We start from the raw sequence: 286,403 nt of genomic DNA, 5'->3' as shown, positions 1-286,403 counted from the left end.
CGGTTCAGAGCTGTATCAGAGGTGTTGCTGATTCAGCTCCATCACAGATGAACTGACTCACTAATTTAGTGAAAATCTGCAGCTGACACTGGTCTAAGATTAACTTTAAACATAGATGTCCATGTGTTTGTGATTATAAAGCAGGTCTAGGTTCTATATTAATACTGTGACAGTATCAAAGCCTCAGTCCACAGAGAAATGCACACAGCCTGTATTCAGAAGCTGAGCCTTAAAACCAGCCGTCAGGACTTCTGGAACTTTGTGATGTCACAATGAAGCAGTCACTGCCCTCAGTGTTGGTTATTGATGCAGTAAAGAGGAACTGACTCACTCAGTAACTTTGCACTGAGCACAGTTCCTCATAGTCACAGATCAATCCGAGCGACAATGACGAACAGACACAGGAGTCTGAGTCCTGCTGTGAAGAAAGCAGGAAAACCACACATGCAGATGATGATCAATAACCCAGCAGAGCCTGAACGCTGAGGCGAAGAGCCTGTTACACCATCTATTCTCATATCTGCTGCTCGTGTTGTAAGTTGTAATCTCTGGCCTCAGGGGATCCACTGAAGGTACAGACATCCTCAGAGTCAACGTTCAACATAAAGATCTTTTAATAAACTCACATATGTGTGACCTCTCTGTGCTGAAGTCGTCAGAGTTTGGTCTGTTGCCTGGAGGAGGGTTGAAGTGAGACGCTGGAACTGATCCTGTGTCGCTGCTGTGAAACTGTGACGGAGCCGTCTGTTGTTCAAAGTGCTGAACTGTTGGAAATGAACCAAACGTCTTCAACATGTGGTGGCTCTGTGACTTCAGGATTAATTAAGGCCCATAGTTTCATTTAGTTGCTAATTTGTTGGTGAAGCTTAACTTTGAACTTTGACCCACAGATGTGTGCTGTTGACCAATAAGAAGCCGTCCCGACGCCGAGTCCAACATGTGGCTGGTGTCTTATCAGCTGGGTTGCACCGTCCATTTTTACCGAGAGAGAGAGAGAGAGAGAGACGTACACGGCTGTAAATGTTTTGTCCCTGTTCCAGACTCCGGGGAACCACAGAGATGTTTCTGCCTGACATCTGTCACCTCCAGTGGGAGGAGGTGTGGTAAAGATGGAGGGAGGAAAGAGAAAACCCATCATCATCTTTCTCTCTCTTTTATTCACTTTTGTGCTCACCCTCCATTACCTTGTCTTTTTTTTCTACCTGGACCTTCCTCCTCCCCCCCCCCCCCCCCCCCCCCCCCCTCGTTTTCCCTCCTTAGAGTCCTTTTCCTGACCTCATTTCTCTCCTCCCTTCCTTTCTCTTCCTCCTCCTGTTCTCTCTCCTTCATCCTCTTCTCTCTCTTTATGCCACCATCTCTCCTCCTCATCTTCTACCTTTTGCCCTTTCAACATTTTTTCACCCGTTTTGTTGTTGTTGTGTTTTTACTGCAGATTCATGTGTTTTCTGATCCCCTCTCTCTTTCGTCTCTTCCTGTTTTTCTCCCCTCTTCCCTGCTCTGATTTGTAATTAATCCCCTCTTCTGCCTACGCCTATCTCCAGAGGGATTTGGGAGGAATCCTTTAATTACCTCGCGCTCACTAAAACCACTTAAAACTAAACTTTTTGCTCCCAATAAAACCCTCACCTGAGATGACCTGAGATCAGACGATCAGTTGCTGCGAAGGCCAAACTGTCATCATGAGGTTAAAGTGACGTATTTACTGTGAGCTGCTCTTAAAGAGTCTGATTCTGCCTCTTCTGTTTTTCTTTTTTTTTTTTTTGAGCTGAGTCGAGAATATTCAAGTGATGTGTGTTTGAATAATTTATGGTCCCAATAGAACAAGCTTAAATAAGAGGAGATATGTGTGTCTTTAAAGGGTAATGATACGGTGTGTGTGTGTGAGTGTGTGTGTGTGTGTGTGTGTGTGTGTGAGTGTGTGTGTGTGTGTGTGTGTGTGTGGAGCAGCAGCAGGTGCACCACAGCCAGAGCAGTCATGCTGACTGACATTTCACCACCATGATTTGCACACACAGACAGAGGCTGCTGGATTATGACCCACCCAGAGGATTATAAAGTCACAGCCTTCACCATCTCTTCAGCACACACACACACACACACACACACACACAGTTAGTTAGTTTAGGCACTGGGGAGGTTTCACAGGGTGGGGGATGAAGATGATGACGATGGTGTATGAATGTGTAATAATCCATCAAACTTCTTAAAGCTGCAGTAAACAGGAAGTACACCTGAAACTGGTCGCTGTGGAAACAGAGCTCCTTAACAAACCTAAACTCCCCAAGATGCTCTCTTGGTTCAAATGTTACATGTTTTAGATGTTTCTAGCTTCATAGAGCTGAATTTCCTTCAGGATGAATAAAATGAAACACATCACAGACAGACAGTCCTCTGACGTTTCCATCATCCCTCCCATCTGCCGCAGCTGGACCTGTGTTTAATGCTAATTATCAATGCTAAAATGCTAAATTAAGAAAGTGAACATGGTAAACATGAGACCTGCTAATCATCACCATCACACTGAATCCAAGCAACAAATATTCAGACCGTGTCCTTCAGGTTCAGAAGAAAACATACTTTTAAATACCAGTACTGTCGTGTGTGTGTGTGTGTGTGTGTCTGTGTGTGTGTGTCTGTGTGTGTGTGTGTGTGTGTGTGTGTGTGTGTGTGTGTGTGTGTGCTCTCTGAACAGCTCTTGGCTGGTGCTATTTTAAACAGCAGAAGACAGATGGGGCAAAGATAAATTCTTCACAAAGAAAAACTGGATGGTTGGACAGAACTCGCTGTGGGCGAATCAGATTAGTACAATATCAGGCTCTCTCTATCTCTCTTGCTCTCTCCCTCTCTCTCTCGCTCCCTGTCTCCCTCTCTCTCCTCCCTAATTAACACATGTTCCAGTGTATATGTGGTTCTCCACATTTATTTCAGTCTGTAAATGAATCAGAGCAGAGCAGATTATTTTAGTAAAAAGCTGTGGTGCAGGGGGAGATGTGCCCCCCCCCCCAACTGGAAAAGAGCATTTTATTGTTTGTGCTGCAGAAAGAACAAAGAAACTGAGTCAGTTCTTTATGTGGTTTCATTGGACTCCTCAGATCTGAGGAAAACAAACTGTTGTGATGTGTTTGTTGTGGCTGCAGCTGTCTGTGCTAAAACTTCATCATCTTCAACATCATTTTTTAGGAACAACCGCTGATCTGCCCACAGTGATGAACATCAGATCCAAGGCTAAGGTGCAGTCTCTGTTTGTTCAGCACTGTGTATATCATCATACGTTCATGTGACTGTGTTCAGGCCTGTTGTCCTGCTGGATGATGGAGACGCCTCCGTCACAGACCACATGCTGCTGCTGCTAAAGGTGCACAGTCCTGCAGTACCATAAAAACACAATCTGGCTTCTCCCAGTCACTTTATTTTATCAATGTAAATGTGCTGAGTGTTCAGCTGCATCATAACATAACAAGCTCAGTCAGTGTCGGGGGATCTGTCCTGGAAATGATCTGGATTCAGGCTAATGAGAAGAGATGGTGTGAACAGCAGCTCCCGGGCTGAACAACCCAACTTTTATAGACTAATACAGGATATTTGTGCAATAATTATGTTGAATCCGACACTTCCTGTCAGTATCAACGTCCATATAACAACGTACTGATTTTCAGTTAAAGAACATCGTCAGTAAGGGAACCATCAGTAACCAACCCATCATCGCCTCCACAGCCGTGTGTCTGCTACATGCAGCGCGCTCAGTGAGCCATAACTAAGTGGTTATTACTGGAAGCATCATGATTAAGGTCCTTAACCTTAACGAAGCGGTAAACCTAATCAACCCTGAACAAGGTGCTGTAAACCGCAACCACAGAGCTATAAGATCATAAAACAGTCTCATGTGTTTAGTTGGAGAACCTGTTGGAACACTTGGACCTTCTGTGTGGAAACTGAATAGATCCACGACTGAAACACAGACATTAACATGCAGACACCTTCTTTTCATCGGCTTTATAAAACACCTGCCTCTCCCTTTATAAATCTCATCACTGTGGAACTGGCTGCACATACGTGAGCCTCAGTTCTCGTCCCGCAGACAGAGACGATGCAGAGACTCTGCAGATCAGCTGCTCCTGCTTCACAACTGAGGATTAAATCCAGATTTAGCTTCTTGCGGTTGTTTCCTCCACCAACCAGCCGAGTCACAACACGCGGCCCCTGAACTGGGACACAGCTTATGATGCTACAGAGATGTTGACCTTTGACCTTTTGGATATAAAATGTCATCATGTCATCCTGTCTTCCTGTTAAATATTTTGTGTTAAAGTGTCACTATTAGTGTATAAATTATGAGTTATGACCAAAAACATGTTTTGTGAGGTCACAGCGACCTTTGACCTTTGACCACCAAAGTCTGATCAGTTCATCCTTGAGTCCAAGTGAGTGTTTCTTCACACACATTTCTGCTGAAGACGTGAATAAATAAATCTCTCACACACGTGGAAGTCGCTTCATCTGCACTTTTTCTTTTACTTTGATTTGGAAACAGTTGACATAGAAAAGAAACGTGAGCGTCACCATCAAACATCAAACTCCAGAACAGACACTACTGTAGATTTAAAAACACCTCCACACCACAGTTACGTCAGCAGAAAGGTGTCGGTGGTCTTCACATCACCGCAACAGCAACAGAACTACACACAGACTGCAGTTACGTCATCTGAGTGGGTCCAGGTCCCGGAGCAGGGCGAGCAACACGACAAAGACTAATGAGAAGGTCGAAGTCCTCCACGCTGCATGGCTGCACTGCTGAGTCTGAAGCCTGCGGCATTAGAGGAAAACTTTTCTTTACATCCAGATTTCATTTTTCTACCTGTGTGAATAAAGTTTTTGTCTGAGGGCCAGGCAGCATCAGCACAGCACAGTCCATCAGAGCGGGAAAACGAGCCCTCAGATGACAGCAGTGAGCTGCATGGAGCTACGTGACTTTTCACTTTTATAACCCAGAAGTCCAAAAGGTATATATAAAGTGGAAAAGCTGAACCAAAACTTTAATTTTACATTTTTCTGATGATCAAACCAAATTTCCTCCATTGTGTTCACACTAAACTTCACATTTCATAAAGAAATTCACTGACTTTCTTGCTGAGTTTAAATGTTCAGACTGATCTCAGTCTCGTGTGGATGGAAAATAGTGAGCTATAGTCAGGAGCTGGTTAGCTTAGCTTAGCTCATCTTAGCTTAGCATAAAGACTGCAAATGGGGTAAACTAGCTAATCTGTGCAAAGATAAACAGTGTAAAAATGATATGTCACAGTTCATTCATTCATTTATTCTCTGCCATGTCACTACTCTCTCCTCAGACCCTGCCCCTCCCTCCTGTCCTGCAGTGACCCCGCCCACCTGACTCCTTCCCGCCCACGTACTCACCTGTTCTTAGCTCAGCTCCTACACCCAGTCTCTGACAGATTGTCTTTGCACACTGTAGCTTACCTGTCTTCGCGGTTCAGTCGGAGGTCGATGATATTTTGTCTCTGCTCGTCTTGAACAGACGGAAGCTGAAGAATCAGACTTTTCTGTTTCTGTGTCAACGCAGGTTGTGACTCAGCAGGTGCTTCGCTGCTAAATGCAGACACCTGCTGAGTTTACATTTCTTTTATATCATGACTGTTGGTTAAGAACAGCCTGAACCATGTTTGTCTGACAGCTCCTCCCCTGCTGCTGTAAATAACAGCTGTCGTGACAGTAAATGACCTGACTGCTGCTGCTTCGGCTGAAAACCCTTCTTCTCCTTCTTCTTCTTCTCTAAATAACAGACTCCACAGTCATTCACACTTTGTGCAGTGGGCATGAACTATTTCATAAACTTTGAATGCACCCTGAGCTTCTTCACCTTCTCTGTGAAATATAACAGCCACAAACAGTGACAGTGACGTACGGAAGCCCAGAGAGGCAGGAGAAAAACTTGTGTTTGGGGTAATTTCTTTAAATGAATCTGTGAAAACGAACCCCGAGAGGCAAGTGAAAAATATTCCGGGAGGATAATTTTTTAAAAGTTTGAAAATAAGTTTTTAAATGATTTTTTTCTTTCTTTCCAGAAAAAAATCCCTTGCCTCTCGGGGTTGTTTATACAAAAAAAACTTTTATCCAGATCATGATCCTGGCAAAAAATAAAAAAATAACCTCGTTATCACAGATGAAAAAACAAACAAAAAAAAAGTTTTCATTTGCCCTTCAGGGCTTCCGTAGTGATATGATTTAACCAGCTTCATTATGTATGAAAATGTTTTTGCCTTGTGAAATTATTCTTCACAAGCAGTGAAGTGGATGTTTAGTATCTTGGAGGTGAACTCATTACGTTCTTTTTAAATTTTGTCCCTTTTTTCTCTCCACTCGTTCTCACCTCCATCCTCCAGATGGTAAGACAGACTGTTGGCTTCAGCCCCAGAGGTTGATGCTTGGTCTGATCACAACTTGATAAAACATCCATGGAACAAACTCACTTTATGCATTTACACAATAAAAAACTTCTACAACAGATGAGTTTCCTCTTAAATCCTCTTCACACTGAGCAACAATACTCATCCTCTCACTGCTGAATAAAATCCTTTTACCAACAATCATCTACATTTACTCACATACATCTGCACAAAATACAAATATAAATTTATTCACAAGTCTCTGTGTGACAGAATGGGCTCATCACCACCTGCAGTCAGAGGAGAGAGCTCCAGAAGCAGCCTCGTCCTGGGTCTCCCTCTCTGACACTAACATCTGATAAGGGGCAGGAAATCCAGTCTAATCCCTGCTGATCCACCCAGAGGTATGATGGGAGGTAGAGGCCACCTGACTGAAGCTGGTGAGCCGGGGGCTGAGTTCGCTGCAGCTGAGTGTCCGTGGAAAATTATGTGAAGAATCTATGAAGTTTTTTACTCTCTGTCTGAACAGTTTGTTATAAAATGGGCAAATTATATACTTTTTGTATTTACATGAGCTGTGCCTCCTCCTTCCTCTGCCTCCTTGAACCCTCAGACTGGAAGATACTGATAGACTCAATATCTTTTAAAAAAGGGAAAAATAAAATATGTTTTCCGAGACTGTAATTTCATTTAGCAGCAGTGTGCAGAAGACTTTGAAGCAGCATTGAGATTTAAATACATGAAACAAGCGCCAATTGACATCATTCTGGGGTAAATGGTCCGTTACGTTCAGGTAGTTCGTTTTTGGTTTTGATTTAAAAACCAAAAAATGAAAAAATGTATTTCTGTTTTTGTTGTCAGAATTAAAAAACAAAAACCAAGAACATCAAATTGGAAGAAACTGTCCAACCCTGGTGTTTGCAGATTCCTTTTTTTCCATTTTCCCTTGTTGAATAGAAGAATGATCACAGGTTGTCAGGTGGTACAGAGTTAAAGGTAAATATTTCAAAATAAAAGCCAGGAGGATAGAATTCTATGAAGTGTAACATTCTGCAACCACAGGCAAAGATCTGTTTTTTGTTTTGCATTAAGACTTTTTTTTTTTTATCAGAAGTGTGTGATTATTATTATTATTTACCTGCACAGTGTGAATTATAATCCTGATTAATTAGTAAGTGGATATACACTGTGTTTCCAGTTGCTTCTAATTAGACGTTTTTTGTTGGTTTTTTTTGTTTTTGGTTTCAAACTAAAAAATGGAAATGTTTTTTTTTTTTTTTGGTTTAAAGCAAAACAACAAACCGTTTGAACGCACACTAACTGTAAATGCTTATTACGAAGTGTTTTTGTTAAAAAACTTGACTGAACTGATCCTGATGATGAGGATCTGAGGACTGGACCTGAACTGGGGACAGACCTCCAGTTGCTCTGAAAGGTAGAACTCCTGACCAGGAGGCACTTTGTCTTTGGCACTTTGACTTTAAACTGTGAACCCTTTGCTCCCAGGAATGATGAGACGTGACCACAGAGGTTCGATGTGACAGTTTTATCTGATCCATGTTCGCACAGGATTGACCTTGAAGCAGGGTTTTACTTCCCTTTCACACGCGGCTCTCATCTTTGTCTCCGTGGCTTTTGTCCGGCAGACACGTCTCCGTTTCCTGCCCAGGTAAATACAGCTCCTTTGCCTCGCCACTGGGGTGCGCCGCTCCGTTTCGTAGCTTCCCGATGTCGCCCAGAGGCAGCTGGGTGGAGTTATAAGCCAGCGGCGGGATGGTGTTCACCAGTATGAGCTGCAGAGGCTTCTTCTGCGGCTGGTACTGGCAGCGGACGTAGCGCAGGAAAGCGGCGCGGTATGTTTTATTGAACAGTGTGTAGACCAGCGGATTGACCGCCGAGGACAGGTACCCGACCCAGACAAAAACGTTCAGCAGACCTCCCATGAGTCCTGCGTCACACACGGCCTGGTCACACACCACCACCAGCACGTTGGTGATGAAAAATGGACACCACATGACCACGAAGAGGAAAAACACCACCCCGAGGACCTTGGATGCCTTCTGCTCGTTGCTGATCGATTGCATGGTGCGGCGTCCGAACAGCGAGCCGGAGATGCTCCCGCGGGCGCCTCCCAGGCCGCCACTGCTTCCTCTGCTGCCGGCTTCGCGGCTTATTGAGCGTCTTAACAGTTTCTCAGAGGACAGCGAGCTTTGCGGTAAGAAGCTCAAGGTGAACGTTGCGCTCCACTTGGGCCTCGGGACCAGCTGGTCCAAGCAGAGGGTGGCTTCGTTCTGCAGGGCATTGATGGTCAGGAAATAGGTGATGACCATGATGGTGAGGGGCACGAAGAAGGCCACGAAGGAGCCGACCAGCACAAAGTTGTTGTCTGTCAGCAGGCAGCTGCCATCTTTGAAAACCTTGGAGTGGTCTCTGAGTCCCAGCACAGGAATCGGCATCGAGATCCCTGCAGGGAGGAAGGAGACAGCAGAGAGATGAGGAGGGAACTACACACCCGGAGCAGCCGGCATGATCCATGTAAGTGTGTGTGTGTGTGTCAACATATGAAATGACATTTTCTAATAGGTTTCATATATAATTTTTCCATATGTTTGTATATGTACATATGTTACATTACATTTGCATATGCTGGGACAAAACGAGGTGTGGGCCCCTGTTGAAATTGTGTTTTAATTTGGTTCAACAGCTTTATTTAGGAAAATGCTCATTGTAAATTTTGGCACAGGCCCCTGAACCACACAGGACATGAATGGGTTGGAGGAGAAGGTTGATACTCTCTTATGTGTCTCTTCAGTATCGAGCTCCAGCCTGTTGGCTTGTCTTATCTTAGAGACTGGAAACTGACATGAAAGTGACGTTGAGCTTCTTATCTAAGTTTTGGTAGAGCTTTTCAGTCAGTCAAATAATCACAATCCAACTGACACACAATGAAGTGTGACTGGAGGGCCCGGGGCCCCGGAGCATTTGCACACAGGTGGATTTATCCTCAGGGGACCACAAATGTTGCATAAAATCCCGTGGTAATCCATCCAATAGTTGTTGAAACATTTTAATCTGGAGCCCATACTGTAGGTCATCTGTGCAGCAGCTTGTTATTATTATTATCCATAATTCCTTTTTACAGAGAGGCAATCTCTAGTGGCTGTAGTGTTTATAACTGTAACCATGACAATAAAAGGTCTTTTAACCTTAAGAAAGTACTTATTTTAACCAAGTAGTATTTGTGTTTAAACCTACACAAACCTGGCAGGTTCCATAAGATGAACCGCATGTTTATTATTGTAACCATGACGACAAAGGGAAAGATGATCTGTGTGGTTGTTAAGTTCGGAGATCTAGATATTTTTTCTTGTGGGTTCCAGCAGGAAACAGCAGGAAGTCCAGGTACAGCGCAACTATTCAAACAATGAAGCTATTTCACCACTTGTCTGTCGCAGTGTGGGAGCAAAGTGCCAGTTTTCGCCCTTTGTGTCGGAGCCTGCAGCTGCTGCAGCAGTTCAACATGTGTTTTTGTCTCTTGTATGTTAAAGCTCCATCCAGTCTAAAGGTAGATGTCCATGTGTTTGTGATTATAAAGCAGGTCTAGGTTCTATATTAATACTGTGAAATCAAATATCAAAGCCTCAGTCCACAGAGAAATGCACACAGCCTGTATTCTGTATATAAAAAATTCTGTTGCCATGGCGCCGCGGATGGCTGCCTCGGTGTGTTGGTGCGCATTTTTTTGCCTTATTTTCTTTATAAATCCAGTTTTCTGCTTTGGTTTCCGGAGCTCTTTCACCAGAGAAGAGCTCATTAATATCAGAGAAACAACTCCAGAGGATTTTTTTCCTACTTTTCTCGACTCATCTGTGGGATTATTGGACATTTTGGTCAGAGGTCACTGACCGTTGCTCTCGCAGTGAAATGCCGGAGGAGAGGAAAACGTACCGGTGCGCTTGCGCGTCTCCGCCGGCGCGCACTCCGCACACCTCTCCCAGGTATCTTTCTCTCCAACGTGCGTTCACTGCCCAACAAACTGGATGAACTTCAGCTACTGGTGCAGAAGAACAGAGACTTTTCTTCATCTTCCGTCCTGTGCTTCACGGAGACGTGGCTGTGTGGATCGATTCTGAACTCTGCGCTGGAGCTGGCCGGCTTCCAGCTCTTCAGAGCGGATCACGACACAGAGCTGTCCGACAAAACCAAAGGTGGAGGAATCTGCTTTTATGCAAACAGTGGCTGGTGCAGAGACGTGACAGTGATCCTGCAGCACTGTTCTCCTGACCTGGAGACTTTCATCATAAACTGCAGGCCCTTCTACTCCCTCCGTGAGTTCACCTCATTCATCCTGGTCGGTGTTTACATCCCACCACAGGCCACAGCAGATACTGTGTGTGGAGCGGACCAACCCGGACTCCGTAGTTATTGTCCTTGGTGACTTTAACAAAGGGAACCTCAGCCACGAACTGCCCAAATACAGACAGTTTGTTAATTGCCCGACCAGAGAGGGGAACACTCTGGACCACTGTTACACCACAATCAGTGGTGCTTATCACGCCGTCCCCCGGGCTGCACTGGGCCACTCTGACCATGTCATGGTCCACCTGATTCACACATACAGGCAGAAACTAAAACTGTGTAAACCTGTTGTGAGGACATTGAAGCAGTGGAGCAGTGAAGCCATAGAGGATCTGCGGGCATGTTTGGACTGCACTAACTGGGAAGTGTTCAGGACTGCTTCCAACAGTCTGGATGAGTTCACAGAGGCTGTGACATCATACATCAGCTTCTGTGAGGACTGCTGTATCCCATCACGCACCAGGGTGAGTTATAACAATGACAAACCCTGGTTCACAGCTAAGCTCAGTCAGCTCAGGAGGCAAAAGGAGGAAGCTTTCAGGAGTGGGGACAGGGACAGGTTTAAAGAGTCCAAGTACAGGTTTAGCAAAGCGGTGAGAGAAGCTAAACGTCTGTACTCTGAGAAACTTCAGCTCCAGTTCTCAGCCAATGACTCTGCTTCTGTCTGGAAAGGGCTCAGAAAGATCACAAACTACAAACCTAAACCCCCCCACTCCATTAACAACTTCCGTCTGGCCAACGATCTGAATGAGTTCTACTGCCGCTTTGAAAGACAGTGGGACAAGCCTGACACTAACCTCCACATCAGAGCCACATCAGAACCCCCCTCCTCCCCTACCAAAGGAACGTCTCTCTCTATCCTGGAGAGAGATGTCAACAGGCTTTTTAAGAAGCAGAACCCCCGCAAAGCAGCCGGTCCTGACTCTGTCTCTCCATCATCCCTGAAGCACTGTGCTGATCAGCTGTCTCCAGTGTTCACGGACATCTTCAACACCTCACTGGAGACCTGCCACGTGCCAGCCTGCTTCAAATCCTCCACCATCATCCCTGTCCCCAAAAAACCAAGGCCCACAGGACTAAATGACTACAGACCCATTGCCCTGACCTCTGTGGTCATGAAATCATTTGAGCACCTTGTCCTGTCCCATCTCAAATCCATCACTGACCCACTCCTGGACCCCCTGCAGTTCGCCTACAGAGCCAACAGGTCTGTAGACGACGCCGTCAACATGGCTCTCCACTTCATCCTCCAGCACCTGGACTCCTCAGGGACCTATGCTAGGATCCTGTTTGTGGACTTCAGCTCTGCCTTCAACACCATCATCCCGGCTCTGCTGCAGGACAAGCTCTCCCAGCTGAGCGTGCCTGACTCCACCTGCAGGTGGATCACCGACTTCCTGTCTGACAGGAGGCAGCACGTGAAGCTAGGAAAGCACGTGTCTGACTCCCAGACCATCAACACTGGATCCCCGCAAGGCTGCGTTCTTTCTCCTCTGCTCTTCTCCCTGTACACCAACACCTGCACCTCCAGCCATCAGTCTGTCAAGCTCCTGAAGTTTGCAGACGACACCACTCTCATTGGACTCATCTCTGATGGCGATGAGTCTGCCTACAGGTGGGAGACTGAGCGTCTGGTGACCTGGTGCAGGCAGAACAACCTAGAGCTAAACGCTCTGAAGACAGTGGAAATGATAGTGGACTTCAGGAAGAGCCCAGCCCCACCCACCCCCATCTCCCTGTGTGACTCCCCCGTGGCTACCGTGGAGCATTTTCGCTTCTTGGGAACCACCATCGCACAGGATCTCAAATGGGAGCTGAACATCAGCTCGCTCATTAAAAAAGCTCAGCAGAGGATGTATTTCCTGAGGCAATTGAAGAAGTTCAACCTGCCAAGGACTATGATGGTGAACTTCTACACCTCCATCATTGAGTCCATCCTCACCTCCTCCATCACCATCTGGTACGCTGCTGCCACTGAGAGGGACAATAACAGACTGCAGCGTATCATCCACTCTGCTGAGAAGGTGATTGGCTGCAATCTTCTGTCCCTCCAGGACCTGTATACCTCAAGGACTCTGAGGCGTGCAAGGAAGATTGTAGCTGACTCCTCCCACCCTGGACACAAACTCTTTGAGACACTCCCCTCTGGCAGGAGGCTGCGGTCCTTCAGGACCAAAACCTCTCGCCACAAAAATAGCTTCTTCCCATCTGCTATTAGCCTCATCAACAAGGCTAGAGAGCCCCACTGTTGCTGATCAATTGCACCAATCACCAGAAAAAATTCCTTGTATGTGAAAACATACTTGGCAATAAAACTGATTCTGATTCTGATTCTGATTCAGACACTGAGCCTTAAAACCAGCCGTCAGGACTTCTGGAACTTTGTGATGTCACAACAAAGCAGTCACTGCCCTCAGCCACGCCCCAAGCCCCGCCCACCTGGACCCACCATCCAACCTTACAGGATTTGGTTTCTCTGAGTGTTTACCTGAAATCCGCTATATTTTTACTGGATCGCTCAGAAAACAGTGAGCCAATCAGAAGATAGGTTCAGATTTTCTCTTCTATAGGTTCATGCTTATCAGACCGGTGGTATTAGAAAGTGATACTTTTAAATAAGAAGCAAAACAGATGAAAATCCTGCAAAACTACAGGAAATTTAAGACAGACAACCTCACAGTCCCGCCTCCGCACTGTATGATTGACAGGTGATCGAGTGGAGAAACCATGGTGATAAAAGCTGTCAGACCCTGAAACTCAAGGACAGGCACTGATTTGGCATCTGCTGCACTGTTATCAACATCCAGGATGATAATATTCAGGCTAAATGTCGAGGTGAACACAAACTGTCTGCTGTGAACATGTGGGTTTAAACAAAGATGGTGATTGGTTTGAATAACCGCAGTTATAATATTCATCATGACAGTCTGTGGCTGACAGAGTGAGAGAGGAGGAAACAAGGAGTTAGATTCAGAGAAACACAAAATATCATTATTGGCCTTAAACACTGTCTGCGTCATAACCAGCTGATCAGATGTTATTCATCAGGGTGACTTTGCCGACACATGCTCCTGGAGTCACTGTCCCTCAGATAAGACCTCCAGCATCCGTCACACACAATCACACACATCTGGAGCTGGTTTCTGTCAGTTTTTAGGTCTTCTTCTTCCCTCCGTCCCTCAGGGCTCCTCTCTGCTCTAAATACATGAAACGAGAGACACATGATGGAAGGAGAAAAAAAAACCTGACAGGAGTAGGAGAGAAGATTAAAGAGGATCAAGTGAGACACAAAAGAGATGAAGAAGAAGAAGAAGAGAGAGGTGGAGACAGGGATTTAAGAGAAACGTTGCAGCCTGAAAACTGATCGGGCAACGTCTCAGACAGTCTGCACTGAAAACTCTTCATTTTGAAATATGACTCACATAAGTGCTTTTTATTACACTGCTGTCATTTTGTAAAACCTGTGATTCTGTTACTCGTCTGTACCTGATGTAACTCTGGTGCGAAGGTGAAAACACAAGAAAAAGAAGAAGAAAAGCACGTCGTCAGTGCATTCACAGCTCTCCTTTTCACGTGCTCAAGCTCTGTCTGATTGCAGTCCGATCCCCCAGAATGCATTTTGGGTGTAAATGGGATGTGAATGTGAACAAATCCCTGCAGCCAGCTGCAACATCTGCTGCAGTGATGTAGCCTTCAGGTGTGCTCCAGCACCAGTGACATCACCACCAAGTGTGGTCAAACAGCTTCGAACCTTAAACCAGCAGAGCCAGTGAAACTCTGCTTTTCAGTCCCTCTTAAAGCTTTAATATCCTACTGATGAGTCCCTCTTTGAACTCACCACCAGAGACCAGTTTCTGGGTCATAAAGGAGGGAAGAGGAAGAGCAGGGGGTGAAGGAACAGCAGCTCTGGATGGTTTAAAGCTTTGACTCCTGCTGTAGAAACATTGGCTGTTACACTCTGATGAAGAAGCATCAAAATGCTCTCGATCTCTTTCATGGCGAGTGACTTGATTGACAGCTCCCTCACTCTGCACCTGCATCACTGTACTGGTCCACTGACCTCATGAAGGTCCTGGCAGAGCTCCGCCCACCTTCAACCTGAGCAGAGAGCCAGAGTAACTGAACGCACCTGTGCAGGTGAGCAGAGCTTCAACGACAGACGGACAGAGACTAGACACAGAATCTGTTTCACCGATTCTGAATGAAAAGTGAAAAAAATTTTCTAATCGTTTTTAACATGAAGCCTCTGTGTGTGAGTCACAACAGACAGACTGTGTAGAGCTTCCATGTGTTGTTTTTGTCAAAGCATTGTGTGTGTGTGTGTGTGTGTGTGTGTGTGTGTGTGTGTGCGCAGACAGATGGCTGAGTGTTTTCAATGTGGGAGTGTTACTGTGGCCCACAAACTGGGGGGAGACCCTGACACCCACAGCTGTGAAACACCTCTGAACTGAACTACACGACTCTGTCAGACAAGCAGCTCTCCCCTGGTCCATCTGATCCTGATCCAGGACCAGCAGACCCAGCAAATACCCAGGTCATTCAGGTTTTTATAACTTATCACTGAAAGACTCTTGAAAACACAAAGCTAATCATCCTTTTTTCTATATAACATTAAAAACAATCAAGAATTCACGTCGTGATATCAGCAACTTTTTACCTGCTTTAACTGGAAGTGTAAAGAATTAAAGGTGAAATTCAATCAGAAAGGTTTTGAAGATTTTTATTCATATTAAACAAAGAGTTAAAATCCTGAAGAGTCACCGAGTCTCTGTCTCCAGTGAAATCGCCTTAAACTGTGTGAAAAGTTAATAAAGTGCAACAGTGAAGTGAAGCGAGTGTGTGTGTGTGTGTGAAGAAATGCATGAACGCTTCAGTCTGGATTATGTAATTTTGGGGAGATTCTCATACACACACACACACACTATCAGCATGAATTCATGTGTGCTTGTGTGTGCTCATTCACCCCCTTCTGATGTTACGTCCAATCAGATCAGAGCGTAACCACAACCCACCGCAGGCTTGACTAAACGGCAACCGCCACACTCCCACGAGGAAACCGGAGCGCTGCTTCCTCCTCCTCCTCCTCCTCCTGACGAACCCGAGGAGAAAACCAGGCCCAGTGTGTGGATCACATTTTAAATTTAACCCTGATGGATAAACACTGCAGTAATCTCATTGGGTTTGTGGGCGGTGCAGCGTAGCGTGGCACTGAGGGGTGTTTGGCCTGGGGGCGGGACCTGCTGCCCGCCGTGCTGACATCACATTGTCAACTCTGTGCAGCTTCAGCTTGGTTGCATCACCACATTTTTTTTTCAAAGGTTTAGCCTGGAGTTATTTGCATAAACATGTTAAAACAGGGTAGAAAATAATCAGCTGAGGGAGAGTGGGAGTCGAACAAACCGCCACGTCTCAGTGGCACGTCACACACGCCACGGTCACTCTGCCAAGAACGAACACACTCCACCAATTACATCGTGAAGTCAGAACATCACTGCGGCACAAAGTGAGCTCTCACTGCTCAGTGTTTTACACCTACAGCTTCTACACTGATGTCCACAGCTTCACTTCATGTCAGCTTTAAACACTTTTCTTCTTCTGTGTATTTTATCCTAGTTTTATATTTGTGATTGGGAACAATGTTGGGGGGGGGGTTCCACACTTACAGGCTACAACCACACTGATGTGTTGTTCTCCGTTTTACTGCTCCTCCACTAACACCTGAAAACACATCACATGACCGTTCAACCACCAACAAACTTCATATAAAATATCTTCATATTTATCATTCACTGTAGTTAATTTGGTTTTTAGTGTTTGTTCTGTTTTGGATCTTAATATTTTTACTGTTGTTCTTTTATTGTTAATAAAATTAGTTAATTTTGTTAATTTGTTAAATTAATGTTTTTGGCTTCTAATAAAATCTGTTAATGAGAGATGTGTAACAGCTCTGAAATATACACACTACATAAGTAATAAGTACAAACAAAATAAAATATTCTTGATATGGGAGAATGTTAACAAGCACACAGAGCTCCTTATATATTATCTCTGCTGGTTCTCTTTGTAGAGACATATCCCTGCATGAATTAACGGAGGCAACGTTCTCAGCTGACCGGTTTCATGTTGCATCACCAAAACAAACTGTGATGTCTCTGAGTCGAGCACTGTGGCGTCTCAAGGCTGAAGAACTCAACCTGAAGCAGAAGTGACAGTGTGGGATGAAAAGGAAGCAGCTGAGGACGGAGGAATAATCAGAGAGGAGAGAGACGTCTGCCAACATCTATCAGCTGTTCTGAAGCCAAAAAAACAACATATGTTTACTGCAAAGCTTCTTCAGGTAAAGCAGATATAAATGATAATAGTGGAGGATGGTGGTTCCACCATCACACTGTGACAGTCTAAAGGTTAAGGGTCAAGGTTCTATATTAATACTGTGAAAGTATCAAAGCCTCAGTCCACAGAGAAATGCACACAGCCTGTATTCAGAAACTGAGCCTTAAAACCAGCCGTCAGGACTTCTGGAGCTTTGTGATGTCACAACAAACCAGTCACAAGCCCCGCCCACCTGGACCCACCATCCAACCTTGCAGGATTTGGTTTCTCTGAGTGTTTACCTGAAATCTGCTAGATTTTTATTGAATGAATAAAATCATATCATAAACATGTTTTTGAATTCCCAGTAGAAGATTGTATCTGCGTTGCTTCAGTCACTTTCTCCGCAGATGAATGGGTAGAGAGTATAAACCCGAGGTATCATGCTCTGGATCTGCAGAGGGAGGGGGGGTTAATGAGCTATCTGCAGCTTGACAGGGTCAGACTGACACAGCTTAATGAAGTGGAGGCAGCAGGAAACAAACACGGAGCCCGGGGCCCGGAGCAGCTCGGAGGCATCGGGCGAGGCTGACGACTCACTCCACACAAATTAGTGCTTCTGCTTTTTGGTCAATAAAGTTTGTAGAAAACACAGAGTGAACAGAGGGTTGTTTGGTTTAATGAAGGAAGGAGCTGGTGTGGAGAAGCACTGTCACTGAACTCATTCACACACAATCATGTCTTTGAACTTGTTTAATAAGACTTGAAATAATGGTCTTGTTGTGTCGACAGGCTTCAGAGGATTCATTTAATCCCACTGCGTGTAAACATCAACTGTTACAGTGTTCATTTGCTATAATCTGCCTGTTCCACTCTCACAGCTCTTAGTGCATCCACAGATATCAAAGGAGGAAGGATCTCTCTCCAAACTTCCTGTATGTGATGTCAGGTCAGGAACCAGGTCTGTTGTGAGTCCACCTGACCAATCACAAGCAGGAACAGGGCTTGAAATCATGACTCAGGCTGTTCAGAGTGTGAACGTGCACAACCGAAGGACAAACCTGAAGTCTCGACAACGTCCCGTAGAAAGTCAACAATGTCAGCAAATCCACAATGAATCAAGTCCACAAGGACTGAACCTGGACTTATTTTTATTGTCAGCATCGGTGCTGCCGAGGACTGTTCAGAAACAGTTACAGGGTCAGAAACTTTGGTTCATCTCCATGGAAACACATGAAGTCTTTAGGTGACGTGATGACTAAAGTCTGAGTCCTGAACATCTGGACTCAGCCTTCAGCCCTTCACCTCAGGGTGTAGTGTGTGTGTGTGTGTGGGTCCTTGGCTGGGTGGAGCAGAGGTGCCATGTCACAGTAGTGAGGATCACCTGGCCAGTTTTCCAGGGTGCCGACTGGGAGATGCAGATTTTACCTTTCATTGCTGATGCTGGCAGATGTTCTTTTATTCTGCAGCACTTTACTGAAAAACAGTCAGTCCTTTATTTCCATCGTCTCCAGCAGCTCTGGGCTGAAGGGAACCGACACCTGATGATTCATGATGAAACACTGATCATGTTTTTAAATCATCATTTCCTGCTCTGTGGTGCGTCACATGACTCAGCCCTCCTCACGTATGAGACAAGCAGCAGCTGGACCTCAGCAGTCTCGTCTCTTTGTGTCTTTTTTGCATCACTTTGCATGTCTTTGCTGTCATTTTGTGTCTCTTCATGGTCGTTTTGCATAGTTTTCTGTCTGTTTGTTGTCATGCGTCTGCTTGAAGTTGTTTTGCGTCACTTTGTGATCATTTTGTGTCTTTTTGTGGTTGTTTTGCTTCATTTTCTGCCTCTTTGGTTCACCTGCAGCATCCAAAGTGACATTTCTTTGTAACTTTGCTCTGTGTTCCTCCTGCAGATTTGACATTAGCGTCACTGTTCTGAACAAACTGCTGCTTGTACTGTCTCTTATCTTCCAAAAATCAGAGTAACTCAGTTATGTCTGCTGTAAATCATGAAGCCAACCAAACAGCGCTGACGTTATAATGCTATAATGTTCCTGCCATCCATTACTGTGATAAAATCTCAGGGCTGGGCGCACTGCCACCTGGAGAAAAGTCAGCTTTTCTTCCATTTCTCATGTTAATTAGCTCGGAGTGAAAGCGTGCCGATTAATAACGAGAAAAACAAATCAGTCAGGACGGGAGAGTGGAAAAGTTTTTGGATAATTCAGCTTCAATCGAACAATAAAAGGATGGTGTGTTGTTGCAGATGGCTTCCTGAAATGTTATCAGCTGAAACTGAAATGCACGATTTTCACGCTGTTCATCATTTTCCTCCTTGTTTTCAGCAGCGAGTGTAAATAACGGCTGTGCAGAGCTGATCTGCTCCTCCCTCCTCCCTCCCACCACCTCCATCTCTGAGGGGCTGCAGGCCTTCGTCTGCAGCACCATCATTACATTTCCTGCTCATCTAGGCCCATTGACCTGAGCAGCTGGATACCAGCCAGACAGGCAGAAGCCAATTATCAGGAGCTGATTGTTCCCTCGCCTCCATAAAAATTATACGGAGTCATAAACGTCACTTCTGTCTTGAACTCAGGAAAATTGCTTCTCATGAGGAGCTGACAGCACTTCCTCCTGCTTGGTTAGCGGGGTTGCTCTCTCTCTCTCTCTCTCTCTCTCCCTCTCTCTCTCTCCTCCTTCACAGTTTCGTGTTCTCACAGACTTAATTTCATGTATTTATGACAGACTGGCATTTTAGTTACTCTATTTTACCGAAGCATTCTTGAACAAGTCTTGTCCAAAGGCAAAATGTTCACTGATAAAAAAGAGAGCACTGCAATGAACAAGGACGAACACGTCAGCGACGACTGTGCATCTCAACCTTGACACAAAACACAACCACTGTTATTTTCACTGCCTTGGTTTGGTGGATTCATGTGCTCCTTTCTGTCCTGCTGTATGTTCAGGGATGTGTGGTACATTTTATTTTCATGAGTATTTGGTTTGACTAGTTACTGTCTCAACCTTCAAATCAAATCCCGACTTCCTCTCACTCGCTTTTCTTTCTAAAGTCATGGCAGCAGCACGACTGTATGGACGGACACGTTGTCTATCAGTCCACCACTTGGTGCCAGAGTTAAATCTCCCAACAACAGCTGGACCGTTGTCAACCAATTAGATTCACACATTCAGGTCTCCCAGACACCCAGTCCTCCAACCTGAACAACCACACAGGTCGTTTAACCCTCTTTTACTGTTTCTGGTCAACACGGCAAGAAAAAATAGTTTTGACTGTGACAAAATAATTTAAACATGTAAATACTGGCATTATTGTGTGTGTGTGTGTGAGTGTGTGTGTCTCTGTCCTTACCCACTGAAATCGTCCACACTGCCATGATCTTGATGCGGGCCTTGGTGTGGGAGTTGAAGCGGCTGTGGTGGATCGGGTTTCGTATGGCGATGTATCGATCCAGAGAGATGGCGCAGAGGTGCATGATGGACGCTGTGGAGAACAGGACGTCCAGGTAGATCCAGATGGGACAAAGGTCAGAGGGGAGGGGCCACCGGTAATCTGTAGGAGGAAAGATGAAGGACATAAACAGTAAAATACCTGGCTCAGTGAAGATCACTGAATTTTTGATTGGAATAAATCTACTGATGTTCCTGATTTCCCACAATGCTTTTCCACAGTCCTCTCAAAAGGCTGCTGTTGTTGCTGTAAACACAAAAATGTATCTGGCTAATTTCACACTCCTTTCTACTGCAGTGCAGTTTAGTTTCTTTCTTCTATTTTCTGTATAAAATGCATCTTTTTGCCTCCCACAATGGGGCTAATTAGTGGATTACTTTAGCTAGAGACACCTACTGGTATCATGCTAGCCAGCCGGGAACATGCTAACGCTAGCCAAACAGAATAGCTTCCTTTTCTCTCTGTGGTTTCCTTCACTCACTGTCACACTTTGTTTTCAGGATTGTTCATTATTTGATTCAGAGACTTTATGAAGGTGGTAAAAATGCTCCCCAGCTATAAGCAGCTTGCGAACTCGTTAGCATGGCTGCTTTGCAACAGAAGAGGCTGAATATAAGCAACAATAGCAGTTTACCCTGTGAATGACCAGGACAGACGGAGCTATGTGCAGGACTTCTCTGCTGCTGAACATTAACTGTGCAGTAAACCTGTAGTTAACGTGATGACGCTTTCACAGTGAGGCTGAACAGTGTCGGAGCCAGAAGAACCCGGCTCAGGAGCTCAGGTGTGTTGACCTGTGTTCAACCAGTCAAACAGGGAGAAAATGCAGGTTTGTCTTTGTCACTGTTGAAATATTCAGCAGGTTTCAGGTCATTTTATTTAAGTTGCAGCTAAATGAAATGTGATTCACTGCGTGTTTGCATCAACAGCTTTTATGTAAATATTACTCAAGAGGATGTGACGAGATGACATCAGCAATGTAGCAGCAGTAACCATAGAAACAGCCTCTATAAATAAACCTGCCTAACCTTTATGAATAGAACCTTGTGCCATGAAGCATTTCTGCCTCCATCCAGGTACATGTTTAGATTATATTGTTGTTTTTCCACCTGAGATGGCATTTTAATTATTTTAATGAATGACTTTGTTCCCGTCCGGACACCGGAGATGTTAGTGGTTTGGATGTACAGGCTTTCTGGTCTTTGTAGTGGAGCAGAGCCCTGTAATGATGTGTGGCAGCAGGACACAGTAGAAGAGGATGTTGTGGTACATCCACAGTTCCTCAGCCTTTATACCAACTTTTGCATCTTGGCGGAGCTGTTGACCTGAGACTGAGAGGAGGACTGCACGCTGCTATATCTGACACACGAGGTCCAGTCAGAGACGCAGCTTATGAACTGATGAGGCAGAAAACTGCTTGGGCCCCAGGTTGTTAGAAGGCCCCTGAGGGCTGACAAACTTAATTCCTCTGTCTCAAAATGCAACTCGCTCCACTTAAACAACCAATGGACGGTTTGCAACGACATCTCAGACGCAGCTCTTCAGGTTTATGCTTTGAAAATTTAATGTGAACATTTAGAATAAAAAACTCTTGTGGTCCATGTTTAGTTTTGTTGTAAAAAGTCTGTGTGAACATGAACCAGATCAGAACTAAAAGACAGTTTGAAAACCGCAGAAATAAAAACTACGTTCATGATCAATAAAAATCTCCTCGCTTTTACAGCTGGTCTCTTCCTCATGAATGAACAGGAACCTGGAACAACATTTGTTTTCCTCACTGACTGTATTTGTTTTAATGTAACTGGAGTCTGTGCTAAAGAGCATCATCCAGGCTGTAGTGATGGTGTTCATGGACTCTGCCTCTGAGAGGTAATTACACAGTGACCACACAGTATAAATGGAATGAGTCATACAGATGGAACATGGCCGAAGGCTTTCAAAGCACATTTACACCTCCTGAACTGCAGGTGCACAGGCTGCAACTACATATCCACATACATGCACGTTTACCTTACGAATCACACACACACACACACACACACACACACACACACACACACACACACACACACAAGCTGCTCCTACAGGAAACCTCTCAAAATATAGTCATGTAAAATGGTCTTGAAACCACTCACCTGCTGATGAAAACAACATTATTCTGAATATTGAGGCAAATGGAGGCAGATGTGCTTTTTATGTTCAATACATCAAGATGAGGCAGGTTTATTTATAGAGGCCATTCCTCACATGAGGCAGTTCAAAAGGATTCACACAGGTACAGAGCATTAAAAATCACAGAGGGGAAGAGGCAATAAGAAACTCCTGATTGTCTGCCTCCTTTCAACAGGTGAGGGACGACTTGAGCCAGACTGTTATTAACTGGGAGGAGATGACTCATCCATGTCACCACGGTCACTGCCAGACTCCTGGCTATCGCTCCTGTTCTCTGCTTTCCTTTAGTTTTCATCCTCATTACTTTCGTCCTCTGATGGTCATCAAATCATTTTTGTCCTCTCTGTCTCTGTCCTGCATCTTTCACCTTATTTTTCATTTGTGAGTCTCTTGAAAACATTTTGACCTGTTGCTGTGACAATGAGAAAAGGCAGGAGGTCACCAAAGAAACTCAGATTCATCGTTTGGAGACCACGAACATTTGAGCCAAACGTGATGAGAATCCATCCAGAAAATGTTTGTTTTTTTTTTACCAGACTTCCACGTCCACCCACACAGGTGAGTTTAGTCATTTTGTCTGATGAGGCTTCAGGACGGTGTGGGTGTGTGACTGACATCTTCCTCTCTCTCCTATTAGCTTTGTAGCACCTGTCAAGGCAGGACAAATTACACCTTTATCAGCACAGGTCTAATTGTGTGTGTGTGTGTGTGTGTGTGTGTGCAGGGCCTGTGAATGATCTGAAATCATTTTTTTTACAGGACTAGGAGTCATGAACGTAGCTGTGCCTTCAGAGGCTGCGTCTGAGGATGGATCGTCTGTCTGACAGCGTCGTTCCTGTCATGTGATCGGTACAATATCTGTGTGTATGAACAATAAAAATAGTTTGTTACATCACATCAGTTCCAGCAGACACACAGGAAGTTAACCAGCTGAGGGACTGTTACCCAGTCCCACCTGAGCTCATGATTCCACTCACAGAGCTCTGAGGCTACAGGACGACCTCTCACTCTGGTCATATCATCACCACATTTAAACCCATGAACAGCTTATGCCAGCCAGACCCCCTCCCTCCACACTGCAGGATGAACAGCACCGAGTGTGCAGGAGCAGAGACAAACGTGCTGCTAATGTTACTGCTCCTCTCTCTGAAGGGAAGCGAGTTAGGCTAGCTTGCTAGCGGTCACTTCCAAGTCTAATACAAACTTCAAGGTACAGTGGGTCTGATGAAAAGGACTTTTAAAACTGATGAAAGGTCCCAGTCAAATACTGCCACAGGAAACCTCCACGGTTTCCATCCAGAGGTGTGAATTTTAACCAAATCTTACAGTTTGATGAGAGGGAATCCATTCAGAGTTGGTGGTTTCTAACATGCACCATGACATAATTTAAACTGGCTGACCTGAGTTCAGTCCTCATGTGGTTCAGCCTAAAAAACTCCAGCAGCAGGGATGTTGCTCTGCAGCTGATCCTCCACACAGAGAGAAGAGAGGAGCCACCCTGAGGAATAACTGCTATAACACCACGAAGACCTGGAACCAGACTGAATTATTCCTCCCCTGCACACACACACACACACACACACACACACACACACACACACACAGAGAACACACCTGAGAGATGTGCCTCCTGCTGCAGACAGAGCCGTCTGTGTGAAGCTGCTGCTGCAGTTTTACACCTGACGCGTCCCGGTGTCGCCACCTCTGCCTCGCTCCTCCACAGCCTTTGTTTCGAAGCTCAGCGGCTTCAGAGGAGCCAGACCTCAGGACTGTGACATTATTTCTCAGTACCTGACACCAATTAGAGGCAGTCAGCTCTGCACAGGGTTCAGTCTGTGAAAGACTCTGTTTCCTTCCTGTTCAGAGCAGCCAGTGTTATAGTTGATGGGAAATGTGTCATTGAAATGGTTAAATGATTAAAATGCAGACACCCAGCAGGTCATTCACTCTGATCAGGACACAGGTCGTGACCTCTGTGTAACTTTGAATTCTGGCAGGATAATGATCACTGACTAGGTCAACATTCATTTTGAGATTTCATTCTGAGCTCTGGTATTTTATATCCTTCAGTGCCAGATCATATCGATTGATCTGACGATTACTTTCTCAATTAATCAACTGATTATATGAAATTTCAGAAAATAGTGAATAATGTCTGATATAAATTTCTACAGCCCAAATGTGTTTTTTTTATTTGATAAAAACCCAAAGATGTGAACTTTATTCTTTAAGAGAAGCAACAATCAATCAACAGCAAGTGTTCAGTACTTTTCCTAAAATGATTATTCAATTATCAAAATAGTTGATAATTAACTAAAACAGTTGATAATATCATATTTTACTTTTTAATCACTTTTATCAAACAACAAATAAATTGGCCGATTAACTGACAGAAACTTTATTGACTACAAGTCATTTAAATAATTTCTTAAGCAAAAATCCCAAAAGGCTTCTGAGATGACGACTGTTGTACTTGATCATCACTTGAAAATGTTCATATTTTGGATTTTTAGAGGAACAAACCAAACAATCACTGAACTCTGAGCTCATTCATTCATAGAGAAAATAACCTGCACATTCAAAGAGTGTGAGAGCTCAGAGAGGAACAGAACAAGGAAATCAATTTCTCATCTCAGATTCCCTCTCCAGTTTTCAGTCTTCATTAGAGCGTTTTCCTTTTCAATATCTCGTTTCTCTTTTTATTTCCTTCTACATTTAACATTAAGTTATGGCCCCATTATCACTTTTAGAAGGGTATAAAATGAAATGTTTAAAAAGTCATCTTTCAGGTTCCCATTCTCTCTTTTCATTGTCTCTCCTGGTGAGTTAGATCACACTGTGGGCTCCAGGTCGAACCAGCTCATCTGTGCTCTGTTGTTATACGTTAAACAAGTTTAAAAATGCATGAGTGAAGTTTTTGTGTATATAAAAGAGTCAGCTGTCAACCCACAGCTGGTGCTGCTTCCAGGTAAAATTTCCAGACAATGAGTTCAACGACAGAAAACACAGAAACCTGCAGCCACACAGAGCCGTGCTGTCAGCCGGGAGCTGAAGGTACAAAGGTTCCTCCAGCTTTGTTTGTTGTTGTTGCTCCAAACTGCTGAACCTCCAAGTGATGGTCATGTCAAATGAAAGCCTCCATTGTGGTTTTACAGCGCTCAGTCGGTGCAGTCACCTGCATTCAACCTCCACGAGGGGCGACCGCAGCGAATCTCTTCACGTCTGTGTCCATCTGCCGATCGATACTCTGCAGCTCGGCTGTCTGGACTCCCAGCGTCACACTCTGAGCAGGACATGAAAGCCTGACCCACTGTTCACCTCAACAGTTACACAATGAGAGCTCATCCTGCTGTGCTGGCTGGACGGCTGCTTCTGCTGCTTCACCCTTTAACTGCAGTAGCTGCTTATCACAGCCAACAAAAGTGTCAAAGCACAACAAAAGGCGGATGATGAGGTTGGTGTTGTGTTTTCTAAAAGATTCATTTGGAAAATTAAATCAGTAACCATCAGTCTGTCGTTTATTAAGGACTAAAGCTGAGTATAAATGAGGGCGTGGATTCTTTGAGTGACAGATGGGTGAGTCTAAACCTAACATGCGTGTCTCTGCTCTACACACGCCCCACCTCTTTCTCCATATGTGGAGTAGCTGGGAGTTAGGGGGCGGAGTCAGGCTATGCCAAGATGGCGATGGTGGAGCCGCTCACTCTGAGCTTCAGAAACCTGTGGTTTCACAGAAGCTACGTCCATCTTTAGTCCCGACGGACATTTGAATGGAATCTACTTTAGTGCAGTCACACGCTGCAGCTCACAGAATCTGACCACAAACAAACAAGTTTTTCTATCCGGAGCGAAACGTGCAAACAGCAACAGTTTTCTGTCATGAAGTGAATCTGTTTCTGAAGGTTTTCAAGAAGGTTTTGTTTGGTTTCTGATCACAGAGAGAGAACGAGTCCCTAGAAAAAAGAGCTCATTTCAACAGTGAGAGGAAACAGTTAAAAAAAAACGCGGAGGCTCAGAGACGACGGTGTTCATGGCCAAGTGCAAACGCTCTCAAAAACCAAAGAAATATGAAAATAATTGATAGAAGAATCAGAGTGAGTGGAGAACGGAGAGCGGAAAATGAGCTCCCAGGAGGCCACAGTCGCACACAGGAAGTTTGGTTTGATGAAAGAGAAGCAGAGAAAAGACAGAGAGAGAAGAGGAGGAGGAGAGGAAGAGAGAGGAGCAAGGACGAAGAGAAAGATCTCACACACACACACACACACACACACACTCCTCAACTGTTTTTATAACTATAACTGCTGGTTATGTGACGGCCTCTCTGCTGGTTCACAGCAGCTTAATCAGGAGCTTAATCAGCAGCACTGAACTCACCTGGGCCAGGTGAGCCCTGTGCATATAAGGCGGTGCAGCAGTCAGTCTGTGGGCAGATCTCTTCACACCACACCACTCTGCAGTCTGGGCTTTTGGTCCTTTTCTTTGCCTTTACAGCACGTGTTCACTCAGCCCCTCCCCTCTCTGCTGACTCTACAGGCTCCTCCCATCTACCTGTCTGTGTATGTTGTCATCATTTTGTTGGAATTAAGTTGTTTGGTTTTTCAGTTTTCACCTGTGTGTTTGTAAGAGCTGTGCTGTAACAATTAGCAGTGATAAGCTAATGCTCCTTAATCTATTGCTAATTCATTGCTGCTTCCTGCGTGCTTCACAATAAAAGCATTTTAATCTGAAGGCAGTGATGGGCCTTTAATGTGAAACCAGAGAGAGGTGTGACAGAGGTCTCTTTAAATATCATCATGGCTACAATAATAACCCTGTGGTTAGGGTTAGCAACCAGAGCCTGGACTGTGTGTAGAAAACAGGAAATGAACAGTGGCCTGAGACGTTCGTCCACTTTGACCTCCGCTGCTCCTGAGGGACAGAAGCTGCTGGAGATCTTTGTCATCTGAGCGTAAACAGACATTGCTTCTGGTCACTCAGGTCCTGTTAACGTCTGTGATCCAATCACCAGTATTCAGATCCCATCCCTCAGACCACATTCTGAGGTGGTGTGGGCCACATGTGGCCTCATTCTTTTAGCTGTGAAATGTGTCCAGGACCTGGACGTCCTCTGCCCCAACACAGTTTATTAATAAACCGAAAATATTTTACTATTTCAAATGGCTCAAGCCTTGTGTGATAAAGGAGAACGGCTCCAGTCTTAACAACAAACTTTTACCAAAGTTTAAAGCTCCACACAGTCTAAAGGTAGATGTCCATGTGTTTGTGATTATAAAGCAGGTCTAGGTTCTATATTAATACTGTGAAAATATCAAAGCCTCAGTCCACAGAGAAATGCACACAGCCTGTATTCAGACACTGAGCCTTAAAACCAGCCGTCAGGACTTCTGGAACTGTTTTAGTGTTTACCTGAAACCTGCTATATTTTTATTGGATCACTCAGAAAACAGTCAACCAATCAGAGGAGAGGATCAACAACACATAAAATTCTGGAGAAGTTAAAATTTGAACCTTTTTTTAAGAAAATACTGTATAAACATTTTGTGACCTGCAACAGACAGTGAGTCTCTGACCTGTGAGCTGCTGAGTACTGTCAGTCTGTCAGTGAAATATCTCAGAATATCTCACTCATCTGGTTTGAATAGAACGGATGGAGAGAACTTCCTTCACAGAGTTCTGCTGACTCAGCTGAAGCAGCTGAAGCAGCTTCTCATTCATGTGTTTTCTCCAGAGATCAGGGTGGAGGCTGCTCAGTTTCTAATTGTTACCTCCCAGAGAGCCCAACACCCTGCAGAGCTGAGGGACAGTCCCAGCTGGGTGAAAAGTGCCGGTAATTACGCTTCCCTCCACAGTACGTTTGTGGTGATAAAGTGAGTTGATTGTTAGTTTTTAAAGAGCTCTCAGTGTTTAGAGGCGGCGGCGTGACACCGTCGGAGACGAGACGGGAGGGAAGCCGGCGGCCGAACAAGAGAGCGGAGAGGAGGAGGCAGAACTGTGTCCTCTGTGAGCTCACATCGAGGCAGCGAGCTGGAGTCAGAATCAGATTAACACAATGATGATGGCAGGCACAGAGGGAAGAAACAATACACATGATTAAAACATGAGAGAGAGAGAGAGAGAAGCAAATGGACAGAAAATAAAAAACCCTGGTATAAAAGATGTCAGTAAAGAGACGTTCAGGGTAAAAACAAAATGTTCCTGCAGGAACATTGTGTGTCGTTTCCATCAAAACACAAAAATATGGATGTTTTTAAGTCATGCAATATAATTCTCCTTCAGTTATTTTTATTAAGGATGTTAATCATCAGTCACATGATGCTCTGTCACTGTCACAAGCTTTAACCACTCCCACTACTCATTAATGTCAGACTGAGTCAGATCAGTCGTTCTCAAACCTCTTCACGTCATGTCCCCTCACAACAATGAGCTCGGTGCTCGTGGCCCCGGGTGAACCAGGTGGAATGTGCTCCAGGCTTTGGGTTGTGATGTGTTCATGGACTGTCCTCCCCCTGACCCGTCAGCCCAGCACCCTCTCTGTTCTCTGACCTCTGGATTTAAACACTGAACATCTGACTCACCGCTGTTTCTTTTGTATGTCTCCAGCCAGACGCCAAAAAAACAAAACAAACTAAGGGTTTGTTGATGTGAGGTGAGTTAGTTTCACTGGTTTGCAAGCACTTCATGAGAAATAACACTGTGGATATTCCACATTGTTTTGGAGACACTTGTTGGGTTACTTCTTGGGAACTCAGGGCTCCGTTGGAAGTGGCAGTGACGTCTTGCCCAAAATGAAAGTGCTGGTGTGGGTTTACACTGTTCAGGAATTTCTGATTCAAACCTTTGATGTGCTCTAAGTCTGAGATGCTGAGTGTGAGTCAGGGCCGAGACTCAGAGCTCACTGCTTCACTCTGTCAAAGGAGGGAAACCACAGAGCAGGACCATCACCTGCATCCAACGACAGGTGTGACTGGCTCTGGACTAAAGCTTCAGCACGTGAGCTTAGAGATAAACCCTCAGTCAAATGATCCAATACTGTGATTCTCCAGGTTTAAGACCAGGCTCAAAAAAACATCACAGGAGCAACCAGGTAAGAAGGAAGAATCACAGTCTGCTGCAGCTCAGGGATCCTCCACTAAAAGACGACTCAAAAACTGGAATCACCTTGGATTTAAACTTCCTGGGTTTGTGGTTGAGACAGTGGCCCCTGGGTCCCATCACACTCCCCTGTCTGTCTGTCTTTCTTCACACATGCTCCCTCAGTATCAGCAGCTATCCTCCTCATCCTCCTCATCCTCCTCTTCGCTGTGCAGCAGAGGAGCAGCCTGCTGTTTTCAGACTCACTGTTGCAACCACATCTCCCTCACACCTGAACTCCGTAATTCAGCTTCATGAGCTGTGTCATCACTTCTCACCCGGTTGCATCTCTTTGAATATCACCACAACATCTTCTTTTGTTTCATCCTCAATTTGTCATCATTTCTCTATTTTCTGTCTCCATCTGACTGTAAAACCACACTGTGGAAGAAGTTCACTGCCCACTCTCTAAGTGTTAATGTAATTGCACAAATAACCGGTGTGATGACTGTAATCAGCATGTTGTGAGCTGTGGCTGCAGCCACAACAAAGACATATTAACAACACAGTGATGGGAGGCCTGAGCTCCTCTGATTAATGTTTTCCACCCACATAGACACATAACGTACACATTCAGCACCACGACAAAACTCTCCCTCCTCAGCTCGTACAGTCACTTATCTGAACAGCAGTTAATTAATAACTGAGATATATTATAATCAAGTTCAAGCTGAAATCTATAAAGATTTAGGTTAAAGTTCAAATGTTTGTTGTTAGAGACTCAGACTCAAGTATTTAATGTGGCTGCTTGTCTGAGTCTCATCGGTCTGAGAAGCAGCTTCTGGCTTTCATGCACGTGCCTTTAAAATACTGTGTTTTCCAAAAACATACTTTTATATTGTGCACAGTTGTACTGTACGGCACGCTAACATGCTCGTAACAACCATACAAACATACTGATGTTTAGCCAGAAAAATGTTTTCCCAGTTCGTTAGCTTAGCGTGTTAGCATGCTACCATTGGCACGAAACATGAAGTGCAGCTGAGGCTGATGGGAATGTCATTAGTTTTGCAGGTATCTGAGTATTGGACAAATTAAAATGTCAGCAGGACTCGTCCTCTTACATCCTCATCCTTTTAATGTCTCTACAAAATTGCACCAATCCATCCATAATCACTATACTTCACTATACTTCACCAATATGGTGGACCAACCTCCTCGGAGTCATAAATACATAAACATACATAAGATAATTATTCAGCTAGATGTTTAATGTAAACAGATACAAGGTGGAACAAGTGCAGCTGATGCTCTGTATTCTTTCTGGCAACTTCACAAAACCTTAAATAAACTGTCCTAACTTCAGAGTAACTGTAAATCTGATCTAACTTTCACTTCTCCACCACTTCGACAACCTGTTTCTTTTATTGGTTTGACACCTTTAGACACAGGCTTCCTCAGGCCATGATCCTGCTGTTCGCCGAGCAGCTATGACCAGCTACAGAGGCCGACCTGACAACACGGGGCTCTCATGGTCGTCTCACAAATGTGCTTCATTTTTTGCTCATGGAGATTTTCAGAGTGAAGTGGCCACGTTTAGTCTGTTTCAATGAGAAATCTAATGGGTTACAGAAACATCCCGGCAGGATGAGATGAGAAAAGTAGCATTGGTTGCTTGGTAATAGACATAAAAGTTGACAACCGATGTTGGATTTATTATTAAAGATTTCACAACCCAAGACAGGATGAAGTAGATAACAGAGGATTCCTGAGGTTCGTTAGGATTTGCTTCTGTACCAAACTGAGACAAATACTATCTTCAACTCTTCGCCAAGCATTTAGCAGCTAAAGAGCCAGATGTTTCCCTCAGGAGCTGGTGGAGACCAAACACAGCTAAAAGAGGGAACACAAACACAACTCCACATCAACAAGAGGACACGTCAGGGTTGTGTTAACTGTCTGTTTCTGTCGCCACCATGTGTCAAAACAATCAGTTACCACAGGTTTAACCAGCATTTCACTATAGAGATGACATATCGTATAATGTTGGATATGAAGACCTTTTCTCTGAGTTACTATTACACAACAATGTGTCACCAATAAACAACAAGCATCCCTATGAGGAGAAGCAGGTGAAGCTTTACTGAGAGGAATACATGAGGTGAAAACCAAGTTACACATTCACACTAATCCTCCAGTGAGCCGCAGGTTGTTTGAACGCAGCTCTCACTTGTGTCTGTCTGTGTGATGCTCTGACAGCACATCGTCTGCTCCTTTCATTACAATACGGTGTCCTGATAACAGGCAGAGCCATTTGTCTGTCAAGTAGCTGTCACATCTAATGACATCTGTTTCCTGTGGATCTGCTGGAGCGGAGACAAAGAAGGTGAGATCATTTCAGAGTCATTCCAGGCAAAGATGCTCCAGCAGGTACTTTGTTTTTTTTCCACAGGAACATTGACACAGCTCCTCCATTCTTCACATTCATGCAGGATCATTTATTCATCATTAAACTGAGGTTAAGTGCCTTGCTCAGTGGCACCACAGCAACAGATGCAGAGGGATGAAACATTATTGCTCAGGTTCTCTGACCTGACAGCTGAACGTCGACCCAAGAGGTTTCTGAACAGACATCATGACATCAGCAGTATATGTTGCTCCTCCATTGGTCAGAACTGCTCTGTCCCAGCTCACCCATTGGCTGGTCTCAAACAGAGCAGAGCTTAGGCCACAGAGTCTCAGGTAAACAAAGACCAGAAAATTGAATCAGGTATAATGTTTGTCTCGAGTTTTGTAAACTGAATAATGTGGGCCAATTACTGAGCTGCAACCCACACAGTACATTTTGTGCGACTGACGTCCACCGAGGAGGAAATGTAATTGTAGTTTTTGTCTTTTCAGCTTTTTCAGATCATAGTTTTGGTTTTATGGCACATTTTACTGTTTGGTTCAGTCTCTGCTCTCGTCAACCCTGTTTCCAGCAGAAGCACAAAATGTTCTTTAAAGCTACCAGTGGAGGAGGAAGTACACACATCCCAAATATTATAAGCAAGATATTATTATCTACAGAAAAAAGACCTTCTGTAATCGATGTATAATTATTTTAGATTGGTAGATTGTTAGCGGTTCCCAACCTAGGGGTCGGGTCCCTCCAAGAGGTCACCACATAATAGAGGAAAAAACTAAGTTCTGATTTAAAAAGACTTTCCTATAATAGTTGCTTTTTGTGAAATGTTGGATAATTTTACCTATTTAGGCCTTTATATTGCTCTCAAATGAAATGACGACAACTAAGATGTCTGACACTGTGACAAGACACCTGAAGCAGACACTGATGCTAAGTCACAAGCCGGAGATGCTGGGAACAGCTGGTCTAATCTTTAACAAAGTGTTTTGTTTTACAGGCTTATGATATTATTTCTATATAGAATCTCAATGTGAAAAGTAGCTATAACTGTCTAATGAATGTAGCGGAGTAAGACACACAACACTTTCCTCTGCTGCTTCATAAAGACAGGTCTGCTGTGCAGGTTGAAAAACAGATTTCTTTTTAACTCCAGAAGGAAAACGCAAGTGAATAATATGCCCCTTTCTTTGATTCTGTCTTTGTTCTCTCTGCTCATATCTACCAGCTGAAGAATACGTTCCCAGCCTGCAGCATGACGGGCTTCAACATCGCCCATGGTAACACCATTCACTTCTGACGCGCTCTCACAGCCTTCATCTCTGTGGATACGGGCCTCCACTGTGAGACAAACACTGGTCCATGAGTCACACGGCTGCAGCGGCCATGTGACTTCTGCTCTCCCCTCCTCAAATAATGCATTCAACTACATTTATAATAACCCGACCCTGTGTGAGAGCCACAAGTACCAACGTGTACGAAGTGAAAACCTGCAGTGATGTAATCAGATATCAAAGTTTGCTCAATTGATTCAAGCTGATGGTAACAGACAGACAAAAATCTGATATTCTCATATCACATCTGTTTCTATATTAAAGGAACATTTCAGAAAATGCTGGACAAGTCAAAAACAAATTCAGATGTTTGTTTTTTGGCATCTGTGATGTGCTACTACAGTTTTACCTCATTAAATAATTACCCATCTGGTTTATGGCCAAGAAATGAGGTTCATACTTTCATGTTCCCCTCAGGATGAATTGGAATAATTTTGGTCATCAGGTCATTTCACGTGTCGGGTGTCTTGGTTTCTGACCAAATACCTGAGAAACTAATGACTTACTTTGTGTAAATGTTAGCATGCTAGCCCATAAACTGTGGCGAACACGGTAAACATGATACCTGCTAAACATGGGCAATTTAGCATTTATCATTTTGGCACGCTAATGTTAGCAGTTAGCTGTGTACTACAGCCTTACAGCTGCTAGCATGAATGGAGACTCTAGACTAGCTCACACACTGTGGTGAGACTCTGGGGGGCCCCAGGCACAGAGGACCATCGAAGAGCCTGCTAAACATCAGCATGTTAGCATTGTCACTGTGAGTATGTTAGCATGCTAATGTTGGCGATTAGCTGTATACTACAGCCTGATAAAGTTGTTGGGTGAGTGTAGCATGATCAAGTACCTGAAAAACTAATGATGTTTCCATCAGCCTCGCCTGTACTTTGTGTAAATGTTAGCCATTCCCACCCCCAGGATATACAACACAGCAACTTGCTAACCTTAGCATGCTAACAGATGCTACAATATACAGATGTTCCATAAATGCCTCATATGCAGACTTTCAGTAGATAATACAATATAAAGATGTTCCCTGAATGCCTCACATGCAGGCAATGGGTAGATGCTAGCTCGCTAACTACAGCGTACATCATCTACGACAGTTTACCTGTCGCACTCTGCTCACCTCAGCATCACCGCCTCCCCAGTCTCCTCCAGCTCTGCCAGATGTGGTGCAGCAGCTGTTCAGTAGAAAGTGTCGTCATCTTCCTGTCTGACATTTGCTTCCTGACATTTTCCTGTGAAAGCTTTGCTTCTTTGCAGAGTTAATATAATATTAACAAGTGCATGTATCTGTGTGTGTGTGACTTAGTGTTGATCAGTGTGTGTGTGTGTGTGTGTGGGTGTGTGTGTGTGTGTGTGTTTCCGTTTGAGTGTGTGCAGAGCTGCAGGGAACTTTGTCATCATCTTAATTGTCTTTGCTGTAGAACAAAAACAGAAAAGAGTTGGAAGTAAATATCCAACAGTTAATTAGCCGAGAGAGAAGCTGTTTTGCACATGAAAAGCTTCGGCAATGAACACACAGTGAGATCAGACAGCGCACACATGTACTCGCATAAACACAAACACATGTAAACAAGAGTAAATCAAGGAGAGTCTCATGCCAAAGGGATCATTCACCTTCAAACCAGCGATCATCTGTTTCATTAGACTCAAATCTAATTTGGAGACGTGAACATACAGTCACACACATGAAACCTGAGCATAAACTTCAGGGTCAAAGTTCCCTCATCCACTTTCTGTTGTTAACCAGGTCCAGTTCCCAGTGGCAGCAGGATAAGCTGCTCCCTCTGTGGGATCCTGAGGCCAGATGGGACAAATAATCCCTCCTGCATGTTGTGGTTCTGCCGCGGGGTCTCTGTCCAGACAGACGAGTCCAGAATACACAGGCGTCTAGGACTAGTGTTCTATTTATTTAAGTAGTCTTTGCACAAATTGTAGATTAGTTTTAGTCGTTATGTTTATGTCTGCGCGGGTGCATGATTTAAAACAGAGGACGGAGAAGAGACAGTCGACATAAGTGTCAGGACTCACAGGGATTACATCAGTGTTTTGTTTAAATGAGGTTTCAGACTCTACAGAGAGACGAGACGAGGATCAAAAGATTCACAGATTTATCATATGTTGAACTTTGCAACAGATGTTTCTTTAATGCATTTTTCTAACATACCCACAGTTATTTGTTACTGCGTGAGCACCAAAGGCAAACAGCTCCGTTCTTTTTGATTGGATTTATTTGTTTCCTTCTGGTTTAGTTTATTTCTTTCCATTTTTTTTCTCAGTGAGACAAAGATCTTAACAAAAGCACTTCTTGAAAACAGAGACGTGCATAGACACGACTACAACAATTAAAGTAAAAGAAATGTGGATTTACTTATTGCAAACAAAGAGTGTTTGCTGGATATTTCTGTTAGGAGTCACCTGCTGCTGTTCGGCTGCCTCTCTCAGCTCCGTGTCTCTGTCTCTGCAACGTGAATGAGATTCATTTATAAAACTTCATTTATATCAAATTAAAGAACCTTGAGCTCCAGGATGCAACAGTATGAAACACACAGTATGTGTGCATGAATATTTCTAAAGAAATTATACAAGCACCAAATACAATTGTTTTCAGCACATTACATGAGTTCAAGGCTTCATGCAGCACGCTCTGCATTTCATTAATTAACTTATTAATGACGGAAATTAAAAAGTAAACAAACAGTATGACCTCCGTTTTCAGGCAAACATGCAAAAGAAGCACAGCTGCACAGCTGCTGAGTCAGGAGTGCACTGTCAGGAGAGGCAAACCAGGCAAATGTCTGGGGCCCCCTGTGGGCAAAAGGGGCCCCCAGTGGAAGTATCAGCCCTCTGTAGGTGCAGCTAGTGTCTGTTAATGTGAGGTGTTCAAGGAACATGTAAATTGTAGCTGCTACTGATAGCCTGCATGTGCAGCGTTTAGGGGACATGTGGTCTAATAATAATAATAATAATAATAATAATAATAATAATAATAATAATAATAATAATAATAAAGTCCATATTTATTGGAAAGAAGAGAAGTGAAGCCAAGGAGAAGCTAAAGTAAGAATTTCACAGTGCGAGGGAAGATGCAAATGAAATAAACACAAACAAGGTTCATTGAGCTTCTCCAGACAATCATCATAGACACACTCAGCTGAATCCAAATATCTGCTCACGTTACAACCCTGCACACATCCACACACATCCAGTATCTGACACAGTCACACGTCATAAAGCAGCATTTAGATGGCTGCACATGTGAGATGGTATTTGATGAGCTTCATCTGCAGTGGACTTGGACAGAAAAGAGGGTTTTCTCCCGTGAAACTGAACCGAATGTGCTGGATCCAAATTACAGCGCGCCAGAGCAGTGTGTCATCACAAGCCCTAATTATTCAACATTAATTATACACTGCGCTCAGGACTGAGGAGAAAAACTTTGCATGAGTGAACAGCCACAGCTCTCAAAATACAGATATGAGAGCTTTTGTGATTTCACTTCACTAGAGTTTTCTATACTATCAGCCCAAAGGGGCAGTTCAGCACTTCCAGAAACATACTCTTGTTTTGTGTGCTTTGTTTCTGGAGAGGTATGCTGCTAATAATGATCATGATTTTTTCATTCTCTGAGGACCACAAACCAAATTCCATTCACCTCTACTGTGGTGGAGAAAAAAGTCTCAGAGACAAATAAAACCAGAACGACCTGGTGTCAGCAAAGAAGTCACATCATTGTTTGTGCATTTTAATGTTTTACTACATTAAGAAAAGATTCATCAAGACAGAAGAAAGACATCAGAGTTGGACAGGTTGTGACTGCTTGTGGGAGATGGATGTTCACCGTCTGCTGCTGCAGCCACTGCGTCTCCCAATGTATGTGTGATGAGGTGAACATGAAGCCTCCTGCCAGTGGTGCGGCAGGTTCTTCTCTCTCTCCACATCAACAGCAGCTTCGCACATCCTTCATATTTCATGTGAACACAACAAACCTCAATAACAAAAGGTTGCATTTTAAGATAATTTAATTTTGGCAAAAATGAAAGAAACATGTTCAACATATTAGTGTATTAACCTGTATTCATCTTTTATTTTAAATAGTTATCTGTAGCGCTGCAGAGCAGCTGTCAGCTTTTATTCTGAGTGATTCAAAATGGGTTTGACTCCAACACTAACTGCTGCTAATTGTTGTGAATGTTGAGTGAACAGGTTGGTGGAGTGATGCAAGTGATGGCTCCAAGACAATTAATCCCCTCAGATTTTTTAAACTTTAAATTTACTTCGTTTTCCCGATGAAGATTTTTAGAGGTTTATCTCTCACTGCCAACGTCACACTCTCCATTATCTAATAATTTAACATTTAGGTCGTTATTCTATTTTACATTGAATATTTATTCAGTTTTAAGTCCAGTGCTGTGAAATCACCATCACTATACTAAATATTTCTGGAGAATATATATATGTTCACATTACACAGTTTCCAGCAAAAATATAATGAAATTTCAATAAAGTTAGAAAAGTAAGTGTGAACTTAGGTCCATTTAACCCCTAAAATAAAACTTACACCACCTGACTCCCCAAACATCTCCAGAACCAATCGGGCTGTTTTTTGCCTTCGTTGGACAGGACGGGAAACACAGGGATAGAGAGTAGGGGAATGACATGCAGCAAACAGACAACTGCCACTCAGGGAATTTACACCCATTTGATATGCACCCTAACCACCTGGCTACCAGGTCCTTACCTGGACCACTGGGGCCCGCAGACCATCCGAGGACCACATGTTTATGTTCAAACTCTCTAATTCACTGTGCATCAAACAGGTTGTGACATTCAGGTCCTGATAAAAGGTTTGTTTCCTGCACAGAGCTGCAGACCTATGGGCTCGTTTGTTACTCAGTGTTTCATATGTAATTAGTCATTTTAGTCTTTGTTCACCAGGCTTGTTAAAAACATGTATTTGTCGCTGTAATGAGACACTGGACAGACCCACTTGTGTCGTACATGTATTTACTGCACAGTGAGTTCAGAGTGTGCAGTCATCTCTCTCTCTTCTTCTCTCTCTTGTATTCCTTCGCTAACTTGTCTGTTACTTTGGTATTTTCCTTTCACATCTCAACCTTTTGTCCTGTTGTCTCACATCTGGCCAGCAGAGCCTGATAATGGCTCTGCCCTTTTCGGTTGCATCTGTTTCATTTTGTTCCGTCTGGTCATGCGAGAGGAGGAGGAGGAGGAAGGTTGCTGATTATAACGCCTGCTGCTGCTGCTCCTCTTGTTTTTGTCCGGGCTGCTTTGTGCGCCGCTCTGCAGCTCAAAGACTCACAAAACGAGAAAAATCTCCTCCATCTCATGCTGTTGAGTACAAATGGATGAGCACAACACTGGCTATTTTCCACTTGGGTCTCTCTATCTCGCCTCTCTCTCACTCTGCCCACATCCCTTCTTCATCCCCTCTTTTTCCAGGAGAGGAATTAGAGGTTATTTTTGCTTGGGGCGGTCAACTGCCTCATCAAGGCGACCAAGAAGAAGAAAAAGAAGAAGAAGAAGAAGCGTCTGAGGAGTTTTCACTGTTGTATAAGACCAGTTACACCCGCCCTACTTCTCAGAGTGAAGAGGGAGCTCCGATTATCGAGGCCTGAGCTGTGTCCAGAGCCCGTCAGCAGCCTTTATCTCTGATGGAAACGGACTCCGGAGCAACACAGAGAAGAATCTCCTCGGCCATGTTTGATCTTTTTAACCTTTTCTGCCTCTGTCGTCTGTTTGATGTCATTTCATCTCTGATGTTGATTCATCTGTTCCTTAATCATTTCATCATGTGAGCACTTTATAGAAACCCGCCCTGCTGCTGGGGACTGGAGAGAGCCATGAGCCGTTTGTTGGTCCAACACCATCCAGAGTCAGCCCCTCGTCCCCCCCCCGGGCTGATGCAGGTCATACGTGTCATAAAACTGATGCTTTTGTGGGTCATTGATGGTGAAACACACATTAATAAAGTTTGCTGATGCTGCTCCATGAACTGTGTGTGAGGACGGACGTTCAGGCCCCGGCTTGTTTTGTTCGGTTTGGATTGTGTTTAGTTAAGCCTGGTTCATGTTACAGGTAGTTCTGGTTCGTGCGTCTAACGACCGCTCTCCACTACTGTTATAATTTATTCATGTTGATTTATCTCTTATCAATAATTAGTTTGTTTGCTTGTGGGTGATCTGTTGTGCTCCTGAACGCTGCTACAGAGGAAATAAATTCATGACCAGTGAAAACCAGTTCACAGCAACAGCTGTCACACATGATGAGCTCAGAAACCACCTGAAGGTTGAACTTCACTTCGTCACTTTCATGCTGTGTGGTGAACTGAGCGCTGCAGCCTGTACAGGCCTGTAGCAGGTTCAGGACCGGGACATCTTTAGCATGAAGGCCTGTTTGTGTGTGAGTGTGCGGATGCCAGTGTTGTGTAGACCCCAGCTGTTGTTGCAGGATGTTTAGTCCCTGTTTCAGTCAGAGCTGCAGAGCCCGAGGAGGTGAAGGGACTAACAGCTCTGCTGTTATGACTTCTGCTCTATTTTCATCTGTTTCTTAATGAGGCAGTTCACTGCATGAATCACTAAACTTTATTGAAGAGTAAAACAATGAACCTGGCAAACTACAGAAATCTGATGAGCTATAATGTCTGAAAATCAGGAGGGAAAACAGAGAGAGGAGAAACTGCAGCCATAACTGTTCCCTAAACGTCACACCCTGAGGGTTCGTTGTCTGAAATGACACTGAAATAAAACCATCAGCTGTGTTGACTCATCAAATGAAGTTCACTGATTGTGTTGTATCTAAACAGCAGCTTTTCTTCTTTTTTCTTTTCACCCAGATTTTTCCTGCTGCTCTGGGATTCAGACTCCAGTGCTCCACCTCTCTCTTCAGAAGCTGCTCCCAGAACCAAATCCCTAACAAATCCCCTCACTTCATAAAGCTTCTCCGTTTTATGTTCACCACACCGGCTGCTGGTAGATCTCCCTGCTGCATTACAAGTGGCAGAACTGTCACGATTCCAGTGATATACCACTAACATGATCAATATTAATGTTTCAGTTTGGTATAAGCTCCAGTAAGAAGATCATTCATAAGGTGGTGGAGATCAAATCATTTTGCATCATATAGAAACACATGTGGACACTTGACTCATGTGACCTAATGTGCAGCTGCAACAACCTCCACTCTCCTGCCTCCATCATTAACGGGCCGGGGTATGTGCACAGAGACCTGGGTTTTAATTTCGGAGGAGACTGGGGGGGTCTGACCTCCCTAATTAAGACTTGAATCCCTCCAAAAGAACACAAAACAACACTTTGGGGGGTTGAAACATGTATATCCTTCTTCCCTGTAATATTACAACATATTTCCCATATTCATGCCTGGAAACATCTTGTACTACAATTTCAGACACCCCTAAACTGGACCGTACCATTTTTTACCCTTCGTCCTGTAGGTAACGGTCATTCTGCAGGTAATTGTAAGTAGCAGTAGCTAACTGTCTAGCTTGTTTAATACACTTTACTTCCTTTCCGTCAGAGTTTCACAAACTGTTAGAAGAACACTACAGACTAAAATATCATCAGATGCTGTAACATTAAAATGTCCCGTCATTGAACTAAAAGCAGCAATACCTCAGCATAAAGTGATGCGTTCAAAGACGAAGTATTAGCAGTGAAATGTAACCTACAGTAACAGTACCCATTAGGCAACAGAATGACTCCTGTCAGTGTAACTTTATATAAATGGGTAGTTGTGACATGAATCTGTAATTAATCTATATATCAATCTATTTAGATGAAATTAATTCAGCCATGTGGAGAGGGTGACCCAGGTGATCACTTCTCCCAACTTCAGTTTTATTTCTGCTTGTGCATATTTTTGTGTGTTTCATTTTGCAGTCACAATCCAGTCAGCCAGGTGATGATGAGATGGGGCAGGAGGAAGCAGCGAGACAGATAAACAAATATATTATTTAAGATTTTCTGAAGGTAACAGATGGTTTGACTTACAGGAGGATTTTAAATATTGTCATGTGTTTTTATTGGTTTAGAGATTAGTTAAATTAGAGGTTTTCCTGCCTCTTTAGCAACCGTTTCCTGATTAGACTGAACCACTCTGGGCTGAAAGAGACGTCTACTCTGCAATCAATACTTCAATATATAGATCTGACTCAGTGTATTGTTATGCAGGAGCAGTAATGGCTTCGACAGCTTAAAAAAAGGAAAGAGACGACCTCACAGTTACTTAAAAGCAGATGAAGGGAGTAAATAAAGGACAGATTTCTTGTTTTTGGCTTTAAAAGATTATTTGAAATGCACAGGATTTAAAGAAGAGAAGTGGATTTAATTCGAGGATGAATCACAGAGGAATCCACAGAAAAAACAGAGCCTAATCTTTTAAGTAAATCTCATCCTTCACAGCTGCCTGTCCACAGAAAGAGGACAAAACCCCAGGGCTTTGGAACAGCAGCATTTGTTTCCTTTGTGTCATACGTCCTCTGAGAGGAGAGCGGGAAGCCAGGAGTGATGGAGGATGGATGGTGGCCTTCAAAGTAAGAGAGAGGAAGGACATTAACCGGCTGACAGACATCAAAACCTCAGGGGGAGAGAGGAGGGAACAAATGAGGATCCGAACCCAAAATTCACAGAAATCAATGTGACATTAAGTCCTTCCTAAAGTGCAGAGGTGGGACTGAAGCGGGAACAGAGATCAGAGCTGGCAGACTGGGGACCTCGGCAAGCGTCCACTGGAATACTCTGTTCCCACAGGGCCTCTGTGTTTCACTGTTGCCTCTAGTGACCAAAGGCTAAAAGAGGCTGTACCTCCAGAGGCTCTGATTACTGAGCAACTGAATTACAAAAGTCCTATCCTGAGTGGACCTAGTGGGGGTGGGGGTGGGGGTGAGGCAAGCTGCTTCCTTTTAGGAGGCTGATTCAGTAAAGAGGTTTACAGAGGAAGTTAGAGATACAGCGACTCACTCTGGGTTTATTGATGCCCTGTAGTCATCTACTTATTTCACACTGTCAGCAGTAATCTGACGGCAGAAACAGTGCACACAAAATAGGATTGAAGAATTAAAACTAAGAATAATTAAGAACATGATAATCCCTTTTAAAGGACTAAGAATAACATGATCAGCACATCTAGATTGTTGCTGTAGTACATCGCGGACTGGGATCCTTTTAGGGCATTTCAGGTCTTTTATGACAGAGATACAACAAACATTCCCAGTCAGACTCAACCCAGCTCAAACTGGGAAACTGGGATTTCCATTAAAACACACAAACCAGATGTTTCATCTCTGGGGTTCCAGTAGAGATTCTTTTAGACAGACGACGTGGATATATCACCACATTGTTCCTTTGAGATCTGCTCTATATGTCCTACTTCCACATCAGCGTTTGATTTGTTTTATTTCTCAACCAAACCAAGGTCGTACTGTGACATTCCTGAAGCCTGCACACAGAGGAAGGAATCAGCTGATGTGAGTGGGATATGAGCACAAACCGTGTTGATTTTCTGCTTTAAATGCAGCAGCTCATTGTGAGCATGGTGATACTTCACTGCATTGGCCTAGTTTAGCGCAAAGATAGGAAGCAAAGATAGGAACCTCTTAATCTGTCGTTTTCCACCTAATACCTACCCACAGAGTCCAGAGGAAAATAATCACTCCGGTTTTTCACAGTATGAGGACAAGACATTTGCCACATTGCCTGAATTTCTGTCCAAGAAACCCCACTCCCGCTGCTTTTAAAACCACAGCACAGTGTTGCTGTGCTTACAAAGCTGTGCTACGCTCGGCTGAACATGTCCTGGATGTATCTCAACAGCAGCCAAATCCCCAGTTTTGGTGCAAGACGCTCTGTTTGAGGCTCAGTACTCACTCTTATCCTATCAAACAAATATCACAGTGGATAAGAGGAAGCGAACAGGTCATCTAGAATTATGAAGTGAACAAATTATAAGTGAACTGCAAATAAAGAATTTTGAAGAATTTGACTTTGGGAAGTTCATAAACATGGAAAACACCTGAAATCTCTGGTGTTTGAACTGAAACGTGCTGTTTCCAGAAGCTGTGATGAGGCGAGGCAGCTCAGTTTGATGAAGCATGTTAGCGCTCACACCGCACAGACACAGTGCTGGATATCTTTCACACTACAAATACCAGACATGGATCAACTGAGCGGTCAGTAAAATTAAATTCTGTGTGTATTGTGTTTCTCTGTAGTGGCCGCTCCTGTCAGCTCCTCAAACATTTCCTCTTTGTTGGTGTCGTTCTTACAGAAGCTACAAAAACTACGTCCCAGTTCAGGGACCACATCCTTCAGAGGCTGCATTTCAAGAGTCAGCGTCACAGCGGTGCCTCTGTCCCAATTTGAAGGCTGCTTCAAATGAGGCGGAGAAATGTGTCCTCTTAGTGACAGAGAGCCTGAGGATCACACTTTAAATGGAAGTATTTGGTTTCAGCTCAGTTCATTGGTACAATTGGCCTTAAACCCTCAAGTTTTTGTGAAAACAAGCTATGTGTTGTCAAGGCGACAGGAGCCGCACCTTGTGACGCAACAGTACGGGCGGGAACAGTTGGTGATGAAAGCTAGACAGTCTCGTCTCTGCGTCCTCCGAAGGCTGCGGTCTCTGAAGTGAGACATAGCTTAGGTCACGCTCTCCTTCTAAGGTAGGAGTGTAACAGCCATCTTAGAATTCTGGAATCTTTTAATTTGAAAAGTCCTTGTTGCTGTTGGAGACAGTGCTGGCACCTGTGTTTTCAGCGACTGCCTCACAGTAACGTCTGTTTACGATCAAGTCACAAAGGAGCGAAGAAGAAAGTCAGGTGACATTGTTGCATAACGTCAAAGTCCACATGAGGAGGAGGTCAACGCCACGTTGGACTTTAAAACAGCGTTTCATGTCTGACTGACAGTCCACGTTGGTTTCTTTTAACCACGACCGGCACCTTGTGAAACCTTTATCGTAGTGTAGCCACAGGCAGATGATGCTGCGCTGCCGTATGGCATATTGCTCTGGAGGGAAGCTACAAATGAGCTGCTTTGTTGTTTAATGTGCTGCTGAGTTTCTTTGTTATATCTATTTAAATATTGATTTAAAGTTCCTATAACTGCTCTGATGAACTTTCTTAGCGATGATAAATCTCTTCTTTGTCCTTGTGACACCGTACAATCCTGCGTTTGGTTGTGATACATGATGAAAGCACAGAACGAAAGGGAAAATGTGTGATTTCTAACTGTAGAAATTCTTTCAGCAACTAATCAACCCTGCTGACCTTCAACACAACGAATAAAGAACATCACCCGGGTCTGTTTGTGAGTTCCATGTTGAATATTCAAGTTTGCCAATTAACTAAGTTTCTCTCTCAAGGGTTCTGTCAGTTCTGTGGATCATAAAATGTTCACACTGCAAATTTAACTCAGCTCAGAGAGATTATTTCTGCCAGTGACAGTGCTGACATTTGCCAATGAAGGCCACAAATGTGATAAATTGCCAAAATCCTCTTAGCAATAACATCTAAATCTGCTGTATGGTGACTGGAGTCAGAGTCTAACACGGTGCAATTAGCCTTCAACTTCAAACAAACAGATGTATTTCAAAGTGTTGTCGATCTCTTCGGGGAAAATAAACATAGTCTCTGAATTTCTTCAAAGAAATCTGCAAAATATGCAGGAACCATCTGTTAAAAGAGGCAATGACCATCATTTCTATGTTTTAGACGGTAGATAATTGAATCAAGAGGCCCTCAGTGGTACATCCTCAACTATCATGGGTGCAAATTCTAGTCAAGTGAAACCCTAAGTTATTCAAGCTGTTTCAACAGTGGAGGGAGAGTCAGGAGGATTGTGTAAGGTGAGGAGACGCCTCAGTCTGTCGAGTTTATTATGACAGCTCATCTCTGGGGAACAGAAGATGAAAACAAGGCATGGGCGAGGAGACACAATTAAAACTTCACAGCAGGAAAAAGGTTATTTGCCTTTCATGTATAATAGACAGGAAACAGGCTTTGTCCAGTGTCCACTCAGCCTCACTGAGAGTTAATCCCATATTTCCCAAGATACTTGAAATGTTTGCTGTGGCCAAATAGATTTGTAGAGTCGAACAGGATTTTTAAATCGTTACTGGGCCTCCTGCCAAAGGGACCAGACAGGACAAACACATCATCCGCACCGTATCAGTGGTTGGCAGGTTCGCTGATATATATCTGCCCTGCTGGATACAGCCCCTCTTTCCTGAACTGTCACTGGACTTCACACGATATAAAGTGATGAAAAACTAGAAGAGGGAAGACTGACGAGCCCACAGGTCGTCTGTCAGCAGGTCACTATGACCCATCGTTAGGTTCTGTTGCTAGGCGACATCTAGTGGTCGTAGTGATGGTGACAGGAGCAAAGGGAAAAGTGTGGTGACGTAGTTTATAGAGCGACAAAGTCCACGTCAGGAGGAGGTTGAGGTGGATGGATGAATATGACCCAGGAGAGCGGTGTTTGATTCCCATGTGACAGGAGCAGCTTATGTTGTTTCTATTATCCATGACCATTCGTTGTTATTATTGTAACCATGACGACATAGACCGTCTGATGTTGAGGAAGAACTTATTTTAACCCAAATCACCATCTTTTCCTGAACCTAACCAAGCCATGATGGTTATTACAGTAACCATGGTGACCAATGTAGGTGCGGTCTCAGTACGGTCCACGTGTGTATAACTGTAACCATGAGAGGCTCTGTGAGGGACACCATGCCCAGGATGAACACCAACATGCCGATGTTTAGCATGATGTGCTAGCATAGTGGTAAAGTACAGGTATGAAAGCAAAGTATGGGACAAATTAAAATGTTGATCTGATGATGTCACTACAGTTGGGAGCTCAGTGATTGGATGACTCTTGCTGAAATCCCCCTTGGAGTCACAGTTTACTTCAGTTAATCAGTTTATTAATAAGTTTTGGTCCAGATGTCTGCAGCCCACCTGTGATCTCATGTAGGAGCATCGTTGATCTCATTGATGACCACACTGATAATCTCATCTTCACAAACTCAAACAGCAAACACAAACTAATCCCTGAATAACCACCCACAACCCCCCTCTCCATCCCATGATCACCTCTTTGGCATCAATAATAACCTTGTACACCCTGACTATCTCTGTGACATCCCCCCTCTGCCCTCTCACCCTGTAACAATGCTGAGTTTGCTCTGAGACTCAGCAAATGAATCAGAAACAACCGCAGCTGTGTAACAACACGAGGAAGTAATTGCAGCGAGCTTGTGTTTGGCGTCGGCGTGGCTAATGAGTTCTTTTGTCTGCTCATTAACGACGGAGGAAGGCAAGTCCTAAGCACTGGGGGTCGTTCTTTTAACTAATTTACCGCTGTCGTTCTCATGCAAATGAATTTGCTACTTAGGGCTTAAAGCTTCTTATGTGAGCAGCGGTGTGTGACAGAGACGGAGGGAGCAAGGATCAGCTGGAAATGGGCAACAGTGAAAGACGGTGGAAGGTGTGTGTGTCTGAAAAGGTTATCTGAGTGAGTGTGTGCGTGTGTGTGTGTGTGTGTGTGTGTGACAGATAAACAGAGAAAACGAGGGAGAGCAGAGGAGACCGGCAGCTTCCTGAAGCTCACAGAGCAAAGTATAAATCATCAGCCACCTGAACCAGCAGGAGAATGACGGCGGTGTTCAGATACAGAGTGAAGAGGGCAGAGCCAACGCCTCGCCTGACAGTATTCACACTGTAAAGACTTGTTACCCGTACTCGTGACACGGCTCTGGGGAGGGCAGCGTCACCTGGTCGATCCAGGTCCAGACTGGAATACTGTATCTCAACTGTCATTAAAATTTCATATTTATGTTCCCCAGAGGACGAATGCTCCTGACTCCTCCTGTCTTTTCCTCTGGTGTTGACATATGAGGTTCAGAGTGAAACATCTTGTCAAATGTTTCATGGACTGACAGGAAATTCACCACAGAGATTCAAGTTACCGGCAGTTCTCACTTACTGTAGTAAAGATTACACCTGTTAAGCACTGACTGAAATGTGGGTAAGCCCGCTGCCTGTCGAGTTTCTGTTCGGGCTGAGGACACAAACAACTGCAGGAAACAGAGTCATCACACAAAGTCACAGAGTACCCGCTCACAGACACACAGGAGGAATCTTATCCCCGGTTGCTGCTCCTTCACTGTTGGAGTGTCCGTGTGAGATGCTTCGAGTGCTGATTGCATGTTTTTAAAACTTATTTCGGGGCTGCAGCTCATTCTTTTATCCCCCGGTGCATGCAGAGTTTCCGGTCTAACAGCACCATGCTGGGCAGGTGACAGGTCCGTTTACACTGTTTGTGCAAAAATGAGCTTGTTTGTTTACCTGGGTGTTGTAGAGTCATTTGACTTGCGAGTGAATGCTGACTGAACAGCTGGGACGGCTCCAGCCCACCCAACAATCCTGCAGCCCTCTGAGAGGTTTCTTTCTTTGCTTCAATATGACAAGTGGATCCAGTTACTACATTACCCATGAAGCTCAGCTGTCAGCAACACACCAGGTATTAAATTCACCACCTGAGACTGGCAACACGAGATCAGTTGAGGTTAATTTGGACACATTTCAAGACAGATGCCATAACTTAAAACCGTGCATGACACAAGAGTCCTGTAACACCTGCAGATTTTCCCACAGTGAGGAGGAGTGGCAGTCATTAAGATTTCGTCATAAGAAATGGTCGTAATTAGCTGTAACAAATTCAACAGGGGTTGTTGTTGCAGTGAGAGCAAACATCTTCAGTGGCTTGTACAAAGGCTCTTATTAAGGTTGGTCCTGTGTTATTTTACAGACGGTGTCAAATCTAAATTTAAAACCTGAGAGCAAAGGTTCATTATTCACATTTTTAATTTACATTGTGTTCACATGGTGTGTATATCTAAATAATGCTTGATCAAATAACGACAAACTAATTGCAAATAATGAAGCTCTCATGTGTGGTCAGATGTTTGCATTAAGGGAAGGTGGAGGTGAAGTACACACCAAACACAGGTGGTGGGCTGGGGGGTCCTAGAATCAAGTGTTTGCCCCAGGGCCCCCTAAAATCTGAGTCCGGCCATGTTCCAGCTCTATGTAAAATCACTTTTTTTTCCCTCCTTCTTTCATTTCATTTCATTTCCATATACAGTGGGGTCCAACAGTCAGAGACCACTTCCCCAATAAGGAGGCTGCCTCTGTAAGTTTTACAGCTGCTGATTGATACAGCAGCCACATTATTGTCCTGTGGGCCCCTTTCATTTGTCACTTCAGCTCTCTCCACATAAACACATCACTGTCAACAACACAGAACACCTCCATCACTGCTGCTCTCCATCTGTCCTCCACCAGCAGCACAGAGTCATGCATGAATCCTGACAGTTCAGACTGAACCTCAGATCTAAACCACATGAGAGTGACCCAAACCAGACAGCGACAGCTCCTCCGCTGTGAGCCTGCTGGACCTGAGTCAACAACACACCAAATGTCAACTTAATGAAGCCCAATATCAGTGTCACTCAGTGCTTACCGTAGAGAATGGTCACCATGGAGACTGGCATGACCAAGATGCCTAGGAGCATGTCAGCGACTGCCAGTGACATCAGGAAATAGTTAGTGGCGTTCTGCAGCTTCTTCTCCAGGGAGACCGCCAGGATCACCAGGATGTTGCCCATGACCGTGACGGCGATGACGACTAAAATCAGCAGCGCCGCCCAGTTCTTCTCCATTGCTGTCTCTTGGGGAGGACACTGAGACCCGTAAATCCTGCTGCCCCCCTCACTGCCGGTGTTACTGAAAGACCAGTTCCCCAACTGCATGTCAATGCCACTGCGGAGTGCGTCGTGTCCCTGACACCCCAAGTTTGTCACGTTATTGATTCGTAGGACGCTTTCCTCAAATCCACGTGAAGGCCAGGGGTTGGCCCCCGGAGTGGTAACGGCTCTGATGACATCAGAGATCAACTCTGACATGTTGCCTCCACGCAGGTTCATGGTGTCGCCTTGGTAAACACCGTCACCACCAGAGACGCAAACGCCTCAGGAAAATGGGTCAAAGTGGAGCAAGAACAGGGGAAGTCTGGTCATCATTTAGTGGTTTCCCTGTTCCTCTCTCCTGGTGAATCACTCGAGGGATGAATTGAAATTCAACATGTCCCATCTCTTATTCACTCCAGCATCTCAGAGGAAACTCTGGAGTCTTGAATTGTGTGTCAGCAGATCAACAGATGCTGATCTTCTCCACACAGGGAAACAAAAATAGACACATGCTGAATTCAGCGCAACAAAAAGAGCAGCTGCTCAGTCTCAAAGGACAATGAACGGATGAATGGATAAAAATGAAATCATTTGGTTAATACAGTCACTGTGTGTGTGTGTGTGTGTGAAATCCAGTTGGGCTCTGTTTGAAATATTCCAAACCAAATGTTGGGCTGATTTTGACTCACATAAAAAATCTTCTGACAGTAGAATCCATCTGAAGCTGGAGCGACGCAGTTGCAGGTTTCTCATCCTTGATGTCCGAGCTTGTCAAAGCTGCACTCATGTTAAAAATACAAGTCTGGGATGTTACAGATCATAACATCATCTGACAGTGGGAGAGTCATCCTCCACAGAGTCTCTTCAAACTGATAACTCGTCACCTTTAGTCAGGAATTTTATTTTATTATTATTTTTTCTTCACAAAACTTTAGTCAGTTTGTCAGATTTTCACGATGTTAAATGTGAATCTGCAGAGTGGAGGTATCGAGTTAAGGTGGGATTACCCTGAACTACATACCTGCACACATGAGATTACAGTGTGTGTGTGTGTGTGTGTGCGTCTTCAGGAATGTGTGTAAAAATCCTTGAGTGTCCTTGTCTTGTCTGAACTCATCCCTGCACCTGTGAGAGTGCAGCCGATAGAGATGGATGATGAAGATGATGATATCCGACGTGTGCGTGTGTTACCCCAACTTTCCCTTTTCTCTCTTTTACCTTCTCACACACACACACACACACACACAGACTCACATCAGCTGGGTCCTCACTCTTAGCAGAAACATTCCTGTATCCAGAAACAGTGTCAGCCCTCCAGAGATCTTTATAATCCTTTAATTTTCCCTCCTCAGTGGAAACCGTCAGTCACTCTCCATAAATCAGCTCCATAAACCTTCAGTTTTCAAAAGCTTCACCTTTTTCTTGTGTGATATTTCCATGTCTCTTACTCTGTATCACTTTCCTAAAGGAAGACATTTTTAAAGAAGAAGAAGAAGAAGAAGAAGAGGGAAATCTCCTGTTTCTTCTGTGAACTGTCAGCAGTCAGAGGTTTCATGTGGTTTCCAGAGAGTCGCTAAGTTGTTGAGTTGCCTTCAGTGATGATCGGGAGCTGAATGAGCTGAATCCAGCCTCTCTCTCTCTCTCTCTCTCTCTCTCTCTCTGCAGCTCTCTCACTAGGATCCCCTGTGTTTTCTCTCTCTCTCTCTCTCTCTCTCTCTGTCTCTATCCCTCTACTCAGGGTCCCTCTCCCTCGTACCGTATTGGCTCGTTCTCTCTCTCAAGCATCTCTCCCTCTCTCTCCCGTTGACTGTGCCTTTTCCTCTCCTGCTGAATCTCTAAGTCCTGTTCTCTCTGGTTTTCCTTAAGTCAACTGATCGCTCTCTCTCCCTGATCCTCCTGTATCTTTGCTGCCTCTCTCTCCCACTGGTCGAATATCCATTCAAGTCTGATTTAAGATAAGTGCTGAAATCATCTCTTAGATGCTTAATTAACGACATTATGACAAATTGATCACAAGAACTTTGTCACATAACATTTGTTTGGAAAGTGCAGGACATTTTCAGTGTGATAAAATTTGTCAGTATTATCATCATTATTAATTTATAACCTGAGTCTCTGTTTTTCTTATGAATTATATTAACCAGTAACACAGCAGCCCATAATTTCCCTCCTGAAAAAAAATCTACTTTTTGAACTCTACAGCTAAATATAGATTCAAAATTCAATTAGCTCAGATTTTTTCTTATCAGTTTATCTCACTTCAGCTTTTTTATTAGGGAACAGGAAGTGATGTCGTTAACCAGGTTAACCACCTCGAGGTTAAACATCTCGTCATATTATGGATTTGGTTTGAAGTGATGCTATCAAAGATGCTAGCAGAGTAAAAGCAGCTGTTAGCCAGTATTTAGCTGGTGTTTGACTGACACAGTTGGCTCCTGTTCATTGTGTTGACCAGCTTCACATTTATTATCAGCACCTCTCAGCAATGAACCAACACATCTGAAACCTTTGTTTGAATCACAAACCATCAACTTTTAGCTACAGGCTAAACAAGCTCATTGTTCCACAGTTTAAAACAAGTTCATCTATAAACCTGATGAAAACGACCACAGTCCACAGCAGCAGAGACCCACACGCATGTCTATTGTTCAGAGTTTAAATCATCCAACCTGCAGCAGGGGATGTGACTTCAGGCTGCGTTCACAGCATTGCCAAACAAAACCTTAAGCAGCCTATTCAAACTACTGTCGTCTATAAACGAGGCTCCAACATGATCCTGAACATAACTTTGCCCAGTGAAAGGAGAATGTTGAAATGACGGTAAAACGGGTGAACTGTTTGCCAGGTTTCCCAGGACGCATGCAGGCAGGTGAACATAGTGGAGCATTGTGGAGCTGGTGGAGGCCAAAAACAGAGCTAAAAGAGTGGGAATACTGGACTTCAGGGACACAAAACACCAGTCCAGATGAATCATTTCAGTTTAACATTACAGTTTCCCACTGCTGCCCCCAGTTAACCAGACATTTGCCAAACTAAGGTCTCCGTTGTCCTCCCCGAAGCTTCTTCTCTGCATCATGTTTGAAAACACTTTAATATTACTGCATGAATCTGGTCGTTCTGAGTTTTGTCCTGGTAGGTTTCTGTTTCCCTTTTTGCATGATTTATAATATTTTTAATAATTATTTTCATTATTTTACAAAGCATGATGGTCTTTTAAAATGAACACTTCACCTCTCCACAACAAACAGAGCAGCTGATTAGAACCAGTAAAAACTCTGAATGAAACAGTTTCACATGTAAAGTCACTGATTGGTTGACAGTGACACAAGATGTCTCTGATTGGCTGGAGCTGAGCTGGGTGACATTTCCTCAGCTTGTTTCTCCTTTATCTGGTTCAAATGACAACTAGACAAAAACAACACTGACACATGCACATGGAGAGTATGACATCATTGACAGACGACCAATGAGACAGAGCAAAACCATGATTAAAAGTCACAGATTTCTCTGGTTTGAGAATTGATGGAAACATTTGTGATGATGTAAGAACACAACTCAGCAACATGCAGAACACAGGTCTGGTTGTTTTTAGACATTTTAATATGGAAAAGTTACAGATTATGTTCATATCAAGAAAGAAATGCATCACTTAAAAAAAAATCAAACAGGTTTCAGCACATTTCTTTATTTTTAAATTTGTAATTAAAAATTAATTTCTGTCCCGTCTCAGAGATTCTGATCAGTGCTGAGACTGTGTGAGTGTTTGGGACATTTTCTCCACCTGCAATCAAAGATAGAAATGATTGTAATGACCGTTTCTTTTCTGTAAGCGCCATTTATCAGTAACAAGATTATTTTATTGTATATTTGTTACTGTTTCATTTTCTGGTTTTATTTTGATATTTCTGTGCAATGTCCATAATGGAACGTTTACTCTGAAGGCTTGAAGAAAGCTGGATGGACGGTGCAACACGGTTGTTTTACCATTGGGTAACTCCGAGCCAACTCAACACGGAAGGTGATGATTATATAGAAGTTAGTTTAGATAAAGTCAACACTTGCTAAGGTTAAAGCCACTACACAAACTAAGCATTTGGGCAACACTTTAGTTATTTTGAAGAAGACGACACAGGTTTTACTTGCTGGTGTTCACATGATAAATGTGTCACATTTTCCAGCTGCAGCTCTTAGATAAAATGTAGAATCTAATTGAATTAATTCTGGAGAACCAGCTTCCCCTCTGATTCCGAGATAGGAGATAAAACCGCTGCCACGGGGCCCAGGTCTGTGTCCAGGTCCTCCGCTGATGGCAGTGCTGTCTTACTGATAACGGCTGGTCCAGCTCAGATAACCCTGGGCCAGCCTGCCCCCCTCCAGTGGTCAGAGACTCTCCTTTGTGTTTGCCAATAATTGTTTTAGCCTCAGATTTGAGATCAAACCTTTTTATTATTTTACTTCATCAGTTGTGCTCTCGTCTCCAGCAGCGTCTCTTTGTCGTTGTCTTCTGTGCATCACTAGATGCAGCAGCTCGTCTCCTGTTCGCTGCTGTAATTTCTGTGTTCTGCTCTTTTATGTGGATTGGCTGCAGTTTGCCTCTGCTCATTACATGAAGTTTAAGAACACGTCATGAATCTGATGTCTGTGAAGTTTGTCAAGAAAAAGCCTCTGAATTTGCCATGAGTTGTTTTTAGGAGGAGGACAGTTTATATCTCAGGGGCCAGCAGCAGGAGGGTTAGGGTTCAGACCTTCACTGTCACATCATTAACTGGAACTTGTAGCTTTTACTTATTTTGGTGTCCACACAGTCTACTTGCTCTCACCACTGTATCTGTGACAGAAACATTAAAAACTGATGAAGCAAACATCAGACTGAAGAAAACCAGGAGCAGACTCGCTGAGCCTCCTCTCCTCCACAGAGAATGTGCAACCTTCTCTGAACAGCAGGCGATTATTATCAGAAAATGATTATTGATAAAATGCAGCATAGTGGAAAGTCAGCGTTCACTAAGCTCACAGTCATTTCCCTGCTCACCAACATATCGAGTTATTCGACATATAAATCAGCTCAGAAGAAAACAGGACAGAGAAGCGCTCTGATGAAAGGACATCGAGGAACAGTCAGCTGTTTGTGGTCACGTGAACAATGTGTTACATAAGTTCACCGCAAGAGAGCGTTTGCTTTGCTTGACCATGGCGAGGCAGCCAGAGCGTATTCTTTCCCGCTCTCTGAACGTACAGTGAGGCGGCGGCTGCACATCTTCATCCTGCTCTGAAGGAAACGTCAGACGTTTGGAAAACATGTTCACTCGCTTTCTTAAAGATTCTCTCAACAACTTCACTCATGGATCAATCAGCCGCGGCCACGACGCTGCTCGTACCATCTGACCCTGAGCACGAAGCTAATCTGCCCCCAGCTTTATTCACAGGTGTCTGGACTGTTTGTGCAGCCTGTTGCTGAACAGCCTGTTTCAGGGCTCAGGTGTCAGTAACCTGTGAGTAGATGTTATTTTTATTAATATATCTGTGTCTTTTTGCCTTGAATCTTCCTTTTCGCCACAGTCACACACACACAAAGAATTCTCACATTGAACCGCTGGGTTTCCTCAGATACGTACGTTTCTGCTGTTCTCTGTGCTGTTTTCTTTGTGGGGAAAAAGCCAGTGCTCAGTAAACTGGCAGTCTGCTGTATGGACGTCAAGAACGTCTCATCCAGGACACACACACACACGCACGCACACACACACACACACACACACACACTGACCTGCCTCTGTAACATTAAGAGAAGCTGGACAAAGATAGGAACGGGGGATGAAGATGATTTGAGATGAACCACAGAGATAAACACTGAGTCAGCAGGACGGAGACACAGAAAACACACAGTGGTCACACAATGACACACACAACAGATGATCTTGTGAGAGGTGTGTTTCCAGAGGAGAGGACAGAGTCAGGGGAAGAGGGGGAAGAGGAGACGGCCCTGAAACACTGGTGTTGACTTGATATTTGACTGAAGCTTCGCTGCAGGAGAAGATCTTCAGCCCTCAGGCTCATGCACTTCTCTCAAAGAGAGACATGCTTCTCTTGGTTTCTGCAGATATTAGTTTCCCCTGATGTTCTGATGTCAGTGTCGACCTTCATCTCAGTGCTACTCTGTTAGTATCTGAGCTCCAGAGGCTGTTGACAGGTGAACACTGCACAGATGGCACAGACTCGTTTTAAGGTGTCAGATTAATTGTGGTGCTTTAGGATATTTATCAGGAACATTGTGGTGATGGCGCTGAGCGCCTCAGACAGCAGTTGTATTGTTAGACTGACAGTTACGGTGGCCCTGAGAGCTCAAAACACTTCACTGCAACATGAGAAAACACGAGGGAAAATTCTGCAGTAAAATCTGAGGGCTTGGGGCGTGGCTGAGGGCAGTGACTGCTTTGTTGTGACATCACAAAGTTGCAGAAGTCCTGACGGCTGGTTTTAAGGCTCAGTTTCTGAATACAGGCTGTGTGCATTTCTCTGTGGACTGAGGCTTTGATACTTTCACAGTATTAATAACAAAGTGTTTTTTTTAAGTTGATAGAAAAGTTGTGAATTGTTTGTGTATCCACTGAGTGATGTTATGTGAACAAAGCTGGGTGATATTGCTCCAATTAAATGTGACGACCTTTAATCTGGGTCCTTTTACTCTGGATGCTGAAAATATCAGTCCCCCTCTCATCTGTGGCCCCTCCTCTACATGTTGTGTGTTTACACTGTGACTTCTGGACTCCGCTCTCTATACACAGTGACGGTATTTACATTATTTCCTCCAGCCAATTAAAGCTGTCAGTCAGCTGAAATGTTGACGGCACATTTACCTCAGTGACGGAAACACACGCATCTGAAATGTGCTGAACACACACAGACACACAACACACACAGTGCGTACTTTATGTATGTGTGGGCAAACATTTGCTCTGTGCTGGAGCAGTTTGTGCGTCTCCACCTGACGGAGGCTTGAGTTTGGGATTGATGACGACGTTTTAATTTGATGTGCATGTTTTTCCTTCATTAACACTGTTGTGTTTTTATTGACAGGTTTTTCCTCTGCTGCTGAATAGGTGCAGTGTTTCTCCCTGTTTTACATTTATATACGTGTATACTGTGTGTGTGTGTATGTGTGTGTGTGTGTGTGTGTGTGTGTGAGCAGCATCACTGAGCTGCCTCACATTAGAAACACACCCACAGAGACTCTGAACTGAGGTTTTCTGGCTAATTAAACAGTAGAAATGCTGCATCGTTGCCAGTTCATGAGTCATTTAGACAAAACCAACTGAAACCAACAAAGACGTATCATTGGTATTTTAACTTGAGACAAAAGAGCCACATGGATTCACTTTGTCCCTGTGAGTGAATCCACTGATCTGACGGAGCCACAGGACGTCGCTGCTGTAAATGCTGCTGTGACTGTTTTAGGTCAGATGTTAATGTTTGTGTAAAACTGTGTTCAAGTTGTAATCTCCTCCCTTTCTGGTTCTTATGTCTGTCATTAGATTGTTTCAGTCATTCATACATTTATCTTCTAAAGACTGGACGACTGTCCTGCCTCCAGCCGGTTCAGAACACAGCCGCTCGGCTTCTTCCTGGTTTTAACAGACGATCCTCGCCTCCCTTCACCGGCTCCCTGTCTTTTTTTAATTGAATTTAAGATTTTACTGATCATTTTTAAAGCCCTGAGCTACATAACAGATCCTCAGGTCGGGCCCTTCTGACCTTAACAAAGTCGAGGCTTGAAGGTGACCGAGCCTGCCTGACGAGAGGAGGCAGAGTCAGTGACTTGTTTTTAATCACCTCTTAAAACCCATTTTCACAGACTAACTTTTATGTGATGTCGTCTTTTTATTATTATAATTTTTTCACGGGTTCTACTCTCCTCAGTATATTGACGTGTCGTATTGTTTGTCTTTTCTCTCTGACTTTCCCTCGTTTCTGTCCTGCTTCTGTAGGGCCTCAGTCTCCAGCTGTCAAAGCACGTTGTAAACTTTGATTTTAAAGGTGCCACATCAATAAAGTCATTATTATTGTTATTTAACGTATTTTCCAGGTCAGACAGGTCTAAATGATGCGATTCAAGCACCTTGTCAACCCTGCTGATCTTGAATGCAGCACAGTTTTGTCCCCACAGGTGCGAGTGTTTTCCTGCTGATTGAACGATGTTTAATGAAAAGCAGAGCTGAGTAAACCTCTGATGATTTGACTGCAGCGCTCAGCAGGTTTGTGAGCTCAGTGATAGAAGGCCGTCACTGTGCTCAGCTCTGTCAGGATCCTGTTTGTTTCCTCTCGTTTATCCAGCTGTTAGTTTAGTCCATCGTCTGTTGTTGTGTGTGTCACTTGTGATCTGTTATTTTTGGACGTTTTCTTGTGTATTTTCTTCCAGTTCATTATAGTTAAAGCTCAGGACAAAGTGTGTTTCCATCAGTGCATTAATCCTCATCACATCCTGCTCATTAAACATGACATGGGTCCTCCACCATCATGTTTCATATCACTGATCAGCTCTTCATTACTGTGGAATTTAATTAAAGCAGAAATAAAATGGAGCCACGGAGGAAATGTAGTGCAGTGAAGGGAAACGCCTCCATTGTCTCTCTGTGGTGGAGAGAGAAGCTGAAGTCCTCTCCTCTCCGTCGTCTTCCTCCATATTTCATCATTACATCTGTGCCTGGGTGGTTTTATTGGGAGCTGTAATTAGGCCAGCACATTGATAAGGTGTCTGAGTGAGCATTACTGAACCACAATGAATACTAAATGGAATGAAATAAAAAAATCAATAAGCACCAAATCAAAGAGAGTTAAGAATGGGAACCAGCCGAGCCTCCAAACACAGGGGGAACTGCATCATTGATTATTGTCCTCAGTGTCTGGATCAGTGACCTCCAGAGTTTGTGATAAACGTGGTGAAAGTCAGTGTCTGTATGATGCAGGAGGAGAGGCACACACACACACACACACACACACTGTTCTGAGCGTGTATGGTTGTCTTGTTTTCCTGCACATGTTGGTTGTTACAGCTGCTTCTATAAGTCTGGTCAAGACTGAAACAAACATTTCACTACCTGCAGCTGCAGCTCCCAGGTTTGTGTTTGTGGTGTAGATAAGGTGATGCTGTTCAGTTTAGCGCCACCAGGAGGTCTGGAGCGGGAACTCTCAGCAGCGAGACGTTTTCCCTCCACACCAGTGACAGTGACAGTCGGAGCCGGAGGCATCATGTTTTCAGGTTGTGTGTCCGTCCCGTTCTCGTGATCATGATCTCTCAGTAACACCTGGAGGGAACTTCTTCAAATTCAGCACAAACGTTCATTTGGACTCAAAGATAAACTGACTAGAATTTGGTGGTCAAAGGTCAAGGTCTCAGTGACCTCACAAAACACATTTTTTGGCTGTAACAAATTCATTCACTAATTCTGACACAATTTAACCCAAATGTCAAAGGATAAAATGAAGTGATGACAGTTAATATCAACAAAGTCTCAGTGAAAACTAATGATGAGAACATCAGGTGGTGGATGGACAGAGACGACTGCAGCAGCTGTTTCACGAGACGATACAACAATACGATACAATAGCTGCAGTGCACAGAAAAAATGTTAATTACTCACATATTGTCACATTGATCTTCTCAATTCCACTGACTGTGTGCAGGGTTCATTTACCAACTAAACTGATAGGAAATGTAGCTGCAAGTTTATCTCTTCTATAATGTTTGGTCTAAATGTTCAGTCACCTGGAACAGAAACTGGAGGGTCGCTGTAGCAGAACGAGGTCGTTTATCTGAAAAATCAAAGCACGATGCAGCATCGCACCACCAAACTCCTCTTTAAGTTCTAATCAATTCATCTGCTACAGACTGAGCTGCTCTACAGATCCTGGTTCAGCGGGACGGAAGCTGCACTCTTTGATCTGCTCGGACTCTACAGCATTTTAATCAACATCTGAGTCTTAAATGTTTCTAAGTGAGGCGGAAAATAAGAAGCTGAGTGTTTTCCTCAGATCCCAGAGTCATTAAAACTCACCGGGAGCAGAATCAGGAAGTACGAGTCGAACCACATTTCAGCCCCCTGAACGGATTTTCAAAATAAAAGGTAATTGGACAAATCCTGACACACACACACAGATACACTTGCTGCAAGGCTGTGATGCAGAAATCCTTCTTTTGTGCTGTTTCTCTTATGTAAGAATTATATGAACATACTGTGCACATTTCTTTGAGTGTTTTGTAGGAGTCACTCGCCCTCACATCCCTGCAGGACCAATAATAGCTCACAGCTGACACACATCTGTCTCACGACCACCAGCTCTCTGTGCACCGCTACAGCAGACTTTTCACAGTATTCATATATATATATATATATATATATATGTATATGTATATACACATATATTATTAAAACCTAGACCTGCTTTATGGTACCAAAGGTTTTTAAAAAAGGTATTAAGTTGGATATTTTGGAAACAGAAGGGCTTCAGTGCTGTCAAAATCTCCACAGCTCAGTTGTGTATTAAGAAGCAAAAGGAGTTTGAGCTGAGACATTGTGTAATTATCATTTATCCTGATGGACTCTCCGACCTGATCAATATTCATCCTGCTCAGTGTTTACTGTTCACAGCTGCTGGGACAGAGGTCAGAGGTCAGGTCCACACATGGGTCAGTTTATGATCCTACAGCACCTGTCCATCCACCTGTCAGTCTGTCTGTCCACCTGTCTGTCCACCTGTCTGTCTGTCCACCTGTCAGTCTGTCTGTCCACCTGTCTGTCCACCTGTCCATCCACCTGTCCACCTGTCTGTCTGTCTGTCCACAACCACTGGATTCATTTCAATGAGACTTTAAAATATATTCATCCTCCTTTTCCCACCAGTGATCATGGATCTGAGTGTGTGTCCACTTCAGTGTGTCTTTGTGTGTCACTGCAGTGTTTTTGTGTCTCTGCAGTTCCTCCCTCCCCCCGGCTCGCCCGTCCAAATATCATCTGTCAATCACCCTCTGTATCAGCCCGTGCCCCTCAGGTGGCTCAGTGGGAGTTTGTGTAAACATGTGATAGAGGAAGAGGAGTGATTAACCTCTTCTGTTTGCAGAGAGGACGAGTCCGTGATGATCCTGCAGGACACAAACAGAGAAGAGACGAGAGACGAGGCCGCTTCATACACCAGTTTCAAATACTCAGCAGGCGGCGAGTCGCCATCTGGCGCCTCAGAAATGACATCAGGGTCACGTCGTCTTCAGATTGTGGCTCCAGCTCTCGAAGGTGTGTCTGACTTTTGTGTTTCAGGTCCTCAAAGTGTCTCAGTGTCAGCTCAGATAACAACACATGTACAGTCCACACACACACACACACACACACACACACACACACACACACACACACACACACACACACACACACACACACACACACTCACCAGGACCCACATTAACTTATCCCCATGTTTTCTATTTCTATATTTTATTAAAAGTAACACACAGCATGTCTCCACTGTCCAAACCGTCCAACACCACTTTTGTTCTCCTGCCACGTTTCCAGGGCAACAGTTCAGTCCTTTTGGTCACAGGTTGTGGACACCACAGCTTCCAACTCTCTGTCCGTCCACAAGCAGGTCTTATCTCCCTGGCACATTTCTAATGGTCCAAATCTTGTGTTTTCTTTGCTCTTAATTATTGAATAAATAATCAGATATGTGTCCTGTGATCTCTCTGTACTGTCTCTCATCATGTGTATTATTTTACATGAGACCCAGACTCAGCTTCGTGTGGACCTGAGTTACCTCTGCTGTTTTACTTTGTGATTAATGTGTCATTGGTTCAGTGATATTTTAAAATATTAAACATTGAATAAATAAGTAGTGGAATTAATGAATGTTAACAAGCTAATAAAGTGAAGTAAAATGAATAAAACAGAAGCTAATCTAATGGTTGACAGTGTTGAACCTCATCAGACCCACCTGAGAGTCTGCAGGTTGATATCCAGACCTGCACACAGAGCTGATTCATACTGTATGATCCTCTCCTCTGATTGGCTGACTGACCTGTTGTTACCGGAGCTCCAGAGAGAAGCCGGTTTCTGGTTCTTAAAACCACAGATATATCTTCTGATGGAGATCAACACTTCTTCACAGTGTAAAATATAAGACCTTTAAATGATCTGTATGAGTCAGATCCCTGCTGAACATGAACTCTCTCTCGATATTTGATGTATAAATGAAATGCAGACACAGTGGGGTCCAAACTCTCGCTGAGGTTTTTGACGCTTTTAGTCACTGAGGTTTTGAACCAGACGTACTTTCTGGAACTGTCTGAGAGCCTCGTCCTGCTCTTACCTGTGAGCAGCTGAAGGAAGCTTTTGTTTCTGTCCTGTCAGGAGGTGCAAAGACTGAGGGTTGACGGCGGCTTCAGAGTTTAATGTGTCTGGTTTGTTGGCTCTGACTGAACCAGCTCCTCCAACCATCGACCCTCTGATACGACCCACAGCAGCGTCTCCTGAAACAGGCCCTCTATGGTGGCAGGTGTACCAGACCTTGGTTGTCATGGTTACAATAACAAACACGTGAACTGTACTGAGAGCAGAACTGTCGCCATGGTTACTATAATAACATCATGTCTTGGTTAGGTTCAGGAAAAGATGAAGATTTGGGTTAAAATAAGTTCTACCTCAACATCAGATGATCTTTGTTGTCATGGTTACAATAATAACAGTGAACGGTCATGGATAATAGAAACAACATCAACTGCTCCTGTCACATGGGAATCGAACACCGCTCTCCTGGGTCATATTCATCCATCCACCCCAACCTCCTCCTGACGTGGACTTTGTTGCTCTATAAACTACGTCACCGCACTTTTCCCTTTGCTCCTGTCATCATCACTACGACCACTAGATGTTGCCTAGCAACAGAACCTAACTATGGGTCATAATAACCTGCTGACAGACGACCTGTGGGCTGGTTTTAATATGGCATGTGACCTTGTTGGTTACAGGACAGTCTCCTCTGACTTAAGTTCAGTCACACATGTCGTTGTCTCTGCACAGACACATATTGCTCCAAAGACACGAACACAAGGAAGAAAGAAAAATGTGATGAGATGAAATATTTTACCAGACTGGTGGTTGCTGCTTCGTTTCACAGCTAATTACAGTCAGGAAATGCATTAAATATTAAATATCCATTATATTATCACAGTGCATGACAACAGTTTTTTCTCCCTGTCTCGCCAACATCGGGAAACAAAGCAGATGACACGCTACAGCAGAGATCAGATGTCAGCTGAGAGTCTGTGGCGCAGACGGTCTCTGGCCACTGACGAGCAAAATACAAGCAAGGCACCATGGGAGTCTCACAGAAACTAGAATCTGATTCTTTTTGAACTGCCGTCATGAAAGAGGCCTGAAGGGCGTTCGACCTCCTCTAAAGCCAGATCTGAGCCGTACCTGTCATCCTGACATTTGAAAACATCACTTGTTGCAGCTTCGGAGACAGAAACTCAAACAGATGAAGTTATGTGGTCAGAACTGGTCTGACGCTCCCTCAGGCTAAGCTTCTTACTGTGAAGTCTTCTTTGACTGAAGTCCTTAATGTTTCTCCTCCAGTGATGCTCCAAATACGACGAGAAAACATGAAAAACAACTTCTGCCGTCTGTGTGTCGTCTGCTGTCTGAAGCTGTGGGCCCCTCAGGTATCAGCTGGAGTGTTTGGACAGGAGCCACCTCGCCCTCCTCTCCTGTATCTATGTCTCTGTCATCTAATGCTGTGTGAATTGATTAAATCCAATAAAAACACAGAAGTCTAAATTATCTGAGGACTGACATGTAAAACAAAGAAGCAAAGGGATGCTTAATAAAAATCCCTAGAGCTGGTCAGTCTCCACTTCTCTGTCTGTTAGATGTTGACTGTTGTTCTGATCAACACAGCGAGTGAAGCTGTTTACATGACAAATAATGATGAATAATAATAATGAGAGCTTTCATGAGACCGGTCTGACTGAGGCTGTCAGTCACAGGATGCAACAAGCTTGTCGAGAAGAAAAAAACTCATTATTAAAAATTGAAAGTGGTCCAACTGGTCTCTGTGTTTTATTGATGTGTAGCACAAAGCAAAATCTAAAACCTGCAGACAGACAGAAACATAACACACACACACACACACACACACACACACAGAGACACAGAGCAGATATCTCAGGTGTCGTCAGTGTCGGACCATCACTCAGGTGGAAACTCAAAGCGTGAAACGCCACAGGCTTCGTCTGCAGAGCACGATAAGAGCGAGAGATGCATCTCTGCCTCCCAGACTCCTTCAAGATCCTTCTAGAGGTCTGAGGAGCCTCGGGGCTGTCCTCTGCACTGCCTGTCACATTTCTGGGACACCACACACACTCACACTCACACACACACACACACACACTCACACACACACACTCACACACACACACTCACACACACACACACACACTCACACACACACTCACACACACACACTCACTCACACACACACACACACACACACACACTCACTCACACACACACACTCACTCACACTCACACACACACACACACACACACACACACTCACACACACACAGTTTTCAGTTCTTATGTAAGAGGAGAATCACTGTGGCCTGTCAGCTCTTCTTTTCGCCAATATTGGAGAATATTGTCACCGACTTCGACGCAGATAAGAACAGATCTTACTCCTCTGAGCTGTAGAGCTCCGGTTTGTTTCTTCATCACCCTGAACACACACACTCAGTTTATTTTGACTGAGTGCGACAAACACTGTCCTGCAGCCCCAAATCCTCACTAGAGCACCAAATGTGGATTAATCCGCCACCGAAAATAGTTCCAAACAAATGCACAATTTCTTTCTTGTTTGTTGAAAACTAAAGTGACCACCTGCTGTAAGAAATGACTGACGCTTTCTTAAAATGAAATGATATATTTGTGGACTGTTTTTAAAATAGAGGTGAAGCAGTGGGCCACAGACGGGAGAGGGAAGCCAGTACCATCACCACGACGAGGATGAAGAGGCCAGTGGAGACTCAAGGGCAGTGTAAATTTGGAGAGAGCCAGGCTAGCTGTTTCCCCCTGTTTCCAGTCTTTATGCTAAGCTAAGCTAACAGCTGCTGGCTGTAGCTGTATATTTCTGGTCCAGACAACAGAGGTATTGGATCTTCTCATCTAATTCTTTCCAAGGAAGCGTAAACATGTTCCTCATGATGTCAAACTATTCTTTTGAGAACAAGCATCAGGTCCTTCCTCCTGTACTCCTCCTCCTCCTCCTCCTCCTCCGCCGGCCTCATGTCCTCATTCTCTCAGTTACCTCCACACACTGTAGTAACCTGCTGCTGTCTGGCAGCTGGATCACTGTAATTGGACTAAATATATCTCCAGCAGCGTCGCAGGGAGGAGGGAGCTGGAGTCATCGATATCAGCGCAGCAGAACCGTCAGGGCTTTACTTTCACGAGACATGTGAGACTTTACATGAGTGTGATCAGCTGATGTTCGAAATGTGTCGAGAGACTCATCCCAAATATTTATGTAGCACCATTAACATTTATGAACAACACAACATATACCATTATATATAATATTCATATGCACCACTCCAAATATTTATTTACAGCACATGGTCCTACACATTCATGTAAGGTGATCCAAATATTTACACACATCTCCCAAATATTTATGTACAATTCTCCAAATATTTTAACAGCAGCACAAGTACACCTAACATTTATGTCAACATTTATCCAAATATTTATGTACAGAGGTCAAGCACTGTACATAAATATTAACATAATAAATATACAGTTACAGCAACACAAACTTTAAAGCTCCGTGTTTCATCTCCTCCAGTTTTATCTGAAGTGTTGATCTCCAGCAGAAGATATATCTGTGGTTTAAGAACCAAAAACCATCCCAGTGTAGTTTTACATCTCCTCTCTCAGGCTTCTCTCTGGAGCTCTAGTAAGAACAGGTCAGTCAGCCAATCAGAGGAGAGGATCTGAGCCTCTCTTCTGATTGACTGCTTTGTTGTGACATCACAAAGTTCCAGAAGTTCTGACGGCTGGTTTTAAGGCTCAGTGTCTGAATACAGGCTGTGTGCATTTCTCTGTGGACTGAGGCTTTGATACTTTCACAGTATTAATATAGAACCTAGACCTGCTTTATAATCACAAACACATGGACCTCTACCTTTAGACTGGATGGGACCTTCAAAATAAAGCACCCTGAGAGTCTGTGTACAGCAACTCAAAAATGTATCGTAGCTATAAAGCCAGATTTTAATAAACAGCGACCCAGGCCTCATATAAAGCAACTTTGGTTTATGTGCAGCTCCACTAATATGATTTTCAACTGTCTGACAAAGTCAAGACAGTAAAATGATTTTAAAGTTAAAGCTCTGTTTCCAGGTGAAGACTGTCTTCTTCTCCCAGTGTCAGTGGTTAATATTCAGACTGTGACATGTGAGCGGAGCCTCTGACAGCTGAATGAAGCTCTGTGCTGCTGATTTGGATGTGAAATACGTTTCTGTCACAGTCAGATTTATTCCTGTCTCATCTGCAGCGTGTCAGACCGCAGCTCCAGCAGCTCCAGCAGCTCCAGCCAGAAATTCATCACACAGCAAACACACAGTGCATTCACGTACAGCACGGACCAAACCCTTCCTCAGGCTGCTGTCAAACCGCTTCCTTGGTCTACCCCTGGGTCTCCACAGGAAGGGGCCCAGGAAGCATCCTCAGCACCACGCTCCCTCTGGAGGTCTGGGCTCCTCAGATGATCTTTGAAGCTACAAACACATTTAGAGTTTGTATTTCCTTTCTAGACTTTAAACCTGGTAAAATAAAAGAGGGAGACAGAAATACAACAAGGCAACTAGCTCATGGTGTGAGGCAGTCTACCACCTGATGAGAGGACAACTGTCTCATTGGCAGAAATCAGAAACCTGTGTGTGTGTGTGTGTGTGTGTGTGTGTGTGTGTGGACAGTTGAAGGAGTGTGTAATGTAATAGCGGTTCATAAATACTTCAGTTACAGTCGTTACCAAGCTGCTGGGCTCCAGATAAAATCACTACTTTATCATCACAACATCCTCAGACAAAGCCACAGGTTAATGAAACACCTGTGCTGCGGCATCGATTCCAGATGAACGATGACCGAGAGAGTTACAAACAACAGAGCATCTGTTACCATCTAACTGAGCTGTTAACACGTATTCATGCTCATAACGCAGAAACGTTTCCAGGACACTGAAGCTGTGACAGATGCTGAGTCAGGACTTCACTGAGCTTTACTCAACAGACACCAGACCCAACCTGTGTCCTAACACCTCCTCGTGGTTGTTTCCTCCACCAACCAGTCAAGTGGCTTGAACTTTGACCTTTTCCCACCAAAATCTAACCAGTTCATCCCTGAGTCCAAGTGAATGTTTGTGCCACATTTAAAGAAGTTCCCTATAGCGTCACTGAGACGTTCACAAGAACTGGACAGACGAGTTGAGCTCTGAGTGTCAGCTGTGTGGAGACAGAACAACAGAACTACACGTCCCTGGAGTCTAAAGGAGGGAGATGGAGTGTGTGTGTCAGGCAGTGTCGGCTCTCAGGTGTGTAGCACAGGTCACACTGTGAGTCTAATGGTCATGATATGTGTTTATTTTCATCACAGCCGCCTGCTGGTTGGTTTGAGCGCTCGCTGGAGAAGAGAAGGAGCAGTGGACAGAGCCGGGGGAGGAGCTGTCAGTCATATGTTTGTGTTACCTCTCTGGGACATTTCCAGTATGAACACCGACCTTGTTAGGACCAGAACCTGGTCCTCCTGGAGACCAGAACCTGGTCCTAATGAGGCAAAACGTCAGTTCTGGCGTCCTGGTTTGGGTTTGTCCACAATGAATGGAAGTCAATGCAATGTCCTGACAAGGATAACGTGTGTGTGTGTGTGTGTGTGTGTGTGTGTGTGTGTGTGTGTGTGTGTGTGTGTGACACAATCGCTGGTGTCTGCTTGTCTGGATGTGGCGTGCGGCTGCCATGGTAACAGCTGGTGTCACTTTGTTCCTGACTGACACTGATTGGCTCAAATCCTGTCAGACAAGCAGGAAGCAGCTGAGGCAGACGAGGGAGGAGGCAGGTGGTGCTCTGTTCTCAGTGACCGGCACAAAGGTCAACCTGCTTATTGGACGTGTGTGTGTGTGTGTGTGTGTGTGTGTGTGTGTTGTCTGTCTGTTTCTGTGAGGACCAGTCTGAGCTTTAAGGATTAACACCTGGTTTCCAGGTTAGGCTCAGAGTCAGGTTCAGGTTTAGGGGGTAGGAGAGGGACACTTCAGAAGGATCTCAGTTCAGGGGCCACATCCTTCAGGAGCCACATCTGAAGACGGGCTGCGTCTTCAAACAGATTGTCTGGTTTCCCAAGATTCACTGCACATCAGCGATGAATCGTTTTTCAAAAAGAGGATAAGACGGACTCTGCAAATAAAACAGGGGAAGAGGATAAATAGGAGAGTCGCTGGATGCAGCAACAATTAGGACACAGCTATTATATGTCAGGGTCCTTACAAATATAAGAAACTCCCCCTTCTTCATGTCTCATCATTGGCTACGAGTCCATTACAGAATCCATTTTAGTTTAATTTATTCTACTTCATGGCCCCCTGTTATTTCTGAATTAACTGCTCATCAACCTGCACACAGTCTGAGGTCCTCAGAGCTTGTTGGTGGTTCCTACAAAATCAGAATCTTCTTTTAAATCATGTCTTAAAAAAAACAAACCTTTTAATAATGTCATTAAAATATTTTTTACTTTGCTTATCTGTGTTTCTTTCTTTGTTTGTCTGTGATTTGTCTGCATGTTTTGTTGTTTTATCCTCTTTAATCTCTGATATTGATAAGTGCTATATAAATACTTATTATCATTATTATTATTATAATTTGATTCGAGTGAGACAGGAGCTGCTGCAGACACTGATGAACATGATGGTTCATGTGTTGTGGTGTTTGTGTCACCTGATGAAGCTCAGTCCAGTGTTCCCGCTCTTTTAGCCCCATGTTTGGTCTCCACCAGCTCCACCTTGTCCACCAGCTGCTCTCTGACCGAGTCTGTCCGTCTGTCTGTCTGCTGGGAGCAGGTGGAGCACAGAGGGTTTATCAGGGTGGTGACAGCAGTTATGGGCTGTGACAAAACAAGGAAAAAAAAAACTGAAAGATGCTAAAACGCTCCAAACAGCAGCGTCATCACATGACAGAGTCATGTGGACCAGACGGGACAATGATCTCTTCAGTGGACTCACTTGTTTAAGGTGAATGCATCAACACATCACTTTGAAAATGACACAGTTTATCACCATTAACTGCCACATATGGCAAAATATTTAGCTGTTTATTTTTTCCGTACTTCATTACTCATCATGATGTACATGTTCATCATGTACTCTGGCTGTTGTCCTAATCCACAGCCTCCACCAGGCTGGAGCCAAATCTGCCATCTGGAGCCATCTTGTTCTCTTCCCTGTTTGAATTCAGCTGAATATTAACGGGGACGGGAGAAGGTCGAGAGAGGTCAGAACTCTGACTGAAAATCCACCGAGGTGCAGATGTTGCTGTTTGATGTCCCACTTTTACAGCTTGTCAGTGATGTTCTGTTCAGTCTGTCACAAACTTCAAAGCTCCATGTTTTAACTGTGTTTTATCTGAAGTGTTGATCTCCATCAGAAGATATATTTGTGGTTTTAAGAACCAAAAACCATCTCAGTGTAGTTTTACATCTCCTCTCTCAGGCTTCCCTCTGTAGCTCTAGTAACAACAGGTCAGTCAGCCAATCAGAAGAGAGGATCTGGGCCTGATGCTTCCTGGGCACCTTCCAGTGGAGGTCTTCTGGGCTCGTCCACCTGGTGGGACTCACCGGGGTCGACCCAGAACACACTGCAGAGCTTATATCTCACCTGGCCTGGGAACACGATGGGATCCACGGGGGAGCTGGAGAACTTACTGTGAGAAGGACGTCTGATCTGCTTTAAAGGCTCTTTTAAAAGTTAAAGACGGAATGAAAATAATTTTAATCAAAAGAAACTTTTTAGGAAGTGGGGACATGCACTAACTGAAGTAGATAAGTGCACTCTTACATAAAGTGTAACACCTCTAATTTAGTTTTTTCAGCTAAGAACGTGTCATTATTTGATTCTATAAGCTTTGGTTGATTGTTACTTGTTAAGTTCATAAAAACCACTTATGATCTTATGAGAACGGGGAAGACAGGATGAAATAATGGAAAAAAGAGAAGGAAAGAAATGAGGAAAGACCAAGATGGAAATAAAAAAGACTGAGGCAGGAGAGAGAGAAAGGCGTGAACTGAGGAAAAGACAGATGGATGAAAGTGAAGAGGGAGAAGTAAAGATAAATGCAGTTTTGAATGAACACCTCTCAGAAGTGATGTGGTTTCTGTCAGAGAGCAGTGGCTGCTCTGTTCCCCCAGCAGCTGTTCAGGCCTTTGGAGGAAGAAAAGACCAAGATCTGATGGAAACTTGAGACTGATGATCCCAGAATATAATCGGCTTTTCTTTCTGATCCCACCTCTTGAAGAGTGAGGCGTGAAGCCGCCCGGATGTCGTCTCCTGGCAGTGATTCACTGGTATTCACCACCAGCTCTGTGCTGACACGTGGGACGGAGCAACGACGCACTGTGATGAATTTAAGTGTTTCATCTGTATTCACTGGAAACCTCAGAGGAAAGTTCTCATTGTTAATCAGTCATAATTATCTACTGACAAGTCTCTGGTAATAAAAGATATTTTCATGCATTTTAAAGAACAGTTCAACATTTGAACAAAAGAAATGGACATCAGTATTTCAGCGTGACACCTCTCTGCACCTCAGACATATGCTGGTCATTTATCAGGTCATGATGTCGGGGCTGCAGCACCTGTCTGTTCCCAGGCTGGATGTTTATTAGCATCATTACAAATGAGGTTTTCTTACCTACGCTACAGAACCTGGAAGAGAAATTCATGAAATCAAACATTTTATTGATTGCAATTCCACATATGTTGAGTACCGCTGCCGTATTCGTCCTAACAGCAGCAGCCTTTTGAAAGTGGAGGGTGTAGAGTTTATGGAGGAGTCCATCAGAGGATGAACTGATCTGTGGTTTGTAAATGCCTCTCTGCTTACAGAAGATGTCTGTACCATCTTTGATAAACTCCAGTGCTTTGTTTTGTGCCTCAGCCGTCACATCACTTCCATCATTTCTCCATGAAATTCTTCTTAATCCTGCAGCAGCAGCAGCAGCAGCAGCAGCAGCAGCCGTTAATCATTGTAGTACAACAGCAGACAGAAACGACTCCAGCAGCAGGTGGATGTGTAATATAATGAGTCAAGAAGCGTATATTTGAATTTAACAAGTCCCCATGGACTATGGTTCTCATAGCCTCCCCCACCCAGTTGATCAGGACCCTGTTAGGATCTTTTAGAAACTCTGAACTGAGTCAGAAGGAGGGAAAACCCCGGAGGAGTGAGGGCAGACAGAGGAGAGAAGGGAACAGTACTTCATTAACAGTCAGTGAATCTTCCCAGAGTCTCTCACAGTGTGGATGTGTGAGTTGTGTTTCACACCTATGGCTCATAAACCTCAGAAACAATCTATCACAGCCTGTCAGCAACAGGAAGTTTCACCAAGCAGATGGACCAGTTCCTGTTGTAGGGGATCCAGCCTGCACGCTGACCCTGGTTCAGGTGGACACAGTGGAGCCACTTTAAAGAGCATCGATCCTGTATCAGTTCTGCAAACTGTGCTGATTAAATACCAATAATTATATTTCCTGCAGACGCCCAGTTCTACCTAAACCCACAACAACATCCCAGAGTGGAGGAACTGCACTGACACCCTGTTATGTGGTATTTTGTGTGGTGCAGTAAATATTGGTGACAAATGTTCTTCATCATCACAAATGTTTCCATCAGTTCTCAGAGAAATCTATGATCTCCGTCTCATTGGTTGCCTGTCAGTGATGTCATATCCTCTCTGCTCAGGTGTCAGTGTTGTGTTTGTCTGACAGAATTCAGATCCTCTTTCTCCTCCTTGGTGGTTTTCAGCTCTGTGTCTGAACCAGATGAAGGATTTTAGATCTGAAGTTCTCAGAGAAACAAGCTGAGGAAATATTAGACAGCTCAGCTCCAGCCAATCAGAGACGTCCTGTGTCACTGAAGAGCATCGACCAATCACTGACTTTAAATTTGAAACAGTTTGATTCAGTGTTTTTACTGGTTCTGATCAGCTGCTCTGTTTGTTGAGGAGAGGAGGAAACTCTGTGGAGGATTCAGCTCCAGGTCCAAACCTCCTGAACCTCTGACACTGGAGGATCCAGACCAGGAGAAGCTGATGATGATGGAGCATCATTGGGCAGTTTCCAGCTGAGAAAGGTTTGGCTGTATTCCTGAGGTTTAAACTGGAAGAGAGACTCGGGGAGGGAGAGACGTGAGGCAAAGATAATGTGTGAGGTGACAGGTTCAGGCAGGTGTTGTAAAAACAGGAGGTTTGTGATCCAGCTGCTCAGTCAGAGCTGATATCTTTATGTGTGATGTCCAAAATAAACCTCCACTGCTCTGCTTAAAATTCATGGAAAATAAAAACAGAACCTGAATGTCACTGAATTTTCACTTTTCTTCAGTATCACATGGATCCAGTGACAGTTGTCTGTACAGCAGCTACAGCTGCTGGTCGCTGATTCGGCCTTCTCCAAAATGTAAACACTGTAGGACTACTTCCTGTTACAAACATTTACATCCTCTAGGTTCTAGGCTCTGATTGGTCGACTACATGTCAGTCAAATCTGATAGCACTGCCTCTGATTATCAACAGCTACAGAACAGGTTTGTATATTACACGTAGTTCAGTTGGCATTACAGCTATAGCTAAAGTGTTTTCAGTTTATATGCAGCCGTGCTAACAGTGTGACAGGAAGGATGGCAATGATGCATGAACGTGTGTTTTAACGCTGTGCTGCTTCACTGTGAGGTTTTCAGTAAAATGTCTTTTCATCCAGGAAACAGGAGCAGGTCGTAATTTCATTTGTCCACAACACCTTCACATTTCTGTTCACTGAGGCAGGATGGATGTGATAAAAAGCACCTACACTCCCTTGTCCCTCCCAAATTAAACAAAGGTTTAAACAAAGCCATTTTAAGTTCTGAACTCAGTGGGTTTTCAGTGCACATATTTTATTATGTGAGCAGCCTGTGGGAGCATGTGGTCGTCCTGGTTCAGCTCCAGCTCTGAGCTCTGGTGAGAAAAAACTCCAAACATAGAAAATCCACGTCCTTTTCTCTTTCCACCGCCTGTGACTCTGTGTCCACAGGTACATTTTTCATGCAGTAAAAACTGGCACCTGCCTGCAGCGAGATGTGAAATTGGAAGCTAAAATACAAATTTGTTTGGAAAGCAGAGCGTCATAAAACATGACAGTGGGGAAAGTGCTCAGAGCTGAGGCCCACTGAGGCTGCACAGGGTCAGATTTCTGACCTGTGAGCACAGATATCAGTCCAAACACGACATGTACTCTGAACACGTCTGCTCAGTCCCACAGTAGAAATGTTCCTCTTATTTGTGTTGCAGAGATAAATCTGCCTGTTGCCACTTTAAATGTGTCATAACGAGAACGCGGTGTTGAGTGATTATAATTTTGGGTTTGAGGGGAAGAATCTGTCCAAAATAATGAAGCAATTTAAGATCAGTGGTTCTGATGTTGCACTCATTCAGCTTCTCTGAGCGAGGCAGCTAAATCCTGTCAGAACGATGTGTCGAACTCTCAGATATTCCCGCTCTGCCTCCTTACAGAGTCTGAGCTCAGACACTGATCTGACAACAAGAACAAGCTGCATCACACACAGTTAAAGTGATCAGTGAGATCATTGGTGTCATTCTGCCCCATCAGTCTCACATTTCTCCAGCTGAACAGCAGGAACTGTTTCAATCTCCCGGCACAGCGACCGGATCAGTCAGGATCCAACTGTAATTAATGTTCACCAGAAACCAGGCAGGTGAAATCCAGGTTTAACAGTGAAATCTTTTCTTAAGCTCCCATATTTTACTCTTCTTCTGTGTTTTCTAAGTGAGCTCCGATTTTCAGGTAAACACTCAGAGAAACCAAATCCTGTAAGGTTGGATGGTGGGTCCAGGTGGGCGGGGCTTGGGGCGTGGCTGAGGGCGGTGTTCGCTGCCCAGCAGGTAGTGGCGGAGGTTTCTCTGAAAGCAGCGTTATGAGAGCGGAGAGAGTGGAGCAGAGCAGTAAAGCTGTGTGTGGACAGATAAAGTCACTCAGCTCTGTGAAGCTGGAGCTGCAGATTTAACCACAGCTGCGTCACAACAGCGTCACAATTTCCAACAGTGATTAGAACGTTTTTCGGAGGGCACAGATGTGATGATCTGCAGATGTTTATGTGAGTCGTTCTGGAGGGCGAGGACCAACAACAGGACCTGTTGATTCAAAAACCAAATCGTCCACCGTGCGAATCCAGAGATGTAGCTGCCCAGATATTTCAACCTATGACCCATATACGATTTAATCTGCACTGGACATGCTCCGATCACAGCATTGATATATGATCTGAAAATTCTCCAGATATGATCCAGATTCTTGCAAGAACCTAAGAAGAATATCTCCAGATTCTTGGAGATTTGATCTGATACTGAAACGCTACAGGTTTGTTTAGGTTTAGGCACAAACCTTAAGGACGAGGGAAAGATCACGGCTTCAGGTAAAATTATTACTTTGTTATGCCTCAGGGAGTTTGTTGCCATGGTTACAATAATAACCAGATAGTCATGGTTAAAGAAGTGTGGTGGTCATATTAAAAGGAACCAACATCTCCAACCACCTCGACCCTCAAGACTCTTCACACTGTTTCTGATTCGCTGCAGGGACAAGAGTCCAAGTTCTGCAGGTCTTTGTCTGAAACTGTTGCTGTTGTGTTTCTTTAGGACAGTGTTTGTGTTTACTGTTACCTCAGCCTCAACTTCATGTGATTTCTGCTGTGGGTGACCACAACTAGCCCCCAACCCTGACCAAGGTAACACTCATGACTTTATAAGAGCAGGTCACTGGGTCCATGGTTTTTTTGAAGCATGTTCCTTCTGTGTTTCTATGTTTTTGTGTGGCATGAAACCAGGGGCAGGACGTCACGTCATCATGTGCTTCCACAGATCAAAAAAACAAACTAGAATTACCATCCTGTGGTTGTTTGCCTCCATGAACCAGCAAAGCTGCAGGAAATGTGGTCACAATCATCCCTTCCTGACCAAAACTGTGTTTTGTGAGGTCACAGCAGCTTTGATCTTTGACCTTTGACCACCAAAATATGATCAGTTCTTCCTCGAGTTCAAGTGAATGTTTCTGCCAAATTTGTGTTACTGAGATATCGTGTTCACGAGAAGAAGACGGCGGGAGAGACGACGGTGTGGAGGCAGGAAGACAAACTATTGGTCAAACACACTTAGAATGTTTTCAAAACGTTCATGAGAATGAGTCTATCTCACACACGTGGACACATCAGGATGTGTTCAGTTTGGTTGTTGTGAGCCTCGTGTGGTTCCTCCTCCCTCCTCCAGATCCTCGCTGCTCTGAGGAGCGTCCCGACGCCTCAGGGGAGAGTCGGGCTTCCCCACCGCTCCACACAGCAGTGGGTCTCTGATGAAGCATGAAAGCACTGAATGAGCTTCCAACCTGAACATTACAGACTCTCACAGCGACCTCTGAGAACACATGCAGACAGGAGCAGCGAGCGCTGAGGTTTTTGTTGTGATGTGAGCTCAGCGGAAATATCAGGCGTTTCTCATCATCAGTGTAGAAACTGGTCCCACAGGAACTGTGGATAAAATTGTGTTAGTTTTTCATACTCAGTAAAAAGGCAGATAAAAGTGAAATTCTGCAGCTACTTTAGTGGATCATCCTCTGCCTCCTAATTGAAAATATTTGATAACAGTGAATGAGCTGTCTGATAATAGCAAGTAAAAGCCCTCAGGATGTGTAGGAGCTGAGACGGGTCTCTGAGCCCCTCGTCTCCCCCCGACTCCTGCTGGGAAAGTGATAGCATGTTATTCAGTCAACATGGTGGATGTGTAATTAGCGCTCAGACACGAGCCTCGACCCATTTACAGTTTACTCCAATCTGATCAGCTCTACACGCTGCATCAGAGGCTTCATGACTCCGATCGTATGACGACAGAACGCATCCTGTCACCAATCACACGCCGTGATTGAAGGATGTTGTGGCTCAGGCAGGTCCAGGTACATACAGCACACAGCATACTCCACCACGTCCAGATGTTGCCGGCAGTCCTGTTTCCCAGAGTGTGCCACTGGAATAATTAAAAACCTTTACAATTTTATATCATATTATATTAATGTATTAAATGATCATTTAAAATAGCAATTATACATGAATTAAATTTGCATTTAAATGAGCACATTAAATGTCAAATTCAGTCACTGAAAAATAATCATCATTTAAGAAAAGTGGCAAATTGAATTATATTTTCATTTTTTATGAGTTTTTAATGCATCATTTATATGCAAACATTTAACAAAGTCTATAATTATTCTTTTGGCACGTTTCACACACTCTATACATGCTAAAACAACAGGTAACAGCTGAAAACTTATGCCATATTAAAACCAGCCCCCAGGTCGTCTGTCAGCAGGTTACTATGACCCATCGTTAGGTTCTGTTGCTAGGCGACATCTAGTGGTCGTAGTGATGGTGACAGGAGCAAAGGGAAAAGTGCGGTGACGTAGTTTATAGAGCGACAAAGTCCACGTCAGGAGGAGGTTGGGGTGGATGGATGAATATGACCCAGGAGAGCGGTGTTCGATTCCCATGTGACAGGAGCAGTTGATGTTGTTTCTATTATCCATGACCGTTCACTGTTATTATTGTAACCATGACAACAAAGATCTTCTGATGTGGAGGAAGAACTTATTTTAACCCAAATCACCATCTTTTCCTGAACCTAACCAAGACATGACCATTATTATAGTAGCCATGGCAACGAAAATAGGTACGCCGCTCTTGGTACAGTCCATGTGTTTATTATTGACATGACAACCGAGGTCTCCAACACCTGTCGCTGTAGGGGCACTATTTCAGGACACAGTGCTGTGGGTTGTGGTTATTCAGGTTCAGTTAATGCTTATTAATGTTTTTTATCCGTCACACCCTCAGCGGATCAGCTGAGGCGGGAAACCACATTTCCATTTGTGTCTTGTTTGGCTAAGATCCATGAAATCTTTGAGAAGAACATATCAGCCTGTGCATGGGAAATCATCAAGTGTCCATCTATTATTCATAACTTCTCTGCACTTGTGTGGAAAGACACGGTGTTCAGTCAGATGCAGCGTGATGCTGTCTCCAGATGGTTTCTCCATAACAGAGCTGCCCTGCTCAGACCCCCCCCAGCACAGAGACCTGCAGACACACAGGTTAACCATCCAGACACATCTTCTTATTCCACTGATGAAAAATACAGCAGCTGTTATTTTGGCGTTTGGTTGAAAAAGTTTGGAAATCAACAGTTTTAGCAAAACTTCTGGAAGATGCATCTCCCAAGAAAAAAGCTATTTGTACGTTTTAGCAAACGTTAGCATTAACAGCTGTTTACTGATGAAAGTAAGAAATGTTGTGAGTCCAGCTTCAAACTTCATCCTTTACTCACCAACATCTGTCTCCAGAGGTGGAAACAAACACCAGTGTCTTGACTCTGTCACATCTTTTCTCCTACTGAAGTTAGCATGCTAACAGCTAGCCCCGGTCGGTCTTGTCACTTCCTGGTACCAACTCACTGCAGCCTCCAGTCCGTCCTGAAGACGGAGCTGCTCGTTTTTTAAAAGTCTCTAACACATGCTGCCTCTCCCACCTGCCCCTGATCTGAACCTACTGCAGGTAACAGCTACCTCACACAACCAGAACTATCCCTGACGGAGCGTTCATGGTTTGGTTCAGGTTCATCCCTTTGTATTTTGCTCTTTCACCTGATGCTCATATCTTCGTTTATTTCCTGAGCTGGTTCTGCAGCTGAGGCTGTTCCCACTTCACACCGACCCTGCAGCTGATGAAACTTCACGACTGAGGGCGAAATCCTCAATCACACTGTGGGAGAGAGAGACAGAGAGAGAGAGAGAGAGAGAGGGGGGAGGGCTGGGGTAGAGGATAATACATACAGTTGTGTATAAATACCACATTTTGATATTAATCTCTCTACTGATCACTGCTTCATCTCAGCCCTTCACTCATGGTCAGGCAGTGGTTAACAACCGGCCTCTGCTGCTCAGAGCTGGACTCCCCAGGGTTAACTGGTGATAACCAGGTTCATCACACTGGTTTTCCAGGATGACCCGGTGAGTTTTAGTGTAGCGAGTAGAGACAGAGACGTGAGGACGACAGGCAGGGGTGTGGAGGCTGGCAGCTGTGAACCTGCGTCTGCTCAGTCCTCTTCCTGTCTGTCTCCTGCCTCTCTTTTTACCAGAGGGTGTGCGCACACATATACACACATGCACAGACTGTCACCTCCTGAAGTCCTCTATCAGGTTCTCAGGTGTAGAGCAGCCTGTGTGGCAGAGTCCTGAGGATGATCCAGTCCACGTGAGCGGCCACAGGAACTACACAGGTGGATGTGTTACCTCCCTCCCTGTTGTTTCTCTCCTGAACACCAGCTCGTGTTGTGGCCTGAGGCAGCAGGAGTTCCCCCAGCCCCGAGCGGAGGGGCCCCTCCCAGAGAGCCAGGTCCCTCCTGAGGTTTTTGTCACCACTGTCGCCTCAGGGGCCAAAACAGAACTGATCTCCTGCATTATTTCAGTCTAATTTGGACTTGAATTGGATTGGATTCGTTGTTATCGCTGCCGAACAGAGTAAACAGTCGTGGTATTTACAGCACAGCCACAACAAAATGAGCAGTGGTATCTAACAATGGGCCTCATTCATGCACAGATTTGATTCATCAGATTCATCAGTGTTTTCATTTCCAGGATGTTCACAGGTAAGAATGAAATGTTTACTCCTGTAAACCGACACAAACAGAATTTTATTAAAGCGCATGAAGAGCTGGAGGCTGTAAAACAGCAAAATCTCCTCGTCTGCCCTGCAATAGAAAGTCATTTTATCAGTGTGTGTTTCCAGGGAGGCCAGCACCACACCTTACTGCCCCCCACAACCAGCAGGAAGTAATAAGCCTTGACCATGACTACACCCCATGACTCTATGGGCTCAAATTCTGTTTTTGTTTCAGCTCATCATCTGCTCAGCTTTGATTGACAGTCTGATGTGCACAAACCTGAATTTCTCCTGCAGATTTATTTTACAGGTTCATTTAAAACTACAAACTCTGGAATCATTTGTAAACATTACTTTACAAGCTCAAAATCATCTGATCCTAATTAGAGCCTATATGTGTGTCGGGGATAAGCGAATTTTGAAAAAATCATAAAAACACTGTTGGTTTGTTCCTGCTTCCTGATGGACTCTGTGAATGACTGAAATTATGAGCAGGAAACAGAAACATGTGACAAATTGTGATTTAAATGGAAGCTGCAGTTCACATGGATGCATGGCTGCAGGCGTATCCATAATCATGTTGAGAGCAGGGAGTGAATTCGAGAATGCTGAGTGAATTTAATCTGTTTTTTTTATGGTGGGAGTGGGTGTCAGGGAGGGGTGGTGGGGGTGGTGAATGATTCGGAACGGTCTAATTTAGGAAGCAGCTGTGGAGACAGACAGGACACAAGTATTAGTGTAGTGTGTGTGTGTGTGTGTGTGTGTGTGTGTATTAGCAAATAACCTACAGCCCAAATTGTGCTCTGTGAGTGAGATGAAGATGAAGCTGAGGAAAGTGACGACCTGGAGAGCAAAGTGAAGGAGATGGAGACTGACTCACAAACAGAGTCACACACATACACACCTGCAGATAAACAGAGACAGATTTTATTGGAGAGAAATGAGGCTTTCTACAGCATGCAAACAAGTCAGGGGGGAGTAATTTAATTTTCCACTGTTATATTTGCCTTACCACACACGAAGTGGGCTTTTTTTGTTTGTTTTTTGTTTTGAGGAGTGGTTACCAATGGTTACTGATGACCACGTTTGAGGACAGACTGCTACAAAGACTGGGCTTTGAATTTTATTTATTTTTACTGACAATCTTTATAATACAATCAAAAAGGCACAAGTCACATTCAAGATAATGAGAAATCACAACAAACAAGAATATTATAGATCAGAAGAAAAAAGTAAGAAAATTAAAGAAAAATAATAAACAATTCTGCACATGGAACACCAGTCTCAGCCAATCACAGCCAATCACAGCCAGTCTCAGCCAGTCTCAGCCAATCACAGCCAGTCTCAGCCAATCACAGCCAATCACAGCCAGTCTCAGCCAGTCTCAGCCAATCACAGCCAGTCTCAGCCAGTCTCAGTGACACAGCTCAGAGACAGTTATTGAGGGGGTTTGGTTATATGCATCAGTCAGAATCTGACCTCCTGCTGTTAAATCTTTTTTAATCCCTTTATCCTAAGAATGTCTCAGCTGTATATATCTGACAGATTCCAACTTTAATTCTTTCTTGAGTTTTTCAAACGTTTTAAAGGTTTTCCCCTCACTTAGCGTATAAACAGCTGTTATTCCCTTTTCTCCCTCCACCCTGCAAAAGTAATGTCTGACTCACCATGGTATTCATACGTTTACTGAGTATTAAAGGATAAAACTTCTTCCACCACTGTTTATCTCCTACAACATGTTTTCTGTCGTCTAGCTTTATTTATTCATTTTAATAACTACAGACTCCCTGTGATTCAAACATTTAGAAAAAACATTGTTGCTTTTGACCCAACATTAATAAATAAATAAACATAAATGTTGTTTTCCTGATAAACGCCAGCGCCATCTAGCGTCTGACCGCGTACATCACAGCTTTTATTGTACACAAATTCATATACAAAGGTACAAACACACACAACAAAACAATAAAAGAGAAGACAGTGACAAAAAGAAATCACATTTTACATGTTACAAAGCCAGATTATATTATTCAATAGATTTAAGGTCTTCATAGGTTTTTTGTTTTTAACATCAGATAAAGTGTTTATATATATATATATATATATTTTTTTTTCTGTGGAAAAGTAGATGGGAAGAACCACATATCACACAATCAGTACCCGGTTTGAGTCTCTAACGTGGGTTCCATGCTGTGGCTGGGAAGACGCCTCCCTCAGTATGTTCTGCAGCATGGGTGGATTATAGTCTGCATAGAGATTATAGTTCCTCGTGGGGCTCCGTCGTGGACGTAAACCGTGGAGGGGGCGGGCCCGTGACGTCAGCCTGCGCCGGCGGGACGTCAGCGAGCCGGAGCCCCGGGCCCGACCCTGCTCCGCTCTGCGGGAAGCGCTGCACTTCAAGCGGACGCGGAGACAACAGCGAAGGAGCTCCAACACGAGCCGACGTGACCAGGCTCATTTCTGAGCTCTTGAACGCAGCCTGCAGCAGGAAGCACGTCCAGCCCGTCCAGCTTTTTCAGTCTGCGCGTTCGTCGGCTCATAAACTGCAGAGTTCACCGAGGTGAATTTCCTTTTTGCTAACAATGCTAACGCAGCTAACGGTTTGCAGGTGCTGCAGGCTAACCCCGCAGCCTGTGGTTAGCATGGAGGGGCAGGTGGTGTTGATTCACTTTCTAAACGCTAGTCTGCTCATGTCTGCTCATGTGAACTGGTGATATATCCAGTTTCTGTCACTGTTCCAAGTCCAGGTTTAAAACATCATTGACCTATTTATTCAGCAGTGGAAGAGAAAATCTCACCTGTTTTACTCAGTGTCTGTTCTTGTGTTAGAGTCAACAAATTCAAAGTGAAATGTAAGCACTATACATTGGTTTAAGAAGTTTCCCCATCGGACAAGAAATAAACCTGCATATATGCAGTGCTTTTTGTTAGAATTATGAATGAAACTAAACATTTGCTGCTGTGTCTCCACAGATCAGAGATGGCTCTCACACAAGTGTCCTCCAACAAGTGCGCTGGTGGCTTCCAGAAGGTTTTCGAGCATGAAAGGTGAGACCAGCTGCTGTGTTTAAAGCTCAGAAGTCAGAGTTTACACACACATTTTTATCACTCACACTTGTGGAGGGAGGTTCTCTCAGGAGCCGGAGGGTGTTTTGATGTGTAGAAATTCATTTCCTCCCTGCAGCGCCGAGCTGAAGTGTAAGATGAAGTTTGCTGTCTACCTGCCTCCTAAGGCTGAGACCGGCAAATGTCCCGTCATGTACTGGCTCTCGGGTGAGTCCACAGCTGGACATCAGAGCTTCACAGGCTGAGACACAACATATGGCTCAATGCAACTGCAACATGGGACTGACTGATGTGTTGTTGATAGTGTTTGGAAACAGACACATCAGACTGTTAGAGATACACACTAACCTGTTTAGTAGAATCAATTCATTGCTGTTTTTTTTATGTGGTTTGTTGACAAGAGCAAAAGTCGAGGATATTATCAGGCTTCTTTAAGACAGAAATCTGACAGTTTCTTTGAGTGTGACATTAATGCAGTTTTTGTCAAAAACAGATCAAATATCAAAACCAATATTAGTTACCTTGAAACATGTTTAACAACCTGACGCATATGAAGCTTTAGTGTTGTCCCTCACTTATAAATATATAAAGATAAAAGTGCCAACTGAGTGAATGTAAATGGTGTTTGACAAGGAATAATAAGGTTAAATTGTCCTAGAATTTGATGTAGAGTCGTTGTTTCCTGTGTGTCACTCTGTCTCTGCAGGCCTCACATGTACGGAGCAGAACTTCATCACCAAAGCCGGCAGTCAGCTCGCTGCTGCAGAGCACGGCATCATCATCGTAGCTCCTGACACCAGCCCACGTATGAACACACACACACACACACACACACACACACACACACAGCGGGGCATCGAGGCACATTTATCTTCACAGAAGTGCAGTTCGGTTGATTCTGCTCTGACCTGTTGAGCTGTTCCTGTTCATCCTACAGATGATTTGATATCTTCATCCACAGTTGGTCCAACCTGTAACTGGTTATAAACCTGAAGAAGTCTGATTGTATTGAAGCCTATGAGAAAATGTCTCCACCTCTCTCCGATTTATTACCTCAGGAAACGTTTTTCTGATGAGTTCATGTCTCAGTCTCTAGTTTCAAGTCTTCTTCAACACAACATGATGTTCAGTTTAAATTATGATCCATTTAGAGGAAAATAGACCATAAAGCAGGGGCTGCATTAGGGCGGGGCTACCGTGTGATTGACAGACTGAACCTGACAATCAGGATAGAGGACAGAGCAGGTCAGATCCACCCCTCAGTCCTCCTCAGCTCCACCTTCTCCTCCAAATATGGTTTCTTCTGGTTTCAAAAAACCAAGATGGCGACAGACAGACTACAAACTGGAGGCTTCAGAACAGCAGCTCACAACCCAGTGGTGATGTCACAGTGGGCGGACACCAGAAAGCGCTCATACCCGTCCCTCACAAATATACAGTTAACTTAAGTAAAATCATCCGTTTCCTCAGGGACTCCCAGTTTTCAGGAACACGACACAACTGGATGACTGACTTCTTCTTCATGTTTTATTCTGTCTACGACGGAAAGTTAGAGTTATCTGATTGGCCAATAAAAAGCCTTCCAGGTTCACCACTAGAGATTTAAATGGCTTCCTGTCAACAAACTGACACCCCCAACCCTCTGCCCCCTCCCTCAGGTGGGTGTGACATTGAAGGGGAGGATGAGAGCTGGGATTTCGGCACTGGAGCTGGTTTCTATGTGGACGCCACCCAGGACCCCTGGAAGACCAACTACCGCATGTACTCCTACGTCACAGAGGAGGTGTGTTGGATTTCCGTCACATGATTACCCAGAAACCTCTGATTTAAAACCAGTGAAGCAATGACCTCTGAATGATCTGTCTCTCTCTCGCTCTCTCAGCTCCCCAAGCTGATCAACGCTAACTTCCCCACCGACCCAGACAGGATGTCCGTCAGTGGTCACTCCATGGGCGGCCATGGGGCGCTCATCTGTGCCCTGAAGAATCCTGGGAAATACAAGGTACTGCATGTCACCTAGCAAGACAACAATAACAATCTTTATTTATAGAACATCCCGGTTGTTCAACAGGACCTTGAGTTGGTGGTGACAGTCTCTGCTGTTTTACTCATGAGCCACAGATTCAGAGTCTGTGGTGAACAGTGTCCAGCAGAGAACAACTCAGTGATGATGATGACGATGAAGATGATGTGTGGTGGTCTCTCTCCTGCAGGCTGTGTCTGCGTTTGCTCCCATCTGTAACCCCATGCAGTGTCCCTGGGGACAGAAGGCCTTCTCAGGATACCTGGGCTCTGACAGGTCCACGTGGGAGGTGAGACCCCTGTGAAGACCTGTAGTTACAGCCTGAGCTGATGATGATGATGATGATGATGATAATGATGATGTCCAGTCAAACAGAAGAAATCTGTGGAGGAAAATGAGAAGAAGCTGTAACTTGCTGTGATCAGAAAGAATCACATGACCTCTCACACGACCCAGCACCGACTGAACTCTGGTCTCTTTCAGGCGTACGACGCCACCGTGCTTGCAGGGTCATACTCCGGCCCCCAGCTCGACATCCTCATCGATCAGGGCCGTGACGACCAGTTCCTGTCGGCCAGCCAGCTGCTGCCCGACAACCTGATCGCCGTCTGCTCCGAGAGGAAGATCCCTGTCGTCTTCAGGCTGCAGCCGGTCAGTTCCTTTAGTTCTGTCAAAGTAAAAGCACTGGTTCTCCACTTTTTTATTTTTTCAACTAAAAGATGAAACAGTTTAATGTTAAATATGACAAATGACTGTTGGTCACATAAGCCAAGTGCCGTACTTCCTGTTTTTTTTGTGAGGATTTGATGCTTTTCTGCCATAGATGATAAGAAGCTGAACATCTTTGCAGAACGAGTCATTTTCTGACCTTTTCCAATGGTTAGTTGCAGCCGTATCTCTCAGCTTAACGTTGTGTGTCCCCCCGCAGGGTTACGACCACAGCTACTTCTTCATCTACTCCTTCATGAACGACCACATCAAGCACCACGCCAAGTTCCTCAACGCCTGAGCCGCCTCTTTCAGACCCGTCAGTCCACTTCACTTTGACCCTGCTGCTCTGCTCTCCGGCCGTCAGTCACAACCTCCCGGCTTTTATTTTGTTGAGTCTAACAATGTCAGCTGTTTCCTGGTTAATCATGCTCTGTAATAAAGTAAGTTGGGTCACAGACATTTCGACCTGGTCAGAACCTTTTGTGCCTTCAGTCTAAACAGCACTTCAGTCTCAAACAAGAACCTCTCAGACATCAGACATCTGTGACTGACGACGCTAAGGGACGGCAGAGCATCACACTTTTATTTGCCAGAATAAAAGCCTTGGTTATTCGTGTCTGTGTTTTGTTTTATTGAAGTTCATTGAGCTGCACTGTGAAAACCTCAGCAGTAACACTTTCCCTGTTTCATCTAATTACTGGTAAATGGCAGTTAAAATTAGTTCAGGACTTAAAGACCTTAAACAGGTTCCACTGAAATATGAAGGAAACAAGCTGCACCAAGAGTCTGATCAGAGCTGTAATGGAGCCTTAATAAACGTTTCTCTCACATTTTTTCCCATTAAGCTGAATGGACACATTGTTCAAAACCTTTTCATAACTTCTCATTCATTTTCAACATTTTCTACTCATTCATACTTCCAGCTAGAAACTCCATTCAAAAGTCAGTTTTCAGTTGTGTTACACTTTTAAACCCCATCCCACACGTCATTCTTTGTCACAATGTAGGCAGATTTGTTTTCTTTTATACGATGTGACGACCGAAGCACAGAGACTTGCTGAATTTCAACAATGAGCCTCTGAGCGACAGGAGCAACCTCCAACTGCCCCATTGGCTCCAATGTTAACTAAGACCAGATAAAACACAGACGGGCATTTTGAAAATCCCACATTCTTGATGCCAAAGACAAATCTTTTATTTCACAGTGTGCAGCAGAATCTCCTCTCAGGAAATATGAAGCTTTAGGTGACAGGAGTTCATGTTCTTTGACTGACAATCCAGAGTTTAGAGATGTGTGTCTCCAAAATCCCAGCACCATGAACTGCTGCTGGGCGCACACAACAGGTTCAGATCAGCTGATTAGACTTGTGCACAGATAAACAGAAACACCCAAAGACACACTCACAGACCTCCAGTCAGCCACTAATCACTGTAGGTTAGCTGTTATAGAAGTTACTGAGAAAGAAACTTATTCAGCCACTTTCTACACATCCTTACTTTCCCTTAAAAACTTCATTCAAACTTTAAACGGGTCGCACATGTAAGAATATTTCCTGAGAGCAGCCTGAGGCTCAGGCTCCGCAGTGGAGCCTGCAGGGCCTGACTCTGTCCAGCTGGGGTCTCTGCTCACCCAGCCTCCTCTGCTGCTGCTCCACAGCTGGACAGCTCAGCGCGCAGCCGCAGTGCGCAAACTGCGCAACGTCAAAAGAAATAGCGTAGACCGGAAACTTAGCGGGCGTGTCTTCAAAATAATATAGGCTATTTAACGGGGTTAGAATAATCTTGAATGAATTATTATTTGTTTGTTTCATCTCTTTAACAGTCAGTCCGTGAAAATAAACCCATAACACAAAAAGATGTATGATAATGCACACATATCTTACTTACTTACAATATCTGTATATTTATCATTGTTTCTATTGCATGAGCTTTGTAAAAATGCAAACAAGAGAGACAGTCTGTAATCGGATCACTAAATAAACAACATGGCTGGTTTTTGGAGATTTTTTTAATTCGGAAATATTGTAATGTGACTGTATAAGTGTGTACATTGGGACTAAAATCTGAATTAAAAAATACACTTATATACTAGAGATATACTTTTCATATAAATATGAAAGTTTTTCTGGAAATGACTAAATCACTTGAACTACTTGGGTAATCTCATTTTCTGCCACTTCGTCTATACTTCTCCACCACACAGAAAGATTTAGCAGCTAGTTTACTAGCAGCTGTTTTATTTTGAAAGTACGGGCCGAATGTCGCACCGCTCGTCACTCTTTGCCGCTTGACGCACCGCGCAGGCGGGAGGCAGACGCGGCGGCGGTGTGACCGAGGAGGAAGCTGAGTGCGCGGCGCGGCACGGCACGGCACGGCACGGCACGGCACGGCACGGCACGCCTCGCCTGGGAAGTGGGTGTCCCGCAGTTTGCCTGAACGATAGCCAGCCCGGCGCGCCCTCACGGACACCGCCGACACTCACGCAGCGCAGACGGGACATCATGGCGACGGTGGGAGCGGAGTCGGCTCGTCCTCCTCTTTCCCAGCTCGGTTCTTCTCCGTCGATCCAGACTCACATCGGCGGCGCCAACCTGCCTCCCAACCGGGGCTTGGAGCGGGCGCTGGAGGAGGCTGCGGCCAGCGGCGTCCTCAACATCAGCTCCCGCAAGCTGAAGGAGTTTCCCCGGACAGCGGCCAACCACGACCTGGCGGACACGGTGGAGGCAGGTAGGGTCCCAGGCGTCTTTCCGGGTCCGATGTAACGCGCACTCCGCATAGTGCTGCATTTCCGTTACCTGCTGAAACCGGTGAAGTGTGTTTGTTCACTGGAGCCCCGGGTTTACCGGGAGCGGTGCGCGGCGGCGCGGTGCGCGGCGGCAGAGCGGCGCGGCGGAGCGGCGCGGCGCGGCGCGGCGGCTCCAGCAGCGTGTTGAAAGGTCGTGAACACATGAAAGACTCGCGGAGGAAGTTTCCAGCTCCCGCTCAACGTCTGCGCTCGGATGTTTGTGCGGAGCTGCAGTGAAAGCTGAAGTGTTGGCCACGGCCCCAGCGCTCAGCGGCCTGCGGTGGGACCCCCCCGCTTCCTTTAATCCGTGTGGAGGTGTAACAGGCGCGGGGCAGGGGGGGCTCAGAGCTCCGTCCCTCTCACACCGGCGGTTACAGCCAAAGCGTGCAGGCTCCAGGTGTGGTGAGGCTGGGGTTGGCTGGGGTCCCACTGACACTGTGACGGTGAAATAACAGACAAGCATCGATAATCGATAATCGGTGTAAGTGATGAAGCTGCAGGAGAGCAGTGCCGGGCCCCTGCAGAGCCGCCACGTGTGTGGCTGAGCCTCACATGTGCACCGGTGTTGTGTTATGTTGAGTCAGGGAGGGTCCTGAGGCTCAGTGTGTGTGCTGCCAGAGCCTTGTGTCGCCTCCCGGAGCCTCTGGTTTCCTCTGGCGGCCCAGCGACACGCGGGTCAGGTGAACGTTCACACCTGGAGCTCGGCTCAGTTCGTTGGGATCGGGGGGAAATGATCCATGGTGGGCTTCCAAATGAGTCAGAGGAGAGTTACTGTCCCACAGGTAACTCACCTGCTGACCGGACCCAATTCACCACAGCTACATGGACCCAAGTGGTGACTGACAGCGGGTCACACAGCTGGGCACCTCCTGCTGTGATTGATTGATTGATTGATTGATAGATACTTTATTTATCCCCAAGGGGAAATTCAAATATCCAGCAGCTCATGATAGAGACGAACATTCCTCCAGTCATAAACCACAAAGAAGACTAAATAAATAGATAAACATGGTCAGTAAAACCTGCAGCTCATACGGCGTCTCGCAGTAACATGTTGATGAGCTGTATATGAAGGAACAGCTGCAGTGAGCAGGACACAGGTTTACAGGTTCAATGACACTTGCGCCTCGAGTACAGCTGTGATTGATTAAGCAACAGAAAAACAAGCAGTTGCTAATTTCACAATCAACCAAGAGTTGGTGTTTTCTGCCTATAAGATATGAAGACTCAGAGTGGGTCAGTGATTCTGACACTGTGACACAAAGAGGAACCACTGATGTTTCAGAGAAAGACTTTCTACAACATGGGACCTTTAAGTGCAGCTGGTTTCATTAATGAAAGGAAAAGATCATATTAATGAACCAGCTCATCAGCAGCTGATCCGATGGGAATAAACGGCTGCGTGTCGACGATGGCGTCGCCTTCACTGAGATCAAACCACACGAAATGACATTAGATCTGAGCTGAGTGAGTCACTGTGGTGGGTGATGGTGTGGTGGACACACTCATGTGTCGCACACACACTCTCAAATGTGCTGAAGTGTGCACACAGACACACACAGACACACACAGACACACACACACAGACACACACATGTAAGGACGCACACACACACACAGACACACACACACACACACAGACACACACAGACAGACACACACACACACTCACACAGACACACACACACTCACACACAGACACACACAGACAGACACACACACACACACACACACAGACACACACACACAGACACACACACACACACACACACACACACACACACACACACAGACACACACACACACACACACGTAAGGACGCTCACTGTGGTTCGGCCTGGTTTCATATCAGCAGCCACACAAGCCTCAACTTGTAGTGAAACACAAAGTGGAGCTGGTTTCTGTAAAGCCTCCTCCCTCTGAGAGCTGAGTTACTGACAGAACAACTGATCATGTGATGTGTTGTCCGACCACAGCAGGGGAGGGCCGGCCCTCACATGGGGGGGCATGTTGTTGAATATGGGGAGCACGTTCTCAGTCTCTTTGAAGACGTGTGGTTCACAGGAAAAGTGACAGATATTCTTCTGAAGAATGAGAAGTGGGATCAGAGGTCGAGAATGTCAGATACTCAGTTTCAGAAAGTCACAGGCTCCTGAGGACGTCTGCGGCCCTGACATGTTGGGAAATCAGCTCATTTAGCTTCTGACCCAGAGCCACAGGACTGATTCCACCCTCATGTCTGTTGATAATGAAGCTACAGCCAGCAGCTGGTTAGCCTAGCTTAGCACAGAGGCTAGAAACAGGGGGAAACGGCTGGCCTGGCTCTGTCTGTCTGAATTTGACTAACAGCTCTGTAAAGCTTGTGATTAACATGTTTGTCTCATCAGTACAAAAGTAGTTTTTAAAGAGCTCCCCCTGTTTAACCCATTAAGACCTGGAACAGTCTGAGACCTGAGGGTTCCTGAAACACCTGACGTTCACCAAAACCTTTATTTCTCAGGCTCTGAAGCAGATAGAGACATGAAATAAAAACCACCTGAGACCTTAAACAGTTTTCTTTTATTGTAAATCATTGGCTTGGAAATTAGACATGGCGCGAAAAACGGGCACATTTGGCAACATTCTCATGTTCTTTTAACAGTTGTTGCTTTCATGCCTCTGCTGTCCTAGGTCTGTCTGTCCTAGTCTCATCGGCACAATATCTCAGTAACACCTTCATGGAACTTCCTCAATTTGGGCTCAAACCTTCACTTGGACTCAAGGATGAACTGATTACATTTTGGTGATCAAAGGTCAAGTTATGGTTACCTCACAAATTGTGGTTTTGGCTTTGTGAACGCAATAGCTCGAGAACTCTGTGGAGGGGGACGGGGGGTATGGGCCATTCACAAACCCATTAAACTTTGGGGCAGATCCGGATCATTTACTATGAATTTGAATTTTTTCTTGTTGTTTGACATTCAGCTTGGCAGAGGTCTGTGCTCTCTGATCCCTTCTAGTTCAAGCTATTTAACAAGCAGAACACCAAATCTGTCTCAGCATAATAACAGGTGGTCATACTAATGACGGGTGATGTGGTGAGTGCTGGGAGTTGTGGGGGATTTTTAAAGATTGATGCAGCACCTGGAGCATGAGCGTGAAGGAAGGTGATTTCCAGACCAAACCAACCGGCCAGTCTGCTCTCACTGCCTCATATGGTGGTATCAGCTGCAACTGCCAAACCATGGCTGTGTGTGTGTGTGTGTGTGTGTGTGTGTGTGATGGTCTTGTCCTGTTATTGCCAACCTGCTGAGGTTGTAAAGGTAAACATGAGGTTTGGTTCTGAGGGATGAGGTGGAAGCTCTGAGAACTTCCAAACCGTCCGTCGGTCTGAGTCCTGATGTCTTCACACGGTTCATGTGGTCGGACCAGCAGGCTGCAGGGATTACTTTCTTATCAATCAATCTGATGAATATTTTCTTGATTAATCAGCTTGGTCCATGAAAATAGTTAAAATGTACATCACAATTTCCCTAAAGCCAAATGAATCACGGTCAGATATCTGGTTAAGTCTGAGGAACAATCTACAACCAGAGATTTTCTTGAAACTTCCTCCAGTTTTAAACTCAGTGAAAATCCTCTGCTCTGATTAGCATCTTTTATTTGTTTTTGTTGTTTGTTAGCTTGTAACTGGCAGTGGCTGACACAGTGTTAGTGGTTGTGCTAATGCTAACTGTGGCTCTCTGTACTGACAAGGTTTCAGGTGTATTTAGCCGTCCTGTCATTGGTTCACTGCAGTTCAAGGTGGAAACACTCGGTCATGGAGTTGACTGATTGTTTCACTCATCATGTGTCTTTATTAGAGAAAACATCCTGTGGATGTGAACCAGGTGAAACAGCTGATTTAATCACAGGGTTTTTAATATCATAGAGGTCTGAGGGGGAAATGGGAAGCAGAGGGTTTGTGACAGTTAATGACTTAAACTTTAAACTTATTCATTGTATTATACTCGAGTGCGCCTGAAGTTTGTTGTGTTTTTTGTACAGTGGCGATAAAGAATCTTATCTTATCTTACACACTCATCAGTTTTAAGGCTGCAGCCAACTCTTATTTCGTTGTGTATTGTCGACATCATTGATAAAATGTTGATCAAATCTTCATACGTGCTCGTATGTAAACATCCTCATACGTTTTGTTTTGTCCAAAATCATTTCAGCTCTGTTATGTGGGAAGAAAGTGTGAGTTCGTTTGTGTCTCATCAGTTTTGTTCTTAGTAAACTTTCTGTTTTACTTCCTGTTCTTCTTCTGCTACAAACACCCTGACTGCCTCTGTTCTACTGTACTCTGTTCTGTTCAGGTTACTGGGTATTAACACTGTGTGTGTGTGTGTGTGTGTGTGTCCATTAGCACAGTAGCAGCCTGCTTCCCACCATGTTCCCAGCTCCAGACAGAACGCGTTTCTGCAGCGTTTGGCAGTTTTTCAGTGGACACACACATATATATACACACACACACACACACACACACACACACACACAGCTCAGCTTTACTCTGCGTGAGTCATATTGACAGAAACAACATCCCTTGTGTGTGTGTGTGTGTGTGTGTGTGAGATTACATAAGATTACATGTTTGAGCCTCACATTATAACTGTTATTCTGAGCGACCTCCATCTCTGCTCTTCACTCACACAGATCCAGATAAAAATAGACCTGCACTGAATTTCGAGAATCTGCTTCTTTTTTTCGTCCTTCCACTCGTTCATGTTCTGTCGAGTTTCTGTTCTTCTCTGTTATTGCTTCTAGTTTTTTAGTCTTATATTTTCATACGTGAAACCTGTGATAATCCAGATGTTTCCCAGAGTTCAGTCGATGTGATGGGACTGTGACTTTGTCCAGTTTCTGTAGGTGGCTTCTTTTACAGGGTTAAAAAGAAAATGTCCGAAAATGAACCGACAACAGTGTAAAGATGTTGTTGGACAAAACAAGAAGTCACCTCGGTCTGTTTGCTCTTTCCTGACATGTTGAAAATGATGAAAGTTGAAATCCTCCTTCATCAGCTCCAGCTGCTGCCTCCCTCTGAGGAGCTGCAGTGTCCGGCTCGTTTTGCAGCCTCGTTTATGAAACAGTTCCTAAATAATCTGGAAATAATCTGGAAAAACAGAAGGAAAATGGACCAATGAGGATGGAAAAGTCAGCAGCATGGCAGAGTCCAGACTGAAATATCTCAACAACTATTGGATGAATTTCCATGAAATTTGTTGCAGACGACCATGTGACCATGAGTATCCTCTTCCATTGAAACCCACTGAGTGACAGCAGTCAGTGTGACTCACACTCCGACAGTTATCTGTTTTACTGAAACATCTTTGGCAACCTAGAGGGTGAAGCTGGAAATCATCTATATTTTCTTCGAGACCAAACAGACCAAAGCCAGCAGTGTGTGTCTCTGTGTGTCTGTGGCGCTCAGCTTCATGTCCTTCATCTTCACACTCAGGGTTTTATTTCTTTACTAAGGCTCAGTAAACTCCTCAAACAGCTGCTCACTGTAGTTTTTACCAGACGTTACTCAAACAGGAGGAAACGTGTGTTTGTTGGGGACTATTTTCAGTGGTGGATTAATCCACATTTAGCGCTCTAATGAATATTTGGGGCAGCAGGGTGGTGATGAGGGGCCATGTGACCCAGTGACAGTGTGGAGTAAGAACATAGAGCCTGTGTTACGGCTGTGTTCTGTGTTCTGTGTTCTGTGTTCTGTGTCCTGTGTCGTTAGGCTTCATCTTTCGTCAAAGACGTGTTCAGGCCGATCAGCACTCGACCGCCTCACCTCCATCAGTCCACTGTGGAGGGATACATGATGCACCTCCCAGGGTTCACCACCCTGACTTCCTCCACCTCACTGCCTTACTGCCCTTTCATTTACTACACACACACACACACACACACACACACACACACACACACACACACACACACACACACACACAGGAAGCTGTGGATTCCCAGGAATTCAGAGTGGTGTTGGGTTAGAGGAGGGTCTATCCGCTCTGTGTTCCCGCCACACCTGAACATAATGACAGCTGGGAAAGAGAAAGAGCCTGACCTTTAACCTCGTGTTTTAACATGAACCCTACCTTACTCCGCACCTTAAACCTCTGTCTGTTACTGGACGTTGGTGTCCACAGAGACTGGGGGGGGGGTTAATGAGATGGTTAGGTTCCTCTCAGGTGGACTCCTGTCACCTGGATTAATGCTCACAGCTGCTGTAACGTGATGTCACTGGTTCTCAGGTGAGCTGCGTCCGGTTTTACCTGTGTGATTGATTTCCTGGTCACAGTTGTTATATTGGCTGATAAATCATAACCTGATTTTTTTATTTATTCTGCCTTAAAAATTAAAAATTGAATTGACTTTTCTTCAAAAATCCAGAATCTGCTGAGCCATAATTTGAAATAAAGAAGATTAATATTGGCAGAAAAGCCAATACCTGATTTTTAAATTCTCAAGTGTCAATATTGGTGTCAGCCTCAAAGATCCTGTGTTGGTCGAGCTGCAGTCGCAGTTACACAAACACCAGATCTGACTGATCCGTGTCACAGCTGTTTGTTCCTGCTACATCGAGCCTCAGATCCAGTGTCAGTCGGGATATCGTTTGTCTGACCTGGTGCTTTAGGATCTCCTGTCAGGATTTTTCATTGTGTTGCAGCCGTGAATTCACCACGTCGCTGCTTAGCAAACATGTGGTGAAGCTGACGGGAGTTGGGATGATTGATGATGATGACACGCGGCTGTAGTGACGTCACAGCGGCTCCGTCCAGACTGATTTCTGAGGGAGGGGTTGTGTTTCTGTTAGGAGCTGAAGACGGGTGCTGCTGTGTTTCTGAGGTGGAGCAGTGACGGCAGAGCTGCTGGAGAGGCAGGAAGTGACCGCTCCCCACCTCATTGTTTTCAGGAGGCAGCAGTTTGGATCGTTTCCTGTCAGGGAAACCAAGCCCCCCCCCCCTCGCCGTAAAGCACTGCTGCAGTTGACATCGTTTCTGTTTCACACCTGCTGTTACATGAGACGTTTGTGCAGGTACTTGGTGAATGGCTGCATCTGTTCAAGCACATTTCAACTTCCTCATTCTCACACTCACTCAGTTGTCGATTAAATCGTAAACCTCATGTTGTCACGAGAAGAAGAATCAGTGTGTCACCAAATCCAGCAGGATTCCTCCTCTGGGAACCATGTACATCTGTGTAAAGTTGCATAGTAATCCATGTTTAATCAGTGGTTGGACTGTGGAGACAGATGGAACCAGTTTTGTGTCTCCATGAAGGAACCAGTGGAAAACCTACACGAACCTGATCATCATGGTCCCAGATGTGATCGACCTGAACAGACTTTAACAGAGAGAAGAAGCCAACAGCGGCAGCAGCGAGATGCCGGTGGTGTTAATCAGAGAGCAGGAGAATAATCACTGTCCTAAGAGTCAAAGACTAATTATATGAATAATGTAAAGCCCAACTTCCTCCTCCTGCAGCCGACAGCACTGTGACCTCTTTAATGTGTGTGCGTGAAAGTCCAACCAACAGCCGGGGTTCAGGGAAGAGCTTTGTTCTCTGGGACACCTGAGCCCTGAGCCCAGCAGGACGTGGTCTCCTCTGATACCTGACACTGACACGTGGTTTACACATGATGTCACACATTACATCACATGTGATGTGTGTCGCTCAGCCACTGGGAGCTCGGGTGAGAAGTTGTGTCACCTGCTGCAGACTGCACACAAACACACGTCTCTGTGTGATGACGTAAACTGCAGCACTTCCACTGTGGGTGGGCATCTGTCCGCCAGGAAAGACACTCATGGTCCCCACAGGATGAATCCTGATGCTGATCCTCTGATTCTTCCTCTCTCATCTGCAGCAGGACCAGGTTCAGTTTGTCTGGTGCTTGCAGACCTTCAGTATGTGGAGCTAATTAGCAAATGTCAGCTCAAACATGAATATTTCTAAATAGATTCTCTGATATAGATCCAGGTTTTCTTGTCCCAGACAAAAACCTTTTGAGATGTCCTCCTCTTCAGCTCCAGTCATCCTGTAATTATTGCTCCTCATCTGACATCAGACACATTGTTTGTGCGCTCTGACGACTCGACAGCAGAAAATCTTTGGGTGTTGGGCTGTTGACGGGACAAAGGCGACGCTGATGAGATGATCAGATGTACAGTGTGAGTCTGTCCTGACACGAGCCCAACCCCTCTGAATAAATAAACAGGAACAGTCTCTCAGCCCTCCAAATGTAGGCCACACACACACACACACACACACACACACACACTCTTTCTATACCCCCCTCCTTCAGGCTTATCCTAATTCACCATGAAGCACATGCCAGCATACATAGATAAATGTTCACATACACACACACACACACACACACACACACACAGAGTTGTACACACGCACATAAAGTAAAATAAATCCCCAGCAGACAGATGAAGAGCTCAGAGTCTGCCAGCATCACCTGCTCAGGTGTGACTCTAAATCCCACTGGTGTGCTGTTTACGGTGGCTGTGGTGTGTGTGTGTGTGTGTGTGTGTGTGTGTGTGTGTGTGTGTGTGTGTGTGTGTGTGTGTGTGTGTGTGTACACTTGTACTTGCTACACAGTAAGGACCAAAAAAAGTATTTTACTAACAGAGTGAGGACATTTTGGGAAAGTGAGGACATTTTGGCCGGTCCTCACTTTTTGAGACACCTTCAAATCACATGTTGAGGGTTAAGACTTGGTTTTAGAGTTATGGTTAGAATTAGGTTTAGGTTAAGGTCAGGGTCAGGGTTAGGGTTAGGCTCTCAGTTGTGATGGTTAAGGTTAGGGTAAGGGGCTAGGGAATGCATTATGTCAATGAGTGTCCTCACAAAGATAGAAGTACAAGTATGTGTGTGTGTGTCTGAGAAAGAGAAAGAACGACACTTGACACACTCGCTCTTTGGTCGCTCTCTCTCTCTGAACACACTTTCATTTCTGCAGTTGTTGGTGGTAACACAACAACAACACATGTAGAGACGGCCATTCTTCCAACAGCTCCTGAAGAAGCATCTCCTAGGTGATACTGAGCTGCAGTGATGTCATATGCAGCTCAGCCACTCAGCTGTCAGGGACCTGGTCTTAGTGTCAGGTGAGGCAGGAGCATCATGTAGTCCTGGACCGGGACCAGGTCCAACACACTGTCAGGGATCACATGTTATCATGTGTGTGTTCATCTGATGGTGTGTGTGTGTGTGTGTGTGTGTGTGTGTGTGTGTGTGTGTGTGTTAGGGGGTCGGAGGCGTTTTGTGAGCATGCCATCCCCTGAAGCCCTGGTAGTACCCACACACACACGCAGTTTAGTGATATGCTGACATTAGAGAAAGATGTAGGTCAGTGGTGGGGGTCTGTGGGGTAGTTGTATTTGATGATGATAGTGTGTGTGTGTGTGTGTGTGTGTGTGTGTGTGTGTGTGTTTGTCTGCAGCAGGGTGGTGTGTGTTGACAGTCTGCCTGGTGGGTTGCCAGTTTGAGGAAACTCCCCCTCTCTAATCCTGTTAGCCTCTCTGCCAGCTCTCTTCCCCTTTTTCCTCTAGGTTTGTTTTTTTTAATCTTTTTTTTTAACCTGACGTTTTCCCTCCTCTCTCACTCTCTTCCTCTCTTTCTGTCTCTTCATCACTTCGTCTTCACTTTTACATCACTGACTGATTCTCTGTTTTTTTCTGCTCTTGTTTGATTTAATTCCAGTTCCTTTAGTTTTTCTTCCTTTGTCATCTTTACATTTCTGGGTTCTGTTTATCACACGTCATGTTCAGCCTCAGAACAGAGGTGATCCTCCTCTGCTGCTGCGTCTTGGATACATGTGGAACATTTACCTGTAAAAATCTTTATGTGATTTTATTAATCAAATTTGCATCAAAATAAGAAACCTGCATGTTTACTGGGAGTCAGATAATTATAAAATAAAGTGTCTGCACCCCAACGTTAGCTGCCAGTGGACAAGCACTGAATGTGCATCTGGAATTAAATAGAGATCAATATTTACCCCCACCCTCCACCTCCCACAATAATAATCACCCCAGCCCCTCAAATCCACTGTACTACTAATCCATGACTGTCTGCTGGTCACTGGGTCACACACACACACACACACACAGCCTTTGTGTGAGTGCCAGCTGGAAAGCAGTTGATCCAGCTGATACAGTCGATCAGTCAGACAGCAGCTCCGACAGTCTGTGTAAACAGTGTCTTCACACATCAGGTCTTCAGACGGGGGAGCCGTCACCTGACCCGGGACCAGGTTAGACTGGGACCAGGTGGATCTGACTGGATCAGAGCGTTAGCGTTGCTCTGGTACTGACACCTCATAATTAATTAATCAACTTTATAGTTTCACATCCAGATAAAACAGCAGTTTTCCTGGAAATTAGGGCCAAACAATTAATCTAAATATTATTGAAATCACAGTGTGGCCAAGTGTAATATCCAAATCACAGGAGCTGCAGTTTTTTTTTGTCACTGCAAACGATAAATGAAAAAGTGTGGTTAGAAAACTTATTCTCCACATGTAAAGGAACAGGTTTGTTCCAACAATAATCACATTTCAGATTTTTTTTCAGTGAAAGTTAAACATAAAAATGACCATGACGACTGGATTCATGACTCATATCTCAGGGTTTTTTTTCTTTGCATATCGTTCAGCCCGACTTTAAATAGACTCTTCTTCGCTGCTCTAAAACAGCAGCCTACACAGGAAGTTGTGCTGTGCAGACTCAGTATATGACAGCTGCAGTAAGGCCACAACTGTTTTAAATTCTTTTTGTCAATTATGAAAGGACCAAAAATCAACCCTGTAAGAGGACGACTTGATTACTTCGGGCTAATAATGAAAACAGCTTATTATAAGCTTATATAAGATCCTTGATTCTGTGATATTCATGTGTTCGTCAGGGTTAGCTGGTAAAAGTTAGTGAGTGAGTTTTACTGAGAGATGATTTTCCAGCAATATGGATTTTTTTTACTTTAATGGAAATGTCCTGGATTTTTATATTTGGGATCTCTGGGAATTTACAGATGGGATGTGAGGCGCTGCTGTACTGATTTTCCTCAACACACACACACACACACACACACACACACACACACACACACACACACACACACACACACACACAGTTTATGAGTCGACCAGAAAAAAACAAGACAAACCCTCAACTCTTCCATCATTTATTAATGTAGCTCAGTGATGTGTAACAAGGGACAGCAGTGGTGCAGTGTTCAGTTTCATGATCACCAGCAGGGTTAAAGGTCAGTGATTGTAAATCCTGATGAGGTGATGGATGGAGACAGAGTCCAGTTTCCTGTCTAATCATTAATCTGTTGAGTTATTTATTCACTCTGCACGTTCATGTCTGAGTTTCACCTTGATGACTTAAGGAGACGAGAGGGTGTGAAGGAGACATGATGATTACAGAACTATGGTGGCCCAGACAGGTCAACACAACACAAATACAAAAGCAACAAGACAAATACAAAAGCACCAATGAAGGCAAAAGCCAGTCTGCCAGCACTAATCGTGCCCCAATGACCTGGACCAATATTACCACTGCTCAGTTCTGCTGTGGCTTAATTTGCGTGTGTTGTGGCTTTTGTATTAGTGTTGTGGATTTGTGTTGACCCGTCTGGGCCACCGTACAAAGCTATTTCCAGAAAAGGGAAAAAGTGTGAGATGACACTTCAGTCTGAAGAGCTGTTCTTTCCTCCAGCATTTTCTCCACATCCACAGCTCACCGGAGTTTTCAGATAAAATAACTGAATGAATAAATAAAAAAGTGGGAACAGGGTGATGTGTTTGATGGACGTCTGTTACCCAGCAGGGATCAGGGATCAGCCACTGACACCATCTCATCGTAGTTGTCCAGTGTGTTGTCAGTCAAAATGTGCACTTCAACACATTTCGATCTTGCATTGTGGGTAATGTAGGCACCAGGTTACAGATGTGTCCTCACACATAGGGACCCACACATAAAAACACTGCTCCACACTCCACAGGGCGCTGCTGCCTGAAAGTGACCGCACTGCTGAGATCATTCCTACATCCTGTGTGTGTGTGTGTGTGTGTGTGTGTGTGTGTGTGTGTGTGTGTGTGTGTGTGTGTGTGTGTGTGTGTGTGTGGAGATGATAAAGGACCAGACTGATCTTTGTGGGTGTTCTCCCCTCGTCCTACTTTTCCTTCCAAGGAGGCAGAAAGTGGGACGAGCGAGGAAGCAGCAGGAGGACGCAGGACTGTGTCACCAGTAAATTACAGAACAACAAAACAAACACACAGATTGTTTCCTTTGTGTTTGTTTAGTCCAGGAAGGGAATGAGACCCTCAGCTGTGGTTGTGTGTTCACTGCTCTCCGAGTCAGGCAGAAAGAGTTTGTGGGTGGATGTTCACTCCAACTACTCGCTCTCTGTTATGTAACCGTCGGTTCACGTCGGTCGTACTGGAGAACAAAACATGGAGGTTCAGAGACAAATGGAGCGAGGGAAACAGGCCGGGGGGGGGCCAAGTTGTGGTTTGCTTTTGAAAGGATTTGGAAGGTTTTCTGTAGTTTTCTTCCTGTGGACGACAACAGGGCAGCAGAGTGTCCCTCCGTCTGTCCGTCAGTACTCTACCAATATCCTACCTGTATCCACTTTGACATGAAGGGAATTTTTCTGTTGTCAGGGTGAAAAAGATCCAAGGTTTTACAACCAGTTAAAGGTCCCATATCAGGACTTATGCTCAGGCAGGTTCTGGAGTGTGGGCGGAGTCAGGGGCGCGGTCAGGGGCGGGGTCATGGGTGCAGGTCGGTGATAATGTCACTGAGCTACACAGAGAAGAGTTTTCTGTGCAAACTGTGGCTTTTAAACACTTCAGGGTTTTACACTCCCTTCACTGACCATTACCTGTGTGTTAGCATGACAACCTAATAATTAGCTTCCTGATGTTTGAGAGCGTCAGCGTGCACAGTGTGGACACGGTGTCCCGCAGAGACAGACCTGCAGCTGCTGTCATCACAGGAATGAGCCAGGACTGAACCTCTTCAGTGTCTGCTCTGATTGGTCTAGAAAGTCTTCTCTGCCGGTGACCTCGCAGTTAGTCACCGTGGATACATCACCTACACACACACACACACACACACACACACACACACACACACACACACACTGTCCACATGTAAAAACAGTCGAGTCACAGCCTGTAGCAGAGACACAAAGTGGACCTGAGACCAGTTTCTGACTCAAACAAATGTCCTGGAGGAGCAGGAATGTTCCAGTAGCACAGGAAAACAATTTGGTGTATGTGTGTGTGTGTGTGTGTTTTCCTCCCATAAACAGACCTTATAAAGCAAAACTGCTGTTGGTTGTATGTTTTTTTTGTGAATGTGTGTGTGTGAGGTTGTGGCAGATGGACATGGGTCGAGAAATAGGTCATGTAGAATTCTTGTGGGAGGACCAGCCATGCCTACACACACACACACACACACACACACACACACACACACACAGTGGATCTATGTTTAGAAATGGAAACACTTGGACGAACTGCATTTTTTGCCCCAAGATAAATATGAAACACACACACACACATTTGTGCAGCAGCTGATGCATCACACACATGCATGTTTGCACAGACGTGTGACTCTGCATCCATGCAGAAAGTCTCACATGGTCGTCATGGCGACTTCAGCTCCTATCATCCTCCTCCTCTCTCTCTCTTCGTCTGACTGAGTGAAGTGGCAGCAGTTTGACTGAGACTGGTTGCAGCTGTAGTTGTTTCTTGATGTTGCAGTTATTTTACTAAATTCACACAAAGCAGGTTTTCATCATCTTCATCATCCTCATCATCAGCACACAGCGGTGGGTTCCTGGACTCCACCCACCTGAGAGGAGGCTGCTTCCTTTGTAGTCAGCAAGTGGTGAGGATGCAGCCAAGAGAGCCCCCTCCTCTGTCACACACACATACACACACACACACTCACACACACACACACACACACACACTCACACACACACACACACACACACACACACACACACACACTGTAACACACACCCTGTCACTGTGCAGCTCAGCTCAGTGAGTCTGACACTCTGCACCATCACTGAAAAACCACCATGTGTGTTTTTTCCTTAAAACCTTTGAATGGTAAAAACTTGACGACAGATTCACTCGACTCATGTCTTCACTGAGCGTGTGCACAGCTCAGAACGTGACCTCACACCTGCACTGTGTGTGTGTGTGTGTAGCAGTAACCACAGAGCCACTACAGTGTTTACTCTTTGCTTAGCTGTATAATCCCTGACTCTTCATTTCCTCTCCTTATTATTCTCTCTCTCTCTCTCTCTCTCTCTCTCTCTCTCTCTCTCTCTCTCTCTCGTGGTGTTTTCTGCAGATGTTCATGTGAATAGTTTAGGAATAAGAAGAAGCAGAAGTTTATTTAATCTTACCCCCTCCTTCACTCCTCACAAATTAATAATCATCAGCTGATTTCCAATTTATATCTTTTCCTGCTTTAACACATTAGATACAATTTGCTCTCATGATGATAATGATGATGAAGATGAACCTAAGGCATCACCAGGTTTTAACACTTCTGTTTTTTTTTTTGGTTTCTGCTCTGCACTGAGGGTGAGACTCTGCTAACTGTCCAGTTGTGTGTGTGTGTGTGTGTGTGTGTGTGTGTGTGTGTGTGTGTGTGTGTGTGTGTGTGTGTGTGTGTGTGTGTGTGTGTGGTGTAAAGCCTGTCATTACTGGAGTCTCGCCTTTTCCTGCACAACCAGAGGATGCAGCTGCAACACACACACACGCAGTATATACTTATTTCAGGCAGACACAACCAGACGACCTGAGTTTGCAGAATTTAGATTTTAGATTTTTCTTTTCCAGAAAAGACCTGAGAACATGAAACACACACAATAACACAATCAGCAAAACAGAAACAACACAACTGCACAACACAAGGAAGAAGAATCATAAAGACTCAGATAATACAACAAACACTCTCACCTCCAAACACTTCTCTGGCAGGAACAGACCTTTACAGCCTTGGGTTTTTCACTACAGCCTTTTTTAAATGTAGTTTGTGTAATTCATGTTTATCAGTTCACCTCATGACAGGTGTAATGACTCACAGAGGTGTAGAATAATGTGCAGACCATACTCCATTCAAAAAACCCTCAATTCTACTGGTTGCAGTGAGAAAGATCAGATTCATGTTCAATCCAGGTTTTACTGATGAGTGATGAAGCGTTTTGTGTCTTGATCACTTCAGGGAGTAGATGATGGCCTGAACGAGAACCACACCCACCACATGTATGTACGGTGGCCCTGAGGGCTCAACACATGCAGACACACAAAACACAAAGGAGCCCAGAAAACATCTTCATCAGTGTGACAACACATGTAGCAGGTCGGCCGTCAGTCGTAGGGTTGTTCATTTGATCCTGGGCTGACCTGTCCTGACCCACACACACACACACACACACAGACACACACACACACACACTGATGAAATACAAAGTGACTAAACACATTATTTTAATGTGAACTTTGTCATTCTTTATGTCTTCCCTTCCCTTCCTCCCTCCCTTCCTTCCGCGCCCCCTCCCTCCTCGTGGTCGTGCCGTCGTGTTGTTAGATGACAGAGCTCTGTGTTAATCAGTGGGCAGGAAACATTCTTGTGTCTCAGCTGCTCGGCCTCCACATTCCTGCTCTGTGTCTGAGTGTTTGTACAGTACGAGTCTTTGTACGATAACAGTCTGTAGGTCACACAGTTCACATCAACGCTCACATGTTGTCTTTATACACGTCAATAAACTGTTTATACCCACAGGCGACTTCTGCTCTCAGGATTTCTGCTGTTATAGAAACAGCATCTCCAGGTCCTCGTAACCGGATCCTGGTTTAATGTCAGTCTTTGATTCAGGACCACAGAGGTCACAAGGTCAAATCAGTGGTATAGGGAGCAGCAGGTAAAAGTCCAGGACGATAGTGTCACGATCTCATCATACAACAGACACAACAAACAGTCTCCTGCTTCACAGATGAACTAGAATATCAAACAGCTCGTGTCACTGGGGTCCAGTGCTAGTTACTGATGAACGTCTGTATGACAGAGCATCAAAAGATTATGTGTTTAATGCAAAATTAAACAGTCTAAAGGTAGATGTCCATGTGTTTGTGATTCTAAAGCAGGTCTAGGTTCTATATTAATACTGTGAAAGTATCAAAGCCTCAGTCCACAGAGAAATGCACACAGCCTGTATTCAGACACTGAGCCTTAAAACCAGCTGTCAGGACTTCTGGAACTTTGTGATGTCACAACAAAGCAGTCACCACTCTCAGCCACGCCCTAAGCCCCGCCCACCTGGACCTACCATCCATCCTTGCAGGATTTGGTTTCTCTGAGTGTTTACCTGAAATCTGCTATATTTTGATTGGCTGACTGAGAAAACAGTCAGCCAATCAGAAGAGAGGCTCAGCAGTCACACGTCTCTCCCTCCACACACTCGTATATGATGTCATCATCTTGTATATTACTTTACTGCAGAGGTGTTTTTGTCTGAATGATGCTGATTCAAGTTTTGGGTGAAGGAAACTTCCTCAGCGTTTTTCTTCTCTTTCCTGTTCTAGAAGTGAAAGGTCACAACACACTGACCCCCCCTCATGACCCCGACGAGATCACTTCCTGTTTCATAAGAGACGGAGAGTGCTGTTATTAACACAGGAAGCTCCACTCCTGCTTCACAGGGTGTGGTGTGTGTTTGTGTGTTTGTATTTACTGCATCAAGACTTTCTGCTACTTGTCCCTCACACAGAGGATGAGCTCGACTCAGCTCGTCTTCCTGCAGCTGGAAATCAGTCTGATTAACTAACAGTGCTCATGTGAGAATAATGAATGAAATGAAAGCAGCGACTGCTCCGGATGGAGACTGTTTAAAGGGCTTCACATACAGAGCACTTTAACTTCAGAGGAGTCAGTCAAATAAAATGTGACCATGTCAACGAAAGCCTGAAACACGATAGTGAAGGTGGCAGAGGATGTCAGGCCGGTCGTTCACAAGATACATGGAGCTGGAAAAACAGTGGTTTGAGAAAATAATTGTTAGTTGTGGCCTTAAAAAGTTTCCAGGATTTATTTTCTGTTGACTTGGCAGTAGACTTGCACAAAACACCTGAAGATAAGAATTTCCTGAAAAACAACTGCACAAAACACCCTTAAGTTTCACCCTTCATGTTATTTAAGGTTTCATCTTCATCTTATACTAATCACTTAAAGTCAGTTAAACTGTTGCACAAAACACCTGAGTGACTCTTACCCACAGCACGACTGAGTTCATGGGGATAAAACTAGTGAAGAATGTGTCCCAGGTCCGGGAGACACTGAGTGATGCAGTTCAACTGTAAAATCTGTTTCACTGTTGCAAATGCATTAACTTTTTTCCTTAACCTTTAAGAGATTCTGTGCAACACCCTTAAGTAACTTAAGTAACAAGTTAAACCTTTAGTACCACATTTAAGTAGAAAACTTAAGGTATTTTGTGCAACAGGCCCCTGAGGAAGTTCCTCTAAAACATGAAATCTTCTGTAAGGTTCTGCTCACTACTGTAGTACAGCACTGTACAATACTGTAATACTTTGAATACTGTGCGGTCTGTAGCAGAGCGCCTTGTTAACATGGAGGCTGACCGGTCATGCCACCACCTCTGCAGGCAGCAGCACCTTCATGCTCGTCTTTATCAGCTGAGAATCAGGAGCAGCAGAGGCTGAAGCCTCGAGACGCCGCTCGCTCTCCGTCTGCTGACTGACGCTGCAGGTTGGAACAGGTTGACTGAAGGGAATCCAGCCTTCAGCTCCCACGCTGACTCAGCTTGCGTCCTCTGAAACACGTCACAGCTTTGAGTTGTGGAGGAATCCTGGAGGTGAGAGGAGCTGGTTGGTTGCTGGTTTGAATCCCTAACAGACTGGGAGCAGCTGCTGTTGATATGTGTAAACTGGTGTCAGGCCAACGTTCGATAATACTGGATATCGACAGTATCATGTATCGTGATATTTCCCACCAGAGGCAATATTTCAAAATAAAAATGAAACATAAATAACAATGATACAGTTGTGTATTATAAAAAAGTGATGTAATTTACAGCAATATAATTATATTATTAACACCCCATGATGATATCATATATTGATATCATATATATATATATATATATATATATATATATATATATTCAACAGGAAATCAGCCGAACCTTCATCTGCTGAATGAAGTCCACAGTATTATCATCATTAATCATATAAATTAATATTACGATTGTGATTAAGAAACAGGCGGGAAACTTATGAGTTACATATATCTGTGATTACACTGCACACTCTGTCAGTCAGGCCAGGACAGTTGTGTGTGTGTGTGTGTATGTGTGTGTGTGTGTGTGTGTCTCTCATGGTGTAAATGACCTCAGGCCTGTGTGACTACTTGTGTCACCTCACATGACATCATGTGTCGACACAGTCAAATGTAACCTGACAGATGTGTGTCTGTGAGATCGATGTGCCCTTAATGCCTCTCTCCTTCTGTGTGTGTGTGTGTGTGTGTCTAATGTTTTGCAGTATGAAAGCTTTTCATTAAAGTCGCTGCAGTATTCACCACATTACAACTTTCAGTGTATCATTGAAGTTATGTCTCCCACACACACACACACACACACACACACACACACACTCTGCCACTAATAGCCGTGTGTTTGCAGCCAGCATTTGAGTCAGGCTGCTGCTGTTAGCTCGGAGGATGAAAGCAGGACTGACTGGTTCATTGTTTCTCAACCACATAGTTTTAAATAGCACTTCCTGTGAATGACCCATGATGCAACACTGCCTCTGCTGCTGATGCTCAGATGCAGCCATGACTGACGGACCAAGCCTCAGTGTTTACTGACAGGAGCATCGCTGCAGGTTGTAGTCGGGGGGGTGGAGCTCACAGTTTGGTCGTCTGCTGGCGTCGGAGCAGAGACACAGTCGTTATCATTTCTGTGAGAACCTGATGCTACAGACTGACCCACAGACGGGGGGAGGGTTAATCATCAGATTCATTCATGATGGGGATAATTGATTGACAGCTCCACTCTCATCACTGACGTACAGCATGTGTGTAATAGAAGCTGAATTCATATCAGCTCCATCACTGTGCATCCAGCTCAGAGAGAAGTCCAGGATGTGTTGAGCTTAGCTTAGCTTAGCACAAACAGTGGAACACTGCTGGACTGTTAGCTTAGCTCTGTAACCAGTGCAGTGTCCCTCTCTCCGTGCTGAGCCAGTCTGAATGCGTCCTGGACCTGGTTCTGGTCTGGACCCACAGATGAAGATGAATCTAGTGTTTTCAGTCACAGAGTAAAAGTGTTAACGTCGATGTGGATGATGTGGTCACGTTCAGTGTTGTGTTTCCAGGAGTGATGCAGTGTTGATTGTTGTATTTTACTTGTACAGTGTGAATCTATAAACACTTAACACAAAAACACACAACACCCACAGCTTCTCTGGGCCTGCTGCCTCCAGAGGAAATGAAGCGATGGTGTCTGAGCTCAGCAGGGGCAGAACAATGAGCAGTAACTGGCCCTGACATTTCTCAGCCTTATTTGGCTGCAGCTGATAACTGCAGCTCATGTTGTTGTTGAGGAGCTGTGGCAGGATGTGATGTCATCAGTCCTGGCCTTCAGCGTGTGACCTCTGCCCCTCTACCAAACGCTCACTTCCCTGAGTCTGACCACAGTTGTGCCGTGGGGCCGGTCTGTGACAGGAAGCTGATTTATCTCAGTGAGGGAGGGGCCGACTGATCATCACACCTTCATGAGGTATTGATGGATGATTTATTACAGGACGTTGACTGATTTAGTAAATATGTCATCATCCTCTGAAGGAAGAAAACCTTGGCTCAGGAGTCTCTGTATTTCTAATATCAGGTATTTGTTTAAAAAAAATGTCATTTCCTCTGTTTTCAGATCTGTCAAAGAACCGACTGGCTGACGTCCCCTCAGAGGTCTGCAACCTGGTTGCCTTGGAAACATTAAACCTGTATCACAACTGCATCAGGACCATCCCAGACAGCATCATCAGCCTGCAGTCACTCACCTCCTTAAACATCAGGTACACACACACACACACACACACACACACACACACACACACACATTGTGTTTCTTAAGAGGCTGTTGCATTCTGGGTATGGAGCAGCTGTGTGGGTGTGTGTGAGTCTGTAGAACGGTGTAAACTGATGCAGATCTCGTGTGCAGGAGTTCAACAGTGAGTTTTATGAGTAATCTGTTGCCGTGGTCACCAGACAGGAAGTAGCTCTGTGATCCAGATCTGCTGAGTCAGACTCTCTCAGCAAAGTATTGTTCAGAGTCACTGATCTGGAAGCTTCCACGTTGTCATGGATGTAATGTTTTACTGCAATCAGACTGATAGATAACAAGTAAACGATGTGGCCCCGCCCACAATAATCATCAGACCAATCGATAACGAAACTAATCGTTAATTTCAGCCCAGTCACTGATCAGTTCGACCACAGTGTCACAGTGAAGAGATAATTTTCATTTAATGAGGCTTTGTTTTTGAGAACAGAGCTGTGTGTGTGTGTGTCTGTGTGTCTGAACACAGCATCAGACTGAATCAGAGCAAACAAAGCAAAAATAAAACAGTGTCATTGTCCTTTAATGTGAGCAGACTGTGTTATTGTGCGTCGGCTTATGGTCGCAGCGCTTCCACTGTTCTGCCCGTCTGAGCTGCAGGTGTGTGTGTGTGTGTGTGTGTGATGTTCCAGCGCTGCTGCAGGGTGAGCTGCAAAGCTTGTGTCAGCACACACAGCAGGCGTTCAACAACACACACACAAACACACGCACACACACACTCATGAACACACCCCTCTGGTGCTGACCTTCACACACACACTGTTCTGCGTCTGTCACGTCGTGTTTAAAGGTCAGGTGTCTGCAGGTGAAGGGAACTTCCTGTGACGCGGATCAGAATAAAGACCTGATCACTTTTATATGACCTCTGAACCCTGATCCTCGGTTCTGACCAGGTGTCTGGATCTGATGTTATCTTGTATTCTTATATTCTGAGTTATTGTTAAACTGGTTCCAGTTCAGTGTTTGTATCAGTGTAGATTAAATCTCTGTGGGTCTGGGACACGTGCACACATCACCGTGCACTGTGGGAAATAATGAGGGTCCTGGTGATCCTGTTTTCTGGTTCCAGCTTCTTCGGTGTGAAGAGCTTCTGTTTTAGTCAGATTCATGTTTGAACTTCACATCAAAAATGAAGTTTTTTGAGGTTTATTTATTGTTATTACTATTTTCTCAAATTTATTGATCTTTTAAGTAGAACTCCATGAATAAAACAATCACCAGCTGCAGCTGTGAACATAATGTTAGGTTTAAGAACATGGGAACATGGCACATTTCACTGTGCTTCACAAAAAAAATTAAAAACAATGTTTGGCCTAAAAATACATTTTTGCCTTTTCACTATGTTTTAAATAGAAGAGAGAGGAAGTGAAGAGCAGAAGGTTGAAATCAGCCACGTTTTAAAGAAACGTCTCTGATTTCTTTAAAAAAGAAGAAGAAAGTCATTTTTCTCTTCATTGGGTTAGATCTCCTCCTGATAATCAGTCAGCTGATCAGCTGTGACAAATCTGACACACACACACACACACGCACTGTTACTGAGTAAATTAGTGTTTTAATGCTGATCTTGCAGGAGAGCTGTGTGTGTGTGTGTGTGTGTGTGTGTGAGAGAGAGAGAGATTCCTAAACATTATAGACAGCTCGTGTTTACATCTCGCCACAGAAAGGGAAGCTAATAGCATTACTAATAACCACTACTCATCATTACTATTAACCACTGTTATCTGTCATTATTATTGATAACACCATTACCTACACAGCTGCTCCTGGTCTCTCTCTCTCTCTTTCTCCGCTCTCCTCCCCCCACCCCCTCTTTTTATCCTCTCCTAAACCCAACCGGTCGAGGCAGACCCCCCCACCCTGAGCCCGGTTCTGTTGGAGGTTTCTTCCTGTTAAAGGGAGTTTTTCCTCCCCCCTGTCGCCAAGCGCTGCTCTTTGTGGGAACTGTTGGGTTTTTCTCTGTAACAAAGTAAGGTCTTGACCTTACCCTGTAAAGTGCCTTGAGATAATGTATATTATGATTTGGCGCTATACAAATAAAATTGAATTGAATTGAATTGAATTTTATATTTTAAGCTCTGATACAGACACACACACACAGACTGTCCTGTGAGAACAGGAAGGATGTTCTCTCTTCCTCTCCAGGATCCTGAAGTTTATATTTAGTGTCTTTAAAGTCCGTCGGTGTGAAACAGAAGTTTAATCTTTGACTCATCTTGATTTATTTCATTGTCGCCATGGTGACTGTAATAACAGTCATGTCTTGGTTAGGTTCGGGAAAAGATGGTGATTTGGGTTAAAATAAGTTCTTCCTCAACATCAGATGATCTCTGTTGTCATGGTTACAATAATAACAGTGAACGGTCATGGATAATAGAAACAACATGAACTGCTCCTGTCACATGGGAATCGAACACCGCTCTCCTGGGTCATATTCATCCATCCACCCCAACCTCCTCCTGACGTGGACTCTGTCGCTCTATAAACTACGTCACTTTTCCCTTTGCTCCTGTCATCATTACTACGACCACTAGACGTCGCCTAGCAACAGAACCTAACTCTTGGTTGTAGTAACCTGCTGGTTGGAGCCTTCCTCACAACGACACGTGAAACAAACACAAGTGTCAGATCATGTTTTTTTATCGTTTGAGCTTCGACATGTTGAAGAATCAGACGTGCGACTCCAAGAAATAGTTGAAAAGCCTCCTGGGAAATGTAGGAAATAAACAACAAAGCAGAAGGACTGAAGAAGTAGGACGGCTGAGATCATGTTCATCTTACTGTGTGTGTGTGTGTGTGTGTATGTAGCTGTATAGGAGCACTTATTGTTTATAGTCTGTTACATGTTTGTTGTGTGTCAGGGTTTGGTTGTGTTGTTTTTGTGTGTGTTTTCTCATGTGTTGTCTAGTTCTATATTTTGTCGGTCAGTGTGAAGCCCATTGAGTTTAGTTGTGATGAAATGTACTGTAGAAATAAAATCTGCTGCTCCACAACATTAAGCTGCAAAACACAAATATGTAAAAAATACAACACAAACACAAACCAGACAGACGTGTGTTACTGATTTAACAGAGTTAAACCAGAGTTGTGCTGTTTTGTGTGTTTCATCTTGCACACTGTGGCTGCTGGGAGCAAACACACACACACATACACACACACACACACACACACACACACACAGTTTACACAAACAATCAAATACTTTGTTGAATCTCTGAAGCTTTTCCAGCATAAAAGAATTAGAGTGTAACATTACTTTTTCCATTGTCTGAGTGTGTGTGTGTGTGTGTGTGTGTGTGTGTGTGTGTGTGTGTGTGTGTGAGAGAGAGAACAGCTGGATAAACTCAGTTATGTTTCCTGAGTGTTATTTTCAGAGCTGAGTCAGAGGGAGTTTCACAGTCTTGTGGTAAAAATGTGTGCGTGTGTGTGTTGTGTGTAATACATGTGTGTAGTGTGTGTAAAGTTTCTGTTTTCCTGCTCAGAGATTAAAGACACTGTTTTCTCAGACAGATTTATTCATACACACAAAGAGCTTCAGACTTAAATAAGAAAAATATACTAACGTGTTTGTGATTATAAAGCAGGTCTAGGTTCTATATTAATACTGTGAAAGGATCAAAGCCTCAGTCCACAGAGAAATGCACACAGCCTGTATTCAGAAACTGAGCCTTAAAACCAGCCGTCAGGACTTCTGGAACTTTGTGATGTCACAACAAAGCAGTCACCGCCCTCAGCTACGCCCCAAGCCCCGCCCACCTGGACCTACCATCCAACCTTGCAGGATTTGGTTCCTCTAAGTGTTTACCTGAAATCTGATACATTTTTATTGGATGACTCAGAAAGCAGTCAGCCAATCAGAAGAGAGGATCTGAGCCTCTCTTCTGATTGGCTGACTGACCTGTTGTTACTAGAGCTCCAGAAAGAAGCCTGAGAGAGAAGTGTAAAACTACACTGAGATGGTTTTTGGTTCTTAAACCACAGATATATCTTCTGATGGAGATCAACACTTCAGATAAAACACTGGAGAAGATAAAACATGGAGCTTTAATGTGAAGAAGAATGACTCAGGCCATTGAAATGAATTTACTGTCCAACATTCAGTGAAGGTGAAAAGAAGTGAAAGTGTAATTAAGTGGTAAAAGTGAGGCTGGTGTTTTTCTGCAGCAGGGAGTCAGACCATCAAAGACGGTGGATCCATGAGGCTGGTCAGAAGGTTAAAGAGCCTCCAAACAGACCATAACAAACTCTTTAGTTGATATCAGCAGAGTCACTGGGTTTCCTGGAGGCTTCAGAGCCACGAGTCGCTGTACAGTGCAGAGTTACAGTCAGTGCAACTTAAGGTGAGACTGCACTCAAAGCAGAAGTGACCTCCGACAGAGGAAGCGTCGGGCGTGAGGAGCTGAGACGATGAGTCAACAGGAAAAAGGCTTTAACTTTATTTTAGATTCACATCTGACAAACTCAGATAAAACACAGTGCTACTGTTCAGTGTAAAGCTCCTGCTTCCTGTGTTTATCATGCATATATCAAACCTGAGGACAGAGAGTAACGCTGGGAACACACTGCCTGCGTTTTGTGTGTGTTCACACGGCATCGCTGCTCCCTCCAGATCTGTCCGTCTGCATTCAGGTTGCAGGCTACTCAAATGTTGGATTTCTTTGATTATAGATTAATTTCTGATTTAGTTTTGACACATTCAGCTGCTGAAATGGTTAAAAGTATAACATTTGTGTTTCATGTCTGTGTCATATTTGGATTCAGACGAGCTGTAGAAACCTTGGTGTAAGGTGAGAGGCAGCGTGTTCACTGAAACAGCTGCTCGTCCATCAGCTGCACCTCAAACTTGGAACACTGAAGCAAACACTGAGCCCAACAGGAAACACAGATCTTTAGCTCCTCCACAGGATCAGGATCCAGGTGGTTCTTTGTGTATGTGAACTTTCTGGAGCTCATCCAGAATTCAGCTTTTTCCAAACAGCAGATTTAAAAAAAAATCTGAGAGGTGTTTTCATATTTCCTCTTTGATATTCAACATATCAGGTGTACGTGTGTTTTGTCATTCATGAACATCTTTGAGCATACAGGAAAGAGGACGTGCTGATGTGAGCTACCTGTTCTCCTGTGTGGTGCAGATCCAGCAGCAGTCAAATAACATTAAACAAACACACTCTCTGTGTTGTGCGTTCACGGTTCACCTCTCCACATTTAACTTTCATGCTACGCTGGAAAATGTGGAGTTAAATATTCATGTGGTCTTTGGAGGAGCTGATTCTGCCTCCGCCCGCTGGTCTGTGTCTGAAACACTCACTGGAGATGATTTGTTTTGTTGTGTTGTCTGGTTCAGGTGTTTGTTGGTTATTTAAAGGGGACATTTGTGCACATTTATCAACACTGACTTAGACGCTGCTTCTCTGATGATGTGAAAGTGGCTGTGTAATAGTTTTCTTTGAATGTAACAGTGTCATAAATAAAGTCAAATGATTTATGATGGTATTTGCTGTTGATCCCTCGTGAATGAGTGAGTGATGTGTGTGTTTGTGTTGCAGTCGTAACCAGCTGGGCTCTCTGCCGGCCTGTCTGTGTGGTCTACCTCTGAGAGTCCTCAACGCCAGCAACAACAAGCTGGTGAGCCTGCCAGAGACCATCAGACAGCTGCACAGCCTCATGGAGCTGGTAAGACTGTTTACTGACTGTTTACCACCTGTTACTGTGTCCCTGTTTGTCGTGTTTGTGCTTTTGTGTTTGTGTTGTGCCTTTTGCATTGTGGCGACCCATCTGGGCCACCATACCTGTCTGAGTGTTTGTTTGTGTGGTTGTGTGTTACTGATTGTAAAGATGAATCCATGTTGAAGGTAGAAGTGAACAAGCTGCCGTAGCTGCTGATCAGCCAGTGCAGTAACACTTTCATTAGTGAGAGGATTTCACTGTAGACACCTCGAAATATGACCTTTTAGAATCTGTTAAAAACCAAGTCACTGAATGAAGAGTTAAAATAATAAATAAAATGTTGTCCAGTTTCGATGAACAGCTTTTCACCAGCAAATCAAAAACTTCAGTAGTGAAACTACAAATGCTGTAACAGAAGATTATATTCTTACTCACCCCTGCACCGGACTGAATGAATGAATCAGGAAATGTTTGAAGCTAGTTCTGTTGATTTGACACTCTGCAGACTGTGTGCTGTCAGGAAGGACAGCTGTTATGTAAAATATAATGAAATGCAACCTAAAGCTTTAGAAGTTGTGAACATGTTGCGTTGTTGTCTCGGCCTCTGCAGGACATCAGCTGTAACGAGATCACGGCTCTTCCTCGTCACATTGGCAGACTCAAAGCTCTGCGGGAACTAAACGTACGCCGAAACCTTCTCTGCGTCCTGCCAGAAGGTGAGTTTGTGAAAGACGTGCATCTTGTCCACCTTCTTACTATGTCCTAAAGATTTGTTTAGAAAACCTCTGGTTTACTTTCAGTGTATTTTAGACCAGACTATCATTTATGTTCTCTTTAGGTTGACTTTACATCAAACAAACCCTTATAATTTGTGTCTTCTGATGAGCTCACCTTTGACAGGGATGTGCACTTCAAGAAGACAGTTTTAGACGTTGTTGTTTTCTGAGTGTTGAAAAGTCAAGTGTGGTTAGTGTCTGATTTGCAATTAAACACAGAGATGGAACCGTCCTTCTAAATACATGATGGGGAGATGCATTGAAACCACAGAGGCTCTGTATGTTCTGCCACACCCATCCCAGTCCCCAAAAATATACTTAACCCTCAGTGTGACCTCCAGTCCCAGACGGTCTGAAATGAGTCAGTGACACACAGATCACTGACAACCACAAGCCTCTGGAGCTCATCTGTGTGTCTGCTGACGGGCTGAGGCTGGAGAGGGGCGGGCTGGTGACTGGAGGGTTTCCAGTTAAAACCACCAGACCAGCTGGAAAGAGTGGGTTCTGGTAGTTGAGAAGAAATACTCCCTCTGGTCTCAGCATGTGACATCAAGGTGTGTTAATGATCCAACATAATGAGTTTATAATCTCTTGCGCCTCTTACTATCCACTCATTATTGATTAACCAGCTGATTATTTCCAGTTTTGTCAGTAGGAAATACTGGAAAATGTCCAAGAATCCAGTGTGATGCCTTCAGGTGTCTGGTTCTGTCCAATCTGGTCCAAAACCCAAAGATGTTGGTTTACAATTGTAGAGGACAAAGAAAACACTGTAAAGCATTGACATTCTTTCTTAGAAATGACTCAAAATGATAAATTGATAATTAAAATAGTTGCAGATCAATTTTCTATTGATCAAGCGTTTTTCTTTTGTGTTTTTCAAGTTTAATATTCTGAACCAAATGTTTTGTGAATATGAGTCATCACTCCTAGTGAGGAACAGTTAAATCTGTACATCTGTGTAGTGCTGCTTAAATCTAGCCAGTTTGTCGATGGCCCCACTGAGTCTTGACTGATGGAGAAAACACAGGTCAAGAAAACATAGAAGGTTATTTTGAAAATGAGGAAAGTTAAGCACTCCCACCTCCTGCACAGAGACGTCTGGAGGAGGTTGATTGGCACAAACCACCTGCCTGGTCTGAATCAGATGAGGTGCTTTGTTGTTGGACTCTTTGGTAGTTATGTCCATAGCAAGTAGCATGTTTGAGTGTTCATCTGGCGTCTGAACATATTAGGGCAAACACTGACAAAAGACCAGTAAGAATCTCTGGGTTTTGTTCTTTAGTGAGTGTAAGGTGAGGCTTACATTCAACTGGGGCAGTGTTACCTATAATGTGCTGCTCAGCAGTCGTAGTGAAAAGCTGAGCCTGAATGTGAAGCTCTGGATCTACCCGTAAACATCTCTTCTAACCCACATGAGTTTTAGTTAGCAACTGAAAGAATGAGATCATGGATGCAAGCAGATGAAATGAGCTTCCTGCAGGTTGGCTGGGCTCAGCATAGGAATCAGGGTGTGGAGCTCAGACATCTGGAAGGAACTCAGACTAGAGCTGCTGCTCCTTCAAGTTGAAAGGAATCAGTTGAGGTGGTTCGGACATCTGATCAGGATGTCTCCTGGACGCCTCCCTGAGTTTGTTCCAAGCACATCCAGCAATCAGGAGCTCTTGGAGCAGACCCAAACCCAAACATCCTGGAGGGATTGTCCTGCTGAGTCTGAGAACGCCTGGGGATCTCCCTGAAAGAGCTGGAGGATATGGGTAGGGAAAGGTTGTTCTTTGGCTCAGTCTGCAGCCAACAAGGGCCCATATAAGCAGGGGAAAAATCAGATCTTTGGCTGTATCTGTTGAACACTCAGGTGTGAGGAAGCAAATCTGTCAGCTGAAGATCACCCAGCGGCAGTCTACTCCCACCTCTGAAGAATCTTTCTCTGCAACCTGTGGAAGGTTGTGAACACTAATCCAAGAGGACCATGTTCGGAGACTTGAACTTGTGGTGACCAGAAGTTATCACTACCTGTGGGGGGGCTCTCTAAGAACATGAGGAAGGTCCTAGAGAAAAGGTCAGTGGGTGATGCAAATCAAAAACCCTCTGGGAGCAGCAGGAATGTGCTCAGTAAGATCCATGACAATCAGCTTGTTGGATTTATATTTTTCTTGCATACAACTGAAAAAAAATGTGTCCTGCTGGAGGTACTGACGGAAGGGTGAAGATATTTACCAACAATGCCAGAATACATCGGGATATTCATGGGAAACGCATGCAAAGCCAGACCTTTTCTCGCAAGCTACTCTGGCATGAACCAGATTTTTGGTCATGTAGAACTTTTGGTCTGATGGTGGCAATTAACAGATGGGAATAAAGTCATTAGAGACCATCCCAATAAATGTTTATACCAAAGTACATAGTAACCTGGCCAGTAGTTGTAGAAATATCTTGTTGTGTATTTGCTTGTGGCAGTGGAGCAAATTCATGCAGAGTTTTTTTGTAGAGTTCTGCCAATTGGATTTAAAAGCTTCATTTCCCCTCATTTGCAGCAGAATACTCTCATATTTCACCTTTTTTCACAATCCTTCTTCCATGATGAAACTCAGTGGCTTTGAAATAGGTAGAAAACATAAAACCTGCACAGGAATTGGAAAGAGGCAGGAACATTAAAACTGTTTCTTGTCACTCTTCCAACCTGGTGGTGGGTCTCTGATAAACAGACTGGAGCACATGATGTCAGGCCTGCTGATGGTCGAACAGAACAACGAACGACTGCAGAATGTTTTCTGAATGATTCATGCAGCTTTACCCCTGCGCCTCAACTCGTCCAGTCTGTCTGGATTTATTCCAGTATTTTCCTAGCATGGCATATGCTTGTCCCTCACTATTATGAGCATCTCCTGGATGGATTGATGTGCTTTGATCTGGCTGAACAGCTTGATGACAAAGCGACAGGGAGGCTTGGAGCAGGCAGACTGGAAGGCAGCCCTGACAAAGGGAGGGATGTTGTTTTTGATTTAATATTTGTTGAACTTGCACAGACTGTATTCCAGCACCAGAGAGCCCCTGAGATAAGACCACCATGTCTGTTTTAGTGGTTTTTAAAGGTCGGCCAAGCTCGGGGTGGCAGGCGTCTGATGTGAGAGATTCAAACTCAAATCTCATGCTCATATCTGCAGAGCTGATGGAAAAATGTTCCTCAGAGCCAGAAACATCACAATGGCAGCAAGATGCTTTGGTTATAATGATGATAGCACAACATTCAGCATATATAGCAAGAATTCAGAGCAATACAGAGACGCTAATCCAAGAACAGACTTTCCATTCGTGTTACTATATATAAACACCTTATGACAGCCAGCCTAGCTAAACAGAGCTGTTTTACAAAATCATTATGGTATCATTATAACCAGTTTCAGATGAAACTGATCTCAGACAGGTTTTGGCTGGACCCCAACAGCAGAGCTACAGGTGAACCAATCCAAATCTTTCTCTTCAGATTCTTCAACTCATCTGCAAACACAAAGTACAGATCTCATACAGACTTAAAATCTCTGACAAAGAACCTGGAGTGTTACAGTCACATCATGGACTTTTCCTCAGGCGCCATCATCACGTCAACATTTACATTTGTCCAACACTTTGGTTAATGACTGAATGCTCGATCCATAGTAAACACCACCATCGTCACTGTAAACAGACAGCGTGATGATGTTGGCAGGATTGTAGTGGGGCTGCTTTACAACAAAGACTGTTTCCTGGGTGACCTCGCCACAGGAGGGATCATGTTGTGTATATTATATAATCTAAGATATATTTTTATCCAGTAACCAGAGGAATGCTCCCTGGTGTCGGCCCTCCCTCCATCATGGCGGCTTGGCCAACATTATTACTGCCTACAAGTGCTTTTAATTATGAGTCTGACAGGAAGTGTCTGTAAGGACAGAACTGACAAACTCCTCAGTGACGCATCATTGGCGGATATGACTGAACAGTTTCTGTCCACAAGCCCACACGTTAGTCTGTTCTGTTTGTCTTAGTTTTCATCTGAGGAACACACACACACACACACACACACACACACACACATTTACAGAGAGCCAGGACTTACAGTGTTTTACACTGAAGGAGGGACACAGACACAGATTAAAGGAATACTGCACAGAATTCAAATTCTTCCTATAATGAAGTGATTATATTTATTTATTTTTGGATTAATCATTTACTCTATGAAATGTGGAAAAATAGTAACAGTGGTGGTCACCAGTTCCCAGAGTCAGGAGTGACCAACGGTCCAAAACTAGTCACTGAAACAACTGGTCGTGTCTAATTAAGGGGACACACTCAGCTGTTGTCTTTTTGTGTATAGCGTGTTAATCACGGAGCTTCACAGGTGCTGGTAGGTGCTGGTTACCTCTGGACAGAGCAGTAACCTCCTGTTTCCAGTTGTTATGCTAAGCTAAGCTAACCTGCTACTGGCTGAAGCTTCATGTTTAACGCACAGACATGAGGGAGATGGTTCTTGTATTTTCCAAAATGTTGAACTGGTTCTTTAAAGGTCTCATGAAACGTTGTCGTCACTTCTCTTTTGGACTGTTTGTTTTACCTGAGCTCACCTGTGAAGACGCCTGCATGTCATCACAGACTGATTAAACTGTCTTTTCAGAAACACATGGTTAATGTCACTGACACTGCCTCCATGTTTTTCACCTTTTACACTCACAGTATGTAAAACGAAAGACGTGACCTGAACCGTCAGTCCTGCCTCAGTCCTGCTTCAGTCATCAGGTCTGAAGTGTTCGCTGCACTGAACATGAGACAGTCTGTGTGTGGAGGTAAAGCTCCAGCTGAGAGAATCACACAGAGAGAAAAGGTTTTTGTTTCCAGGTGTTTGACTACCAATGAGGAATGAAGCAGAAACACTGAAGCACTCGGCTGCTAACAATTACAAACCTCCTGAAAATAACAACAACGGCTGCATTGTTCTGTTCCATGGGAAACATGTCGGCGGGTTCAGCCATGTGTGTGTGTGTGTGTGTGTGTGTATGTGTGTTTGTAGATTTTACACGGCAGTTGGTGCCACTTTCTGATAAAGCAACATTTATAAAGAGTTTATAAGCTGTAATTAATGTATTTATGAATGTTGTGTTGCCAGTTTGTGATAAATCCTCCTCCAGCTCAACACTTTGTCTGCGTATCTCTGTCATGCAGCAGGCAGATCTCTGAGTGCTGATGCTCTGGATAACAGCTGCAGGAAACCCACTTATAAACTGACATCAACATTTACCTTTGCAGCGTTGCCATGCTATCACAGGGTGGGTGTGTCTCAGGTCGTCCAGTAATCGGGAGGTTGTGGTTCAGTCCCAGACTCCCCCAGTCCACGTATCGAAGTGTCCTCGGGCAAGATACTGAAGCCCAGATTGTGTCTGATGGCTGCTCCATCAGTGTGTGAGTGTGTGTGAGTCTGTGTGGGTCTTTATGTTTGTATTGTAAAATACTTTGATGGTCTCTAAGACTGGAAAAGTATTATATCAGACCATTTAACATTTATCAGCTGACACATGCAGGCTGACTCACTGTGGGTCTGAGAGAGTCTCATTGTCCAAATGTAGAGAACAACACAGTAAATGTGACGTGCTGATGTATGAAGTGTTTGAATTAAGTGTGCGTCAGTGTGTCCATGTTGTGTGTCTGTTCAGGTATAATTGTTGGTAGTGAGGCAGTTTCAGACTGTTTCTCTGAGCTTGTCAGCTTCTTGTCAGAGACAGAGGTGGATGCACAGAGGATTCAGTTCAGACATCAGATGACGTGTTTCCACTTATCAGGAATTTATTTCCTTTTGGCAGAAAAACATGTTACACAAGATGTCAGAGACTCATGGAGGTTAAATGAGGCTCGATGCAAAAAACTGCAGACTAACTGAAACGCTTGGTAAACGGAAGAAGAAACATTAATCATGAAAACAATCTGCTGAATTTATCTCATCTGAAGTGTGTGTGTGTGTGTGTGTGTGTGTCCTCTTGCAGACCTGGCTGACCTTCCTCTGGTGAAGTTCGACTTCTCCTGTAACAAGGTGTCAACCATCCCGGTGTGTTACAGGAAGATGAAACAGCTCCAGTCGCTCCAGTTAGAAAACAACCCACTGCAGAGTCCACCTGCACAGGTACACACACACACACACACACACACACAGCGCCTGGTTACAGTTGGGATTATTTTAATTCTTCAGTTTTTTATCAACATGAATTAAAACATGTCTTTTATATAAATATTACTGATAAAATGATTCTTCCAGGTTTGGAGGAAGAAATCTTGTGTCTGTGTGAAAACACTTTGTCCTTCACTGGATCCTGACCAACGTCTCTCCTCCTCCTCAGATCTGTATAAAGGGTAAAGTTCACATATTCAAGTATCTGAGCATCGAGGCGTGTCGCAGTGAGAAGATGCCTGACTCCCTCTACCTGCCTGTCATGGAGCGGCTCAGCCTATCACGGCCCACCGCCGGCAGGTCAGTGACTCTTCCTCTATCTGTGTCTACACTGTCACCGCTGCAGTAGTTTGATCAGTGACACGTGTGGGGACAGTTCGGCCACACAGAGGTGGAATCGCCTCATCAGTCACATCAAACGTTTTAATGAGTTTTAATTCCCAAACCGTCTTCGTCCTGGAGCAGAAGTCCTGCAGCTGCAGAGCAAATACACACCTTCCCCATCTTTGTTTATCTGAGACTTTCAGGCTCTGCTGCTCTGTGGCAACAGTCCGAACACCTATAAGTAATACAGGTCCCAAGGTGCATTTCAGTAAGAAACTATAGTGGCCCTGAGGGGTCAGCGCACTGCTACTGAAGAAAACACACACAGCAGAGTTGTCATAATCCATCTATGCCATTGTGTCCCAGTTCTTGCCTGGAAACACTTCTGCTGTGTTGTGTATTTGCAGCTCATGTGTTGTCTGTTTGAATGTGTTGTCTTCAGTAGCAGTGTGTTGACCCCTCAGGGCCACCGTAACAAACTCAAAGCCGTTTATTTAGTTTGGTTTTAACGACATCACTGCGTCTGTGGGGGGAGAGAAACGGCCTCTGCTGGAGCGGGACGACCGTCTGTGATCTCAGCTTCCTCACTCTCTCAGTCTGGAGCCAAATCCTCCATTAGTCAGCAGAAACTGATCCGTGCTCTGGCTCCCTGCTGCCTCACTGACACTCTGTCTGCTGTCAGACGCTCGCTGCAGTCAGGCCGTAAATCCAGGCGTCAGCAGAGAGATAGGGTTTATGAGTGATGGATGGAAGGAATGAGGAGTAAATAAAGGAAGAGATGTGGACAGGATGAGCAGAGGAATGAAGGAAGGAATCCAGCAGAGGGATCAAAGTAAGAGGTGGAGGGAAGCACAGAAAAATGTTGAGAAGAAATGTGGGAACAATTGTTGGAGAAATGGTAGAAATGAGAGGAGGATGGAAGGAATGCACAAACACTGAAACAAGGGAAGGAAAGAGACGGACAAAGGAAAAACAGTCGACTGAAGATAGAACAGTAATGACTGAGCAAGAAAAAGAGGAGACGAACCTCCTGAACTAAAACGGTCCAGCTGGAGGTTTTTGATGTTTGAGAACTGGTTCAGAGTCTCACCCTCGTGCACTGATGTCAAATGCATTTCATTCATTCATTCGTTTGTTCAGCCTTCATTAGGGCTGGACAAGACGCAAAAAAATCATATTGTGATGATTTTGACAGATATCCTGATGGGTTGGTCTTTTTACTCATTTCATTTCATTTTCACTGAAAACAATATAAAATGATGATGATGTGATTTTTGTTGGGTTTTGTACCAAACAGATGTGTCCTTACATCTGGAGAATATGATCGATGGCCGTGGCATCTCTGTGGCACCACGCTGCTTCATTTATGGTCTGTTGATGTGACAGATTGTAGCTTTATGATAAAAGCTGCAGCTCCTGATTTGCATATTGCACTGGGCTGTATTACAGTTTGTAGATTTCAGTGAACTGTGCAGCTTCACTGATACCGGAGGGCTGAGTAAGAGCAGACGCCCTGTGTTCAGTCTGTGAGGAGAAAAACATTTAAAGAACCAAACTCTGTTGTATTTTTGGGAACTTTAATGACACTTCAGATAAACCCTAAAGAGTGGAGGCTGCTGAGATAATGTCTCCGTCACGTCCTGGTAATAAAGCAGGTGGAGCCAGGACAGTGTCCGAGCTTCACCTGCCTCCGAGGTGAACACAGCAAGGACAAACAGACAAGGAAACGAGGACACAGACTAAAGGTGTGAAGGAATGAATGAAGGAAGTTGAACTGAAAGAAAGGAACAAGCTGATCTTTTCAGAAGAGAGGGAGGCAGAGGAAAGACAGACGTAGGGAGGAGAAGAAAAGGCTGCTGCGTTAGATCCTCCATCACTCAGCTGAAACTGAGCCCGAGCTCTCGGAGGACGTTGACCTCTGTGACGTCCACCCACATGAATCTCTCCCAGCACGTGGGCAGGAAGAATGGTTCCTGTTCTCCTGGAGAACACACACTCATCCTCTACATCCTTTGTGCTTTCCCCTCATCAGTCTTTGTCTTATTATCTGCCTTCCTCTTCCCTCGTTTATCTCTTTTTCTTCATTCTTGTGTCTCACTCAGTTTTCTTCTTTCTTTCTTTTTTCCTCCTCCTCTGTTTTTCTTGTCTGTGTTTCTCACCGTTTTTCTTTTTCTCCCTCATGAATCTTCTTTTCTTCTCTAAAACATTTCGGTCAGTTAACTTCAGTAAGATTGTTTATGTGACGTTGGACATGTGACTGTTTCATTTCACAAAAAGTGAGTAATAAAATAACTCAGGATCTGACTTCTTCATTACACTTGTATGTGATGCACAGGTCAGGGGTCAGAGGTCACAGAGCAACTGGTTAACCCTCATTACGCCTCCACACCAGTGTTATAGTCTGGACAGACATGGATGTAGAGTTGACTGTTTGGTGGAGACACACGATCACACAGCTGAATGTGATCAGCTGATCATGAAGCAGTTAGTCCTAGCCTAGAAAATATCTGTGTGTGTGTGTGTGTGTGTGTGTGTGTGTGTGTGCACAGCAGATTAAAGCTGTCATAATGTTTTGTTTCTCCATATTTGATCTGACACATTTAGACATGAAAAAGTCCCTCGATAACAAAACAAACATCCTCAACCTACTGTTACAAGTTACCATGACAACCACAACCAATCCCAACACAGAAATGAAGCTAGTTCTAACCAATCATGTGACAGTTTGTCAGAAACGACTGGGGGGGGAGAGAGAGACAGAGAGAGAGAGAGAGCTCTCCCTCTCTCTGTTTCACTGTGGCTCACTTTCTCATTAGCTCACACACATATACACACACACACACACACATACAAACACCCCTCCTGTGTGTGTCAGGTGTGTGACCTGTGTTGTGTGTCTGCAGTGTGGAGGACATGGAGCAGCAGAGGAAGCAGGACAGCGACTCAGGAGTCGGCAGCGACAACGGAGACAAGAGACTGTCTGCTACTGAGGTACTGACACTGTGTGTGTGTGTGTGTGTGTGTGTGTGTGTGTGTGTGTGTGTGTGTGTATCGGTATCAGTGTCTCGGCTGTCTCCTCTGAACATGTGTCTGTGTCACATGAAGGACATTTTTACACAGCTGTCAGTCAGTGTCTCCGTCAGTGTCTCAGTGTCTCCGTCAGTGTCTCAGTGTGTAGGAACATTACAGATCAGCTGTTTATGCAAAGGAAACTAAACTGATTCTGCTCTGATGTTAATTTCATTACAAACGCTCGTCTCCGTCACTGATCTCTGAGTAACAGAATATTCTTCTGCTATAAAATGATGCAGCTGCAGAAAACGAGTGATTCTTTTTCCATGTCACATTTATTCCACCTGATCACAAACCTCTGCAGAATCAGATGTTTTCAACAAAACAAATGATTTATTGGCTGCTTTTAAATAAATGTGACGGAGCTGAAACATTTAGTGAATCAATAGAAACTTGATTGACGGCAAATCTGATAATCACCAGTTAATCACTGTATTAATTCTTCAGAGTAAAATGCAGACGTCACTGTTTCACCGAACAACTTTAAACTTTTTATTCTGGGAATTTTACCTGACGAATGAATAAGTGATTATTATTGATTATTGTTAATTATTGTTGATTGATTAATAGTTGTCTTTTGTTACAGCCGTCAGATGAAGACAGCCTGAGTCTCAACGTGCCCATGAGCCACATCACAGAGGAGGAGGGGCTCAGTAAAGACGACTCCAGTGAACACATCAGCTCCCTGACAGGTAACACACACACACACAGACACAGACACACACACACACACACACACACACACAGACACAGACACACACAGCTGATAGTGGACGTGATTGTTGAACCAGAAAATCTGTTATAATAATTTTAGATAAATTATAAATTTGTTGATCAGTTTTCCGTAGACAGACTAATTGGTTAATTGTCTCATCATTTCCGTGCCGATGATTTCACAGCTTGTTAAACTGATGTTTTTTTTGCTGTGTAGAAACAGAGAGAGGAGCAGCGGTGAATTAAAATGATATGATGAGGATGAAGAGTTTTCCTCCTCTTCTTCTCTCGCTGCAGCTTCCTTGTTTAAAGTTATGACAGAGTGAACTGTGAAAAGTGATGACGGGATGTTCAGCTCCGGTTTAGCTGGATCTTCATGTCCTCGTCCTCAGAGCTGGAGGAATGAAGAGGGAAAAGGGAGGAGGAATATTTTTTTATGAGGGAAAAACAGTTTTATCAGTTGATCTGATCTGAGAACATTTTCTCTTTGACATAGTTTCATGGTTTAAACTGACTCATGGTTTTATTTTTAGAAGTTGATGAATGTGTGTTTCCTGTGTCCATAAGAGTTGATGACTGAGATATGAAGTTTACTGCAGTGCTTGTAGACGATCCTTTAATCAGTCTCTGCTGCAGCCTGTGTGTTGATGTGACACAGACATGCTCAGGTCCAACATCAGCACCGGGACCTTTCTGTGCACGTGACCCGGAGCTCACTCAGGCGAGACTCAATGAACAGGGGTGCACGTCTGAAAGGGGCCTTATTGTAGCTACGACCTGTCAGTTGTGTGTCTGCAGTGTGTCTGTGTGTATCTGGGCTGTTAAACTCTATTAGAGCAGCGCAGCTGCTCCCCAGACGCACAGTTTAAATAGACTTCAATCAGCCTCAATCAGGTCAGAGCTGATGGAGGGTCACATTCACTGAGCCGAGCTGATGGAGGTGTCTGGGTTATTTCCACCCACAGTCTCTTCGTGGTGTAGACAGAGCCGAACACACAATAAAACCTCCAACACGTCTGCTCCTGACACTTACGCCTCCTGTTCCCTCCATTCCAGCAGACCCACACTGCGACTCGGTCCGTCTGATTGAGGAGAGCCCTACGGAAGCCCTGAAGGACCAGCTCAGCTACAGAGACTCTGCGCTCAGCACTCGCTTCATCAACTACATCAAGGCAAGACCTCATGTTGTCTGAGTGTGTCCTGAAAGGCTGATGCAGTCAGCTGATGAATGATGCCTCACTCAGAGGTTATGTCACTGCTCCTCACTTTGCTTCGTGTTACCGGAGCCTGAACTGTCACTTTCTGTTGATGTGAGTTTAATTTACTGTTGTTTTTGTCCGTTCATTAGTGGTGAGGGTCCAACAGTTAGAGAGACTGTCCTGTTATAGACGCTTACATCACACTGAGCCTGTGTCACCGTGGAGACTCAGCTGTGACCAAATAAGGACGAAACACAAAACAAGAGGACGACACAAAGAGCCGAGGAGCTGCTGAATCATTCAGTACAACGGGGCACTGAAACATTCACCTTCAGTCTGCACAGCAACAATCAGACTGTCCTGAAAACACAAACTGCCTCAGTTGTTTTCAGCTAAAGAAACATGTCTTTACAAATAAGTGACAGAGTCCGCTGAAGGTGGTGAGACTCGTCTGTGAAGGAGGAAGTAATGTGACATAACTTCAGAGCCTCAAGGAGACTTTAAAGCTCCATGTTTTATCTCCTCCAGTGTTTTATCTGAAGTGTTGATCTCCAGCAGAAGATATATCTGTGGTTTTAAGAACCAAAAACCATCTCAGTGTAGTTTTACATCTCCTCTCTCAGGCTTCTCTCTGGAGCTCTAGTAACAACAGGTCAGTCAGCCAATCAGAGGAGAGGCTTGTGATTGGCTGATCCAATAAAAGTACCCAATAAAAGTAAAAGATTTCAGGTAAACACTCCTGTAAGATTGGATGGGGTGTGGCTGTGGGCAGCGACTGCTTAGTTGTGACATCACAAAGTTCCAGAAGTCCTGACGGCTGGTTTTAAGGCTCAGTTTCTGAATACAGGCTGTGTGCATTTCTCTGTGGACTGAGGCTTTGATACGTTCACAGTATTAATATAGAACCTAGACCTGCTTTATAATCACAAACACATGGACATCTACCTTTAGACTATGGAGCTTTAACTGTCTGAAAAAACTGTTTGTGTGTTTCCAGTCTGTCTTTAAACTGTCCAGTGTCGTTAAAATAAACACGATGGACAAAACCTGAAGAATAAGAACCAGATGGTTTTAAACTGAGATGATCTTCACAGGTGACACAGAGAGAAAATGGACTGAGCCTCAGAGATGAAGGATGGAGGTGTTTCTTCATCCGTCCATCTCTGAGAAACAAGGGGAGCGTTGAGGAAGGAAGAAGACTGAGAGACAGACTTTATCACAGTGTCCTTATTGTTGTGTTGGTTTGTGGGGGGACAGTGGTAACATCTCTGAATTTTGGCCAATGGCTGAGTGAGTCTGTGGATCATGTGACAGCTGCAGCTGGTGCTGATGTGTGTGTGTGTGTGTGTGTGCAGGGTCGGACAGCAGCAGACTTTGACGAGCCCCTCAGGATAGAAGAAGACTCACACTGGCAAACAGAACAAACGTGAGTTCATCTGTTTCTTTCACTCTGGTCTTTTTTCCTTTTCTGTGTGTGTCTCTGTTTATATTTGATATTAATCATTTCTATTGATTATTGAGTTATTTCAGTTCCGGTTTCAGGAAGTTCAGACCCTCCAGACAGTCAATGATTCATTTTAAACAAATGTTACTGCTGTTATTGTAGGATATTTACTGCTGTGTCTGTGTGGTCACAGGTCAAAGGTCAAAGGGGGCACAGAGCTCCACATTGACATGATCAACCAGCTGAAGGAGGCTGTGGAGCTGCTGCAAGACCCTAGCAGGTGAGAGGTCCAGAGACCAGACCCGTGTGTTAACAGTCGGACAAACTGAGAGCCAGTGGTGATTCCAGACTCTACTGGCGCCTCCAATCAGCATTCATCACAGTTATGTAATAAATAATCTGACACCAAAAATGTACACCATGTGCAAAATCCAAACATTTGTTTTATTCCAAATGTTCAGGTCAGTCAGATTTTATTTAGATATAAATGCAAAGCAAGATAAACTAATAAAACAAAGATAAACCTAACTAAATGACAAAATAACTTCAGTGTTGTCACATTGTAAATAACCTACATTGTAATGACAGATCAGTCACAGGTCAGTTTATTTTGATTTAATTATCTTTTGAAAAAATAAGTATGTTTGTGCAGCTTTACTGAAAATAGTTGGCATCACTGCTTCGTTACAAATTGCCCAGGAAATGACATGGGGCCCCTTTAGGGAGGTTTCCTACTGAGGTGTCGTTGCAAATTGACCATTAGTTGTTTAAGTGGGAGGGAGCTGCATTTTGAGACACTGCTGTGGAGTTAAGTTTGTCAGCCCTCAGGGGCCCTCTAACAGTCTGGGGTCCCAAGCAGTTGTCTGCCTCATCTGTTCACAAGCTGCGTGCGTCTCTGCTGAGATCCTGATTATTTTAAACATAATAATGATTGTTAGATACAATAATATAATAACAAACCATAAGGACTTTTTATGGACTAGAAAAGTCTCCCAGAGCTCTCACCTCCAACAAAGATACACATTCAGTCTCCAGCATCCTCACCAGAAACTCATCACCTGATTCTTAGGTCAAAGTCAAACTTTACAACAAGTTTATTCAACATCTGTGAACAAGTTTTTCAGAAATCCTCCTGTTCAACAGACAAACACACAGAGCCAGAACAAACAGAAGGGTTGGGTTAACAACATGTTTCCTCTGTGTGTCAGAGTGACCGCGGAGCAGGACGATCTGTCTGGAGTCCAGCTCTACCCGGTGGAGATGGTCACAGTGGAGGAGTCGCTCAAGTAAGAGTCTGTGTCTGTGCTTTAACACGTTTAAATCCTCGTTTCTGATTGATTCAAGTTGTGCCTCAGGAACAGCTGGCTGTAAAAAAAGTAGGTCCCGACTCTTCTGTCAATCTGATGTTATTATGACGATTGAGTCCGTTCACAGAGCAAAGCACAGCTGAAGTAACGCTGCTAAGGCCAAAGTGTCCCACAGGTGGGAGGGTGTATTTTAAAAAGGTTACATGCAAATGGGCCATAGAATAAAACTGACATCTTTCTTTCCTCTTTCTCCTCAGTGGGCAGGACAGTGATGACGGCGCCGCCACACCTAAGGTACCGTGTGCAGAACTAACCTGTCTTACCTAACTAACTGACTGAAGACAGCACAGCAGGCAGTCATCAGCGTACAGGAGAATAGAGGACGATAGTGTGGAGTGTTGTAGTGAGACAGTTTACCCATAATGGCCGTGTGTGATAGAAAAGTTCTGCTGAAACCAGGAAGAGCAAAGACGGAACCTGTTATTGATGATGTGCAGGTGTCCAAACAATTTATTAACATAACAAATGAAGAAGCTGCGTCCCAGCTCAGGGGCCACATCCTTCTGTGGCCCAGCTCAGGGGCCGCATCCTTCAGAGGACGTGGTCTACGAAGCTGTGGCCCTTCACAGCCATAGAAGGATACAAAGTAAACCAAAAAGAGACAGTCCAGCCTACGGAGGATTTTCGCTTTGCCCCACCAGCTCTTCCGTCGAAAATATGTTGCAAATCATGGCTGCTGTTGCCTAGCAACCTTGACAACTCATAATTTCCTTAGATTCCTTAGAATTTAAAGTGTAAACCTTGGGCTCTGTCGATGGTCACCATCGTCACCAGTGTGCAATGAATCTTGGGATGGAGAAGGAAGAAAGCCACATTTCCCATTTGAAGGAGCCTTTGACATGGGACAGCCGTGTCGTTCTGCTGTGATGCAATCAGTCTTCAAATGCCGGCTCCGATAGATGTGGCCCCTGACGTAGGACACGGCTAAAATGTTGTAAATGCTTTGTTTTTGGGAGTGAACTTTTAACCACAACACTTATTAAGTTTAAAAACTGTCAGAAAAAAGACAAATTCCCATCATGATTCAGCAGATCCTCAATCTTCCTCAGACATTTTCTGGGTCAACAAACAAAAAAAAAAAAAAAAAAGACACATCTGCAGTCAACGCTGTTTGTTACTGTGTCTTTCTGATGCGACCACTTGGGGGCATCATGCACATAGTGGCTTAAAGTAGCCGTATTAAACTGAAGTACATTTTCCCTGATAAGTGAACTTGTAATAGAGACCTAAAATATTTTGTGTCTTTGTCCTTGGAAATATATATATTATACATATACATAAAGCCTGTAAGTGTGTGAGTAATAGAAGGTATTGAAGTCTATTTAAGACCTAAACGTGTGGTGCGTTCTGTAGCAGCACATGGAGGAAGGTGGCTATGAGTTCCAGAAGAAGAGACAGATGATTCTAGAGAAGGCCAGGTTTGAGGCCCAGCTTGCATGCCGGGAGTATGAGTGGCATATGTCCATCAAGGTAAACCTACCGTAGCACCAGAGTCGCTGGCTGCAGGCTCAGAGTGACGCCCTCAACTGTCCTCAGTCGTGTCCCAGTGAGCTGAGTCTTTCACCTGTGTGTCTGTTTGGTGGATAAACCACACAGAGCTTTCACATGTGTCACAGTTCGTGTGGCAGCAGGTGACACATGTGAACGGAGTGTTGCCATACGTCAGTCCAGATCTTTCACCAGTGGCTCAAAGGTTCTCGAGAGATGGCTGATTGGTTTGGACGTCAGTTTTTTAAACTGGTGGCCGGTGAACTGGGCAGCTCCCTGTCCTGCATGTTGGTGTGTGAAGAGCTGATCTGCAGAAGTGGCTGAAATGTGACATCAGTCTGTTTGGGTCTCTGTGTCTCTGTGTGGTTAGAAAGCAGCACTGTCTGACAGTAAGAGTCCAGGTCTATGAACAGTATTGACTTAACACCAGTTGTGTCTTGTATTCTTGTGTTACACCTCCTGTATTTTCATCACAACCTCAAACTGCACCAAATGGTAGAAATAAAAACTTCCATTGAAGGAATAGTTCAATATTTCGGGGAATAGTTATAACACGCAACTATCTACAACCACACATTATTGTTTTTGCTTTAATATTAATTAAACAACAACTGGAGCTGCAATGATTCATCAATCAAAAAAATGAATTGGCAACTGTTTTAATAATTGAAAAACTGTATGTAGTTATTTTCAAGCAGATAAAGCAAAGACATCACTGTGGTGTTACTATCATTTTTAACCCAGAGTTAACAGAGCGGTCGATGGCCAGTCTCATGATACTGGTTCTGCAGGATCACTGGCTCAGGTCAGTGTGAGCCAGACCACCTCCACACACGCTCTTAACAATATCCACATCATTCTGTTGGCAGTGTGTCTGCGCTGATTCACTGCAGCTTTACCATGAGCTCAGATGTTAATACCAGGGAACCACCGGTCACGGGAACCAGGTCCCGGTGACCCGTGGGAAACATGAGAGGATTATTGTTAAATTGATCTTGATCACACAGTCTCTGCACTTAAAGTCTGTCAGGCTGCAGGAATCCTGTGTGAGCACTGACCCCGGATCAGTCTGGTCTCTCCCTGTCTGTGCTGGTTATATAAGCTAATTGATGGAGAGATGGGGAAGGAGAGAGTGACTGCTGCACTTTGAGCCAGTTTGGCGGTTAACTGTGAACTCCGGTCAAAACTTCATCACAGGAGTGTGTGTGTGTGTGTGTGTGCATGTGTGTGTGTTTCTGTGTGTTTCTGTGTGTCTTTGCAAACTGCTCCCACATGTAGCTCAGGACAGAAACTATCCTGCATCTGTTCACTTCATTATTCTTTCAGTGTTTATGAGTGAATCAATCTAATTACTGTGTTGTTTCCATTTCTGTTGCCACAGCGAGATGACAGGTCTCCAGCCAGCGGATCCCCGTCCTTCTCCAGCCCGCCCTTTGGACTGAAGCCCCGTTCAGGTGAGCTGGATGTGGACTGAGAGTGTGGCTCAGGTACCTGGACTACCAGAGCTACTGGCCAACACGTTGGTGTGTGTGTGTAAAAGTGTAAACTGGTGCTCATCACATTGTGCTGATATGGCGCTGGATGCTCGAAGTCTGTTGCAGGTTCTCAGCAGAATGTGCAGTATCACGAGTGTGAACTAATGTGGGGCTGGAGCCGCAGGTCATCGCTCTTTAAAACCTACATTTGTAAAAGTATTGACCTGATTTTAACCACATATCTTTATTTAAGCTGCAGGAACTTATTGATAATGATAACGACTGATGGATGTGAAGCTGCAGTGAGAAGTAGATGAATGAAACCAAAAATCCTCAACCAGGCAAAAACAACAAACTGTTCACAGCCAAATCTATGGAGGCCCTGAAAGGCAAGATAATTATTATTATTATTTTTATTTTTTTTTTGAGAATCATTTCTCTTAGTTTTTGTTTTTTTTCATATATTTTTTTAATTCCATTTTTTTTGTTTCATCTGTGAAAAAAAAGCAAAAACTTAGAAAAATGATCCTGGCAAAAAAAGAGAAAATTCACTTTCCTTCCAGAGCTTCTGTAAAAATCTATGGCTGGTGTAAAGAAAGTAAAAATATGATTTACTGGGACTGAGAAGGTCTCTTCCATCAAAGGGAACATAAACCAGTGCAGCAGCTGTGGTGCCACTGGTGCCTGGAAGCTGTAAACAGAGGAACAGAGTCAACACGAGGACGAAATCCTCTGGTTTGAACTATCAGCTGAACAACACTGGATTTTAGAGGCTGAAACTGATACATATATGTAGGAAGTTTAAAAAGTGAGATAGAGTTTTATTAATTTTTTTGAAAGAACATAAATATTCAGTGGTTTTATGGATGCTTTTCATTTGTGAATTTTTTCTGAAGGTTGTGACCAAGACACAAACTGACTGAGACATCGAACAGAAGAAATCATTCAGTGCTCTGCAGTAATAAACTGTGTAATGGTGACACAATTCTGTCACAATCATCGTTCACAGTAATAATAATGTCACGATATCTGTAGAAAATCAGAAAAAAAATACCATCAGTCAGATTCATCTTCCACTTTGTCATTTTTGCCAAATGAATTGAACTCACACACGAGAGAATTACAACTGTACAAAACTAACAGTTACACTGAAAAGGCAACAACATCCACAAGACAGAACATCTATCATCATGATTTCATTTTTAATTCTCACAGTTATCATCAGTACCCGTGTGTCACAGCACCCCTGACCTGTAATGTTTTGTGACTGATCAGCTGACTGTAACACTTTGTTTTTTGGGTTCAGTATTTTCCATCTATTTTCCTGCAAACTTTCCTTATTATATATAAAATATTACATGGTATTTAGCAGATAATTCCCCGACAATCTTTAATTACCTGCTCCTCATGTTTGAGTTTTTAAGTGAAATAACTGATCAACAGACATCAGTGTCCGTCAGTCTCCTATGAAGACTAATGATAAAAAATGAAGCAGACGACATGTTCACAGACACTGATGTCTCTGCAATAAGCTAACATCAGCCTGGCTGATGAAGCAGTCTCACTGTAGTTGGTATTGAGCTGAATGGACATAACTGTTCTCTGTCTGAGCAGTTTTTGTTTTTTTTGATACTTTACTTTGCCTGATGTTTGGTTTTCCACCTGAAAGTTGTGTAATGACTGAGTTCATATTTGTTATTGTTCTGGATCAGAGTTTTTTGGAACAAGCTAACAGCGCTAACGTTAATCCCGGTCAGCAGCTGTGTTCGACGCAGCCGTGTCGCTGCTCGTCCTCTGTGTCTGTAGAATCAGAACTAATTCAGCTCCGTGCTTCTCTAGAGCCGGCAACCATCCAGCATTTGTTTGCTATCTGTTACCAGTGTGCGAAATGTTGCTAACTGCTAATGAAGCTAACATGATGCTAACAGCATGTCAAGGTGATATGTTTTGTGAAATGCCACTAATCTTGATTTTGTTTTTGTGCTGTTTTGTGTTGTTTGTCGCCATCTCTTGGTGTCCCCTGTTTCCACCTCTTTCTCTGCTGATTTACACGTTCTCCTCTGTTTTTTTTTCTTTCACTTCTCATGGTTCTGCTGCACGACTTTTAATGTGAAAATCATGACCTCACCTGCATGTGTCTCTGACCTGCGTCTCATCGGTCTCCCTGCCACACGTGTTTCTGGGCCTCTGTCCTGGTGTCGGTGTTTTCGGGGTGTGTTTCTTGTGGAATGAACTTTGCCTTGCTGTACTTGGTCCACCTTGGTGCCCCCCCCTTCCTCCACTACACACACTACCTCCACTTCTGACCACTTCCACCACCTGGTTGTAGCCCCGCCCTCGCTGCCCTGCTCGCCCCCTCCTTCCTGTCTCGACCCCTCCCTCCTCTCACAGGCCTCGCCCTTCCGTAGAGATACGCCGCGTAGCCATGACGATGGAGGCGTGAACAGCCGCGGTAGGTCCCCCATTTTTCCACTAACTGGCCTTGGAGGCTGCAGAGCCAGGTTACACACACACCTGGACTCAGGTGTCTGCTGACTGTCTCCAAACTTCTGCATCCATGGTTTGACTTTGTTTTTCTCTTCAGAGCCAGAGATTTTTTAAACTCCAACTGATTGTGTTCTTGACCATCAGGTGGAAAGTTTGTCACCTGTTTCACAGGAGGCTCAGTTTTGTTTTTTCTGTCTAACCATTTTTTTTGCAACAAGTTTAGCAGCAAGTTCAAAGCTCCATGTTTTATGTTTCATGTTTTCTGAGTGATCCAATAAAAATGTATCAGATTTCAGGTAAACACTCAAAGAAACCAAATCCTGCAAGGTTGGATGGTGGGTCCAGGTGGGCGGGGCTTGGGGCATGGCTGAGAGCTGTGACTGCTTTGTTGTGACATCACAAAGTTCCAGAAGTCCTGGCGGCTGGTTTTAAGGCTCAGTTTCTGAATACAGGCTGTGTGCATTTCTCTGTGGACTGAGGCTTTGATACTTTCACAGTATTAATATAGAACCTAGACCTGCTTTATAATCACAAACACATGGACATCTGCCTTTAGACTGTGGAGCTTTAAAGAATTTTGGCACCTTGGGGATACTGTACTTTTTACTGTATTCTTTCTGTGAGCCAGATCTTCAGATTGACACCACTCTTGTGCCTATACGGTTAATATGAAGCTGCAGTTAGGAGACAGATAGCTTAGCTTAGCATAAAGAAACTGGGAACTTGCTGCTCTGCTCTGACTGTGACTCTCTGCCCCCCCATCCTCCTCCCACCCCCCACCTGGTGCCCTCAGTGACAAACAATCAAATTTCAGTTCTAACTTTCCTCTCATTTCTCTCCTCGTCTGCCACTGTATGTTTTCTGCCTCAGACCACATGTGAGGGTGTTTTAGATTACTGCTGTGTGTGTGTGTGTGCGTGCATGCGTGCATGTGTGTGTGGTAGCATGATCAAAGAGGAGCCTCACCACACTCTTTTCATCTCCAGCTGTTCACGTGTGTGTGGCGGCTGCAGACGAGCAGATGCACGTGGTGGAAGTTAAATTCCCTGCGTGTGTGTGTTAACTGCTGCAACAGTGTGGTCACACACACAGACACCGGAGCTCAACAAGCTGTGTGTGTGTGTGTCAGTCCTGGAGGAGGCTGAAACCATCTAAACTGTTGTGTGACTAAAGTGAGTGAGCCTCAGCTGTGATTCACTGCAGCATGACAGAGATCCGAAGAGTTAAAATACTTCACTCTGGATTCTTCTACACTGTAAAATCTCAAACACACTTAAATTAAATCAACTCAGTAATTCAGTCGAATCAGATCAGTTTGTCATAAGTCAAATCATGTCTATTTAAACCTGTGTTGCTGTATTTTTGTCTCCTTATATTTAGTAGCTGTAAAGACAGGACTGACAGGTCAACATGATGGTTCATGTGTTGTGGTGTTTGTGTCACCTGATCAATCTCAGTCCAGTGGTCCCGCTCTTTTAGCTCCGTTTTGGTCTCCACCAGCTGCTCTCTGGCTCATTGTAAAGCTGTGTGAAGCTGAGAGGAGCTGCAGGCTCAACCTCTCACACTCTCAGCTGATTTGTTTTTATGATAAAAATATTGATCATGGGGTGCCTCGGTGGTTCACCTGGTAGAGCGCGTACCATTAAGGCAGCGGCCCTGGGTTCGAATCCGACCCGCGGCCCTTTGCTGCATGTCATCCCCTCTCTCTCCCTGACTTTCCTGTCACTCTCTCACTGACCTATCCAATAAGGGCACTAAAAGGCCAAAAAAAAAACTTAAAAAAATAAATAAATAAAAATATTGATCATAGCAATGTTAAATTGATTAGTGTGCATTCAGGCAGCCGGTCACTTTAGACAACACCATCTGGGAAAGACCCGAAGTGTACTTCCACGTTTTAAACATATTAATTCACACTGCGCAGGTTCTGTCGTTTGGCTTTTATTTTGAAATATTTACCTTTACTTCTGTGCCACCTGACTATGTTTAATCATTCTTCTATTCAACAAGAAAAGAAAGACTCTGCAAGCACTAGAATTTGACTGTTCCTTTCAATTAGATTTTCTTGTTTTTCATTTTTTAATTAACAAAATCAAAAACAGAAAAACGGCAGTTTTTACATTTTTGGTTGAACAGGAAAAAAAATGCCTGAAAATACACAGAGCTAAATTGTCTGGCTATTATTTTTATTGCTAATAATCATGAGCTCAGTCTTACACATTCAAATGTTGAGTTGAGTTTAAACTATATATGGTATCTATTATATTCTTCTGAACATACTTTGTATGATCACATATACAGAAGCTTAATCTGACGTCAGCCACCTGATGATGCAGGTTTGTTGTGTCTCACCTGAGCCACATGGTTTGTGACATCTGTAACAGCTGGATGCTGCAGAGGGGTCAGAGTTGACTTCTGAAATTAAAGATGTAAAATGCTACAGATACACAGAGGCTCTCTGTGATTTAGTTATTAAATTTGACTTTAATTTGATTTACATTGAACTGTTGTTTGTCTCGGTGCGACTTCCTCCTGGTGAGACTGGTCAGTTTTAATCTTAAAACCAAAACACACCAGCAGCATCCTACTGTGCGTTTTCATGGTGGACTCACATCAGTGCTTCAGGATGTAACAGAGTCTTATTTCCCCTCGTGGACACCTGACTTCAGAACAGTTTCACCCGGAAGCTTCCTGTGTCTGTTGTGTGTCAGGCGTCACATGATGTGACGTGGCCGGAGTGTGTTGCATGTTAGAAAGTCTTAAATCTGAGACGGCAGAGGCCATACTGGGATTGTCTGATGTGTCTCCAGTTGTGTGTGTGTGTCTGCGTATGAATGCAGCTTCTGCACTATGAATGAGTCTGTGTTTTTTCTATGCACATTTGTGTGTGTCTGTGTGTGTGTGTGTGTGTGTGTGTGTGTGTGTGTGTATATATTTTTAGCTCCTATATTTTAAGTGCTAGATAATGGTCCCTGAAGGAGTATCCCACTTCCACTGGAATGGAGTCCAAGATTTCAGATGGATCACAGCTGTGTGTGTGTGTGTGTGTGTGTGTGTGTGTGTGTGTGTGTGTGTGTGTTTGAGTCAGTTAGCCCATAAAAGGCTCTGATATGTTGCAGGAAGTGAACAGTGACTCTGAGCTGTTTAACTGTTCACACACTCTCAGTAACAACTTAGACATGTTAACAAATCTCTAACGATCCTTCAGAGACTCTCTCACTTTACTCTCTCACCACTTTCAGAGTTTTAGGAGACTTTAAATCTCTGCTTCATTTTCATTTCCCTGTTTTAACTGATGTGAGCCCTCAGCTCCCGTCAGGCTCCTGATCTGGATCAAACAGTTTCAGTTAAAGTCTTAAAGCTCCACCCAGTCTAAAGGTAGATGTTCATGTGTTTGTGATTATAAAGCAGGTCTAGGTTCTATATTAATACTGTGAAAGTATCAAAGCCTCAGTCCACAGAGAAATGCACACAGCCTGTATTCAGAAACTGAGCCTTAAAACCAGCCGTCAGGACTTCTGGAACTTTGTGATGTCACAACTAAGCAGTCACAGCCCTCAGCCATGCTCCAAGCCCCGCCCACCTGAAATCTGCTATATTCTTATTGGATCACTCAGGATCAAACAGTCAGCCAATCAGAAGAGACTCAGATGGATTTTGTATGTCTCTGGATAATTCTAGTTTTTTCTTTTTATTCATGTCCCTTCAGTTATGTGACACGTGTCTGAGCTGTAACGAGCTGAGCTCAGTGAACGTCTCGCTCTCAGTGACCTCACTGTTTGCTGCTGCTGCAGATAACAACTTTTTTCCTCTCAGAATTTTTACAGTAACATTGTCGCTCTGAAGTTTTGTGTGTTTCTACATGGCTGGTTTGTGTGTGTGTGTGTGTGTGTGTGTGTGTGTGTGTGTGTGTGTGTGTGATATGATAGTGACTAATGGTGTATAATGGGTTCGGGCCTCAGGGAGGGTGACATCACCAGGAACTGACACGCTCAGATCATCACTGCTCCTGACCTCATTAACAACCAATCATCACCGTGTGTGTGTGTGTGTGTGTGTGTGTGTGTGAGTGAGTGTGAGATCAGTCTTTGTGTGTTTTTTAAGCTTGGGTTCATTTGCATTTGTGTGTGCATACCTGTTTACTTTGTGTGTAAAGGCGAGAGTCTGCCTCTGCACGTTGGTGCATATTTGGTGTGTGTGGGCTTGTTGTGTCTTTGTGTGCAGTGATTTACAGTGAGGACGTCTCTGCACGCTGAGAGCAAAGACTGTGGAAGGTTAAGTTTGGAGCAAAGGCTGGGTTTCAACATTTAGTCCAGAAAAGTGTGTGTGTGTGTGTGTGTGTGTGTGTGTGGTTACAGCAGCAGTCAGTCAGTTAATGCAGAGCTGTTGCTGTGAACAGGCTCCATCTGTTAACAAGAACTCCAGTGTGAAAGCCAGGAGTTCATCTTTGGTTCAGCAAAGGAAGATTGCAGTCAGTCGTCACCAGCTCTGGTCTTGACTGATGATTCAACACATTTGTCCTTGATTGCTTGGTGGAATCAGAAGTTGATAAATGCAGTTGCTCTTGCTGCTTAGGGATGGGATTCAGATCCAGTATCCAGCCCACATATCTAATCTCCTGTCAGATGCCATTAGGTTCATCTTTACATATCTGCAAATACCAAAACCTAAAGTAACTAAAGTTCACAGAGATCTAATCACCGTTTGGCGGCTGTGAAATCAGAAACATCACAGTTTTTAACCTGAAGATGAGCCGAGCAATGAGCTGAATGTAGGAAATGAGATGTGTGAATCTGAGCTGAGCTGGGAGGTTGGTCCCTGCTGAACAACAGCAACACACAGTTGGCTGGTGGTCGTTCAGCGGTGTTACAGAGGGCTGCAGAGACACGTCGACCAGAGAACACACACTTTTCACAACACAGTTTAATGAGTCTGAGTATTTTGCCGATGTAAAAGTGGAGAGTGATTCACATTTAACAGCAGCACAGTACAGATGTAAAAGACACTTGAATATAACACAGGTTTATTTCAAAGTTAAGTGCATAACAACAAAAGAGAAGAAAGGAGCTGCTGGGCCTGTGTAATAGTCATAATTATAATCACACAATTAGATAAAATTCATTGTCTCTGTACATTTATTTGTGTATATTCTCTTTAATATGATATTGTTTACTGAAATCTACTGATACCAGAGCTCCTGACAGAGTCTTGTGACCTCACAGGGAATTGAACCTGTGACCTTGGCAGTGGCAGCACTTTGCTCTGTCTGCAGTTTTACACTCAAACTCATAAACACTCTGCACTGTGAGAAAAAGTCTCTTTCTCACACACACACAGGTCATTTTCAGCCGAATCAGCTCTGTGATCAGAGATGTTATCTGTCTGCTCTACCAGAGAGAGAGAGAGAGAGAGAGAGAGAGAGAGAGAGAGAGAGAGAGAGAGAGAGAGATCAGGCTGTAACCATGGTGACGAGGAGACGGTTTCCACTGGAAAAGGCTGAGATGGATATCGAGCTCATCCATCTGTATTATTATTGAACAGGACAGGATCACTTACTGTCAGCAGCAGCTGAGACAGCAGAGAAGTTCTGACCATTAAAAAAAACATACAAGAAACAGAACAAATAGAAGACAGTTGTAGAGTTTGTTGTTTTGTATTAACAGGAAATGACGCAGGGATCAGTGGGTGCTGCTCTGTGAGCCTACGACGATGTCAGACTGATGAAGATGTTTGTGTTTTGTCTGTTTGTGGTGTGTTGAGCTCTCAGGGCCACCGTACAGACCTGCCCACCTTCAGGGTTCGGTTCTGTTTGACCTGATCGGACTGTGATAGCTGAGAGGGGTTTATTTATGAAAAACACCCACGAGATGGGTTTTAAAAATTGTCCCCCCCCCCCCTTCAGAGGAGGAGACACAGGAACAAGATGCTGCAGCTCAGTGTCCAGATGGCAGAAAGACATTTAGAGAGAGGAGGAGGAAGAAGAGGATGAAGAGGGGGGTGGGGTGGGGGCTTGCAAAATGATTTGACCCAGAAGATAAAACTGTAGAGATAAAACTATTTGCCCTTCATTGTCTCCTCCTCTCTCTGCAGCACAGGGACTGAGCGTCACTCAGGATTATCTGGAGTCAAACAAACAACTCATCACTGAGTCTTTATTCTCTTGTTTGTCTCTGTTCTATAAAAGTGGGACGTGTCCCTGAAAAGACGTGTGACCTTCTTACCTGAACCTGAGACGTTCAGAAACACCTGCAGGTGTTTTATCACTGTCTGTCCTCCTGCAGGGTCAGGTGTTCTGTGAAAAACACCCAGAGTGTCCAGACAGAAATCTGATTTTATTTACAGGGTTTTTAGTTTTTAGCTCCACAGCCACTTTCAGAATTTGTAGCTTATTCACTGGAACGTTAAGACAAAATCATTCAAATATGTTCCAACTGGAAATTAGATTAATGAATAAATGTCTGGGATAAAAAAATTAAAAAAATAAATTAAAATAATTAAAATTTTAATTTATTGGGGCCTGATAGCAGAGTGGTTAGGGCTCGTACCACATGAGTGCAGACGCTCTTAGCAGGCAAGTCGCTGGCTCTTTCCTGTATGTCATTCCCCCTCTCTGCCCCTTTCCTGTCACTCTCTACTGTCCTGTCCAATAAAGGCAAAATGCCCAAAAGAATATCTTAAAAAAAATAAAATAAAATATATATATACATAAAAGTATTCTGAAAAAAAAAATCATCAACAGCTTTCAGTTTGAGTCTTACTCTAGTAAATCACTGGTTGAAGCGTCAGGTCCTGCAGCCTGTGCAGCAGCAGAGCCTGCAGAGACTCTGTGCCCCCCCCTGTGGCCACTCACTGGAACTACACAGGTACAAACTGTGTAAAGGCAGAGTCACTGATGTAGCAGTACAGTAGAGTACATATTCAGGTTCTTCTCATATCTCATTTTATTCTATTTGTGTTTTTTTAAGGTCGGGTCCACGTTTTGGGAAACACTTTTATTCCCCCACTCTCATGTCTGCACAGTAAATACCAGCTCCTCTAAACTTCACTAATTAACACTTTATATCTGGTTTGTTTCATCCACATGAAGACCACAGTTAAAATGACAAATCACTGAAATAATCAGGCAGATAAGCTCCTATAAAATGTCGTTGTTACACTTTGGTTTTTGTTGGATGAATCAAATAAAGATGAGTGTGTCAGTCAACAGCCGTGACGTCCTGCTGCACATTTATGTTCTGAGTTAGTGTTGAGATGTTCAGATGCAACTAACAGTTACTGTCATAATCCATTTTTATTAATCTGTAGTTTTTCTGTGTTAAGTTTTGTCAATAAAATTGCTTTAAGCAAACAGCAGTAAAAAAAAAACCCAAAGATAAAGAAAAGCAACAAATCTTTTCTTCAACTATCAAAACAGTATTTACTTATTTATTTATGTTGATGAACCCATTGGTCAAGTCGTCTCGTTGCAGATTCAAATGTAAATGTGATGATGTTTGTCAGGATCTAGAAACTAAATCCAGACTGATGTAGAAGGAAATGACTAAAAACAAGTTTATTTAAAATGAAGTACATTCATGTACATTAATACAAGTTTGAGCTGCTTGTGCTTTAAAGGTTATTTTGCTGTTGTCACACTTCAGAGGGGAAATACTTCACTGTTTTCCATCATATTTATCTAGACGCTTTAGCTGTTATTAATTATGCAGTTGAGGTTGAAGAAAGCAGCCGACACATTAATATCTCAGTATTAACAATTAAATAATATCATACTTAATCATATAAAACTGAAAGAGGGCTTTTCTCTGCATAATGAATGATTTTACTTTTTGTACATTTAACTGATAATACTTTTTAGTGCAGTATTTTTACACTGTTGGTATCACTGCCTTTTGAACTGCACACTGATTGTAGGATGTGAATATTTAAGGCGACAGAGGCAAACTCGCTTTCTCCAGGTTTATCTGATTCTTTTTGAGAACAACAACCCTTCAGACAGATGCTGTGATCACATGGATGAATGTACAGTCAGTCAGTTGCGTGTTCAGGCTGTTGCTGTGCAGACTGTTATAATGCAGCGGTGGACTCTCTTCACATGACTGTAAGTGCTCCGAGCTCTGACTGCATGAGTGCACGTGAGCGTTCGGCTTACATAAGCTTCCTGCATCTTTTATGGCAGAAATGCTTTTTTTCTGAGTCGGTGAATATACAGGGGGTTAGTGACTGTGTCCTCGTCCACGCTCTCCTCTGTAATCCTGGTTTCTGTGGACATGATCCAGCAGCTGCTCACCCAGACTGAAGCTCTGAGATGTCGTCTGTTATTGAAGAAATCAGCAGGATTTCATGTTTAGTTCTTCATGTGTGTACAACAGTAGAAACTGTTGGCACATTATTAACAAACAGTCTCAATTTTCATCTGTTAAAAATCAGTCAGTTTGAATTGTGTATTTATTACCTTTCAAAATAAAACTTGTGCTTCATCATTACTCACTGACGATGTGGTGATTTGATCAGACGTCGACTGAATTCAGTTGAAAAGTGAATGTTTATTAAATGACCACATTACATATGTAACTACAATAATAATAATGCTTCAGTATAAAATGTTTCCAGACTATTATGTTCTGTACGATGTTTCCCTGTGACGCTGAAATCGTCTGTGGTCATTAAACCTGAAGCAGGTGATTGTGCCTTTATTGCTGTAATTTGATTGTTTATTTCCTGATGTGAACTTGTAATATTTTGTGTAATGAGTCAAACTGAGCTCCTGACTTGTCAGCTCCAGTATCACCTGATCTTTTTCTCAGATGTTTCAGAGAGTTGTTGCCCTTCGTCTAACATGTACAGACTTTAACCAGGTGACTGTTTCCATGTAAACACTTCAGTCTGACATTTCCTGTTGTTGTTGTTGTGTTTGTTGCAGTTTTCCTGCGGAGCCACAAGAGTCTGGAGTCTGTGGATCCTCAGTTCACCATGAGAAGGAAGATGGAGCAGCTCAGAGAGGAGCTGGAGCTGATGGAGCAGCTCAGAGATGTGAGACACACACACACACACACACACACACACACACACACACTGATTATTACTCATCATTAATGTGTGAGATCAAAGCAAAATTCTGAATGAACATTAACATGAATGTGAACATCAACTGTTTCAGTCGCCACCGACTGTGTTTATCAGCTGATGTAGAGTCTCTGCAGAGTCAGTGTAGAGTCCGGATGCTTCTGTGGCTCCGTGCTCTCATTCTACTTTTCTTCCACTGCAGCAGCTGCTTTGTCAAAAACAGTGTGTGCAGCCACTGAACCAGAACAGAGCCCAGGATGAGGAATAAACTGTAGCCACTGGACGTACGCTGCTATGGAAGCCACAGTCACAGCTCTCACAGTGTGGACAGCCCACGCAGACTTAAATTTCAGTGTGGATGCCGTGCAGACTCCAGCAGAGGTGGACGATGTCATACCTGTGACCCTGGACTCACTCAGGCCTCTGTTGTCGAGCTCCAGACGGTGGAGAGATTTCAGAAAATGGTGTTTGGTGTTTATGAAACACTGAAAAATAGAAATATTGCATAAACAGCAACATTGGATCGTTATTCAAAAATGTAGTGTCTTCCTCTAAAGACATGAAGCAGCTGCAGTCACAGATATCAGTGGGTGTTCCTACCTCTGATGCAGAACCTGGAAGTTCTGGTTTGGCCTCAGCTGGAGTCTGATGGACAATCGAGGACTTTGTCTTTGTCTTTCTTTAGTGTGATTTAATCCATCGCACTAACACACACCTGTTTATGTCGTTGTTTGTTCCTCAGAGCATCGAGAGCAGACTGAAGGTCGTCCTTCCTGAGGACCTCGGATCGTCCCTGATGGATGGTGTTGTGCTCTGCCATCTGGCCAATCACATTCGCCCACGCTCTGTCGCCAGCATCCACGTCCCCTCACCTGCAGTGGTATGTCTCAGAGCATAAGACACAAAGATGGTTTTAGCTTTTCTCTGATGTAGTCTTTAGAACTGGTGGAGGTGAGTTTGGTTTGCTGTAAAAAGTATTTTTGATTATTTATTTTATTTAAAACGACCTCAGGTGAGCAAAGTGCTGAACAGACAGCGCATAAACAAAGGTAACACAATAAATTAAAAGCAGCAAGAAAACAGTAAAACAATAAAACATTTGAAGTTAATTTAAAAGAACAATATGCAAAAAAAATAACGTAAATGCCACATTGTGCCACTTTGTGCTTCCAGCCCAAACTCAGCATGGCCAAGTGTCGGAGAAACGTGGAGAACTTCCTGGACGCCTGCAGAAAGATCGGTGTACCTGAGGTAAGACGTGACCCTGTCTGCAGTGACCCCCCCCCCTCCCGTCAGTGCTCTGACTCTCTGAACTGGGGGTCGTTTTTAGGTTTCTTCTCATTTCTCCCTAAATTTACCACAAAAACGATTCTGTTGACACACAACAGCTACAGCTGACACACAGCTCCCAGAGGCAGTCAAGAAACTGAAAGAATCTTAGCAGCAAAAACTAACTCTCAGACGTGAACACACACACACATGATGCACACATTTTTTCTCTGGTGTTCTTCAAACTTTTATCCATGTTGAGAGCGAATGACGAACACAAACAGTCACATGAGGCTGCGGCTGCACTGTCAGTGCCTGGTGCTGAAATAGATCTGTGATGGCAGCAACGGTTACTCATAGAATCACTTCCTCTTTTATTTTATTAATGCCTACAAAATAAAAGTACCAGGATGTTTTTCAGCAATGCTTTATTTCAAGCTATTGCTATTTTTACTCTGAAAATAACATCAGGTCAGTGAATCAGTCACAGTGTAATATGTGACTGTGGCCACAGACACATGTCAACAGTAACAAAGTAAATTCCATCTATTTCTTAAATTAGTCTTTGATTCTGTTTTGATTATGGATTATAACAAAGCGGACGTGCTGACCCCTGAAGCACAGGCTGGATGAATCAGTCACTACACTCTGCTCTGTCAGAGATTTATCACTAGTATAACATCAGTGTAACAGCATGCTGAAGGAAATTCAGCAAATCAGTGCAGGTATTTGAACCTGAAAACACCCCCAGTTCATCAGAGTAACTCCCCTGATATCCAGCAGTTACACCTGTTGTCAGCATGGTTTCAGTTTGGCTCCAGGTGAATAATCACTGATCAAATACACACAGGACGTAGACGCAGCTGTGAAGGTGTCCTGCAAAATAAAGACATGAGTAAATCTTCAGGGTCATGAACTTCACATTTTCTGGCTGCGAGGAAAAAATACTTTTTTTTACATTAATGGCAAATTAAACAATCTAATGATTCATGTTGGCGAGTAAGGTGAAAACTGAAATAGAGGATTTTTGCAGGACACTGATGACGACACTTGGAACCAGATCTGGGAGGAAGGCTGGGGGTTTTTGTGGCAGCAGCATTCATCCACATTTCTACAAATCAGACCAAATCTTGAATACTTCTTCTAAAATCAAAAAGGAAATGAGATCGGACTTCCCGGGAGGTGTTTACCTCAAAGTCATGAACTGCTGAACACAACAATCATATTTGTGTCCTTAATTTAACATGAGAGAACCACTCAGCCTTTTCCCAGGACTGGGTTGTTTTTCCTTTTTGTTGTCATTACTTTTAAACGTAATTGTTAATGTTGACATTTAACGCTGACTCATCACCGCTGTCATTGCTGCTGTGGCTTCAGCTTCCTCCATCATCAGGAGTCGATCAGAACGGCAGCTTCAGGTGTGCAGGTGTGTGTGTGTGTGTGTGTGTGTGTGTGTGTGAGACTGTGCACACTAAAGTTTAGTGGGGACTTTTTCTCTGAAGCCGACCCTCCCCCTGCTCGTGGCATCGTGCTGATGTGTAAAAGTAGAACGTGGTTTTTCGGTGCAGGAGTAACTGTAACTGTCCTGAATCTGTCCAGTTAGTGTTCATGTGCTTTCACTGGTGCATTCTGGGAAATACAGTGGCTGGAGAGAAAACCAAAGGTAGTCTGAAGGAAGTTAGTTTACACTCTTATGTAAACATGAAGCTACAGCCAGCAGTTGGTTAGTTTAGCTTAGCATTAAGACTGGAAACAAGGGGAAACAGCTAGCCTAGCTTTGTGCAACAGAAACAAAATCCTCCTGCCAGCTCTTCTAAGGCTCCATCCACACGACTACCTTTCAGTTTTAAACTCATCTCTTCTTCTACGCTTTAGTTTTAAACTCATCTCTTCTTCTCTGTCTCCTCCTCCATCCTCCCTTCTCCGGAGTCTCCAGCCCCTCAAACAGAGACTTTCAGAAACGCTGCTGGACCCGTTTTAGTCTAAAACTCCAGGTTGTGTTGTAGTCTGGACGGACACAAACAGAGACCTTTAGACGCCCACGGTGGCTCCTGATTGGCTGTTATCAGCCTGGACTACCAGTGGTGAAACAACATGGAGAATGAATGAAAGTGTTACTGACCTTGTTGTCTTTGCTGCTCCTTTACTTTTACTGTAACTAACCAACTGAGAGGAGACAATCTGCTTCCTGTTTACACCAGCTCACACATGCTCAGTGTAGGTGAATGGTCACATATGTACGTGTTTTCAGATGTGTGAACAGAGATTGATTCTGATCTGGAGTTAAAATGCTCGTCTGGACGGAGATCTTTGCTAATTCACTGGCTACCTGCAGCCTGAATGCTTTACCAACTGCTTCTGTGAAAAGCTTCTCCAAGCTAACATGCTAACAGCTTCTGTGCTAACGTGCTGGCCTGCTGCGCTGCACTGGCTTTCCCATCAGCCACTTCACCTTCTCATTGTGGTCTGCTTCCTGGGAGAGAGAGCGAGAGAGAGAGTAAGGGTTTACTCACCTTCTCTCCATCCTTTCTCAGCAAGCATCCCTGCTTGTTGTCATGGTAACCCCTGCCTGCCTCCACCTCTGCACCGCCTCACCTCACCCCTCCAGCTTACACTCTTATCTGTGACCTTTGACCTCTGTGTCCATTGGTTAACCTCCTGCCTTTTCTTTCTCTTTTTACTTTCCGGCTGGATCGCACCACGTCTTCCTCCTCCTCCTCCTCCTCCTCCTCCTCCTCCTCCTCCTCTTCTTCCTCTTACCTTCTCCTCATTCATGTCTTTTGCTTTTTCATCTCATATCTTCTTCTTTCCCTCTCATACCTTTGTTCTCTCTCTGTTTTTCCCTCTTTCCTCCCTCAACTACATCCTTCTTTTCCTTTTTTTTTTACATCCTTTCTTTCTCCTCATCTTCCTCCTCCCGGTTTCTGGTTCTTCCTCATCTGTCTTTTTGAGAGAATATATCTCTCATTCCTTGTCCCTTTCTTTCCTCCTCCTTTCCTTTCCTCCTTTCTTCCCTCCCTCGTTTCATTCCAACCATCATCTCTCCTTTTTTTTGCATTTGTTCCTCCGCCCCTTCCTCCCTTCCTAATGGGGGCGCCAGTCTTCCCTGTGTTCGCCCTACGACATCATCCAGTGCCGTCTGCAGCCAGTTTGCGCCACACTTCGGGCGCTGGTTGCCTTGGATACAACCTCTCGGGACAGGAAGCAGGAAGAGCCAGTCTCGACTCCAAACCCCGCCTCCTCCAGGGTGTCAGAGACGCCCTCACTGGTTTCTGTCACAACTCAAACCCCGCCTCCCGCCTGGCAAATCTGGGACATTGTTGGCTCGAGCCTGGTTCACATCCTCTGCCTAGTTCTGCTCTTTTTGGCCTATAGTTGGAGTGAGCTGACGTAACCGTGGCAACAGCCTCCTGTCAGTCACCTGCAAGCCCCGCCCTTCTTCTGCCAGGCTCCTCCTCCTTTTTCTGCTGCATTTATGTCACATGGGAAAAACATGCTCAAAGTTACACATGAATCATTTGTTCGTCCATAATGAAGAGAAAAGTCCACAGTCGTCGTTCTGTGTAAAAATGATTCCTGAAGTTTATCTGAAGTTAAACAGGGTGAGTTCATTAAATCATGTGTGTATTTACACAGTTACAGTCTTTTTGTATGGAACGCCCTCTTTACTTCCACAGACAAAAAAAAAATAATGTTTGGCATAGCAGAAAAGAAGACTTATGATGGACATGAATCATGAGATTAAAGCTCCATGTTTTATCTCCTCCAGTGTTTTATCTGAAGTGTTGATCTCCATCAGAAGATATATCTGTGGTTTAAGAACCAAAAATCATCTCAGTGTAGTTTTACATCTCCTCTCTCAGGCTTCTCTCTGGAGCTCTAGTGACAACAGGTCAGTCAGCTAATCAGAAGAGAGGCTCTGATCCTCTCCTCTGATTGGCTGACTGTTTTCTGAGTGATCCAATAAAAATATAGCGGATTTCAGGTAAACACTCAGAGAAACCAAATCCTGCAAGGTTGGATGGTGGGTCCAGGGGGGCGGGGCTTGGGGCATGGCTGAGGGTGGTGACTGCTTTGTTGTGACATCACAAAGTTCCAGAAGTCCTGACGGCTGGTTTTAAGGCTCAGTGTCTGAATACAGGCTGTGTGCATTTCTCTGTGGACTGAGACTTTGATACTTTCACAGTATTAATATAGAACCTAGACCTGCTTTATAATCACAAACACATGGACATCTACCTTTAGACTGGGTGGAGCTTTAAATATTTAGTTAAATGAAGAGAGAAAAACATCAGATCTGAGTGATGATGAGGAAACTGGAACCTTCCTCACCTTTATTCACAAAACAAACAGAAAGGTCAGATTTCCATCATGATTTCTATTGTCTGAGCTTCGACTGGATTTTTTAATGACCTCATCTCGTCCTCTCTTTCTTCAGCGACTGGAGAACCAGCTCCAGCATCAGCCAGTTGATTCATATTCACACTGCAGCAGTGGATAGAAATGTGCAGTACTTTGCATTGTGCATTTGCATTTGTGAAAAATGGGCGAAAATTTGTACTTGATTTGGATGAAACGTAGTTCCAGTTTTGCTCAGCTGTGATGGACACACACCTGATTTGTCTCTCGAATTTCGTATTTTTGCACAGAACGAGCACTGTGGACTCTGTCCCCCATCGGTTATACTGACTTTCTCTTTGCTGCCACTATGGACAGTTGCCAGTAATGCTTCAGTGCACATAAGGGCATGTGAGTGTTGTTTTAAGATAGACTTGATAAATTGTGAGCTTTGCCTTCAAATTCCTGTGGACTCATCAACATTTACATCAACAGATGTGAGATGAATATGATTCACACAAAACCAAACTAGCAGCAGGAAGAAATGAGCATTATCAAAAACTAATTTCATGACATTTAATTTCCCCATGTGGGATCACTTCAGTTTTTACAACCAGATTAAACCAGATCAAATCTTCAGTCCCTCCCATGTGAGACGAATGCAGCATCTCTCCTGACCTTCGACTCCATCTTTGATTTCTCTTCTTCTCGCCCGTTTGGAAACAATCAGCTCACAGACATGTTTGTGTCTTTGCAATAAACTGACACTGAAACTCTTAACAGAAGCAGGACGAGTGGAGCAGCAGGTTACTTGAAGTCACTGATGTCTTATCAACCTTTTGTGCAGCAGGGACGTCTCATCTGTTTCTGTCCAGGGCTTTGTCTTGTTTCTTTCTGGAGCCAATAAAAAACTCTTTTTATTCCTGAGTTACAGTTTAACAGACCAAAAAAGAGAGATAACAAGATCAAAAACTGTTGCAGGATGTACACCTCCTCCCTGACAGAGTACAATGTGTTCAGATTAATGATGCATTTATAAAAGAATACTGTTTATAGTGTGCTATAAACAGTGTATTCAGCTGTGTATTCAGCATTCAGTGGCCTGGTGTAACTGAGGTGACAGTAATATTTGACTTAAAGCAGAGATATACTTACTTTTAACGATTTGTGCTGTTGCTGGCTGCCTCGCGTGTCCTCTGTCTGTTTGCACTGTTGGTTTATGGACATCTTAAGAAATTAGCACTGCACGTGCGCAGGAGTGCACGTGAACATTAGAGGCAGCAGAGAGACAGCTCTGCTGAAGTGACAGGCTCAGTGTGTGTTGTGTGAAACGAGCTGACAGTCTAAATGTTGCTGGTGTTTCTCATTGTCGAGTTCTCACATTGGCAAAACAAGAGAAACACACTCGCCGTTGTCACAGGATGTTTGGTTTAGGGGCTGCACAGTGAACGGCAGTGCCATGATCTCAGAATGAACAAAATATTAACCTCCTCGAGCATCGCCATGTTTGTTCACACCGTGCAGAACTGGTAGTTCTACACAGTCTGACAGCTCTGGTGTGTATTCTCGTGGTATCCTCCAGTAACACGTTTGGTACAAGTGTGTAAACGATTACGTGCATGACGCGTTCGGTTGTCTGCACAAACTCGTGGCCGAAAAGAAAGTACATCTCCAGCTGTAGCTGGCTCCAGTTTACTCTGGTACGAATCTCTCAGCAGCTGCTTGACACCATCATGGAGGTGTAGTGGCCAACAGGCCGGAGGAAAACGGAACAACTAGAGTCTATATAGTTATGATGTAGATAAAAGAATCTAATCTGTGTCAGATGGAGGTGACGGAGCCGGTGGCTGTGTTTACATTTCTCAAAGCGACTTTCACTCAAAAATCACATTATTGACTAAAGATGCGAACTTCACATCATGTCACAGATTCAAGGTTTAAGGCTCAATTTATGCATTCATGAAAAATGGAAATATTGCGCTACCACACTAATCACCCGACGCTGATTACATAACAAAGATATTAATATCAGTAAAACACACCGTGGATAAACACCCTGGGTGCCAATCCCAGCTGACACTGGGCGAGGGTGGGGTACACCCTGGAAAGGTCACCAGTCTATTAGTCTATTTCATATATGCAACCTAGAAGTCTAAAGAAACACTCTGTTTTCATCAAGTTTATCTTTTGAACTTAGACGTCTTGTGACTGTGACGAGCCCCTGCTCAGACAGGAAGGAAACATGTCGGCCAAATTACTCAGAGACGACGTGTTGTAGCTTCAGGATTTCGATCAGGTGTCTTTAAGAGCTGAAGACCTCCAGTCTGACCTCCAGATGGCACAGCTGAAGCCCGTTTTATCACTGCTAATACGAATGTTTTCATTCCACAAATGTTGAACTTTGGCTGCAGATGATTTCCTGCACAGTTAGAAACTGAAGTGACTGCAGCTAAAGGAGAGAAGTTGTGTTTTCATGGTGGTTCTCATAATTTCACAAAGATTAAACTGCAGAAGCACATGATCCCTGAATGGAGATGTTCAGTGACTCACTGCACAAACTGTATTTTTCCAAGTTGTGATTATAAAGAGTAAACAGAAGCCATAATTTAGTAGTTATTGATTATTAAAATCAGTTGGATGTTATTTTGTGTCTAATAATTTAAACCTTTATTTGAGTATGATGTTTTTAAAAATGTGGATTTTATTTATTTATTTAAATGAAGTTTCTTCTTCTTCATTGACATGAGCTGACTCTACTGTATTCTGGTGCAGCGTGACTGTTTTTGGAGGATATCTGAAGGGCTATAGACACTAGATGAGTTTATGAAGTTAGATAAATATTAGTCTGTTAAGATGTTGATCTTAGAGAGTTTGATAGAGGATTAGCAGCATCTCGCTCTGTTTGTATATGGAGAGGAATTAAAAACTGAGCAATGTGGATATTTACAGAAGCCCTGAGGGGCTAGTAACAAAAATAAATCAGTGCTGATCCATTTTCTAAGTCTGATCTAAATAGTTTTCTCTCCCATGTTTATGATTTAAGAACAGGTGAAACAAAAGTTTTGTGTTAGTTGCTGTAATACTGAACTAAAAGCTTTTGTCTTTTCTTCCAGGTGATTTTTAATTTCTCCATGTACTCTACACATTATGTAACGCATCTGTCATGATTTCTTTTGGCTAGGAATTCATTTTAGTCAGTGCTAATCTGCTGTTAGTGTTAGCTATACTGTGGTTCAACTACAGTGTTTCACCTGAAGAGCTGATTACGATTAAGAATCAGACCATATTTGCAATATTCTATAAACAGCAACCAAATATGAAAAATAATCAGACTGGTTTTAATTATTAACAGTAAAATGTATCCAAAGTGTTTATTCTGTGGTGTGTAGTTGTCATTAAATTATCACAAAATGATCCTGTTCCCTTAGCAAGTGTCCAAATGTCCTGCTCATTAGGTTTTTGTTTTTAAACTTTATTGGTAAAACATCTGACTTCAGCAGGTGAAGTGTCCCTGTCATCATGAGCATGTTACAGTAAACTAACGTTAGCTCTGCAGTCGACTTTACCTGGGTTGTAGCTGTTTGTATGATATGTTTTGCACTCGCTAGCTAGTCAGCTAATGGATAACATCAGTATAGCTAATGCTAACGTCTTATTAACACAAATTAAAATATATTTCTAGCCAAAAGAAAGATATGACAGTAATGTTACATAACTTCCTAACACACAAAGTGTGCACCTGGTGGAGAAATCCAATTTCAGTCCCGTTCACACCGGTGCTCTTCATCCTGTGGCTGGAATCAGAATTACAACAACAACAATATTTTTTTCACATTTTCTTTCACCTGCTTTCACAGATAAAAAAAACATCTTAAAAAATTATCATGGTAAAAGTTTTTTTTTTTCCACCTGTTTCACAGATTTAAAAAAAAACTATGATAAAATATTATAATATTATTCTAGGAAAAAAATTTTTTGCACCTGTTCTTAAGTCATGAGCACAAGAGCTCAGACACAGAAAATGAATCACCAGAATGTTTTTTTTTCTTACTTGCCCTCTGGGCTTCCGTAGATATTTCTTGTCCCCACTGCCTGACAGCTGACTGGCTGTTGGACTAATTCACAGAAACTGAATGAATACAGACGTGTTCACTGGTACTTCGGTACTTCTGCAGCCTTGTATTGCTGATATGTAGAACTCATTCTGATTCTCAACTGATTATTTAAGTTGTTCATTTTATTTATTCATATTCTGTGAATTAATTCGAGCAGTAAATTACTTCAGTTGCCTCCTTCTCTGCACAAATTTATTTTAACTTTGTGCTGATGTGGGTGGACTTCCTGTGTGTGTGTGTGTGTGTGTGTGGGGGGGGGGGGGGTTATTTTTAAGACTTGTGTATGATATTTGACAGTGTGAAAGTCTGAGGTAATAAATGCAGTTCAGGCATGTTGTGTTTTCTACGGTGTCATTGTTTTAAGGCAGAGGTTATAAAGTCTTAAAGGAAACTTGGAGTGAAACCCAGACCTGAACCAGGTCTTGAAAAAAAGGAAACACACTTCTTTGCTTTCTTGTTGAATGTTTGATGAGAACATCAACACCAAGCTCATATCTGTCTGTTGGGTATGAAGCCAGGGGAGACGGGTCCAGACCATAACCGCTGTAAAATCACAGCTTGTGTTTTTACACTTTGGTTTTTGCACTGAGTATGACAGTGAGGATGAGGCAGTAGAAGTTTTCACACATTGTAAAGTCAGGGCACCTGAGCATTTCTAAGCATTGAGACTAAATCCTGCTCGGCCACTGTCTTGTTTTTTCTTCTTCTACTTCTGCTCCTCCTTTCCTCTCCTCCCTCTCTGCCCTGTTGTTTTCTCCTCCGTCCCTCCTTCCCTCTGTCCCAGGACAAACTGTGTCTCCCTCACCACATCCTGGAGGAGAAAGGCCTGGTGAAGGTGAGCATCACGGTGCAGGCCCTGGTGGATGAGGCCTCCTCCAAACACCCCCTCCTCACGTGAGCAGCAGAGACGGGCGGAGCTTCCTCTGACTGACACGTACAACAGACGCACACCTGGATTGACACGCCGGACGCTACAACACGCCTCTGTGCTCATTCTGCATCCCTCTCAGTAACAGAGTGTTTCATTCTATTTAAAGATGCAAAATGGTGTTAAGGGAACTAAATGGTCAGAAGTGGATTTATTTACTAAATCACAAGAGGGAACTGATTAAGAATTTAGTCCACAGATAGAGTCAGAGAGACAGAGGAGCCGAAACTGACCAGTGTTTGACTGGTTGTTGGTAAATGATGTGTTTTATATCAGTTTCAGTGGGTGTGAGTGAAAATCAACCCATCAAACCCACAAACAGATACAAACTGAAGGGCATGAATACAACTCCACTTTTGTTTCATTTTATTTTTTTCTTGTTTGAAAAACTCATACACTGGTTTGTACCAAAAAGTGATGACACAGTATCAGGGCCACTGTGACGCAGGACAGGAAAAATCTTTCACTTCAAGAATTACATCAAAATCATTTAGGAGGACAGTAAGAATCAAGTAGCAATTTTGGGGAAACAAATTAATTTTATGAGACAGTGTCATAATTTTAAGAAAGAAATGCAATATTTTGAGATATAGGGCTCAGTTCTAACAGTCCAGACCACCTGGTTTAAAGCAAATGCATTTAGGTTGTGTCCATGTCACTTTTCTATTTTAACAGCAGAATAAATGGTCACTGCACCTGGAGCCTGGTTCAACAGGGTCGTACTCTGTCTCTTCATTAATCATGAAATAAACCATTCAGAGCGCAGTCTCCCATTCCCTTTAAGAGACAGACGCGCTGTTATTATAATGGAGCAGAGTTAGATTCTGTTTGTGGTGACTTGATCACATGTTGTGACTGACCAGTGAGACCAGTCAAGACCAGTGAACCCAGTCAAGACCAGTAATGGTCTACATTTTTGGTTCATTATGAATCTGTGGGAAAATTTAGCTGCTTGGTCTGAAACTAGCAAGTAGCTGGCTGTAAGATGGGGCTTTTATTCATAATTATATGAGGAAAAAGAGTGAAAATTATGAGAAAGTTGGAATTTTACTTTAATAATTCGACAATAAAAGTATTAATGTTACAGGATTTGGTTTTATTCCTGTAAAATTTTTGACTTTATTCTAAAAAACAATGACTTAAAAAAAATAAATTACTTAATTCATGGTTTTTGTCATAAAAATTAAACTAAAATGATACTATAACATTTTTTACATTTTTTGTCATAATATTACATATTTTTCTTAAAAAAAAAAAAAGGTCTTTCATGTTTCTGTTCATAAACGTGGCCCTAAAACTCTGTCATGCAAAAATCTAAGCAGATATATAAAAATTTGTTCCACAAATCTGGATTAGTGCTCGGTGTAGCTCTTAAACTTTACCAGCATTCAATTTGAACCATTTAGCTGCAGCAGCCCCAACTTCATACCTTCACCTCTTTCTATCATTCAGCCTCTGCAAAAACTCTTCAGTGATTTTACAAACCAGATTATTGATTTTTACCTACTGAGGTTTCAGGTGGCGTGTTGCTGGGTGAATATTTATCATGATGCTCTCAGTTCCCTGAAGAGAATAAAACCAAAAGTCTTAACATAGAGGGAGACAACTTTAACCACAATTTGTATTTAAACATAAAGATATTTATAATATAAAGTGAAGCTGAAATAAGGCGTTTGGGTTGTTATACACATCCCAAAAATATTTTTCCCTAATATATTTTAGGTATCATTGTGTATGTTTTATAAATGTTTGACTATGACTTTGTGTGGAGCTCTCTGCATGTCCCTGAACCAGGTCTGAGTCTGTGCTGTGGGGACACTAATCTGTGTTTATCAAGCCTCTCTGATGAGTCTGAGACTGGTCCTGGGTCTGTTCGCACTCTGCAGCCTCTCACACTCTTTGCTAACCAGTGTTGACAGAGGGAAAACGGGCCTGAAGACGCTCTTGGGGCTTTGTTGCTGAAACTCCTGCAGCAGTTGCGTTCACTTTGGATGTAGTGTTTGCTAAAGTGCCAAGATGAAAAAAAGTCACGAAACAAGGGCAAAATATAAATCAGCAGGTTTACTGAGTTAGTGAGACATAAATGTCATCAGCCTCTCGTGTCTGTGAGCTTCAGTTAAAGCTCAGCAGCCTGCTGCAGCAGCTGGGTGTAAACTTAGGCTGAAGGTAGTGTTGGAGCTACAGGATAATAAAAAAGAGTAAAAAAATAATGGAGTTAATAAATAAATTTTAAAAATGGAGCTAACGTGAGTTTTATAAAATTCAGCCGTACAGGTGTCATGAAGGAGGAAATGATCTCTAGAGACCAGAACAGTTTCTGTACCAGGCTGTAAACATGTTTCTTTCTGCTGTAAAGTTGGACATTTGAACATGGGAGTCTCTGGGGACTGACTCACTGCGGGAGCCAGACTCTAGTGGTCGTTAGAGGAACTGCAGCTTCTAGCGCTTCACTGTTGATGTTTGGACCCAACCCACGCTGACTTAGGTGACATCACTTGAGGACATCACTTTACACAACTTGTTCTTGGGAACAGACTCGATTGGATGAGGTTTTAACTTGACTTGGGATTTGCTGCTGTTAAGTTGTGGACTTAGTTGATGTTTTGTGTGATACAGTCATCCTCAGCTCAGCAAGTACAACGTGCTGTAATGAAATGATGATAAGTGAAGCAGTCTGTTGTTGCTTTGTGTCACCAGTGAGTCATATCATTGACCTGAATCCTGCGGTCTCTGTGGTAACGATGAATGAATGATAGTGTGAGTAGAGATGCTGCAGATGTGTTAGCATTGATCCTCTGTCAGCTTCTGTACTGCGAGACATTTGATAAATATCAGAGGTGTGTATGTGAGTTTCAGATTTCAGGAGGAGGCGGGTGCAGGGTCTTTGAGGACGACATCTCAGGTAGCCACACCTCCGGCTCTAACAGACCCATGTGATTTCTTAAAAACTCTTTAAACACTATGAGACTTAAAAACATAGAAGCAGGCAGTCAGATTACTGTCTGTGTCTGTGTCATTAAACTGTGTCTAACGAACGAGCGTCCAAATCCCCGAGGGTCCGACCGGAGCTGTTGCTGTGTGAGACTCTGTGACTCAGGGCAGGTTTGGGTTTACTGCTCTGTTGATGCTTCATTTCACAGCCTGCTACATCAACTGTGTGTGTGTGTGTGTGTGTGTGTGTGTGTGTGTGTGTGTGTGTGTGTGTGTGTGTGTGTGTGAACAAGGGAGTTGCCAGTTGTCCTTTTGAATTTTGTGGCAATGCAGACTTGGACCAAACCAAGACTTTAAAGGGGCAGTAACTAATTCTTGACCTTTATCGACCTCTGCTGGAGCAAATCACAGGCCTCTGCAGCTGTGATGTCACTGACAGTATCATGTGCCAAACAACCACAGACACAACTGTGAACGGAGGCGGGGCCACCACACCTGACTGACAGAGCTCTGTCTCTGCAGGATACATTTCAGACTTGTCCAGATGTTGTTATGTAAATGGACTGCTCTGATACATAGAGCTTTCCTAGTGTTATCCTCCACTCAAAGCCTTTTACAATGGAAGCCACATTCACCCGTTCACACACACATTCATGCAGCACTTCTCTACCATACACACACTGATGATCATTCAGTATCATCATCGCTGATTCCTTACTTTCACATCACATTTGTTTCAGCACATCACAGGAGTAGCAATAACTCCTACTCATATAATCAATGAAATTACTGCAACCTTGACTCAGATAAGCAGGATTAGAAGAATGAAGTCTTTGCTAAAATCTCGCCCTGTCCATTATGAGCTGATGATCTTCCAGCTCCTGTAGCAGCAGCAGTGATACCTGACATTACAGCCCACAGCAGCCAACAGACAAGAGTTAAGATTTTATAAATAAAATTCAAAACTTTGAATGGCTTTGTAAGGAAACTGATTTTGATGTGCAGATGGACTGATTTTATATGCAGTGAGCTGCATGTTTTCCCAGTTTGGCTGTAGGATGGTCGACCAGGGACGACATCAGCTTGCAGGGTCTCGGTCTCATTCAGTTTATCTTTACTTTGACCTTTTTTTTTAGCTGTATTAGCTTAGTGATGCTAACAAGTCCATGTCCATTACTACTCCTTCAGTGCAGTGCTGCGACTAACAATTATTTCCATTATTGGTTAATCTGCTGATTATTTTCTTGATGTCTTTTGTCTCTGAAGTGCCAGAAAACTGAGAAAAGTCTCCAACAGTTTTGTGAAATCAGTGTCATCAGATTAAGGACTTTGGTCCAGATTTGTCCAGGAAACTGGATTGTTAGTATGAAGAACAGTTAAGATATTTGAACAGGTTAGGTGAAATAAAGAATGTGTGCATGACCTTTCAAACAGCTAAAGGTTGGTGGTGAAGAGTCGCACAGTGAGCGGACAGCGTGTGCTGACACTGATTTAGGTTTTGTCACAGATTTACGTACTGCCCCTTTAAAACGCGTTAGCAGGTCTGGGATCTTGTTGTGTTCCTCTGGATGGGAGCACATTAAGTGTGCGACACTGGTGAACCAGCAGGCTGGTATGAGTGAGCGATGTCAGAGTTTGTTTTTCTGTTCAGAAGGTGCAGCTTGGTATCCAAAGCTTGAGCTACTTAAAGATTGAGCAGTAAAAAGAAAAAGAAAAATGCTTCCACTGGATTTCACAGTTGCCAGAACAATTACCTTTCTCTCTTGTGATAAAGCTGTTTAAATGTTCTATGCCTGTGTAGTTGTTATTGATCACAAGGATTTCCTGTTGTTGAATTGATATTGGAAAAAGCAGTGAGTTGTGTATTTCACTATTTCTTCATGTACTGTATATTTCACCATCAAACACTCTACTTTAAGGCTTCATAATCACTTGCTCAATAATATAGATAATCAATCTCAGTCTCGCATGGATATTAAAATGAATGTATTTCAACACTATGGACAGTTTGGAGAAATAATAACACAAATGTTGTTTTATATACACATCAGCTGTTAAAGCAGCTCTTTGTAGGCTAGCTGTTGCTACAGAGCCAACGTTAGATTTAACAGCTGTTTACTCACCAGTCTAAAAGAAACGTTACGACCAGCTAGCTCCAGCCCAGTCAGCTTGTCCCATCATTTTCTGATATCATCACTGTAGCGTTGCTGCTGCTCTGACGACATAGCTGCTCAGAGGACGGTTTATAACCTGTTGCACTGTAAATGCAGTGATGGCTGAAGTTTTGGCCTGAATGGTAAATAAACAGCTGTTAATGCTAACGCTAGCTATGTAGCAATAGCAAAACTAACAACTTCCTTTAATATCTGTTCACAGTATTATTTTTCCTCTTAGGTAAAATCTGTAAGATAGAATTATTTCTTACATCCTTGATAATAAATCATTTTAATTGAACGTTGAATGCCTGCTGAAATCAGCCAAAACCCACTTTAATGAAATAGCAACAACATCAGGATTAGATGACGATGTCTGAAACAGAGAAAATATGGATGTCTGTAAATTTAACTGAAAGAGAAATAAGGAAGATGATTTGCTTTGCTGGTCTGTAATCTGTACCTGCATCTCTTCATACGATCATAGATTCCACTCTAATCCACACGTCTGAAAAAATCACATCATCATCATCATGTTTTTGGGAAAAGCAATAAAACCAAACTGGCTGCTTCCCCCCGACAGAATCTGCACTTTAAACTTCTGTATTTATGTCTTTGTTTTGGCAACTGAGAAAATCTTAAATCACCTTTAATGAAACCTGAAATGAGACCACAGAGAGTTTAAACTTTGACAAATGTGATGCTGATGTAAATTGTGTAAATGTGCAGTGAAAAGCCTGCTGAGCACAAAGCAGTGTTGTTTTTTTATGTCTCTTCTTTTGTATATACAGTATATACTGTCCAGAAATGACCTGTACTCACATTTTTGTACTTTTCTGACTGGGAGCAAATTTATTTTTATGTGACTTCTTTTCAGGTTTGTGGAGATTTTGATGTAACATACCCTTTTGTAACTCTTTGTGAACCTTTTGTGTAATTTGTTGTACAGCAGCTCAAATTTACATGCATGAAATGTCCCTTTAATGTCGCCTTAACTGCTGTGAATACTGTATATACTGTACTGTATTTCTCATCACTTTATCATAAAGACCTCATCTGTCAAAACAAACACTTTTTGTTGAATCACTTCACCCACAGAGTGAAAATGCCCAAATGTTGCACCTAAAATAACTTCACTTGGTCGATTTTTAAATAAAATGTAGACGCCAAAGTCAGACCTGTTCATCCTGGCTTAAAGTCAGCGTCTGCTCTTTGATTCTTTTTGATGTGAGGACCAGTTTCCTGCTGCAAAAGAACATTTTTCACATTTGAAATTCACAGAAAATTTAAATATAGAGCAATAAGTTTACATGTATGTGTGAAACTTTTTTGGAAAAATGTTTTGTTTTTTTTTCTGAGTAACCAAGACTCTGAAAACGAAGATTAATAACACGTGACTAAGTCATTCCAGATTTATGATGGATTATATAAATATGTAGAATTTAGTCCTGAATCTTCACCTGAAAAAAACTAGAATTACCACCTCATGGTTTTTGGTCTCAATCTCTCCTTCCTGAGTTACAGCATTGAATAATGGCCAGAAGTGTTTTTATGGAACATTATGATGCCTTAGACCACTTCATTTTATCCTTACCGTCATCGAGTTAAATTGTATCATAATTAGTGTATGAATTCACGAGTTCTAGCCAGAAACATGCTTTGTGATGTCACATTGACCTTTGACCTCTGACCACAAAAGACTAATAAGTTCGTCTTTGGCATCCAAGGCAGTGCAGAGGTATCACGTTCATGAGAACAACCTGAAAACATGATGGCTCAGGCCCTGGCTGTTGCTGGTGTGGAGGCATAAAAATGTTATGAATTGCAGGTATATATGCCTCATCACAGGGTCAAGGGTCAAACACCTACAATGACAATAGTTCACTAAAGCATCATCACCAATAAGTAACAGGCAACTATTTAGTGAACTTTGTCGAGCCTCATTTCTCATTAGAAGAATCGGACACAAATAAAAGTTGTTCACATGTTGCTTTTATCACCATAACAACACACAAAGAGGGTTTACAACCAGCAGTTGTTCATTAGGACCAGGCTCATTGTATGTCGATTGACAGGGTGGTGGACCAATCAGTTAATGTGTGAGCGTCATTTAAACTGTGTGCTGGTATGTTAATATCCGGGTTATTGATCATTTTGTTTGTTAATGTCCAGGTTATTGATAATTTTGTTAGTTAATATCCAGGTTATTGATGCCTTGCTACATTGATATTTCTGTCTCCTTGGGGAAAGGACCATTCCAGGTGATGCTGACAACCACAACAGCCATGAAGGTCAAAGGTCAAGCAGAGTGGAACCACAGATCCAGGTGCTCACAAGGAGATGAAAAGCGATGGCAGCTGATTGGGGGGTTGATCCTCTTCCCTCTGCCAGGTGGATTGGAGCAGGGGACAGTGCAAGGGGATCGAGGAGACCAAGAATACAAGCACACGTGCTCTCATGTTCTCCAAACCAACTCTGAACCAACTCTGATACATTTTTTTTGCATTGTGCTCCAAATGAAGTGATGAAGAAAAAAACAAGGACATTGTTGTGAGGAGAAAACCCTTTGCCTAAACAAGCAGCACCAAGTAAAAGGTATTAATGAGGCAAGTTAATCATGGATTTAGCTTGTATTTTGGTCTTGGGGGGTCCAGCTCTATTAATTATTTATTAATTATTAATTATTTTCTTGATCACTCTTATTGTACTGGTGCTACTCTTGGTTTTCTTGTGTTTGTTTGGTAGATGTAGTTTAACTAGTTATTCACAAACCAATACAGCTGCCATTCAAGCACCAGAGCAAAAGGTAAGAGATGCTGACAGTGATACTGATTTGGAGTAGATATATTATAATCTCCAATCACTGCGCCAAAACTCCAAGAATCCAGAGATATCCTTTTTCTTCTTGCACGAATCTGGATCACAGCTGGAGACTTTTTGATATGACATCTTGCAATGCCGTGATCGGAGCATGTTTAGTCCAGATTTCATATGGGTCATAGGTTGAAATATCTGGGCAAGTGGTATTTTGCACAGTGAAGGCTTTGAAGAATGGATTCTACTGGCTGCAACCTTTGATGTATGATTTGATAAAGAACCAGTAAGAACATGGATCAGGATTCATCTGTAAGTCTGTTAGCCAATAATTATTTGGTTCAACTCATGTTTTACTCAAATGAAAAAGGAAACATTTTTTATGCATATTAAAGCTTAGTTGTATTTTACTGCCATAGTATAGTGAGATATGTAATATATACTAAGTCATAAACATGTCATACTATAATAAGGTATATAAATGTCATATTATATTAACGTGTAAAAATACCATTGTATAGTAGGTCGTAAAAATGTCATAGTATACTAATTCATAAAAATTTCTCACGATACTAGGGTATAAAAATGTCATAGTGTAATAAATCATAAAATTGTCATAGTATAATAAGGGATAAAAAATGTCATATTATACAAAGAAACATAATAAATTATCATAATATAGTAAGTCATATAAAATGTCAGCATAATAAGGAATAAAAATGTCATGGCACAGAAAGTCATAAAAATGTATTATTACAGTAAGTTAAAAATATCATTGTATGCTAAGGTATACAAATGTCATGGTACATTAAGGAAGCATCTGATCAAACTGAGTAAAGATGATTGCAAATCTTACCAGATTATATTTTTTCATACTATACAGTGTTCAAATCTTGGTGCCACACACACATTTTTGTCAACAGTGAAAAAAGTATTGAGGTTGAAATATATAAATAAAAGGCTGAAATATAATTGAAATTTTGAAATGTAGATATAAAATGTGGCTGCAATAATAAGATTTGTCTTTTTCAGTTTTATAACCTCAGTCCAATTTTCGTTCACATTACCATGATGCCATACTTACATTGATAAAGTTATTGATTTGAAAAGAAATAATTCCACACAAGCCAAAAATGACATATTCAATAAAGGTTGAGAGTTTGAAATAGAAGCAGGAAGCAGGCCCAGATTCAGCTCTGTAGGGAGAGAAGTTTGTGCTTGTTGCAGACAAAAGTCCTCATTTACTGCCTTCTGGTGTCCATGCAGTGTGTATGTGTGTGTGTGATTGATTTATGGCAGAATACCATGTTTCAGAAGTACTGAATCTGAGCTGCTTCTACTTTTTCTCCTACAAACATGGAGGTAAATCAAACCCACTGATACTTTGACTGTGTAAAACTTCCTCTTTCTTCTCCAGCAGCTGACAGCTGTTGTGACAGCCTTCTGCCGGCCAGAGATGCTTTATGGTAAATATTTCTGCTGAATCAAGCTTTACTGGTACACTGCGGAAGATGCACCAATATAACTTTTACAACGTGTAACTCCTGCTGTGGAACCAAAACATAAAATCCTGGGTTCATGCAAACTTCCCTTCAATAAAGCTAGAAGAAGAAGAGGAACTAAAACATTACAATTATTGGAGAATGATACTATATGATACTATAATAATAATAATAATAATAATAATAACACACATTAGGACAGTTGTTAGGACAGTAAGTGATTTGAGGAAAGGTCAGGGGTCTCTGCAGTATCAGTCCTTTCTGTTCTCAGGAGCTGCTGACTGCTCAGCCACAGAAAGCAAAAACCACTGTTAAATACAGGAAGTTCTGATAACCAGCCGCCTCTTCCTTTCTGTGTGTCAGTATTTGGTGGATGAAGACATGTTTCAGTGCCTCCAGCTCCTGACAGGTTTCCTCATTGCTTCACAGTTCAGGGCTTTATAAGACGGTGAGTCATTTGATTTATTTTTGATTTCTGTGTGTGCCTTGTTCAGTGCTGCTCGGCTCTGCCCTCTGGTCCAGTGTACTTTGCTTTTACTACAATCAGAAACATCTTAGCCTTTCAATATGTTATCACGTACAATCAGAAACAACTTCTGCACTCGCACAGGAAGCTCTGCTGGGTGTTTTCTGTGAATCAACCTCTTGAAGTGCAGATCAGTAAGTTTATATTAACATGTTAAACCCACTTTCACTTGTTGGCAGTTTCAATACCAACACTTGAGTCCTTAAGTCACACATTACATTTTTTTATTATATATCATGAGAGGATAGAAAGGGCTGGAGCTCCAATGGATAGTAAAAGGAGGTCAGTGTTGTATAATCCGGTTTATAGAAGTGTTAAAGATTCTATTAACCGACACATCTGAAGCTTTTAGGTTTATTTAAAACAAATGATGGCAGCTTCTAAATTAGACTACATCTAACAGGACAATGTTACGATCTCTTTGTGTTGTGTTTTAGAGGAGGTTTCATTGGAAGGTTTCAAGAGTACAGCCAGAAATCCCCAAGCAGGCTGGTGTCCCAGGTTGAGGTTAACTAAAGCAGAAGTTTACAGTCAGGCCCCCTCAACTCTGGAACCATGGCCTTAAAGTTTGATCTTAATCAGGAGGAATTACAGCAGCAGTGATAAAACCTCCTATACACGTCCCCAAACAGAAAGAAAGGATGAAATGCTTGTCATCAAACTTAACCAACAGGCAAAAACATGTTGGTCCTGATGAACTACCTGCAGATGAGTGCGTTTAATTATTCTGGATTATTCTGTGTTCTTTGAGTGGGTAAAATCCTCACTCACTGCCACAGCTAAAAGCTGTTTACTCACCACTCAGGAAGCAACTGTTGCACCAGGAAGTTTGCACCAAAGCTGCTTTCATTGGGAAACGTTGTCTCTCCTCTTCTACAGATGGGAACCTGCAGGGGCATGTCCTCCTCTGTCTGCAGGTCCAGATATGTCAGCTGGTGCGTGGACTCACCCACAGAGTCACCAACATCTGTCACCTCAGCTCTGACAGTTACAGGTGAGATCCAGCACTCTGTCAAAGTGAGGTTAACGGAGCTCTGAAGCACCTTCACAAATTAAGGACTGTTATCATTCATACTTCACACTCACCCTTAAAGCTCAATGTTTTAACTTCTGCAGTGTTTTATCTGAAGTGTTGATCTCCATCAGAAGATATATCTGTGGTTTTAAGAACCAAAAACCATCTCAGTGTAGTTTTACATCTCCTCTCTCAGGCTTCTCTCTGGAGCTCTAGTAACAACAGGTCAGTCAGCCAATCAGAGGAGAGGATCTGAGCCTCTCTTTTTCTCACCTCCTCTGTATATACTTTATTTTCTTGTCTTTAGTAAGACGTCATCTCTTTTAATTCACTGTTAATGCAAATTCAACCCTTCCTCCATCTTAATGAGTACTGAGTACATAGTTAATTTCTACAGCACTAAATCCATCAGTACAACAGCGTCATATTATACTCACCAGTTTCTCCCCTCAAACACAAACACTATCTTTCATTCACTAATTCATTCCTGTGAAGTACTGCCCTTTCTTGGTAGGCTTTTAATTTGAAATATCTGGAAGCATGCTAACCCTGTTTCTGCTTCTGACTGGGATATTTCTGGTTCAAACACCAAAACAACTTTCAAATTCTGACAAGAATAAGAAACCCTCTCATCCCTCAGTAATAATGTTGATGTAATGATGTTCATTTGAAATATATATTTGTAAAGTGTACGTTGTCCCTCTCTGTCTCCCGCCTCTTTCTTCCTGTAAACCTCTCCAGAACAATGTTCTCACCCAAACCATGAGTCAGCAGGTTCAGGATCGATCCCACTCCTCCTTCTGTCGCCACCAGAAACCTGTGCAGGAGAAACCACAATTTCCCGTCAACTTCCACAGACAGCTTCCACAGAGAGGACAGAAAACAAGGCCTTCGTACCGCCACATGCCTCCCAGTTAAACCCACGCTCCAGCACTGACACTGACAAAACCACTGATGAGGGTGAGGATGCTGACAGTGAGGGAGTCAGAAATAGGAACTTGAGACCCCCACAGGGTGAAAACAGGAGCAAGGAGGCCCTGTCTCTTCTGCGTCCAGAGGTCGAAAGGTTCCTCCTCCCCAGGAGCAGTCCGGTCATTTCCAGACAGCACAGGCCCGTCTCCTGGCACGGAGGAGAAACTGCCACATCTGATCCTTCAAGGTAACTTCTATTTCATTAGTGGCTGTTGCATCGAGAATAATGAGCAGCTGGAAGTGAACTTTGTGCTCAGACTCAGTAAACAGGACACACAACATATTGCTGATATAAGGTCATGGATGCCAAGCAACTGTTCATGTTAAATACAAACTATATTTTAATGTTAAATGATAAATATAAAACAGGGGTAATGGTGCTTGGACAAGGACTTGAGCCAAGGCAAGGCTGGAGACAGAGGGCGGTGGAGCATTTGTGGGATAAGTTCCTGTTGAGAATAAGACAAGCTGCCTCAATGTCCTCTTTTAAAAACTCCTTTTTATAAAAAAAAGCTTTTCATTAAATTTTTATTTCATTGTCTTTTGTCTCTATTCCCTACATTATAATTGCAGCGTTTGTTTAATGTCTGTGAAGCTTTTAGAAAATTTATTCTTTGAAAAGTACTATTTAAATTAAGTTTATTATCATTTAGTAATAACACATAACCCTTGAACACATGTGCCAGATCTGCTGATCAATGCACCAGTCAATGGAAAATAATTGTACTTGTTCACTGTTATGTTATGTTACATAATACCAGTATATACATGATAATATACTATAATACACACACATTATACAATAATAATACTATGAAATGTTTATAGAAAATATAGAATACCATGATAGAGCATTTAATACAAAAAATAAAAGATGAATAATATATTATATAATATATTATTATATTATTACTAATATATTAATATAATTTAGTGATGGAAGTCATATAATGCAGTAATTAATATTACTATAATATAAATATATGTATCTACTCTTTATACTACTGCTCCAACAACAAAAGCAACAACAACAACAATAATAATAATAATAATAATAATAATAATAATAATAATAATAATAATAATAATAATAATAATAATAACAGTTGAGGTAAATAAAGGGACTTCATTAAACTTCAGGTTACCATAGCAACAGTATGGATGCTTGAGTTATGTCTAGAACTTGAATGTGATTAAAGCATCTATTTGAATATTCGGAGGTGAAGCGGGTGCTGATGGGACCATGAGGACTGGTGGAGCCTTCATGTCACCACTGGGTGGAACCACAGTGAGGGATTTTTAAAGCCTACACATGTTTGGTTTTACTGACCGGATTTAAACGCAGCTTATTTTGCTGTTAAAATTATATTATGTAATGTGAATGTCTACAGTCTATATATATGTAATATCTGCACCCAGTGACCTGTGTGCAATGAATGTCCAGATTTAGGTGCTTACATGTTACTGTGGTCAACTGACTTCCCCTTTAACTTGACTTTCTGTCTTAATGCCCTGAAAGATGTGTGGTCGAGGAAAAAGGAAGTGAGACATAACATAAAGAAGCTTTCTTAGTTTTTTAATAGACCAAAATACTTTACATACACAATGCAGTTTCTGTTGCTTTCAGTGTTAGCCATTTTCACTTTTCACATGGCCACACGGCCTGTGAAACGGTCAATCTGATCAAATTATTCATATCAGTTATCACCTGTTATCTCCTCATTGAAATTTACACACTGGCTTTTACATATTATGTATTAACTATAATTTAATGTGTAATTAATTCTATTTACTCTGTTTTTTATTCAAGATGTGTCATCACTAACTCTTCAATTGACACTTCAGTTTGCTTCAAATTACATTTGAACTGTTTTCAGCCTTTACACATCAACTGGCACTTCAACTAACTTTTACTTTTCAGCTGAAGACTACTGTAAAACTTTAGTCAAATGACGTGCAGAGTCATTGAACTTTAAATTCCTCAACTGATATTTCAGCTGCTGTTTACAAACCAACTGACAGTAAAGTTTTAATGTCCCTGACAGACAGTCAGCAATAACAAATACATCAATACAAAAAAATACACGATGACACAGATTAATGGCACTGACACATGTCACCAAAACCACCGGGGACAGAAAGCGGGAGAGCCCTTGGTAACAGGCCAAAAGGTACAAACTGAAGGAACTGATTTAAGGAGGTAAAACCTGCCATTTAAACTGTCATCACCTCCATATCTGTGTATTTACTGAAGTAAAACATTGCGTCTTCCAGGTTGGACTCCACATCCACTGCCTCTGGGTCACTGTCTCAGGATCAGCGTGGATGCCCGACAGTCGCCAGTATGGAGGATCTGGGGTGCAGACCGAGTCACCGCTCACCCCGGCTCCAGGAGGAAAAGAAGCAGCGCTGCGTCTCAGTCTCGTCAAATCTGAACCATTTCCTGATCTCTCTGTTCCACCTACCCTTCAGTGGACAACTGGGATTGGCTGAGGAGCACAGAGGGCAGGGCCTCACCAGCTGTGATGCCCCTCACACGCCAGGTAGTAAAAATAATGACAACCAAAAACAACCCATATTCTGATTTGGCAGTTTCATTTTTAGGAACTTGGTTATAGTTTGAGAAAAAGCGTGGTCAGGTTTAAGGTCTGGAAATGTTGTCATCACAGCTGAATGATCCTGTGTTGAAGTCTTTACTAAAATGTCACTATCATATACATATTATGAATTAACTATAATTCTAAGGACTATCATATGTGTAAACATATACTGTCAAGTTATTTTAGATATTTTCCATGTTATTGTACTCCAAGTTGTAATACACTTGGAGTGTCTTTTCCCAGCTTGTGGTTAATGTTGTAGAAAAAACTGTCCCAATTTCTTTTACAAACCCAGCAAAGCTGCAGTTCCTCTAACGACCACTAGAGTCTGGCTCCAGCAGTGAGTCAGTCCCAGAGACTCCCATGTTCAAATGTCCAACTTTACAGCAGAAAGAAACATGTTTACAGACTGGTACAGAAACTAGAGGGGTCCATCCAGAGGTGGGATGTATTCCTGCCTAAATAAGCCATTGTTCAATGCATATCTTGCTGCAAGCAAACATACAATAAACTTTCATGTAACCAGTGCTGTTTACTGTGTGCATGGACACCACAAGTGTCCATGCACACTCCCTGCAGTGCCTCTTCCCAGGCCCCCCTGTAAAACAGCACTAATTCTAATGACAAAACTCATGGAGCAAACATCCTTAGCCTTTGAGTTGCTCCATGACCGTTTAACTTCAGACCTTATTACACAACTACAAATATGAAGGAAAACACCAAACCACTTTATAAACCTAAACACCTTTTGAAAAATGCACTGAAAATGTCGGAAAATGTATTTCATAGTATTGATTTTGTATGTATGTGTATTTGTGTGTGTGTTTTGTCGGGCCTCTCTACCTCAGCCACACACAGCAAACAGAGGAGGTACAGTGGTGTCCCAGAATTCTCTGATGGCATCTTCAAGACCAGTTGTGAACTGGAAAAGGTGTGTTGCCAACTTTTAGCACACGTTCAACTCAAATGAACTCCAGGCTCAGAAGGCTCCTTGAATCAGATCAGATGTAGATTAGAAAATGGAGCCAGATTCATCCCTCAATACTGAAACTATGAAAATGACTCCGGTGCTTAAAGCTCCACACAGTCTAAAGGTAGATGTCCATGTGTTTGTGATTATAAAGCAGGTCTAGGTTCTATATTAATACTGTGAAAGTATCAAAGCCTCAGTCCACAGAAAACTGTCAATTTATCATCTCCACATGATGAAACACTAAACAACACAAAAGACTAAAATACATAAAAAAAAAAAACATGAAAACAAAAGATGTGTGGACAGAAACTTAGAACAGATTGATGTGAGGTTCTGCTGTTGTTGTACTAGAAGCAGCCACAGGGTGGAGCTGCTGCCTTTGACCTCACCTCATTTACGTTCATGACCTCTGATTAGAGGCACAGATCCTCTCTTCTGATTGGCTGACTGACCTGTGATACTAGAGCTCCAGAGAGAAGCCTGAGAGAGGAGATGTAAAACTACACTGAGATGGTTTTTGGTTCTTAAAACCACAGATATATCTTCTGATGGAGATCAGCTCTTCAGATAAAATGCTGGAGAAGATAAAATATGGAGCTTTAAATACTCTGATAATAATCACAACAAGCTGTCTCACCAGTTTCTGTTTGAATGACTGTGTGTGCAGGAAAATGCTCATTTCATTGTGGTGGACATGGTGCTGGAGGTGCTGGAAAGCGTAAAGTGGACTCTGAGCTCTGAGCGACAGAATCCCACAGTGGACACACACCAGCACAGGGAATGCAAAATGTACACACACAGATACACAAGCTCTGCAGAGGACAGTCCTACACGTGAGCATACACAGAGGGGTGAAGCAGAAGGACACACCCAGAGCTGCAAACAGGAAAGTGATAAGAGCAGACATTCAGATGAGATATCACACAGAAGCACACACTCCTCTTATTATGTACACGCAAACCAACACACACAGGATGAAGAAGAAGAGCAGGACACAGGGACTGATGAGGCTGAGCATCAACCGAAGACCTTCTCTGTCCTCTCCTCTGACAGTGGATTTGAAGGTAAAATGATGTTCTGTTAATAAAATAGTTGCTAGTGTAAGTGCATGGTAATGGTTGAGTGCATCAACAATTAGATTTCCACTTATGCACCTTTTGACAATGCACATTGTACACATTCTGTGTATAATGTGTGTTTTAATTTCAGACTGTGGAGTGGACACTGCACTAACACCCAAAGATTCTCTCACAAAGTAAGAAAAACAAACCCAGAGCACAAATCTTTGTGTTTGCTCTGATTGTGTGATTTCTGAGTCAGTCTGTGGTTTCCCATAATGCAGTGCAGAGTGGCTGGCTCAGCGTCTGGTGCTGGAGTTCAGGAGGAGCTGGCTTCCTTCACACAAGCCTCGGTGCGGACGACAAAGCCTCCGTAGCTCACTTCAGGAGGTGAGAACACATACGACAGCCATCACCTGTGAAAACTCTTGCTTTGATCACTGATTTAGGTTTAGAGCTAATTTCCTCCTTCATGACAACTATATGGCTGAATTTTACAGAATTCATCTGTTCACATTTTATTAAGGACTAAAGTTATGGAGAATTATGGGTGTGGCCTCTTTGAGTGGCAGGAGGGTGAGTGCCGTCCCACACTTTGGCATGCACCGAAGTCTTGGCTTCTCACACGCCCCACCTCTTTGACCATTTTTGGATTAGCTGGGAGTTAGGGGCGGAGTCAGACAAGATGGAGATGGCAGAGCAGCTCACTGAGCTTCAGAAACCTGTGAGTGACGTCACAGAGGCTCCGCCCATCTTTATTTACAGTCTATGGGTGGTAGCCAGCTTTCTTAATACATCCATAATCTTGAACAGCAGTGAATCTAACACTCCTCTCCTGACTGCCATGTCCTCTAACATCATAGCGTCTGGGATGGCAATGTCAGTTTGTATCACACAAAAATGTAATGGACTGCTACTTCACTCCAAATATTCACGGCCCCCAGAGGACGACCCTCACTTTCTTGAGTCCCTGACTTTTCATCTGAAGCCACCAACGGGTCAAAATTCCTACTTCTCCAACAGTTCATGAAAGAGCATGAGTGTGAAATTAATACTGAATTTACTCATGCAATGTGCTAACATGCTAAATGTGTGTTAACATGGTTACAGTGATAGCAGGATGCTTCAGACCAGTGTGTCATTTTTTCTACCTTTGTTTTCTGGCTCCTCTTTGTCTGCTGCACTGCGAGACACCACGAGACACCGTCCATAAACTCTCTCCCCTCTCTCTCTGTCGTCGGAAGCTGCCAGGTACTGGAAGTGTAGCGGTGAGCAGCGGCAGCCTGACAGAGGAGATCAGACTCAGGACCAGGATGAGAGGATCCCTGAGCTGGGCACCTCCTCGCTTCCAGATCATCTTCACCGTCCAGCCAACACTCAGGTCTTCATCACATCTGACACGACCCAAGAACTCTGAATACAAACCAGCAGAGAGTCGTCTGACTGTTTGTTTCCTCCTCCAGACGCAGTGAAGTAGTGGCCTTACAACACTTCCTTTGTGCAGGCTGTGGGACGGAGGTGGAGCCCAGTAAGTCCTGGTTTGTAAAGACAACACTGAGAATTGAGCCTTTTCATGCCTCCATGCCACTATGTGTTTATTGGATCACTCAGAAAACAGTCAACTGTCCTTAATGTGTTCACACGGTAACCAGACAAACTACAAACTAATAAAATCTCTCTGTCTGTCACCAGGGTACATCAAAAAACTGCGTTACTGTGAATACCTTGGCAAGTATGTGGAATAATGTGCTGATATCAATATTAAAAACTTCCTGGTAAATATTGTAATAGAGGGATTTTGGTAAAACTGCACATTCACAGAGGGACATTTACAGTGTTTTCTTATAGCTGCAGAGCTTCTGGACTTCATCAAGACATGAAGCTACATATTAAATGAATACAACATTTTGCACTTAAAATAATTAATGAATTGCTCTGACTTGGCAGGTATTTCTGTGACTGCTGCCACAGCGGCTCCGAGGCTGTGATTCCTGGTCGAGTTCTGTCCTGCTGGGATTTTGGCAGGTAAAAAAACACACAAAAAAAACACCAACACTAACATTAATATCTAACATTAATATCTGTCACTGATAAGTTCTAATATCATTTTTTTAATATACATGGTAAACTTTAATACTGCTGCTACTGCGGAAGTCAGTGGTGCTATTGTTAATACAACTTTGAATAAAATATTTAAAAAAAAACATTTCAGTAACAGGTTTTACCAACGTTGGTCAAGTCATTCATTAGTCCATCAATGGGAAATGAATTGGAGACAGTTCTGATAACTGATTAATTGATATGAGAATGTTTTGTGTTTTCCTCTGTAACTGTAAAACCAACATCTTTGGATTTTGAACTGCTGTTCACAGCAGTTCAAACTTCTGAAGCTGCGACCTGCAGCTCTGGGAAACAGTTTTCTGACATGTGATTCACCAAACATTGAAGAGAACAGTCAACAACGCTCAGCAGGAGAGGGAACATGGACACACGTGCACTTTGACTCCTGATCAAATGATGATCTCCACATTGCAGATACCCTGTGAGTGAATTCTCCAAACAGCTGCTGGATTCAATTTGGCATCAGCCTCTGTTTGACCTGAGCTGCGTTGGAAAGATGCTCTGCAGCAAAGTGAAAGAGCTGGACAAGTTCAGGGTGAGTTAGAGGTCCCATATTTTATCTTCTCCAGTGTTTTATGTGAAGTGTTGATCTCCATCAGAAGATATATGTGTGGTTTTAAGAACCATAAACCATCTCAGTGTAGTTTTACATCTCCTCTCTCAGGCTTCTCTCTGGAGATAAATATAGTAGATTTCAGGTAAACGCATGGCTGAGGGCGGTGACTGCTTTGTTGTGACATCACAAAGTTCCAGAAGTCCTGACGGCTGGTTTTAAGGCTCAGTTTCTGAATACAGGCTGTGTGCATTTCTCTGTGGACTGAGGCTTTGATACTTTCACAGTATTAATATAGAACCTAGACCTGCTTTAGAATCACAAACACATGGACATCTACCTTTAGACTGTATTATATGTATTATATTATTATATTTTTGTCTTTTTTGCAGACATTTGTCGAACCTTTTAATTCTTATATGTCTAAAATGGTTTTTATTTTTCATCACAAAAAATGGGATAATGCTGTTTCCTGGGTTAGAGAAACAGGCTCATAAACACAACAAAAAGAAATACAAACAAATGAAGACAAAAGTAGGACTGAAAGCTCATGATGTCAGATCATTAGAAAAAGTTTCAACTCTCAACTGACTTGTTGTGAATAACTTGTGTCAAGACCCAGTAAAATATTTATTAATAATTAATTAATTCAAAACTTATTTCACTATTTCTATTAACTTTCCGTTGTTCCTTCTTTGTTTGCTTCTTTCCTTCCCCTCTTCATCTCCTCCTCAGGAGCTGCAGGAGCAGCTGCTATGCATCATGAAGCTGCTGAAAGCCTGCAGATTATCTGCAAGGTAGACGCATTATTCACCTTCTGTGAACGCTGAATATCACTGTTTACTACAGACAATGTTATAAATAAGTAGAATAGCAAACTTGACTTAACTCAGGTTTTTCCACATTCAAATTCATATTCTGCTTATAATTGAATAAAGACACTGAGTGTAGGATTTAAAAATATCTTTGCCTGGTGCCATCCCTTGACAGTTTTAGAAAACACACAGCTACGTCTGACAAAAACCTATGCCAGGTAAATAATCTGAAAGAAGCTGTTACTGAGCAGTATTTATTATGGCACGAGTGATGAAAAGTATCAAATTGTAGGGGTAAATGTGAATCATTACCTGAAACCACATTTTTCCCATAAGACTGAGAAGACTAAGATTTATCTGTTGGTAGGATACACAACTGTGTTTACACAAGTTATTGATCAAAAATGATGACGAGTTAAAAAGAAGAGGAAAGATGGAAAATACAAGAAAAATAAACATATTTATTTCTGCTGTAAAGTTGGACATTTGAACATGGGAGTCTCTGGGACTGACTCACTGCTGGAGCCAGACTCTAGTGGTCGTTAGAGGAACTGCAGCTTTTAGCTCTTGAGCGGTGACTTCATTTTGCAGCCTCACTGTTTGCCACTTGTTTTCACATTGTATTCATATTATTCATGTTAACGTGACTGTGTCCTGTGTTTGTGTCTCAGGGTGATGACTGAGTTTGAGCAGCTTCCTGCTCACCTGCTCTTCCAGCAGCCGCCCCTCTTCTCCATGGATGATCTGCTGAGGGTGAAGAAGGGTCAGCTCCTGGCACAGGCCCGGGCAGTGCTGCACTCCGCCATCAGCCATGTTGAAAACTGTGAGGTCAGTCTGAAGCATTATTATTAACTTTCTTTAACCTGGAAGATGCACACAGTGTATCATTAATGCAGAAATTATTAACTGTACTCTGACCATTTCTCTTACTCCCTTCACAGCTTTGTCTGGCGCGAGGTTTCATCTGTGAGTTCTGCCGAGACAGAGACGTCATCTTCCCCTTTCAGAGCGACATGTGTCGGCGCTGTCCAGGTGAACACTGACAAATGCTGATTACTTTTAAACTAAATTAGACGTGTGGGATATAAGATTGATGCCGTAAATGGAGGCAAGTGGTAACAGGTGTACTTCCAGACATTAACCAAAGTCAGTTAATAGTACAGTGGGAGGTGGGGGATAAAAGAGTCTAATAACATTTAATCATGGATAAAATAAGTACTTTTTGGCTGGACTGCAACAGCAGGGCCAACCCTATGACCGACTGACTGACTGACTGATCATATTTCCACCACTGGTCAGCCGAGTGCCTCATCACTGAGTTGGAGTTTCTAGCTCCTTGACTTGAGCGTGTATGGATGTTGACCGGGGGCTTAGGGCTTAGAGACAAAATAGGAGAGATATTTTGTCTTGGGGCTCAACTGGTGGAGTCTGTGCCATTTGGGCTTAGTGTTTGCTACAGAAGAACAGGTTCGAGTCCAGCCTGTGGCCCTTTTCTGCAAGTCAGCAGCGAGAGTTTAAAAAAGTTTCACGTCTGTCTTCATACAATACATAAATGCCATGTATATGTTAAAAGAGTCACTGGTTGCTGTAATAATGTCTCTATCAAAGCTGTGAAATGAACTCTGTGATGAAATCCACTTGTTCTGTGTGAAAATAAAACATCCTACATTTTATTTGAGGTTACAACTGTCACTTAGATAAATCAAGTTGGTGTCTTCTTTTTTTTTGATACTCACTTCCCTTGATGTGCAAATAGCTACAGGAAAGATCAACTGAATAAATGCTGCCTCTCTCTTTACAGTGTGCAAGGCCTGCTTTCACAAACACTGTTTTGTGGAAAAGAAGTGTCCCAAATGTGCACGGATCCAGTCACGGAAAAAACATGCAGACGGATCCATGAAGTGTGACGACTGAACAGCTGCGGCTCAGTGTCACAGTGGTTCATTTCTGTCCTTTAACTTGACCAGTTTCACATAAAACACTGTTGTACTGTACATGAAATGTAAATGAACTTCTATACTTGTAGTTATTATACTTATACTCTCAAATACTTCATATTTCCTGTGGAAATAAAATTGGCATGAGAGTGATTCCCTTTTTTTCCTGTGCGTGGTGTGTATGTGTCTGTGCAGTGTTTCTGACACACTTTCCTGTAAAAAATGAGCCCATATGTGGGGCCTCTGAGGGATGGGGCCCCTGAATTGGGCCACGAGTAATGTTTTTTTTTGACAGCACCTGTTTCATAAGGCATCGTTCTGAAGTTATTATCTTCCCTCTTTCTCTTTACGTCTTTCATCATAGGTGAAATGTTGAAGTCATGAACTAGCTCTTCATGATAGTTTGAAGCAACATCTTGACAACCATGAAAGTGTATTTCTTAGTGTATTTCTGATGTAATGTGAATCTGTGTATGTTTACATGAATACAACGTGTTCAACATGACACAACAAGATCACAAAATCAAACACAAACCAGGGCATTTCATTCCTGCTCCCCAATATGTCATGAAGGACCTCATCTGGATTTGAAACAGGTGGGCTATGGTTGAGTACCCCCTGACACCTCGCTTGTTCTTCTTTTTGGGGGGGCTTTCTGGTGGATTGGAGGCCTGCAGTGGTGTTTGATGTTTTCATTATGTACATCGAAACTCAGGAGCCGTCTGTCGTTCACCAATCTGTGGAAACATTGGATTGAAATGTTGGTTTTATCCTGGGGAAGCGTTTTATTTTTCCAGAGAACATCTGTGGAATCACAAGACTACCTTTAACCACAGCTGGATAACAGGTAAAAAATATATATTTTGACTTTTGTAGAAACAATGTGACCAAATTACAGTCACACATGGGGTAAAGGGAGCCCTGAATCCAGATACAGTAAACAATAAAAATATAGCCGTATTCAAGTATTAACACATAACACAAGTTATTTAAGTTAAGTTGAGACACATAACTTCATGTGAATGATGCAATGAACTTAATGAGCAGAACTAAAATTAGATGCAACAACTCATCTCTCCATAGAAAACTGTTTGTTGGGAAAAATGACCATTTACCTTGTATTACCTCTGACATTTGCCTGTGTACTGTGGCAATCAGCAGACCTGCAACACACACACTTCACACAGACGCACACACAGGGAGATAAGCCCCATGAGATTTAATTTGCCCATTAGCTGATCCTAATGGTGGTGAGCTGACCCTCTCCTGACAGGAAGTTTGTTCACACCTGCGTGTCTTAGTGTCACATGATGATATCTCAGTGCCTGAGGTGCCACCGCAATCAGAGGTGTTAAGAAAAACAAGCTCCAGCACAAACACACAAACACACCATGCAACCACTACACATCAACATGTGATGCAATCATTGCTGAATAATTACGTTTGTTTTTTTCTGGTTGACAAATTGCCTGTCATTACATTGTATGTTTAATCTTTTAATATTTTTGTAATAGCAATGGATCAAATTACCATGTGTAATGTGGGGGCGGGGAGTTGGGGGGGGACCCACTGACTCTGCAGTTGCCTCAGCTCCAGTGTTTTAGTGTCTTTTAACTCAGTCTGTGGATTTCTGACCCTAAATATTCATTTTACTCTCTGTTTTCTGAGAACAAGCTCTAAAAACCCACTGTAGCGAACAGTTTGGTGCTCCATTATGTCTGTCCATTATGTTCCAGGAGACTCAGATAGTGGAGAATTTTGCAGTTGAAGTTGCTTCAAGAGGTTTTAAAATCTGTACAACATATGACAACCTCAATCTTTAGACCCTGGATTCAAATAGGAAAAATCTCCTCAGGAAGTGTAACTGAGGAGGGACTGATTATCATTATTGACTGATTATTTCACTCATCATGTGTCTTTATTGTATAAAAAACACTATATGTCAGTGTCATGCTGTCAGGGCAAACAAGACAAGCAGTCTTTACCTGGTTAAAGTTAGAAATACATATAAATTAGAAAAATACTGAAGTTGAAGTGATATCTTTCTTTATAGCTGATCTCAGAGCAGCTTTCTGTCCCGCGAAGGACCTGATGACTGTTTGCATTTTTAAATGTAATTTACTGCCCTCTTATGGTGGCAGCAGGGTATTTTCCCTGCAAGCTAGTTTGCCTTCCAGCCGTTGTATCTATTATTTCTTTCGTTTTTGTTGGTGTGACCGTGTCCTGTTGACAAAAACTGGAGCTTCAAGCAGAGAGGACAGCAGCTTAATTTGGAGGCTGCTGAACTGAACAGTACATCTGAGTCAGCTGTGGGGAGGAGATGGTGATTTTTTTCTGTAACAGAGACAATTTTGCAATTACAACTGAGGGCTAAAGGTATAGATGGGTCAACAGAGCTGTGGCTGTCTGTCAGCCTGGCTACAGTGCTGAACAGAAACCTGGGATTGTTCTTGTTTTCTTCTATCAATGATGAATAATAGGATGTTCTGGCTTTACGGAGGCTTTTTTAAAATGCCAACAGGCTGTCTTTCCAAGCCTTTAGAGATTCTTCCAGGTTAGTAGAACGTCACCTTCTTTCTAGCTTCCTTGAATTTTGCTTTAAAGCTCGTGTTTCTGAGTTGTGCCATGGAGCTAGCCTTCTCTGACTCACCACCTTCTTCCTCAGAGGGGCCACAGTGTCTAGAGTTGCACACAGTGAGGCTACAGTACTATCAACAAAATCATCAACCTGTGTGGATGTGAAGTGTGGTGGCAAAAATGTTTTACCTTGTTCAATAATTGAAAAAGAAGATCTTCACGCGTCAGCTGTCTTTCTTGAGTTTAATAAACATTCATGAATGGAGTCACACAAACACAACCGAACAGTAGTACAGTCAGTGAGTGAGTGGCCTGAAGATGTTACCCAGGGCCACAGTCTTATAGTTCCAAAAACACATTCCACAAAGACAAAATACGATACTCTCTCACGGGATTGTCTCTGTGCTGAGTCTTCACCTGCTTGCCTCTCCCCCAACGCAATGTATGAACAACACACTTATCACAATGAGAAGGGCAAAGACATCCACATATATTGTCTACATGTGTTCTTCATTAGTTCACACAGAGGTCTTTCACACAACCGTAAAGGATGTACAAAGGTTAGGTTCAAAAATTTCATTAGAACTATCCACACTGTCATTGGTTACACAGTTTTGAATAGGCACACATGAGTTATACCAAAATTTTCCATTACAGAAGTTAAGAGAGCTGTTCCCTACTGCATTGATACATGGCAGTGGGCTCAGTACTGATGGGATTCTTTCTTTAAATTTGCTGACAGCATTGTCAGAGAGACACCTGCTGTAATAGATTTCTTTCCCAGATGCTGTGTAGTCCATGACTGAAAACTCAAATGTTAACAGAGAATGGTCAGATAAAAGAGGGTTTTGGAGAAATATTGTTAAATATTCAATTTCAATACCATAAGTCAGAACCAGATCAAGGGTCTGGTTAAAAGAGTGAGTGGGTTCATTAACATGCTGAGAGAAGCCAATTGAGTCCATAGTCTACATTTAAATGTAGGTGGTGGGGACAGACACAGTTTGTAGGGGGTGAATGGCAGGCGACTGCTCTAAGAGAGAGAAGAGTGTAAGACTGCAACTCTGCCTCCTGGTCTCAGCTCTGGTTTGTCATGGCTTTGGCTTTCTAATAAACTCAGTGAGGTTTCTAGATAAGAGCGCAGCTCCATCCAGCGTGGGATGTTTGCCGTCTCGTCTAATCAGACCAGGTCTTCCCCAGAAAGTCTGCCAGTTATCAACAAACCCACATCAGTGGCTGGACACCACCGTGACAACCATTGGTTGAATGATGAAATGTTGCTGTACATGTCCCCGCTGGTCAGGTTGGGGAGGGGCAGGAGAGGGAGAGAGAGAAGCCATCGCTAACTGCTAAGCTAAAGTAGCTAACAGAGCTAGTGTGTAAACAGCTGTGGTTTAATGAGAGACTCACTAAAAGAAAGTTTATCCTTCCTCCCGTAGTTTGTGCTTCTCCTCTCTCTCCCTCTCTCTGTCCTCATTCTGCAGGTCTCTCTGCCTCGGGAGCAGCAGGATCCAGATCCACCACTACTCATCATTACTATTAACCACTGTTATCTGTCATTATTATTGATAACACCATTACCTACACAGCTGTTCCTGGTCTCTCTCTCTTTTCTCCTCTCTCCTCCCCCCACCCTCTTTCTTCTCTTAAACCCAACCGGACCCCCCCACCCTGAGCCCGGTTCTGTTGGAGGTTTCTTCCTGTTAAAAGGGAGTTTTTCCTCCCCCCTGTTGCCAAGCGCTGCTCTTTGTGGGAACTGTTGGGTTTTTCTCTGTAACAAAGTAAGGTCTTGACCTTACCCTGTAAAGTGCCTTGAGATAATGTATATTATGATTTGGCACTATACAAATAAAATTGAATTGAATTGAATAAAGGATCTTAAAACTTGAACCCTCTTCTCTGGATTTATTTTTCTACCACACATTGATAAAGATTAATGTGTTTGCATATAATTAGAGGCCAAGGATGGAGCCTTCACAATCAGATGGATGGAGATTTAGGGTTCAAGTATAAGAAATGGTGTGACAATAATGGCGTTGAAGGAGGTTTTTTCAAACTAAAACAGGTTCAACAGCATTTCCAAATGTTTCCATTTTAGGGGTTGGAAAACTCAGGGGTAGTTTGAACCCCAGGTGTAAAAAGAGCAGAACTGATTTGTTTTAAAACTAAAAAGTTATTTGTGTGGATGTTGCCTAAGGTAGACACTCTGGGAGCAGGAGATGGAAGCTGAATCCTCAAAAGAAGATGAAGAAGAGGCACATTGCATGAAAAAAAGTCGAAATGCCGATCTTCTAGATCCTGTGATGCAGCTGCAACGCAAGAGACGTGTGCATAACACATGTCTTATGCAGGCAGTGTGTCTCTAATCCGTTAACATGGGCGCTGAAATGAAGAGCAAGACATTACGTAGCAGCCACGAGATGCATTCAGAGTGTCTGCGGCCTTAGATTTTGTTGCTAGGCGACATCTAGTGGTCGTAGTAATGTCGACAGGAGCAAAGGGAAAAGTGCGGTGACGTAGTTTATAGAGCGACAGAGTCCACGTCAGGAGGAGGTTGGGGTGGATGGATGAATATGACCCAGGAGAGCGGTGTTCGATTCCCATGTGACAGTAGCAGCTTATGTTGTTTCTATTATCCATGACCGTTTGCTATTATTATTGTAACCATGGCAACAAAGATAATCTCATGTTGAGGAAGAACTTATTTTAACCCAAATCACCATCTTTTCCTGAACCTAACCAAGACATGACCGTTATTATAATAACCATGGCAACAAAGGAAGGTACACCACTCTAGACACAGTCCCTGTGTTCATTATTGTAACCATGAAAACCAAGGTCTGGTACGCCTGCTGCAGTAGGGGCGCTACTTCAGGAGACACTGCTATGGGTCGTATCAGAGGGTTGAAGAAATTGACCTATATGGTTGTTCAGGTTGGGTCATACACACACAAGTGAACCTCACAGACTTCAGCACTTTCAAGATTAAAGCCAGAGTCCAGTGTGTGGCCCTTTAGGTGACTGTGAGCCTCAGCAAACTAAACAAGATTAAAAGTTAATAAGGTCCATGAAATTGCACCTAAAGATGCAAATGTATATTAAAATAACTAAAATAAGCATTTGGAGAGGAAATCTCAGTGTCCAATGGGAACTGGAAAAGGATGGGAGGGCTGTGGTAAATAGTGATAAATAGGAACGCTGCCTGAGCTACAGCTCTCTGCAGGACTTTGTTGATGGAGGCACAGCACAGAGTGGAGCTCTGCTTTCCAGAACTCCTCAACAGCTCCTGCAGGAAGCCAGCGTCTCAATCCAAATCTCTGCTCTTGAACAGTGTACTGTTCTTGGTCTCTGTGCTCACTTCGATTCTCAACCTGCTTGTTATCATCTCGATCTCCCACTTCAGGTAAAGATTAATTTAGCTGCTATAATTTCAACTTTTGGTTTAGTTGGGCCTGTATTTTTCATAGACATGAAGAACTTAATTTTTGTAGAAAACTTGGCTATGATCAAGTACATGAGTAATGTCACACCTTGGCATACCAGACGTATAGTCCACCTTGTGACCATGTTGTGTCACATTAATCCTGAAGATGCTGGCCTACTAAATGTAACACATGCATTGGCTCCATCCTAAATATCTTGCTGATTTGTTGATTTCTACTTCTGCCAAGTATCTCATTACAACACTAATACTTTTTAAATTTGCCATGACTGCGTGATACCATGATTGATGATGTTTGTCTTTTCTTCCAGACAGCTTCACAAACCCACCAACCTCCTCATCCTCTCTTTGGCTGTCTCAGATTTCCTTGTGGGGATTGTAGTTATGCCAGGAGAAATCCTTCTAAAAACAAGCTGTTGGTTTCTTGGTGATCTGATGTGTTCTGTGTATAAGCGTTTAATATTCATTAATACCTCGGCCTCAGTAGGTGACATGGTCCTTTTATCAGTTGACCGTTATGTTGCCATTTGTGATCCTTTGCATTACACCACCAGAGTCACTGCAACCAGAGTTAAAGTCTGCATTTGTCTGTGTTGGCTCTGTTCTGTTTTCTACAGCAGTGTCTTTGTAAAGGATGACCTGAGTCAACCAGACAGACATAATTCCTGTCATGGAGAATGTGTGATTGTCATTGATTATACTGCAGGAACTGTTGACCTTGTTTTGAACTTTATTGTTCCCATTACTCTCATCATAGTTCTGTACATGAGAGTATTTGTGGTGGCTGTGTCTCAGGCTCGTGCCATGCGCTCTCACATTACAGCTGTCACACTCCAGCGTTCAGTGACTCTAACAAAGAAATCTGAGTTGAAAGCAGCCAGGACTCTTGGTCTTGTTTTACTTGTGTACCTAATATGTTTCTGCCCATATTATGGTGTAACTATTACACAAGGAGGGATGTTGCGCAATACTTCAGCTGGAAATTTTGTGCTCTGTCTTTTCTGTTTCAACCCCTGTCTTAACCCTATAATCTACGCCTTGTTCTACCCCTGGTTTAGAAAAGCAGCTGAACTTGTTGTCACTCTGCAGATACTGCAGCCTGGCTCCCGTGAGGCCAACATGCTGTAGAGAGGCTTTGGAGAGACTGAGATGACACCTGGTGTATGGACAAAAAAGAATATGTTCATGCTCCATGAGAAAGTGAACAAATCCAGAAAGTCCAAATACATCAGTCACTTATTATAGTTTGAGTGTGTTGTTAATAAAATGTGAATCTCTTTGGACACTCACTTGCTGCTGCAGAAATCAATAAGCATTTAATTGTCTCTCTTATGAGGCCTTTGTCTTTGTAGCAAGAAGCCTTCCAATACAACACAGCAACAAAACAACTAGAGGGCCATAACACAGCTGCTGTTCTCAGTGCTTTATGTGTTTTGATAAAGCAAAGAGCAGAAGACACACAGCAATTATCAAATTGATCAATCACAGTATTCTATATTGCTTTAGCTCCAGAATTGCTGACCAGAGGAAATGAATGCTGTAACTCATTTCCATTTGCATTTGTTATTTTTATAATTTAAAAAACTGATTATATTGTTTTCAAATCCGCCATGAAAAATCATCCAATATCCCTGCCATCTCTATCATCATTTGACATATATTGAGCCAAGACAAGACTTTTCTTGTATAGCTTTTCTGATATTGCACCACAGTGGAAATCACAGTTAGGGGTCAGCAATTGCTGGACTGACTTTTCTCACTGTCCAATAAAATCTTAACTTTTCTCTTATCGTGCTTCATTTAACCTTTTAAGCAAAATCCATATACCTATTGCATTTATACAAACATAGTGTAAAACATGATTTAAATTAAATTCTAACTATGTAATATGCAAAGAGATGCATTTACAATGACACTGTGCCTCACTCTAAAGTGGCACCCACTCTACTCCATGTTGCTTAACAAGAATAACCAGCTGCAGTTCCTGTTGGTCAATGGAGGATACCATCGCTCATGTGCACTGATAGTTCAAGTATCAATACTGTATATTCACTGTGACTTAGGTTTAACTGTCAGTATATACACTGAAAACTTCAAAATCCATTTACATTTTTGAATATTAAAGAGAGTGTAAGGCATCAAGCTTGAAATTTTATTGACGTTCATAATAACAATTGCAATAACTAAATATATAAATGAGAGGGTGCTATGAAGATAATATGGAATGTCACCTCTGTAGTGAGGAAGAAGTCAGTGCTGGGTGGAACAAAATTCCTAGGTGGGACCTACAGGTGTACAGGGTGAGAGGCATGTAGGTGTAAGGAAACAATCAAGTTCCATGCTCAGCTCATGCTCACACTTCTACATTGAGTTTTCCCTAAAGGACAAGACAGTTTCCCTTCTGAAACTACATGTTGCTGAGAGGACACCTTAGAATGTTTTAAGACAATTTACCAGGTTCATATAATGTGTGAATTGACCTAAAGGGCAATTACCAACATGTAATACATATTTGATCGTCTCTCTTAGAAAACCTTTTTCTTTTTAACAAAAAGCATTTCAACACAACCTGTCAACAGAGCTACTGGAGGAGACAAAAAGTTGTAACACATCTGCTGTGTTCAGTGCTTTATGTCATTTAAGAAGGACACACAGCAATTATCAAATTGATCCGTAACAGTATTTTTATTGCTTTTGCTCCTATTTTAGAATTTTAAAAACAATTTTAACTGTTTTCAAATCATACAAAAATAAACCAATACCCTGCCATCCCTGGTTAATATCTTCATTTGAAATATTAACTCAAGATATATTCAAAATGACACTGTGCCTAACTCCACACCATCTTATTTAACGAGAGTAACCAGCTGCAGATGGTTAAAGGGAGCATAAGGCATCAAAAACCTTGACGTTTTACAACCCATTCAAGTTCATAATAATAATCACAATAACTAAAGACATAAATAAAAGTGTGCTATGATGATGAAATGGAATGACATGTCTGTGGTGAGGAAGAAGTCAGTGCTTGGTGAGTGAAGTCAGTCCTGGGTCGCACAGTGTCTTATGTAAGGTAACAGTCACAGTGCAGATTGGTTTCTGCACTGTGAAAACACAAAACCCAAACACACCCAAACACACTTAGATTTCTCAGTCTTTGACAAAGACTGAGAAATCTAAGTGTGTTTGGGTTGGATGGCCTGATTAATCTGAATGTGACTGATGGTTTCTTAGTTGACACCAGTTTGTCATGTTTGTCTGAGCATAAGCTGGTTCAATGATGTACTTGGTATCAGAGTACCCAAGGCTAAAGATAGTTGAACGAGTTTTTGATGGTATTATTGGATCTATATTGACAGGAGAGACCATATATGCCTATTATAATATTAAAAATATTATTATTAAACAATATTAATAATAACTCTAAAATGAATTGAAGTTATCCTTGGGGCACCATCCTGAAGCAGGAGAGGATAGCCAGTGTTGTACAGTCCAGTAAACAAAAGAAACTAAAGCTGGTTGAAGATCGCTGCTGAGCGCACATGGTATGTGGGGGAGGGAGGGACCAGTTCCTGTAGCCTTAACGCCTTAACATACAAGTGTTAACAGTGTGACTAACAGACAACCTTAACAGACATCACAACAAAGCATAGTGCATACAGTAATCAAATCAGTACATGCATATCGATAAAGGTTAACAGTGCTGTGCTCAGCCGTGCTGTCTGCAGACAGATTCCCTTGGAAGTTTGAGCCAGAGAATGACAACAACACAGACAGGCTCCTTCAAGAGGAGGCCAGCATTGCAGGTGGAGCCATTCTACAGAATGAAGAGGAAGCTGGTATCAGAGATGAAGCTGAAAAGACAGCTCTGGAGACCAGCAACAATGCTGGAGGTCAGGAAAAGTGGCTGGCACAAGTACATTGTGCCTCAGGCTGGAGGAGAGTCTGACTGCTGGTGAGCAGTGTCAGGGCCAGTCAGCTGGAGGTTAAGCTGGATGTCTGGTTGTGGTTTGGCAGGGTTGGAAGACTTGTAACCAGCAGCAGGAGAAGACCAGGTCACCAATGGGAAATCAGGAATAGAAGACGGCCAGATCACCTACTGGAGATCAGAAGCAGATGTTGGCCAGACCACCACTGGGACAGATAAGGTGTCAACCAGATTAGTCAATTCAGGAAAACACAAGATGCTGACCTTGACACCCAAGGCCAGAACAGGTGATGCATCGGCCACGGTGGATGACTCAGGAACAGAGGAAAGATATGCTGGGACCTCCAAAACGGGAACAGATGAGGCATTAGCCAGGGCATTTGATTCTGGAACGGACTCAGGAGCAGACTTGGGAACAGATGGAATGTCAACTGGGACCACTGATGCTGAAACAGGCTGGGGTGGTCGACTCTTGAGCAGACTCAGGAAGAGGGAAGGCATTAACCAGGAAACAGGTGATGTGAAATTTGAGACCAAGAACACGCAGGTGGTTACCTGGCTGAGATTAATGTCAACTGGAAGACTGGCTGGGAATACCAGTTTTTCCTGAAAAGTCTTTGCTGATTTCTTAATGTTTATGTGCTGGATATATTTGAATAACTTCAAATGAGATGCAAGGAAGCTGCTGCAGATTTCTTCGTACTTCTCCATTCTCGAACCCCTCTGTTTCTTCCAAAGGCTCTGAATTTGCCTGTGGGGCTCTTGCTTCAAACTGCTGTGGGTTGTGAATCCACATTACATGGCTATTTGGGCACAAGATAATTTCCAGTCTGAACAGAAAACCTGCAACACTAAGTTAACTTGTTGACGTTCTTCCAAATTAGATTAATTTACATTCCTTGGGGATTCTATGGGGGTGGTATGGCCATTCTTGCTGGTCCTCCACCCAATGGTGCCTCAGTACAAAGGGACAAGAGAGAACAGAGAATAAAGAGGGAGAAGAGAGAGAGAGAGAGAGAGTGAGAGGCAGGCTTTATCTGACTCAGTTTTGTTCAGAGAGCTGCCAGAGCTGCAGCTCTCTGAGGATGGAGGTTGAGGATGGAGCAGAACTCTGCTTTCCACTTCTCAACACCTCCTGCAGGAAGTCCACATCTCCTCGGTCTGAAGCTGTTCTCCTTCACATTGTGCTGTCCTCCATCTCTCTGCTCACTGTAGCTCTCAACCTGCTCGTCATCATCTCAATCTCCCACTTCAGGCACATGAAATTCTCAGTTAAACTACATTTTCTAACTATGAAAACTGAACAGCTTGTGTAGATGTACAAGGAGAATGGTCTTTGAGCTTATTGCACTTTGGCACTAGACTTAGATTCTACCTTGCTGACAGTGTTGCATTGTAGTTTGAATTGTGCAAACGTAACCACATGGTAACTTTAGATCATGCAGATCAGAAGACACTTAAATAACGTGGGTTGTTTTTGTCATTCAGATGTGAGGACTTGTTGGTTTAATGATGTATTTCTTCTCCCTCCAGGCAGCTCCACACACCCACTAACATCCTCCTCCTCTCTCTGGCTGTCTCAGACTTTCTCGTGGGCCTCCTGCTGATGCCGGGAGAAATCCTCCGAAACACATCCTGCTGGTTTCTTGGTGATCTGATGTGTTTTCTATATATCTATGTGTCCTACATCATTACCGCTACTTCAGTAGGAGACATGGTGCTCATATCGGTCGACCGTTATGTAGCTATTTGTGACCCTCTGCATTACACCATCAGAGTCACTGAGAGAAGAGTTAAACTGTGTGTGTGTCTGTGTTGGCTCATTTCTGCTGTCTACTGCAGTGTCTTTGTAAAGGATGACCTGAGTCAACCAGACAGACACAATTCCTGTCATGGAGAATGTGTGATTGTCATTGATTATACTACAGGAGCCTTAGACCTTGTTTTGACCTTTATTGTTCCCATTACTCTCATCATAGTTCTGTACATGAGAGTATTTGTGGTGGCTGTGTCTCAGGCTCGTGCCATGCGCTCTCACATTACAGCTGTCACACTCCAGCGTTCAGTGACTCTAACAAAGAAATCTGAGTTGAAAGCAGCCAGGACTCTTGGTGTTCTTGTAGTTGTTTTTCTAATATGTTTCTGCCCACATTATGGTGTTTCTCTTGCAGGGGACAACTTGTTCAATAGCTCATTTGCATTCTTCGTGTTTTATATCTTCTATTTTAACTCCTGTCTAAATCCTATAATCTACACCTTGTTCTACCCCTGGTTTAGAAAAGCTGTTAAACTTGTTATCACTCTGCAGATACTGCAGCCTGGCTCCCATGAGGCCAACATACTGTAGAGAGACTGCGGAGAGACTGAGATGACACCTGGTCTTTGAACAAAATGAAAGGGACAATATGAAGTGTAAGTTGTATCTGAACAAAAGCATCTTTTTTGTCGTTTAGCAAGTGAATTCACAAAATCAAAAAGTTAAAAATACCCCAACATATACGCTTCTCAAACTACTCAATCTCTACAACATATGATTACAATAAAGTGTATGACACACTGTTATTTCAGGCACTTAGGATGTTGCTGTACTCTTTTGCAATTTCACATAACCTGATTTATGATAAAATAATACTTCCAAGGTTCAAGTAAGTCTATAAATCAGTTGTATGATCAATATGGTCTATCAAGCTTCAAATTATAACAAATGGTTGCATTATTTGTCTTTGGGTTAGACAGTAGGGTTTTATTTCCAAAGGTCACTGATAAGAGATATAACCACCTGGACTGCTTTAAGACAATTGCCCAGGTTCATTTAATGTGTGAGTTGACCTACGGGATAATTATCAACATGTGCTACATATTTGATCGTCTCTCAACAAAAAGCATTTCAACACAACCTGTAAACAGAGCTACTGGAGGAACACAGCTTCTGTGTTCAGTACTTTATGTCATTTAAGAGGGACACACACCAATTATCAAATTGATCAATGACAGTGTTTTATTGCTTTTGCACCACAATGCTGTTACATTTGTTTCCTTGGGTCAACTGTATTTTTGATTCTCATTTACTATTTTAGGATTAAAATTTTTTTTTAAAAACTGTTTTCAAATCACACAAAAATAAACCAATATCCCTGCCATCATAATTTGAGATTTTAATTCAAGATGTATTCAAAATGACACTGTGCCTAACTCCACACCATCTTGTTTAACAAGAGTAACCAGCTGCAGATGGTTAAAGGGAGCATAAGGCCTCAAAAACCTTGACGTTTTACAACCCATTCAAGTTCATGATAATCACAATAACTAAAGACATGAATAAACGTGTGCTATGATGATGAAATGGAATGATATGTCTGTGGTGAGGAAGACATCAGTGCTGGGTGGATGAAGTCAGTCCTGGGTTGTACAGTGTCTTATGTAAGGTAACAGTCAAAGTGCAGATTGGTTTCTCCATAGTTTTGGTCATTGACTGAGACATCTAAGTGTGTTTGGGTTGGATGGCCTGTTTAATCTGAATGTTTCTTAGTTGACAAAAGAGATATTCATGCTTGTCTGAGCATAAGCTGGTTCAATGATGTACTTGGTATCAGAGTACCCAAGGCTAAAGATAGTTAAACAACTTTGTGGTGGTATTATTGGTTCTATATTGACAGGAGAAACCATATATGGCCATTACAATATTTAAAATATTATGATTAGAATATATTAATAGTTATGTCACACCTGAGAGGGTGGCTAAAAATTAAGGAAACCTTAATTACTATTAAAAAAAAACTCTACTGGGGAGATTTGCCGACTCAAAACAGCACAACAGACGCCAGTTTACAAAAGGGCAAGTTATATTTCTTAAAAGACAATAAACATGACAAAAGCAGAGTAACACAATATAATGTAAGACTGGAATAACCAGTCCAGTGTGTCTCAACAATGTCCCAGGGTCCAATGTACAGTGTGCCTAAAAGTCCAATCTGTGGTGTGATTGCTACTCCTGGAGGCCTGGTGTCCACTGCCACATGCAGCGTCTGGCTCTAGCAGGTACAGGAGGGAAAAAGAGAGAGAGAACCCAAATCAGCAGACCCTTCAGTCCCCACTCATTTGTCTTCAGATGCGGTTTCCGAATGGACTAATTTAAGCTGCTCTGGGTGGCCAATTAGTAAAGTAAACAAAATACTAGAAATATTTACCCACAATAAGAAAAAATCATTTATACACTAAACAAATTAAGCCAAAATCAGTGTAAAGAAATCACACAAACTTAGGCAAATTAATGAGAAAAATCAACAAAATACACCCAAAATAAACATGCAAATAACTAGTGGCCCTCCCCTTTTTGTTCCCGTTCAGTACATAAACTCTTCTGTCACAATCAGCCGTCCAGTGAGTTTGAGCATAGTCAGCGGTAGGTGATAGAATGAATAAAGAGGGAGACTTAACTGGAGGAGGGGCGAAGCGTGCATTCACCCCTCCACTTTCCCACGTAGCATGTCTCCCTCTCTGTAGCAGCCGGACGTCCATGGTCTCTCTGCTGCTGCTCCTTCCTGGTGTGGTCCAGCTACTGAGATTCTTCTCATCTGCTTGGGTTCCACTGATCCAGCCATAGGCTGGTCACGACTCTGTCATTCTCTCGGGCTCTTTCTTCCGCACCGTCTGCTCCACGCCGCTCTTATTGGCGTCTCTCCTCCCCTTTTTGTCCCCGCACACCTGGCTCGCATTTTCTCGATCGCCTGGTTGGAGATGGGTTGGGCTCGCCGCTCTAATCAGCGTCCGTCTGTAACACACGTACACACGCACACACTACACCCTGTGACAGTTACTCTTAAAATTAATTGAAGTTATCCTTGGGGCACCATCCTGAAGCAGGAGAGGATAGCCAGTATTGTACAGTCCAGTAAACAAAAGAAACTACAAAAGCTGGTTGAAGATCGCTGCTGAGTGCACATGGTATGTGGGGGAGGGAGGGAGGGAGTTTCTTTGTTTCAACCAGTTCCTGTAGCCTAAAGGGTGCCAGGTTAAAGGAGAGTTGGCTGCATGTAAATCGTAGTTCTGGGAGGTGCTAGACGTATGTATGTGAACATACAAGTGTTAGGTTAACAGTGGGACTAACAGACAACCTTAACAGACATCACAACAAAGAGGTGAGAGTTGTGTGGTTTTCTGGTGGAGTGAAGTCCTGTCTGGCAAAGTGGCTTCTGTGTTGCAGAGGATGTCACTGGTTGCTCCTTTGTTCTACTTACAGAATAAGCTGTTCCACGCTAAATCTGCTGTGGCTCCTGTTGCTTGTGAAATCAGCTGGCACACTTTGGTGTCGTAACCGCTAGCATTGAAAAGAACTTGTTCACTCTTGATTAACCTTAGGCTGGCACTCCCGTTGCTGCTGTTGAGGAGGAGTGAAGTGGAGCCGTCTGATGTGAGCAGGCCTGCAGAGAAGATCTGGGAGCCTTGTGGCCCCTGGAAGAGCCATGAAGAGAAGAGAAAAGAGGTGTTGTTCCTGGACAAGCCAGGATGAGAGAGAGGAATAAAGCAAAAGAGCTGGGTTTCACTGGTCTGGTGACACCTTGGGTCAAATGTCACACAATGACCAACACTCATTGGAAAATAATGTCCCTGGGGGAAGTCAAGCTGTGAGCTGTTGTTAGGGATGGAGTTCAAATTGCCTTCTTTTGTTCCACAAAGAAAAGAACATACTGCACAGTCTACATGGTTTTAAATCGGCCGAGTCCCAACACAACTATCCTGTCATACTACACTGTTACAGTGTTACAGTTACAATCTTCTGGTCCTTACCATTCCTACCAAATATCTTAAACAGGTTATGGTTACTGGTCGTGATTTGAATCAGGATGCAGGAGAGACTACAAGAATAAATCTACTAAATCCAAACATACAATAAGGGTGAACTGGAAACATCTGTGGTAGGCCCTTGTTTGGAAGGTCTTTCTCTGGAACAGGAGAGGAAAAGGAGACCTTAGTTGAACGGCCTGGGTGCAAAAACAGAAAGGCAGGGCTGCTTGGGAGGATGACCCAGAGGCCAGGCAGACAGGCAGGAACACTCAGGAGTATGGCTAGACATACAGGTGGAGCCATTTTGGAGGTATGAAGACAGGATCTCAATGGAGATTGAACAAGAGGCTTGTGATGAAGGCAGTATACATACAAAGGTTGAGCTGAAGGGTGACAGTGAAGACTGGTTGTTACAGGAGTTTGAGCTCGAAGGTGATACTGTAGACAGGTCCCCTCAGAAGACTGGGGGTGACAGTGGACCTGTTGGTAGGTGGGGCAGGAGGACAACGGCATACATGGGTCCCCTCTGGAGGCTGAGCAGAGGGGCAAGTCTGTAGGCAGGAAAAGTGGCTGGCACAAGTATATTGTGCTGCAGGTTGGAGGAGAGTCTGAAAGATGGTGAGCAGTGTCAGGGCCAGTCAGCTGGAGGTTGGGCTGGATGTCTGGTTGTGATTTGGCAAGGGACGGAAGACATATAACCAACAGCAGGAGTGGACCAGGTCACCAATGGAATTCAGGAATAGAAGACGGCTAGATCACCTACTGGGGATCAGAAGCAGATGTTGGCCAGATCGCCAACTGATGACATGTCAGCCAGGATGCCTGATTTAGGAACAGGTGAGACGTCAGCCAGATGTCTCACCACTGGGACAGGTCAGGTGTCAACCAGATTAGTCAACTCAGGAACAGACAAGACAATTACCTTGACCCCCAACGCCAGAACAGGTGATGCATCGGCCAGGGTGGATGACTCAGGAACAGAGGAAAGGTACGCTCGGATCCCCAACACTGGAACAGATGAGGCGTCAGCAAAGGATTTTGATTCTGGAACAGACTCAGGAGCAGACTTGGGAACAGACAGGATGTCAACTGGGACCCCTGATGCTGAAACAGGCTGGGGTGGTTGACTCTTGAGCAGACTCAGGAAGAGGGAAGGCATTAACCAGGAAACAGGTTATGTGAAATTTGAGACCAGGAACATGTAGGTGGTTACCTGGCTCAGATTAAGAGAATAGCTGACTGGGAGGCCGACTGAAGGCAGGTATGCTGGTGGCTATCCAACTGGAGTGCTGGATTGAGGCTAGCAGGCACAGGTCTAGCCAACTGGGATGCAGCAGACTCTGGAACAGGATTGTGGCATGTCAACTGGAAAACTGGTTGGGAATACAAGTTTTTCCTGAAAAGTCTTTATTGATTCCTAAAAGTTTATGTGCTGGATATATTTGAATAACTTGATGTCCAGGGCTTTGTTGCGGATGTTGGTCTTTTTTGTGGATGTTAGCCTACATCTGGATTTGCAATGGCATTAGCCATGGTGACTGACATTCAAGGAAGCTCCAGCAGGTTTCTTTGTACTCCTCTATTCCCAATCCTCTCTGTTTTCCAGGGGCTCTGAATTTGTGTTAGTGCCTGTGGGGCTCTTGCTTCAAACTGCTGTGGGTTGTGAATCCACATTACATGGCTATTTGTGGACAAGAAAATGTCCAGTCTGAACAGAAACCCTGCAACACTAAGTTAACTAGTTGAAGTTCTTTCAAATCACGTTAATTTACATACATTCCCTGGGGATACTATGGGGGTGGTATGGCCATTCTTGCTGGTCTGATTCTGTGAAACTAACCTGTTTTCTCACATTCTACCAAAACTATATAATTTGCATACATTTGTTGAGGATACTGTGGGTGTATACAAAGGGAAAAAGTATGAGAGGACGAGAGAGAGACAGTGAGAGGCAGGCTTTATATGATTCAGTTTTGTTCAGGAAGCTGCCAGAGCTGCAGCTTTCTGCAGCTCTCTGAGGATGGAGGTTGAGGATGGAGCAGAACTCTGCTTTCCACTTCTCCTCAACACCTCCTGCAGGAAGCCCACATCTCCTTGGCCTGAAGCTGTTCTCCGTGAAATTGTGCTGTCCTCCATCTCTCTGCTCACTGTAGCTCTCAACCTGCTCGTCATCATCTCAATCTCCCACTTCAGGCACATGAAATTCTCTGCTTCACTTTGAAAACTGAACAGCTTGTGTAGATGTACAAGGAGAATGGTCTTTGAGCTTATTACACTTTGGCACTAGACTTTTTCTCCCTTGCTGACAGTGTTGCATTGCAGTTTGAATTGTGTAAATTTAACCACATGGTAACTTTAGATGTGACAGATCGGAAGACATTTTTTAATAACTTGGGTTTTTATCATTCAGATGTGAGGACTTGTTGGTTTAATGATGTATTTCTTCTCCCTCCAGGCAGCTACACACACCCACTAACATCCTCCTCCTCTCTCTGGCTGTCTCAGACTTTCTCGTGGGCCTCCTGCTGATGCCGGGAGAAATCCTTCGAAACACATCCTGCTGGTTTCTTGGTGATCTGATGTGTTCTCTGTATAATCTTGTATCTTTCATCATTAGCTCTACTTCAGTAGGAGACATGGTGCTCATATCGGTCGACCGTTATGCAGCTATTTGTGACCCTCTGCATTACACCACCAGAGTCACTGAGAGAAGAGTTAAACTGTGTGTTTGTCTGTGTTGGCTCTGTTCTGTTTTCTACAGCAGTGTCTTTGTAAAGGATGACCTGAGTCAACCAGACAGACATAATTCCTGTCATGGAGAATGTGTGATCTTCATTGATTATACTGCAGGAACTGTTGACCTTGTTTTGACCTTTATTGTTCCCATTACTCTCATCATAGTTCTGTACATGAGAGTATTTGTGGTGGCTGTGTCTCAGGCTCGTGCCATGCGCTCTCACATTACAGCTGTCACACTCCAGCGTTCAGTGACTCTAACAAAGAAATCTGAGTTGAAAGCAGCCAGGACTCTTGGTGTTCTTGTAGTTGTTTTTCTAATATGTTTCTGCCCATATTATGGTGTTTCTCTTGCAGGGGACAACTTGCTCAGGAGCTCATTTGCAGTCTTTGCGTTTTATATCTTCGGTCTTAACTCCTGCCTAAACCCTTTAATCTACGCTTTGTTCTACCCCTGGTTTAGAAAAGCTGTTAAACTTGTTATCACTCTGCAGATACTGCAGCCTGGCTCATGTGGGGCCAACATACTGTAGAGACGGTGTGGAGTGACTGTGAACAGACAGTGTGTGAAGTAACTGATATGTTCATGTTGTTCAGTGAGTGAATCATCAAAATTCATACACTGAACATATTACGTATAAATTGTGTGTGAACAAAAACAAGTGTAGAAATGATGTCAGTCACTCTTTGTGTTGCTCTCATTGACAGTTTCACATAACATGTTGCTTTTTCATCGTGGTGTTCAGTATCTTAACGAACTCACAAAGTCAAAAAGTTAACTATACTCCTCTCAAAGTACAAACTCTACAGTTTATGAATATAATAAGAGACATTAGACACCGTTACTCCAGGAATTTAGTGTGTTGCTGTACTCATTGTCAGGGGCATTGTCAACCTGTTGCATCACGCAGTTGTATATCAAACTTCAACTTATAACAGATAGCTCCATTATTTGTCATAGTTTGAATATGTTGTTAATAAAATGTGTCTGTTTGGACACTCACTGGCTGCTGCAGACATCAAACCTGTGTCTTTTCAGTCATTGGTGGTCCTAATGTCTAACAGCCTTTTGTTAAACAGTCTGGTTTTATTTCCATAGGTCACTGATGAGATTTGTGAGCACCATGAACTGTTTTAAGTTTCATGTAATCTGTAAATTGACTTTTGGGGTAGTTGTCATAAAACACAATAGTCTCTCTCAGGAAACCCTTTTCTTTGTAATAAGAAGTATTTCAACACAACACAGCAACAGACCAAGTAGAGGGACATTTTCACGCAAGGCCATAAAACAGCTGCTGTGATCAGTACTTTCTGCCTTTTAAGAAACACACAGGAATTATATAATTTAGCAGTCACACTATTTCTATTGCTTTTGCTTCACAACTCACTTAAAATATTCATATACGTGGGCCATCTGCATTTTACATTGATTATTTAATAACTGTAAAAACAATTTCAACTATTTTCACATCACTAGAAAAACAAGGCAACACCTCTGTCATCCCTGATTAATATTATTTGAGATATTAACTGAAATTTAAATCGTCATATTGAAAACATTAATACTGAATAATGACTTGAATGAATATTTAAATTATCCTTGGGGCACAAGCCTAAAAAGGGGAGGATAGACAATTCACTCAAAATGTACAATCAATATGTTTTCATATCACAAGGAAATTAAGCCAGTCCCTGATTGATATTACTTGAGATACTATCTCCAGATGCATTCAATGCAAAATGATACTGTGCCTCAATCTACACCATTTTTGTACATTAGTAGGTTATCAGTTTTTGTCCATCAGAAATCAACAAAATCATCATATTGAAAATATTCATATTGACTTTATTGAATATTAACATTATCCTCAGGGCACCAACCTAAACTGGGAAGGATAGCTAATTCACTCAAATTGTACAATCAGTTTGTATCTTTGATTAATGATGAAATTAATAACTACAATCAAAATGACCACATCATTACTAAGAAATAGTTGAAGGGTTTAGAGTTCTGCAGAACAGAGGTTGACAACATTCAGTCTTGTGCAACATGAAATTAACCCACAGGTATATTCCAAAACATTTATTTGTAACAAAATGAAAAACACACACACACTGCCTCATCTAGCAAAAATTAGTATGTTCTATGAATTCCTGTGGACCACTGGAGATGGTATCTTTGCACCAAGATACCATCTTTCCTGCACACTGATGATTAAAGTGTTGATATATCCAGTGTGACATAGGTTTACATGTCAGTGTAGGTGTAAGTATATGCACTGAAAGGACTTCAAATGACAGTCAAAATGTTATTTATTAAAAATGGCATCAAATAACAAAGTTTGACATTTTACACCCTTTTAAGTTCATACTGAGCTGAACTGAGTTAAAATGGCCTCTTTTGTGTGAGGAACAAAAGAACATGAACTCTCATCCACCATGATCGTATCTTTGCATCAAAATACTGTTGTTCCTGCAGTTCCTGCACACTGGTGATTTGGGTATTGACATATCCAGTGTGACAAAGATTTAAATGTCAGTGTAGGTGTAAGCATATGCACCGAAAGGACTTCAAATTACTGTTGAAATACTAATTATTAAAGGAAGTGTAAAACATTAAAAATCTGAATTTGACATTTTACTTCTGTTTGAAGTTCTTAATAACAATCACATTAACTAGAGAGATAATTCAGAGTGTGCTATGATGGTGAGGCAGAATGTCACCTATGTGATGGGGAAGAAATTAGTGCTGGGTAGGTGGGAATACACTAATTAGGATCACCTCAATGCTCTGCACAAGCTGTGAACACAGACTCCTGGGTTGGAGCTGAACTGTCCTTTTTGGAGATGCATTGGGTGTGGGTGTAAGGATACTCTGAAGATCCCTGCTCTGCACCTCTACATTGCACAGCAGTATTTGCCCTCCATAGAGTGTCTTATGTAGGGTTGCACTGCCAGGTTACTCCATAGTTTTAGTCAAAGATTTAGAAACCAGAAAGCCAGAGCATCCCATTATTCATGACTGACAGAGGAAAACAAGAATAATCCCAGGTTTCTGTTCAGTACTGTAGCCAGGCTGACAGACAGCTACAGCTCTGTTGATCCATCTATATCTTGAGCTCTCAGTTGTCATGACTTTATGAGCTTCTTTACAAAAGAAATGGTCTCTATTAGAGAAAAAAAATCACCATCTCCTCCCCACAGCTGGCTCAGATGTACTGTCCAGTTCAGCAGCCTCAGAGTCCACTGTAACTGGTCTATATTTTGACTGTTTCTCTCCTGTACATCTCTCTGAGCTCGCTTCAACAGTTTCTTCATCTAAACCATCGACTTGTCTTCTAGACCCCGTTCCAACAAGGCTGTTCAAAGAAGTTTTTCCTTTAATCAACACCTCTATATCAAGTCTGATTAACTTATCTTTGCCTATGTACCACAGGCTTTTAAAGTTGCAGTAATTAAACCTCTACTTAAAAAGCCTACTCTTGATCCTGATGTTTTAGCCAATTATAGACCCATATACAACCTCCCCTTTATTTCCAAAATCCTTGAGAAGGTCATTGCAAACCAGTTATGTGATTATTTGCACAGAAATGGTTTGTTTGAAGATTTTCAGTCAGGTTTTAGAGTCCATCATAGCACAGAAACAGCTCTGGTTAAGGTTACCAATGATCTCCTCATAGCCTCAGACAATGGACTTGTCTCTATACTTGTCCTACTAGATCTTAGTGCTGCATTTGACACCATCGATCATAAGATTTTATTACAGAGACTAGAGCATATTGTCGGCATTAAAGGAACCACACTAAGCTGGTTTAAATCATATTTGTCAGATAGACTCCAGTTTGTTCATGTTAATAATGACTGTTCTTTGCACAACAAAGTTAGTCTTGGAGTTCTTCAAGGTTCTGCGCTAGGACCAATACTCTTCACTCTTTATAAACTTCGTCTAGGAAATATTATTAGGAAGCACCAGATAAATTTCCATTGTTATGCAGATGACACCCAGCTGTACTTTTTCATGAAGCCAGGTGTGACTAACCAGGTACCCAAGCTTCAGGTGTGTCTTAAGGACATAAAAACCTGAATGACCAATAATTTTTTGCTCTTTAATTCAGACAAAACTGAAGTAATAGTACTTGGCCCAAAACACCTCAGAGACACACTATGTGATAATATACTGACATTACCTTGGCCTCCAGTGCTACAGTCAGAAACCTTGGTGTCATTTTTGACCAGGACTTGTCCTTTACTTCTCATATAAAGCAAGTCTCTAGGACAGCCTTCTTCCACCTGCACAATATTGCAAAAATCAGACCCATTCTGTGTCTAAAGGAAGCTGAAAAGCTAGTTCATGCATTTGTTACCTCAAGACTGGACTACTGTAACTCTTTATTGTCAGGATGTCCCAAAAATTCAGTGAGAAGCCTCCAATTGATCCAAAATGTGGCAGCACGAGTACTGAAAGGAACTAGGAAACGAGATCACATCTCTCCTGTGTTAGCATCTCTGCATTGGCTCCCTGTAAAATCCAGGATAGAATTTAAAATCCTCCTTCTCACCTACAAAGCCATTAATGGTCAGGCACCATCGTACCTTGGAGAGCTTATAGTTCCCTATTTTCCCAATAGGACACTTTCCTCTCTAAACGCAGGTCCACTTGTTGCTCCTATAGTCTGTAAGAGCAGAATGGGGGGCAGAGCCTTCAGCTATCAGGCTCCTCTCCTGTGGAACCAGCTCCCAGTGTGGGTTCGGGAGGAAGACCCCCTCTCTACCTTTAAGGTCAGGCTTCAAACTGTCCTCTTTGATAAAGCTTATAGTTAGGGCTGGCTTGGATATGACCTGAACCATCCCTTAGTTATGCTGCTATAGAGCTCGACCTCTGGGGGATTCCCATGATGCACTGGACTCTCTCTCTCTCTCTCTCTCTCTCTCTCTCTCTCTTTCTCGACTACTTTATGCCATTAACTTTACATTTTTTTCTCTCTCCTGTAGTTTGTGCTTCTCCTCTCTCTCTCTCCCTCTCTCTGTCCTCATTCTGCAGGTATCTCTGTTTCTGGAGCAGCAGGATCCAGATCCACCACGACTCATCATTACTATTAACCACTGTTATCTGTCATTATTATTGATAACACCATTACCTACACAGCTGTTCCTAATCTCTCTCTCTCTCTCTTTTCTCCTCTCTCATCCCCCCACCCCCTCTTTCTCCTCTTAGACCCAACAGGTCAAGGCAGACGGCTGCCCACCCAGAGCCCGATTCAGTCGGAGGTTTTTTCCTGTTAAAAGGGAGTTTTTCTTCCCCCCTGTCACCAAGCGCTTGGTCTTTGTGGGAACTGGTGAGTTTGTCTCTATAACAAAGTAAGGTCTCAGCCTTACCCCATAAAGTGCGTTGAGATAATGTATATTATGATTTGTCGCTTTACAAATAAAATTGAATTGAATTGAAAACTGTGTGATTGGGTGGGGTGGCCTGCTTAATCTTAACTTGACTGATGGTTTCTTACTTTACATCTATGCAAGTCATGGGCTGAACATAAACACCCTGTCTGAACTTAAGCTAGTTCTATGGTGTACTTGGTACCAGAGTACCCTAGGCCAAAGATAGTTGATTGACTTTGTAGTTGTATCATCAGATTTACAGCCGTATATTGTGGATACTCAGGTGAAGACAGGAGAATCCATATATATGAATATCTTCCCTCCTTGCAACCATTATGTCAAACAACACCATATCACACCCATGTCACCATATACCTTAATATATACTTAATAAATACAGCCTTTACGACTTTCTAGTAAACCCAAACATATATCCATAATGAACTTTAAAAATCTGGGTAGGCCCATGTCTGCAAGGTCTTTATCTCCCACCTTTGTAAGTATTTTCCAGGCATTCATAAAGGTTGGAGAGATGGAATCTGAGCAGGCCATTGTCAAAGCCTGCATTGTGGAGTCAGCTGCTCATTGTTGTGGTCACAGGGTTGTCATGGCAGCACTGGAGGACACAGGTGGTGAAGAAGGAGGACTTTCAGACTTGGTTTGGCCCAGGGGTCTGCTAAAGTAACACAAAGATACTAGGAGGCCAGATGGCCTGCAGCTTAAGGGGTTGCTGAAACAAAGTACGGGTTGGGTAGGAGTTTTGGGAAGGTCATGCAGAAGGACTTTTAGATGGCCTCAAGGAAGCTCTGGCAAGCCGTGATGGCTTAGACTGAGAACTTCTGACCCTGACTGGGGAATGCCTACATCTGTGGAGGAGGGATAGTTGGAAGAGTGGAGAGACAGAGTATTACCAGATAGTTGTAGTCAACAAAGAGCTGAGCCAGCTCTTGATTTAAAAGTCAATCAATGTTCCAGCCTTAACTTATGTTATGAGCTTTGAGTACTGACAAAAACAGTGAGATCACAGACACAAGTGGCTGAAATGAGTTTCCTCCACAGGGTAGCTGGGCTCACCCTTAACAAGCTCAGACATCTCAAGGGATCTTGGAATAAAACCACTGGAGCTTGGAGTAGACCATTGGTCTTTCATGTTGATAGAAACATGTTCTGTAGGTCCTTAATGCATCCCTTTCCTCCAGTTGTGTTCCCAACTATTTCAGGTTGCCAGTGAAGTCTCTGAGTACATTCTTTAATAGTTGTGAGTGAATTAGCATCTGATAATACACCCACTACCTTGGCCAACCTTCTTGTGATGTTTACCAGTCAACATGGCTGGCGTTGTTCTCACCTTGAGTCTTTCTGTGTGTGTGTCACATACAGGTGTGTAGTTGAAATTAAAATGAAGGCTGAGTTTGAATATGGGTGTTGTCCGACCATTTTCAATTGGATTACACCAGCCGTGACTCCTGTCAACATGTTGACCATCCAACCCATGAGTTCTGTGTGCTAAGTACTCATTGGTCATTGCAAAATGGTCTTTAGTTTAGCCTGAATTCAGTCCAAGCCTCCAAAGAAAATTTGTGACCCAAACTTTTGTGTTGAGCCCTCAGTGATAATCTTTTTTTTTTTTTTTTTTTTTTTTGCCAGTTTTGGAAGGTGGAAGAGAGGCTGTGAATTCTGTGTTGACCATAAAAAATGCCTGCAGTATGGCCTGGCTGTATTTCAGTCAAATAGGCATAATCTTCATAATCTTCAGCTTGAACCTCAGGCTGAGGTTAAACATGCTTTCCACTTCCACTTCTTTCATTGATCTTTTTTTATCTGCAGTTAAACAATGTAAAACTTTGGAGGTTGGACTCTGACTTACAAAATAATGTTCAATAAAAAAATTAAATAAAATGAGTCTGATTCTGTGAAACTAACCTGTTCTTTCACATTCTACCAAAACTATATAATTTGCATACATTTGTTGGGGATACTGTGGGTGTATACAAAGGGAAAACGTATGAGAGGAGGAGAGAGAGACAGTGAGAGGCAGGCTTTATATGACTCAGTTTTGTTCAGGAAGCTGCCAGAGCTGCAGCTCTCTGAGGATGGAGGTTGAGGATGGAGCAGAACTCTGCTTTCCACTTCTCCTCAACACCTCCTGCAGGAAGTCCACATCTCCTTGGCCTGAAGCTGTTCTCCGTCACATTGTGCTGTCCTCCATCTCTCTGCTCACTGTAGCTCTCAACCTGCTCGTCATCATCTCAATCTCCCACTTCAGGCACATGAACTTCTCTGCTTCACTTTGAAAACTGAACAGCTTGTGTAGATGTACAAGGAGAATGCGCTTTGAGCTTATTACACTTTGGCAATAGACTTAGATTCTCCCTTGCTGACAGTGTTGCATTGTAGTTTGAATTGTGTAAATTTAACCACATGGTAACTATGATGTGGCAGATCAGAAGACACTTAAATAACGTGGGTTGTGTTGTCATTCAGATATGAGGACTTGTTGGTTTAATGATGTATTTCTTCTCCCTCCAGGCAGCTCCACACACCCACTAACATCCTCCTCCTCTCTCTGGCTGTCTCAGACTTTCTCGTGGGCCTCCTGCTGATGCCGGGAGAAATCCTCCAAAACACAACCTGCTGGTTTCTTGGTGATCTGATGTGTTATCTCTATATCTATGTGTCCTTCATCATTACCTCAACTTCAGTAGGAGACATGGTGCTCATATCGGTCGACCGTTATGCAGCTATTTGTGACCCTCTGCATTACACCACCAGAGTCACTGAGAGAAGAGTTAAACTGTGTGTGTGTCTGTGTTGGCTCTGTTCTGTTTTCTACAGCAGTGTCTTTGTAAAGGATGACCTGAGTCAACCAGACAGACATAATTCCTGTCATGGAGAATGTGTGATTGTCATTGATTATACTGCAGGAACTGTTGACCTTGTTCTGATCTTTATCCTTCCCATTACTCTCATCATAGTTCTGTACATGAGAGTATTTGTGGTGGCTGTGTCTCAGGCTCGTGCCATGCGCTCTCACATTACAGCTGTCACACTCCAGCGTTCAGTGACTCTAACAAAGAAATCTGAGTTGAAAGCAGCCAGGACTCTTGGTGTTCTTGTAGTTGTTTTTCTAATATGTTTCTGTCCATATTATGGTGTTTCTCTTGCAGGGGACAACTTGCTAAATAGCTCATTTGCGTTCTTATTGTTTTATATCTTCTATTTTAACTCCTGTCTAAATCCTATAATCTACACCTTGTTCTATCCCTGGTTTAGAAAAGCTGTTAAACTTGTTATCACTCTGCAGATTCTGCAGCCTGGCTCCCGTGAGGCCAACATACTGTAGAGAGGCTGTGGAGAGACTGAGGTGACACCTGGTCTGTGAAGAAAATGAAAGGGACAATATGAAGTGTAAATTGTATGTAAACAAAAACATCTATTTTAATCATGTTGTTTAGTAAGTGAATTCACAAAATCAAAAAGTTAAAATATACCCTGACATATGCCCCTCTCAACCTACAAACTCCACAACATATGATTATAAGAAAGAGTCTGAGACATTGTTATTTCAAGTACTTAGGATGTTGCTGTACTCATTTTCAGTTTCACATGACCTGTTTCATGATCAAGTAATACTTCCATTTTATATGTAATTATCTAAATCAGTTGTATGATCAATATGGTCTGTGTCTCTGTTTGGACACTCACTGGCTGCTGCAGATATCAAACCTGTGTCTTCTCACTTATTGATAGTCCTAAGGCTCATATTCAGCTTTGGGTTAGACAGTAGGGTTTTATTTCCAAAGGTCATTGATAAGAGATGTAACCACCTGGACTGCTTTAAGACAATTGCCCAGGTTCATTTAATGTGTGAATTGACCTACAGGATAATTATCAACATGTAATACATCGTCTCTCTTAGAAAACCTTTTTCTTTTTAACAAAAAGCATTTCAACACAACCTGTCAACAGAGCTACTGGAGGAACACAGCTTCTGTGTTCAGTGCTTTATGTCATTTAAGAGGGACACACACCAATTATCAAATTGATCATTGACAGTGTTTTATTGCTTTTGCTCCACAATGCTGTTACAACATTTGTTTCCTTGGGTCAACTGTATTTTTGATTTTCATTTACTATTTTAAAATTTTAAACACAACTGTTTTCAAATCACACAAAAATAAACCAATATCCCTGCCATCATAATTTGAGATTTTACCTCAAGATATATTCAAAATGACACTGTGCCTAACTCCACATCATCTTGTTTAACAAGAGTAAACAACTGCAGATGGTTAAAGGGAGCATAAGGCATCAAAAACCTTTAAGTTTTACAGCCCTTTCAAGTTCATAATAATAATCACAATAACTAAAGACATGAATAAAAGTGTGCTATGATGATGAAATGGAATGATATGTCTGTGGTGAGGAAGTCGTCAGTGCTGGGTGGATGAAGTCAGTCCTGGGTTGTACAGTGTCTTATGTAAGGTAACAGTCAAAGTGCAGATTGGTTTCTCCATAGTTTTGGTCATTGACTGAGACATCTAAGTGTGTTTGGGTTGGATGGCCTGTTTAATCTGAATGTGAGTGATGGTTTCTTAGTTGACAAAAGAGCTATTCGGGCTTGTCTGAGCATAAGCTGGTTCAGTGATGTACTTGGTATCAGAGTACCCAAGGCTAAAGATAGTTAAACAACTGGTATTATTGATTCTATATTGACAGGAGAAACCATATATGGCAATTATAACATTTAAAATATTATTATTAAAAAATATTAATAATAAATCTAAAATTAATTGAAGTTTTCCTTGGGGCACCATCCTAAAGCAAGAGAGGATAGCCAGTGTTGTACAGCCCAGTAAACAAAAGAAACTACTAAAGACAGCTGAAGATTGCCGCTGGGGGGGGGGGGGGGGGGGTTGAATTTCTTTGTTTAGACCAGTTCCTGTAGTCTAAAGGGTGCAGGGTTAAATGCAAGTTGGCTGCATGTAAATTGTAGTACTGGGAGGTGCTAGAAGTCACATGTCACACAGTCACCAACACACACTGGTCAAAATATCCCTTGGGGCAGTCAAGGTGTTAACGTGAAGGATTGTCATGGGTGGAGTTCAAATGGCCTTCTTTTGCTCCATTTTGACAGGAATGAGCCCCAACACAACAATCCAACCATTTCATACCCAGGTTTCTGAATACCTAAATAAAAGAAGAAAAAGAGAGCCTTTGGGTCAGGAAACAAGGAGGAGCTGAAGAATGCACAGAGGGAGCTGAGGAGAGCGATCAGTGAAAGGAAGAACAGCTACAGCAGGAGGATGGAGAACCAGCTGCAGCTGAACAACGTCAGAGGAGCCTGGAGGGGCCTTAAAACCATCCCAGGCTACAAGGGACCCAACTCCCAGCCTGTAGGGGACAGGAAGTTGGCAGATGACCTGAATCACCTCTACAATAGATTTGATCAGTCATCTGCCCCTCCACCCATCCTGTCCTCCCTGCTGCAGCCACCACTGTCTGGGCCCCCTGTGGATTGCCCCATCCCCACCTCAGCTCCACTTCACACATCACTCAGCTCATGGTTACCCCGTACTTCCACCTCATTCCCTGTCCACTGCCCTTCCCCCTCGACCACCACCTTAAGCACACAGTCACCCTGCTCCAATCTGTCCCTCACAATAAACCAGATGAGGAGGGAATTCAGGAGAATCGAGCCAAAGAAAGCAACTGGTCCTCAGGGCATCAGCTCAAGGCTCCTGAAGTCCTGTGCAGACCAACTGTGCAGGATAGTCGAGCACATCTTCAACCTGAGCCTGAAGCTGGAGAGAGTGCCACAGCTGTGGAAGACATCCTATGTGGTACCGGTGCCGAAGACACCCCACCCCAAGGACCTCAACAGCTACAGGCTGGTGGCACTGACATCCCACCTGATGAAGACCCTGGAGTGGCTGGTCCTTGTTCATCCTCGGCACCTGGTGAGCCCATCACTGGATGCCCACCACTTCAGTTCACCTACCAGCCTGGCATTGGTGTAGACGACGCCATCATCTTCCTCCTACAATGATCCCTCTCTCACCTGGAAAAGGCTTTGACCACTGTGAGAATCATGTTCTTTGATTTCTCCAGTGCTTTCAATACCACCCAACCCACGATGAGGGACAAGTTGGAGTGCACAGGAGTGGACCACCACCTCACCACATGGATCCTTGACTACCTCACCAACCGGCCACAGTATGTGAGGATCCAGGACTGTGTGTCTGACAGGGTCATCTGCAGTACAGGGGCCCCGCAGGGAATGGTTCTGGCTCTGTTCCTGTTCACCCTCTACACTGCAGACTTCTCCAACAACTCCACCAACTACCATCTGCAAAAGTTATCTGATGACTCTGCAATTGTCGACCTCATTGCTGATGGGGAAGAGAGAGTACAGAGAACTGACCCAGGACTTTGTGAACTGGTTGCTGCAGAACCACCTCCAGATCAATGCGGGGAAAACCAAGGAACTGGTGGTGGATTTCAACAAGCACAAATACTCTCAAACCACACCAGTGAACATCCAGGGAATGGACATTGACATTGTGGACTCTTATAAGTACCTGGGTGTTCACCTGAACAACAAAGTGGACTGCACTGACAACACACATGCTCTTTACAAAAAAGGACAGAGCAGGCTGTACCTGCTCTGGAGACTCAGGTCTTTTGGGGTGCAGGGGGCACTCCTGAAGACCTTTTATGACTCTGTGGTGGCATCAGCCATCTTCTACAGTGTGGTCTGCTGGGGCAGCAGGATCTCCACTGCTTACAGGAGGAGACTCAACAGGCTGATCACAAAGGCCAGCTCTGTCCTGGGATGCCCCCTGGACCCAGTGGAGGTAGTGGGTGACAGGAGAATGGTGGCGAAGCTATCATCCCTGTTGGAGAACACTTCCCACTCCATGCAGGACACTCTGACAGCACAGTGTGTGAAGGAGAGATACCACAAGACTTTCCTTCCAGCTGCTGTCAACCTCACGCATCTGTGCAAAACGCTGCTACTGTTGCTGTAAATATATCATTTTTTGTATCTATATATGTTGTATGTTATTATATTGTTATTATTTGTCTTTCCTAAATATCTTTTATTGCAGTTTCTTTGCAGCTTTCCTGTTCTCTGCACTGCCACTTTGCTGCTGTTACACTGGGAATTTCCCCACTGTGGGACTAATAAAGGCGAATAGATTTTTCAACAACAGCAGGTTATATCTGCACTGGTGGTGAGTTGAATAAGGATGCAGGAGAGACTGCAAGAATAAACCTACAAAACCCAAACATGAAACAAGGGTGAATTGGAAACATCTGGGGTAAGCCCTTGTTCGGAAGCTCATTCTCTGGAACAAGAGAGGAAAGGGAGACCTTAGGCGAACACCCTGGAGGAAAAAACAGAAAGGCAGGGCTCTTTGACAGGATGACCCAGAGGCAAGGCAAACAGGCAGGACCACTCAGGAGTATGGCCAGACATACAGGTGGAGCCATTTTGGAGGGATGAAGATAAGAGCTCACTGGAGGTTGAACAAGAGGCTTGTGATGAAGTCAGTATACATCAAAAGGTTGAACTGGAGGGTGACAGTGAAGATTGGTTGTCACAGGAGTTTGAGCTGGAGGGGGATGCTGTGGACGAATGCATGAGTCCCCTCTGGAGACTTAGCAGAGGGGCAAGTCTGTAGGCAGATCCCCTTGGAAGACTGAGCCAGAGAAGAGCCCCCTCTACAGGATGAAGAGGAAGCCGGTATCGCAGATGGAGACCGGCAACAATACTGGAGGTCGGAAAAGTAGCTGGCACCAGTACATTGTGCTGCAGGTTGGAGGAGAGTCTGATTGCTGGTGAGCAGAGTCGGGACCAGTCAGCTGGAGGTTAGGCTAAATGTCTAGTTGTGGTTCGGCAGGGATGGAAGACTTGGAACCAGCAGCAAGAGTGGACCAGGTCATCAATGGGAAATCAGGAATAGAAGATGGTTAGATCACCTACTGGGGATCAGAAGAAGATGTTGGCCAGACCACCACTGGGACAGATAAGGTGTCAACCAGATTAGTCAATTCAGGAAAAGACAAGATGCTGACCTTGACCCCCAACGCCAGAACAGGTGATGCATCGGCCAGGGTGGATGACTCAGGAACAGAGGAAAGGTACGCTCGGATCCCCAACACTGGAACAGATGAGGCGTCAGCAAAGGATTTTGATTCTGGAACAGACTCAGGAGCAGACTTGGGAACAGATGGGATGTCAACTGGGACCACTGATGCTGAAACAGGCTGGGGTGGTCGACTCTTGAGAAGACTCAGGAAGAGGGGAGGCATTAACCAGGAAACAGGTTATGTGAAATTTGAGACCAGGAACATGTAGGTGGTTACCTGGCTCAGATTAAGAGAATAGCTGACTGGGAGGCCGACTGAAGGCAGGTATGCTGGTGGCTATCCAACTGGAGTGCTGGATTGAGGCTAGCAGGCACAGGTCTAGCCAACTGGGATGCAGCAGACTCTGGACCAGGATTGTGGCATGTCAACTGGAAGACTGGCTGGGAATACAAGTTTTTCCTGAAACATCTTTGCTGATTTCTTAATGTTTATGTGCTGGATATATTTGAATAACTTCAAATGAGATGCAAGGGAGCTGCTGTAGATTTCTTCGTACTTCTCCATTCTCGAACCCCTCTGTTTCTTCCAAAGGCTCTGAATTTGCCTGTGGGGCTCTTGCTTCAAACTGCTGTGGGTTGTGAATCCACATTACATGGCTATTTGGGGACAAGAAAATTTCCAGTCTGAACAGAAAACCTGCAACACTAAGTTAACTTGTTGACGTTCTTCCAAATTAGAAAAATTTACATATATTCCTTGGGGATACTATGGGGGTGGTATGGCCATTCTTGCTGGTTCTCCACCCAATGGTGCCTCAGTACAAAGGGACAAGAGAGTGCAGAGAATGAAAAGAGAGAGAGAGAGACAGTGAGAGGCAGGCTTTATATGACTCAGTTTTGTTCAGGAAGCTGCCAGAGCTGCAGCTCTCTGCAGCTCTCTGAGGATGGAGGTTGAGGATGGAGCAGAACTCTGCTTTCCACTTCTCCTCAACACCTCCTGCAGGAAGCCCACATCTCCTTGGCCTGAAGCTGTTCTCCGTCAAATTGCGCTGTCCTCCATCTCTCTGCTCACTGTAGCTCTCAACCTGCTCGTCATCATCTCAATCTCCCACTTCAGGCAGATGAACTTTTAAGTTAAACTATATTTTTTATTTTTTACTTTATTTTTTATTTATTATAACTTTGAAAACTGAACAGCTTGTGTAGATGCACAAGGAGAATGGTCTTTGAGCTTATTGCACTTTGGCTCTAGACTTAGATTCTATCTTGCTGACAGTGTTGAATTGTAGTTTGAATTGTGCAAACTTAACTATACAGTAACTATAGATCAGAAGACATTTTTAATAACTTTGATTGTCATTCAGATATGAGGACTTGTTGGTTTAATGATGTATTTCTTCTCCCTCCAGGCAGCTCCACACACCCACTAACATCCTCCTCCTCTCTCTGGCTGTCTCAGACTTTCTCGTGGGCCTCCTGCTGATGCCAGTAGAAATCCTCCGAAACACAGCCTGCTGGTTTCTTGGTGATCTGATGTGTTCTCTGTGTAATTTTGTGTCTTTCATCATTACCTCGACTTCAGTAGGAGACATGGTGCTCATATCGGTCGACCGTTATGCAGCTATTTGTGACCCTCTGCATTACACCACCAGAGTCACTGAGAGAAGAGTTAAACTGTGTGTTTGTCTGTGTTGGCTCTGTTCTGTTTTCTACAGCAGTCTCATTGTAAAGGATGACCTGAGTCAACCAGACAGACATAATTCCTGTCATGGAGAATGTGTGATTTTCATTGATTATACAACAGGAACTGTTGACCTTGTTTTGACCTTTATTGTTCCCATTACTCTCATCATAGTTCTGTACATGAGAGTATTTGTGGTGGCTGTGTCTCAGGCTCGTGCCATGCGCTCTCACATTACAGCTGTCACACTCCAGCATTCAGTGACTCTAACAAAGAAATCTGAGTTGAAAGCAGCCAGGACTCTTGGTGTTCTTGTAGTTGTTTTTCTCATATGTTTCTGCCCATATTATGGTGTTTCTCTTGCAGGGGACAACTTGCTCAATAGCTCATCTTCATCCTTTGTGCTCTATATCTTCTATTTTAACTCCTGTCTAAATCCTATAGTCTACGCTTTGTTCTACCCCTGGTTTAGAAAAGTTATCAAACTTGTTGTCACCCTGCAGATACTGCAGCCTGGCTCCCGTGAGGCCAACATACTGTAGAGAGGCTGCGGAGAGACTGAGATGACACCTGGTCTGTGGACAAAGTAACTGACATGTTTTCATGTTGTTCAGTGAGTGAATCATCAAAATTCAAACAGTGAACATATTAAGTATAAATTGCATGTGAACAAAAACACCTGTAGAAATGATGTCAGTCACTCTTTGTGTTGCTCTCATTGACAGTTTCACATAACATGTTGCTTTTTCATCGTGTTGTTAAGTATCTTAACTAACTCAAAAAGTCAAAAAGTTTACTATACTCCTCTCAAAGTAAACACTGTACAGTTTATGAATATAACAAGAGACATTAGACATTGTTACTCCAGGAGCTAAGTACGTTGCTGTACTCATTGTCAGGGGCATTGTCAACCTGTTGCATAAAGCAGTTGCATACTTCAACTTACAACAGATAGCTCCATTATTTGTCATAGTTTGAATATGTTGTTAATAAAATGTGTCTGTTTGGACACTCACTGGCTGCTGCAGACATCAAACCTGTGTCTTTTCAGTCATTGGTGGTCCTAATGCCTATTTTCAGCCTTTAGTTAGACAGTAGGGTTTTATTTTTATAGGTCAGTGATGAAAGTTGTAAGCACTAAGAACTGTTTTAAGTTTCATGTTATCTGTAAATTGACTTTGGGATGGTTGTCAACATGTAATACACAATAGTCTCTCTTAGGAAACCCATTTATTTGTAGTAAGAAGTATTTCAACACAACACAGCAACGGACCAAGTAGAGGTAAATTTTTACTTAAATATTAAAATTATCCTCAAGGCACCAACCTAAACTGGGAAGGATAGCGAATTCACTCAAATTGTACAATCAGTTTATATCGTTGATTAAAGATGAAATCAATAACTACAATCAAAATGATCATATTAGTACTAAGAAGTAGTTGAAGGGTTTGGAGTTCTGCAGAACTAAGGTTGGCAGCATTCAATCTTGTGCAACATAAGATAAACCCACAGGTATATTCCAAAACATTTACAGTGCATCCGGAAAGTATTCACAGGCCTTCACTTTTTCCACATTTTGTTATATTACAGCCTTATTCCAAAATGGATTAAATTCATTTTTTACCTCAAAATTCTACACACAATACCCCATAATGACAAAGTGAAAAAGGCTGCTTGAAATTTTTGCAAATATATTAAAAATAAAAACAAAAAAAAAACAAAACAAAATTCAAATTCACACCCTTTGCCATGACACACAAAATTGAGCTCAGGTGCATCCTGTTTCCACTGATCATTCTTCAGATGTTTCTACAACTTGATTGGAGTCCACCTGTGGTAAATTCAGTTGATTGGACAAGATTTGGAAAGGCACACACCTGTCTATATAAGGTCCCATAGTGGACAGTGCATGTCAGAGCACAAACCAAGCCATGAAGTCCAAGGAATTGTCTGTAGACCTCTGAGACAGGATGGTATCGAGGCACAGATCTGGGAAAGGGTACAGAAAAATTTCTGCAGAATTGAAGGTCCCAATGAGCACAGTGGCCTCCGTCATCTGTAAATGCAAGAAGTTTAGAACCACCAGGACTCTTCCTAGAGCTGGCCGCCCAGCCAATCTGAGCACTCAGGGCAGAAGGGCCTTAGTCAGGGAGGTGAACAAGAACCCGATGGTCACTCTGACAGTGGTCCAGCATTGCTCTGTGGAGAGAGGAGAACCTTCCAGAAGGACAAGTAAAAGCAACATTACAGCTCACCTGGAGTTCGCCAAAAGGCACCTGAAGGACTCTCAGACCATGAGAAACAAAATTCTCTGGTCTGATGAAACAAAGATTGAACTCTTTGGCCTGAATGCCAAGTGTCATGTCTGGAGGAAACCAGGCACCGCTCATCACCTGGTCAATACCATCCCTAAAGTGAAGCATGGTGGTGGCAGCATCATGGTGTGGGGATGTTTTTCGGCAGCAGGAACTGGGAGACTAGTCAGGGTCGAGGGAAAGATGAATGCAGCAATGTACAGAGACATCCTTGATGATAACCTGATCCAGAGCGCTCTGGACCTCGGACTGGGGTGAAGGTTCATCTTGCAACAGGACAACAACCCTAAGCACACAGCCAAGATAACAAAGGAGTGGCTTTGGGACAACTCTGTGAATGTCCTTGAGTGGCCCAGCCAGAGCCCAGGCTTGAACTTAATTGAACATCTCTAGAGAGATCTGAAAATGGCTGTGCACCGACGCTCCCCTTCCAACCTGATGGAGCTTGAGAGGTTCTGCAAAGAAGAATGGGAGAAACTGCCAAAAATAGGTGTGCCAAGCTTGTAGCATCATACTAAAAAAGATTTGAGGCTGTAATTGCTGCCTAAGGTGCTTCAACAAAGTATTGAGCAAAGGCTGTGAATACTTATGTACATGTGATTTTTTTGTTTTGTTTTTTATTTTTAATATATTTGCAAAAATTTTAAGCAAACTTTTTTCATTTTGTTATTATGGGGTATTGTTTGTAGAATTTTGAGGTAAAAAATGAATTTAATCAATTTTGGAATAAGGCTGTAACATAACAAAATGTGGAAAAAGTGAAGCGCTGTGAATACTTTCCGGATGCACTGTATTTATAATAAAAGGAAAAACACACACATTGCCTCATTTAGTAAAAATTTGTACGTTCTGTGATTCCTGTGGACCACTGGAGATGGTGGCTTTGCACCAAGATACCATCTTTCCTGCACACTGATGATTCAAGTGTTCATATATCCAGTGTGACATAGTTTTACAAGTCAGCGTGGGTGTTAGCATATGCACTGAAAGGACTTCAAATTACAGTCAAAATGTTTTTTATTAAAGGAATCAGATGGCATCAAAAAACCCAAAATTGAAATTTTTACAGCCTTTCAAGTTCATACCGAGCAGAATTGAGATAAATTGTCTCTCTTTTGTGTGTGGATAAAGATACTGGGAGGCCAGATGGCCTGCAGCTTAAGGGGTTGCTGAAACAAAGTACGGGTTGGGTAGGAGTTTTGGGAAGGTCATGCAGAAGGACTTTTAGATGGCATCAAGGAAGCTCTGGCAAGCCATCATGGCTGAGACTGAGAACTTCTGACCCTGACTGGGGAATGCCTACATCTATGGAGGAGGGAGAGTTGGAAGAGTGGAGAGACAGAGTATTACCAGATCGTTGTAGTTGACAGAGAGCTGAGCCAGCTCTTGATTTAAAAGTCAATCGATGTTCCAGCCTTAACTTGTGTTATGAGCTTTGAGTAGTGACAAAAATAATGAGATCACAGATACAAGTGGCTGAAATAAGTTTCCTCCACAGGGTAGCTGGGCTCACCCTTAACAAGCTCAGATATCTGAAGGGATCTTGGAGTAAAACCACTAGAGCTTGGATGGATGAAGAGGAAGATGGTATCACAGGTGGAGCCGATAAGACCGCTCTGGAGACCGGCAACAATGCTGCAGGCCAGCATTCTTCTATCTGAACAACAAAGTGGACTGCACTGACAACACACATGCTCTTTACAATAAAGGACAGAGCAAGCTGTACCTGTTACAGAGACTCAAGTCTTTTGGGGTGCAGGGGGCACTCCTGAAGACCTTTTACAACTCTCTGGTGGCATCAGCCGTCTTCTATGGTGTGGTCTGCTGGGGCAGCAGCATCTACACTGCTCAGAGGAGGAGACTCAACAGGCTGATCAAGAAGGCCAGCTTTATAAACAATAAATTTTATGTACACTCTGGATTGGACTCTTGGTTTTTAACTCTGCTCAACCCTGATTTTAAATTAAGAACCTGCATTTTTCTAGGCTCTCAAACCCAGGTGGTGTTGTCGGTTTTTTAAATTACTAATCTTTTAATATTTATTATTTAGACTTCCTTTTAGCCTCGCCACTCAGGGGGTGCTCCTGAAGACCTTTTATGACTCTGTGGTGGCATCAGCCATCTTCTACAGTGTGGTCTGCTGGGGCAGCAGGATCTCCACTGCTAACAGGAGGAGACTCAACAGGCTGATCAAGAAGGCCAGCTCTGTTCTGGGATGCCCCTGGACCCAGTGGAGGTAGTGGGCAACAGGAGAATGGTGGCGAAGCTATCATCCCTGTTGGAGAACACCTCCCACCCTATGCAGGACACTCTGACAGCACTGAGCAGCTCCTTCAGTGACAGGCTGCTGCACCCACAGTGTGTGAAGGAGAGATACCGCAAGTCTTTCCTTCCAGCTGCTGTCAGACTTTACAACAAACACTGCACTCAGTAACTATACACACACCAGAAACGGACAGCTCACTCACCACTGTAACAATATCACGCATCTGTGCAAAACGCTGCTACTGTTGTTGTAAATATGTAATTTTTTGTATATATATATGTTGTATATTATTATAATGTTATTATTTATCTTCCTAAATATTTGTTGTTACAGTTTCTCTCAGCTTTCCTGTTCTCTGCGCTGCCACTTTGCTACTGTAACACTGTGAATTTTCCCCACTGTGGGACTAATAAAGGCGATCTTATCTTATCTAATCTTATCTGAAAAGTGGCTGGCACCAGTACAATGTGCTGCAGGTTGGAAGAGAAGGACGGAAGACTTTGAACCAGCAGCAGGAGTGCACCAGGTTGGCAATGGGAAATCAGGAATAGAAGACAGCCAGATCAACTACTGGGGATGAGAAGCAGATGTTGGCCAGACCGCCAACTGATGACATGTCAGCAAGGATGCCCAACTCAGTAACAAGTGAGAAGTCAGTCAGATGTCTCACCACTGGGACAGGTCTGGTGTCACCCAGATTAGTCAACTCAGGGAATGACAAGATGCTGACCTTGACCCCCGACACTGGAACAGGCAAGGCGTCAGCCAAGGAATTTGATTCTGGAACGGACCCAGGAGCAGACTTGAGAACAGATGGGATGTCAACTGGGACCACTGATGCTGAAACAGGCTGGGGTGGTTGACTCTTGAGCAGACTCAGGGAGAGGGATGGTGTTAACCAGGAAACAGGTTATGTGAAATTTGAGACCAGGAACATGCAGGTGGCTACCTGGCTCAGATTAAGAGGCTATCTGACTGGGAGGCCGACTGAAGGTTTGTATGCTGGTGGCTATCCAACTGGAGTGCTGGTCTGAGGCTAGCAGGCACAGGTCTAGCCACCTGGGATGCAGCAGACTCTGGTTTGTGGCATGTCAACTGGAAGACTGGCTGGGAGTACAAGTTTTTCATGAAATGTCTTTGCTGATTCCTTTATGTTTATGTGCTGGATATATCTGAATAACTTGATATTCTAGTCTTTGTTGTGGATGTTGTCTTTGTTGTGGATGTTACCTTACATTCAGGTTGGCATTAGCATGAGCCATGGTGGCTGAGATTCAAGGAAGCTCCTGAAGGTTTCTTCGTACTCCACCATTCCCAATCCTCTCTTTCTTCCAAGGACTCTGAATTTGTGTTAGTCCCTATGGGGCTCTTGCTTCAAACTGATGTGGGTTGTGAATCCACATTACATGGCTATTTGGGGACAAGAAAATTTCCAGTCTGAACAGAAAACTGCAACACAAAGTAAACTGGTTGAAGTTCTTTCAAATCACATTCATTTACATACATTCCTTGGGGATACTATGGGGGTGGTATGGCCATTCTTGCTGGTCCTCCACCCAATGGTGCCTCAGTGCAAAGGGACAAGAGAGAGCAGAGAATGAAAAGGGAGGGAGAGGAGAGAGAGACAGTGAGAGGCAGGCTTTATATGACTCAGTTTTGTTCAGGAAGCTGCCAGAGCTGCAGCTTTCTGCAGCTCTCTGAGGATGGAGGTTGAGGATGGAGCAGAACTCTGCTTTCCACTTCTCCTCAACACCTCCTGCAGGAAGCCCACATCTCCTTGGCCTGAAGCTGTTCTCCGTCACATTGTGCTGTCCTCCATCTCTCTGCTCACTGTAGCCCTCAACCTGCTCGTCATCATCTCAATCTCCCACTTCAGGCACATGAACTTCTCTGCTTCGCTTTGAAAACTGAACAGCTTGTGTAGATGTACAAGGAGAATGGTCTTTGAGCTTATTGCACTTTGGCTCTAGACTTAGATTCTCCCTTGCTGACAGTGTTGCATTGCAGTTTGAATTGTGTAAACTTAACTATACAGTAACTATAGATCAGAAGACATTTTTAATAACTTTGATTGTCATTCAGATATGAGGACTTGTTGTTTTAATGATGTATTTCTTCTCCCTCCAGGCAGCTCCACACACCCACTAACATCCTCCTCCTCTCTCTGGCTGTCTCAGACTTTCTCGTGGGCCTCCTGCTGATGCCAGGAGAAATCCTCCGAAACACATCCTGCTGGTTTCTTGGTGATCTGATGTGTTTTCTGTATATCTATGTGTCCTTCATCATTACCTCTACTTCAGTAGGAGACATGGTGCTCATATCAGTTGATCGTTATGTAGCTATTTGTGACCCTCTGCATTACACCACCAGAGTCACTGAGAGAAGAGTTAAACTCTGTGTGTGTCTGTGTTGGCTCATTTCTTCTCTCTACAGCAGTGTCTTTGTAAAGGATGACCTGAGTCAACCAGACAGACATAATTCCTGTTATGGAGAATGTGTGATTTTCATTGATTATACAACAGGAACTGTTGACCTTGTTTTGACCTTTATTGTTCCCATTACTCTCATCATAGTTCTGTACATGAGAGTATTTGTGGTGGCTGTGTCTCAGGCTCGTGCCATGCGCTCTCACATTACAGCTGTCACACTCCAGCGTTCAGTGACTCTAACAAAGAAATCTGAGTTGAAAGCAGCCAGAACTCTTGGTGTTCTTGTAGTTGTTTTTCTAATATGTTTCTGCCCATATTATGGTGTTTCTCTTGCAGGGGACAACTTGTTAAATAGCTCATTTGCGTTCTTATTGTTTTATATCTTCTATTTTAACTCCTGTCTAAATCCTATAATCTACACCTTGTTCTACCCCTGGTTTAGAAAAGCTGTTAAACTTGTTATTACTCTGCAGATTCTGCAGCCTGGCTCCTGTGAGGCCAACATACTGTAGAGAGGCTGCAGAGAGACTGAGATGACACCTGGTCTGTGAAGAAAATGAAAGGGACAATATGAAGTGTTAATTGCATCTGAACAAAAACATCTATTTTAAACATGTCGTTTAGTAAGTGAATTCACAAAATCAAAAAGTTAAAATATACCCTGACATATGCCCCTCTCAACCTACAAACTCTACAACATATGTTTATAACAAAGAGTCTGAGACATTGTCATTTCAGGCACTTAGGATGTTGCTGTACTCATTTTCAGTTTCACATGACCTGTTTCATGATCAAGTAATACTTCCATTTTATATGTAATTATCTAAATCAGTTGTATGATCAATATGGTCTGTGTCTCTGTTTGGACACTCACTGGCCGCTGCAGATATCAAACCTGTGTCTTCTCACTTATTGATGGTCCTAAGGCTCATATTCAGCTTTGGGTTAGACAGTGGGGTTTTATTTCCATAGGTCACTGAGGAGAGTCATAACCACCATGGACTGTTTCTTTTTCACAAGAAGCATTTCAACACAACCAGTCAACAGAGCTACTGGAGGAGACAAAAAGTTGTAATACAGCTGCTGTGTTCAGTGCTTTATGTCATTTAAGAGGGACACACAACAATTATCAAATTGATCAATGAGGGTGTTTTATTGCTTTTGCTCCACCACTCTATTACAACATGTATTTCCTTGGGTCTCATTTACTATTTTAGAATTTTAAACACAATTTTAACTGTTTTCAAATCACACAAAAATAAACCAATATCCCTGCCATCCCTGGTTAATATCATCATTTGAGATATTAACTCAAGATATATTCAAAATGACACTGTGCCTAACTCCACACCATCTTGTTTAACAAGAGTAAACAACTGCAGATGGTTAAAGGGAGCATAAGGCCTCAAAAACCTTGAGGTTTTACAGCCCTTTCAAGTTCATAATAATAATCACAATAACTAAAGACATGAATAAACGTGTGCTATGATGATGAAATGGAATGATATGTCTGTGGTGAGGAAGAAGTCAGTGCTTGGTGGGTGAAGTCAGTCCTGGGTTACACAGTGTCTTATGTAAGGTAACAGTCAAAGTGCAGATTGGTTTCTCCATAGTTTTGGTCATTGACTGAGAAATTCTAAGTGTGTTTGGGTTGGATGTCCTGATTAATCTGAACATGACTGATGGTTTCTTAGTTGACACCAGAGCTATTCATGTTTGTCTGAGCATAAGCTGGTTAGTATCCAAGGCTAAAGATAGTTGAACAAGTTTTTGGTGGTATTGTTGCTTCTATATTGACAGGAGAAACCATATATGCCTATTATAATATTTAAAATATTATGATTAAAAAATATTAATCATAACTCTAAAATCAATTTAAGTTTTCCTTGGGGCACCATCCTGAAGCAAGAGAGGATAGCCAGTGTTGTACAGTCCAGTAAACAAAAGAAACTAAAGCTGGTTGAAGATCGCTGCTGAGTGCACATGGTATGTGGGGGAGGGAGGGAGGAGTTTCTTTGTTTCAACCAGTTCCTGTAGCCTAAAGGGTGCCAGGTTAAAGGAGAGTTGGCTGCATGTAAATCGTAGTACTGGGAGGTGCTAGACGTATGTATGTGAACATACAAGTGTTAGGTTAACAGTGGGACTAACAGACAACCTTAACAGACATCACATTCATTGCATAGATTAATAAAATCAGTCCATGTACATCGATAAAGATTTACAGTCCTGTGCTCAGCTGTACTGTGCTACACTGTGCTAGGTTATGTTAGGCCCCGTCAGCAGTACCCAGTTCTTGAAACTAAAGAGAGGGTTCATTTCCAGTGGTCTGCTTGTAAAGTCCAGTGAGGTGAGAGTCCTGTGGCTTTCTGGTGGCGTGAATTCCCGTCTGGCAAAGTTGCTTCTGTGTGGCAGAGGACATCACTGGTTGCTCCTTTGTTCTTTTTACAGAGTAAGCTTTTCCACGCTAACTCTGCTCGGCTCCTGTTGCTTATAAAATCAGCTGGCACACTTTGGTGTTGTAACCGCTGGCATTGAATAAAACTTGTTCATTCATGATTAACCTTAAGCTGGCACTCGCATTGCTGCTGTTGAGGAAGAGGCCTAAGGTTAATCATAATTCATTTGAAAACCTTATTCTTAGTCTGTCTCACCCAAACTGGAAGACACAAAAACCAGTCCTACTAGTTACTGTATTTCGTCCACCTGCCCCGTACTCTGAGTTCTTATCTGAGTTCTCAGACTTTTTATCTGAGCTAGTTCTCAGCACAGATAAAGTTATCATGGTGGGTGATTTTAACATTCATGTAGATGTTGAAAGTGACAGTCTGAGTATTGCATTTAATTCATTATTAGACTCAATTGGCTTCTCTCAGGATGTTAATGAACCCACTCACTCTTTTAACCATACCCTTGATCTGGTTCTGACTTATGGGATTGACATTGAATATCTAACAGTTTCTCCCAGAAACCCTCTTTTATCTGACCATTCTCTGTTAACATTTGAGTTTTGAGTCATGGACTACACAGCATCTGGAGAAAAAATCTATTACAGCAGGTGTCTCTCTGACAATACCGTTAGCAAATTTAAAGAAAGAATCCCATCAGTACTTAGCCCACTGCCATGTATCAATGCAGTAGGGAACAGCTCTCTTAACTTCACATCCACACAGGTTGATGATCTTGTTGACAGTACTGTAGCCTCACTGCGTGCAACTCTAGACACTGTGGCCCCTCTGAGGAAGAAGGTGGTGAGTCAGAGAAGGCTAGCTCCATGGTACAACTCAGAAACATGAGCTTTAAAGCAAAATTCAAGGAAGCGAGAAAGAAGGTGGCGTTCTACTAACCTGGAAGAATCTCTAAAGGCTTGGAAAGACATATTTTGACTGTTTCTCTCCTGTACATCTCTCTGAGCTCGTTTCAACAGTTTCGTCATCTAAACCATCGACTTGTCTTCTTGACCCCGTTCCAACAAGGTTGTTCAAAGAAGTTTTTCCTTTAATCGACAACTCTATATTAAGTCTGATTAACTTATCTTTATCAATTGGTTATGTACCGCAGGCTTTTAAAGTTGCAGTAATTAAACCTCTACTTAAAAAGCCTACTCTTGATCCTGATGTTTTAGCCAATTATAGACCTATATCCAACCTCCCCTTTATTTCCAAAATCCTTGAGAAGGTCGTTGCAAACCAGTTATGTGATTATTTGCACAGAAATGGTTTGTTTGAAGATTTTCAGTCAGGTTTTAGAGTCCATCATAGCACAGAAACAGCTCTGGTTAAGGTTACCAATGATCTCCTCATAGCTTCAGACAATGGACTTGTCTCTTTACTTGTCCTACTAGATCTTAGTGCTGCATTTGACACCATCGATCATAAGATTTTATTACAGAGACTAGAACATATGGTCGGCATTAAAGGAACCACACTAAGCTGGTTTAAGTCATATCTGTCAGATAGACTCCAGTTTGTTCATGTTAATAATGACTCCTCTATCATAACTAAAGTCAGTCATGGAGTTCCACAAGGTTCTGTGCTAGGACCAATGCTCTTCAGTCTATATATGCTCCCTCTGGGAAACATTATTAGGAGGCACCAGATGAATTTCCATTGTTACGCAGATGACACCCAGCTGTACTTATCCATGAAGCCAGGTGAGACTAACCAGGTAGCCAAGCTTCAGGTCTGTCTTAAGGACATAAAAATCTGGATGACCAGTAATTTCTTACTCTTAAATTCAGACAAAACTGAAGTTATTGTAATTGGCCCAAAAACCTCAGAGATACACTATGTGATAATATACTGACTCTGGATGACATCACCTTGTCCTCCAGTGCTACAGTCAGAAACCTTGGTGTCATTTTTGACCAGGACTTGTCCTTTACTTCACATATAAAGCAAGTCTCTAGGACAGCCTTCTTCCACCTGTGCAATATTGCTAAAATCAGACCCATTCTATGTCTAAAGGATGCTGAAAAACTAGTTCATGCATTTGTTAACTCAAGTCTGGACTACTGTAACTCTTTATTGTCAGGATGTCCCAAAAATTCAGTAAAAAGCCTCCAATTGATCCAGAATGCAGCAGCACGAGTACTGACAGGAACTAGGAAACGAGATCACGCCTCTCCTGTGTTAGCCTCTCTGCATTGGCTCCCTGTAAAATCCAGAATCGAATTTAAAATCCTCCTCCTCACCTACAAAGCCATTAATGGTCAAGCACCATCGTACCTTGGAGAGCTTATAGTTCCCTATTTTCCCAATAGGACACTTCGCTCTCTAAATGCAGGTCTACTTGTGGTTCCCAGAGTTTGTAAGAGTAGAATGGGGGGCAGAGCCTTCAGCTATCAGGCTCCTCTCCTGTGGAACCAGCTCCCAGTGTGGGTTCGGGAGGCAGACACCCTTTCTACCTTTAAGATCAGGCTTCAAACTGTCCTGTTTAGTAAAGCTTATAGTTAGGGCTGGCTCGGGTATGTCCTGGCCCATCCCTTAGCTATGCTGCTATAGAGCTAGACTGCTGGGGGATTCCCATGATTCACTGGGCGCTCTCTCTCTATTTCTGTCTCTCTCCCCCTCTCTCTCTCGATGACTTCATGCCATTAACTTTGTATTTTTTCTCTCCCGTAGTTTGTGCTTCTCCTCTCTCTCCCTCTCTCTGTCCTCATTCTGCAGGTCTCTCTGCCTCGGGAGCAGCAGGACCCAGATCCACCACTACTCATCTTTACTATTAACCACTGTTACCTGTCATTATTATTGATAACGCCATTACCGACACAGCTGTTCCTGGTCTCTCTCTCTCTCTCTCTTTTCTCCCCTCTCCTCCCCCTCCCCCTCTTTCTATCTCCTCCTAAACCCAACCGGTCGAGGCAGACGGCCGCCCACCCTGAGCCCGGTTCTGTTGGAGGTTTCTTCCTGTTAAAAGGGAGTTTTTCCTTAGGTCACATGTCACACAGTCACCAACCTTCTGCTCGCCACAATGTTGTTTTCCTTTGTCTGATCAAAAGCAGTGTCCAAGCGCCTGAGGAGGGAACTAGCAAAGTCCTCCGGGGACTCATCTACCGGTCTGCCTTGCACCCACAGGCCCAGCACCACATCCACCGGCGTCTGGGCCTCCCTGCCGTGTGTGAGGAAGTAAGGCGTGAACCCGGCGCTGGAGTGTACACTGGTGTTGTATGCAAAAGCAACCTGCAACAGGAAAGAGTCCCACTCTCCCTCACATGACAAGAGTGTTTTAGCCAACTGGTCAATAAGTGTTCTATTAAACCTTTCTACCATCCCATCAGACTTTGGATTGTATGGAGTGGTATGAGTTTTCTTCACACCCAGCAGCCTGCACAAATGTTTCACCATATCTGATTCAAACTGTCTCCCCATATCTGTGTGCAGCGTTTCCATCACACCATGTTCCAAAATGTAGTTCTGAAAGAGACACTCAGCCACTGTGGTGGCTTTTTGATCACTGATGGCATACAGGTTAATGAACTTAGTGAAATAGTCCTCAACAACCAAAACATACCGGTTGCCCTTGGAAGTGACCGGCAACTCAAGTATGTCGGCTGCGACGCGTTGGAAAGGTCTCTCCGCCTGTGAAGTCCTCATAGGGGCATGATGTCGAGGAACTAGGGACTTCCTTCTTTGACAGGCGTAACACTGATCACACCAAGCTTTAACATCACCATACATAGTGGGCCAATAACAAACACCCTGGGCACGTGCCAAGACCCGTTCATACGCAAGGTGAGCTGTCAAAGGTGTGCCATGCAGGTGTCTGAGGACCTCGGGGACCAAGACAGCAGGGACCACAACTTGTGTTGTTTGCCCCACCTCAGACAGCCACATAACCCTGCACAACAGTCCATCAATGAAAGTCAGTCGGGGAAACTCGTGCCACAGTCTCTTTAAACCCCAACCAGCATCCTTCAGCCTCCACCTAGGGGGTCTCTGACCTTCCTCCAGCCAGGCCAACACTTGTCTGATGTCAGCGTCACCCTGTTGGAGCTCCCTGACATTTGAGCCGTCGCGTGACAGAGTGTAGATTAAAGCCCGGTCCACACAAGCCTGGGGGTCAGAAGGCAACTGGGGGCTGGGGCTGGAGCTGGGGGCTGCTGCAGGGGCCGTGGTGGAAGTGGGAGTCTCTATGGCGCACACAGTGCTGGGGTCATTGTCTATAACAGTGTTTTTCAACCTTTTTTGAGCCAAGGTACATTTTTTTCATTGAAAAAAAATCACGAAGCACACCACCAGCCAAAAATATTAAAAAATGATACTCTGTAGCCTATCTTAACAATATAGTCATTCTTATCAAAGTGTCTTGAATAGGAATCAAATAAACACAAAGAAAAAAGTACTTTATCATATAATATATATATCTTCTTTCAAATAAAAAGTGCACTTAACATGTCCACTTCAAAAACACAGCTTGAACATAACAAATGCCACAACAATGTGGTCTTAAAGGTAGTAGAAAACTTCAAAGTGTTTTGCAAACTCTAATTCTGTCCAAAAGCATTCTATTACCAGGAATACAGAAATATAGTGCTTATTCTGACAGAAGCAATAATATTTGGGAAAGATTTCACTGTTCCACACTGAGAAATATGAAGAGTTGCATGTACAAAATGTCAATCTCAGTGTATTTTACTCTCTCAGTGTGAAACCTGTGCCTGTTTGGATGAAAACACAGCTGATATCCTGGCAGGAATTGAAGACAGACACACACAAAGCTCTTCCTCAACAGCTCTCAGTCTCTCTCTGTTTTTAGTTTTTGTGGCAGTCAGGCTTGAGAAGCTCACCTCACACAGATATGCCGTGGAAAATGGGAGCAATGTCAAAATAGCTTTGTTTGCTAGAATGGGGAACTCCTTGGCAGCAGTCAACCAAAAACTGTCCAAAGGTAGATCAGCAAAGCTTAGCTTTAAACCACGATTTTATCTCAGTTCAGTTAGTTCCTCCTGCTCTTGCAAAGTCACGTCCTTTCCAACAACTGCTGAGCTGTATGGGTCCCTAACCCAGTCAAGGCTATCAGTGGAGGCTGAAGAGAAATAAAATGACATCTTCTCCTCGAGAGTTTTCAGATGTTTACTTATGATCTCACACAGTGCAGCAGTGTGAACATCTTGCCATTTCTTGGTGAGTGGAAACATTTCAAGGTTGCTATCTTCCACATGTTGTTGCCAGAGGTGCACCTTTGAACGGAAACCATTTATTTTATCCGTACTTGTGAGCAGGTTTTCATTTAGGCCTTGCATTCGTGTGTTCAGTTCATTCAGATGATGAAAAATATCCACCAGATATGCCAGCCTTGCACACCACTCATCACTTGCAAGCAGCTTTGCATAATCAGACCCCTCATTTGTCAGAAACACTTTGAGTTCCTCCCGCAGCTCATACACACGGGCCAGAACCTTGCTGCGCGACAACCATCGGACCTCCATTTGAAACAACAAGGCTTTATGCTCCGCTCCCATTTCCTCACACAAAGACGCAAATATACGGCTTTTTATAGGTCGTGTCTTTACAAAGTTCACCATGTGCACAACATCATCCAACACAGGGGCTAGGTCTGCTGGTAAAGTCTTGGCCACAAGGGCCTCACGGTGTAAGAAACAATGCGTAACAATCACATCTGGGTTTGTTTCCTTCACTCTGCTAACAAAGCCTTTGGTGCGTCTGACCATGGCTGCGGCTGCATCAGTGCAAACACTCATGCAGTTTTCCCACTTAAGTCCTCCTTGTTCAAGATATTCTGATATGACCCGAAAAATTTCCTCTCCTGTTGTTTTTTCTGGCAAAGACTTGCAAAAAAGGAAGTTTTCTCTGATTGTGTCTCCATCCACAAAACACACATTAGCCAAGAGTTGAGCATGTCCACTAATATCCGTGGACTCGTCAAGTTGCAGTGCAAATTTCTCACTGATACGGATCTTTTCCAAAACCACACTTTTAATATCTGCAGACATGTCATCAATACGTCTGGCAATTGTGTTGTCTGAGAGAGGGACTTTGGCTATTTCTTTAACTGCTTCAGGTCCGAGCATCTCATTTACAATGGCTTTGCAGGCGGGTAATATTAACGTCTCTGCCACAGTGTGGGACCTTTTTGATTTAGCTACAAGTTCAGCTACGTGGTAGCTAGCTTTAAGGGCTCTCTCGTTTACCTTTGTGGTTTTTCTCATAAATGTTGCCCGTTTCTCTGTGTGTTCACGCAGGCGAACAAAATAGTCCACATTGTTGTTTTGAAGCGAAGGGTGTTTTGTTTGGCGATGGCGTTTAAGTTTGCTTGGGACCATAGCACTGTTAGATAGCTTTTCACCACACACCAAGCACAACAGAATCGGTGTCATCGCATTCCCGGTGAAAGTAAATCCAAATGAAACATAACTCTTGCTGTATTGCCTTGAGCTCACCGTCTTTGCTTTTTTTCATCCACTCATACTAGGGCCTTCATCTGGGTCCAAATTTTGTCCAGGGCCCAGTTTGGAGTTAGCATTTTTCCTCTTCAAAAACTTCTCCATCACTGTCACCAACTGTTGCATTCATGCATCACTAATTCTCTTGTCTCTATGTACAATGCAATTCGCTACCTGCTGCTATCTAGTGATATGGAAGAGTATTACATGATTATGCTTCCAGTCACTACTACAGCACAGACACTCATGGCATATTAGGTGAAATTGGATAATTTCCCACGGCACACCTGACAATCTCCTACGGCACACTAGTGTGCCGCAGCACAGTGGTTGAAAAACACTGATTTGAGATATTAACTGAAATTTAAATCGTCATATTGAAAACATTAATACTGAATAATGACTTGAATGAATATTTAAATTATCCTTGGGGCACAAGCCTAAAAAGGGGAGGATAGCCAATTCACTCAAAAATCTACAATCAATATGTTTTCATATCACAAGAAAAATAAGACAATCCCTGATTGATATTACTTGAGATACTATCTGCAGATGCATTCAATGCAAAATGATACCGTGCCTCAATCTACACCATTTTTGGATATTAGTAGGTTATCAGTTTTTGGCCATCAGAAATCAACAAAATCATCATATTGAAAATATTCATATTGACTTTATTGAATATTAACATTATCCTCAGGGCACCAACCTAAACTGGGAAGGATAGCTAATTCACTCAAATTGTACAATCAGTTTGTATCTTTGATTAATGATGAAATTAATAACTACAATCAAAATGACCACATCATTACTAAGAAATAGTTGAAGGGTTTAGAGTTCTGCAGAACAGAGGTTGACAACATTCAGTCTTGTGCAACATGAAATTAACCCACAGGTATATTCCAAAACATTTATTTATAACAAATTGAAAAACACACACACTGCCTCATCTAGCAAAAATTAGTATGTTCTATGAATTCCTGTGGACCACTGGAGATGGTATCTTTGCACCAAGATACCATCTTTCCTGCACACTGATGATTAAAGTGTTGATATATCCAGTGTGGCATAGGTTTACATGTCAGTGTAGGTGTAAGTATATGCACTTAAAGGACTTCAAATGACAGTCAAAATGTTATTTATTGAAGAAATCAGACGGCATCAAAAAAAAAAAAAAAGTTTGAAATTTTACACCCTTTTAAGTTCCTACTGAACTGAACTGAGTTAAAGTTTTGTGTGAGGAACAAAAGAACATGCACTCTAATCGCACCAAGATACTGTTGTTCCTGCAGTTCCTGCACACTGGTGATTTGGGTATTGACATATCCAGTGTGACCTAGATTTAAATGTCAGTGTAGGTGTAAGCATATGCACCAAAAGGACTTCAAATTACAGCTGAAATACTAATTATTAAAGGAAGTGTAAAATATTAAAAATCTGAAATTTGACATTTTACTTCTGTTTGAAGTTCTTAATAACATTCACAATAACTAGAGAGATAAATCAGAGTGTGCTAGGATGATGAGGCAGAATGTCACCTACTGTATGTGATGGGCAAGAAATTAGTGCTGGGTAGGTGGGAATACACTAATTGGGATCACCTCAATGCTCTGCACAAGCTGTGGAAACAGACTCCTGGGTTGGAGCTGAACTGTCCCTTACTGGAGATGCATTGGGTGTAAGTGTAAGGATACTCTGAAGATTAGTTATTAAAGGAAGTACAAGACTTTAAAAAACTGAAATTTGACATTTTACTTCCATTTGAAGTTCTTAATAAGAATCACAATAAATAGAAAGATAAATCAGAGTGTGTGACAACACCATATCATACCCATATTGCCATGAAACCTGACGAAATACAGCCTTTACGACTTTCCGGTAAACCCAAATATTTTTTATTTTATATATATATATATATATATATATATATATATATATATATATATATATATATATATATATATATATATATATATATATATATATATATATATATATATATATAGATAGTTCTTCTGAAAGCCTGCATTGTGGAGTCAGCTGCACATTGTTGTAGTCACAGGGTTGTCATGGCAGCACTGGAGGACACAGGTGGTGAGGAAGGAGGACTTTCAGGCTTGGTTTGGCCCAGGGGTCTGCTAAGGTAACACAAAGATGTATCTCTTTCCTCCAGTTGTGTTCCCAACTATTTCAGGTTGCCAGTGAAGTCCCTGAGTACATTCTTTAATAGTTGTGAGTGAATTAGCATCTGATAATACACCCACTACCTTGGCCAACCTTCTTGTGATGTTTATCAGCCAACATGGCTGATGTTGTTCTCACGTTGAGTCTTTCTGTGTGTGTGTCACATACAGGTGTGTAGTTGAAATTAAAATGAAGGCTGAGTTTGAATATGGGTGTTGTCCAACCATTTTCAATTGTAGCACACCAGCCATGACTCCTGTCAACATGTTGACCATCCAACCCACGAGTACTGAGTGCTAAGTACTCATTGGTCATCGCAAAGTGGTCTTTAGTTTAGCCTGAATTCAGTCCAAGCCTCCAAAGAAAATTTGTGACCCATACTTTTGTGTTGAGTCCTGAGTGATGATCTAGTGTTTTGGAAGGTGGAAGACAGGCTGTGAATTCTGTGTTGACCATAAAAAAGTGCTTGCAGGGAAAATTTTAAAAATGCACATTAGAAGCTGCTGAATTTCAGCCAGTTTCTAAAAAGACAGTTTGTATACCAGTTTTCCTAAGCTGATTCCAAAATGTCTGTGTGCAGGGTGTATTTGAATGACTAAATGTCTTGGTCTTTATTGTATTTCTGTTAAATAGGCATAATCTTCAGTTATGCTGGCTAAGGTTCAAGCAAGCTCCTGCAAGTTTCTTCATGCTCCTCTATTCCCAAACCTCTCGTTTTTCCAGGAGCTCTGAATTTGTGTTAGTGTTGGTCTGGTTCTCTCTTCAAACAGTTTTGGGTTGTGAATCCATATAATGTGGCTACTTGGGGATTAGAAAATGTCCATTCTGAACAGGAAACCAGCTTTACTAATTAACTGGTTGGAGTTTTTGCAAATCGCACACCTGTTAAACACACTTTCCACTTTTCTTTAATGTTGATCTTTTTTTTTTTTTAATCTGCAGTTAAAGAGTGTAACACTTTGGAGGATGGACTCTGACTTACAAAATAATGTTCAATAAAAAAAAATAATTGAATGGGTCTAGTTCTGTTAAACAAACTGCTTTTTCTCACATTCTACCAAAACTATATAATTTGCATACATTTGTTGGGGATACTGTGGGTGTATACAAAGGGAAAAAGTATGAGAGGAGGAGAGAGAGACAGTGAGAGGCAGGCTTTATATGACTCAGTTTTGTTCAGGAAGCTGCCAGAGCTGCAGCTCTCTGCAGCTCTCTGAGGATGGAGGTTGAGGATGGAGCAGAACTCTGCTTTCCACTTCTCCTCAACACCTCCTGCAGGAAGTCCACATCTCCTTGGCCTGAAGCTGTTCTCCGTCACATTGTGCTGTCCTCCATCTCTCTGCTCACTGTAGCTCTCAACCTGCTCATCATCATCTCAATCTCCCACTTCAGGCACATGAACTTCTCTGCTTCACTTTGAAAACTGAACAGCTTGTGTAGATGTACAAGGAGAATGGTCTTTGAGCTTATTACACTTTGGCACTAGACTTTTTCTCCCTTGCTGACAGTGTTGCATTGTAGTTTGAATTGTGTAAACTTAACCACATGGTAACTATGATGTGGCAGATCAGAAGACACTTAAATAACGTGGGTTGTTTTTGTCATTCAGATATGAGGACTTGTTGGTTTAATGATGTATTTCTTCTCCCTCCAGGCAGCTCCACACACCCACTAACATCCTCCTCCTCTCTCTGGCTGTCTCAGACTTTCTCGTGGGCCTCCTGCTGATGCCAGGAGAAATCCTCCGAAACACAACCTGCTGGTTTCTTGGTGATCTGATGTGTTCTCTCTATATCTATGTGTCCTTCATCATTACCTCAACTTCAGTAGGAGACATGGTGCTCATATCGGTTGACCGTTATGCAGCTATTTGTGACCCTCTGCATTACACCACCAGAGTCACTGAGAGAAGAGTTAAACTGTGTGTTTGTCTGTGTTGGCTCTGTTCTGTTTTCTACAGCAGTGTCTTTGTAAAGGATGACCTGAGTCAACCAGAGAGACATAATTCCTGTCATGGAGAATGTGTGATTGTCATTGATTATACAACAGGAACTGTTGACCTTGTTTTGACCTTTATTGTTCCCATTACTCTCATCATAGTTCTGTACATGAGAGTATTTGTGGTGGCTGTGTCTCAGGCTCGTGCCATGCGCTCTCACATTACAGCTGTCACACTCCAGCGTTCAGTGACTCTAACAAAGAAATCTGAGTTGAAAGCAGCCAGGACTCTTGGTGTTCTTGTAGTTGTTTTTTTAATATGTTTCTGCCCATATTATGGTGTTTCTCTTGCAGGGGACAACTTGCTCAGTCACTCATCTTCATCCTTTGTGCACTATATCTTCTATTTTAACTCTTGTCTAAACCCTATAATCTACGCCTTGTTCTACCCCTGGTTTAGAAAAGTCACCAAACTCATTGTCACTCTGCAGATACTGCAGCCTGGCTCCTGTGAGGCCAACATGCTGTAGAGAGGCTGCGGAGAGACTGAGATGACACCTGGTCTGTGGACAAAGTCACTGACATGTTTTCATGTTGTTCAGTGAGTGAATCATCAAAATTCAGACAGTGAAAATATGAAGTATAAATTGTATGTGAACAAAAACAGTTTCACATAACATGATGCTTTTAATTGTGTTGTTGAGTATCCTAATTGAACTCACAAAGTCAAAAAGTTAACTATACTCCTCTCAAAGTACAAACTCTACAGTTAATGAATATAATAAGAGACATTAGACACTGTTACTCCAGGAATTTAGTATGTTGCTGTACTCATTGTCAGGGGCATTGTCAACCTGTTGCATCACGCAGTTGTATATCAAACTTCAACTTATAACAGATAGCTCCATTATTTGTCATGGTTTGAATGTGTTGATAATAAAATGTGTCTGTTTGGACACTCACTGGCTGCTGCAGACATCAAACCTGTGTCTTTTCAGTCAGTCGTGGTCCTAATGTCTAACAGCCTTTTGTTAGACAGTCTGGTTTTATTTCCATCGGTCACTGATGAGAGTTGTCAGCACCATGAACTGTTTTAAGTTTCATGTAATCTGTACATTGATTTTTGGGATAGTTGTCAACATGTAATACACAATAGTCTCTCTCAGGAAACCCTTTTCTTTGTAGTAAGAAGTATTTCAACACAACACAGCAGAGGACCAACTAGAGGGACATTTTCACACAAGGCCATAAAACAGCTGCTGTGATCAGTGCTTTCTGTCTTTTAAGAAAGACACAGGAATTATATAATTTAGCATTCACACTATTTTTATTACTTTTGCTTCACAACTCATTTACAACATTCATATACAGGACTGTCTCAGAAAATTAGAATATTGTGATAAAGTTCTTTATTTTCTGTAATGCAATTAAAAAAACAAAAATGTCATACATTCTGGATTCATTACAAATCAACTGAAATATTGCAAGCCTTTTATTATTTTAATATTGCTGATTATGGCATACAGCTTAAGAAAACTCAAATATCCTATCTCAAAATATTAGAATATCATGAAAAAGTATACTAGTAGGGTATTCAACTAATCACTTGAATCGTCTAATTAACTCGGAACACCTGCAAGGGTTTCCTGAGCCTTGAAAAACACTCAGCTTGGTTCAGTAAACTAAATCACAAGTATGGGGAAGACTGCTGATCTGACTGCTGTCCAGAGGACCATCATTGACACCCTCCATCAGGAGGGTAAGACACAAAAAGAAATTTCTCAAAGAGCAAGCTGTTCACAGAGTGCAGTTTCAAAGCACATCCACAAAAAGTCTGTTGGAAGGGGGAAATGTGGCAGGAAACGCTGCACAACCAAGAGAGATGACCGCAGCCTTAACAGCATTGTGAAGAAGAGTCGCTTCCAGAATTTGGGGGAGCTTCAAAGACAGTGGACTGAAGCTGGAGTCCAGGTATCAAAAGCCACTGTTCACAGACGTGTCCGGGAAATGGGCTACAATAGCCGTATTCCCATGGTCAAGCCACTTCTGAACTCAAGACAACGGAAGAAGCGTCTGACTTGGGCTATGGAAAAGAAGCACTGGACAGTTGCAGAGTGGTCCAAAGTCCTCTTTTCAGACGAAAGCAAGTTTTGTATGTCATTTGGAAGTCAAGGCGCTAGAGTCTGGAGAAAGGCTGGAGAGGAGCAAAATCCAAGTTGCTTGAAATCCAGTGTGAAGTTCCCACAGTCAGCGATGGTTTGGGGAGCCATGTCAGCTGCTGGTGTTGGTCCACTGTGTTTCATCAAGTCCAGAGTAAATGCAGCTGTGTACCAAGAGATTTTAGAGCACTACATGCTTCCGTCTGCTGAAAAGCTCTATGGAGATGATGATTTCATTTTCCAGCATGATCTGGCACCTGCCCACAGTGCCAAAACCACCAGTAGATGGTGTACTGACCATGGCATTACTGTCCTCGATTGGCCTGCCAATTCCCCTGACCTGAACCCCATAGAGAATTTGTGGGGTATTGTGAAGAAGGAGCAGAAAGACACCAGACCCAACAATGCAAATGAGCTAAAGGCCGCTATTGAAGCATCCTGGGCATCCCTAACACCTCAGCAATGCCACAGGCTGATTGCCTCCATGCCACGCCGCATTGATGCAGTAATCCGTGCAAAAGGATTCCCAACCAAGTACTGAGTGCATTAATGGACATTTTCAAATGTTTGATTTTGTTTTGCTGTTATAAATCTTTTTTTTTTTTATTTGGTCTGAGGAAATATTCTAATTTTTTGAGATAGGATATTTGAGTTTTCTTAAGCTGTATGCCATAATCAGCAATATTAAAATAATAAAAGGCTTGCAATATTTCAGTTGATTTGTAATGAATCCAGAATGTATGACATTTTTGTTTTTTTAATTGCATTACAGAAAATAAAGAACTTTATCACAATATTCTAATTTTCTGAGACAGTCCTGTACGTGGGCCATCTGCATTTTACATTGATTATTTAATAATTTGAAAAACAACTCTGTTTTCATATCAGTAGAAAAATAAGGCAACACCCCTGTCATCCCTGATCAATATTATTTGAGATATTAATTTAAATCGTAATATTGGAAACAGTAATATTGAATAATGACTTTAATGAATATTTAAGTTATCCTCGAGGCACAACCCTAGAAAGAGAAGGACAGCCAACTAACTCAAAATGTACTATCAACTAGTTTTCATATCACAAAGAAATTAAGTCATTAAGTCAATCCCTGATTGATATTACTTGAGATACTATCTCCAGATGCATTCAAAAATGACACTGTGCCGGGTGGCCCGATGGTGGAGTGGTTAAGGCACGTACTACATGAGCGGATGTTCTTAGCAGGCGATTGCCGGTTCAACTCCTGACTGGCCCGACTCTTTCCTGCGTGTCATTCCCCCTCCCTCTCTGCTCCTTTCCTGTCACTCTCTACTGTCTGATCAATAAGGCAAAAAATGCCCCAAAAAATATCTAAAAGAAGATACTGTGCCTCACTCCACACCATTTTTGGACATTAGTAGGTTATCAGTGTTTGGCCATCAGAAATCAACAAAATCATCATTTTGAAAATATTCATATTGAATTCTGACTTTATTAGGGATTTAAGCCCGGGAGGGCTGGGGGACACATATGCATGGCAACGCATCTCTTAGCACCAGCAGTGCTGGAAACGCTGTTGTAATTGTTCAGATTTTTATTCTCCTCTATTTTTATTTTTACTCCAATAAAAGTAGTTGCACAGCCTAAACTGTTCAAGGTAGGCTGCTGCTTTTCGCAGGCTAGGTACAAGGGCTGGCACGTAACCCAGGCGCAAAAAATGACACACCCCCGCCAGTAGGGGTGCTAAAATAAAGGTAAACACCTTTTGGCTCGTAAATCCCATACTGTATGTCACACATTCAAAAACCTTATATCCTCATGTTCCCTGAATCCAGCTGAATCTCATGAGCTAGGCCACGCCCATTTCCGTCTAGCAAAAATTTCAAAACCTATTTTTTCAATCTCCTCCTACAGTTTTTGACCAAGCTGCTTGAATCTTGGTATGTACAAATTTGACACCTTCCTGTTTAAGTTATCAAAATAATTTTGCTATATTAAAAATTGCGCACGTTATTGATGAAAATGTTTTTATTGCTAGCTATCAAAAAAAGAATTGTTACATATCTTACCCAAACAAAGTCCTATTACCACCAACTTTTAGATGTGTGATTGGCAGGAGACTGTGAGGATATGGACCTAATTTGGCTAACCTTGGCCACTAGGGGGCACTACAAATATGGAAAGTCATAAAACAATGTCATAAATGGCTGCACCTATTTCTAAAAAATTTGGTGGGTACATTCTAGAACCATTCCTGAGCCCATGGCACCAAAGGTGGTTATGATTGGTCAAAGTGGGTGGGGCTTATTACAGGAAATACAAAAAACTATTCACTTCTCAAATATTATCTAAGGCCCATGACATTCAAAGAGTTCATGTATTATGGTACAAAGACATTACATAAGAAAACATTATTGAATTGAATATTGAATATTAACATTATCCTCAGGGCACCAACCTAAACTGGGAAGGATAGCTAATTCACTCAAATTGTACAATCAGTTTGTATCTTTGATTAATGATGAAATTAATAACTACAATCAAAATGACCACATCATTACTAAGAAATAGTTGAAGGGTTTGGAGTTCTGCAGAACAAAGTTTGGAAACATTCAGTCTTATGCAACATAAAATAAACCTGCTGGTATATTCCAGAGCATCATTTATAATAAAAGGAAAAAACACACACATTGCCTCATCTAGCTAAAATTAGTATGTTCTATGAATTCCTGTGGACCACTGGAGATGGTATCTTTGCACCAAGATACCATCTTTCCTGCACACTGATGATTCAAGTATTGATATATCCAGTGTGACATAGGTTTACACCTCAGTGTAGGTGTAAGTATATGCACTGAAAGGACTTCAAATGACAGTCAAAATGTTATTTATTGAAGTAATCAGCTACTACTGAGCTGAACTGACTTGAAATGGCCTCTTTTGTGTGAGGAACAAAATAACATGAACTCTCATCCACCATGATCGTATCTTTGCATCAAGATACTGTTGTTCCTGCAGTTCCTGCACACTGGTGATTTGGGTATTGATATATCCAGTGTGACCTAGATTTAAATGTCAGTGCAGGTGTAAGCATATGCACCAAAAGGACTTCAAATTACAGTTGAAATATTAGTTATTAAAGGAAGTACAAGACATCAAAAAACTGAATTTTGACATTTTACTTCTGTTTGAAGTTCTTAATAACATTCACAATAACTAGAGAGATAAATCAGAGTGTGCTAGGATGATGAGGCAGAATGTCACCTACTGTATGTGATGGGGAAGAAGTTAGTGCTGGGTAGGTGGGAATACACTAATTAGGATCACCTCAATGCTCTGCACAAGCTGTGGAAACAGACTCTTGGGTTGGAGCTGAACTGTCCTTTACTGGAGATGCATTGGGTGTGGGTGTAAGGATACTCTGAAGATCCCTGCTCTGTACCTCTACATTGCACAGCAGTATTTGCCCTCCATAGAGTGTCTTACAGTGCATCCTAAAAGTATTCACAGCGTTTCACTTTTTCCACATTCTGTTATGTTACAGCCTTATTCCAAAATGGATTAAATTCATTTTTTCCTCAAAATTCTACACACAATACCCCATAATGACAAAGTGAAAAAAGTTTGCTTGAAATTTTTGCAAATTTATTAAAAAAAAAATAAATTAAAAATAAAAAAAATTAAAAAAAAAAAAAAACACATGTACATAAGTATTCCCAGCATTTGCTCAATACTTTGTTGAAGCAACTTTGGCAGCAATTACAGCTTGAAGTCTTTTTGAGTATGATGCTACAAGCTTGGCACACCTATTTTTGGGCAGTTTCTCCCATTCTTCTTTGCAGAATTTCTCAAGCTCCATCAGGTTGGATGGAGAGCGTCGCTGCACAGCCATTTTCAGATCTCTCCAGAGATGTTCAGTCGGGTTCAAGTCTGGGCTCTGGCTGGGCCACCTGAAGCCACTCCTTTTTTATCTTGGCTGTGTGCTTAGGGTTGTTGTCCTGTTGGAAGATGAACCTTCACCCCAGTCCGAGGTCCAGAGTGCTCTGGAGCAGGTTATCAAGGATGTCTCTGTACATTGCTGCATTCATCTTTCCCTCGACCCTGACTAGTCTCCCAGTTCCTGCTGCTGAAAAACATCTCCACAACATGATGCTGCCACCACCGTGCTTCACTGTAGGGATGGTATTGACCAGGTGATGAGCGGTGCCTGGTTTCCTCCAGACATGACACTTGGCATTCAGGGCAAAGAGTTCAATCTTTGTTTCATCAGACCAGAGAATTTTGTTTCTCATGGTCTGAGAGTCCTTCAGGTGCCTTTTGGCAAAATCCAGGTGGGCTGTCATGTGCCTTTAACTGAGGAGTGACTTCTATCTGGCCTCTCTACCATACAGGCCTGATTGGTGGAGTGCTGCAGGAATGGTTGTCCTTCTGGAAGGTTCTCCTCTCTCCACAGAGCAACGCTGGAGCACTGTCAGAGTGACCATCGGGTTCTTGGTCACCTCCCTGTCTAAGGCCCTTCTGCCCAGATCGCTCAGATTGGCCGGGCGGCCAGCTCTAGGAAGAGGGACCGTCAATGCAGCAGAAATGTTTCTGTCCCCTTCCCCAGATCTGTGCATCGATACCATCCTGTCTCAGAGGTCTACAGACAATTCCTTGGACTTCATGGCTTGGTTTGTGCTCAATGGGACCTTATATAGACAGGTGAGTGCCTTCCCAAATCATGTCCAATCAACTGAATTTACCGCAGGTGGACTCCAATCAAGTTGTAGAAACATCTGAAGGGTGATCAGTGGAAACTTCAAGCAATTTTTCACTTTGTCATTACGGGGTATTTTGTGTAGAGTTTTGAGGTAAAAAATTAATTTAATCCATTTTGGAATTGTAGCAAGAGCAGATGTGTACCTGTTGAGTAGGGAACATATAAGGGAACGGACAAACAAGACAGACAAACAAGAAGAGAGCATACACTGTGTGAAGGCAGAGTGGTAAATAAAGTGAACTGCAGACCGACAGATGTCTCCCGTCTGGAACTATATACTGACCGCCTGAACACGGCATGTTACAGGAATAATGCTGTAACAATAAAATGTGGAAAAACTGAAGCACTGTAAATACTTTCCAGATGCACTGTATGTAGGGTTGCACTGCCAGGTTACTCCATAGTTTTGATCAAAGATTTAGAAAACTGTGTGATTGGGTGGGATGGCCTGCTTAATTCTGTTGCCATGGCACCGCGGATGGCTGCCTCTGTGTTTTGGTGCGCACTTTTTTGCCTTATTTTCTTTGTAAATCCAGTTTTCTGCTTTGGTTTCTGGAGCTCTTTCACCAGAGAAGAGCTCATTAACATCAGAGAAACAACTCCAGAGGATTTTTTCCACCTTTCTCGACTCACCTGTGGAATTATTGGACATTTTGGTCAGAGGTGCACTGACCGTTACTCTCGCAGTGAAACGCTGGAGGAGAGGAAAACGTGCCGGTGCGCTTGCGCGTCTCCGCCGGCGCGGACTCCGCACACCGCTCCCAGGTATCTTTCTCTCCAACGTGCGTTCACTGCCCAACAAGCTGGATGAACTTCAGCTACTGGTGCAGAAGAACAGAGACTTTTCTTCATCTTCCGTTCTGTGCTTCACGGAGACGTGGCTGTGTGGATCGATTCCGAACTCTGCGCTGGAGCTGGCCGGCTTCCAACTCTTCAGAGCGGATCGCGACACAGAGCTGTCCGGTAAAACGAAAGGCGGAGGAATCTGCTTTTATGCTAACAGTGGTTGGTGCAGAGACGTGACAGTGATCCTGCAGCACTGTTCTCCTGACCTGGAGACTTTCATCATAAACTGCAGGCCCTTCTACTCCCCCCGTGACTTCACCTCAATCATTCTGGTCGGTGTTTACATCCCACCACAGGCCAACGTGCAGGAGGCACAGCGAGCGCTCGCCGATCAGAGTGTGGAGCGGACCAACCCGGACTCCGTAGTTATTGTCCTTGGTGACTTTAACAAAGGTAACCTCAGCCACGAACTGCCCAAATACAGACAGTTTGTTAATTGCCCGACCAGAGAGGGGAACACTCTGGACCACTGTTACACCACAATCAGTGGTGCTTATCACGCCGTCCCCTGGGCTGCACTGGGCCACTCTGACCATGTGATGGTCCACCTGATTCCCACATACAGGCAGAAACTAAAACTGTGTAAATCTGTTGTGAGAACATCGAAGCAGTGGAGATGTGAAGCCATAGAGGATCTGCGGGCATGTTTGGACTGCACTGACTGGGAAGTGTTCAGGACTGCTTCCAAAAGTCTGATTCAGCTCCAGTTCTCAGCCAATGACTCTGCTTCTGTCTGGAAAGGGCCCAGAAAGATCACAAACTACAAACCTAAACCCCCCCACTCCATTAACGACTTCCGTCTGGCCAACGATCTGAATGAGTTCTACTGCTGCTTTGAAAGACAGTGGGACAAGCCTGACACTAACCGCCACATCAGAGCCACATCAGAACCCTCCTCCACCTCCCCTACCAAAGGAACGTCTCTCTCTATTCTGGAGAGAGATGTCAACAGGCTTTTTAAAAAGCAGAACCCCCGCAAAGCAGCTGGTCCTGACTCTGTCTCTCCATCATCCCTGAAGCACTGTGCTGATCAGCTGTCTCCAGTGTTCACGGACATCTTCAACACCTCACTGGAGACCTGCCACGTGCCAGCCTGCTTCAAATCCTCCACCATCATCCCTGTCCCCAAAAAACCAAGGCCCACAGGTCTAAATGACTACAGACCCATTGCCCTGACCTCTGTGGTCATGAAATCATTTGAGCGCCTTGTCCTGTCCTACCTCAAATCCATCACTGACCCACTCCTGGACCCCCTGCAGTTCGCCTACAGAGCCAACAGGTCTGTAGATGATGCCGTCAACATGGCTCTCCACTTCATCCTCCAGCACCTGGACTCCTCAGGGACCTATGCCAGGATCCTGTTTGTGGACTTCAGCTCTGCCTTCAACACCATCATCCCGGCTCTGCTGCAGGAAAAGCTATCCCAGCTGAGCGTGCCTGACTCCACCTGCAGGTGGATCACCGACTTCCTGTCTGACAGGAGGCAGCACGTGAAGCTAGGAAAGCATGTGTCTGACTCCCAGACCTCAACACCTGCACCTCCAGCCATCAGTCTGTCAAGCTCCTGAAGTTTGCAGACGACACCACTCTCATTGGACTCATCTCTGATGGCGATGAGTCTGCCTACAGGTGGGAGACTGATTGTCTGGTGACCTGGTGCAGGCAGAACAACCTAGAGCTAAATGCTCTCAAGACAGTGGAAATGATAGTGGACTTCAGGAAGAGCCCAGCCCCACCCACCCCCATCACCCTGTGCGACTCCCCCGTGGCTACCGTGGAGCATTTCCGCTTTTTGGGTACCACCATCACAGAGGATCTCAAATGGGAGCTAAACATCAGCTCCCTCATCAAAAAAGCTCAGCAGAGGATGTATTTCCTGAGGCAATTGAAGAAGTTCAACCTGCCAAGGACCATGATGGTGAACTTCTACACCTCCATCATTGAGTCCATCCTCACCTCTTCCATCACCATCTGGTACGCTGCTGCCACGGAGAGGGACAATAACAGACTGCAGCGTATCATCCACTCTGCGGAGAAGGTGATTGGCTGCAATCTTCCATCCCTCCAGGGCCTGTACGTCTCAAGGACTTTGAGGCGTGCAAGGAAGATTGTAGCTGACTCCTCCCACCCTGGACACAAACTTTTTGTGACACTCCCCTCTGGCAGGAGGCTGCGGTCCTTCAGAACCAAAACCTCTCGCCACAAAAATAGCTTCTTCCCATCTGCTATCAGCCTTATCAACAAGGCTAGAGAGCCCCACTGTTGCTGATCCCCCTGATCCTCAATTGCACCAATCACCAGAAAAAATTCCTTGTATGTGAAAACATACTTGGCAATAAAACTGATTCTGATTCTGATTAATCTTAACCTGAGTCATGGTTTCTTACTTTACATCTATGATAGACATGGGCTGAACATAAACACCCTGTCTGAACATAAGCTAGTTCTATGGTGTACTTGGTACCAGAGTACCCTAGGCCAAAGATAGTTGATTGACTTTGTAGTTGTATCATCAGATTTACAGCCATATATTCTGGAGACGCGGGTGAAGACAGGAGAATCCATATATATGGATATCTTCCCTCCTTGCAACCATTCTGTCAAACAACACCATATCACACCCATGTCGCCATATACCTTAATAAATACAGCCTTTACGACTTTGCGGTAAACCCAAACATATATCCATAATGAACTCTGAACATCTGGGTAGGCCCATGTCTGTGAGGTCTTTATCTCCCACCTTTGTATGTATTTTCCAGGCATTCATAAAGGTTGGAGAGATGGAATCTGAGCAGGCCATTGTCAAATCCTGCATTGTGGATTCAGCTGCTCATTGTTGTTGCTTGGCTCACCCTTAACAAGCTCAGACATATGAACAGATCTTGGAGTAAAACCACTGGTCCTTTCTGTTGAAAGAAATCTATTGAGGTGGTTCAGGCCTCTAAAAAGCTGCTGCCTTTTAGAGGTTTTCTGGACACCTCCAATGGGTAGGACACTCTGCGGTAGACCCAGAACATTCTGGAGAGATTAGATAGCTCATCGTCTGCACAATCCCCCAAGAGGAGTTGTAAGACCTTGATGGGGAGAGGGAGCTGCCACCATGATCTGGCCACACATGAGATTCAGTAAATGGATGGGTGGTGCTGGTTACTGTAGGTCCTTAATGCATCCCTTTCCTACAGTTGTGTTCCCAACTATTTCAGGTTGCCAGTGAAGTCCCTGAGTACATTCTTTAATTGTTGTGAGTGAATTGTGTGTGAATAACTTCACAGGTGTGTAATCAAGTTTGAACAGAAGACTTCCTAAAGTAAGTTAACTGGTTGGGTGGTTGGAGTTGTTTTCTCTACATACATTTCCTTGGCCATTCTTGCTGGCCCTCCACCCAGTGTTGCTGAAGTGCCAAGGGACATATTTACAAGGGAGAGAGTAAGAGAGTAAACAGAGGGGGAGAGGAGAGTGAGAGGCAGGCTTTATCTGACTCACTTTTGTTCAGGAAGCTGCCAGAGTTGCTGCTCTCTGAGGATGGAGGTTGAGGATGGAGCAGAACTCTGCTTTCCACTTCTCCTCAACACCTCCTGCAGGAAGCCCACATCTTCTTGGCCTGAAGCTGTTCTCCTTCACATTGTGCTGTCCTCCATCTCTCTGCTCACTGTAGTTCTCAACCTGCTCATCATCATCTCAATCTCCCACTTCAGGCACATGAACTTCTCAGTTGAACTACATTTTTTAATTTTGAAAACTTAGCAGCTTCTGCAGATGTACAAGGAGAATGGTCTTTGAGCTTGTTGCACCTTGATATTCTACATTGCTGATAGTTTTGCATTGTACTTTTAATTGTCTACATTTTCTATATTGTAACTATAAATGTGGCTGATTAGAAGACATTTTCAAAATACTTTGGCCTTATTTGATTAGTGATATTCCTCTCTGTCCCTCCAGGCAGCTCCACACACCCACTAACATCCTCCTCCTTTCTCTGGCTGTCTCAGACTTTCTCGTGGGCCTCCTGCTGATGCCAGGAGAAATCCTCCGAAACACAACCTGCTGGTTTCTTGGTGATCTGATGTGTTCTCTCTATATCTATGTGTCCCTCATCATTACCTCTACTTCAGTAGGAGACATGGTGCTCATATCAGTCGACCGTTATGCAGCTATTTGTGACCCTCTGCATTACACCACCAGAGTCACTGAGAGAAGAGTTAAACTCTGTGTGTGTCTGTGTTGGCTCTGTTCTGTTTTCTACAGCAGTGTCTTTGTAAAGGATGACCTGAGTCAACCAGACAGACATAGTTCTTGTTATGGAGAATGTGTATTTGTCATTGATTATACTGAAGAAACTGTTGACCTTGTTTTGACCTTTATTGTTCCCATTACTCTCATCATAGTTCTGTACATGAGAGTATTTGTGGTGGCTGTGTCTCAGGCTCGTGCCATGCGCTCTCACATTACAGCTGTCACACTCCAGCGTTCAGTGACTCTAACAAAGAAATCTGAGTTGAAAGCAGCCAGGACTCTTGGTGTTCTTGTAGTTGTTTTTCTAATATGTTTCTGCCCATATTATGGTGTTTCTCTTGCAGGGGACAACTTGCTAAATAGCTCATTTGCATCCCTTGTGTACTATCTCTTCTATCTTAACTCTTGTCTCAACCCTATAATCTACGCCTTGTTCTACCCCTGGTTTAGAAAAGTCACCAAACTCGTTGTTACTCTGCAGATACTGCAGCCTGGCTCCCGTGAGGCCAACATGCTGTAGAGAGGCTGTGGAGAGACTGAGATGACACTTGGTCTGTGAACAAAGTCACTGACATGTTTTCATGTTGTTCAGTGAGTGAATCATCAAAATTTAAACAGTGAAAATACTATTGTATTGTTTAGTAACTAAGTTTAAATATACTCATCTCAAATTACAAGCTCGCCATCATATGAATATAACAAACAGCATTTGACATTGTCATTTCAGGTACTTAGTATGTTGTTGTCAGTTTTACACAACCTGTTTCTTGATAAAGTGATGCTTCCATTGTTCATGTAATTCTATAAATCAGTTGTATGATTGGTATATCAAACTTAAAACTTTGTCGTAGTTTGAGTGCATTGTTAATAAAATGTGTCTCTGTTTGGACACTCCCTGGTTGCTGCAGATATCAGAGCTGTCTCTTTTCAGTCAGTGATGTCCTAAGGCTCATTTTCAGCTTTTGGTTAGAGAGTAGAGTTTTACTTCCATAGATGACTGATGAGAGTTGTAAGCACCGTGGTCTGTTTTGAGACAATCACTCAGTTTCATGTAATCTGTTAACTGACCTACAGGATAATTACCAACATGTAATCCACATTTTTTCCATTGTCATTTATTTTACAATTTCAAAAACAATTTAAACTTTTCTTAAACCACAAAAATATCAGCTGTTATCTCAGATTATCATTTGAGACATTAATTCAAAATGCATCCAAAATGATACTGTGCTTCACTCTACACCATTTTTGGGCAGTAGGTTATCAATTATTGGGAATTATTATTATTATTATTAGAAATTAGCAACCTTAATATTGATATTAAATAACTTTAATATAAATGTATCATTTAGGCATTAACTTAAACAGGGAAGGACAACCAATTCAACAATTCAGTCTTAAAATATATTATGAATTTGTAACATTGAACAGAGGTTAGCTATATGTGAGACCTTGGACCACAGCCTAGCACTGGATGTGCTACAAGTATGTATGTGAAACATCGCAACCTCAGCCTAACAGCATCATAACAATAAAACTCTGAGGATATTTTTACTAAAACACTATGTTTCAGGTGGAGAACAGTACAGAGAGTGGAAATTATTCAATCATGGACCAAAGTTTCTGTGCGTCCAAACTTTGGTGCCACCTGTGTGGCCCACATGCACCGACTATAAAATGAAGACTGGACACATTGATATTAATTGATCCTCAGGGTTCCATGTGAAACTACTGGGATGAGTTTCATGTTATTAACAGTGATTTTTGTCAAGATGTGCAATACTTCCTGTTTTCAATGGAATCTACAGGAAGTTGTTCTTTTTTTCATTATCAAAATATTTTTAATAATCTTTGTCCCTCAATTCTTGTTTGCAAAGTTTCATGAGGATCAGACTCAGTGACTTGGAGGAGTTAAAACAAAATAGGTTTCACATTTTTTAGGAGGCAGAGTCGCAGTCTTAGAGCAGTCGCCTGCCATTCACCCCCTACAAACTGTGTCTGTCCCCCGACCACCTACATTTAAATATAATAAATCAAAAGTGAACAGAGGAGGAGTTAGACATGAAAACCTAATAAAAATTAACACAACTGTTAGTCCAGAACCAAATAACAGGAAAATTAAATGTGGCTTATTGAATATCAGATCACTCTCATCTAAATCTCTACTAGTCAATGATCTGATAACTGATCATCACATTGATCTGCTCTGTCTGACGGAAACCTGGCTGCAGCAGGATGAATATGTTAGTCTGAATGAATCAACACCCCCCACTCATGTTAACGTTCATATCCCTCGAAGCACAGGCCGAGGAGGAGGGGTGGCAGCCATTTATCACTCCAATTTATTAATAAATCCTAAGCCTATGGTTAATCATAATTCATTTGAAAGCCTTATTCTTAGTCTGTCTCACCCAAACTGGAAGACACAAAAACCAGTCCTACTAGTTACTGTATATCGTCCACCTGCCCCTGAGTCTGAGTTCTTATCTGAGTTCTCAGACTTTTTATCTGAGTTAGTTCTCAGCACAGATAAAGTTATCATGGTGGGTGATTTTAACATTCATGTAGATGTTGAAAGTGACAGTCTGAGTATTGCATTTAATTCATTATTAGACTCAATTGGCTTCTCTCAGCATGTTAATGAACCCACTCACTCTTTTAACCAGACCCTTGATCTGGTTCTGACTTATGGGATTGACATCGAATATCTAACAGTTTCTCCCAGAAACCCTCTTTTATCTGACCATTCTCTGTTAACATTTGAGTTTTGAGTCATGGACTACACAGCATCTGGGGAAAAAATCCATTACAGCAGGTGTCTCTCTGACAATACCATCAGCAAATTTAAAGAAAGGATCCCATCAGTACTTAGCCCACCGCCATGTATCAATGCAGTAGGGGACAGCCCTCTTAACTTCACATCCACACAGGTTGATGATGCCTCACTGCGTGCAACTCTAGACACTGTGGCCCCTCTGAGGAAGAAGGTAGTGAGTCAGAGAAGGCTAGCTCCATGGCACAACTCAGAAACACGAGCTTTAAAGCAAAATTCAAGGAAACTAGAAAGAAGGCGGCGTTCTACTAACCTGGATGAATCTCTAAAGGCTTGGAAAGACAGCCTATTGGCGTATAAAAAAAAGCCTCCGTAAAGCCAGAACATCCTATTATTTATCATTGATAGAAGAAAACAAGAACAATCCCAGGTTTCTGTTCAGCACTGTAGCCAGGCTGACAGACAGTCACAGCTCTGTTGACCCATCTATACCTTTAGCCCTCAGCTGTAATGACTTTATGAGCTTCTTTACAGATAAAATTGTCTCTGTTAGAGAAAAAATTCACCATCTCCTCCCCACAGCTGGCTCAGATGTACTGTCCAGTTCAGCAGCCTCAGAGTCCACTGTAACTGGTTTATATTTTGACTGTTTCTCTCCTGTACATCTCCCTGAGCTCACTTCAACAGTTTCGTCATCTAAACCATCGACTTGTCTTCTTGACCCCGTTCCAACAAGGTTGTTCAAAGAAGTTTTTCCTTTAATCGACACCTCTATATTAAGTCTGATTAACTTATCTTTATCAACTGGTTATGTACCGCAGGCTTTTAAAGTTGCAGTAATTAAACCTCTACTTAAAAAGCCTACTCTTGATCCTGATGTTTTAGCCAATTATAGACCTATATCCAACCTCCCCTTTATTTCCAAAATCCTTGAGAAGGTTGTTGCAAACCAGTTATGTGATTATCTGCACAGAAATGGTTTGTTTGAAGATTTTCAGTCAGGTTTTAGAGTCCATCATAGCACAGAAACAGCTCTGGTTAAGGTTACCAATGATCTCCTCATAGCTTCAGACAATGGACTTGTCTCTTTACTTGTCCTGCTAGATCTTAGTGCCGCATTTGACACCATCGATCATAAGATTTTATTACAGAGACTAGAACATATGGTCGACATTAAAGGAACCACACTAAGCTGGTTTAAGTCATATCTGTCAGATAGACTCCAGTTTGTTCATGTTAATAATGACTCTTCTATCAACACTAAAGTCAGTCATGGAGTTCCACAAGGTTCTGTGCTAGGACCAATGCTCTTCAGTCTATATATGCTCCCTCTGGGAAACATTATTAGGAGGCACCAGATGAATTTCCATTGTTACGCAGATGACACCCAGCTGTACTTATCCATGAAGCCAGGTGAGACTAACCAGGTAGCCAAGCTTCAGGTCTGTCTTAAGGACATAAAAATCTGGATGACCAGTAATTTCTTACTCTTAAATTCAGACAAAACTGAAGTTATTGTAATTGGCCCAAACACCTCAGAGATACACTATGTGATAATATACTGACTCTGGATGACATCACCTTGGCCTCCAGTGCTACAGTCAGAAACCTTGGTGTCATTTTTGACCAGGACTTGTCCTTTACTTCACATAAAAGAAAGACAGTGGGACAAGCCTGACACTAACCTCCACATCAGAGCCACATCAGAACCCCCCTCCTCCCCTACCAAAGGAACATCTCTCTCTATCCTGGAGAGAGATGTCAACAGGCTTTTTAAGAAGCAGAACCCCCGCAAAGCAGCTGGTCCTGACTCTGTCTCTCCATCATCCCTGAAGCACTGTGCTGATCAGCTGTCTCCAGTGTTCACGGACATCTTCAACACCTCACTGGAGACCTGCCACGTGCCAGCCTGCTTCAAATCCTCCACCATCATCCCTGTCCCCAAAAAACCAAGGCCCACAGGTCTAAATGACTACAGACCCATTGCCCTGACCTCTGTGGTCATGAAATCATTTGAGCGCCTTGTCCTGTCCCATCTCAAATCCATCACTGACCCACTCCTGGACCCCCTGCAGTTCGCCTACAGAGCCAACAGGTCTGTAGATGACGCCGTCAACATGGCTCTCCACTTCATCCTCCAGCACCTGGACTCCTCAGGGACCTATGCCAGGATCCTGTTTGTGGACTTCAGCTCTGCCTTCAACACCATCATCCCGGCTCTGCTGCAGGACAAGCTCTCCCAGCTGAGCGTGCCTGACTCCACCTGCAGGTGGATCACCGACTTCCTGTCTGACAGGAGGCAGCACATGAAGCTCGGAAAGTACGTGTCTGACTCCCAGACCATCAGCACTGGATCCCCACAAGGCTGCGTTCTTTCTCCTCTGCTCTTCTCCCTGTACACCAACACCTGCACCTCCAGCCATCAGTCTGTCAAGCTCCTGAAGTTTGCAGACAACACCACTCTCATTGGACTCATCTCTGATGGCGATGAGTCTGCCTACAGGTGGGAGACTGAGCGTCTGGTGACCTGGTGCAGGCAGAACAACCTAGAGCTAAACGCTCTGAAGACAGTGGAAATGATAGTGGACTTCAGGAAGAGCCCAGCCCCACCCACCCCCATCTCCCTGTGTGACTCCCCCGTGGCTACCGTGGAGCATTTTCGCTTCTTGGGAACCACCATCACAGAGGATCTCAAATGGGAGCTAAACATCAGCTCCCTCATCAAAAAAGCTCAGCAGAGGATGTATTTCCTGAGGCAATTGAAGAAGTTCAACCTGCCCAGGACTATGATGGTGAACTTCTACACCTCCATCATTGAGTCCATCCTCACCTCCTCCATCACCATCTGGTACGCTGCTGCCACGGAGAGGGACAATAACAGACTGCAGCGTATCATCCACTCTGCTGAGAAGGTGATTGGCTGCAATCTTCCGTCCCTCCAGGACCTGTACGCCTCAAGGACTCTGAGGTGTGCTGGGAAGATTGTAGCTGACTCCTCCCACCCTGGACACAAACTTTTTGTGACACTCCCCTCTGGCAGGAGGTTGCGGTCCTTCAGGACCAAAACCTCTCGCCACAAAAATAGCTTCTTCCCATCTGCTATTAGCCTTATCAACAAGGCTAGAGAGCCCCACTGTTGCTGATCAATTGCACCAATCACCAGAAAAAATTCCTTGTATGTGAAAACATACTTGGCAATAAAACTGATTCTGATTCTGATTCTGATTCTGATATAAAGCAAGTCTCTAGGACAGCCTTCTTCCACCTGCGCAATATTGCTAAAATCAGACCCATTCTATGTCTAAAGGAAGCTGAAAAGCTAGTTCATGCATTTGTTACCTCAAGACTGGACTACTGTAACTCTTTATTGTCAGGATGTCCCAAAAATTCAGTAAAAAGCCTCCAATTGATCCAGAATGCAGCAGCACGAGTACTGACAGGAACTAGGAAACGGGATCACATCTCTCCTGTGTTAGCCTCTCTGCATTGGCTCCCTGTAAAATCCAGGATAGAATTTAAAATCCTCCTCCTCACCTACAAAGCCATTAATGGTCAAGCACCATCGTACCTTGGAGAGCTTATAGTTCCCTATTTTCCCAATAGGACACTTCGCTCTCTAAATGCAGGTCAACTTGTGGTTCCCAGAGTTTGTAAGAGTAGAATGGGGGGCAGAGCCTTCAGCTATCAGGCTCCTCTCCTGTGGAACCAGCTCCCAGTGTGGGTTCAGGAGGCAGACACCCTCTCTACCTTTAAGATCAGGCTTAAAACTGTCCTGTTTAGTAAAGCTTATAGTTAGTGCTGGCTCGGGTATGTCCTGGCCCATCCCTTAGCTATGCTGCTATAGAGCTAGACTGCTGGGGGATTCCCATGATTCACTGGGCGCTCTCTCTCTATTTCTGTCTCTCTCCCCCTCTCCCTCTCGATGACTTCATGCCATTAACTTTGTATTTCTTCTCTCCCGTAGTTTGTGCTTCTCCTCTCTCTCCCTCTCTCTGTCCTCATTCTGCAGGTATCTCTGCCTCGGGAGCAGCAGGATCCAGATCCACCACTACTCATCTTTACTATTAACCACTGTTACCTGTCATTATTATTGATAACACCATTACCGACACAGCTGTTCCTGGTCTCTCTCTCTCTCTCTTCTCTCCCCTCCCCTCCCCCTCCCCCTCTTTCTATCTTCTCCTAAACCCAACCGGTCGAGGCAGACGGCCGCCCACCCTGAGCCCGGTTCTGTTGGAGGTTTCTTCCTGTTAAAAGGGAGTTTTTCCTCCCCCCTGTCGCCAAGCGCTTGCTCGTCATGGGAACTGTTGGGTTTTTTTCTGTAACAAAGTAAGGTCTTGACCTTACCCTGTAAAGTGCCTTGAGATAATGTATATTATGATTTGGCGCTATACAAATAAAATTGAATTGAATTGAATTGAATTTTTTGCAAAAAAAAAATCACAATTTCTTAAAATTACTCATATTTTGCTGTCCGACATGTGTGCACCATTCTATACAAGCAGCAACCTCCGGGCTGAAAAATGAAGCCAATACACACACAACACACAGAAATAAACTTAATTACAGCCTGGGAGAAAAAACTATTTTGGTCTCCATAGCTAATTTCCTTCTTCATGACAACTGTATGGGGGTGAATTTTTATATAATTCAACCGTTTACATTTTATTAAGGCTTAAAGTTATACATAATTTAAGATTTCTCTTGATATTAAAATAAAATATAGGTAAGGAGCAAAATATATCAAGTACTGTCAAAGGAATTTGTCAGTGCTCTGATAGACATGTGACGATCAGTTACTTATACAAATGTAATTTTAAGTTGTTTTTTTTTTTTGTTATCCATAGACATTATCAATATATGCAGACAGATTACCCATAGATATATTCAGCTGTTGTGGGTGAAAAATAATGTCGGATGTCAGGAAACATGTTATCTAAGGTGCTGTAAATGAAAATATATTATGTGGGGCTAGAGGTAAAGGGAACTTCAGACACCTAATTGTAGCGATTCTTCTGACTGTCTGTAGAATGTAATATAATCATGAACATAGATTAAAGCCTGAATGTATGGTTGGACATCAGTCCTCCTGGTGTGTCTGTGGTCTGCAGAATTCACACAGTGGATCCTATTTTTGTTCAGTCTGCAGATTCACGAACTGTTGGAACTGTTGGCTTAATTTTTCCATGAGCAGTTGAAATGACGAGGTTCAGTTCGTGGGAAGGCTTTAGTGCATCTCAGGGGTTACTGATTAGAAATGTTTGCTTCTCACATTTCAGTGAGAAGCTGTTCAGATATGACATTAAAGCAGGGATCAATGTCTTTTCCACAGCTGCTGTGATTTCACCAGGGTCACATATTTTCTCCACAACCCTCTCTACCACTGGAGGTCTCTGTTTCTTTCTCTGCACTGTGCACATATAACACATATCCACTCATTTGTTTACTTGAGGGCCTGTTTGTTTCTGTCAGTCCTGGGACAAAGTGTCTCCTGACTGACTGTCATCTGGACTTTGAAGCCCATACCCAGCTCTGCTGTACATTTACCTCAAGTCTGAACAAGCTGGAGAGAGCAGCAGCTCCATGTTTGCTAACTGACACAGTGTCACAACATTAAAAAGGACTAAAACTGAGTAGGGTGTAGCATCACAGACACTAAAGTGTTACGGTTTGTTGTCCTTTAAGTATTTGAGCTAGATTTGAAGTTCTCTTATGCAGTAAAAAAAAAAAGAGGTCTATGGTTTAGATTATCTTGTCATCATGTTGAAATCTCTTGTGTATGCACACATTAAAAGTTGATGCTTGATGTTTATCTTCTTACTTTATTCTAATTTCATCAAAGCCAAAATGAAAAAGTTCTGGAAACATACAAAGGAAACCCTGAGTGGAGCCGATTTCTAGGCTAAGCTGCAAAAAGATGCATTTACAATTACAGGAAAAAAAAACCTAAGGTTGTCTGTTATATTTGTTGGTTGTATTTATTGCATAAGGTTTGTAGCACTGGTGGAAAAACCTGCATACATACTGATAATTTTGAAAAAGGGGATCCAGGGATAATTAGTATGTTATGAGTTATGAGCCAAAGAGGAACTGTTTTATAAATGCACAGATGGAGTCAGTATGGGATTTACACCAGGGGTTCCCTGTTTTTGCACCATGCACATTTTTTAGATTTTAAAGGTCCCACATTTTACACTTCTGTGCTTTATTTGAAGTGTTGATATCCATAATAATTTCTCAGAGCAGTAAATTCACTTTGCACTCATGCTAATGAGCTGTAACAGTCATTACTGCTGATGTGCATGATGCTGAATATGGTTAAAAAAAACATGAATCAATGTTCACATACACCTCAATGTGCACCACACTACACACAAACACACCTCTGTTGCCTGTGTGTTTGTGTTTCACTCGACATGTCTGGAGCTGCTGCACATTCCTCTGCCTGCATGCGTGACGCCTGCTGACAACCAGAGCGTCCGGCTGTTTAACAAGCAGGAGGCTCAGCAGGTAGAGCAGATGCTACACTTCTCTCTCTCAGGGACTGGTTAAGCTGTAGGATACTGACATGTTATTTTTGTATGAAAACCAACGTGTTTCCAGAAAGCCTTGTAAAATATATAACATCGCGCCTCAGGCAAAATCTCAAATAGGAGCTGCGTACACAGTGTCCTTTCTAACAGGCACAGTTTCTTCAACTCCTCTGAAACTCTTGCACTGCCGTTTACAGTGAAGTCATACACAAACAGTTTTTATAGAATTATAGAAGTCAAACTTAACTTATTCAGTGTGTAGCAGCTGACTCTCATAACTCAGAGTATTGTGCTTCAGCTGACAACATGTTGAGCTTTGGCAAAAATCATACAACTTTTATTCACTGCGATAGATTACTTAGCAGCTTCATCTACTGTTTATCTTCAAAAATCAATGTCTTTATTGACTGTCAGTGCAGAAACAGCAGGGGGTGGAGCTGCCGTCTGAAAGCAACGCTGCTATTATTCAGTTACCACCGAACCTACAGATATGACGAAGCAGTTTGTCGTGCTTTCCTTTCAGGTGTGTGTGTCACACTGACTCTATATGCAAGGTCAGAGTCTGGATTATTTGGCAGCTTAACCCAAAATATGATATAAAATCTCTTCAAGTGTGTAGACACAGTATGTGATGTGTTGGAATAGAAGCACAGGAAGTTGGCATGAACCCACAATGCCACAGAAGATAATAACAAATAGTATCACAGTAATCTTGGTAATTACACGTCCATCAGGGCAAGTAAGGCAAGCAGTGTTTTAATTAAAATGATACTGAGGTGAAGCAATGCCGCTCCTTAAATCTGATCTCAGAACAGTTTTCTGTCCCATAAAGGATCTGAGGCCTGTTTGAGTTCATCCTGTAATTTACTGCCCTCTGCTGGTGGCAGCAGGGTATTGTCCCTGCTAGCTTGCCTTCCAGCCGTTGCATCTGTAGTTTGTGTCATTTTTGTGGGTTGACAAAGGGTGGAGTTTGGCACAATAATGGACAGAAGCCTTTTCTTGGGGGTTTGAGTCTTCAGAGAGTTAGCAGTTAGCAGTGTGGCTGTGAGCATATGGTGTCCTGTTTGAGGCTCTTTGTCAGTAAATAAACGCTACGACTCCTCTTGACCCAAGTTCTCCCATCACCCCTGTGCTTCCCAACCACAGTCCAGACGATGAGCCATGAAACACTGATCGTATTACTCTGCAGATCAGCTGTTCTGCATATTAATACCGTAGTTCAATGGTTGAAAAAATGTAGTTCCAAAACAAAAAACTTTTCGGCAGCAAGATAAAGAGGAGAAAATATTCCAAATGAAGCAAACACGAACTGATATTAGATTTTTCTTCTGTGTGCATTTTTTCTGACCTTGTCCACAGCAGCTCATCACTGAGCTCCTGCTGCTTCTCTGAACTGCAGCTGATCTGAATCTACACTGACTGTAGAAAAGAACCTCACACAACAACAACCACAACTATAACTCCAATGCTACAGGATGAAACAATGACAAGAAGCACCTTTGTCACCAGATAATATTGGATAATATTTCCCTTCCCCACAAAAAAAACAATGATAATAAAAACAGTGAGTTCTACTTCCACACCTCCTTCCAGTTAACACCCCCCCACTCCTCGCTTCCTTTTACAGCTACAAGACCAAACATGTTTTTGAACTCAGGACATTTTCATTTCAGGAGGAGAAACGAGGAGAGACGAGGGAGGGGCGACAATGTGTCAGACTGATGGCTTGGCTGAGGATCAGTGTGTTTTATTCATGCCAGGGGGTCCCCACACACACACACACACACACACACACACACCACCTCATGGTCAAATGGGAGCTGACGTTCCTCTTAGGGAGGCCGCCTCTGACCTTGTCACCCTCTACAAAGACAGAGTCGATTTCAAAATGAATTACTTCCTGTGACCTGAACTCATTTATGTATTATTTTGATTATTTTACTGGTCCATTGTTATTTTACATTTGCCCCTTGTTTCCTTTTGCACAGCCTGTGTAACTAAACACTGTTTTAAACTGTAGATAAATTGGATGGTTACTGTAAAGAAAATATTAATAGTTTAGTAAGATCCCAAAAACCTAAAAACAAACCCATGTCTTCTCCCTCACTAATAACAGGAGCAGGGTATTTTCACTGAAATGCTGCAGACAGAGTTTATGTCTCTTGGGTCCAGGGTCAGTATCGTCCCTCGCTGGAGCTCTGGTCCTGAATCAAGACATGTAAAAATCTTTGCAAACCCATGTAGAGAAGGGTGTGACTGGTAAATGTAGGTTTACATGATGAAGGTCTCGTGATGGTCACAACATCCAGTTCTCTCCATTTTTATATCTTCTCTTTGGGTGTGGTGACATTTCAGCACAGCACTGACACGAGCGAGAGGAAACCAAATAACCTCTCAAGGAACTTCATATCATTACCCATCTTGTCATTGTCCCGTCCATTTGCAGTGATAAATCCAAATCCAAGCCAAAGAGAGATGTACATACCAGCAGATGAGAGAGAGTGGACATCTGGACGGAGCTCAGAGAGGACGAGGACACACAGAGGAAGAGGAGGAATGAAGTGATGAAGGAAGAGAGCTGGGTCCAGACTAATGTTTGAGATTCTACCTAACATATTACTTTTTAAAATTTATTTATTAATGTCCTCTTTCCTGTATGCTATTAAATTGCAACAAATAATTTTCCCTGTGGGGACCATTAAAGTTTTACTAAAGTATTAACTAATTGATTATATTAATTATGTAGGAGGGTCAGGAGCTCAGACATCCGGAGGGAGCTCGGAGCAGAGCCACTACTCCTTTGCATCAGAAGGAGCCAGTTGAAGTGGTTCAGGCAGGATCAGGATCCTTCCTGGGAGCCCTCCATTGTTATTTGCAGGTCTAACTGGTGGGAGACTGTGGACTAGACCCTGAACACAACAGAAATATTATCTAATTTGACTGGGGAACAACTCAGGAGCCCAGGAGCTGGAAAAGGGGCATCTGGTTGACTTTGCTTAGTTTGCTGCCACCTCAACCCAGCCACAGATAAGTAGCAGCAGATGGATGGTTGATTTCAATTTTGCAATCGTTAACAGGAGACATTACACACACTTTATACTTGGGAGCTGGCAGAGTAAAGTCTGTTTAATGTCCATTTCAACTGATTCAGACACAACTGATACAGCTCCTTGGGGTGATGTCGAGGTAAGTGTGAAACATTATGAGGGTCAGAATTCCGACCCTAACATGTTGAGACAACAGCAAAAACATTTTATGTAACGAGCACAGTACTGACATTTGAAGAGGAAGCTGAATGTGGCAGCTGGAGGCTGTCAACCCAACTGATGAATGAGTAAAAGGCCAATGACACGAAAGACATAAATGTCTCTGACAGACTTGAATGTTTTCTGACGCTGGTCATCCTCAGGGTGGAAGAGTCTCCCAAACAGCTTTAGGGCTGCTGATGTTCACCTGTGTCGGGGCTCATTATTACCTACAACTATAAATTACAGTGTATCCAATACCAAATTTACCATAAAACAGAACTGAGTACTTCTGACTGAAAGGGATTTGATCAAACCATCCAAATATTTACAGGTCATTTTGGCTGGAATGAGACTACCTGCACGACAGGGTCCACGATCTGGTAGTGAGTTGCACCAGGAACCAGGTAGAAACAGAGCAGGATGAAGAACACCTGGCAGCTCCACCTCCAGCACAACAGTCTCCACTTCTGCAATCGACCCTGCAGAAACATTGAATGCTGTGTTTGAGTGCTGCCATCAGTAAACCTGTTCCCTTCTGCCTCAATAAATCATCTTTATCTTTGTGTTTAATCAAAGTGAGAGCCTCATTTTCCTCCATCGCTACTGTACTTTGAAACAGGGTTAAGGCTTTGAAGTGTGAATAGTAGCCAGCGCATTAAAACCAGCAGGACACTTCCAATTATGAGCCACTCCTGCTGAGTTACAGGAACTTCAGGATTCCTCCGTACACCCTGACTCAACCTGGGCCAGACCAACCCTCCCCCCCTCAGCTGTGTGGAGACCACACATCGGGCCCTGCTTTAATGAGAGAGCTGCTTCAGTTGAAATGTACCTTCTGATTTTTTTTATGTGATTTGTTCTGAACTTAGTGGCTGGACTGAAGTGCAGAAGAAGAGCACCTGTATTTACATTGAATTCTACACTGATGTTTTCATGTGCGTGTGTGTGATAGAAGTTAGAGCCTGCACAACATGGCTGAGGTCAAACACAAAGAACAAAGGGAGGAAAGCAGCATATATAGAGTCTCATTAAGGTGAAGTGACTCCTCCAGACAGGAGCGCTTGTTTTGTTCCTCGTCTGCCCAAGCTGTGATCAGGTGATTCTGACAATTGCAACTCTTCCGTACTGAAAGTTTCCCACATTACTGAAACTTTAACCTTGTTTATCTCATTTTGCCCATGTACTGCAGTCACATACTGTGGTTTTAAGTTGACATGTTTTCTGTGCTGCGATGCTGCCTATATAACTGATGAAGTGAGAGAGTGTGCAGGAGCTCACAACTTACTATACATACAATATTTACCTTTAACCTTGAGTGTGTTTCCAGGTGTTGAAGAGTGTGTCTATGCATGTGAAGAAAGTTGTATGAAGTCTTGAGAGTCTCCAGAGGGACAGTGTGAAGTCTGATAAATGTCCTCAAGTGATGTCACTTGAGTCAGCTTTAGTTTGGTCTACAAGTCTGAGAGAGTGGAAAAATCTGGGAATGTTAGAGAGAAGCCAGCTCCTCATCTGAGCTCCAGGCTGCAGGAGTTCTGAGTTATGTCTGTAACTGTATTTATTCTGTCCATAGTGTTAGTGTTGTATTTCATTACTGGAACTGTACTTAGAAAGACTTTGTGCTTCAGTGTTTTTGTAACATGTAGGGGAGACCCATGCTGTAATACACGTCAATTGTAACACTTCCAATTTCTCCAATCAGGAAGAAGTTACAAATCACCTGATTGACTCTGCACATGCTCAGTTTAGTCCTTTAGTTCCATGTGCGGAGGTAACACCCTGTGGCAGACGCAGGCAAGTTTAAAGAGAAAAAATCATTTTGAGGTTTAAGATTATTTATTTATGTGAAAGTATTTTCTGCTGTGTGGTTAAACTGTTCAAACTTAAATCATTTTTATTGTGTCCGTGTAGATATCTTTAAATCTAGTCGTCAGTGCTAATGTTTTAGCACAACTTTGTGAAAACGTTATTTCAATATCAAGTTTTTGTCATTTCCTTATATCATGATGTTACCTTTCACTCCAGGATACGTTACAACTAACTGGACTATCGGGTCAACTGTAACGATTCAGTCCTTGTGTTTGAGACTAAACCACACATTTTCTGTTTGTGTTGCAGAGATAACACCTACACCATTAAATAGCAGACACATATTTTAACTTGTTTGTATTTCATTTCGAATACACTGGTTTAAAAGATACAGACAGAAATGTCAAAAATGTTAAAACCATCCCTGGTCTCCTGTACGATCAATACGATGCAGTAATGAGATGTTAATCTTTCTGCTGTGATGGAATAAATGCAATAAATGAATTAAAGTGAGAGCTGTTTCAAAGACAATAGTGATGCTGTGGTGGTACCAACTACATGAGCTGAGCTGAGTTAAAAACTAATAAGTGTCATTCTTTATTTGTCTCTTGTCCTCCTTGTTCTCAGTTTTTTTTCTACCAGCAGGTTCTTGCTGAATTCTTCCAACCTCTCGTCTTCTCATCCTTCCTCTGATGCTGTGTGCATCTGTGTGATGTTTGTTCTCAGGTGGCAGATCCATCTATTCGCCGTTAACATTTTCTGCTCTACTTCCACCTCTCCCCCCGCAGGGCACAAACAACCCTGGCAACAAGCGGCAGTGTCGAAAGGGGACTGGATGGTTGCATGTATGACTCCAGACTGAGTGTCTTGTCTGATTGGCCGGCGCAGCTACAACCAATAAAATGCAACGCGAGTGGAGACTCCAAAACATAACTGTTGGTGTTCTGCGAAGCTTCGGTGGAGCTTCTTCACCAGCTCATTGTCTCTGCAGGAGATTCCCGCTGTGCTCATGTTACCATGTTAACAGGATAACTGGGAGGAACAGAGAGTCTGACATCTTGCTTGAACCTGCTGGGTCACGGTTCCACTCTGACCTACTGACCTCACAGACTCTCACATGCTTTGGATTAAACATCTTATAGTTTTGTGCTGTGCCATTTATTTTGAATTTTCACACCCTCAGTCTCATGTCTGTGAATGCTCACCTTCCTCTTTGAACTTTTCTGTCTTCAAAACACAGAAATAATCCAATTAGCTTCGGCAGTTGTGATGCCTGGATGTGAGCAGAACGAGCCTCACACTTGGCTGAGAGCTGTGTCAGTGTCACCCAGATACTCCCGATGAACTCAATCAGTGGAACCAGGTCACCCTCAGAAGAAAGGGGGCCGGGCACACATCCATCACAGCTGCACAGAAGCACAAACTGGACAGGTGACGATGGTTCACCTGCTTCTGTTCCCTGCACAGCGTCTCACTGGGATCCCTGTCTATCTCTGTCAGAGCTGTTTGTGTGGAGACTCCTTTCACACAGTCTGTTCTGTTAGTCCAGCATCACTACCGCACACTTTAGTGGAAAACAACAACAGCATGACCCATAAGACTCTGAGGCTACGTCCTTTAGCTCCATATCAGGAACATCCATACAGTCACACCTGAAAATCCACACATACATGACCAGTCACTTGGGCATGCACATGATGGTGTAAACAGGAAGCAGATTGTCTCCTCTGTAGCTGATTAGTTACACAAAACACTACAAACAAGGAGCAGTAAAGACAGTTGTAGAGTTAAAGTCTGAACTGAACAACAGCTGCTGCAGGTCAGTGACATTTTCATTCATTCTCCATGTTGTTTCACCACTGGTAGTCCAGGCTGATAAGAGCCAATCAGGAGCCACTGTGGGCGTCTATGTCATCATTTCCAAAGGTCTCTGTTTGTGTCTGTCCAGACTAAAACACAACCTGGAGTTTTAGACTAAAACGGGTTTATACATCAGTGTTTCTATAAGTCTCTGTTTTCAGGGCTTGAAAACTCAGGAGGGGGAAACGTAGCAAAAGAGATGAGTTTTAAACACAGACTGGGAGGAACAGTTTTGAAGCTCAGAGTGAGCTGCTTTGCCGTCGCCATCTTGGCAGTGCCTGACTCCGCCCATAACTCCCAGCTAATCCACAAATGGTCAAAGAGGTGGGGCGTATTTGGAGCAAAATGGTTTGTGGCAGGCATACATTCACCCACCTGTCACTCAAAGAGGCCACACCCTCAATTCTCCATCACTTTAGTCCTTAATAAAATGTAAACAGGTGAGTTGTATAAATTCAGCCGTACAGGTGTCATGAAGGAGGAAATGATCTCTAGAGAGCAGAACAGTTTCTGTACCAGGCTGTAAACATGTTTCTTTCTGCTGTAAAGTTGGACATTTGAACATGAGAGTCTGTGGGGACTGACTCACTGCTGGAGCCAGACTCTAGTGGTCGTTAGAGGAACTACAGCTTGTAGCTCTTAAGTTTGCTTCATTTTTCAACCCCTGAGGTTGTTGCTTGGTTTAGTGTGGATGTAGCCTGAATCTGCAGCCATGCTAGCAGCTGCATAAGGTTGTACTTAAAGGTACAACAGCAGTTTGAGCCAAATGCTAATATCAGCATGCTAATATTCTCATCATGACAAAATGTTAACATGCTCATCTTTAGCAGGTAACATTTACTATGTTCACTGTCTGAGTTTTACATGTTACCTTGCTGTCATTAGCACGTTACATCACCAAAGTCACAGAACAATATGATGACCTTATGTCATCATGTGCAACGATTACTTCTCATCTCAGTCCTTCAATGTGCAACAAGTTTGTAACCTTTGGATCGGGCCAGCCTTTTTTCCAGTCTTTCTGATAAGCTAAGCTAACTGGCTGCAGCTCCACATTTAATGCACAGACATGAGAGTGATGTCAGTCTTCTCATGCAACTTTTGGCAAGAGAGTGATTAAGCATATAATCCAAACTGTAGAACAACTCCGTTAAACCATCTGGGACTGCTTGGTCAAAACTGTCCACAGCAAGTCAGTCTGTATTTGTACAGCTGTTCACAGTGTGGTCAACCAGCAAACAACACATCAGGACATAAAGGGAGTCGGAGTGAGCTGGCTCTGAATCTGAATCAGCTCTGAGATCCTGATGGATGTCGACAGATCGTGTCTCCTGGACTGAACCGGCTCTGCCTCAGAGATCAAAAGCTCTTTGAAATCCCTGAAGCTGAATCCCTGAGACAATGACTGATGCTTACTGTAGCTCACTGAATAAGAAACACCCAGCACTCACAATCTTTTCACACTCAGGTTCATTGAGTTCAACGTCACAGATCAGTTTCCAGCCAAATAAGATTTATAGATTTTTGATGGAGGTATTGATTGATAGATAGATTGACTGACAGTTAGCCAGCTAGCAATAGCAACATTTGCCAAATACATATATAATGTTAGTAACAGCAAGTTAGCTAATGTTGTCATCATCAATAATGAAAACAGACATTAACATTATGTAGCATCATGTTACTGATACATGGATGAGAAGAAAACCAGTCCTGAGTCCAGCTGGAGCCTTTAGCAGCTGGTAGGGTTCTCCACCTCAGTAAAACCAGACCAGGACTGGCTCCACGGTCGGACCGGGAAAGAAATTCAGCCTTGAACTGATCCACTGGGACCGGTCGCATGAATTACACTGACGGAAACAGAAAAGACGCTGATGGAGCAGGTAAAAACTTTTTAAAACTTTCTGGATGTTTTGTCGGTCCACCAGCCGACCTGGATTTGAACCGGTATCCCCCAGTTCCAGTCACAATGTGTTTCAATTTCTTCAGCGGACATCTTGGAAATTCCTCCAGGAAATTCTGAAAGATCACTTTACCTAAATGCTGCACTGTGCTATCTCACCAGTGGGTGGAGCCTGTGTGTTAACGCTAACATGTACTTGCTGTCAGAGCGGAGACCAAAACAAAGGCCGCAGAAACTGTGCAGGGGGCGTGACCTCGTTCTCTGCTCAGGATGACATGACTCCACTATATCTTTACAAAGACAACAGCTGTTTGCTGCTGTGTTATTGTTTAAAATCTGTTTTACTGGAGCTGTAGAGTGGGGGTATGAATTTGAAAATGCATGGATAATGTTTACTGTGATCACTATTGTGGCGGTTCAGGTGATATTTGGACCCAGATACAGACACAGGACTCAGTGGGAGTGTTGCCGAGGAATAGCAAAATAGTAGAATGGGTGGTGAAGGGTGAGGGTGGAGGCAGACTGGCTGTATGGCGTCTGGCTGAAGACAGAGGTCTGAGGTTTAGGCTACGTCCATACTACTATGTTTAAGTTTTAAAATGCATCACTTTTTCTATATTTTTGTGTGGTGTCCACACTACCCTGGAGTTTACAAGCCTAAAATGGAGACTTTTAGGTTGTGTTTTAGTCTGGACAGGCAAAAATGGAGACACCCACAGTCGCTCCTGATTAGCAGCCTGGACTACCAGTAGTGAAAGCACAACATGGATAATGAATGAAAGTGTTACTAACCTTGCTGTCTTTGCAGCAGCTGTTGTGTATTTTAATGCTATAACTGTCTTTGCTATTCGTTGTATTTTCTGCAACTAACCAATGTGCTTTCTGTTGACACTATTGCTACACATGCGATTTTAAAGTGCAGTTTTAAACTGTGGACGCAGCCATAAAGAACTGAGCAGTGATGGAGGTGTCTGAGTACAAGATTTGACTCACAGAGATTGAGACATAAAATTACGATGGTGAGGGAATGAAGATAATCTCCATGTAATATGCAAAAACATATTTTCTGTACTTAGAGTAAAAAAAGCTTTAAAAATAATAATCTCCTTAAAGCTGTGTGCTGTTATTTTTTTTAATCAGAACCTTCTAGGGATAAAAATTTAAAAACAGACAAAATTTAAGTTTTAACCAGCTGGGATTTGATGGTTATTATCTCAGACTGGTACTTTAGCAGCACAATAAAGAGACAGTTTAATAAAAGCTTGAATCACCTGCAGGAGATCTCAGGAGCTGAGATCAGTCTGACCCCAACAGCCTGTGGTTTGACAATGGCGAGCTCAGATGACGTCCACTAACCCTGTGTCGAGTGATTAGTTGAAAATCTGAAAAATCCTGCACCTCTTTGATCAGTCGACCTGCATCAAAGCCTCATCACCACCCTGCAGGGCTGCGGGTCAGCTGCTGAGCACATTGTCTTCATGTCAACATGGCTTAGGCTTCCACAGCATGCCATATTTAACCCTCCGTTAACCCCGTCTGCTGCTGCTGCTGAAGTCAGACCCATAAACACACCAACACACACATCTCCAGGAAAACATGTAGAAAGAGTCAAATTTTGAGCTGCATGAGTTGTTTCTGTTGGTTTTAGAATGAGTCAAATATCCCTGACAAATATCTGCACAGGTCCATCTGCTCAAAACATATAAAAATTGAGACACACATTTTAACTCTTGAGCTGGATGTCACCTAGCAACAAATACAGTCTCCATCAGCTTCACCTGACGTCTTTGTTTTACAAAGGTAACAGTGCCAGCTGCTTGCTGCCGTCCATGTTCGTTATGATACAGTAACAGGATCGTCTCCCTCCAGAGCTCCAGGGGTCACTGAGCAGTGGTTCAGTGTGTTGTCTGGTAGATTTGGTTTGAGCAGGTCTGTGTGTGGTGATGTTCAGCTGGTCTTCAGCTTTGTCACAAGATTAAAGCTCCATATTTTATCTTCTCCTGTGTTTTATCTGAAGTGTTGATCTCCATCAGAAGATATATTTGTGGTTTAAGAACCAAAAACCATCTCAGTGTAGTTTTACATCTCCTCTCTCAGGCTTCTCTCTGGAGCTGTAGTAACATCAGGTTAGTCAGCCAATCAGAAGAGAGGATCTGAGCCTCTCTTCTGATTGACTGCTTTGTTGTGACATCACAAAGTTGCAGAAGTCCTGACGGCTGGTTTTAAGGCTCAGTGTCTGAATACAGGCTGTGTGCATTTCTCTGTGGACTGAGGCTTTGATACTTTCACAGTATTAATATAGAACCTAGACCTGCTTTATAATCACAAACACATGGACGTCTACCTTTAGACTGTGTGGAGCTTTAAAGTTTGACTTGGAGTATGATGGTGCAGACAAAGCTTTTGCGTCTTGTATTCAGACATTTCACATCAGTCTGAAATAAGTCAAATTGAGCATTGTATTAGTTTAGGTTGAGCAGAGGCTCATCAGCTGCTTCAACTTTTTTAATCATCACAGTCTCAGATATAAAAACCAATGACTGCGGGAGGAGAACAAACAAAAGCTGATGTTTTTCTCCAGTCTGCTGACCTCAGTGTGTTAAAATTTACGCTCTGTCTTCCAGAAATCACATCATCCATCACACATGTTGTTAAACCTACAAAATGAACCAGCGTCTCTGTGGTTCTGACAGATGCTCTGTGAATAACAAACTTATTTTTTACCACCTGTTTGGTTTCTTTGTTCTTCTGCTCACGCTGACGTTGGCCTCAGCCTGCGGTGACTTCACACTGAGCTGCTTTCTAAAATGTAGACATTTTGTAAACTTCCCCATCATCACTCTACATCATTACTTTACAGTTATTGCTGCTTTCTTCAATTATTTATTGCTGTTATTTAGTGCTGATGTTTGTCTCTCTCCAGATCTTGTAATTCTCCCATTAAAAACCTTCACCTCTGTTTCAAACACTAAGTTAACAGGTGAGATATTGTACATCTCATGATGTTATTCTTCTATCTCCAACTCACACTCGTTCCAAGTAAATATGTAGAATCTTAGAAGAGAGATTATTGTCACTGCTGGTGGTCTAACATCTTCTCTCAGCAACCAGCGTGCAGCTGCTGACACAGCTGATTGTGATTGGTGGAGCTGAATGGCTCTAAAACAGCAGACACTTGGCCTTCAAAGGTCAGACACTGAATGCAGGGTGAATCATCATGATATGCTCTTTTTTTCCCGCCCTGTGTGGATGTTCTCAGACTGATCTGAACACTGTATGACAGTTTGATCTGCATCACAACAAAACATGTGTTGACGCTTCACTGGTTTCACTGTATCATCAACAGCTGACGTTAAAACGGAAGCAAGAAACATTCACACAATCGTCATTGATGTTTTCAAACCAGAGCCCGAAGCCTCTGTGGGAGCAATGGATGCGTGACCTTCACGGCTGGAAAGCTGCAGTATGGACTGTATGATGTTACTGGGTCATTCAATGTGTCACCAATGTCCTCTGCAGTGAAGCTCTGCTGATTTCACACATGTTTCAAACCAGTCAGAGCAGCAGTAATGTAACTCTGACAGGACCATGAAGACATGATCTTCAATGTGACGGATTAAACACAAACCTTTAAGAAGAAGAAATTTTTACAGCCGTGTGGCTCCCAGTTGATTTCCACAGCCTCAAACAGAAAACAACAGTTGCAATAAGGTTATGAAAACATAAAAAGATGATAATTTAAAGAGGGTCAGCAATAGTTTTAGCTACACTGCACATCATTTATAAATGAAAAAAAGCTTTTAAAAGGCAGCAAGAGCAACTGCAGCTAAGAAGAAAAGAACTCCAAGATTTACAAACTGGCAGTTTATATGTAGCTGTGATTCCCAACAACCATCAGGACCAGTTAATATTTTAAAAAAAGACTTACATTTTCACACTTTTATCTTTTCTTTAATCAAGTTACTAACTGAATAACAAATACACCTCATTAGTGATGGAGAATGTGATCTTGTAAAAGTGAAATCCTGCAGCTGCGTCCAATAAAACCGACATGGCAGGAGCTGAGCCGATGAGACAGACTCACCTTGTCTGGGATATTTCCTCTCCACTCTACACCACGTTGAACCTTAAAGTGGAATTTTTAATTAATGTTTCCTGTCTGGGGACATTACAACAGAGAAACAGTGGTTTCACGAAACGTTTCAGTCTTTTGTGCTGTGAACGTGATGTAAGTAGCTGTTTTTTAATTAATATTCTAATTAGCACACTGATATTATGGATCACAATATTTTAAACCTTGTCAGTTCTTGTCCCCCTCTGTTTGCAAATCACATATTATCACATTGATCATTCACTGATCACACAACCTTGTCTCTTAGACATTACATTTGATACTGATGTGCAGCAGAAAATACATTTTGAGAGAAACTCAATTCCTCTCAGATTATGGTATACTGTATGTTGAAATATGATATCAACATAACAAGGAAATGTTGTTAACACATCTGCAATTAGATGTGTTAATTAGGTGTGTTGCAAAAAGGTTCATTCTTGAAAAAAAATCATACTATCAAATAAATTCTTAATATTTCTGCCTGAGGAAATCAGGTCAGCTGAATCTGTGACCTCCTTTATGTCTCTTCTTAAAATGCACTGTTATCTGAGAGCTTTTCCTGGTTTTACTTTCCCTTGAAGATATATGATACATCTTTGGGCCGAGTCTGGCCCATATACTCTTATATCCATATTATATATTCTATTATATCTTTATATGATCATATCAATAATTCTCTCTTAATCACGTTAGAGGAGAAACTTTGATAAATTGTTGACAAAGGTATCAACAAAGACTTTAAAATGTCCTTATGTCTGTTTACATTGTGGTCTGTTGCTGCTCACAAATGCTAAACAGGACAGTTGAAACCATCAGCTCATGTTGTGCTGATCTAAAATGGTCTACCAGAGAAACCCTCGTGTTTCATCATCTTCATCCAGGAGCCGTGTAACCTCCGTCCCTCCGTCCTCCCCAGGCAGTGAGCTCTGCAGATGGCAGAGGTCAGCAGCTCGACCCAGCTGGTAACTGGATTCTGCGACAGGAATGTTGATCCTTCTGCTACAAGGTCGACCCAGTTCTGATCCTGAACCTTGCTGGTCTGGTAGACACATATCTGACTCATTAAGTTACAGTGCAGAACTGTGTTTACACTGGTTTCAGGGTGTTATATTGAACCACATTAACAGTTACAGTGTCTATAAACACCGTCCCTCAGACTATGTATTTATACCTACTGTATATACTGCAGAAACACATATTCTATTACAATTCATCCTGAGGGGAGCATGAATGTCTCAAACACATATTATGATTATATACAATCTGTGAAACTATGACTGGGACTATTATTGTCCTATGAATGAAATATTACTTATTTTTTCTATTAATTTATCAAGCCATATGCAAATGTATTGAATCTATACACACACACACACACACACACACACACACACACACATATATATATATATAAATTAGAAATTAGAACAGTTTAATGTTTTAAAATATATGTCCAGCCCATATAAATTTGTATGTTTACATATGTATTCTGATATTGTAGATATTACATTAATATACATCCATTCCAAAGCCTGTCAGTCCAAAAGTCCAACGCTACAGAATGGGAAGGTAGACATGTTTAATTAATGAGAAATTAATGAGAAGAAGATATAAACATATAGAATTTTTATATGCAAGTTGTTTTAATAAACTTGCATATATAAATTAAATATAGATATTATTAACATATATGGTTGCATCATGTTATACGCTATAAAATGTATATCAATATCAATATTATAATTTTTTATATATGTTCATATAAAATATGTTTTAAATTTATTTCTTCATATATCCAGAGGATGTATGTATGTGATAATAAAATGTATATAGGGACATAAATGTCATATATACAGTATGACAGGCCATGTTCATTGGCATCATTCTGAAGTAAATGTGCCAGATTTTGCCAGAAGACTTATTTTCGTTGTCAGTCCCTGGACAGATCAATGTTACAGTCACAGTTACCGTTATGTGGCAACACAAATAGTTTTTCCATGTGTTTAACTGCCTCATAAGAACTAATGACATCACTCTCTTCATGTTTCAGAGCCAGTCTCCTTAATGCATCACACTTCTATTGATAATCGATGCCATGTGAATCTCCACAGCTCATCTCTGGTTACAAGAACATTTGGAGCCATGAGACCAGAGGATCACTTTCGCTGCACATGTTCACGAGTGACGGACTTAATCATCTGTTCACCTTCCTTAATAAACCGCATTAAGAGCAAAATGATCTGAACTGTTTTAGCACAGTCAGAGCTGGTTGTCCCTCGAGGGTCATTACACCACACACTGGTGTCATCTCATCGTCGCTCTGCGTTTAAATTAACAGTCGGCAGATGGTCGACTATTTTCTACCATGCTCTATTTCTGGGGAATAAATTCACTACTTGAGAATAAGAATCTTTAACAATGAATCTGACCACAATGAACCACCATTATAACTGAGAGAATCAGTATCTTACAGCAGTGAGCTCTGTTGTTGACTAAGCTGTGATTCACTGCTACTTGCTTGTTAAAAGTCTAATAAAAAATGGTGAAAGCCACGGAAACAATTATCATCTGATAACACTGTTGTACACAACAGGCTGCAAACCTAGTACCGTATGTGGAGGTTAATTCTGTACAAAACCTGAACATAATGCTTGGATGAGCAACAGCGCGAATGTACCACCTCGCAGTTGTATCCCTCCGCCACTCAGACTAGTTTCAGATTATGTCCCTGTTTATCCAAAGTCACAAAGTATTAAACATTTGTGTGAAATTTTGTAATAACTGCTGTGTGAAGTCCTGGCTAAAAAGTGTTTTGTGAGGTCGCACTGTCTTTAACCTTTGACTTTTGACCACCAAAATCTTGGACCTTTAGTCCAAGTGAACGTTTGTACCAAATTTGAAGAAGTTCCCTCAAGGCGTTACTGACATATTGCATTCACAAGGTTTTGTGAGGTCATCATGACCTTGACCTTTGTCTTAATTTAACTCTCTGTTAATGTGCAACTTTCTGCACCTATACAACTAACACAATACGGAGGCTCACTCAGGTCGGTTCGCTGTTCGGGGGAGTCGCAGAGGACAGGAATGTCCAGCTGAGTATGTTGTTGCCAGAAACAAAGATGCATCTTTCCCTGCTAAGAGGCAAGCATTAGCATTAACCCCCCTACTAATAAAGAGGAAGAGGAGCAGCGAGGAAGAGGCTGTGTGTTTCAGGTCTACTTTCAGTGCCTGACTGGACGTCTCATTTCTGTTCACTGTTGCTCAGTGCAGGGACAAATCGTCATGGAGCAAAGACATATGAAATAATGGGTTTCAGAACGCAGTGGTGCAGTTGTCAGGTTCTGTCTGAAAGCCCCATAACTCATTAAAACACTGATCAAACATGTGCATGTACAGAGGGTCTGCTGAGCGTGCAGCCGACACTCTTCATCAGCAACATCCTGTTTCACACACAGTCACACTGGGACCTGCTCGGTCACTAAACTCTGGGAGTGTGTGTGTCTCAGGGAGTGGGGCACATTGATCATTTTAAACACAACAATGGAAAAAACAGTTCAGATGTTTCTCTTTAAAATATGATCTGCCTTCACGAGCAGGTGGATGTGTTTGTGACAATGATATGCAGCCGCTGACGTCTCCTCAGGAACAGCGACTCTTTGTTATTGGGAGTGTGAATACTGCCATGGAAACCAGGCCTGTATACATCAACACAGAACCCATAAACCCAGAGTAAATCATCCAAACAGTTTAGATTCAGCACAGAGCATCAGCTGCTGCATGAGAGCACAGACTCCAGTACAGCTTATCACACAGTCTCGTTCCTTCTTTATGGTCATTCTGAAATAAAACAACCTGTGAAGCTGGTGAAGCTGAGGATAAAATCAAGAGATTACATTTTATATCCAGAAGACCAAAGGGCAACGTCGCTGTGACATCACAATGTCCCGCAAAAACACTGTCACTCAGGAAGAAGAGACTGTGACCATATTTCCTATTCACCATGTGAATGATTATGTATATACTGTACTATATACTGTATATACTACTAATGTGATTGTGATCAATGTCTTTTCTTTTGCACTGCAGGTAGTGCTACACTTATACACCCACTCACATAAGAAGGTGGACTTTGGTTAATTTTATTTATTTTATTTTTTTTTTGTACTTCAATCAACACCATGATCTTTCCCTAACCTCAACCTTAAAGTACTTCGAGTTGCTTAAATATAATCATTAAAAAATAAATATCAAATATCATGGAACTAATATATGTATCAACATTTTGTGACCTGCCAACTTGGTCCAGGCAACATTACACGTCCTTCAAAACATATTTACTGTTGCAAATTAGTATATAAATATAATTTATATGAGACAGAAAACAGTCATGCTCCCCAGAGGATTTTAATGACCCTTTCCTATAGTCAGGACAAGCTTTACATCATATTACTACTAGTGTTAGTGATGTCTGTCAAATGAGTAAATGTAGATTTTATTGAATAATAAATAATCAGGAGTAAAAACTGGGTATGTTTGGATGCACTGAACACTGCAGCCTCTAGGTGATGCAACTGAGGCTTTAACCTCTTAGACAGTTTAAGAATATGTTTAAAATAAAAGCCAGTTTGTGTATCGGGGGTTTGAAGGTTCATCAGACACAAAACATTGCACAGCAGATCATATATTCATTTTTCTTCATCTGTTATCATTGGTTAAGTTGTAAAATCATCAGTGCAGCGAATCACAGAGGACGTCTCATTGTGTTGCAGGTGGATCCAGGTTTAACTTATTCCCACTGGTGCCCTGCAGCCCTGCTGTGCCAACATAATGGTTTTATTTGAACAAATGAAGAGGCTGCGTCTTAACACAAACCAATAACCAAAGTTTGCTGTCAGGTTTTGTTCAGCTAAAATTGGTCAGAACGTATTACACTTGTTGTGTCTTATTACACTAACTCACTTCTACCAAGAAGGCAGACGAATGGACTGATAAGTGCTGGCTGGTTCTCCTCACTACTGCAGTCCAGATGGGCTGACATACTGTAACATATCTTCAGTCTCCTTGAACAGCTGGTAAAACTAGAGCTGACCAGAAGCAGGAATGATGACAGATTTCAGGTTTTTACTGGGACGTCTCCACACTATATTTCAGGACACTACAATACAGAGAAAATACCAGTTTGAAATACCTGCGCTGCTGCAGAGAGAAGTAAACAGCCAGTGCATTCAGATTCATACTCCTCTAAATAGACTCTGGGGCCTCCACATTCAGAATTCTGCCTGGCATACAAAATGAGACGCGGCTGCTCAGATGCAGGTAAACAAAACACACAATGTTCTCGAACACACACACACACACACACTCTTCCTGCGCTGTGCTGGGAATCTTAATGAAAACACATTTCGTATTTGACATGCAGATTTGCAGCAGGGTTTTAAATCTTCCCACATGTGCACTGTATGGATATGTGCACATACGCTCAGACAGTAAAATCTGCATCTTCTGCTGGATTACTGGGCTGTTGGGTGACCAGACATGGTTGCCTGGCAACCCTTTCTGCATGTGAGGTGGCGAGTGATGGGATCACAGCACATTTGGCTCAGGAGACACCAACGTGTTTGGGTGGAGAGAGAGAGAAAGAAAGGAGGGAAATCCTCAGTCCACTTTGGCTGAAGACCAAACACAGAAGCTGATAAACATGAAACACACAGGACAGCAGTTAATCACTGATAACTGACACACAGCTTCATACACTGGTAATAAAGAAATGAATTTGATCAAAAACTCACATTTGTAAAGTGTTGTGTTCTAAATAAAAGGAGAAAGAAAAATAACACATCTGTGGAAAAAAAAAATTCAGTATGTTGAAATTTACCAGGCTGCTCAAATATATTTTATCCTTAACAGACAGAGACTGACAACATTAAATACATCATTTGATTCTTGTGCAGTGTGGGCCTGTGGTCAAGCTGTGGAGCAGTTGAGTTGCAAACTGCATTCACACACTGAGCTTATGTGAGATGCGGTGAGTTTCATAGGAAGGACGTTGGAACTGATGACGTTCAGAGATTGATCGTAATCACATCGAACTCTACTGAAGAAGCTGCAGACAGTTAAAAAACATTTAGCGTGACGGGAAAGTTCCTGAGGAAGAAATACTGTTAAAATTCCTGCATAGTACTACCAGGAAATGTACTCAAGTACTAAAATGAAAGGTAGTGATAATTCAAAACATACTGTGGTATTATTACATTATTATTACTGATGGAGTAACATGTCATCACTCTGTGAAATTTTACCTAAATGGACTGTTGGGTAGTATGAATACAGCTGATTACAGCTGTCAAATGAAAGGCTGAAGTGAAACTACACAAACTAGCTGGTGAATGAAGTGGGTCCACAGAGTTCAGGCCTCCGACAGCTGACAGTGAACTTCTCATCCACAGTCCAGCTGGTGGTTTGGGTTCAGGAAGGATGGTGGTGTCGCTTAATAATAACATGGATGACGTCTGATTTTAACCCTGATCTGATGAAACCCAACTAATTTTACAACCAGGCTGGATTTCTTCCAGATCAACTAACAGTTATTGTTATTATAAATTAACCAGCTGATTAATTTCTTGAGTAAATTGATTACAACATGTCCCAAATTATAATTCTACACAACATTTCCAGAGACTAAAATGATGTCTTCAGACATCCTGTTTTGTCTGATTAACAGTCTGAAAACCCAAAACATCAGTTTACAATCACAGAGAATAACAACAAGCAGCATGTTCTCACATTTAAGAAGCTGGAACCAGTGAATTTATGATACTTTTGCTTAAATCAAAATAGTTGTCGAGTAAATCAGCTGATCGCTGCAGCTCTAATTACTACAGTGACTCTAGTGCTGAATCTGAGATTTCATCAGACTGACTCCCACAGCTCCAGTCTTCACTGGCTCTGAACCTCCTGTTCTCACCAAAACAAAACAGAGTGAGGTTAATGGAGGGACGGAGAACAACAGTCAGCCCACAGTGAGGTGCAGCTATTGTTGTGCTAACAGGGGATATTACCCTGGTTATATATAAGTGATAAAAAGGGGGGATCTCCCACTGTGTTGATCACCCTGCAGCCAAACACACCCCCCCTTCTTCCCCCATCTGCAGTTACCTCCCTCAGTGCTGGGAGGGTGGTGGCGGGGGTTGAGGAGGAGGGGGTGGATGTGGAGCTGAATGGACTGAGGCATGTGGGAAACCCAAGCACCGACACCCTCTGAGTGTGGTGCTCTCGTTGTTGCAGACTCAGAGGGAAACACAGCAGTGCAGGCCTCAAGGCTCCAAAGGGTTTCACAAAGGGTTCTACCTGGATCCCTTCAGGTTCTGGATTCATATTAGCTAAGTTTAGAAAATGGAGAAACACTCTAAGAGAGGCTAAAAAGTCTGATGATAGATAAGCTAATGTTTTGACTTGGCAGAGGACTGACAAAAATGATAATTATAGAGTTTGTTGTTGTGTCAGTGTCGTGTTTCAGGAGTCGAGTGCCCTGTTAGAGTCCGCTAGAGCCTTCTGTGTTCATTACAGGAGAACTGAACTTCAGATGTCACAGCAGGTTTTGGACAAATTGAACTTTTGACATGATGTTGTTGCTTGATGAAAAATCTGAGGATCACCAAAGTTCAGTAGGACCATAGAAAAGTGCACCACGCTGCATCGTAATCCATTCAACAGACACTTCACTGCATGTCTGCAAATGTGGACCTGATTGTGGCGTGGGAGGAAAAGTCATCGGGATTCATCCTCTGGGAAACATGAACGTCTGTGCAAAGATCCATCCAAGAGCTGTTAAGATATTTTGTCTGATTTGATCGACCAGTCAACATTGTGATCACTGGACCTATGGACATGGAGCCAAATGGAAACACAGCTCTAAAACAGCTGCCTGTGCTGTTGGTTGGTTGTTGTTGTTGTTGTGAAAGTACTGAGTCGATTTACACTGAACTTGGTGGAGGGATGGATCCTGGTCCAGGGAGGAACACATGGGACAGTGTGTTGTGACAATTCAGGCTGCTCAGAAATGTCACAGTTTGACACGTGATCCGTTTTGTTCCTATGAAAAATGTCTGAATGGATGAAGGGTTAAGATGCTTTAAAAAATCTTTTCACTCAACAAACATTCACAGCTGTTTCACACACAGAGGGTGATGTGATGAAATTCTGAGGAAATCAACAAAATAAAACTCCACCTCTCTCCTCGTGCCAGCGAGATCCAGCTGGTTCCTTCAGGCAGGTACACATAAGCCCCGTGTTTGCACACCTGGAGAGCCTGTTGGTTCAGGGATAAACCTGTGGAAACACGCAGGGATGCTGAAAAAAGCCCAGTGTTTGTGCTCTCACTGAATTCCTTCACACTCCTGACCAAAGCCCTGCGAGGACGTGTAAAAACTACAAACACACTTCAATATCATGTTTAATCATGAGTCTGTTTGGAGACTTGACAGATTCACAAGTCACAAAGTCATGAGATACTTGTATATGGATTATACAAGTATGGCATGACTTTAAATACAATATACAAACTTTACTGTAAATACTACTTTTTCACTCTTATCATTACTATGATCTGAATGAAATGAAGCAAAGACGGAATATTATTGCTCACCATCACACAGCCCTTCAAAATAAAGCTAATTTCTTGTTTTAATGTTGCATATGTGCATTATATTTTGGTAACTTGCACAGCTGTTACTGCCACAGAAACTATCATCCCCCAAATCTGGCAATTTTTCAAAGTTGATGACGTTTTCAGATGAACTGAGAGATTCATCCAAATATACAGCATGTTAATAATAATATATATCAGTTAAAAAAAACCCACAGGATTATCTCAAAAACACACTGCCAACAAGGTTTATCTTCATGGGGTTAACATTTTAGAAGAACATAGTTAAAGTGAGATCTCAGATTAATTGAACTACCATCTTCCTCCCATAGACTGTAAATAAAGATGGGCGGAGCCTCTGTGACATCATCCACAGGTTTCTGACGAGCAGTTTTGAAGCAGTGTCTGACTCTGCCCCTAACTCCCAGCTAATCTAAAATGGTCAGAGAGCAAAAGCTGTAAAGCTGGACATTTGAACATGGGAGTCTCTGGGGACTGACTCACTGCTGGAGCCAGACTCTAGTGGTCGTTAGAGGAACTGCAGCTCTCAGCTCTTCAGTGTTGATGCTTCATGGAAGTTGTCGCTTGATTCCACAAGCACGCCGCTTGGCTCTGTCTGACTCAAACAGCTGATCTGTGGAGTAACACAGTGGACACTGTAGTTGCGCTTGTGCATAGTAATATGACGGTTCACAGGCCGTAGTTCCAAAGTAAAGGGCTGTTTGACAGCAGTTAAAGCTGTGAAAATAAAACAAACTCTTCAACTGATATTCACTTTATTCTGTGGCTAAAACACGTTTTTGCGGATGACCTCGTCCACAGCAGCTCATCACTCAGCGTCTGTGCTGCTGCTTCTCTAAACTGTGAGCTGATCTGAAGCTACTGCAGATTATAGATAAGTACCTCACACAACCCCACGTCAGATAACCCATGCTATCACTTCTATCACAATACTTTGTACTTGAGTCTCAAGTTTCAGTTTCCTGTGCGAGTTCCCAGCAGCATCAACACCAACGCCAGAGTTTCTTCTGTAAACAGAGTGACTCATAATGTGACAGCGACTCATTCCTGACTAATGAGACTCTGTGGTTTACATTGTGTTTACATCACTAACGTCTTTCAGTTAACAGAGGAGCTAAATGGAAAAATAACATCTTTGTTCTTTAATAAGTTGTCACGTGTCGCATGTGTAAATGTGTTTTCAGCACCAGCACTGCTCGGCTGGAATGGGGGTGGTGGTGGTGGGGTGGGGTGGTGGTGGTGGGGGGGGTTGGAGACAGGCAGCAGTCAGCACAGCTCTTCATGTTTGACACAGTTCAACCAGCCAAGTGGTGGGATTCCAGCCCTGCAGCTGCTCTGCCTCCCCAGGAGACAGAGGAGAGTTTGGAAGGAAATCAAACATCACTGCCAGTGATTCATTTAGCACCAACCCTCCCCCAAATCCTCCCCCATCTCTCTGTGTTTCTGTCTCTTTCCCTGCCATCAACCTCTTGACCTCTGCCTCTATCCCACCCTCTCTGACTGTAATCCACCGCAGTAATGGGCTCAGGTTTTTGGGTTGCCATGGATTTCAGTCACATCCATGGTGCTTATTTTGTTTAGGTCAGACTCTAATTACGTCGAATTGGACCCATGTTGATTGACCTGAAGTTGTTTTGGTCTTTAGAGCAGAACTTCAGATTGGATCTTAACTGATATAAAAAACAGACTCAGGCTACATCCACATTGATATCCAGCACCATCACCATCCAACAGTGCAGGATTTGGTTTCTCTGAGTGTTTACCTGAAATCTGCTATATTTCTATTGGATCACTCAGAAAACAGTCAGCCAATTGGCTCCTCTCATGGACAACACTTAAAACACAGAAGAAGAGTAAAATATGGGACCTTTAACTTGTCTAGATTAATTTAAGACTTGAGATTAACTTGTTTTGCTCCACAAGAGATTTGACCTGGAACTGTCTCGATTAACTTGACTTGGATTTTCTTCAGATGACATCTCTGGAAGATTCTTATAGGAGTGAAGAGAAAACTGATAATTGGTATCTGCAAATGTTTCCACTGTGTATTTTGCAGAACCTCAATGAAGCTTACAGCAGCTCTGCATCACTGAGCTCTGAGATAATTAGCATCTGATTTTCAAAGGCTCAGAGAGCTTTGACTACCCTCAACAGAATATACATCCATTATGCATTCAAAGAGTAATTTTCTTATTCTGTTTCATATACAGCTTTTGTCAAATGAGAAGCGTTGTTTGATATACACAAGGTCTGAAATGTTCGATCAAATCAAAGCTGTGTCTGACATGATTATTAACTCTTCCTTGTATGCATATGGAATATTAACACAGTGTCTGGACGAGTGAGGCATCCTGGGACAGCAGAGACAGCCTCAGCAGAGCAGATGTAAGATTGGTGGCGACAGGCGCCTGGTGTAGGAGGAAAATGAGGCCTGGCAGCACTAATAGTGGCTTTTTTTCATCTTGCTGCTCTGTTTGTTGCTCTGCAGGGTCATTATCATACAGATCTCCTGAACAGCCACATGGTACAGATGTTAAGATGAAAATTTTTAGAGCAGAGGAGGGAAAAATGTCCACCTTAACATCTTATCAAATGAACAGATTATTTATATGGTAAAGTCAGAATGAAGTCTGAAGTCATTTAATTATGTTAGTTTGCTGCAAGCATCAGCCTCCAGGTCTGAAACATGAAGCATCACCAGTGAAGAGCTGAGAGCTGCAGTTCCTCTAACAACCACTAGAGTCTGGCTCCAGCAGTGAGTCAGTCCCCACAGACTCCCATGTTCAAATGTCCAACTTTACAGCAGAAAGAAACATGTTTACAGCCTGGTAGAATAAACTGTGTGGTTTTGGTCTCTAGAGCTAATTTCTTTCTTCATATACGGGGGGTGAATTTCCTATAACTCAATCATTTAAATTTTATTAAGGCTTAAAGTTCTGCATAATTGAGGGTGTGGTGTTGGTGCCTTTTCATGCAAACATCAGACAGATGATTTGACTCATTGTTGACAGCTTAAAGAATGTGAAGAAGTCTGTGCCTTTATTTTACGGGAGATGGGGGCGGAGTCAGGCTCTGCCAAGTTTGCGAAGGTGGAGCAGCTCACACTAAGCTTCAGAAACCTGTGGGTGACATCCCAGAGGCTACATCCATCTTTATTTACAGTTTGCTGTCTTTGTAAAATATCAAGACTATATCCATACAGCCATCATAATATTAGTGTTAATAGAAATGGTACAAATGCTAATTTGTGTAGAAATAAAAAGCAAAGACAAAAAGACAAAAATAGAGACTGACAGATTTTACAGTTTTTATGGAGTTATAAAGAGTTAAGCAAAACTGTAAAGTTGCCGTCATGTCCAGAGTCAGAGACGAAGATTGGTGTCAGTTTTATCTGTGTGTATTCAGTACAGACTGACCCAGGATGTGGTTAAGCAGCTTAAAAAAAAAATAACTACCAGACGATCAAAAATGAAGACAGTACTCCTTCCAACAACTCCATCGATGTCTAATTTACATGCAGTCTCTCATTAGCTAACAAGCTAGTCACAGGGCTACATGTCACTGGCTGTCTTCCCCACTGTGATGTTTGCTAGTGTTTTCCCAGGCTAATCTGTGCTATTAAAGCTCTAATTGATTTGTGTCTGAGATGCTTCCTTACACAGTCGGGGCTAAAGGAACATGTGTTTTCACTTCGGTCCCCTCTGTGCTGATGTTTCACTCAGCTGTGGCCAGTTAGCTCGGTGCCATGACTGACTGTACTCTGGAAACATCAGACATTCTTGTTTGGAAATGGAAATTATATCACATGTCAAACTACAACAGCTGATCAGTTGATAGTGGTCCTGGTGAGGGACAAAAATGTGGGTTCAGTGACTCTTGTGCTACTTATTAGATTCGCAGTAATTAACTATTTGAAAACAGTTTTGACCTGTTTCAGTTTCAACATCTTAAATTTACAGTTGCTTTGATACAAATCCTGCTAACATGAGTCATCTGTTTTTTCAGGGTGACATCTTTAATTAACATTAACATGCTGAAAATACTCACAATAACAACTTCCATCCTAATGTCCGGCAGGTATAATGCTCAGTGTGGTAGTTTAGCAAGGTGGGATGCACAGAGTAAGCTGACAGTGAATGGAATGTTTTGTAGGTAAAAGGTCATAATCTTAAATATTGGTGCTAGATGAAAAGTCAAAGAGCACACGAAATTTAATGACTATCCATCCAGTAATTTTCAAAACATTTCACTAAAAAGTGATGTCATACCAACAAATACTTCAAATAAAAACACAGGAAAGTGTAAAGTATGGCACCTTTAATTTCTGACGTTTTTCTCCATTTTGGTACTAGACGATTCATTTTCACAAGTTTTTATTTGTTTTGGCAAGAAAACTTAAAAATATGTTTTAAGTAAAAAAAACATGTTTTTGTCAGCAGAAATAGGCCTCAACCTGAAGGCTCATGTTTCAGTGTAGCTCTATTTCAACCATCCCAAGTATTCTTACAATTACTCTCTTACTCTCCTCTTCATTTAGGGTCTGTAATCAGAAACCATTATGGCTGATCTGTTTAACTCCACATCAGTCTATGTATAGGAAGAGGAATATTTAAGGCATGTGAAGGATTGTGAGCGTCTCTGGCCTCTAGAGTATGTGCTTGTCCATCATCATCACGACCTCCCCTCTGCCAGACTGAATCAAAACATCAGAGGACAGCTGGCAACAACCGTTCCTGACGAGTCTGTCAAGGCTGCACCCCTGAGCAGGGTGTTAGGCTGCTCAGGCAGTGATGGCTGGTGTTTTCAGAGGGTAAGGAGGGTGAGATGACCCTGCTTCAATCACTTCAATCCAGAAGTGAAAGCCCGTGTTGCCGTCTGCCAGTCGTCATTTCATCATTTCCTCTTGAAACCAAGATGGGCCCTGATCTGCGGGGTGATTCCCGGGACACACAAGCAGGCTTAGGAATTAGACCAGTGGATCTACATTATCCCATCTGCAGTGAGCTGCAGCAGAGCCTGAACAGCACTGCTGACCATGTCATTTATAAAAGCAAACACACTAATCCTTTCCTTCCAAATCTGAGTAAAGTTTATAATTAAGTGTTTATCTGAGGCAGCAGTTTCCAGCCTGGAGGGCGGGACCCTCACAAAGGTCACAAGATGAACGCAAGAGGTCAAGACAGGATTGGGAGAAATTCAGATAGAATTATGTTTTTTAATCAGACATTTCTCTAGTATTTGCTTCCTTGTTTTGTGAATTACTTGATCATGTACTGAATTTGTGTTGTATTTGTATGTATGATGCATATGCTGCTCTTTTCAAAAAATACTATAGCACATGTTTCTGACATGACACTGCTTCTCACAAAAACATTTAAAACTAACCAATCATTTACTCATCAGACCTCTAAATTGTTCAGATAGAAAAAACAGAAACTGTAGAACGTGCGATCAGTGACAAGGGCCTGCAAGTAAACATCCCTTTGTTTAAATAGGTCACCAGCAGAAATGGTTGGAAGTCACTGATCTAAGGACACAGTCACACCAAGATGCTGTTGACAGTGATCTAGTCAAACGTTTGACTGTTTCCTTTCATGTCTTCATTAAAATGGTCCCAAGTTTTACACTTTTCCTGTGTTTTATTTGAAGTTTCGAGATCCATAAGATATATTTGTGGTTTTTAGCACCAAAAAACATCTATTCAGTTTCAATCTCAGTGTAGGTTTATATCTCTCAGGCTTCTCTCTGGAGCTTTCAGAGGTCAGACATCAGACTTTTGTTGCTCATGAGATGGATGAGTTTTTCACGGTCATGTCAGAACATGTCTGAATAATGGGGACATGATGAAATATGTGCAGCAGGTAATGCAGCTCACTAATATCCAAATGCTTTCATCCTGACCAGAAATAAACCCAGTGGAGTGATAGAGTTTTCTATCATCATCAATAAAACATGAGCAGTGCTTCAAAAATACTTCCCTCTCTCCTCATGTGGAAGACAAGAGAACAGAGTAGAAGGATGCACCACTTCAAGTTTCATTTAAAGCTCCATGTTTTAACTGTGTTTTATCTGAAGTGTTGATCTCCATCAGAAGAATATCTGTGGTTTTAAGAACCAAAAACCATCTCATCTCATCTCCTCTCTCAGGCTTCTCTCTGGAGCTCTAGTAACAACAGGTCAGTCAGCCAATCAGAACAGAGGATCTGAGCCTCTCTTCTGATTGGCTGACTGTTTTCTGAGTGATCCAATAAAAATATAGCAGATTTCAGGTAAACACTCAAAGAAACCAAATCCTGCAAGGTTGGATGATGGGTCCAGGTGGGCGGGGCTTGGGTGGGGCTTGGGGGCGTGACTGCTTTGTTGTGACATCACAAAGTTCCAGAAGTCCTGACGGCTGGTTTTAAGGCTCAGTTTCTGAATACAGGCTGTGCGCATTTCTCTGTGGACTGAGCTTTAATTCAGATCCACTAAATTGTGGCAGTGGATTTTATAGAATCACAGAGTTTCTACTTACATCTCCACAAAACTTAAACATTAAATAATTTAAATTCTTCATTCCTTTTTCCTACATTTAATCACCTTCACTTGTCTTTTAAGATATGTAGAAATTAAGAGGGAACTTACCCTAACCATCAAAAAATGTCCAACTTTTAAACTCACTTAAATGATCATAATGATAACACATCTGTTGATAATTTGTTGTAGCTGTTTCAAAAGAGTTGTTTGAAAGCGGTGTTTCACTCTCAGTTTGTGGTTTGTTTTTCCAGTAAATGCAGATGTGTAAAGCAGGAAGTGATGAGCTGTTACGTGTCAGCTGGAGGAGTGATTTCTCAGACAACAGACCTTATTTCCCTTGAGGGCTGTTTCTTTCTGCCATAGGTATTTTATTTGCCACCTTGGATCTGAAACCACAACCTCTCCTCAGAAACAAAAAAAAAAAGAAAAAGCTTCATCACATTATATCAGATTCTTTCATGGGATTTTTGGAGCAGTTAAAGTCACATCTGTGCTGGTTCAAACGAGAAGCAGCAGAGCTCAGTTCAGGATTATGTGTACTTCTTGGCTGATGAACAAGTCAGGACTGGTGTGTGATCAAATGCACATGTGGATGCAACCCTTCAGTGACGTGGCCGCAGCCTCACATAACACACCCCTGTGTCATCACTTTCCACCTTCCTGAAGAACCACACACATGTCGCAACTTCTAATTTCCTGCAGCTTCATCATCAACCTCAGAACAACTGGAAAGAAAGATAAAAACAGAAGTCTCTTTGCTGTAATTGTGTAAGTGAGTATGTCGCAAAGCCAAACTTACTAGGGTGTGTAGTGTCTTATCACAAAAGGGGAACAGTCCCTACAGTGTAATGTGAGCAGCTTAAAATAAAACAGGTGACAAAGCAGTATTGTTGTTACAATATTCAGCAGGGTGATACATCACATCTTCATCTGACAGCTCTGTTGATTCACTGTATCTTCAGCTGTCTTGCCACAATTTGCCTCTTGTTCTGAGTTTTAACTTAGTCAGATCCAAACACACAGATATGATACATATATTTTTAGATTCAGCATGACTTTCACTTTCGAAGGATTTCATTATCTTTGATGTCCATCATGAATACACGTCCATAAATCCACTCAGAAATCACAGAACAAAAGATGCTTCTTCTAACTGCAGAATTTGCCTGAGAATCATCCTGTTTTTAAGTTTTTTTCAGTATCAAACTGATCCAGTGACAGTTGTTTGTATACATATGAGTATATTATATATAGGAACTGCTAATAGATAATTCAGCACCCTTTCAATGTTGCCAGTTTGTTAAAATGTAAACAAAGGTAAATGTGATTTTTTTTAAAAAGGTCCCATAGAGTATAAAGGTAGATGTCCATGTGTTTATTGTAATGCAGGTCTAGGTTGTAGATGAGCTCCTGACCCATGTGCAGAGTCACATCTTCATCATCTTCTGACATCAAACAGATGTAAAGTAACAAAAAAACAAGATTTACTCTAATTAAGAAAGATGTCCTCTTCAAAATAAAACCTGCACCATCTTTGATTCTCTCAAAATAATGTGTGTATTTTGTTATTTGATAAAGTATTTATATTTTCTGAAAATTACAAGATTTTGTATCAGTTAAAGTCAAAGCACTTTAATTATTGTGACATTTTAATGGAGTTATTTGGATTTTTATATTGACAGTAGATTTTTATAACATCCTTAACGATGACACAAGTGTTTCTCTCAATGCTTCGGCTGCAAATCTCACTGCTGTTAAAAAAAGAGCCAGCCATGGATTTACATCCTCCAGCTGGAGACACCTCCTCCCCCACTTCCTCCACCTTCTTCACGAGCTCTCCTGACCCCTCCATAGCCACAGCACAAAGGGGGGGGGGGGGCTCTCTTATCTCAGACCTGGGTCTGAATTGTAATGCTTTCCTGGGAAACCTCCACTCCACTGGGAAAGGACAACAGATCCTTTGTGCTGTTGCTCTTCCCCCTTAACCCACCCCCTTCATAACAGGCCTGCTGAGGCCACTGCCACTAGTTGACCACCTTCCTCCTCCTCACCCTGTTTCACCCTTCCATGTCTTAAAACTCCTCCGTCCTCCACCTGTAGCGGGCACAGATCCAACAGGCTGATGGCTGCACTGTATGCTTGATGAATAGTATTTCAGCCCACAGTGAACCGTCTTTTTTCTCCCTCTTCATGTTTGGGAAACAAAAGCGGTTCCACCTGTCCCACTTTACACAATGGCTGAATGAGGAGGCCTCTTTATTCTGGGATGTTTGTTCAGCAGGTCTGCTGTAACACTAGCTGCCCCAGATTTAACCAAACCTTAAATCACTCCCACTGTACTCAGTTAGAGAACTCAGGTCTCAGAGGAATCCCCCACTGGGTGGATGTTCCAAGTAGAACTTGACCTGGAAACACCCGCCTGGTTTGGCCCCAGAGATATGAGAAGTCCGCCTTATGTCAGATACAGACTGAAATGATATATCACATACATTTTTGTGTTACTTTAAAATCCAAGACCCCAAACCAGAACAATGTAAAAGTAAGAAATGTCAAACTTTGATTTAAAACCAAACGTTGCAAGTTTCCCTTTTGTTGTGGACTAACATTACCAGCTGTTAGTCCACCACTGTGATCCACATGGAAATATCTCAACAGATTCTGTACAGATAGTGATAGTCCCCAGAGGCTGAATCTCCTAACCAGCCGCCTGACACCCATCCTGAAAGCTGTTCAACTGATTACTATGATATTTGGTGAAGACATTCATGGTGTCCTGAGGATGAGTCTTAGTACCTCCGGCCTCTCATTGGGATACAGCTCATGTTAGCATGTTGTCATTAGCATTTAGCTCAACTCTCAGATAATATAGTACATAGCATGTGTAGATGATTATAAAACATAAAAAGTGTTGCCCTTTGCTTTTATGCTTTTGGGTTCTGTAAAATACAAGAAGACTGCAAGTTTTTCATAAAACCTGTTCACATGTTTCTGTGTGGGTCAAGACCACTGTCAAACTCCTGAGGCTCTGAAACTCCAAAATCTGCAAGGCCAAGACAAGTGTGTCATTTTGGAGATACAAGGTTTTCATGTGACAGTGCACAATGGCAATAATTACTCTAGGACAAAACTTAAAGAGTCAAAAAGGAAGCGTGGTGCCACTGAAGAACTGTCTCCATTTTAATGCCTCTACTGTTTTATTACAAGCCACTCTTCCATTTACCTGATGGTTGCTGGCGTCCACTCCATCCCCGACGGAGCGTGATATGAATGTACTTTTCTATGAAGTGCATTAGTCTTTCAAAGCTGAGAGCTGTGGTGAAAATGGCTCTGGAACAATTTTGTTTTATTGTAAAATTCAAATGATTTTTTTTTTTTACTTTGAAAAGATGTTAAAATTCTGGCTGCAGCTTCAGAACTCAAAGTGAGTTTTGTTTCCAAAACTGAAATTCTCATCTCATTTTTACCACACAGAAATACATGCTAACAGCAATAAACATGCAAAGAGTACAGACAACTGAGTAACAGACCTCCATCACAATGGTTACTATAGCAACAGTCATGGCTTGATTAGGTTTAGAAAAAGATGGTGATTTGGGTTAAAATAAGTACTTCCTCAACATCAGATGATCTTTGTTGTCATGGTTACTATAATAACAACGAACGCTCTCCTGTGTCATATTCATCCATCCACCCCAACCTCCTCCTGACCTGGACTTTGTCGCTCTATAAACTACGTCACCGCACTTTTCCCTTTGCTCCTGTCATCATTACTACGACCACTAGATGTCGCCTTGCAACAAAACCTGACTCTGGGTCATAGTAACCTGCTGACAGACCACCCACGCAGGGCGGACTGGTCATCGGAAGCACAGGGAGTTTTTCCTGGTGAGCTGCTGGACAATCAGGCCGATAAGTGTCATAATGGAGACAAAAAGCTGCAGTGTCACTCCATTTGTGCCTCCACTGACTGGCCCGTAGTCAAGTGGGCGGGGCCGATTCATTATGATTGGCTATGGTCTACCAACCAGTTTCACATTACTTTCACTTAAAAAAAATTTAATTCTCAAGTATGTAGGAATAAAAGGTCTCCCAGACCCAGACCCACAAATAAATGCTTTGTCCAGAGAGCGCTCCTGTCCGCCCTGCACCTATTGGCTAATATTTTGCAGGACAGACTCAGCTATTTGCATATTTTTCCTGTTTTCAAAAGAAGATCAAACTATTTTTGAACATAGTAGTAGAAACAGCGTCAAAGCCATGAGCTGGTATTGTTAGCAGCCACGCTGTCTCATCACACAGAAAAAAATATTTGAAGATTACTCACAAAAAGCCAGACAACAGACGGCATCTGTAGTCTGTCATTGGATACTCACTGAACGGTCGGCACATAATGTCTAGTATAATGTGAGTATGAAATTCTAATCTGTGAGCGAGTTAGTGCAAAAGATCAGTTACAATAATCAGATCAGTAACGGATTAAAGTGGCAGAAGACAGGAACAGGAACTTGAGGATTTGAGATTTCCCTTCATTTAATCAGCGGGTGCCCTGACTTCCCCCCCCCCCCCCCCCCCCCCCCCCATTAAACATGATCGTTGTCAAGATGGAGACATAAACATGAGGTACAAAGAAAGTAAAAGGAAATTGGTTCAACAATATTATAATAAAAACAAAGAGCAGCAATAGGTCGGTGAGCAAATCAGAACAGAGGCTCTGAGCATTGTGTGTTTTCTACACTGGGAATGGTGGCCATCTTTGAAATTTCAAGTGGCTAATGGGATTTTTCAAATTAAAGGCCTCAGAGGGATAAACATGCCAATTTTGGTGCTTGTGACCACATTTGAAAGATTAGTTATCTGTTGCTCAATCCACAGCTGTTCAGGTCTACACTTTGCTCTATAGGCAAAATATGATCTTAAAAAAATGATCAAGTATGAATCCGTTTTTTTCATTTTTTCATTTCTTTTCTCAAGCAAGATGCCAAGGAAATTTACAGTGTGGTCACAATAATGTTGTTCACATTATTGTGACCACTGCTTTACTTCTTCCCGGTCTTAAATACTGTGCATTAGTCATTATCAATAATGCACTCATGCATGAGATCATGCCTCTGTGTCTCTGAGTGGACTCTCTCTCTGGAGGTTATGGGTGGTTTTAAATTTCCTCTTCTATATATTTCTGCAGACCAGCTGATGTCACAGGTTCAGGACTGGCCATCAGCATCAAACACTAGACTGCAGTGGGTTTATTTGGTTTTCTAATGTGGCGATTATGTGTGCAGATCTGCAGACTTCATCAAAAGACACATAAAAGTCATGTTTTCAGAGTGAGGGGGTGAAGATTTGACAAATTATCACATTTCAGGACCTCACAAAGATATGAAAAGCAAGAAGTACCTAAAAAAGCCCACAGCCTTTAATTTAATGTGTTTTTCCAACATTGTCTCAGAGTAACTTGGTAACAGAATATTTATTTGAAGTCACACACTATTTTAAAAATGAAGGTATGTAGTTTAAAAGCTACTTGTGCCTCGGTAGAAAATCTGTTGAAGTAATTTAATTCTCCTCTGAGAGTCAGATTACCGGCAGTGAAAGTCACTTTGCACTGAACACAACAGATGATATTCTCATTTTTTCACACACAATATGCTTCTAACAGGCACATCAAATAACCATTTAAACTAAGCCATGTGTTCTGCTGCCAAAAAGTCTGTGGCTGTTTTACTACCCAGAATACACTGCAGCTCCAGCTTGCTGTCGTTAGTAATGTTTTCTGGTTCGTTCAGGTTCAGATAAACCGTCTTCCTGCAGCAGTGTTTTCAGAACTGAGTCAGTGTCTGGCAGCTGCCACATGATTACACAATATTAAAATGAATGATGCAATCGCTCCTGAATGACTGAACCAAATAAAAAGTGAAAGTCTTTTAGAGCAAAGACTTTGGAAGAGGGTCAGATCTGATTGGCCTCACTTAGATGGTTCAGTGCAGTAGTTGCAGTAGTTGCATATTTGTATAATTCATGATAGGAAGGATAGTGTAGTACTCAACCTTTGTCAGACTGCTCCCATCGACCCATCAGTACCTTCACTGACACTGTTAAATCAACTGTTTGTTCATTATCTTTATCGATCAATTCAACCTTTGCTTGTTTCCCAACTGTCAACATGTTGTAACCGTTTGGGTCTGTGTGTTCGGGTCGAAGCAGTTTGGAGAGTGTGGAGAAGCAGGAAGGCCAAAATGCACCTTCACACGAACTCTGGGACGTCTGCAATACTCGTCGTTTATTAACTTACTACACTTCAAACTGACCGTGCCCGGTTGAACGGCTCCGTCTTATCATACCTGAACAAAATAGAGGTCACACATTCCCTAAATGTTACTCTTGAGGAGCAAAAAGAAAAGGAGCTCATTAGCAGACGTCCATTTCCAGCAACTAACACAAAACACAAGCGGGGGCTGTTGATGACGCCTCTCTAGGTAACACAGCATGTCTTAAAGGCACATTTCACAATTTCGACTGTTACAACCCTCAGGTTTCTGAAGCTCAGAGTGAGCTGCTTCACTGTTGCCATCTTTGCAGTGTCTGACTCCGCCCATAACTCCCAGCTAATCCACAAATGGTCAAAGAGGTGGGGCAAGTGTGGAGCAGAGACCTTGTGCCAATCGTATGCTCACCCACCTGTCACTCAAAGAGGCCACGCCCTCAATTTTCCATCACTTTAGTCCTTAATAAAATGTAAACAGGTGAGTTGTATAAATTCAGCCGTACAGGTGTCATGAAGGAGGAAATGATCTCCAGAGACCAGAACAGTTTCTGTACCAGGCTGTAAACATGTTTCTTTCTGCTGTAAAGTTGGACATTTGAACATGGGAGTCTGTGGGGACTGACTGAGCCAGACTCTAGTGGTCGTTAGAGGAACTGCAGCTTTTGTGCAGTTAAGAAAAAGTTGCTCATATGAGAACGCAAAGAGCTCTTTTGTTTCAGAGGGAATAGATCAGAAACTCCTGTTAATGTAGAGTAAATACAGACAAGACATCATCTTTCTCCATGAGAAGTACAGCTGGAGAAATCAGGCACCTGACAGTGACCTGGTTCCTGAAGTGCATGTAAACGCACTGAAACACAGCTCTTAGGATGATTCATGTTTTCAAAATTAAAATCGTTGGTATTTTTATATTTTACCTTTGTAAGAGGAATAAAATGAAGCCTGGTCTAAATCTTCAGATCATTTCCTCCAGGCCTCTGTCTATTCACACAATACTCAGAGTCTGTCCTGTGAAGGGAACGAGGCGTGAGTGCTATTTAAACAGCAGGATGACCATGAAACATGGATTCGCTCAGCTGGACAAAACCAAAGGTTATAAAAACACAGCTTCACCCACTGGTAGGAGACCAGACTCTGGATGGACCCGACTCTTCATGACCTCTTTAATATACATGTGCTTAAAGGGCAGAGACGTCCACAGAGAGTCCACCCTCTAACCTTCCTTCCTCTCATTAAGCTCCTCTCATTAATTAGCTCACAGGGCTTAGTGTGTGATATCAGTGTGTCAGTGGGTTCAGAGAGATCAGCTGCTTGTGTTATGACATTCATCGTGAGTCCCTGAAGAGACCCTGATATCAGACCAGGACACCTCCTCTAATGGTCTGAGCAACAAAGTCCAACACAAAATAATCAGTTACAGTCCTGTAATGATACTCCTTCATTTTATATACACTCTGTTTTATTTATCTGATTAAGTTTTAACATGTTTTCCTTTATTTATAGCTTTTTGTTGTATTTGACCATGTTTTGTTAATTTTATATTCAGGTGTGTGATCACCTGGCAGAATGACACATTTTCCCTTAAGAATGATAAAGTGGAAGGTTTGTTGAATCATAAATCTTTGTCATCCACACCTAAAATCTTTGTTTCCTTCTCAAAGAATCATAGAATAATTATTGAAACAGAAGAAACTGGACTGAGATGCTTTTCAAAAGTTCAGCTTTGTCATTATACAACACAGGATTGCACAATGAAATGTTGAAACCCCACCATGCAAATTATTTTAAATTGAAATTTTTAAAAATATAGTTGGTAAAAAAAAATTAAGAAATAGAACAAAGTAGTCACACACACAATATACTGATGATTTATCTTTGATTTACAGAGTCAGTGAGAAAGTGCCACAGAGTTCAACCTCTTGGGAGCAAGAACCGGATCAAGACATTTCAGGAAATCAGCCTCTCAGATTCTGAAATTTAAACTTGTGTGTGAAACTGAAAAACTTTTGACCTGAGGAAAGTCAATGTAAAAAGACAGATTATTGGGATTCAT

The 286,403-nt window shown here is 42.9% G+C and overlaps 13 protein-coding genes and 3 long non-coding RNA genes across 24 annotated transcripts; 15 read left to right on the top strand and 1 right to left on the bottom strand.

Annotated features, from left to right (window-relative positions):
* Positions 1–3,029: 3,029 nt before the first annotated feature.
* htr2aa (5-hydroxytryptamine (serotonin) receptor 2A, genome duplicate a) lies at positions 3,030–50,914 on the bottom strand. 2 transcript variants are annotated; one of them, XR_011687149.1, is made up of 4 exons: positions 49,089–50,914; positions 20,437–20,637; positions 5,476–8,865; positions 3,030–4,804 (listed from the first exon to the last, which is right to left on the bottom strand). XR_011687149.1 is itself a non-coding variant. In XM_071472488.1 (3 exons), the coding sequence occupies exons 1-3, from the start codon at positions 49,549–49,551 to the stop codon at positions 8,003–8,005; spliced, it is 1,527 nt and encodes a 508-aa protein (XP_071328589.1). In that variant the 5' UTR covers positions 49,552–50,914; the 3' UTR covers positions 3,030–8,002. The 2 variants fall into 2 exon arrangements, 1 of the variants encoding a protein (XP_071328589.1); XM_071472488.1 differs by having other exon boundaries at positions 3,030–8,865.
* Positions 20,460–34,625, top strand: LOC139614853 (uncharacterized). Of its 3 annotated transcripts, none has more exons than XR_011687152.1 (4): positions 20,460–20,590; positions 21,272–21,364; positions 22,883–23,265; positions 23,467–34,625. It is a non-coding gene; the product is annotated as an uncharacterized lncRNA (long non-coding RNA). The 3 variants fall into 3 exon arrangements; XR_011687153.1 differs by lacking the exon at positions 20,460–20,590 and having other exon boundaries at positions 20,681–21,364; positions 23,467–32,164; positions 33,411–34,625; XR_011687151.1 differs by lacking the exon at positions 20,460–20,590 and having other exon boundaries at positions 20,681–21,364.
* A 7,695-nt stretch (positions 50,915–58,609) lies between the features above and the next one.
* Positions 58,610–63,392, top strand: LOC139614987 (uncharacterized). 2 transcript variants are annotated; one of them, XR_011687194.1, is made up of 3 exons: positions 58,610–59,432; positions 60,427–60,596; positions 62,934–63,392. It is a non-coding gene; the product is annotated as an uncharacterized lncRNA (long non-coding RNA). The 2 variants fall into 2 exon arrangements; XR_011687193.1 differs by lacking the exon at positions 62,934–63,392 and adding an exon at positions 60,873–61,672.
* A 17,319-nt stretch (positions 63,393–80,711) lies between these two features.
* esd (esterase D/formylglutathione hydrolase) lies at positions 80,712–84,783 on the top strand. Its single transcript, XM_071472492.1, has 9 exons — positions 80,712–80,927; positions 81,341–81,415; positions 81,552–81,640; positions 82,140–82,238; positions 83,092–83,216; positions 83,316–83,435; positions 83,647–83,745; positions 83,940–84,107; positions 84,385–84,783. The coding sequence occupies exons 2-9, from the start codon at positions 81,348–81,350 to the stop codon at positions 84,463–84,465; spliced, it is 849 nt and encodes a 282-aa protein (XP_071328593.1). The 5' UTR covers positions 80,712–80,927; positions 81,341–81,347; the 3' UTR covers positions 84,466–84,783.
* Positions 84,784–86,459: 1,676 nt separating this feature from the next.
* lrch1 (leucine-rich repeats and calponin homology (CH) domain containing 1) lies at positions 86,460–159,220 on the top strand. Of its 5 annotated transcripts, none has more exons than XM_071472486.1 (19): positions 86,460–86,894; positions 106,963–107,107; positions 112,695–112,821; positions 113,426–113,531; positions 119,603–119,739; positions 119,954–120,084; positions 123,012–123,099; positions 123,767–123,872; positions 124,951–125,066; positions 126,449–126,519; positions 126,731–126,817; positions 127,746–127,823; positions 128,102–128,138; positions 130,774–130,846; positions 133,197–133,319; positions 142,275–142,384; positions 143,160–143,297; positions 143,591–143,668; positions 152,924–159,220. In XM_071472486.1, the coding sequence occupies exons 1-19, from the start codon at positions 86,669–86,671 to the stop codon at positions 153,035–153,037; spliced, it is 2,091 nt and encodes a 696-aa protein (XP_071328587.1). In that variant the 5' UTR covers positions 86,460–86,668; the 3' UTR covers positions 153,038–159,220. The 5 variants fall into 5 exon arrangements, with proteins under 5 accessions (XP_071328587.1, XP_071328585.1, XP_071328584.1 ...); XM_071472484.1 differs by lacking the exon at positions 152,924–159,220 and adding an exon at positions 146,787–152,471 and having other exon boundaries at positions 124,954–125,066; XM_071472483.1 differs by lacking the exon at positions 152,924–159,220 and adding an exon at positions 146,787–152,471.
* On the top strand, positions 133,336–135,152 carry LOC139614856 (uncharacterized). Its single transcript, XR_011687155.1, has 2 exons — positions 133,336–134,815; positions 134,855–135,152. It is a non-coding gene; the product is annotated as an uncharacterized lncRNA (long non-coding RNA).
* Positions 159,221–162,819: 3,599 nt separating the features above from the next.
* rubcnl (rubicon like autophagy enhancer) lies at positions 162,820–175,191 on the top strand. Its single transcript, XM_071472659.1, has 17 exons — positions 162,820–162,915; positions 163,873–163,987; positions 164,750–165,167; positions 167,255–167,523; positions 168,429–168,511; positions 169,221–169,617; positions 169,763–169,808; positions 169,896–170,001; positions 170,856–170,992; positions 171,075–171,139; positions 171,304–171,343; positions 171,559–171,636; positions 172,147–172,267; positions 173,021–173,082; positions 173,772–173,928; positions 174,042–174,132; positions 174,902–175,191. Exons 2-17 carry the CDS (start codon positions 163,873–163,875, stop codon positions 175,012–175,014), a joined length of 2,298 nt encoding a protein of 765 aa, XP_071328760.1. The 5' UTR covers positions 162,820–162,915; the 3' UTR covers positions 175,015–175,191.
* A 5,656-nt stretch (positions 175,192–180,847) lies between these two features.
* Positions 180,848–182,184, top strand: LOC139615006 (trace amine-associated receptor 4-like). Its single transcript, XM_071472755.1, has 2 exons — positions 180,848–181,017; positions 181,368–182,184. The coding sequence occupies exons 1-2, from the start codon at positions 180,848–180,850 to the stop codon at positions 182,182–182,184; spliced, it is 987 nt and encodes a 328-aa protein (XP_071328856.1).
* Positions 182,185–186,066: 3,882 nt separating this feature from the next.
* On the top strand, positions 186,067–188,067 carry LOC139615005 (trace amine-associated receptor 13c-like). The gene is made up of 2 exons (XM_071472754.1): positions 186,067–186,236; positions 186,515–188,067. Exons 1-2 carry the CDS (start codon positions 186,067–186,069, stop codon positions 187,326–187,328), a joined length of 984 nt encoding a protein of 327 aa, XP_071328855.1. The 3' UTR covers positions 187,329–188,067.
* A 4,226-nt stretch (positions 188,068–192,293) lies between these two features.
* On the top strand, positions 192,294–197,197 carry LOC139614999 (trace amine-associated receptor 13c-like). Its single transcript, XM_071472748.1, has 2 exons — positions 192,294–192,958; positions 193,221–197,197. Exons 1-2 carry the CDS (start codon positions 192,786–192,788, stop codon positions 194,032–194,034), a joined length of 987 nt encoding a protein of 328 aa, XP_071328849.1. The 5' UTR covers positions 192,294–192,785; the 3' UTR covers positions 194,035–197,197.
* A 3,060-nt stretch (positions 197,198–200,257) lies between these two features.
* Positions 200,258–203,681, top strand: LOC139614909 (trace amine-associated receptor 13c-like). The gene is made up of 2 exons (XM_071472584.1): positions 200,258–201,146; positions 201,410–203,681. Exons 1-2 carry the CDS (start codon positions 200,926–200,928, stop codon positions 202,221–202,223), a joined length of 1,035 nt encoding a protein of 344 aa, XP_071328685.1. The 5' UTR covers positions 200,258–200,925; the 3' UTR covers positions 202,224–203,681.
* Positions 203,682–207,734: 4,053 nt separating this feature from the next.
* LOC139614911 (trace amine-associated receptor 13c-like) lies at positions 207,735–210,451 on the top strand. Its single transcript, XM_071472585.1, has 2 exons — positions 207,735–208,093; positions 208,386–210,451. Exons 1-2 carry the CDS (start codon positions 207,921–207,923, stop codon positions 209,197–209,199), a joined length of 987 nt encoding a protein of 328 aa, XP_071328686.1. The 5' UTR covers positions 207,735–207,920; the 3' UTR covers positions 209,200–210,451.
* Positions 210,452–211,995: 1,544 nt separating this feature from the next.
* LOC139614993 (trace amine-associated receptor 13c-like) lies at positions 211,996–220,110 on the top strand. The gene is made up of 2 exons (XM_071472741.1): positions 211,996–215,114; positions 215,366–220,110. Exons 1-2 carry the CDS (start codon positions 214,942–214,944, stop codon positions 216,177–216,179), a joined length of 987 nt encoding a protein of 328 aa, XP_071328842.1. The 5' UTR covers positions 211,996–214,941; the 3' UTR covers positions 216,180–220,110.
* A 6,477-nt stretch (positions 220,111–226,587) lies between these two features.
* LOC139614971 (trace amine-associated receptor 13c-like) lies at positions 226,588–230,054 on the top strand. The gene is made up of 2 exons (XM_071472674.1): positions 226,588–228,145; positions 228,408–230,054. The coding sequence occupies exons 1-2, from the start codon at positions 227,973–227,975 to the stop codon at positions 229,219–229,221; spliced, it is 987 nt and encodes a 328-aa protein (XP_071328775.1). The 5' UTR covers positions 226,588–227,972; the 3' UTR covers positions 229,222–230,054.
* Positions 230,055–238,655: 8,601 nt separating this feature from the next.
* On the top strand, positions 238,656–242,612 carry LOC139614904 (trace amine-associated receptor 13c-like). The gene is made up of 2 exons (XM_071472577.1): positions 238,656–240,132; positions 240,377–242,612. Exons 1-2 carry the CDS (start codon positions 239,960–239,962, stop codon positions 241,188–241,190), a joined length of 987 nt encoding a protein of 328 aa, XP_071328678.1. The 5' UTR covers positions 238,656–239,959; the 3' UTR covers positions 241,191–242,612.
* Positions 242,613–246,612: 4,000 nt separating this feature from the next.
* On the top strand, positions 246,613–248,456 carry LOC139614915 (uncharacterized; the record flags this gene model as incomplete). The annotated part of the gene is made up of 1 exon (XM_071472592.1): positions 246,613–248,456. A coding segment is annotated over one exon (627 nt), but the record flags the coding sequence as incomplete, so codon positions are not given.
* Between the last annotated feature and the right edge of the window lie 37,947 nt (positions 248,457–286,403).

This window comes from Trachinotus anak, unplaced genomic scaffold (assembly GCF_046630095.1).
Source record: "Trachinotus anak isolate AG129_WGS33_773 ecotype Australia unplaced genomic scaffold, CSIRO_AGI_Tana_v1 ptg000039l, whole genome shotgun sequence".
Classification (NCBI taxonomy): domain Eukaryota; kingdom Metazoa; phylum Chordata; class Actinopteri; order Carangiformes; family Carangidae; genus Trachinotus; species Trachinotus anak.
This window is presented reverse-complemented; position numbering and strand designations above follow the sequence as displayed.

Excerpts from the sequence above, each read along its gene's own strand:
- htr2aa (XM_071472488.1), bottom strand. The coding sequence starts at position 49,551 with ATGAACCTGCGTGGAGGCAACATGTCAGAGTTGATCTCTGATGTCATC. Across the intron at positions 20,638-49,088 it reads CATGGTGACCATTCTCTACG|ATTACCGGTGGCCCCTCCCC; the intron begins GTAAGCACTGAG and ends TTCCTCCTACAG. Across the intron at positions 8,866-20,436 it reads AGTGTGGACGATTTCAGTGG|GGATCTCGATGCCGATTCCT; the intron begins GTAAGGACAGAG and ends TCCTCCCTGCAG.
- esd (XM_071472492.1), top strand. The coding sequence starts at position 81,348 with ATGGCTCTCACACAAGTGTCCTCCAACAAGTGCGCTGGTGGCTTCCAG. Across the intron at positions 81,416-81,551 it reads AAGGTTTTCGAGCATGAAAG|CGCCGAGCTGAAGTGTAAGA; the intron begins GTGAGACCAGCT and ends TCCTCCCTGCAG. Across the intron at positions 83,746-83,939 it reads CTGACAGGTCCACGTGGGAG|GCGTACGACGCCACCGTGCT; the intron begins GTGAGACCCCTG and ends GGTCTCTTTCAG.
- lrch1 (XM_071472483.1), top strand. The coding sequence starts at position 86,669 with ATGGCGACGGTGGGAGCGGAGTCGGCTCGTCCTCCTCTTTCCCAGCTC. Across the intron at positions 112,822-113,425 it reads TGCACAGCCTCATGGAGCTG|GACATCAGCTGTAACGAGAT; the intron begins GTAAGACTGTTT and ends CGGCCTCTGCAG. Across the intron at positions 123,873-124,950 it reads ACACATCAGCTCCCTGACAG|CAGACCCACACTGCGACTCG; the intron begins GTAACACACACA and ends CCTCCATTCCAG.
- rubcnl (XM_071472659.1), top strand. The coding sequence starts at position 163,873 with ATGGGAACCTGCAGGGGCATGTCCTCCTCTGTCTGCAGGTCCAGATAT. Across the intron at positions 165,168-167,254 it reads GCCACATCTGATCCTTCAAG|GTTGGACTCCACATCCACTG; the intron begins GTAACTTCTATT and ends TGCGTCTTCCAG. Across the intron at positions 169,618-169,762 it reads CTCTGACAGTGGATTTGAAG|ACTGTGGAGTGGACACTGCA; the intron begins GTAAAATGATGT and ends TTTTAATTTCAG.
- LOC139615006 (XM_071472755.1), top strand. The coding sequence starts at position 180,848 with ATGGAGGCACAGCACAGAGTGGAGCTCTGCTTTCCAGAACTCCTCAAC. Across the intron at positions 181,018-181,367 it reads ATCTCGATCTCCCACTTCAG|ACAGCTTCACAAACCCACCA; the intron begins GTAAAGATTAAT and ends CTTTTCTTCCAG.
- LOC139615005 (XM_071472754.1), top strand. The coding sequence starts at position 186,067 with ATGGAGGTTGAGGATGGAGCAGAACTCTGCTTTCCACTTCTCAACACC. Across the intron at positions 186,237-186,514 it reads ATCTCAATCTCCCACTTCAG|GCAGCTCCACACACCCACTA; the intron begins GCACATGAAATT and ends TTCTCCCTCCAG.
- LOC139614999 (XM_071472748.1), top strand. The coding sequence starts at position 192,786 with ATGGAGGTTGAGGATGGAGCAGAACTCTGCTTTCCACTTCTCCTCAAC. Across the intron at positions 192,959-193,220 it reads ATCTCAATCTCCCACTTCAG|GCAGCTACACACACCCACTA; the intron begins GCACATGAAATT and ends TTCTCCCTCCAG.
- LOC139614909 (XM_071472584.1), top strand. The coding sequence starts at position 200,926 with ATGACTCAGTTTTGTTCAGGAAGCTGCCAGAGCTGCAGCTCTCTGAGG. Across the intron at positions 201,147-201,409 it reads ATCTCAATCTCCCACTTCAG|GCAGCTCCACACACCCACTA; the intron begins GCACATGAACTT and ends TTCTCCCTCCAG.
- LOC139614911 (XM_071472585.1), top strand. The coding sequence starts at position 207,921 with ATGGAGGTTGAGGATGGAGCAGAACTCTGCTTTCCACTTCTCCTCAAC. Across the intron at positions 208,094-208,385 it reads ATCTCAATCTCCCACTTCAG|GCAGCTCCACACACCCACTA; the intron begins GCAGATGAACTT and ends TTCTCCCTCCAG.
- LOC139614993 (XM_071472741.1), top strand. The coding sequence starts at position 214,942 with ATGGAGGTTGAGGATGGAGCAGAACTCTGCTTTCCACTTCTCCTCAAC. Across the intron at positions 215,115-215,365 it reads ATCTCAATCTCCCACTTCAG|GCAGCTCCACACACCCACTA; the intron begins GCACATGAACTT and ends TTCTCCCTCCAG.
- LOC139614971 (XM_071472674.1), top strand. The coding sequence starts at position 227,973 with ATGGAGGTTGAGGATGGAGCAGAACTCTGCTTTCCACTTCTCCTCAAC. Across the intron at positions 228,146-228,407 it reads ATCTCAATCTCCCACTTCAG|GCAGCTCCACACACCCACTA; the intron begins GCACATGAACTT and ends TTCTCCCTCCAG.
- LOC139614904 (XM_071472577.1), top strand. The coding sequence starts at position 239,960 with ATGGAGGTTGAGGATGGAGCAGAACTCTGCTTTCCACTTCTCCTCAAC. Across the intron at positions 240,133-240,376 it reads ATCTCAATCTCCCACTTCAG|GCAGCTCCACACACCCACTA; the intron begins GCACATGAACTT and ends CTGTCCCTCCAG.